At 37.4% G+C, this 288,358-nt stretch overlaps 2 protein-coding genes across 7 annotated transcripts; one reads left to right on the top strand and one right to left on the bottom strand.

Annotated features, from left to right (window-relative positions):
• The first annotated feature begins 60,753 nt into the window (after positions 1-60,753).
• Positions 60,754-228,169, top strand: SPTB (spectrin beta, erythrocytic). Of its 2 annotated transcripts, none has more exons than XM_051977816.1 (36): positions 60,754-60,943; positions 112,953-113,148; positions 128,117-128,268; positions 130,804-130,977; positions 132,921-133,012; positions 133,434-133,514; positions 133,917-134,032; positions 134,856-134,968; positions 135,764-135,951; positions 139,857-139,974; positions 140,776-140,934; positions 143,286-143,588; positions 144,913-145,063; positions 146,378-147,248; positions 147,777-147,914; positions 161,032-161,788; positions 162,135-162,337; positions 163,061-163,151; positions 164,347-164,493; positions 166,560-166,823; positions 167,299-167,505; positions 168,223-168,312; positions 176,941-177,219; positions 178,765-178,895; positions 182,108-182,312; positions 182,705-183,079; positions 186,957-187,201; positions 188,264-188,402; positions 188,646-188,730; positions 189,306-189,502; positions 190,302-190,351; positions 191,191-191,269; positions 220,685-220,914; positions 223,247-223,420; positions 224,098-224,140; positions 224,485-228,169. In XM_051977816.1, the coding sequence occupies exons 2-36, from the start codon at positions 113,004-113,006 to the stop codon at positions 224,650-224,652; spliced, it is 6,960 nt and encodes a 2,319-aa protein (XP_051833776.1). In that variant the 5' UTR covers positions 60,754-60,943; positions 112,953-113,003; the 3' UTR covers positions 224,653-228,169. The 2 variants fall into 2 exon arrangements, with proteins under 2 accessions (XP_051833776.1, XP_051833777.1); XM_051977817.1 differs by lacking the exon at positions 60,754-60,943 and adding an exon at positions 61,375-61,691.
• A 3,857-nt stretch (positions 228,170-232,026) lies between these two features.
• PLEKHG3 (pleckstrin homology and RhoGEF domain containing G3) lies at positions 232,027-287,405 on the bottom strand. 5 transcript variants are annotated; one of them, XM_051977819.1, is made up of 19 exons: positions 286,123-287,405; positions 276,815-276,870; positions 249,725-250,117; positions 249,060-249,157; positions 247,757-247,826; positions 246,741-246,787; positions 246,467-246,617; positions 246,236-246,367; positions 244,480-244,662; positions 244,121-244,213; positions 243,865-243,951; positions 242,670-242,703; positions 241,733-241,831; positions 239,018-239,056; positions 238,355-238,437; positions 237,618-237,974; positions 236,932-237,045; positions 234,412-235,807; positions 232,027-233,556 (listed from the first exon to the last, which is right to left on the bottom strand). In XM_051977819.1, the coding sequence occupies exons 3-19, from the start codon at positions 250,076-250,078 to the stop codon at positions 232,808-232,810; spliced, it is 4,086 nt and encodes a 1,361-aa protein (XP_051833779.1). In that variant the 5' UTR covers positions 250,079-250,117; positions 276,815-276,870; positions 286,123-287,405; the 3' UTR covers positions 232,027-232,807. The 5 variants fall into 5 exon arrangements, with proteins under 5 accessions (XP_051833779.1, XP_051833778.1, XP_051833780.1 ...); XM_051977818.1 differs by having other exon boundaries at positions 286,621-287,405; XM_051977820.1 differs by lacking the exon at positions 276,815-276,870 and having other exon boundaries at positions 286,621-287,405.
• Positions 287,406-288,358: the final 953 nt, after the last annotated feature.

The raw sequence follows: 288,358 nt of genomic DNA, 5'->3' as shown, positions 1-288,358 counted from the left end.
AAAAATAGAGTTCTGTGTACCAACAGGAATATTTAAATTGTAACATTTTGTATTCAGCCTCTAATGTAGAGCTGCAGCCATTACAGAATCACACGTACAGTGTTATACGTGCCAGTGATGCCATAGCTCATATTACTTTTTTTGTTCAAAGAATGAATTTATCATAGCAAATGTTTAGATAGCACATTCAACTTTTAAAAATGACTCTCACTTTTCATTAATTCCAAGAAACCTTGGAAGTTAGGTGGAAGTATGATTATGCTTAATTTTTTTTTTTTTTTTAATGAAACTGAGGTGCATGTAAGCATCAGCTAAGATTAAAGGAACACAGTTTACAGGTGGTAAGGTCAGGACTAAAACCCAATATTTTTCCTCTCAGCTCTTTCTGCTAGAATTCATGCTTTTCTACTAAATGGAGCATCTTCCTTTATTCCTTTGGGACATTATTTCAAATATTGTTACTTTTTCTCATTCTCTCATTTCTATTTCTTTAATAATCGTCTTCATTAAAATTAATGATGAACACAGACATCAATAGCAACCACCAGGGGGAAGTATATAGTTTCCAGGCTCCACCTGAATCAGGAAGAAGAGAATGTCAAAGAAAATGGTGCAGCTGTTATAGCTCACACAAAAAGAATACTCTTGGGAACAGAAAAATTTTAGGTTTTAAGGGTTCAAATTTGATCTTCTTGTTAACAGAAGTCATAATCTGTGAAAGAATAGAAGGATCATTCAAATGAATATATGAATAAGAGCAATCCCAAAATGACCATTTTATTCATGGTTATTAGCTTTCTACAAAGTTGTTTAGTCATCTCTGACTTTTCATGACCCTGTATACCATGCTGTCCTTGGGATTTTCTTAGCAAAGATACTGGAGTTATTTGTCATTTCCTTCTCCAGTGGATTGGGTGGATCTATGGGGTGTTCAGCAGGACTAGCACCTCTGGAATAAGGGCTTGCCAATCCCTTTTTAGAGCTGCTTGTCTACCTGATTCACCCAAACTCATTTCTGGCACCAAAAAGCTGAAACATGTACAGCACCCCCACTTTGGTAATCCATCTTAGCAGATAAACTTAGCATTGGATAAACTCAATGGAAGGTAACTATATAATGGAAGGTATTCTGTCAGTGAATTAGATGTTTACTCCAAGCATGTGAGCACTTCCCCCTGTGGAATGGATGCATGAAATAATTTGTTCCAAGGACCATGAAGGCAGCTGAAGCAGGTGCTGTGGAATACTTAAAGCTTGCTCAAACATCAAGCATACTAAGGATCCTGGGCCATCGCCAGTCATTCTGACTTTTGTGTTGCCATTGGACTTTGATGACTTAAGAAAAGAGAGTGGGGCAAACAACTTAGTAACTCCCTTAAATTCAGTTCACAACAAGTCAGGGCATCATCCCTTGATGTTATTGGTGCTCTACAAACAACAAGGCAAACAGAAGTTCAAATCTTGCCAAGGGTATCACACAACTACTATCTGTGGAAAACTGGATTTAAATTCAAATCTTCCAGACTATAGGGATCTACTGAGCCACCTGCTGCCAACCAAATGCTTACCCAATTATAACTTTCTCTTGAGCTTTTCTTATTCAAGTATCTAAAAATCATAAGTGAAAGAAACAGGAAGGCGAGGGAAGGAAACATGTTAAATTTTTTGAAGTTTTAAAAAATGGAATACAATAAATTATAAAACATTCTCTCCATTTCTCTTCTCCTATAGGTGGTCATGTTTTAAAACTAAGTTTCAGGCATGTGGCCATGTTTTATATTAGGATTGTCCTAAAACATTAGGATTGTTTTATCCAGGGCAGAACTATGTTCCACATGGATAATTACTGGATTTGATGGTAACAGATGATATAGAAATGGATTTATTTATAAGTGAGTGAAGGGAAGTGTTACCTTTAATCACTCTGATCAATTTCCTTCCTTCTCCCCCTTCCCCCCCAAATAACCTAATAAAATTATGGAGCATAGTTTTTTATCATAAATTCATAGATCATAGTTTTAGAGCTGGCTATCTAGATGTCATCTAGTCTACATCAACCTACAAGCATTTATTAAGTGCCTACTGTATGCCAAACACTATATTAAGCTTTAGGAATACAAAAATGAAAGAAGAACAATTCATGCTCTTAAAAATATTTACATGGGAATGGAGTAAGAGGTAGGGGTAGGAGGTGGAAGGAAGAAAATATAAATATAACCACCAGGTGTCACTGTTTCATCATATACACATATGGCAATAATTCCCTGTGGAACTGGGAATGAGAGAAAGGAGACAAGAGTCTGAGTTCTTACTTTCTTTTCCCAACCCAAAAGAGGCAGAATCTAAATCCTCACAGATCATACTTACAGAGCCAACTTAGAACTGAGACTTTCTCTTCTGGTCTCTCTTAGTTTCCCCTCACCCCATTCCAGGGGCAGAGCTTGCTCCCAGATCATCATGGGCGCCATGGCTCAAATGGCTCATATTCCAGGGGAAATCTATGCAAGTTCCTAATTCAAATTTGAGAGTTCTTCTTGGGAGAATTACAGTCTCGTTAATAGAATTAAACTGTAATTCTCTCTCTACAACTCTATTGCTAAGGTCTTTTTTTTTTTTTTTTTTTAGATTGATAAAAGAGGTTTATTATTGGATAAGCAAAGTTAAAGTATAGGCGAAGGTAGAGATAAGGAGGGCACTGGACAGAGGGTCCAGTGGACAGAGGGTCCTCACATGGTAGCCATGTTTGGAATCTCTGCCTATTGCTAAGGTCTTTTAACTTTTCATGCCAAGCCTGCCTGAATTTACTGTAAATACTGAGTTCATGTCTAGACTTTACCCCAAAAAAGGAAAGTCAAAAGATATTTAATGTTCACTGTAGAAATGTAGAGGACAGATACTTATTTTTGCTACATTAAAAAATGTTTAATATATATATGTGTGTGTATATATATATATGTATATATACATATATATATGATCCATCAATTTAAATTTTGAGAGGAAAAAAAGATAGCTTAAATGGGGTGCTATTTGCAGAATTGCTTATAAACATTTTACATTTCATTCTAGTTCATTTCATCTTAATCCATAGAATAGTTTTAGGAAAACTCTTTTAGTTTGCCAAACCAGGGAATGGGCTCATTTTCTTGCTATTGGTCATTTTTTTTCTCTAAAAAAATATATTGGTGCACATAAAGAAGATACTTTTTGTGCTCACTGAGGACCCAGGATCTGTTAACTTCTCATTCACAAGCCAGGACACATCCATCTTTGGACTAATCAGTCACCTATACTCCCAGAAAGAATACAAAACAGAAGTGTAACTAGGGCTTTGTTTTCTAGTCTCAGGCTTGTCTGAGTGAAACAGATGTTCAAAACTACCATGGGTATAGGAAAGGCACAATGCTACTTCTCCTGTAGGAGAGGTTCAAATAGTATTAAGAATTTGCAAAGTAGAAGAGAAGAAAATCGCAGATCTTTAGAATTGTTAACTCTTTCTTTTCTGTGGCTAAAAAAAGGGATTGTGTCTTTCTCTCAAAGCAAAGCTCTCTAGCACCAAGTCCCATGTGAACTCAAAAGTTGTCAGAAGAGCTCTGGTACACATTCCATGGAAAGGTACCTATAGGATCATCCCTGCCCTTGCTCTACAGGGTGTAATACCTTTATAAGTTGTTGTTCAGTTGTATCTGATTCTTCATGACCCCATCTTGGAATTTTCTTGTCAAAAGTACGGGAATGATTTGCTATTTCCTTCTCCAGCTCAATTTATAAATGAGGAACTGAGACAAACAGGGTTTAATAACTTGTCCAGCATCACACAGCTGGTAATTACCTGAGGCTGTATTTGGATTCACAAAGATGAATCTTCCTAATATGCACATCCATTGTACCATCCAGCTGCCCACTTATAAAAATACACCTACACAAGAGATAAAGAATACACACAGAATGAATACAAAGTCATTTTGGGAGGGAAAGCACAAGGAACTGTAGAATCAGGACAAGCTGTTTTCTTTTTCACAAGGTGAAATAAGCTGTTTTATTTTTTTTTTGATGATTTAAAAAATATTTTATTATCTGAAATCCACAACCAAAAAAAAAAAAAAAAGAGCCTTGATCTCATTTTTCTTTTTTTTTTTTTTAATAACTTTTTATTGACAGAACCCATGCCAGGGTAATTTTTTACAGCATTATCCCTTGCACTCACTTCTGTTCCGATTTTTCCCTTTCCTCCCTCCACCCCCTCCCCCAGATAGCAAGCAGTCCTTTACATGTTGAATAGGTTACAGTATATCCTAGATACAATATATGTGTGCAGAACCGAACAGTTTTCTTGTTGCACAGGGAGAATTGAATTCAGAAGGTATAAATAACCCGGGAAGAAAAACAAAAATGCAAGCAGCTTATATTCATTTCCCAGTGTTCTTTCTTTGGGTGTAGCTGCTTCTGTCCATCCTTGATCAATTGAAACTGAATTAGCTCTCTTTATCGAAGATATCCACTTCCATCAGAATACATCCTCAAACAGTATCAAAACAGGCTGTTTTAAAGGAAACCAAAGATTGCCTTTTCTACCCCTTTTCTCCTGTGTCATCACTTAATTTTTGTAATGCTCAAAGTGAAAGAATACATTGCTGTCCATATTTATCATTTTAGGTTTTTGTATAAAAAGGTTAAGAAAGCATCTTGGAATCATATATTACAGTTATAATTCTAATTACATAGCTTAATCAACAACCATTTGTCAAGCACTTACTATAGTCCCAACATTGTATTAAGTGCTGGAAACATCCAGACAAAAGTGACACAATCCTTGCCCTTAAGGAACTTACATTCTAACATATGTTAGTAGAACATATATAGGTGTGTCTATACAAGTGTATGACAGCAGCCATGCATGAAGTATAGTGAGTCGATCTTTCTGGTTTTGACCAAGCACATATGCTGGGCCCTTTGGGGATGACAGATTTGCTGGCTGCTTCTATGTGGGGACTCATTGATGAAAAGACTTGTAACTTTAGTATTACATAGAAAACCCAGAATGGTTCCTTAATTCTCTCCAACTTATGACAGGAGATGGATTAAAAGGCGATGCAGATGCCCACTCTAGGCAGTATTAACAAGTCCTACACTTCATGTGTATTTGTAAATAGGCTAGCCCTTCCTCACCCTGACATTCACCACCCCTCCCATATGGAATAAATTCTTAATGGGGTATGTTTTCCTTAGGCCCTGGCTACATTTTCTGCTTTGAGTTTCCTTTCCTGAATGAGGAGATTGAACATCTCTCCTCAAAATGGATATGTCCAGGTTTAAAGGCAATTTGGTGTGTTTGAGAGGTTCAGAGGTGATCAGGTCCAACTAATTGGTGCCAAAGAGAATCTCTTCATCAGAGAAAGTGGCCACTAAAAGGAAGATGATGGGGGATTGCTTGAGTAGTGCAGGGCCAAAGTGAAGTGAGGCCATGCCTATTCAGTGTTACTACAAATTATTTGATATTCTGATGCAATTTATTAACCTTCAAGGAGAGATAAATCTTATATTGTGTTTTTCTGTCAATGTGCATTGTAAGTCTTTTAGCATTTTTTATACATACATACATACATACATATCTGTCCCAATTTAATTTATATTATACATTGAGAAATTTTTTTTCTTCCTCCCCTGTTTTGAGGATACTTTGATATGGGCAAAATCTAAGCTACAATTAATTTGGGTCATCTAAATAAGAGCTTAAATAAGTTTTAAAATGTGAGAAAAGGAACCAGCCCAACTCCTAAGAAGTCCAGCTTCTAAAACTGAACCTGACCTGGACTCTGCCTCCATCTACAGCTGAGAGAGTCCTCTTAATGGGGAAGGGGATTGAAATAGTTGTATAATCTCCTGGGTTTAATGTTACCCACATACACGCACTCCCAGTAGAGCTTAATGTTAGACAAGACTTTAAAAAAATAGATGCAACATAGCCTTAGAAAGGAAATCAATAACAATTGAGAGATGAGGATGAGATGACAGTATTGCTTGAGCTGAATATGAAAGGAAAGTAAAATTACAAAAGGTGGAAGTTAAGAGGGAGACCATTCTAGGAATATGGGAGGCAGCTAGTGTAATAGCATGGAAATGAGCAATGGATTGTTGTTTGTGACAAAGGGTCTATTGGCCAGTACAGTGGAAATTTTGGGGGAGAAAGTATATAATAAGGCTAGAAATGTATGACGGAGCCAGATTGTAAAGAACTTCAAATACCAAACAGGAAATTGCATTTGATCCTATGATAGTAGGGAACCTCTGAATTTGTATTTTTTTTTCATTATTTCATTATTCAGAGAAAGAGAGAGTGAGAGAGAGCGAGAGCAAGAAAGTGTGTGTAGGTGTGTGTGTGAATGAGTGAGAGAGACAGATCCTGTGCTTTAAGAAAATAGCTTTTGCTGCTATGTAGATATGGGATTGGAGTAGAGATGTTTGAGTTATTGAGACTAAAACTGATTGAGACTCTTGAAACAATTCAGGCAGAAAAAGAAAAGTTTATTAAAGCCACTTATTGAATATGCACACATACACACACGTATACACACTTATGTTTGTATTTGTGTATGAATGTGTGTGTGTGTGTGTGTGTGTGTGTGTGTGTGTGTGTGTGTGTAAGGGTAGCAAACTAAAAAAACCCTAAAACTAAAAAAAATAAATCACCCACTCTATTTCAAGTCATTAACAAGATGCTATATGCCCCCTGACACTTTCATTAAGGGAGATCACCTCTACTGAATCAATCATTCCACCAAAAACATTAAAACTCAGTGCAAAAAGTCCTTAATCACTTTGGAAGGAGTGAAAATCATTGGATGAAGTGAAGGAAGTATGTTAGGATTGCCTGAAGAGGTCCTTGTGAAATTGATATAAAATTGCAAGCCAGTTCACATTTCAGAATACAAGTGCCTGGCCAGTTAGTGGTGGAAATCTTTCCCAAAAAGCCCAATGAAGGAATTACTTGGGAAGAAGAGCCTTTATCCTTCTCCTTTCAACCTCCTCCCATCACCTTGAACAGAGAACCTTGTCAACTTTGAAAGACTGAAAATTTTGACATTTCTAACAGTGTCTTTGGGGTAACTGTGACTGAGAGCAGAAGCCAAAGACAAATTAATCACACTGAAAGAAAGGTAAGCAGAACTCTATAAGATATCAAGCAGAAAGTTACACAGTACCTAAGGAAAACTTCATGAGGGTTCCACAAAGAGAGAAAAGGATTTTTAGGAAAAAAAAGTTAACTGTCAAGGAATTAGAAGCTGAGTGGATGCCCACCAATTGGGGAATGGTTGAATACATTATACATTATAGTATATGAAGGTAATGGGATATTATTGTTTCTATAAGAAATGATAAGCAGGCTGATTTCAGAAAAACCTGGAAAGACTTACATGAACTTATGCTGAGTGAAGTTAGAAGAACTGAGAGAATATTGTATACAGTAACAACTGATCAACTATGATAGATTTAGCTCTTCTCAGCAATGATCCAAGACAATTCTAGTAGACTTGGGGTGAAAAATGACACCCACATCTAGAGAAGAAACTATGGAAAATGAATGTTGATTGAAGCATAGTATTTTCACCATTTTTTTTCTTGTGGTTTTTCCTTTTGTTCTGATTTTTCTTTCATAGCATGACTAATATGAAACTGTTTAACTTATTATGCATGTATAACTTAGAGAAATTTGAAACTCAAAATCTTACAAAATGTTGAAAGCTTTACATGTAATTGGAAAAATAAAATATTATTGAAATTTTTGAAAAAGAAGAAAAAAGCCAATCCGTCTACCCTCCCTCCAACAAAATAAAACAAACTCCAAAATTTCCAGAATCTATGAAATAGCTCTTTGTCACTTGGGCTTTTTAAGTTTGGATCCAATTTCCTCTGAATTCTGTGTATACTTGTGGAAGAGTGTGCTTTCAGTTTTGGAGAGATGTTTTGTTCCAAATGGTTTTAATTATACCACCTTAAGAAATACTGCTTTTTAAAAGGTAATTAAACTTGGCTGGCTAATTGATACCAACTGATTGGTTTATTGGTGTATTGATGGGAGCTTATCAACTGTAGTATTAGAACTCTATTCTCAATCTCTCAGGATTTATCCTTAAAAACTTGAGGAGAGATATGATAATAGCAGTGCAAGTAAGATATACTATATATGATTTATGGGAAGATATGCGATTAAGTTGCTTTTCTAAGAGAGCATTTGACCAGGATGAATGAATTACCAGGAATATTGATTAGTGTGAACGTTAGTTAGTGTGACAGTTTATAGGCCTGAAAGAAAGTAAGTTTAACTTTTAGATGCTCCTTCCATGAGCAATCACAATGATTTACATTTGATATATCTAAGCTCAGCTCAGTGATTGATATGAAATCTTTTTCTCCCCTTGATAAGCCTTATAACATTTTAGTCTACTTTACCTTTTTTATGTAAGAACATTTTTTTCAAAGACATGAAACTCAATATACAATATACAATCTTCTCTGATTTGTTTTCCTCATCTATTAACCTCAAAAAATACAAATGATAATATCCATCTCCAATGCCCAGATTTGTAGTCCTTGTTGCAAAACCTCAAGATTCCCCAAATCGTGTATTGGAAGGAATTAATTGGGGGCAGAATAATTAATTGGGGGTACAACATCTGCCTGAACAGAGGGAATGGAGGCACAGTTTAAATATAAAAGCTAGAAGCATTTAGGAACAGCATAACCTAGACTATTGCTTCAAAGATTGGGAATTTAGGAAGTGGTTTATATGGTTTTACAATAAAGAGAGCAAGGAGATTAGGAAGAATACTCAGTACCTAGAAGTAGGATGTTTCTGCAAGTTCTGTCCATTTGGGACGAGTATGACCTGTTTGAGCAGGCACTATGGTTACTAGCATAATAGAAGGGTCCTGGGTTTACCCACTAAATAATGTAAATGATGCCTGGTATGTCAAATTTAAGGAACACTCATTTTGTCTCCTCATTGGCTGATTTTTTATTCCAAAGTTATTCCAGTCTCTTGTGGATAATAAGGGAATCCAAGCAAATTAAGGTGATTGGTAAATTCATTATTCAATTTCTACAGAAGAAAAACCCAAGTCTGACTGGAGTAGAATATTGTAAATGAAATTCAGTTTTTAGAGATACCCTAATTGGTAGATAGAGTGCTGGTCTTGAAGTAGGGAAGGAATTGTCTTTAATATTAGCTATGATAGTCTATTGTAGTTAGGTGTATCCTAACTCTTAAGCTAAATTTTCTTCAAAAGATATTAGGACATTCCTAGTGATATGATTTAAGAGAGCAATTCCTACTTCCAAATGATGTGATTATGTAGCCAAATGATGTGTTTAGAGTTCAACACTAAATGATGAGATTGATGTAAGCACCAAATGTTGGGGTTTGGTCATGTGAAAAATGTCCATTCTCACTGTAAAAGTTAAGTTTATTTAAAAGAAGAAGTTATTGACAAAATGAAGAGATAGAACAAATACCAGAAATGGTAAACATGAAATAGAGTTGGGAGAGCATGTAATAATGGACGGTGGATAAAACAAGTTTTCTAAGTGAAACTCCCAATTAACTAGGAGAAAGGGAACACTCCATGAGTTTGGAGTATGCCATTGGCTGGCAAGCTAAATCCTAGAAGGGATTTAGCACCCTCCAAAAGTTAATTAACTATAAGGAGAAAAGAATAGAGGTATGGTGAGGGATGAGAGGAGAGACCTCACATAGCATGAAGCAGAAGGGAAGAGAAAGACGTCATGAGGCACAGTGCTGTGACAGATGTAACCCAAAGGAGTTCAGCAAAGATGGTGAGCCATGGACAGATTTATAGGGGAAATTTAATCTCAGGGATTTGACATAACTTGGATTTTTAACTGGACAACCTCCACAGAGGGTGGGATATAAGATTAAATTGATCCCCATCAATGCCTTTCCCTGTTTACTTCAGGGTGTAATTCCATCAATTCTCCCAGTCTTTCTCTGCCAACTCTACCTACTGTGTTTCCCAATAATAAGACATTGTCTTATTATTTTTTTGGACAGGAAAACTCCAGAGGGCTTATTTTCAGGGGAGGGCTTATTTTAATGAACATTGACAGCAATTTTAATAAACAGGTAAATGTGAACAAAAAAAAGTACCTTTATTCAATAATGATCATGTCATCTTCTTCAACAACATTGTCATAAGTGTCCATACCCTGAATTCCGTCCTGGATGTCTTGCACCTCTGTTTCCTTCAGAAGAAGTGGACCCAATCTGTCATGTCCAGCAATATAGCTCTCTTTAAATGAACATGTCTTGTCCAGGTAACCTGCTCGTAGTGCCTTGGCGACACAGCTGTCAGTAATTTTATCCCATGACTTCTTCACCCAAGTCACGACTTCTTGCAGACAGGGCTTCACAAAGTTTCCACGCTGATTTCTTTCCATTCTATTTTCAATGTAGTCATTGACTTTCATGCGCAAATGGTCCTTGAATGGCTTGTTTATTGCAATATCAAGGGTCTGGAGATAGGCAGTCATTCCTGCAGGAATCATTACTTGATCTATTCTCTCTGCAAGGAAGTTCTTCATTTCTTTAGTGCGGTGAGTGCTGGCTGAGTTCTTCTTTTATCCTCCATCATGTCCCTTTTATCCTCCATCATGCCCCCCTCACTCCCACTTACATACCGGGTTTTTGTTGTCCTGCCTCAGCTCTCCTCCACAGCACTGCTCTCAATGGTGCCAGCAAGCAAATCGCTGGGGAAGAACAGGATGACATGCTCACTGCTGCAGCTCTGATTGGATGCAGCTCTGAGCACAGTGTGCGTTTCACCCGGGGGTGGAGGGGAGGAACGGGGCATATAGAGGGTACCATAATGTAGCGTGTAGTGCAGGGGATCACCTTCACTACAGTAGCAATCTCAATAGGGCTTATTTTCGGGGGAGGGCTTATTTTAGAGGAATCTTACACAGTAAGGGGAGGGCTTATTTTCGGGATAGGTCTTATTATCAGGGAAACATGGTAGTTACTCAGGCCCTCATCACTAGAGATGGGTGGCTCAGGGGACTAAAGATTCCAATTGTTGATATCACTTCCTCATCACTTAAATACAAAGCAGACTTGATTTGAAGAAGCTTGCAGATGCAAGATGCATTTGGTTTATAAACTGAGATGGGATTTTGCTTTGCTGAATCAACTCAAGAGGTTCTCAATGTCTGTCCTTGTTGACTCTCCTCCTGATGTCCTAAGTAAATCTCTCTTTGTTAAATTTTGAATGTTCTATGTATGTCTTTTTGTTTCAGGGTAGAATCTAAACTATCAGAGGATTGACCCAGATCCAGTACAATTCCCTAGGACTCATCTACTAAGACATATATTTGCAATTTCTGAGAAGGGAATTGAGGGAGGGGCAACTAGGTCACTAGAAAGCTGGCCTGGAGTCAGAAAGACTTGAGTTCAAATCCAGCTTTAAATACTGTATAATCCTGCACAAGTCACTTACTCCTATTTGCCTCAGTTCCCTCATATGTAAAATGAACTGGAGAAGGAAATGGAAAATTTTGCCAAGAAAATACAAATGGGGTCTCAAAGAATTGGACACAAACCCAATGAACAACAACAACAACATTTGAAGAAAATCTTGGCAATTACAAGAAGAGTTACAACACCCTATGTTCTGATCCTAACCTTTTAGGCTACAATTTCCTTAAAGATTATTAAGATCTTTCTGGAGACTTGATTGTTTAGGCTATTTAGATCAATTTTATAGCAAACTTGAGTTCTCACTTGACAATGAGCAATCAAAGAAAGGGAGCTTTATTCAACTTAATCAATTCAAGAAGTCCTCACTGCCTATATTTTTGGAATATCCTTCTATTATAGCTAAATAAATCTTTAGTTAGCTATTGAAGGATTTATATATGCGTCATTTTGTTCCAATATAGAGCCTAAACTAATCAATCAGCATTGACTGTAACTGTTGCCATGCTATAAAAGTTTGCTTCGCCTCAGAAATGTCTTCATCCTAGACTCTAGCCTGGAGTTCACATTTTAAAAGTATCCTGTGCTCTTGAAGTCTCTCTCTCTCTCTCTCTCTCTCTCTCTCTCTCTCTCTCTCTCTCTCTCTCTCTCTCTCTCTCTTTCTCTTTGTGTTTGTCTATCATCTCTCTCATTAAGTGGTTCCTCCCAGAGCTTCCATTTAAAAAGGTAGCCCAGACTAGTCATGTCTCATTTCTCTCCAGTAAGCATTCTAGACTTCCTTTTGTGTTATCTTTTCCCATTAGAATATAAGCTGCTTGAGGAAAGGGATTATTTTTGGTTTTGCTTGGATTTGTAGCATCTTGTGCTTAGCACATGACTTGGCATATTGCAGGTGTTTAATAAAACATTTGTTGACAAATTAAACTATTAGGTCAACCCAGATCTAGGGTAAAGGGAGTTACCATACAAGGAATTCTCTCATATGAATGAAATTCAAGACTATGGAAATGTTTTCAAGAAATAGGTCAACCACAATATTGACTTGAACTCTTAGCCACCTGGATGAGGAAAAAAATTTAAATAGGGGAAAGTTAGAGAAGCTATAGTATGACAAAAAAATAAAAAGAGATTGAATAAAATATCTTTTGAATATTTTTCCAAGGCTGTACCAGAAAAGAAAGTGATTGGAGTCATAAGCTGTTTCAAAGTGGAATTCAACTCAATCACACAGAGAACAAAATTAAGGCTCAGAGAACTTGTTATTTGTTTACATATTAAGGTAGAAGGTTGAAGCCACTTAACTCAGATTTTGCCCACAGAATACAGCACATTGTGGAAGCCACATGGTTTAGCAAAAATAGCTGCTAGGAATCAAAAGATGTGAGTTCTAACCCTGACTCTTTGTATGGTCTCTTTTACCTTAACGAAGATTCTTGAAGATGAATAACACATTAGGAAGGTGATACCATTGATGTGATTGTAGGCACCAAATGATGTAATTTAGGAGAGCAATTGCTAATTAGTTCAAGTTCAGGCATCTAATGTTGAGCCACTAAATGTTGAAATTAGGTCATGTGAAGAATTTACAATGGCTACTTTTTTTGTCAAAAGGTAGATTTATTTAGAAGAGATTTCAGACCAACTGAAGAGATATAAATGACACCAGAAATGGTAAACGTAAAATAAGAGTTGGGAGAGCACATAGCAAAAAAGAAAAAAGGTTTAAATAATTAATGATGGAAAAGACAAGTTCTCTAATGGAAAATTAAGCAAGAGAAAGGGAACATTCTATGAGGTTGGAGTATGCCCTTAGCTGGCAGGCTAAATCTATAGGGGAATTTAGCACCCTAAAAGAGTTAGTTAACTATCAGAAGATGAAAGACACTATAAGGCGCAGTGGGGGAACACCATGTGGTGTGGGGAGGGGGTGAAAGGAAAGACACCTTGAGGCAGAATGCTGTGGTGACTATAACCCAAAGAGGGATTGATTCCACAAAGATGATATGAGACAGGAATAGGTCTATAGGGGAAATTCAATCTCAGAGTCTGATATAACTCAGATTTCCGACTGGGCATGGCAAGATGGGGCTGTCCACACTCTCCACACAATGTAAGATCATGAAACTAAACTTGATTCCTATCAGTGCCTTTCCTGCCTGCCCCAGAGAGCGATTCCATCAATCTAGTCCCTCTCTGCCAACATCACCCAATTATTCAAGATCTCATCATTTCCCCAATCTTTTAATTTATTAAAGAAATCTTTTGGAAAATGTCCCTAAACAGTGAGTCCCTAAACAGAAAGTAGTGTAGCAAACCAATGTTGAAATTTTAGAAGCCAAATCCAGGGACACTTGTTAAGTAGTCTCTGGAAGCTGGGAGTAAAATAGAGGCCAGTGGGGTTAGAGTTACAGAGACGAACTGAGGCCAAAGTTTGGTGACACCCAAGGCTTACAAAGTTGATTACTAGGGAACAATAGCAGAGATTAGCACAGGGTCAATTTGCACCCCCCAGTAGGGGGCCCACTCAGATACTGGACAGTATTTCTCTGGAGTCCATTTGCTCCAACAATCAGTTTCCTCTCAAAAAAAAAAAAAAGTCCTTTGGGGTGTGGGACAATAAACTCATCTTCTGAAACTACTTCCTGCTTGGAATGGGCATAGAACTGAATCATTTTTTAGGGTCGAAATTTGAAGGGATACTTAGCTGGAGGACTGGGCCAGGAGCTGATTGAAGTGAGTTTTCCAGTGAGTTCTGAGTCAGATCACTCAAGCTGGTCATTAGAGCTGCTTAGTGCTGATCATTTAAAGATGAATTGACCAAAACCTAGAAGAAAAGCAACCTAACAAGCAGAGGTTAGGGACAGAAATTGACTGGTTGAGGAGGTCTCTAATTAAAGACATTACTCTTGTTAGAGCCTTCAGAAATGTTTAGAGAAGGCTCATCTTGTGGCCTGAAATTTGGACAAAACATTGAGGTAGAGAGAGCACTTGGAGGCAGAGACCTTGTTCTTGGGTAATAGTCTCTACTTCCCTGAAGCTAGAAACTATGCCAGGCAGAGCAGATTTCTGTAAAGAGCTCTTTACAGAGCTTTGGGTACCATCTCTTTTAAAAGAGATTCCATGATCTGCTAGAGAGATTTTGCACTCTGTTGAGAAAGAAAAGCCAGGAGGAACAATTAAAAGGAAAAGGGGTGAACTCTCCTGAGATCTTAGTTTCCTGAGATGACATGCAAATGAGTTGGCTTTAAGAAAGGGTGGGTTTTGCCAAGTCACTAGTCTCAATGCTATCTGGGTCCAGTGGTAAGAGATAGATCAGAATGACTGGAGATGGCCCTGGATGCAATGCCCATTCAGTGATTAATGCCAGGTAAGAATTGAGGCAAAGAACAGCCTTTTTCACTTAGTCAAAAAAAAAATCTAATCTGGAAGACCTCAGGGTTTCTGGTCAAAACAGAAGTAATTCCTGTCTGTATTCACTCTGAGTTAATCAGGGCCCAATCAATGACCAAATGGGGCTTTGGCCAGTGACCTCTTTTTGGCCAATCAAGGAGAGCCAGAGTGATTTGAGTTTGGGAAAGAATATTCTTGGAAAAATAACTGGAATAGACCATAAAAGTTCTCTTTTCCCTTCCCACACCCTGCCTTGTATTATACTTATTTGTATACCTGTTAACATTTCCCCCAGGAAGTTGTAAATTTCCTTAAAGCAGGGATTGTGGTATTCATGATCTCTGTTTTCCTAGGCTAGCACATTACCTTACATAGATGCTTAATATGTTTTAAATGAATTTATGCATGAAATTGTGCCCGACTGAGTTGAAGAACTAGATACTGCTCTTGTAACTTATTTAACTTGTATGCACTTTAAAAAGCAAGCTGAATTTGTAATGCTGGATAGGACAGCAGTTATTTCAAAATTTTCTCTCAGATGACAGTGGAGTTCCCTATCAGAGGAACTAATCAAGATAATACTTATCTTTAATAAAGTAGTGGGACACAAAAAACCCCATTAAAATGTTTTCATTTCTATATAGTGACACTAAAAAAATAGGATAAATAGAATGAGGAATACTATTCAAAATAACTACAAAATTCATATTGTATTAGGGAGTCAGTCCATCAAGACTTTTTTTTTTTTTTGCTGAGGCAATTGGGGTTAAGTGACTTGCCCAGGGTCACACAGCTAGGAAGTATTAAGTGTCTGAGGTCACATTTGAACTCAGGTCCTCCTGACTTCAGGGCTGGTGCTCTATCCACTGCGCCACCTAGCTGCCCCCATCACGACTTATTCAACATCTATAAAAGCAACTTATAAAAAACTTTTATACAAACACAATTTAAAACAATTCAAAAGATATTCATTGTTCATTATTATCCCATATTCAGATAATAAAAATGACAGGTTTAATGGTATATTAGTCAAATTATAAAAGGATTATTTTATTGATCTAGAAAACAAAATTTAATTAGAATCTAAGGGAAATTATGAAAAAGGGCAAGAAGTAAAGGGAAAAGAGTACTGTCAAATATACTATATTATGAAGCATTAACCATCAAAACTAATCACTGCTGGTTAAGCAAATAAAAATTAGTGGATCAGACTAGATAAAAAGAATCAGAAACAACTAAATTCAATAATCCAGTTCAGTAAAACTAAGAACATAAACTGCTTAAGCAATAACTCTTTACTAAAAAATTTGATGGGAAAACTGAATAAGAATTTGACAAAAAGAATAAATAGATTTAGACCAGCATCTTATAGCAAATGTCACAATAAGTTTCAACTGGGCATTCATATATAAAATTTTATATCATATAATTGTGGAAATATATACAGAAAAATCACACATGTTTAACATATATTGAATTACTTGCCATCTAGGAGAGAGGGTGAGGGGAAGGAAGGGAAAAAATTTGAACACAAGATTTCACCAGGGTGAATGTTGAAAATTATCCATGCATAGGTTTTGAAAATCAAAAACTTTAATAAAATTTAAAAATAAGTAAATAATTTTATATCATGATAAAAATAAGAGGAGAATGGATAGGAAGGTACTTTTTACAACTACAATGAGAGGGAGAATCCTTAAACAAAAAAAGTATAGAATATTCCCTCCAAACAAAACAATTTTGATGACATGAAGTTGAAATTTTTGTGTACAAATGAAATCAATGCAGTTAGGATAAGAGAGGAAATAATAGGTACAGGAACAAATCTACATCACTTGTCTTTGATGAGAATCTGATATCTAAAATATAAAGAGAATTAACACAAATATTTAATACCAAGAACTCTAAAAGAATAAATGACAAAGGTAATAATAAGTATACCTGGGACAAGTGATTGGTGCTCAGGAAAGGGCAATGTAACTCCCACTATAAAGGAGATCTGGGAATGAATTACTCAGAGTTGCAGGATCAATAACTTTTGGGTTATTTGAACCTAGAGTAGATGTCTTGAAAGAACCTTAAACTCAAAGCAAACTTATGAAAGATTTTTCAAGATTAGAAACAATTAGAGAAAAACGAGTTATCACCATTCTTATACAATGCAAATTGGCAAAAGTGACAAAAGATGAGACAGTCAAGGATAGAGTGACTTCAGGATAACAGTAACATTACTACACTATTGGGGGAGTTCTGAATTGGCCATTCCATTTAGGAAAGCAATTTGAAATTATCCTGAAAAAGTGCCTGAAATGTCTATATCCTTTGTCTCAGAGATCATACTATCAAGTGTACATCCTCAAGAAAGTGAAAGACAGAAAGAAAGGCTTAAAAATTATACAAATATGTGATGGCAAAGAGCTAGAAAGAGGATATTTATCAATTTGGGAATGGTTAAACAAATTGTGTTGCATGAATGTAATAGAATATTATTGCACCATAGTATATATATTAAATATAAGAATCTCAAAAGTATAAAGAGAATAAAATAAGCTGAACTGAGAAGACAAAATATACAATAACTATAACACTGTACAATGAATACATCAGAGATAGAGGATGAAGGTTTTATTTCCTTCACATCACAAGCTGATTACAATGCAAAGACTCAGGGGTGCTCTTTAAAAAAAATACTAGGAAATAAAACATCTCAAATAATTTATTTGATATACTTATCTCAGAAGTTTAAGACAATTTTGTGAAGCTGCTGAACAGATCTTTTGCATTTGTATTTATCCAGGACCCACACTGTCATAAATCATCCAATGGGTAAGTTTCCTATGATTGCTCAATTAATTTTTGACACAGCACTGCCTCTCCCACCTCTTCCAATCACAGGGATCAAAAAGGTTATATCCTGTCATCTTAACAAAGAATATTTCCCTCAGCAGGGAGTTAAATTTGATACAATAAGAGGAGCTCTCCACCCACTTTTTGGAAAATTTTAATATTTTTTCCAATTATATGTAATAATAATTTTTAATATTCATTTTTAAAATTTTTGAGTTCTTGTTTGCATTTTTGTTTTTCTTCCCAGGTTATTTTTTACCTTCTGAATCCAATTCTTCCTGTGCAACAAGAGAACTGTTCGGTTCTGCACACATATATTGTATCTAGGATACACTGTGACATATTTAACATGTATAGGACTGCTTGCCATCTGGGAGAGGGGTGAAGGGATGGAGGGGAAAAGTCAGAACAGAAGTGAGTGCAAGGGATAATGTTGTAAAAAAAATTACCCAGGCATGGGTTCTGTCAGTAAAAAGTTATAATAAAAAAAATTTTGAGTTCTAAATTCTATCCTTCCTTTTCTCCCTTCCCTCCTTTTTGAGAAGGCAAGCAATTTAAAATAGATCATATATGTGCAATTGTGCAAACATATTTCCATATTAGCCATGTTATAAAAGAAAACAAACAAAAAACTCTAAGAAAAATAAAATAAAGTTTTTAAAACTATAGTTTGAATACCACTTGTTTATTTTTTTGCTGAGGCAATTGGGCTTAAGTGACTTACCCAGGGTCACACAACTAGGAAATGTTAAGTGTCTGAGATCAGATTTGAACTCAGGTCCTCCTGACTTAAGGGCTGGTGCTCTATCCACTGAGCCACCTAGCTGCCCCCAATAAAAGAAACACTTGCTTAACAATTAGATGAGTTCAAAAGCAGAATGAACTGGTTCAAAATATATTAAGTATCTCTTCAAAAAATTTCAAGCAGATGTTCCTATATGGATTTTGTAGAGGTATTTCCTGTTGAACCATAAGACCTCTGAAGTTCTTCTGAGTCTGAGATTCTGTATCTTATACAGCATGTAATTGTGCATTAAATGAAAAAAATTTCTCCTTTCTCAAAGAGATGAAAGGGCTTCTGGAAAGATTTTCTGCATTCCAGATTCTAAAAGAGGTTGTCTTCAGTTCCCAAGACAGGATAGAGAGGGAAAAATCCAAGAAAGAAACTTAGAAGAAAAAAATTCCAAGGGCAAGGGAAGGCAAATGAAATCAGAACTAATACCTAGAGGTTAATATATAGGTGAGTGGGACACAAGTGACAGGTCACCAAACAACACAAAGGAAAGCTTTCAGATTTCAGTGTCTCAGACAAAAATTTATGTGTCCGTGCTCATCAGATATTTCTGGTCATCTTTTAGATCAACACAAGATCATAACCTCCAAGGAAATCTAACCTTTTCCTCACCCCCCCACTCTTGCACTCTCAGCAGTACATTCAAACTAGTGGGACTTGACAACACAACTCTGACAAAAATAATGATAATTATACCTGGGACAAGTGTTGGTGCTCAAGGAAAGGGCAATATAATTCCTACCATAAAGGAGATCTGGGGGTAAATCTCAGTTATAACATTAATAATTTTTGAGTGATGTGAATCTAAATGATTGAGAAGATGGTGTTATCCTTGATGATAATAATAGAGGAGTTAAGAAGAGACTTGACAACTGATTTGATGCGAAGGGCATGAGACAGAAGGGAGAATCGAGAATGATTTAGAGGTTACAAACCTAAGCTTCTAAAGAGATGGTGGTATTCTAACAACAATAAAGAAATTAAGAAGAAGGAATGGTTTGGGGCCAAAAATAATGAATTCTCCTTTGGAAATAAGACATTTGAAATGCCTATTGGAAGGGTCAACCAGGTTGGCACAATGGAGAGAATACTGGACTTAGAATCAGGAACATTGATCTTCACCAGTTCAAATCTAGCCTCAGATATTTACTAACTCAATGACAAGCTGGACAAATCATTCAGTCCTGTTTGCCTCAATTTCCTCATCTGTAAAATGATCTAGAAAAGGAAATGCAAACCATTATCTTTGCCAGGAAATCCCAACTGGGGTCAGACATGACAGAAAAATGACTGAATAGCATACCTATTGAACAACCAGTTGGAAATGTTAATTAGGTAGTTAATGATGTAGGATTACAATCCAGGAGAGAAATGAATGCTAAATGTAGAGATCAACAGATGACACAATTTGTGGCACTTAGTTGGTCTGTAAGTACATGCATGTAGACCCAGATATAAATTTAGTCTGCCTCAGTGCCTTCCTTCAACAAGAGAGTTTCTACCCATTGCTTTTACCCTTAATTTTCTTGATAACTGTGGAGGTATTCACATGATGTTGAATACTAGAGAACACAAATGATATTTTCATTCCTTATTGTAATAGAGTATATAGTATTAAAAGCATTGACTTTAGAGACAGAATATCTTGGATCTTATTACTTTAAACATATCATTTGACCCTTCTGAAACTCATTTTAAAAGATTAGATGATCTTTAAGTTTTCTTCCCACTTTAAATCTTCAATTTTTTGACAAAAATGATTGAAAGAATATTAATCCTAGAGATGAGAAGGCTTGGAAAGGAATATAAATTCTGACTTGAAATGCTGAGAGGGCTATCATGTGGAAAAGATATTAGAATTATTTTTTTTCCTAGCTCCAAAGGGTGGAACTATCAGTTGGTGAAATACTACAATGATTGATAAGTGATTTATCCCAAGTTAGAATGAAGTCAATTCTGAAACTAGGAAGTGAATATGAATTTTCTGTATTCCTCCCAGATAACTCAGCCAACTAAATTTTCTGCATTAATTATAGATGTAAAGTTTTTTACTTGAATTTTATTTTTAATTTATGGATTACAGCAAGCATTTCTATACTATAGTACAATAAAAAAGATGATTGTACATAAAATTGCAAATTTAATATGCACACTTGATATTCCTATCAAATATACAATAAAATGGTTATGTGAATTATTTTTCTTTTTTCCTTTCCTCCCACCATAAAGATGGCTACCATTAGACATAAATAGGAATATCTATATGTATGTATGTATATATATATATATATATTACACATGCTTCTATTTATCAGTTCTTTCTCTGGATGCAGATAGTATCTTTCTTCATGTGTACTTTATAGTTAATTTGGGTATTTATAAATAATAGACAAAATAACTTAGTTGTTCACAATCATTCCTAGAACAATATTGCTGTTACGGTATACAATATTTTCTTGGTTCTACTCACTTCACTCTAAATTATTTCATGCAAGTCTTTCCATGTTTTTCTAAAATCACTGAACTCATATTTCTTAAAGCATAGTAGAATTCCATCACAATCATATACCACAACTTGTTCAGCCTCCCCAATTGATGTGCATGCCTGCAATTTTCAGTTCTTTGCCACCACAAAGAGAGCTGCTATAAACAAAAGAACATATAAGTTCTTTTCTTTTTCTTCAATCATCTTTGGAAATAGACAAAATAGAGGTAATGCTGGGTCAAAGGTTATAAGTAATTTAATAACTCTTTGTATGTCAACAACAATGAATTAGAGTCCCAATTTTTCCACATTCTTTCCAACATTTGTCACTTTTTTCTTCTGTCATCTTAGCCAGTCTGGTAGGTGTGATCTGCATTTCTCTAATCAGTAATCAATAATGACTTATTTTGATTTCTTCTTTGGAAAACTGCTTGTTCAATATTTTGACCTTTACCAATTGGATTTGATAAAGCTTTTATATATTTTAGTTATGAGACCTTTATCTGATAAACTTTCTATATTTTTCCTCTAATTTTCTACTTTCTTTTTAATCTTGGCTATATTTATTTTATTTCTATGAAAACTTTTCAATCTACTCAAAACTATCCATTTTATATCTAATTTTGTTCTCTATTTCTTGTTTATTCATAAATTGGTCAGTTATCCATAAATCTATACCATGTTAGAAGAACATAAAATCTTTCTTTATGATCTAGAAGATGTATCCATTTTGATCTTATCTTTCTAAATAGTGTGAGATATTAGTCCATGACCAGTTTCTGCCATATTGTTTTCCAGGTTATCCAACAATTTTTACCAAATAATGAATTCTTATTCCAAATTCTTAAATCTTTACACTTGTCAAGTACAAGATAATTATGTATAATTGCTGCTATAAATATGTCTACTCTATTCCATTGATCTACTTTTCTATTTCTTAGCTAGTACCATATAGTTTTGATAATTGCTGCCTTATAATACAGTTTAAAATCTAATACTGTGAAACCTTTGTGCTTTTTTCATTACTTCCTTTGATATTATTGATTTTTTGTTTTTCTAAATTAATTTTATTACAATTTTTTTGAATTCAGTATAATTTTTTGTAATCTAATTAGGATGGTGTTGAAGATATAAATTAGTTTATAATTTTTTATTATATTGGCTCTGCCTACCCATAAACAATTAACATATCTCTAATTATTTAAATCTGATTTTATTTGTAAAAAAGGGTTTTTTAAAAATAATTTTGTTTATATAGTTCCTGGGTTTGTTTAGGCAGATGTACTAACAGATATTACATAGAATTATTTTAAATGGGATGTTTTTTACTGTCTCTTTTTGCAGGGTTTTGTTATATATATAACAAATGCTGATGATTTATGTGGATTTACTTTATATCTTGTTACTTTGCTGAAATTATTAATTGTTTCAACTAACATTTTTTGTTGAATTTCTGGGATTTTCCAAGAATATCATCATATTGTCTAAAAAAGATACTTTTATTACCTCATTCCCTATTCTGATTCCTTCAATTTTTCTTTTTCACCTCTTTCTGCTACTGCAAGGATTTCCAATACAACATTTGGTGACTATGGGCAAGTTTCACACTTGACTTTACTGGGATAATCTTTACTTTATTCTCATTATAAATAATGCTTGCTGATGGTTTTAGATGAATGATTTTTTATCTTTTAGTTTCTGGAAATTTTGAAGCAAAATTTTCTTGTTTATTAATGAAAATTTTGGGACAATTGAAATGTATATGGAATTTATTTAGTATCCTTTACAGACATAAAATCAATTAATTAGATTAGAATAACTATCTATAAATTGTATATAATTTATAAAACATAAACCATTATACCTAAAATTATATTGCATATAAAAATTTGCTCATGGGTTGTTATAATTTCATAGTTGCTATGGATTGCTCTAGTTCCTTTCCCCATCTCTCTTTTCAGAGGACAGCAATGTCACTGCAGAACTAAAGATAAGCATCACACAGAGGACAGGAGAAGGAGGCATGAAAGGCATGAGCAAGCTTCAAAGGGGAAGCAACAGAAATTCTGAAAAAAGAACAAGAGTGATGATATAATTTAAAAATTATGTGGCAAAAGGAGAAGGCAGGCTAGTCACATGGCAAGAATTAGAGATGGTGGGTAGCTGGCCCTTGAGATATCAGGAAGAAGCAAGGAAAGTGCACAGCTTGTTGAGCGATCCCTTTGTGGCAGAATTTGGGGAAACATGGACAAGAATTGTTATAAGATGGGTATGGTTGGTGGTAACTCTCAATACAATAAGATCAGAGATCTCTTGTATATCATTATCAAGATTCAAATGTTTCATTTTTATTTTTTGCATATACAGGATTGCAGAGGGAGCGGGACAGAGGAGAGTTTGGTCTTTGATCAAGCCCTTAGTCCAGGATGTATTCACAGAAAGAAAGAGTCAGATGATGGGATGTTAAACTAAATATAAAATTCTACTTTGTATACTGATCTAAGTATCAGCTTTCCAGAAGATTGGGTTATTGTTATCAAGTCATTCACTCATATCTCTTTATAACCCCACTCATTATACTGACCATGGTATTTTCTTGGTAAAGTTACTAGATTTGCTATTTCATTTTCCATTGATTTAAGGCAAACTGAAGTTAAGTGATTTATCCAGGATCAGTTTTTGAGGCTAAATTTGAACTCAAATCTTCTTGATTCCAGATGCAGCATTCTCTCCACTGAGCAGTTCAGCTGCTGTAAAAGGCACTTAGTGATAGAGTGAAGTGATGCAGTGGATCAAGTGTTGGAAACCCTTACTTGTTCTGAGACCTGGGTTAAGTTTCTTAATCTTTTTTGCCTCAATTTTGCCAAGAAAACACCAAATGGGGTCACCAAAAGTGGAACATGACTAAAAGACTCAATGATAAAACATAATTAAAAGTTATTATTTAATACTGTTTTAAGTGTCTGTCAATTTTTGTGCTGTAAGTCTGTGTCTTTTAGCATTTTTTGTGGGAAATAAAGAAATAACTATCCCAGACATGAATAGGTACTTTTTCTAGTCCCAACTTTTGCCAAGACATAGACATAAGCCAAAACTCAAGTTTTAAATAATGCATCTCTAGGGGTCCAGGACCAGAGTTTATGAGACAATGAATGAGAGAAGAGATCCCAACCTTGTTATCATTAGAAGCCAGACTCTTCTAAGACTTCCCTTGTCTGGATTATATTCAGTGATTTACTGGTAAATATTTAACAACTGGCTGTCTGTGAAAAAATAGTGCATGGCATACCTTTAAACTTAATCTGCATTATTAGCATTTTTCCATCACTTTCTTAAGTTTAGACAACAAAAAAATCAAATTCTAATTTTTATGGTTTGTAATTGCTTATACTGAAAATTTAACAATCAGCTCAAAAACTTATAAAAGCTGGCTTTATCACACTCCTGGCTTTACACATGATCCAAGAAAGAAGAACCCCTTTAAGAAAGGGAATAGGTGTCATATTCAGCCTTCTGAGCCCACTAACATTTCCTTGAGATTAGATAAATTTTATAGTTTCTCATGAAGGTGTCTTAAGTGGAGTACAATAGGAACATTCATTGATTCCAGAAGACTTAATCAAGGAAGAGGAGAGATAAACAGACAGACAGAGAAACAGGCAGATAGAGAGAGAGAGAGGAAGAGAGGGAGGGAGGGAGAGACAGAGAGCCACACAGAAATATAGAAAAAGAAAGAGACAAACACACTCACAGACAGAGAAAGATACCGAGAGAGACAAAGAGAATAAGAGAGAGGTGGGAGGAGATTTAGTTATCTGTTACAGAAGAAGAGAATCAAATCAGAGAGAAGAAATCTTAAGAGTTTTGTAGGATGAAGCATGGTATAATGGCTAGAACAGTGATTTCAGAGTCTGGAATTCTGAATTTCAGATCCTACCTGGCTCTGTCATTTAGTTCCTGTATAATGTTGGGCAAGCCATTAAAACTCCCTGTGCCCTCATTTATTAATCTGCAAAATGAACCAGTGGGATTAGATAACCTCTAATTTCCTTTCTGTGTCTAAATCTCTTAAATCTTCTCATTAGTCCAGACTTCTGCTTCCAGGTAGGTAGATGTAAAGATTAAGACTTCTCTGGCCCTGAGTGCCTAAATAATAATGCTAAAAGAGGCTGCTAGCCTAAGTGAGAAGAAAAAAGTCAGAAATAAAAAGGGAATAAGGAAGATTAAGAGAAGGAAAAATTGTTTTAATACAGGAAAATAAAATATTATTTTAAAATAATAAACCATTTAACCTTGAAAAAAAGAAAGCTGGGTGAGAGATATGAAGAGAAAAGGAAGAGTGAGGAAGAGAGAGAGAGAGAGAGAAAAATGAAGAGAAAAGAAGTATAAATGGCAAAAAGTGATAGAGACCCTTTGATCCAGCAGTTTTTCTATTGGGCTTATACCCCAAAGAGATACTAAAGAAGGAAAAGAGATCTGTATGTGCCAAAATGTTTGTGGCAGCCCTGTTTGTAATGAATAGAAGCTGGAAAATGAATGGATGCCCATCAATTGGAGAATGGTTGAGTAAATTGTGGTATATGAACGTTATGGAATATTATTGTTCTATAAGGAATGAACAGCAGGACGAATACAGAGAGGACTGGCGAGACTTACATGAACTGATGCTAAGTGAAATGAGCAGAACCAGGAGATCATTATATACCTCAACAACGATACTGTTTGAGGATGTGTTCTGATGGAAGTGGATCTCTTCGATAAAGAGAGCTAATTCAGTTTCAATTGATCAAGGATGGACAGAAGTAGCTACACCCAAAGAAAGAACACTAGGAAATGAATATAAACTGCTTGCATTTTTGTTTTTCTTCCTGGGTTATTTATACCTTCTGAATCCAATTCTCCCTGTGCAACAAAAAAACTGTTCAGTTCTGCACACACATATTGTATCTAGGATATACTGTAACCTATTCAACATGTAAAAAGGACTGCTTGCCATCTGGGGGAGGAGGTGGAGGGAAGGAGGGAGGGGAAAAATTGGAACAGAAGTGAGTGTAAAGGATAATGCTGTAAAAAATTACCCTGGCATGGGTTCTGTCAATAAAAAGTTATTTAAAGAAAAAATAAAATAAAATAAAAAATTAAAAGTGGTAGAGAACTACCCACTTGTTCAAGGGCATTCTTTTATACCAATACTATAGGCTGCCTAATTTTTGCCTAAATTCTCCAAGAGAGATAGTAGTCTAATCTAAAGAATCAAAGAAAAGATTTGAACTCCCAGAAAGATGTGAAAACGGTGAACCTCTGAGGTCCCATAAAAGGGACCCAATGGAAATGTAATTCTGGGAACATGTAGAAGGAATTTTCATGTTGAGGTATCTTTACTAACCTATGGAAAAATTTTGTATATGCTTATCATAAAATTATTTTAGTTAGGATAACTAATGGCAAGAAGGATCCAAGATCTTGCATATTCAAGAGAGAAAATTTCATTAGGAAGGAAAAGAAGGGAACAAACATTTTAAAAATATCTATTGTTGACAGGCACTTAAAAATATATCATTTGATCCATATAACTACCCATTATATTTTTAGAGAAATCAAGGCAAAGGTTAAGTGACTTGCCCAATTCCACAAAGATGTATCTGAAGCTGGATTTGAATTTAGGTCATAACTCCAAATCTTGCCCTCTAAGCCACCATCATGGGACCTAATTAATGACCTCAGATATCAGGAAATATTTTCTTTAGAGAAAAAGCAAAGAAAGATTCCACAGATATATTTCAGTATTGCTTTTCTATAAAGCTGCCTGACTCTGATTCTCATCCTAGGCAGCAGGGAGCTTTGGGGGCCTTTATTGCTAGAAGTTTCTGACTGTAGTGTTATTTCTAAAACATTTTTTAGCATGCAGTCATATTCCCTTTGTTTTTAAGTACTCACCTATTTTAATTCTCTTCTTTTTAATTACCAAGCAATTTGTCTTCCTATTCTGTGAATTATCTCTTGCCTAAGAGTATCTCATCTCTTGACTGTCATTTAATCTTCAGCTTGTGTTTTAATAGTTTCTTCTTGGTGACTTCTAATATTAAAAAAAGAACTAAATGACTATAACTTCATTTTCCTCCTCTTCTTCTTCCTTTTTGTGCTGTCAGCAGTGAAATCAGATCTTCTGCCACATGTTAATGAAGCAAAGATAAGTCAAGCAAATCAAAAGAGTTGAATTTCAAAATTCAAAATTCAAATGGTTTTAGGCTAATTAGTTATGGCAACATTTTCTTGCATTAATTTTATGCTGCTGTTTGAAGCAAATCCCAAGAAATAAATCATTTTATCTAAGGACTTTGCGCTTCCTTCTGTAAAGATGTAGTAATTAAACAAGAAAAAAGGGGGATCCCATATAAAGACAAAAGATACTCACTACCAGATTAACAAGACAGAGCATAGTGCCTGATGTTTCATCAATAAGATGTAGCAAGTGAAAAGTTGTGTAAACTTTGTATATTTCTTTTTTTTTTGCTATGGAAATTAATTTTATTCAACAAAAAAGAAAAATGCATCTTCTCTTTTCTCTTTCCCACATTGGGAAAGAAAACAAAAACCCTATTACAAACATGCATAGTCAAATAAAATAAACTCTTCCAGTGGTTCATATCCTCTTCTTTTCCTTTCCTCACCTCAATAGGTCTCAATCTGAGATCATCAATCTTCTCTCAGGAGCATGTTCTGTCATGAGTCCTCTGGAATCATGGCTGGCCATTGCATTCATTGGAGTTCTCAATTTTTTTTCAAAGTTGCTGTCTTGCAAATCATAGATATAATTAATAACTTCACCCAAGAAAACGACAATAATGAGACATCATACCAAAATGTATGGGATGCAGCCAAAGCGGTAATAAGGGGAAATTTCATATCTCTAGAGGCCTACTTGCATAAAACAGAGAAAGAGAAGGTCAATGAATTAGACTTGCAACTAAAAATGCTAGAAAAGGAACAAATTAAAACCCCCAGTCAAACACTAAACTTCAAATTCTAAAAATAAAAGGAGAGATCAATAAAATTGAAAATAAAAAGCTATTGAATTAATAAAACTAAGAGTTGGTTCTATGAAAAAACCAACAAAATAGACAAACCCTTAGTAAATCTGATTTAAAAAAGGAAAGAGGAAAATCAAATTGTCTTAAAAATGAAAAGGGAGAACTCGCTACTAATGAAGAGGAAATTAGAACAATAATTAGGAGTTACTTTGCCCAACTTTATGCCAATAAAGTCGACAACTTAAATGAAATAGAAGAATACCTTCAAAAATATAGCTTGCCTAAACTAACAGAGGAAGAAGTAAATATCCAAAGTTGCTGTCTTTTCTAATATTTTCATTATTATACACATTGCTTTCTTGTTCTGCTCACTTCATTCTGCATCAGCTCATACAACTCTTCTCAGTTTCTATATCTCTGGGGAGTAGTGACATCTTTCAATAGAAGGAAAATAGGAAGTACTAATATTTTTTGAGAACTCTTTCCAAAATTCTCTCTGACAGGTTAAATCAATATCATTTTCATTCAACTTTATAGAGTGCTGTCCTAAATGATAAGGCTATTAATATTCCCCTCAAGAGGTTTACTATCCAATTAGAAAGCTATTATTGTGTTATAAGCTAGTTCAAAAGTTTTGTCTCTTTGTGTGGCATTTGTGTGTATGTGTGTATGTTGCCCATGTAGATTATGAATTCCATATGAATCTATCTAGATGTGGCTTACATGGAAGTATGAAAAGAAGGCTCTGTCCACCCTTTTCCAAGGGAGACTTTGATTTCTTCCAGGAGGTGTTGTCACTAGAGGATGATTTTCCTCAGAGAGAAAGGGTAGTGGAGCTAGAATTATATCAATCCAAGCTTCCCCCTCCAAATATTGTTAATCTATAGGGAATAATTTTTAGGTTGAGCTAAGTTCCTGATTGTCATCCCTTCATGGAGAAGGAATGACCATACTAGAAAAACAACACTTGACTTCTTTCCAAATACCATTTCCACAAAAAACACATGTAGTGAATAGTAAATAATCCCTTATCCACATAGATAATAAACATAAATCAGAGATGTTAGAATGCCAGAAAATATATGGAGTGAATGAATTCTTCCACTGGGAAGGAGTCTTAGATCTCACCCAAGAGGAAATTCCCCAAGGTACATGATCAAGGGACCTACTTCTCTAGCATTCTCTTCTGAGTCTTCCCCCCCCCCCTTAAGTACTACTTCTCCTTGTAAAGAATCTGAAACTACATATCTTTCTTTTTCTTTTTCTTTGAAACTGCAAACCAACTTGACTTTGAGCCCCAGTTAAATCAGGAAGAAGGACCTGACATCAACTTGATCTGCTATTAAAGACTGCTATTACCAAAGATGGACTGTTTTGACTTTCCTAGATATGGAAACTTATGAAACATCTTTTGGTTTTTCAGATTTAAATATTGTGAGAGCCCACGTGGCACATTGGAAGCAGCTAGTTTTGTTTGTTTGGTTGGTTGGTTGGTTGGTTTAGCGTTTTTCTTTATTATCTTGAGATGTAGTTAACTATAACTCCTGGCTACATTGTGTCCTTTCACTTTTTAATGGCTTAGTGGTAATGCTTACCATATAAACATTCAAAGAACATTTGCCGCCAAATGTTGGAAATGCGGAACAATCTGAACACTTTCCCAGCCTCTGAAATTAGCCTTTTCAATTTAGGACAGAGCCATAAAATAGTGAAACATATTCAATGATATTTGTCACTGTAACAATTAATATTCTTTGGAGAATCCAAATCAAAGAGAGATTCCCTAATAGATAACAAGGTATTCTAGATGTTCCCATTTATAGAAAACATGTTGATTACATAAAAACTTGAATCATTTCAGAACCTCCTACAAAAAATTTATAATCACTCAAAGGTTTCAGATTAATTGCTCACTGGAAAAACCAAGTGGATGAAGAATGTTAGTTGTCTCAAAATGATTTGTAATTGGATGAATAGTCCACAGAACTGATATATTTGTGTATTTCTTTATTTATCTATCTATCTTTCTCTATGTCTATATGTCTATTTCTTTCCTTTAGATAATAAGGTCTTCTAAATGTTCCCATTTATAGATGGCATGCTGATTGTATAAAAACTTGAATCATTTCAAAACCTCCTATATAAAATCCATAATCATTCAAAAAGTTTCAAATTAATTTGATAATTAATATATATATGTATATATATATATTACTGGAAAAAATTGATACAGACTTTTAGTTGTTTATTATGATATGTAGTTGAATGGACAGTCCATAGAACTGTGTATTTATATTCTTTTTATGTATGTATGTATGTATCTATCTATCTGTGTATTACTTCCTCCCTCTCTCCTTTCCTTCCTTCCTTTTTCTCTTTTTCCCTTCTCCTTTCTTCCTTTTGTTCTCACTCTCTCTGTGTGTATTTCTGTGTCTCTGTCTCTCTCTGTTTATCTCTGTCTCTGTTTCTCTGTGTCTTTGTCTCTCTTCTATCTTGCAGATATCATGGATGTATAGCAAATTGGACTCAGAATTAAATAGAGATTGGGCTGTATTTCACTGAAAAATTACACAGTGCTGACACAGAGGTCCAACTTTTTGTAGCAGCAATATTTTTTGTGGTGATACAATGTAGCTGGGAATCATGGATTACCAAAGTTTTGCAAATCACACAAAGGACAATTGAAGAGACACATAAGATGGACATAAATAGGCTGTGACATAGTGCCAAGGAAGAATTGTGTGTAAGAAACACCTATCATTGAAGAGAAGTATAACCAAGAAAGGAGACAAGCAATCATATAGCAACAGCAGGAAAAACAGATGGATAGCCCACATGCTCTACTGATACTCACACAAACTGACATCAACAAGTATTTGATAACTGCTTATAATTTGTCAGATACTGATACAGATACAGGTACAATAGATGAAATAATCTTTATCTGTGAGGAGTTTATATCATAACAATATCAAAAGACCTAAAAGAAAGGTCCCCAGTATGTTGAGTAGAGGCTATATAGAGGATTTATGGGAGTATATGAGCAAGAAATACAGAGGATGAGAATTCGTATATGATTTGAAATCTACATTAGATGACACATCAATCAAAGGATTGATCATTATGGTGCTTAGTATATGGACAAAAAGAAGAATAGAAGAGATATGTGAAATTTAAAATTGCTCTTTTAAAAATCACTTCTGATGGTGATGCCTTTTTTTCATTTTTAATTTGTTTTTTTAAATAATAGTTATTTTAAAAATAGTTTTATTTGAGCTTTAAAGCAACCAGGTGGCACAGTACTTAATGTTGGACTAGGGTGCCACAAAGACCTATACAATGAAAGAATGTAAGTGGTTTAAAACTGCACTTTAGAAGAGAGAGGAATGTATCTACATAAAAGTTCCCTGACCACAGAGAACATAGGATAACAACTTTTGTTTGCATAAGTAGGCACTTGAACAATGCTTATTGGCTTGATTTAACTTAGTTAAACTTGGGCCGTTAAGTGGCCCAATAAATAGAACACTGGCTCTAAGTTTGGAAAGAATTGAGTTCCAATTTGGCTTCAGACATTTACTAGTTGTTGGGAGATAATAATAGCCCCTAACTGCCAGAGTTGTTATGAAAATAAAATGAGATAATTTTCAAAAAGCACTTTGGAAACTTTAGAGCACAACAAATACTAGCTATTATTATTTATGTTGCAAGGAAATTGCTTCATAGATTGTAATTTAATAATATGAGCTATTATTAACTTTTCCCTATTGCCTAGCATCTTATCTGTGTGTTTTTGGAGACGTAGCATCCAAGTTCTCTGTGAAGAATCTTGATACTTTTATTTTTTCTCTCTTCCTCTCTTTTGATAACTGCTTACAATTTGTCAGATACTGATTCTTCTGCTGTCTTGTATAGACCATTTTTATTGGGTACTTTAAAAATTATTTATTTTGACATTCACTTTTTTTTTTTAAGTTTGAGTTCTAAATTAGAAAACTATTGGTTTATCCTAGATCCAAGGTAGTATTCATTTACTTTTTGGTTCTGGAGGAGCTATAATAAATAACATGTATTTTAAAAAACTCATATTATATAGAAAGAGAAAATCCACTGAAAATAATTGTAAACAATATAAAGTACTTTGGAGTCTATCTGCCAAGACAAAGCCAAGAGTTATATGACCACAACTACAAAACAACAAAAAAATTCTCACACAAACCTATTTTAAACAACTGGCAAAATATTAATGGCTCTTAGGTAGGCTGAAAAAATATGATAAAAATGAAAATTCTATCTAAACTCATCTAATTATTCAGCACCACATCAAATATCAAAAATTATAGAGCTGTCTTTTTATATTATTTTTTCTTAATAACAAAATTCATCTTGAAGAACAAAAAGTCAAGAATGTCAAGGGAATCAATGAAAAAAATGTAAAGGAATAGCCTAATTGTACCAGCTCTCAAATTGTATTATAAAGTCTTGAGCATCAAAACAATCTGTACTGGCTAAGAAATAGAGTAGTGCATCAGTAAAATAGATTAAGTACACAGCATGTTGTATGTAGTAAAAGGCCATATTAATTTAATGTTTAATAAGTGCAAAGATCTAAGTTTTGAGAACAAAAACTCATTATTTGACAAAAACTACTGGGAAAACTGGAAAGCAATATGATGGAAAATAGGTATACAAGAACATCTTACACTATATACCAAAAAGAAGATAAAATGAAATGTGATTTTGCATAAAGGGTTATTTATATATCACAAGCAAATGAAATCATTGAATAGTTTATCTGTAAGATCTTTGGATAAGAGAAGAATTTAGGTCTAAACAAGATATAGAAAGCATTGCAAAATGTAAAATGATAATTTTGATTATATAAAATTTAAAAGTTTTTGTGCAGAGAACACAAATGTAACGGAAATTAGAAGGAAAGCAGAAAACTGGAGGGAAATTTTTACAGCAAGTTAACTTTTATAAAAACCTCATTTCTCAAATATGTGGAGAACTGATTCAAATTTATAAGAATACAAGTCATTCTCTAATTGTTAAATGCTCAAAGAATATGAACAAATAATTTTCAGATGAAAAAATCAAAACCATCTATAGTCATGGAAAAATGCTTTAAGTCACTATTGATTAGTGAAATGTAAATTAAGATAGTTACCACCTCACACCTCTCAGATTAGCTAATATGACAGAAAAAGAAAATGATAAATGTTAGAGAGGATATGGGAAGACTTGGACACTAATGCATTGTTGGTGAATTTGTGAAATGATCTAATCATTCTGGAGAGCAATTTGGGACTATGTCCAAAGGACTATCAAACTGTGTGAATATTTTTTCCCCTTCTTCAAAAGTATTTTATTTTTTCCAAATACATATAAAGATAGTTTTCAGCAGTCATTTTTAAAAAAAATATTTGTGTTCCAAATTGTTCTCCTTCCCTCCTTCCCTCCTTTACCTCCCTCTCTCCAATACAGCAAGCAATCTGATATAGGTTATATATGCACATGTATAATTTTAAACATATTTATATATTTATAATGTTGTACAAGAAAAATCAGACCAAAAGGGAAAGAGCCATCAGAAGGAAAAAACAGACAACAACAGCAAAAAAGGTGAAAATACCATACTTTGATCCACATTCACTTTTCATAGTTCTCTCTCTGGATATGTATGTCATTTTCCATCTTAAGTCTATTGGGATTGTTTTGGATCAGTGTATTGCTGAGAAGAACTAAGTCTATCATAGTTGATCATCACATAATCTTTCTCTTACTGTGTCAATGTTCTCCTGGTTTTACTCACTTCACCTAGCATCAGTTCATGAAAGTCTTTCCAAGATTTTTCTGAAATCAGCCTGCTCAATATTTCTTATAGAACAACAATATTCCTTTACCTTCATATACCATAACTTATTCTGCCATTACCTAATTGATGAGCATCCACTCAATTTCCAATTCCTAAACACCACAAAAAAGAGCTGCTACATTTTTTCACATGTAGATCCTTTTTCCTCTTTTATAACTCTTCAGGATATAGACCCAGTAGTGATACTGCTAAATCAAAAGGTATATACATGATTTTATAACTCTTGTTCTCTAGAATAACTGAATCAGTTCACAACTCCACCAACAATGCATTAGTGCCCCATATCCTCTCCAACATTTATGATTATCTTATCATCTTAGCCAATCTGATAGGTGTGAGGTAGCCCCTTAAAGTTGGCTTAATTTGAATTTCACTAATCAATAATAATTTAGAGTATTTTTTCATGACTATAAATGGTTTTGATTTTTTCATCTGAAAATTATCTGTTTATTTCCTTTGAGCATTTAACAAATGGGGAATGACTTGTGTTCTTATAAATTTGACGTTCTCTATATATTTTAGAAATGAGGCCTTTATCAGAAACACTGGCTGTAAAAATTGTTTCCCAATTTTCTGCTTCCAAAAAAGACCCTATTTGTACAAAAATATTTATCAGCTCTTTTTGTAGTGGCTAAGAATTGAAAATTGAGGGGATGCCTGTTACTTGGGGAATAACTGAACAAGTTGTGATATATGATTATAATGGAGTATTAGTGTTCTATAAGAAATGATGACCAGGCTTTCAGAAAAGCCAGGAGAAAGTTACATAAATGCATACTAAATAAAGTGAGCAGAACCAGGAGAACATTGTACGCAGTAATTGTAATATTGTATGATGAAGAACTATGAACAATTATGAAAATTACAATCATCCCTAAAGGACTCATGATAAAAAATGCTGTCTGCCTTCAGAGGAAAAACTAGTGGTGTCTGAAAGTAGACTAGAGCACACCATTTTTCATTTTCTATCTTTCTTTTGTTTTGTTTGAGTTTTTCCCCCTACAAAGTGACTATTATGGAAATGTGTTATATAATTACATATGTATGATCTATATTAGATTGCTTACTGTTACAGAGAAGAGGGAGAGATAGAATTTGGAACTTAAAATTTAACAATGAATGTTAAAATTTGTTTCTACATGTAATTAGGCAAAAAGCAGGATATTAAAAAAATTTAAATCTCTTGTTCAGTTTTAGCACTCAGATAATAGTTCTAGTAATGAGATAAGACTCTCTCTCCCTCTGTAGACCTAGTGGACCACTGCAATATTATTATCTTCCTTTAACATTCCCTCCTCTACTTACAAATGATATCTTAGAGAAACTTTCTTTTTGGCAAATACAGAAAGCAGACTAAGGCTACAGGTTCAGTGAGAGGACAGGTAAATAAGAATGTCACCAGTTTCATTCTCAACAAAGGGATAGCTACAGCTATTCATTTGCTCCATGTGGCTTTTGCATAGTTAAGCTACAGTTTTTCTCAGCATCTTGCTCCTGGTTGGGACAACATTACCTTTGTTGTTTACTCCCCGTTCTATGCCTAGTCTGAATTATGTTCTAACCAGTGCAGTTTCCACTCAGTTTGTTTTTTGGGCTTCTACATCAGTGATTTTCCATAGGATGAACTCCATTAGTGTGCCTTCAAATGCTCAAGAAAGGAAGCAGTTTAATACAAGGGACTCCGTCTCATTTACTTTCTATCTTTGGATTTCTTGGTTTGTTCAGCAGAATATACCATTAATGGAGAAGGATAAATGGACTGGAACATAAAAACTGATGGCTCAAGGGGTTCTTTCAATTTAGGTATTGTCTATACTAGGGCTCCTTAAACTTTGTCCACTCATGACCCCTTTTCATGCAAGAAAATTTTATATAACTCTGGTTATATAGGTATATAAAATACTTATAAAAATCATAATTTTTTTATTTAATAATAACTTTATATTGACAGAATCCATGCCAGGGTAATTTTTTTTTTACAACATTATCCCTTGCACTCATTTCTGTTCTGATTTTTCCTCTCCCTCCCTCTACCCCGTCCCCTAGATGGCAAGCAGTCCTATATATGTTAGATATGTTACAGTATATCCTAGATACAATAAATGTTTGCAGAACCGAACAGTTCTCTTGTTGCACAGGGAGAATTGGATTCAGAAGGTACAAATAACCCGGGAAGAAAAACAAAAATGCAGATAGTTCACATTCCTTTCCCAGTGTTCTTTCTTTGGGTGTAGCTGCTTCTGTCCATCATTTATCAATTGAAACTCAGGTCTCTTTGTCAAAGAAATCCACTTCCATCAGAATACATCCTCATACAATATTGTTGTTGAAGTGTATAATGATCTCCTGGTTCTGCTCATTTCACTTAGCATCAGTTCATGTAAGTCTCACCAGTCCTCTCTGTATTCATCCTGCTGGTCATTTCTTACATAACAATAATATTCCATAACATTCATATACCACAATTTACCTAGCCATTCTCCAATTGATGGGCATCCATTCATTTTCCAGTTTCTAGCCACTACAAACAGGGCTTTTGGCACATACAGGTCCCTTCCCCTTCTTTAGTATTTCTTTGGGATATAAGCCCAATAGAAACACTGCTGGATCAAAGGGTATGCACAATTTGATAACTTTTTGGGCATAATTCCAGATTGCTCTCTAGAATGGTTGGATTCGTTCACAACTCCACAACAATGCATCAGTGTCCCAGTTTTCCCGCATCCCCTCCAACATTCATCATTATTTTTTCCTGTCATCTTAGCCAATCTGACAGGTGTGTAGTGGTATCTCAGAGTTGTCTTAACTTGCATTTCTCTGATCAATAATGATTTGGAACACTTTCATATGAGTGGTAATAGTTTCAATTTCATCATCTGAAAATTGTTTGTTTATATCCTTTGACCATTTATCAATTGGAGAATGGCTTGATTTCTTATAAATTTGAGTCAGTTCTCTATATATTTTGGAAATGAGGCCTTTATCAGAACCTTTAACTGTGAAGATGTTTTCCCAGTTTGTTGCTTCCCTTCTAATCGTGTTTGCGTTAGTTTTGTTTGTACAAAGGCTTTTTAATTTGATGTAATCAAAATTTTTTATTTTGTGATCAGTAATGGTCTCTAGTTCATCTTTGGTCACAAATTTCTTTCTCCTCCACAAGGAAATCATAATTTTGTGACCCCCATATTCAGTTATAAGACCCCCATATGGGATTGTGACCCACTAAGACGCTGGAGTCCTTTTACCACCATATTTCATAAAAATGTCATCTACATACAAACATCATATCATCAGTAGGATATATATTTAAAGTTATTTTTACAATCAATAAATTAATAATTATTTATTAAACATCTGCTATGTGTCAGGCACTATTCTAGGCACTAAGGGAACACAGACAAAAACAAACAATCCCTGTAATTAAGTAGCTTATATTTTTTGAGAAGTAAAAATAAATATATATTTTGCAAAGTGGTGTATATATAAATATATACATATGTAGATATACATATACATGCATATATATCACACACAGATAAAATAATAATAATATGTTTATATAGTATATGTGTATATATACAAAAATATTATGTATCCAAAATATATACAAGGTGTTTGGGGCTGAGGGAGACTGCATTAGTGTAGAATTTTGAAGGAACTAGGGATTTTAAGAAGTTGGCATAGAAGAGGGAATGCATTTATATGAATGTGGGCAAGAAAGTCTGTTTGAAGATATGGTGATGGGACATAGAGAGTCATTGTGAGGAACAGCAGAAAGGTGATCTTTTGGTGGACTAAGAAATGTGTAAATGGGAGCAATGTATAATAATAGGTTGAGCTAAATTGCAAAATGTCTTAGATACTTATATTTGATCTTAGAATAGGATTTTTAAACCTTTTTTTGTTTTATATATTCCTTTGGCAGTCTGGTGATATCTATGGACCCCTTCTTAGATTTTATACATATAGGAACACGTTATATTGGAATAAAATTGTTAAAATATTTTTAAAAACAAATTTATGTATTATAGAATATGAATCCTTGTTCTAGAGGTAATAGGGAACTAATGGAGATTATTGAGGATATAGTTAGATCTGTGTTTTGTGGGATATTATTTTGGCAACTTGTGGTTTTAGAAAGGGAGACCATTTAGGAGGTTATGGCAACAGTTCAGATACTAGTTGAAGAGGATCTGAACCAGGATAGTGGCTGCATGGGTAAAGAAGAAGACGGATGTAAGAATTGTTGTAGAGATAGAATAGACAAAAATTGACAACTGACTAGATATGTTGTGTGTAGTGAATGAGCAATTGTAAGCTGCCCTGAGGTTGGATGGATAAATGTTTCTTTGACTGATAGAGGGAAGTTTGGAAGAGGTATATCAGAGATGGAAAAATAACAAATGATATAAAATTAATTTAATTTCATAATAGGACAAGATATAATCAGGAAAAGAGGAAATTTCCAGCAGTTTGTTCTGTGGGATTAACTTCATATTTTGTAATAAATGCTACCAGCTACTTTTTTGTCCCTTAGAAACCCCAAGCTAGAATTTAGCAGGGTTTTTCAGGCTAATACAGTTCAATGCTGTTTCTTTTCTATAATCCTGGAAGAAAACTTAGTTAATATAAACCCCATATATAACTAATATAACAAGAGGAATGTATGCTTATGTGAAACCCTCAAGTAATCTGTACACTATTGACTCACTACAACTTTTGTTTCACACTTTTATCCGCCTAGAGTGCCCTCCATGTCTCTGATCTGCATATTCTTTGTATGTGATCATTTAACCATTTCTAAATCCTCCTCTAATCTATTTTTTCCTGTCTTTCTCCCAAAGATATCTTGAGAGATTTTATCAAATGTCTTGCATTTGTTTCACATAAGCATATATTCCCTTTTAGTTATTTGACTCATTTTTTAAAATTAATTATATCCCTAGTGTTAGTACAAAGCCTGGCACATAGTAGATACTTAATAAATGATTTTTGGATTAGATTGAAAGTAATAACCTATTAAAGTAGTTTTAATCTTTTTAAAAGAGTTTAATCTTTTTTTAAAATTTCTGTCTTTTTTTTTTTTAAATAAAGCTTTTTATTTTCAAAACATATGCATGGATAATTTGACAACATTGACCCTTGCATAGCCTTGTGTTTCAGATTTTCTCCTCCTTCCTCCCATTCCCTCCCCATATGGCAAGCAATCCAATATGTTAAACATGTTAAAATATATGTTAAATCCATTATGTTTACACATTTATGTTTACACATTATGTTTACACATTTATTTATACAATTCTCTTGCTGCACAAAAAAAAATCAGATTAAAAAAAAGTAAATGAGTAAGAAAACAAAATGCAAACAAACAACAACAAAAAGAGAGAATGTTATGTTGTGATCCTATAGTCCTCTCTCTGGGTATAAATGGCTCTCTTCATCACAAGATTATTGGAACTGGCATCAATCATCTTATTGTAGAAAAGAGTCACATTCATCAGAATTGATTGTCATATAATATTGATGTTGCTGAGTACAATGATCTCCTAGTTCTGCTAATTTCACTTAGCATCAGTTTATGCATATCTCTTCAGGCCTTTCTAAAATCATCCTCCTGATCATTTCTTATAAAACAATAATATTCCATAACATAAATATACCATAACTTATTCAGCCATTCTCCAACTGATGGGCATCCACTCAGTTTCCAGTTTCTTGCCACTACAAAAAGGGCTGCCACATTTTTGCACATGTGGTTCCCTTTCCTTCCTTTAAGATCTCTTTGGGATATAGGCCCAATGGAAACACTGCTGGGTCAAAGGGTATGCACTTTGAAAACTTTTTGGACACAGTTCTAAATTGCTCTCCAGAATGGCTGCATTCATTCACAACTCCACCAACAATGTATTAGTGTCCCTGTTTTCCCACAATTCCTCCAACATTTGTCCTTATCTTTTCTTGTCATCTTAGCCAATCTGAGAGGTGTGTGGTAGTATCTCAGAGTTGTCTTAATTTGCATTTCCCTGATCAATAGTGATTTAGAGTATCTTCTCATATAATTAGAAATAGTTTTACATTTGAAAATTGTTCATATTCTTTGACCATTTATCAATTGGAGAAAGGCTTGAATTCTTATAAATTTGAGTCAGTTCTCTATATATTTTTGAAATGAGACCTTTATCAGAACCCTTAAATGTAAAAATGATTTCCCAATTTATTGCTCCCTGATCTTGTCTGCATTAGTTTTGTTTGTACAAAAACTTTTTAACTTAATATAATCAAAAATATCTATCTGGTGTTCAGTTATGACTTCCAGTTCTTCTTTGGACACAAATTCCTTCCTTCTCCACAGATCTGAGAGGTAAACTGTAATGTTCTGGTTAACTTTCTAGAGGTCTCAGGACCAGCCTTGTTTTCAGCATAATAATCACCATGAGAATAGCCAGGGATAAAGTTCAAAAGTCTTTATAGTCTCCTTCACAGTCTGTCTCCTTGCTGGGGCCCAGCTAGCTTTCTGGAAAGCCTTCAGATGGGCCTTGGCCTTAGTGCAGAAATTAAGGAGGACAGGCCAGCTACCATGATGGTGGGAGATGGAATGTCTCTCTCCCAGTCCTTGTGGAATCTTATATACTTTATTACAAGTACATCATCATAGGTGTCAATCTTGTAGAACTATGTTAAGTATTAAGTACATGTAAAACTAGATAACCATTGTATTATCAATTCCACTGAGTTAACACCTTGTTGTAGGACTAAATCAATCATACTGAGCCTTAAGTATATTTCTCCAAAGTTCCTGCCCTTTACATCTCCCGCTTCCTTTTGTTTTAGAACATAGGTGACCACCCTCCCTGACTTCTCAGGGAGGTGAAAACCCCAAAAAGGAGGTGATCATGCCCTCCCTGACTTCTGAGAAAAGGGGGTGAAAACACCAGAAAAGGGGGTGATCACACCCTCCCTGACATCTCAGGAAGAGAGATGAAAACACCAAAGGGAAATGGGAAGTCAAACCAGATTTTGTTAGCAGGTTTCTAAAGGGTCTCACTTGAAACAGGTATACATAAATCCATCAGCATGGGAGGTATACAAGCACATAGTAATATAACAGAGTCTAGTAGTAATGTAACAAACAACATGAATCAAACATTATACATGTCTATAAGTCCTAGAAATAGTCCAAAACCAATCTATTGTCCATTACTTCATATGTCAGGGAATCCAATGATTCCTGCAAGTTTTGAAATTCTGCAATAGTCTCATCATGTATCAAGGAATCCAATGATTCCTGCAGATTTTAAAGTCCTGTATCAGTCTTATCCTATCTCACAGAATCCAATGATTCCTGAGGATTTTGAAGTCCTGCATCAGTCATATCATATCTCAGGGAATCCAATGATTTCTGCTGATTTTGAAGTTCTTCAACAGACTTATCAACAATTTTTGATGTTCACGAGTCAATTGCCATACACATTGGGTTAACAGTTATGCTTTTTCAGTGGCACGTGTAGTCAAAGATGGAATCACCAACATTTCTTGGGTTTTCTCCTTTGTTTCAAGGCTTTTCTCTTTTTCTGTCTCTCTCTGATGACAAGGCGAATATGGCTCATTGGCAGCCATCTGATTCTGTCTCCATTTGTAGAGATACAAGCAAAGCCTCTCCCCCAAGAAGTTAATCTAATTGGTCCTTTCCATTTGCCACTTTCTGGATCTCTCCACATCACTGGGCGATTATCTAAAGATAGTAGAGCCACTCGCACTGGACAATGCATCTTTATCAAAATTTTAAAAATTAATGGTAATTAATGGTATAGAGAGCTAAATTTAGAAGTTCTCTAGGGTTACTTGTGGTTCCCCCTTTCTTTTGTTTTTGGAGGAGTGTCTTAATGTTTCTGTTTCTCCTCTCTACCATTGCCTGTCCTTAAAAGGTATGCCAGTGGTGTGTAAAATCTGATATTATGCACAAAAGTGTGCAAAATGTTTGGAAGTATATGCAGGTCCATTATCTGTTTTTATTGCTTGTGGCACACCCATGATAGCAAAATTTTGTATAAGGAATCAGTGACTATTCAGGCTGTCTCTTTTGCTGCTGGTATTGCAAAAGTAAATGCTGAAAAGGTGTCTACTACAACATGGATAAAAGCTAGACGGCCAAAAAAAATTATTTTTTTATTATAGCTTTTTATTTACAAATATATGCATAGGTAATTTTTCAGCATTGACAGTTGCAAATCCTTTTGTTCCAACTTTTTCCCTCCTTCCCTCCACCCTTTCCCCCAGATGGCAGGTTGACCAATACATGTTAAATATGTTAAAGTATAAGTTAAATACAATATATGTATACATATCCAAACAGTTATTTTGCTGTATAAAAAGAGTCAGACTTTGAAATAGTGTATAATTAGCCTGTGAAAGAAATCGAAAATGCAAGCGGACAAAAATAGAGGGATTAGGAATTCTATGTAGTGGTTCATAGTCATCTCCCAGAGTTCCTTCCTTGAGTGTAGCTGATTCAGTTCATTACTGCTCTATTGGAACTGATTTGGTTCATCTCATTGTTGAAGTGTGCCACATCCATCAGATTTGATCATCATATAGTATTGTTGAAGTAAATAATGATCTTCTGGTCCTGCTCATTTCACTCAGCATCAGTTCATATAAGTCTCTCCAGGCCTTTCTGAAATCATCCTGTTGGTCATTTCTTACAGAACAATAATATTCCATAATATTCATATACCACAATTTATTCAGCCATTCTCCAGTTGATGGGCATCTACTCAGTTTCCAGTTTCTGGCCACTACAAAGAGGGCTTCCACAAACATTCTTGCACATACAGGTCCCTTTCCCTTCTTTAAGATCTCTTTGGGATATAAGCCCAATAGAAACACTGCTGGATCAACGGGTATGCACAGTTTGATAACTTTTTAAAGCATAGGTCCAAATTGCTCTCCAGAATGGTTGGATGTATTCACAATTCCACCAACAATGCATCAGTATCCCAGTTTTCCCTACATCCCCTCCAACATTCCGCATTATCTTTCCCTGTCATTCTAGCCAATCTGACAGGTGTGTAGTGGTATCTCAGAGTTGTTTTAATTTGCATTTCTCTGATTAATAATGACTTGGAGCATCTTTTCATATGGCTAGAAATAGTTTCAATTTCTTCATCTGAGAATTGTCTGTTCATATCCTTTGACCATTTATCAATTGGAGAATGGCTTGATTTCTCATAAATTAGAGTCAATTCTCTATATATTTTGGAAATGAGGCCTTTATCAGAACCTTTGACTGTAAAAATGCTTTCCCCGTTTATTGCTTCCCTTCTAATCTTGTCTGCATTAGTTTTGTTTGTACAAAAACTTTTCAATTTCATATAATCAAATTTTTCTATTTTGTGATCAATAATGATCTCGAATTCTTCTTTGGTCATAAATTCCTTCCTCTTCCACAGGTCTGAGAGGTAAACTATCCTATGCTTTTCTGATTTATTTATAATCTCATTCTTTATGCCTAGGTCATGAACCCATTTTGACCTTATCTTGCTATATAGTGTTAAGTGTGGGTCAGTGCCTAGTTTCTGCCATACTAATTTCTAATTTTCCTAGCAATTTTTGTCAGTGAGTTCTTATTCCAAAAGCTGGGGCTTTGGGTTTGTCAAACACTAGATTATAAAAGTTATTGGCTGTTTTGTCCTTTGAACCATTAGGTTCCATTGATCAACTAGTCTATTTCTTAGCCAATACCAAATGGTTTTAGTAACCTCTGCTTTATAATATAATTTTAAATCTGGTACAGTTAGGCCACCTTCATTTGAATTTTTTTTCATTAATTCCTTTGAAATTCTTGACCTTTTGTTTTTCCAGATGAACTTTATTATTATTTTTTCTAGGTCATTAAAATAGATTTTTGGGAGTCTGATTGGTATTACGCTAAATAAATAGATTAGTTTAGGTAGTATTGTCATCTTTATTATATTTGTTCACCCAATCCAAGAGCATTTAATATTTTCCCAATTGGTTAGATCTGTCTTTATTTGTGTGGAAAGAGTTTTGTAGTTTTACTTATAAAGTTTCTGATTTTCCCTTGGCAGATAGATTCCTAAATATTTTATACTGTCAGTAGTTACTTTAAATGGAGTTTCTCTTTGTAACTCTGTTGGATTTTATTAGGGATATATAAGAATGCTGATGACTCATGTGGGTTTATTTTGTATCCTGCAACCTTGCTAAAGGTATGGATTATTTCTAATAGCTTTTTAGTAGAATCTCAGGGGTTCTCTAAGTGATAGTTTGGTTTCCTCACTACCTACTCTAATTCTTTTAATCTCTTTCTCAGCTTTTATTGCCAAAGCTAGCATTTCTAATGCGATATTGAATAGTAATGGTGATAGTGGGCAACCTTGTTTCACTCCTGATCTTATTGGGAAGGCCAAAAGATTTATAATGGGTCATATCCATTGGCCAAATTTCATTGGGTCTCAAACCATGAGGGCTTTTTCCTGGAGGGAATGTAGAAGCATAGAAAGGAAGGTAAGCTGTACAGGATTTAATTATGCTGCTAGCTTCCTCTTTTGTAAATGTAAAGCTTCAGCAGCCTGATGATATTTAGAATGAGATTCTTGGGCTGCCTAAAATAAAATAAAGAAGTATTGGCTAATATAGTTAGAAAACTATCTGCCTTTGAATTTCCATCAAAAATAGGACCCTAGAAGTCCATGTGAGTGAACATGTAAGATATAAATCTTACCTGGATCTTTCTCATTTGCTCTTGAAGTTCCTTAAAGAGCTGATATATATTAGAAGCTACAAATTTTATTTGGGCTGTGGCAATTTTTTGTACCACACCTACTAAATAGGCTGAATCAGATATTATATTTATATCTCCTGGATAATAAGAGCTAGAATGATTGCATACAATTCATTCTGCTGAATGGAATGAAAAGGAATTCTGACTACTCTCTTTACAGTTAAATCATGGGAATATACAAAACAAATGTTTTATTTGGATGCATCTGTAAAGATAGTTGGTCCTTTAAGAGGAACCTTAGAAACCTTTTCTTCAAAAATCCATTGCCAATTATGTAATAGCCAGGGTATCTTTAATGGGGACCCCTGTGTAAAATTTGAAGCTGTGGCCAATAAAATTTGCTACTCTGGGATGGTTTCACAGCGTACATTAATTTGTGCATTGATATAAAAGGTGTATAACTTGTTAGGTCTTATCCTAGATAATTGTACTGCTCTCTTAATGGCCTTTAATAAAATTCTAGTCACAAGTACTGGATAAGGAGTAAGACTTTATTCTGGTTGTGCTGGGAGGTTCACCCACTCTATTACACTGTCTGTTTGATAAAGGACTGCTGTGGGTGTCTCTTTTGTAGCAAAAACTGATATTTCCAAGGGTTTCAACCACATTGGATAAAGCCAGTTCAACTTCTCTCAGAGCCTCCTAAACTTCTTTTGTAAGCTGGCATGGTGAGTTTAAAGCATGGCGTGGTGAGTTTAAAGCACTGTCTCCCTTTAAAATGTCATATAATGGTTGTAATTGATGGGTAGTTAAGCCTAATGCTGGACACATCCATTGGATATCTCCTATTAATTTTTGGAAATCTTTTGAAACCTTTCATTTAAATTGTTCAACTTCTCTGTTCTTAAAGAAAACTTTTGTACTATAATCACCTTACGATATACTTCATATCCTAAATATTGAAAAGGAACATGTTTTTGAATTTTTTCTGGAACTACATGCAATTTGTAGTTCCTTAGTGTTTCTATAGTCTTTTGTAGACATGCTTCTAACATTTACTCCTCTGGTGCATACCCCAAGATATCATCCATGTAATGTAATAACATTACTTTTGGAAATACTTTTATTATTGGAGAAAGAGCAGCAGCAACATTCATTTGACACATAGTATGGCTATTTTTCATTCCCTGTGGCAAAACTGTTCATTCATATCTTTTATAAGGCTCAGCTAAATTAATACTAGGCACTGAAAAGGCAAATCTTTTCATATCCTCCTTATCTAGAGGGATAGAATAGAAACAATTCTTAATGTCTATAACCCAAAGAGGCCATTCTCTAGGCAACTGAGTAGGAGATGGAAGTCCAGGCTGAAGAGTTCCCATAGTTTCCATCTGTTTGTTTACTTTTCTTAAATATTTTCAATTTTTTTTTAACAACAAATACAGGGGAATTCCAAGGACTTAGAGAAGTTAAGTGTCTTTAGTCATGTTGGTCCTGTATTATATCTATTTATTTAATATTTTATTTTATTTTATTTTATTTAATAATAACTTTATATTGACAGAATCTATGCCAGGGTAATTTTTTTTTTACAACATTATCCCTTGCACTCGTTTCTGTTCCAATTTTCCCCTCCTTCCCTCCACCCCCTCCCCTAAATGGCAAGCAGTCCTATATATGTTGGATATGTTGCAGTATATCCTAGATACAATATATGTTTGCAGAACCGAACAGTTCTCTTGTTGCACAGGGAGAATTGGATTCAGAAGGTATAAATAACCCGGGAAGAAAAACAAAAATGCAGATAGTTCACGTTTGTTTCCCAGTGTTCTTTGGGTGTAGCTGCTTCTGTCCATCATTTATCAATTGAAACTCAGTTAGGTCTCTTTGTCAAAGAAATCCACTTCCATCAAAATACATCCTCATACAATATCGTTGTCGAAGTGTATAATGATCTCCTGGTTCTGCTCATTTCACTTAGCATCAGTTCATGTAAGTCTCGCCAAGCCTCTCTGTATTCATCCTGCTGGTCATTTCTTACAGAACAATAATATTCCATAACATTCATATACCACAATTTACCCAGCCATTCTCCAATTGATGGGCATCCATTCAATTTCCAGTTTCTAGCCACTACAAACAGGGCTGCCACAAACATTTTGGCACAGGTCCTGTATTATATCTAATAAGGCTTGAATTTTATCGCTTGTTAAGGGCCATTGTTCTACCCACACTGGTATATCAGTTTTCCATTGAATAGAACAGGTGAGAGTACAGGCAGGTCTTCAACAGCAGCTCTACCTAAAAAACTGAAGTACTCAATTGTAAAATGTCTCTTCCCCATAGATTGATGGGGAGTTTTTCAATTACAAAAATAGTAAAAACTCCTGTTTCATCTTTAAATGTCCATCTCATAGGTGCAGCACTAAATTCAGCTGCTATTAATCCTCCTACGCCAGATATATAGGTATCTGCCTTAATCTTTGGCCAATGACTGGGCCAGCTGGCACCTCTAATGACTATACAATCTTCACCTGTAACTACTAACCCTTTCAATGATATTCCATTTACATAAATAGTTAGCATAGGTTGGTCAGCTATAACAGCTGCAGTCTAGAATATTCCTGGATTCTGCTGCTTGACATCAAAATCTGAGCAAATTTCACCAGATTGCTTATTAGGACTCTGTTTCAGTAAACCTGATGCTACTACTTCTCCTGGGTATAACCTCAGCTGCCATCATGCCCCATCTGTTTTTGGCCTGGGGCCCTGGAACTGGATCCCGCCTTTCTTTTCCCTGAGTCAACCCATATTCTGATGTCCACTGAGGCCCTGGAGTTGGGCCTCAGTTTCTGTTTCCCTGAGTCAATCTACATTCTGATGCCCATCGGAAGCCTCTGTTGCATTTTGGACATAGAATTTTGGATCTTGTTCTCTCATTTTGTCTTCTCATTCTATCTCTATGCCAACATTGAGCTTTCAGATGTCCTACTTTACCACATTGAAAGCATTGACGAGTTTCTCTGGAAATCTCTTGCCAAGAGGGACCCCGTCTTCCCATGTTCTGCATCATAGCCTGGGTTTAAAAGGTATTTGTGCCCACTGTGGCACAGCATCTTATGATTTCCTCTAAAGGAGCATTTTTGTGTAGTCCTAGTATAATTCTTCTACAAACTCATTAGCATTTTCTCTAGCAAGTTTTTTTTATCATTATTGATGTTGCTGCATTTTTACCAATAGTTTGTATGACAGCTGTCCACAGATATCCCACAAAATCAGCAAAGGGTTCATCATTTTCGTGAAGGCTTCCCCTCTATCTTGTTTTCTTGGGAGGGTGCCCTATGCTTTGATGGCAGCAGAAGCAATTCGCTCATATTCTATCAAAGGGTAATTAATCTATGCTAAAGCATCTGCATAATGACCTATACCTGCTAATTAATCAAAAGTGCAGATTGTACAGTCATTAGAGGTGCCGGTTTGCCTATTTCATTGGTCTTGTATTTTACATAGTTCACTATACTCTGAAAATCACAACAAGTTTTGTCCGGGTTCTAAACATGTCCTTGCCAGGGGTTAAAATTTCATAAGCCAAATTCTCTACTATCATCTTAGCATAAGACAATGTAGCTCCATAAAGAATGCAATCCTTTTTCAGATCTTTGATAATTTACAGATCAAAAGGAGTGTATCTTCTCCTTTCTTGACTTGAAGAGTCAAACTTTTGAATAACAGGGAATGCTTCTATTCTTAAATCAGATATATCCTATCCTTTTTTAGCTTTAACTAGTGCTTTTTGTGATCTTGTCATAGAGGCTGAACAAAGCTCCTATATGGATGGTGCTGATGGTGTCACTGCTCCTCCCTCTCCTCCTTCTCCCTCCACCCATGAAGGGTTAATTTAGGGGGGTATGTCAGGGGATAGGGAATGCCCTAATGACTCCTACTGTGAAACACCACATTCCTTAATTTCATCAGCATTGTACTTAACTCCTTTTTTGTCTAATTCTTCATGCTTTTCAACTGTTTTATCAGTACCCTCCCCCTCCTGCACTTTCTTCTTTTTCCTTATTCTAAAACTTAGGTAATTTCCTAAAGCCTACTGTATTAAGTTTTATATATATATATATATATATATATATATGTTTCTTTAGGGATTGAATCAGGACCATTATCATTGTAGTATTCAATTAGTTGCTCTCCTACTAATTTCCATTTATCAGGTTCTAATTCTTCTTCCTTAGAGAAAAGGGGATGTGTACTCTAATGTTTCTAAAAGTCAGACAGAGGTTAAGTAATCTGTCCAAGGGCCACACAATTAATAAGTGGCTAATGCGGGATTTGAATTGATTGCCTCATTCCTAGAATTCTTCCCTTCCTCAGCTCTCACTCTTGACCTCCCTGACTTACTTTAAGTCCCAATTAAAATCCCAGCTTTTACTGGAAGTCCCAACCCTTCTTAATCCCAGTGCCTTCCCTCTGTTAATTATTCTCTGTTTATCCTATGTATAATTTGCTTTTTATATATTTGTTGCATGTTGTCTCCCCTACTAATTATTTTAATTTTCATTTTTTAATTTTAATTAATTTAGTTAATTATTTTTTTTTTAAGATTCCAGCCATCATTTCACTGACTATACAGTCAGCCATCCAGATGACACATTTTTGTGTCTAAGGTATTAGGTAGTATGTAGAAGAGTTTCCCAGAGAATTTGGTACCTGGAATTGGGCTTTTGAAGCATTGGACCAGGGGAAGCTGTCTTCTTCAAAAGACAGATCCTTAGCCAGGGATTACAATTCAACACGAGCACTGGCCACCTTCAGACATGAGTTAGCCAAACTAAGTTTAATGCCTTCTTATATACTTATTGACCACAATGAAAAGATTTAATTTATACTTATTTTCATGATTTTCTTGCATAACTTTCCATTTCCCCCATTTTTCCTCTGCCACTGTTATTTGGTTTTTTAAATCATTTTTTTCCTTCTTTAAAAAAAAATTTCTTTAGGTCTTTTAGGAATACTTGTTGGGCTTATGTCCAGTCTGCATTTTTCTTTGGGCCTTCACTTTTAGATGTTTATAAGTCATCTTAGTTTGTCTTTTGAGGTTCTCTAACACTGTTTTTTATGATTAGGTTCTTTTTTGTGATTTTCCCATTTTTTCAGCTTATTTTGTGCCTTTGGACTTTATATTATATAGTTCACTTCCTGGGCTGATGTCTGGCTTAAGCTTTTATCTTTTAAATCCTTCTGCTTTTATATTTTTTTGGTATTTCCAAAATGATATGATTTGGGAAGAGGTCTCTTCACTGCCTGTTGGAATACACAGGAGAGCTGTTGGAATACATGGGAGTCACCTGACAGTGGCTGCTGGAGATCCAACCCAGAATGGATCTCCTCTTGTGTGAGAATGATACAAGGAGACTGAGAGGCAGTTGTTGTTCTCTGACCTCTCTGATTGAGAGACCCTTGTGTTGTCTGACCTCTCTCCTCTTCCTTCTGCTTCCAATTTATCTCATTCCCAATCCACAACACCTGTGTCAGCAAAATGCCTTTCAATTCCTTCAGATGCTATGATCCACAGCTGTGGAGGCTCTCAGAGAATTGACCTGTCCCTTAATAACTGCCCTCCTGCTCTGTGCTCTGATCCTTACCCAGGTGAGATTTTCACTTCCTTGTGACTATGACACTCTTCCCTGTGCCCAGGAACTATGATCCAGAACTGGGTAACTGGAAACAAAATGGATAGAGAGCATCTGTTCCTTCCTCTCAGTGCTGGTTCAGGGATCTCTTAGGGTGTCTTTCTGACTAGATGTTTAGTCTCTTTATAATCTTTGGACACTGGGATGCTCTCCACGGTTGCAGCTCCTCCTCTTGCTGTTGCGGTTGTACTGCCATCTTGCAACTGAAATGGTTTCCATTGCCAACCCCTACCCAAGTGTTTGTCTTTCTAAGCTTCCTAGAGATGGAAAAATAACTCACTGTGATTTTTAATTGGTTTCCATGGCCAGAACTTAGTTTAACATGTTTTTTAGATTATTTTGGAGGGCATATGTTGGAAGAATGCAGCAAAATGCTGCTATTAGTATGCCACTTTGCTACCTGGAGATGCCTAATTTATAATTAGGTAGCAATATATTTTGAGGCAGCAGTAAGACCCTTTGAGATTTTCTCATGTTATTTCAAGCTTATTGATCTTATTTCAAGCTCTTGATCTAGTTTATGGATACTATAAACTGGGTCTTATTAAGTTATAAGTAAGTTAGTGGAGCTAAGGCACATATATCTCTCTTGTCTCCTTCTTTTCATCATATTCTAAAACTGGTTTTTCTCTAGAAGCTTTTTGTTATATTAAGTGAAATTTGTTGGTTATTTTAAAAACTTCTCTGACAACCTTGCTATTGAAGGAGAGTCAATCCAGTCTCAGTTTAATCTCAGATATCTTTCTCCTGAAATATTGTAATAAGTAAAGACTTGTTCTTGATTCCATTTTGGAGTAGTGGGATTATTTCCTTAAGGATAGTTAGAGCAGTTCTGAAAACAAGAAATTTACTTAGGACTTCTTTGAAGTAGACCTAGGATTAGAAAGTCATTTTATAATGTATTCACATGCATATTAATTCACTTAAAAGAAGAGTGTCAATAGTTTCTGTCTGTAATGTAATATCCTATGCCCACTTTTCCACTGTGAGTTTCAACTAATTTCTGCATTCATCCTTATTGCTTTGTATATTTAGAAAGAACTCTAATGATTAGAGAGGAAATCTTGACTTAAAAGTGTTCAATTTTGAGATTTCTGTAGATCTACTAATCTTTAGATTGTATTTTGTATTTTCTCTAATATGTGTCATGTTGGTAATCCTTTTATCCTACTTCTCTTTCCTCCATTAGATTATAAACTCCTTAAGGGCAGAAACTGTCTTGCTCTTGTATTTGTATCCTTTACAACTAGCATAGTACCCCAAATGTAGAAAAATAACAAATGCTTTCTTGCTTTATTGGTAGTTCTTGGTATCCTCAATTCTCTTTTCCATACTCACCATAGAAAGAGAAAGGATCTCACAGGACTGGGGGATATTTTGTATTTTTCTTTGTTTTATTAGTTGTCATGATGAAAGAACTTATCACCAAGCTAGACTTTGCTAGTCTGACGTTTGGAGAGCAGGCATATCTGTTGCTAGGACTAAACTCCAAACCTTTCCAGAAGGGGAGAAAAAAAGCTTAAATTGTATTCCATTGACCTGGTCTCTCAGAAAGTAAGATCACCTCTATGTTAGGATGAAGGATTGAAATAAAGTTTTGTTGCTATAGCTACTTTGCTTTTGATTACATTTGGGTTTGTCAATGGTTTTTGAAGAGTCAGAGGAACTAGAGACCAAATTGCCAATATTTGCTGAATTATGGGAAAAGCAAGGAAGTTCCAGAAAAATAATTAGTTCTGCTTAGCCTTTGACTGTGTGAATTACAACAAAATGTGGCAAGTCCTCAAAGAGATAGGAATACCAGATCATTTTACTTGTCTTCTGAGGAATTTGTATGTGTGCCAAGAAGCAAGAGCTAGAACCAAGCACAGAACAACTAATTGGTTTAAGAATGAGAAAGAAGTACAGCAAAGCTTATTTATTTAACTTATATGCAGAGTACATCATACAAAATGCCAGTTTGGATGAATCAAAAGCTGAAATTAAGGTTTCCAGGAGAAATATCAACAATTTCAGATATGTGGAAGTTACTACTCCAATGACAGAAAGTAAAAATGAATTAAGAAGCATCTTGATGAGAGTAAAAGAAGAAAGTGTAGAAGCTGGCTGGAAGCTTAACATTAAAAAAATGAAGATCCTGGCAACTGGTTACTTCCTGGCAAATAGAGAGAGAAGAAATAGAAGCAGTGTTAAATTTTACATTCTTGGGCTCAGAGATCACTGCAAACAATGACTGCAGCCATGAAATGAAAAGATGCTGGCTCCTTGGAAAGTAAGCTATGATAAATCTGGACAGCCTACTAAAAAGAAAAGACAAAGGTCTTTATAGTCAAAACTATAGTTCTTCCCAGTAACAAAAGTATGGCTGTGAGTTGAATTGTAAGGAAAGCTGAGAGCTTCTGAATTGATAGATTCAAATTGTGATGCTGGAAAAGACTTTTGAAAGTCCTTTGAACAGCTAAGAGATTAAGTTAGTTAATACTTAGAGAAATTAATTCAGGATTCACTGGAAAGTCACATTCTGAAGCTGAAATCCATATTCTGAAGCTGAAGCCCACATTTGAGCCACATAATGAGAAAAGAGAATGCCTGGAAAAGATCCAATGTTGTAAAAGACAGAAGGCAGAAGGAAAAGGAAATGGTAGAGGATGAGATAGATGGTATCATGGAAATAGAGAATATTAATTAGGATGGATGTTGAGTGATAGTAGAGGATAGAAAGACCAAGTGTACATGGTTCTATATGGTTCATGGGTTCTCAAAGAGTTGGACATGACTAAACAATCACAATTAGCTATAGATTATAATCCTAATCTTAACTGTCAAAATTTGAGTATTTAAAGTGTGGTACTAAAGAAATAAGATCATGAATTCAGTCCTCTAAAGGTCAGTTAGATTTTCTCTGTTCCATATTGGCTTACAAATGCATCCTTATTGTTCAGAAAGGAGACAAGATGAGAGTAAAAGTGAAATGGAAAGTCCATCATCAATATTGGAGAAAACACTGAAAAATGGCTATTGGTATTATCTTACATAATCTTTTAGCTCTATAAAACCTTGGTTCTAAGGATAACTTGGTGTGACAACGTGTATCCCATTTCTTCTTCTTGATGGGAAGATGGAGAATAGCTACAGAAGAATGTCCCTAAATTCCAGACAAAGTTCTTAAAGAGGGAAAATTTTCTTCCACTGACTCAATCTTCCTTTTCTGTTGTTTTCCATGCTCCTTTCACTACCTCTTTCCTTTCATGGTCTCTCTTTATGCATCTAGTATTCTTTCCTTTCTACTTACAATGTGCTTTCAGTTACTTAGGGTTACACAGTTATTAGGTATCAGAGGTAGGATTTAAATACAGGCTATGGAGACCCCACTGGTTACAGGGCTGGGGATTTGTGATCTCTTGGAATTATCATTCCATCACTGGAAGTTAGCAATAATGGTTGCCCCTTTTGCTAATGATTGTGGGCACTACCACCTCTACTACCACTTTACTTCAGATCAGAGTGTATGGGAGCTAGCTCTAACCAACTTGAGAGAGCTGATTGTTAAATTTTCAATGTGAGCATGTATGTCATAGAATCCAGGAAATGCCATAAAATTAAGGCATAGTTTATTATTCTATTAATTATGTAGATTTAAGAAAATGATAGGAAAATGTTAATAATGCAGATTAATCTTAAAAGGATGTCATGCACCACTCAGAGCCTATTATTAAACATTTACCAGCACACTCCTGCCTCTAGCCTTGGTGAATATAGCACAAGACACAGAATCTGAGAATCGAATTGTAGTAGGATTGTAGTAGAATTGTAGTACTTCCTAGACCATCAATCCTGTTCCACCTTGGCTACCAGAACCTATATTCAGATCCTACCTCTGATATCCACTGTGTGACCCTGGGTAATTGAGAACAAATTTTCATAAATCAGAATATAAGATGGAGCTAAAGACCACTGTATGCCATAGTATGAAAGAAATATAGAGAAATAAGGGAAATCATGAAAAAAAGAGACTGGGGCAGTGAAGGCAATTTTACCTTTTAATAATTTTGCCTGAGATTTTGAAGTCCTATTTCTGTCCTGTTCTAATCTAGATCTTCATCTCCAAATAAGGATAATAATAAGATTTATTTCTCAGAATTCTTATTAAAATGGCTATCAAAGCATCTAAAAAACCACAAAATCTTAAATAGTGATTTTTAAAATATAATTTCTTACAGTGGAAAGAAAATGAGAAAAAACTAAATTTTTAAATGAAATCTGACAATTTCTGCAAAATGTTTTGTCTGAATGTTGATAACTTCTAAAACATTGAAAAAATATCCAGACAGAAGGTTAGCAGCTGCAGAAACTTATTCCATGAACAGAAGAGGGAATTATATCAATTTGTAGAACCAATAGAATCTTTTATAACATTAGCTTTCTAAGCTATATTGAAAGTTTCCCAGTGGTCTCAGGAAGTATTATGAAAAACATTTGTGAATTCAAAAACTACTTATTAAAGAAAACAAAAACAATTTACAAAATTGTTTTTGCTGAAGATAATTATCATCTAAGCAAAAACTAGTTCAGATTATTAAATTAATAAAAACTAATAGTTGCAGTTCTTATTCTTAAACTTTATTTTTTTTTCAGGTCATGTTCAGTCAACTTTTGATTATAGACATTTTAAAAATCCTATCCAGCTCTAAATACCACTTATTGAGGAGGCAACCTAGACTAGCTGAAGCAGCAAGGTACCCCAAAGGAGAGAAAAGAGGAGGCATGTATCAAGCAAATCAAACCACTGCCACTCCCTAGACCATTCCTTTTCCTCAGATCATGATGGAGACAATACAGGACACTGAACCTAAAAGTTCTGGCATTAATAGAACTCCCTAAATTACCAATCCTGCTATTATTCTGACCTTTTTATTCATTCTTTAAAGGAGAATGCTGATGTAAAAGGGGTCTGTTATCCCTACCAACACCAAACCACCAAACTTCTTCAACAGAAACATTGTAGATTTGTCAAAGAAAGTTCTTACCATCATCAGAACATTCAACATCAGAAAGTTATAATTCTATAATGGAGATAATATTAAAGAAAGAACATTATTATTTGCTTTCTTACTAGAGCCTAAGAACTCTTGGGCTGGACTACTTAATCTTTCAATCTGACTTGCTGTTAAAAATCCAGTATATGTTGTCTTACCTGTCTTATTACTTTTCTTTTTTTCCTTTGGGGCAACAAGGTGGTATAGTGGATACAGCAATTAACCTCTGGAGTCAGGAAAACCTGAATTCAAGTATGGTCTCAGGAACCCATGACAAGTCATTTAGCTGTTTGCCTCAGTTTCCTCATCTGTAAAATGAGCTAGAGAAGGAAATAGCAAACCATAAGAAAACCATCAAAAATCCACAAATGGGGTAACAAAGAGTTAAGACATGACTAAACGATAGCGATGATTTTTTTTTCCTTTATGCTCTCAGCACAGTGCTTTGAATATGGCAAGCACTTAATGCTTTTTCATTCCTTCATTCATTCTTTAATTTACTTTCTGCATGTTGTTGAACCAGTTTCCTTTCCTGATTTTGTTGGGATATCCTCAGTGCTGTGACTCAACTGGAAGGTACATAACTGCTATTCAACTTAAAGACAAGTAGTAGATTTGCAGTTGGTCCAGAAAGAGATTTGGACTTCACCATGCCGATATCATAATTTTCCTTGCCCATTCCTGGCATTTCTGCTATTGTTTTTATTTTATTTTATCTATAAAAGGGGCTTACAGTGGGATAATCATTGTAGTAGTTAATGAAACTAATTGATAGGTTTGCATGCATAACTCATACCATCCTTTAACAGTTACTTGAAGAAGGGAAGAGGAAAGGAAAAGAAAAAGGAATATGCATTTATATACTGCCTACCATCTCACAGGCACTGTATTAAGTACTTTACAAATATTTTCTTATTTGATTCTCACAATAGCCAAGCCATATAAGTGCTGTTATTATCCCTATTTGACAGTCGTGGAAAATGAGACAAAAGAGGTTAAATGACTTGTCCAGGATCCCACAACTAGATGTTCCTCTCTCTAGGCTTAGCTCTCTCTTTACTCTGCTACTAGGACGGCATAGAGGTGATCTCTGGGCACAAAACTTTGAGAAATACATTTTAATACTAAGCTTGATTAATTAGAAATTAATCTGCTGGCCAAAAAATAGATTATAGAATCTATAGGATCTTAGAGATAGTTTAGTCCATTCTCTCATCTTACAGGTGTCACATAGATAAAGACTTGCTCAACTTCACACAGTATGTTGGTAGTAGAACTGGTACCAAAATTCAGTTTTAGTGCTAGGAATTTAGGTTTGATGTTTATTTCATTATACCACATTTCATATACTGTTCAAGAATTTTTACCTGTTAATTCCATTATGACAAGATGGATAAATCAAAATTCTTCATATGGATTTCTTTCTTTTTTTTTGACTCCTGTGGACATACTTATTATATTTTAAAATTGCATGCAATTTGGGCTAATCCTTTGTCTTTCTGAACTTTCATTTTAATCATGCACTTGAAAAAAGAAATGAAGGAATTTACCATGACCCCCAACAAATATCCCCATTGTGATATTTGGGCCATAAATAAACTTGGCATCTTTCTGGTACACAGAAAGATAGCTATTGAAGGCACCAGTTTCAAAACTTTGCCAGAAATGAAAAAAATGGAAGAATAGATGACAGAGGGCTTCCCACATACCCTGTTCTCTGTTAATGATTGCGGGAATTTTGAAATAGATGAACTTGTTTCATAAGAAATATGGGATTTTTAAAAATCATTATTTTATAACTTACTGGCTTTAAGCCAAGCTTTCAAATTCTTTTGACCATATAATGAAATAGAGGGAAAGAAGGCCCCTCATCATTTGCTTCTCTATGTTGCCATTGGAAGGATTTTGGAACTGATAATATTGTCAGCCTGCTTTTAAGGGCAATGGAAGGGAAGATGCCCCTAATTATTCCTAGAGGAAGGATGGAAATTCACCTACTTATTTATGAATTCATGATTCATTACTTGTTTTTTTAAGCAGAATTAAAATGACACATCAATAAGATTTAGGTTTTGTATTGGAAAATAGTTTAATGCTCTAGTTATAGTTCAATGTTTCTGAAAATAACATGTTGTTGGCTCCTGTTTGACCTGGTTTATTAGGTAAGTTTTTTTTAAAATCAAATCAAAAAATATATCTTTAGCTTAAAAATAATATTTTTGTTCAATTTAGTTTACATTGCAGCAAATTGGTCTGGTTGCTGTTTTGTTGTTTTTTTTTTTTTTTTGTTTTGCTTTGCTTTTTTTTTTTTTTAACTCTGGAGTTCATCGTATATTTTTGTTCAGGTCACTGATTTTTAATAGAAAACTCTTTTCTGAGTGAGTTTTGGAATGACTTTTAATCTCATTTGAAAACATTTACCCCCTTCCTAAACCTTCTCCTTCCATTCTGATTTATCTTTTTACTGTAACTGTATTAAGTGCAAAGCATTTTGCTGTTACTATGACAGACTCTGTAGCAAATGAGGCTGCATTGAATTATTTAGCTTTCAGCTAAAGTGGAAGGAGTAAAAGCAGCTGAGTTGGTTCATGAAATCTTGAGTTAATTTGTCCATAGGCTTGGGGCTTTTATATTTTTTCTTTGTAGCTGCAAATTATGAATTTTAAGACAGCAAAGAGGGAAAATTATATTTAATTATTTGATATAATAATAAACCTATAGCAAAGAAATCATATGTCTATTATTGTATAAATTTTGTATCTTGAAGGATCATAAATATATTTAATATCTATATTCATAGAAGGTTTTTGCAATCATTAATAATATCATTTTCATTTATTGTTTCTTCAAAAATAGATCAAGATTTCTACTTAAGACATACAACTGTCTCTGTTTTTGAAGTTGGCCTATTTTCCTTAACAGAATATGATTGTTAATTTTTTTTAAATTGAAGAGTTCCTCTTTCATCTTCTATCTCAAGACACAACAAATGGATTCTTAAATCTGTACCAAAAATGGATTTTGTATGGCTGTAGTGATGGAAAGCAGAGCCAGTAAAGCCATAACTAACAATTCTGGTACTTGGAGCAAACTCAACATCTCCTTCCCCAGACCCTCATCAATAGAAAGCAGCATGAAAAGTTCCCACAAATCAACCTCTGAAAATAAATTCAGTGGCAAGAAAAGAAATGAAGGGAGAGCTCTTGGATATCAGGACACAGGGCTTCACTGGGGAAGACAGAGATAGTGAACAACACCCAAGGCTGCTACTGGGGAAGCTGCCATTGGAGGAAGCAGTCTTGGAAAAACTTAATCTAAACTCAATCTATTGTGAAAGTGGATAGTTTGGTAGCTTTCTAGTCTGCCTAATTATTATTGATAAATAGGAATAGGTGCTAAATTAATGTTTACTTTTAAATACTGTTAGCATTCCCTAAATTTCAGAAACAAAGTTATGATTTTTCCATCCTAGTTATAGCTCTTAGAAGATAATTTCAGTGGCACTTGTGTAACCTTTTCTCCATTTTATCTGCTAGTTTTTGAGAGATATGACAGTAGGAAGACCCAGAGAAAGGAACATAGGAGTTATATATGACAGAGATAGCCCTTTGGACTTATAGTGTCTGCCAAAGTTATGATGATTATCATCATGGTTCTGTATCTAATTCTCACCACAAAGTGAGAATATAGCGGTAGAAGAATATCTTTGCTAATTTCAACATTAAACTAGTTGTCTTTCAACATATATCCTAGATTTGCACATCTGGCAAATAATCAATATGTATGATAACTATAGAGGAAAGAGAATAGTGTTGACTCTAGAGATAAGTTTTATTCATTATTTCTAAGACAAATTAACCTTATATTATGGCCAAATTGCCCTTGACAATTTCCTCATCTGCAAATAGGATTTGGAGTAAAAATAATCTTCAAGGTTTCTCTGCTAGTTCGGAAATCTATGTGTACTTATGGCTTGGTTAGTAAGAAGCTTTTCCTTGAGGAAGACTGGAAAACTGCACAATTGCACTCAAGTAAGTAACTCGGATCGGTCTATATTCATTCTGTCGTGAATACTGGGAAGCCTGCGTAATAACTAAAACTATAAAAGAGCATTCATACACTTTTCGACTTAACTGCAAATTCGTCTAATATCTGTGATTCTCAAATCAAAGTGATAGGGAAAGTGAGAAGCAATTATTGGGTTTAGGAAAAGAGGAATGGGGGGGGTGAAAGAAACAAAGTGTTAACGCATTAACATATCTTTTAAGCTCCCAAGGGTCCTGATATTAAGCATAGAAAATTGTGACTTTGCTAACAGGTTTTTTGACTTCTCCTCTAGATTTCAATCTAATGCAGTTTCTTGAGTGCCTTTCTCCGTCCTCTTTGACAGCATCTACCGTTCTAGTTCTTCCTCTAGCTGTCTGGCCCTTTCCTACCAAACCCCAGAAACAGAACTGAGTTTTTGTGAAGCATTAGATCCCGCTCTTAGACCAGCAGCCAGCCAGCCAGGAGTCGCCTGTGGTGCATGTCTGTTGATTATCGTCATTGCGCTGTGTGATCACTACGGGACTGCAGGCTTTGCATTGGCAGCATTGCACAGTTCTCTCAAATGCATCAGTTTTGCATAGACACAGAAACACAGCCTTTTCTCCCATCGATCTGAGGAAGGACAAAGGATAGCTGATTGTGTCTGGGTCTATGCCGGCAGGTGCCTTCTTAACACCATGATTTTATTTCTCCAGAGAAATCAGCTCTTGCGGTTTGGAAGACAAAAAATAACAAACCCCAGAAGAGGCCAATCCCAGTGTATCCTACTCAGCAACCGTGCTGGCATGAGAACTGTCAGGGAGCAGGTGTATAGTTTTAGGGAGCAGAGAAGTCACCTTTCCCCCCTCAATTGGACTACGTGTGAAGAAAGGAAAGGTTACCGAAGTATCCCTGCCTAGGTACAGCTCGTAGTTACGTTTGAAAGAATTAGGCCCCAAACAAGGGAACTCAATCTTTCCTCGCCGCAGGGGGCTCTCCTTGGGAACGGCTGGCGCGCAGTTGGTGGATGTGTGGAAAGGATGCTAGCACTGTGGTTTTCCCAGGCTTTGCCTGCTCCCAACCCAAAAGCAGTACTGGAGACCAGAGGCAAGGAAGGGTCGGTAGCCTAAAAGGAGGGCCTAAGATCACGGAGGGAAAGTGGGAGGAGGGAGGCCAAACTATGGCCTGGCAGGTGCTCCCAGGGGCCCCAAGAGAATGATTGGCGGGTATGGAGATGTGGGTGGGGGTAGGCTGGGGCCGGGCCTAGGCGCTGCGGGAGCCTGTGGCCCCGCCTCCTCCGCCCCCGCCGCGGGACTATCTGGTCCCGGCAGCAGCGATGTCCCCCGGCAGGAATGTCCCTCCTCAGATAATGTTATTTATATCTCTGGGCGGGTCCGTGGCTCGGCAGCACCAGGCGCCCGGCGGCCGCTGTGCCAGGAGCCCCGCGCTGCCCTCCTCCCTCTGCGCCCCAGTTGCCCCACTATTGCTCTGGGCTTTAGGTGGCTGCAGTTTCAGCCCAAGTGCAGGTGAGGAGTACTGGGAGGGACGAATTAGGAGCCTGGGAGGAGGGGGTCCATTGCGTGGGGAAGGGGCGCACAGGGCTGTGGGCCAGAGGGGGCGCGTGACTGGAACGCGGGGCATCTGAAAGGAAGAGTGGGGTGGGGGGAGACAGAGCTTGGGGCTTAATGGGCAGCAGGGGCAACGGCTGAATCGAGTAGCCGGGGGTGCAGGGAGAGGTACGGGCTTCTGGTTCCCCGTAAAGCTAGGCACTTTGGAGTCTCGGATTCCGGAGTCTTAACAGCACTGTGCGGGTGGGGTAGGGAAGACACAGTACGGGTGCGGGTCCAGCCTCCAGGGCCGGGGCGGGGTTTTGTTTTGCGTACTCCCGACCTCCGAGCTGCCCCCACTATCTATTCTGTCATCCTTCCCTTGCTTCCCCACGCCCCACTTTCACCCTCTTGGGGCTAATTAGCTCCGCTTCTGTGTAACTTAGCATTCCCGCTTTTCGGACCGTAGGACGCCCTGTAAAGGGAAAACAGTGTAATAGGGTGACAGGCCCTGGGGGGCACCATACTTTGTGCATGGCTAGCTGCGGCGGGAGACAGAAAAGGTTCCCGGCCAACTGGTTCTCCCTGGCCTTTCTGCACCTACTCCAACTCCCGACTCTTCCTAAAAGAATACGCACGTCTTCTGAGATGTTTGGGATTTGCATCTCCCTGACCAGGACTTGACCCAGACAAATAACAGAAAGTCGGAGAAATAACGAGAACTTAGGTATGCATTGTACAGAGCTCCCAGGATCTCGGGTGGGTGGGTGGGAGGGTAGGGCTGCACTGAGTGGAGGAGGGTTAAAGTTACAGTTTCCGTGACAACGAGTTTCAGGTAGGGCCTTGATTTATAGCCTATTAATAACGAAGCCTCTGTTTGGAGTGAACAATTAGAAGTGCTGGGAGTTAATAATAATGCACTTAACTGTTGCTGGAGCCAAAAGAAAAGGAGTCACAGTTTCTGAACATTTAAATTTTAAATGTTACAGATGATTTGGGCGGCATGTGGGGAAAAGGGGGCGCCAATATTTGCATACTGAGAACACTCATTAAAGCTTAAGTGGGGAGATAGGGAGGCTGTCAGCCCAGAGCTGTGGCAGTTCCTTTCGAGAGCCAGAGTTTATTCTTTGCTTTCTAAGGAATGTGCCCTGGGTGGCACCTAACTGACAAAAGCTTAGTAACTGACTACAAATCGAGATTTCTCAGGTGTGGTTCTTAATTCTGCTCCAGACACGTCTGGGCTTCAGAGATAGTTCTTAGACGTATTCAGGGGTTCTCCATTGTTTCGATAATAGCAATATTACCGTGCATTTTTATATTCTTTTTGATATTTTACATGCCCTGTATATATTTATCATCATAACTTTTGAGATAAGTATAATCATTCTCATTTTTACATATGAGGAAATTGGAACGCTGGGAGGTTAGATCTCACGTAATTAAGGGGTAACTTGAACCTAAGTGTTCTGTCTCCCAGGTCTGTGCTATTTTCTGCTTTACTTTAGTCAACAAACTTTCACTTCAAAAACCACTATTTCCTAGGAGTAGGAAGGGAGAGGTTCTTACAGAGACAATGGGATCAGCGCCAAAAACAGGAATCAAGCGCACATGGACTTAGATTCCTGATCCCGGCACTACTTTTGTGACCCCTGCTCTTTGTGACCTTGGACTCATAATTTCTCTTTTTTGGACTTCAGTTTTCTCACATGTAAAATTGGCGGGGAGGGATAGTGGACCAGACAAATTCTAAGGCTCCTTCCAGATCTAAATTCTTTAATACCATGATGATTTCAGCAAAGATGAAGCTGGCCAGTTTACTTAAGTTGTAGGTGAAGTGCAATGGTTGAGATAATATTTATAGTTTCATGCACGTGATTCCGGTGATTGGAAGTTTGATTATAGGATGGATCCTTCAGAATCTTAAATTTCGAGGCCCCTGCTTCAAATTTTGTATCTTGGTCAGTAGAGAGGCTGAAAATCACTGGCTAAGGAAAAGACTGATAACTTTCTAAAAGATTTTAAGTTTCAGTCAATTAAAAGAGAAGGTTGGTGCTTTGAGGACACACCTATATTGTTGTAGATAACAGTTAAAACAGATTTGTTTTCTGGGGAGGCCTGGAAATAGCTAGTTTTGATGATGCACTTGAACAAAGGAATAGGACATAGGGAACGCTATGGAAAATGCATAGACTTTTGTGTTTAGTTGTCTTTTTTTAGGGTTGAACAGGAGCCTAGAGGTCATCTAGCCCAAAGTCTCAGGCAGATTTTTCTTTAGAGACCTTAAAATAAATTTTTTTGAAATTAGGACAGCTTTTAGTTGATAATTTGTGTGACTATGATTCTAACTATTCATGGCTGCAATATAATTCTAGCCCATATTTTTCCTGCCTCTATGATTGCTTCCTGAAACTTTGCCAGGCTAAAATACTGAGGTTTCTTTTCTTTCTGGTAAGAAGAGAGAGGGCACATCTTCTATTGTATAGTTCTTTTGCCGTAATGAACACCATGAATCTTTTAAAAATAGGAACTTAATCAATTTAACAGAGGAGGAGGAGGAGCATATAGTAATCATTCAACTCTGAACTTAATATCTTTCTAAATTTCCTTCCAGTTTTTGATAATTTCTGTACATTTTGACATGGTTATAATTAGTGGATACATATTCTCTTGACATTTTCCAAATCAGATGAGGCATAGCTTAGTGTGTGTTTGTGAAAGAGTAGTGGGCAAAATTGAGAAAGATATCAGATCTTTGGGACATCTTTCTTAACCTAATCACCAAACTACTTTTGAAACGGTTGTGTTTTGTGTATGTATGTTCTACAGGGAGCTCTGCTCACTCCTTCCCCAATCATACCCATATTTGGGTACTTATTGTGGCCTAAGCCCAAAATTCAGAGAGGCTAGAAATGACAGAAGGTATATTTTTTCCATAGCTACTAATGTTATCCTGTAGCCTCAAATTTATGGTCCATAGTTTACAAAAAATTTGAAAGCACCAGGAGTAAGAATAATCTTGTGGGAAATTTGCATCTATTAGGGAAGACAGTGAGATTCATGTACATAGGGCAGAGAAAACATCAGTGATAACACTGAAAATAACCAGAAAATTGTATTTTGTCTCAAAACACTTTCCTGACTTTTCCATTATTTGGAAGAAGCTGAATATGCCCTCTAGTGCTTAAAAAGATAGAGAAATTGAGGCAGGAAAATTAAGGGACATTAGTTTTAGGTGTCAGAATTGGAACCTAAAACCTCCTGGCCATATGAGACAGCTGTCACAGTACAGAAATGAGGCATTCTCCATTTGGAAATGCAAGAGTCAAGGGAAGGGAGGCAATTGGAAAGGTCTTTCATCAGAATAGTAAACCTTTCTTTGTTGCTCAAAGCTTTTTAGAATCTTCACACATTTTTGCTCCTTCCCTGTATGAACAAAATATATAAACTTATTTAGAATAATTCTTCCACCTGTGTTCTTGAATCTCTTTCCATCTTGTTATCTATTTAGCCCTAATCCATCACCAAATATTAAAATATTTTTCCATTAATCTTTCCAGTATATCAATTCCCATCTCTCTTCACTACTAAACCTAATTGAAAAAGTTCTCTCTCATAGGTTTCTTCATTTCTTTATCATCATTCCTTTTCCAGCCTCTTACAAACTGGCTTCTGCCTCTGTCACTCATTGAAAAAAATTCATCAGTGACTTCCTAATTGCTAAATTATAGAATCATGAAATTCTGATTTGATAAAGGACCATAAAGATCATATAGTTCAACTATTCTCATTTAAAGAAAATGAGGAAATTTAGATCCTAGGGGTTGTTATCTGTCAGGGTTACACTGATAAATAAGAAGAGCTAAATTTTGGATTCAGATCTTTTGGTTCCCAGGCAATCAAACAAATCTGTGGTGCTTTTCCCTCCATTGAACCTTTTCTCATTATCACCCTCCTTTACCATTTTGCGGTTTTGACTTTATGTAGGGTTCCCCCCGCCCTTTCCTACTAGAAACTCTCTTCTTCTTTATCCTTACAGATGACCACATTCTCTTGATTTTTGTCCTCTGCTCTCTTTTCCTTTTTGTTGATTCCTTATGATCTTTCTGGTATCTTAATGTGTATGTTCCTTAGGGACCTGTCTTCTGTCCTAGTCTCATCTCTCTTTATACTCCCATGGTAAGCTAATTCACCCCCAAAATTTCAGCTACTAACTCTATGGTGTTGACTCTCAAATCTATTTATGTATATAATTATGAACCTCTCTTCTGAACTCCAGACCCCCACCTCCTGCTGTCTGCAAGATATCTTATCTCTGTATGGCTATCTCATCAGCACCTAAAACTAAGCTTGTCCTAAACTGAGCTTATTTATCTTTACCCCTAAATCTCTACTTCCTTCTAACCACACTATCTCTATGGGATGTTATCACCATTTACCCGGTCTCTCATAGTCAAAATTTTCTTTCTCACTTTTCAGACAATCAGTTACCAAGCATGTGTGATCTGTCATGAAAGTAGCTCTCTTACTTACATTCTAGCCTTTCTATTACCATTACTATACCTGCTTATAAGTTTTCATTTCTATCCAACTGAATTATTGCAGCTTATTCCATTTTTTCCTACTTCAAAGATAGGATTTTAGCTCTAATGATGGAAGGCACCTTAGAGATCACCTAATTCAATCATTTTACAGAGGGAGGAACTTAATTCAATAAACATTCATTAAGCATCTACTGTGTGATGCTTAATGATTTATTTACTATGTGGCTGTCAGATTGATCATTCTTATGCATAGATCTGACCAAGTCACTTTTCTGATAAAAATTTTTTATGAATCCTTATTGTTTGGTATATAAAATTCATTTTCCTCTGATTGGCCCTCCACAATTTCCAATTTGTTTAATCTTTTCTGTACATTGTAAGCTCCAGCCAAACAGAGATGAACACTCTGCTTTCCCAGTCTGAATATACTTTACACTCTGCAATCTCCATGCCTTTGTTCATGCTGTTTCATGTGACTAAAATGTCCTTTGACCCCATTTTTTTCTATTGAATTCCTACTTTTTTTTAGATCTCAACTGAAATACTACTTTTCAGGAAGATCCCTTAAACTCATCTAGTTAATGATACTCTCATCTGGATCTCTCGTGACATTATTTTGTACCTTCCTAAGATACTTATCATATAATAATTTCATTATAGTTATATGTGTTTGTATTTTATCCCTTTCCTAGACTGTATGTTCCATAGGGATGTTATGTCTTACTGAAACTGTATAGTTCCTTATATCTAGCATAGTGCTTTGCACTTAATAGGGACTTAAATGTTGAATGAATGAACTGGCTCAAGTAAGTATTTAGTGATTATTGTTTTGTAGACATTTACAAAATATTCTGTTATGTTTCTCCCTTTTACTGTTCTTATTTCTCAGAATATAGACAGAATACCTAATTTTTTCTTTCTTTTTTTATTATAGCTTTTTATTGATAGAACATATGCATGGATAATTTTTACATTATCCCTTGCACTCACTTCTGTTCCGACTTTTCCCTTCCTTCCCTCCACCCCCTCCCCCAGATGGCAGGCAGTGTTATACATGTTAAATATGTTAAAGTATATCCTAGATACAGTATATGTGTTCAGATCCATATAGTCCTCTTACTGCACAAGAAGAATTGGATTCAGAAGGTAAAAATAATCTAGGAAGAAAAACAAAAATGCCAGTAGTCCACATTCATTTCCCAATGTTCCTTCTCTGGGTATATCTGGTTCTGTCCATCATTGATTAATTGGAACTGAATTAGATCTTCTCTTTGTCAAAGATATTCACTTCCATCAAAATACATCCTCATACAGTATTGTTGTTGAAGTGTATAATGATCTCCTGGTACTGCTCATTTCACTCAGCATCAGTTCATGTAAGTCTTTCCAAGACTCTCTGTATTCATCCTGCTGGTCATTTCTGTAGGTTGACCAATACGTATTAAATATGTTAAAGTATATGTTAAATTCAATATATATATATATATGCGTGTCCATATAATTATTTTGCTGTACAAAATGAATCAGACTTTGAAATAGTGTGCAATTAACCTGTGACGGAAATCAAAAATGCAAGTAGACAAAAATAGAGGGATTGGGAATTCTATGTAGTGGTTCATACTCATTTCCCAGAGTTCTTTCACTGGGTATAGCTGGTTCAACTCATTACTGCTTTATTGGAACTGATTCGGTTCATCTCATTGTTGAAGAGGGCCACGTCCATCAGAATTGATCATCATATCATATTGTTGTTGAAGTATATAATGATCGCCTGGTCCTGCTCATTTCACTCAGCATCAGTTCATGTAAGTCTCTCCAGGCCTTTCTGAAATCCTCCTCTTGCAAGAAATCCTTTCTTGCAGAACAATAATAATCCATAACATTCATATACCACAATTTATTCAGCCATTCTCCAATTGATGGGCATCCACTCAGTTTTCAGTTTCTGGCCACCACAAAGAGGGCTGCCACAAACATTCTTGCACATATAGGTCCCTTTCCCTTCTTTAAGATCTCTTTGGGATATAAGCCTAGTAGTAACATGCTGCATCAAAGGGTATACACAGTTTGATAACTTTTTGAGCACAGTTCCAAAGTGTTCTCCAGAATTGCTGGATGTATTTACAATTCCACCAACAATGTATCAATGTCCCTGTTTTCCCACATCCCCTCCAACATTCCGCATTATCTTTCCCTGTCATTCTAGCCAATCTGACAGGTGTGTAGTGGTAACTCAGAGTTGTTTTAATTTGCATTTCTCTGATTAATAATGACTTGGAGCATCTTTTCATATGGCTAGAAATAGTTTCAATTTCTTCATCTGAGAATTGTCTGTTCATATCCTTTGACCATTTATCAATTGGAGAATGGCTTGATTTCCTATTAATTAGAGTCAATTTTCTATATATTTTGGAAATGAAGTCTTTATCAGAACCTTTGACTGTAAAAATGTTTTCCCAGTTTATTGCTTCCCTTCTAATCTTGTCTGCATTAGTTTTGTTTGCACAAAAACTTCAATTTAATATAACCAAAATTTTTCATTTTGTGATCAATAATGATCTCTAGTTCTTCTTTCGTCATAAATTCCTTCCTCTTCCACAGGTCTGAGAGGTAAACTATCCTATGTTCTTCTAATTTATTTATAATCCCATTCTTTATGCCTAGGTCATGAATCATTTTGACCTTATCTTGGTGTATGGTGTTAAGTGTGGGTCAATGCCTAGTTTCTGCTATACTAATTTCCAATTTTCCCTGCTGGTCATTTCTTACAGAACAATAATATTCCATAACACAGAATACCTAATTTATTTTCTAATGTCAGCCAGTCTCAGCTACATACCATTCACCAGGGAATTCCTAGTCTTACAACTCATAAACTATTTTAAAACTCAATGTGTATAGGAATGTTCCCTTGCAGACCTATCTTGTCCACTTATGACATTCTGATATCATCTTCTTACATTCCTCTTCCTGGTTCTCTTGGCTGCAAATATAAATGATCAGTGCACATTCTTGACATGGTTGCTCTTTCTTCCTTCTGCCTCTTTTCCCCCCTCCCCATCCGTTCTTCTCTCTTCCCCTATAACTCTCTCTTTCCTTCCCCATCAATGCTTCTTTTTCTTCTGTCACAACTTTTTCTTCTCCATCAATTCCTTTTTCCTTCACCACCATGCCCTTTTTATTTTCTTATTCTTTTTTTTCACTTTCTGCTTCTTTCTCTCCTTTCTCCCCTCTTCTTTTTTTTCTCTTTTAAAAAATACTTTCATTCATTTCTGGTCATTTACCTCCCCTTTCATGAGTCTTTTTTGTAGCAGAAAAACAGTTTAACAAAACCAACTAGGAACCAATCGTGTCTGACAGTATGTGCAACATTTTAAGTCTATAATACCTCAGCTGTCTGCTGAAAGGAAAAAGTGCATTTCCTTATTTATTTTAGAGGGTATAAAATTTCACTTCTTTTTTTCTGACCATAATATGGGCTTTTTTGGCTTCATGTAGTCCAGTTCTGAGTTATCATTTTCTGGGTAGTTGGCAATCAAACAAATCCTTTCTGTATAACATTTTTTTTTAAAGTAGCAAAAGTCCTGGGGGGGGGGGGAGGAAGGCGCAGTTTGGATGCTATTAACTGCAGTCATATTATCTAGTATACTTCAAAAATAATAAAGTCTTTCCTTGGCTTCTGAAGAGAAGTTCCTTTCAATTATTCTTAATTCTAGGCTTCCTCCATTAATGAAGAGGAACAGAGACTTGGATCATCCAAAATGTGAATAAAGTGAAAATATCTGCAGTTGTCTTTAAAATATGTTTTTATACTTAAATTTGGATATAGTATATCTGATTTGAAAATTCACAGCCATTTAAATAAAATAAGCCAGACTAAAAGGATCTCTCAAAGGTAGAATGGAAAAGCTGATCAGATATTCTGCCTCTATGCTCAACTTTTCTCTGTTCCTTAAGATATTTAAGGAATGATCATTACCATCTTCCAGATAGGAGAAAATACTTGCCTAAGATTAGCTGCCTGTCTGGTACATAAGTATAAAGTTATCCATTTAATGAAGTTTTATTGTTTTGCCCCTTTACAAACTTACTGATGTAATTTTTTATTATGGGTCCTCAGAAAGATTGAAATTGTGGTGGTTTCCCTTTTTGGTGATACATTTAAGTGGAGTTTAGCTGGTTTCATTTGAGTGGGTATAGTTCAGAGATTTCTCTTTAACTTAACTCCCAAACTCAAAATAACCCCAAATGTATGCATGAGTGACATTACCATGTATTTGTATTGTCAGGTCTGTTCATATTGGAGGCCACAGATAGGGCCATAATGTTACATGCAATTTAATTAAATCAATATTAAGCATTTGCAACATACTTTACTAGGTTTTGTGGACACAAAGACAAAAGCAAAGTACAATGTCTATCCTCAGAGTTTTGTTTTGTTGAATATAAGTTCATACATATCTTTAGGAGTACTGTTTACTGACTCCTTCCCTAGGATCACCCAATTCAAGCTGAGTAATTTGTTCATTGATAGTAAGTGTCTGGATTCTTGATTTCTATTAGGGAATCTTTGGATTTTTATTAAAAATTGAAATTTTTGCTGAGGAATTGACATGGAGTAGAATAATTTATGTAGACTTGTACTTAAATACACTAAAAAGGGATTGTTCTATTGTGGGTGATTCATGACATATGCTTGTTTTGATACAAAACATTAGATGTTCAGTTGAAGCTGTGTTTTAGTTTGAAGTTGCTACTTAAATTTTTTTTTACATTATCTCTAAGTTACAGAAGGGAAAAATAAGATTTCTCCTGCTTTTTTTTAAACTTTAAAGTCTTTTGCCTTATTACCACATGACATCCCTATCAGATGTCATAAAATAAAGTAAGATTGAGTTTGGATGTTAGATGACTGGACAACTCCTAAGAAAAGAAGTATTATACATGGTTCAGTAGTTAGTATTTAATTGGAAAGGTGGTAGTCATTGAAAAAGAATAAAATTTGGATCATTATTGTATATGCTTATCTTTTTGATCTATCAAACTCTTGTGGTGATTTCAGATCTTGAGAATGCAGATTGTTTTACCTCATCAAATTCTAAATAGTCAAGGAAGTGAAAGGAAATGTCACAAGTACTTTTTTTTTGGTGGGGAGGATGTGGAATAGAAGGGATAGATAAGTGATTCTTTTCGTGTTTTGAAGAAGTCTGTCTAGTACTTACATCAATAAAATCTTTGTTCAGAAATTGCTGTTCAACATTATAAAGTAGAGGCCCTGTTCTGGACCTGTGATTTCATCATTGGAACTTCTGTTATGGAAACTTCCTCCTCCGGTGAAACTTTTGTGTGAATGGGAGCTCTGAAAGGTTACATGGACAGTGTACCCAGCTGGTTATATCTCAGAAGCAGAATTTGAACCCATCTTCCTGACTCCCTGATAGGTTGTTTTGTTTTTTTAAATCATGTTGCTTTTTAGAAATAGAGGATATTTGGAGAATGTTTTTTCATCAAATTTTGTATATATAGAACAGCATTAGCAGTATTAGAAAAGTAATTACCATTATCTTAGTAAATCTATGAAAAACTCTCAGAAATGCCAATATTATTATTACCTAAATGAAATACTTGTGATTTAGAATAGAAGGAAATTGTCACAGTAACTTTTAAATTCATTTTCTCAATATCTATGTCAGAAAATCAGATTAAGATGCTGCATGGTTGAGATTTAGATTTGGCAAAAATATCTTAGAAATGATTTTAATCTGCTGCTGTCTTTACATTCTTTCATGGTTTTTGTCTATATATTTATACATATATTTATGAATCTATGAAAATATATATTCATATGCATATAAGATACTTGTATATATTTCATAGGTTTGAAATTTCAACAGCTTAGGTTGTTTTAAAAATATGTCATTATATTTTTCTACTAATTCAATAATTGTCTGCTAAGTTTTAGTCATATTCTATTCTATTCCAATACCATTGGTATGTAGAGTTTTGTGGGGGTTTTGCCTAAAACACACTCTATGCACGCTTTCATGAAGCTTTTTCTGCCTGTTTTAGCTCATAGGCATCTTCCATCTTCTGAAGCCCTTAGAGCACTTTTTGTCACTGCTTCTTACTTATCATAAGTAATTTGTAATATCATAGTACATTATAACCTATCATTGATCACATCTCCTCTTATCTCCTTTCATCTCCCATATATCATATATATTATGTGATTCATAACTTAAGAATTTCAATTTAGAAGTATAGTAATTAGAAGCATAGTAAAAAAAAAAATGGAAACCTCTTACTACATGCTAAGAAAACCTAGTTTCAAATTCTGCTTTTGACACATACTATCTCTGTGATTTTGGACATGTAACTTAATTCATTGTTACATTAGGCAAATCATTAAGATCTAAATTATAGATTAGTTACTACACTTCATTGGAGGGTGTTTCATACCAAAAGTTCTTTATACCAATGAAAATGTCACAGGTCTGACACTGTCAAAATATTTAACTTTTTAATGTGTATATCTGGTCTTCTGAAATAACTTTTAAGCTTCTTGAAGACAGGAGTTGTAATATTTTTATATCACTTCTTTTTGTGTCATATAAGGCAAAGCACATCTGTTGATTGATTCAGGAATATGTTTCAGGAAGGAAAGAAGATAAAGTCAATCAGTAAATAGCATTTATTAAAGGTTTAAGTTGCGCTAGACTACTGTACTAAGTTCTGGGAATATAAAGAAGGGTAAAAATGGTCCCTGACTTCAAGGAATGGAGGAGACCACAAGCAAATCAACTTGATACAATTTGCTCCGGTGGATTTCATTCTGTGATGATTCTCAAATCTATTTATCCAGCCCTAAACTTCTAGTCTTGCATCTCCAAATGAACATCTTGACTTGTATGCCATATAATCATCTTAAACTTAGGATCCTTAAAACTGAACTTAAATTTTTTCCCCCACTTAAACCCTCCCCTCCTCCTAAGTTACCAGTTGCTGTCTATCCTCTACTTCTCATTTTCTTTCTCATCCCCATCACTCCATCCCAACTAATTGTTGCCAACTCTTGTCAATTTTAGCTTCATATCTTGTATCTTATATATCTTATATATATCCTCCTCTCTCTTCCGCTTCTGTTCCTAGCCTGATGGAGGTCCTTATCACTTCATCTCTGGACTGTTTCTATAGCCTTTTGGTTTGTCTCTCTGCTTTAAGTCTCTATGCTCACTTCCAGGATCAAATAGGAAATCTTCTCTTTTTGGCATTCAAAATCCTTCAAAAGACCACCCCTACTTTTCCAGTCTTCTTATACTTTAGTCCAGTGGTCCTCAAAGTGTAGTCCAAAGAATTGTTGGGGTCTCTGAAACCCGTTCATAGGGTCTACAAATTCAAAATTATTTTTTATTTTTAGTATAGTAAATAGCTATAAATATAACCTGTGTGAACAAAAATTCTTTGAACAGATCCTCGATAGTTTTTTAACAACATGAAGATATTGAGAACAAAAGTTTGAGAACCACTACTTTAGTCATTCCTATAACTGGGAAACACTGAAACAGAAATACTGGTCTCCTTTCTGTTCCTCACATAATTCTTTCCTATCCTGACTATGCATTCTCCCTAGGTCCTCCATCCTTGTAATTCTTTCTTGCCACCTTCTGCCTGTATCTTGCCTTCTTTCAAGTCCTAGTTAAAAGTATAAGAATCTTTTTCTGATTTCCCCTTAATGCTAGTATCTTCCTCCTGTTAATTATCTCCAATTTTATCCTTATACACAGTTTGTTTATATGTTGTCCCCTTCATTAGATTATGAGGCTTAAAGACAGGAATTGTTTTTTTCTTTCTTTTTTTTTTTTGGTAACCCTACTGCTCAGAGTAGTACTTTCAACCTACTAGGCACTTAATAAATGTTGACTGACTTTATATTCCCAGCACTTAACACAATACCTGGCACATACTAAGTACTTAATAAATTATTGTTTGTTTGTTAAAAGTACAAAATCTAGTTTTGTTAGGATAAAAGTATGGATCATGTAACTTGCTTTTTTTAAAAATGGCTTTTAAACTTTATTTTTATTTTTATCAGAATAGCAATCAGTATGTCCCCATTTATTATACCTTGTGCCTATTTATAGTATACCTTATATTCTTTGTGCCAGACAGTGAGATTAGCCGTTAAAGAGTTCTGGAGCCTACTTCGGATAAAATTTTTAAAGATGATTTAAATAATGATGATTAATACTACCTAGTATTTTAGCTGAAACTTCCAAGATATACAGGACTAAGAATATTACTAAACTACTTTTCTTGTAGAAGATTTTTTTAAAACATGCATAGGAAGTTAGGAGACTCTATACTGAAATTTACATTTTTTTTTTTTTAAAAACAACCTCTGGGTTTTTATAAGACTAAACTCTTTTTTTTTTCAATATTTGATGATTGTTTTCATGTTTTAGAATTTAAAAAATAGTGAACATTGAACTGAAAATTATACTCTAAAATAATTAGTTATGTACACCCAGACAGATTCTCCTACCTGATTTTCCAATGAATGTTTGTTCAGAGGTTCAGGGTTCAGAGAAAGAAAATTCACAAAATCCCCAAGTACAGTTTTTCCCCAAAACATATATCAATTATATTTTCCTTAACATGTTTTGAGATGAAAACACTTCATAAATGGTCAAAGGAAGCATTAGTTTATTTCTTCATGCCCTTGTTCTCTATTTCACCCTTATAAAAAGTCAGTTTCACCAATGATACTGCTTGCTAAGGCCTTTCAGTATTTTTTGTTTCTTCAACAAAACTCTCTCTCATGCACACACTCCCACTGCAATCCAACCTCTCTCCTCTCTCTTACCCCTTTTCTCTGCCTAGTGATTGACAGAAGCTCTTGTTTAGCTTCCAGAATGGGGCTGTTAGGCCTCTTTAGATATGTGTAGGAGTTTGGGATACTGCTCTTGGCTTTGAAAGAGATCTCAAAGGCCCTTGGGAAAGTATTCAGAGGGATAAAGAAGGGAAGAAGATAAGGTCAGTCAGTAAATAAGTGTTTTTTAAGGGTTTAAGTTGTGCCAGGCACCGTGCTAAATTCTGGGGATATAAAGAAAGGTTAAAATGGTTCCTGCCCTCAAGGAGCAGGGGAGACCATAAGCAAATAATCAGGTATGTGCATAATATTTACAGGTAAAAGGAACAACTAGGTGGTGCAGTGGATAGAGCAACAAGTCTGGAGTCAAGAAGACACTCCTCTAACTGAGTTCCAATCTGGCCTTAGACACTTAGATAGCTGTATGACTTTGGACAAGGCATTTAACTTGTTTCAGTTTTCTCATATGTAAAGATGGAGAAGAAAATGGCAAACCATTCCATGAAGAGTGACTGAACAACAAGATTGACGCTAATCTCAGAAGGAAGGCATTAGCATTGATAATAACTGGGAAAAGCTTCAACCAAGTAGGAGTTTAGCTAAGACTTGAAAGAAGCCTGAAGATGAGGGACAAAGTTAACCCTGTGAAATGAATCTCAGCATCAGGGAAATAATGCGGCTTATTGAACAAGGGAAAGGGATCCAATTATCAGAACCCTGAGTGATAAGGAAATCATCAAAAAGCAACATTACATAGATATGGCCTCAGCTAATGAAAATAGTGTATGTCTGTGTATATCCTAATATCAGTAATAACGTAAAACTTTTAGAATGGAATGGCTGCCAGGTAAAAATGGCAGAGTGAGAATTTGAACTCAGATCCTTTTCTTAAAAAAGCCACTGTTCTTTTTCCTATGGCATCCTCTCTCTTCACAAGTTAGTTGATTATTGTGAACCCTTTCAATGCTTTGTATTTTAAAAATCTCTTAAATAAACAGAGTGTGAAGAAATAAGCTGTAGTATTAGGATAGGGAGTACCTCTATTTACTGCTAGTGACATCTAGGAATACACTATTAGTTTGAAGTGAATTAGAGAGAATTTCATCTCAGGCTAAGCTAAATAGTTTGCTTTTCAGAAGCTGGATAAAGTCATTTGAACTTATTTGTGAATATAATTTGTAGTAGGCGATGGTAACTTACTCCTGTCTCCTCTGTATTAGACTATTTAACTGCTCATATTGTTCCTGTGCCAGAAAACATTTACGTGTTTTTTAAAGTTACTCAGAAAAAAATTAGAGAAAATTATCTTCAAGGAATTCTTGAACCAAATGGGGAAAGAAAAGGACAAGGATAATCTTTGTTTTGCAGAGTTATTCTCAAGGACTCAATACATATATCCTAATGAAGTATGTGTACTGCTCTAGTTTATAACTATGTATTGTTTTGGGCTTTGGTATATGACCCAGGATTAATTTGATTCTTGCTTTAGTTTTTCTCTCAGTAACCATCTGTTTTTTTTTTTTATGAAACCTGTGTAGCCCACAAAAAAAGAAGTAGAAGATGAATTGTAAACTCTAAAAATCATAAATTTAGAGTTTGAAGGAACCTTAGAAACCATTTTATCCAATCCAAATACAAATGAAGAATTTGAGGCTCATACAGTAAGTGACTTGCTCAGGTTCACACAATTAGTGAATGTCAAATCTGGAATATGAACCCAGGTGTCCTGAGATCAAGGCCAATTTTCTTTCCACTAGCCAAGTGAATTGTCTTCTTATAGAAGATGGAGACAATGAGAAAGTTGCAGTCTAATTCTTAGTCACTAACTGACCTTCAGCTAGTGACATTTTTATAGAGGGAATACTAGACTGAAAAATTCCTCCTTAGAAAATAAGCTAAGATAAAAATAGTTTTTATTTTAAATGTGAAACTTCTTAAAGCATTTAACCTTCCTGAAGATAAGTATTCCATAAATACAGTGTGATGATGGTACTTTGCAGACATCATCTGGTCTCTTCTGAAACCTTTCCAATAGAGTGGTTAGTAGTAGACGTTCCTATATATGATTTACAGAGTCATTGAAAGAATGATTTTTGTCAAGGTCACACTGTTCAGTGGGAACGAGAATTCTGATATCCATTTGTTTTTGGCTCACTAATTATACTCTTTTGAATTGGTGGTGGAGGAAAAAATTATTTCTGTGAAAGCCAGAACATAAGCGGGGTGGTTAGTGGTTTCAGTAACTCATTAAAATATAGTCTAAGTTGTAACTTTCAAATGTTGGTGGGCTTGGACCTGGCTGATACATCACACATACAATATTGAATCAGTGGACTTCCAAGTAGATAAAACAAATGGTATGGAGGCTGGGGAAGAACTTTCATGGGGAAAGTTAGCTGTGACAATCTGTTAGTGGCAGACATTTGAGTCAGCACCATCTCTGAAGCCATGGGAAAGCTGGAACAGGTTCTGTCTTTTTGGCTGAAAAATTCGGTAATTCTTCTATTCTTCATTTTTCTCTAAAGGCATTTTACACACTATTAAGTCTTCTGTCCTTAACAAGGAGGAGAGTGGAGAAGATGGTCCACCTCTTTGAATCCCTTTGGGGAAGGGGAAGAATTTGGGGGCAAATGGATATTCTATAGAAGCCTGGAAAGAATGTGGTAAAAGCCTTCCCGGGAAACAAAGAGGTACTTTCAGTGAGTTGGTGTAAGATGAATCTTGTGGTTGATAAGGATAAGGGAAAGATCTTGTTTCATGAGAGCTCTTTGGGTGTGAATGCTTTTTCTTTGGTTGGTTCATGTCACTGGATGATTTCCTGCTGGACACACAGTGTTAATGACCGACAGAGTTGTTGCTAGGAAGTCAAGGGCCTCTTACCCCAAGCCTTCTTCCTGGGAAAGACAGAAGCACAAGGATCTGCCCTGGTGGGTAGTGTGAGGATTTTTTTTCCTGGAGTTTTCTTACATGATAGTAGTGTACAAAATGGTTTCATGTAGTGGTGGTTTGTATGTGTGTGGGGTGCTGCTAATATTATATCATACTACTTACCCCTTTGAAGAAAGGTGGGAACTCAATGAGCCTTCATTTAGAGTCCCTGCTGGACTCTTCTGTGTTAATATTAGCGTTGATGGCCTGTTCAGGTGGAGGTGATAAGAAAGGAAGGGAAAAGGCACCAATCATATAGTTGAGATCAGAGTGATTGGGGAAGTGGAAAGCCAATCTGCCTGGCTTCCTTATTCAAATCCTCTTGGGGAGCCTCTCTTACAGCCAGATTGGATAGGGAAAGACATTTCCTGGGAGCCCGGGGTAGCAACCAGACACTTAGTCCAACTCCACAGCTGTGGCCAAGTTAGCCCCTCCTCCTAGGCAGGGCCCCAATCACCAACCTTTTGATACTGAGGCATACTTGGCTCAAAATAGCATTGGCTTTTTTCCTTCTCATCTTCCCCACCCCTTTTCTAAATTGATGCAGTATCTTATTGTGAGATTCCCTCTGCCTTTATTAAGTCTTTTTCTTTCGTTCCAGGCGGCTCCCTCCCATCACTTATCTGTCTTGGATGCTCTGCTTCTCCCCTTCCCCCCAACAAGTCCTCCCACCCCTAAGCCTGTGAGCTCTCTTTGATCTCATTTTATTCCTTCTCATGTTTCCAATCTCACTAGGTAGTGGTGGTGTTGGTGGTGTCCTTTCTGATATCTGAATGCTTTGCATTCAGTCTCCTCTGTAAAGTGCATTAAATGTCACTACATTCCCCTACTCCTTTCCTCTGAGTGTTTTTAATAAAAATGGACTTACCACTGCCTCCTGCAGCCTTTTCCTCAACTTGCTTTGACATTTTTGTTGATTGTACAATAGCTAATTTTTAGGCCATGTGAGATGGTCATTCATTTCCAATAAGAAACTGTTATTATGCCTATTTTGTTGGTTCCATCCATCTATTTTTTAAAATATTACAAAGATGTGCCATTTGTCTTTTTTTTTATCCCATTCTGTTTGTGGGATCCATATTTAGTTATCAGTCAATAATGACTTATTAAGTTCTTACTCTATGCTAAGATGATCTTAAGAATACAAAGGAACCAAATATTTTATTTGGACAAAATCTTGTTTAACAAATATCATTATAATAAAAACTTTTGTATAAAGAAGAAATTCTTTGGAAAATGATATTGTTATATTCAATAATGTAAAATTGCAATGCATCAATTTGTATGTCCCCTTGAAGTTTATTGCAACTAAAACTTGATCCATATTTCTTGGCCTGTAGATGTTAACCATACCAGAAAACCTAATTATAGAGAGTCACATCTGATGACTAGAGATCATCTAGTTTGATTCCCTGATTTTGTAAAGTATCTGAGGCCTGAAGAGTTTAACTTGACCAATGTTTGACCAATCATTAGGGATCAGCCTAAAGCTTATTCTAATATTTCATGATGTTTCACTCCTAAACAGGAGCACTCAAAGTAAATGAGGTATCATAGAAAGGACATGGAAGAAGCTTTCAGGAAATCTGTTTTCTGGTTTTGTTTTTTTGTTTTGGGTTTTTTTTCTTTTTTCTTTTTTTGGCCAATAGGTAGCTTTGTATATATGATTTGGTTAAGGTCATTTAACTCTTCTAAACTTCAGTTTCCTAATCTATAAAGAGAACATATTGATTTGAATAACCTTTGAGGTTCCTTCTAGCTCTTAAAAAAATCATGGTTGTTTTGTTTTTTACTGAAAATTTTTTACTTGTAACCATTCTTCTTTCTCAAGTCTGTGGTGTCATTGTGCTGGGAATTAGGCTGTAATGCTCTTTGTAGATGATTTATTGTCACAGAGACTTAACAAGATGTTGATTGTCTTGCTCCTAAACTTTGATGACTTTGAAGAGCTGATGATTTTGTGCAATACTGCCATACTTAAATCCAATTCACCCATGTATCAAGATATCATCCTGTGATATTGATCCTCTTCTAAAATGGAGGATGAATAGCAATAATAATATGTGCCGTAATGTTTGTGTATGTGTGTATGTGGCTTCACTTTTAAAATATTATAGAAATAGAGCCTCAGAAAAGATCATTTGGTACAGGCTCCTTATCTCAAAAAAGAGAAAACTGAGATTTGGTGAGATTAGACTATTTACCCAAGATAACACAGTTGCAGAGTCAAAAATTAAAGTTAGAACTTGTCTTTCAGTAGATTCTCATTCCCTTTCTCTGTCTCTCTGTCTCTCTGTCTCTCTGTCTCTCTCTCTCTCTCTCTCTCTCTCTCTCTCTCTCTCTCTCTTCCTCTCTCTTTCTCTGTCTGTCTGTCTGTCTGTCTCCATTATTCTTTGAATACTGATTACTTAGCTGTTACATAAAATGACTTGCCCTGGATCACACAGCTAACAAAGAGTGTCAGAGGTTAGATCTGCATTTGGATCTTCCTGATTTCAAGTCCAGCATTGCATCCACTGTGCTATAGCTGAGAAATTAATATAGATTTTTGAGTCTCAAAGAGAAAAAAACCCCGGATAGGTCAAAACATTCCTTCTTGAACACAGATGCAATTGGTTTGTCCAACATTGTATGGCACATTAGTACTCAAACTACAGCTTTGGCAGTGATCCTTGTGGTCTCTCAAAGACCCTCCTCAAATTCTCTTGGACATAGAGGGGAATCTCTGATGCCACTTAGAAGTTAGTTAGCAAGAGAAAAGTTTTGTCTTGTAAGCAGTCTATGAGAACATCAATTTCATGTAAAGGCAATTTCAAACGCCAATATGATACACTTCGAGGTTTCTTGTGTATTTTGCTCTTTAATTCAATTTCTAAAGCCTGGGAATCTTTAATCATTGTGGTGCTCTGGATGGAGCATTCAGCCTGGGGAGGTGATTAGTGAGCATTTTGGCTTTCAGTTCTCCAGGTTTGCTATTGTTATTCTTAGCTAATCCGTATGTGTAGTCCCTGAGTGGTAGGCTGGGTAATACCACTTTATAGTAGAAGAAAAATATTGTGATAGGAGAAGAATGACTTTGTCCAGAGCCACAAGAGTTATTAACAGAACAAGAGTCCTACCAGTATCCTGGGGTTTTTGTTTTGTTATTGATCTTGCTTGAAGAAATCCCCTTGAGAAATGGCCAGTTAGCTGCTGGCAACAAGGTCAGGGGATTCTGATGAAAATATTGAATGAGTCAAGGAAGTGAAGGGAAACATTTTGTGGTGGAATCTTTCTTCTATGCTGGATCAGGTTTTTGAAGGAGTTTTGTCTGAAAAGTCATAAAATGCCATTTATCCTGACTTTGCTATAGACAAAAATGATAAAATCAAAAAGGAAGATAATGGTTAGGATGATTTCAGAGTTGTTTCCTTTAAGGAGTTGCCTGATAATTCAATCAGTCATTTCCCATTATCCCTTACCCACCCATTCACCTCCAACTTCATTAGATTTTATAAGTTCTGATTTTGTGGAGTCTATAACATTATATTGCCCTCTGTTGCATTATTCATATGTCTTACATGAGTTTGAAATTTTCTTTGCTTGCTCCTCCCCCTCCCATCTTTTTCTCTTTTCCTCTTTGTTTCTTCAGGTGGGTACTAGATGATGCAAAGCCTTCTGGGCTTCATGCATTAGTACCATCTGCTAGGTATCCAGTCAAAGCCTGGGCTGTGGCCAGTGTTTTCACAGCTTTGTTCTCAGTGTCCCTGTCCTCTGTGTCTATGTGCAACACTGAACAGGTGCCTTACCAGTGTGTCTGTTTTTCCTGATGCATGCCCCCCATGGCCAGGCCCAGTTTTGCAGTCTTGCCAAGAGAAGACTGAATGGAGAGCAGTACGTGGGGGAAGAATACCTGTCTTTTGGATCTCCCCTTTGTGGCATCATGTCATCCTGGATATTCTGTAGGGATCCCAAACACAAGATGCTCAAAACAGAACTTGCTTTGTAGATTGGCTCTGGATTGAGTGGGTTAGGAAGTAGAAACTATGGAGGAAGGAAAAAGATTCAAAGAGCAGGGGCTGAGAGTGGTAAAGAACAATATGCCTCATAATTTGTCCTAGGATCATGTTAATTTTAGACAACCAAGGGAGAAGAGTAGAAAAGTCAAGGATCATGTTCTTTTTGTGGATGTACTATACAGGTTGGACTTTCCCACAAGTCCAATCTCCTTTTTAAAGTAAAGACAGAGTTTTTGATGGGCTTTAGTTTGCTGATGAAAGACATAACCATACAGAGAGGCCATATAGAGTCTGTGTGTAAGCCTTGATTTACTAGCAGTTGGGAGTTTTCTTACCTATTGGAATGGGAGAATAGGATCCTGAGAAATTTTATTTCAGTCCCCTTTTCAGGGATTTTGTTTTCTGATAAAGGAAGGGGCTAAAATGGCAACTGAATTTTATTTAAAAAAACAAGCGTTCCAATAATATGGGAATTTTAAAAAATTCACAATCTGAATGACTAGGGTTTGCTCTGCTGGTTTAGAGGACCCACATAACCACCTTTTTCTTTTTCTTTTTTTTTTCCATTTCTTGGTGAACAGTGGTAGATTTAGTACAGGTGACAGTCTGCTGGACTTTAGGACTCTAGAGAGAGAATTCATGTCTTCTCCTGACTTGTTTATCAGCTGGTTAACTTTAAGACAATTCTCTAGTCCTCAGTTTAGATTTTAATCATCTATAAATTCAGAGAATTGAACTAGATAATCTCTTATACCTCTAATATGGCACAGATTAAATTAGGGAGGGTATTAGTTAAATTCTCACTAAATACCATAAGCTATGCTAAGTGCTAGGAAGATAAATCAAGTAAAACAAAAGATGATTCCTGTCCTAAAGAAGCATACATTCTAACAAGAGAAAATACACATTGAAAGGAGATAAAAAGTAGGATTGGTGGGAGAGGAGTAAAAGTCCAGAAAGTCAGAGTGAACTGAGGCAGGTTAAAAGTGAGCAGGATGGATTTTGGAGCTTCCTCAAGTGGAAGTTCTAGAGAGAAATTAGGCAGTTAGTGTAAGAGGCCACAGAATTGGAGATATTTCCAACATAAGAAGGCAACTGGAGTGAAGAGGTCCAGAGTTAGGGGCATGGGCTCAGTTGTAAAAACTCTTTGAGTCTGAAGTCAGATGAACTGGGTTTGAATTTCAGCTCCTCTGCATAGCTGTGTGGCCTAAAACAAGTTGCTTCAACTCTCCAAATCCCATCTTTAAAATAAGGGGTTAGAACAGATGACCTCTGTGGTCTCTAACAACTCGAGTTCATTGTGTGACTGCTGCTCTAGATCAGTAGTAACATAGAAATGGGGGCCACAAGCTACTTAAGGATTCCTGCAGCCTGCTGACTTAGAAAATAACTAATATCTATGTTTAATGTCATGTTTATTATGTTAAATATTTCCCAATTACAATTTAATCAATTACACTTAGGAGTGCTCTGAGTCACATGTGGCAGTGAGTTGGGTATTGGATATCTCTACTCTAGAGTTGTGGTTGGGCTTTATCTGACCGAGGATGGTAGTTGTATATGCCACAGTAGCTGTCATAGCCAAATTAAGGTAAAGGCCTTTGTTTCATTGTTATATTTATTGTTGTCTAATGTCAGAAGGATGCTGTTCACTGAACTTTCCATTTAGTGATCTCATGATCTAAACTTTAACCTATGAAAGTTGATTGAAAAAGAGAAAAGAGAGAGACACACACAAAGATTTTTCATATATTGCTAAGTGATCTGATTCAGGCTGTTTTCTGGAAGGTCAGCTACCAAAGATGAAGCTTAAATATTTTGTCCACATAATATAAAGATGGGACTCTTTGGAAAAGGCCCCGATGTTGGGAAAAGTGATTGGAGGCAAAAGGAAAAAGGGATCACAGAGGACTAGATGGATAGATAGTATCATGGAAGCAACAAGCATGAACTTGGACAGACTTTGAGAGAGAGTGGAGTTTTAAAGAGCCTGGCATGGAGTCGTGAAGAGTCAAATATGATTGAATAACAACAAGCAATTTGGATGATGGAATAGAAAGCATTCTCATTAAATCTGAAAATGATTCCCTGTTAGAAGTGGCTAGCATTTTAGAGGAGATTAAAGATTCAAAATGATTCCTGAAAAAGTTGGAGAAAGGATTTATGACACAGTGGAAAAAGACCTGGATGTGAAATTAGTGTGCTTGTGTGAGTCTTCTCTTATTTGTTGCCTGAGTGAACTTAGCCAAGTCAGTTAACATCTCTAGACTTCAGGGTTCGTTATTTGTAAAATGAGGAGTTTGGATTGTATGATCTCTCAGGTTCTTTATAGCTTTAAACCTGTACTCCTCTGAACCATAAATAAGCAGGATGGAGATAAAGAAACATGTCACATTTAGTGTACTCATAGGAGAAAGATTCGAACAAAATTCATGTATCCAGGTTGGTTTTGGCCATTGTTCCCAACTCTTGATAACAGAGAAATTAGTATTTCTTATTTTATATGTGTGTGTGTGTATGTATGTATGTATGTATTTCATCATCTTTATTTCTTTCCAAGTATTTAGGCTGATAGGGATCAGAATAAGAAATAAATTTAAGCTTTTATTGATATAGAGAACTGTTTTGGCTACCATTTTTTCTTCAATTTATAGTTTTAGAGAGTTAGCGGAAAGGTTAAGTGATTTACCCAAGGCAAATGTATCAGATGTGGGAATCGAACTGGAGTCAGCTTGGGTCTGTGGCTGCTTCTTTGGTGAGGCCAATTGCTATTATCTCTAATAACTTTTGCAAAAAAAAAAATCCTACTTCTGGACTCATTGTCTCACGAATTCTAAGTTCTTGAAAGTTACAATAACTGATCCTAAGATCTGTCAGCATGCAGAAAAGATTTTGAGTCTAGGCTGAGAAGAATTCTTATCTAAAGACTGTTATGTGAAGATCAGTTGAGTTAAATTTGGAGAGACTACTTACCCAAGAGCCAGCCTGGTAGTGATTTTATCTTTTGACAGCAACAGTTCATTAAATTGTCTTCTGACGTACCAAGGCGTTACAGTTTCCACTGGAAATGGATTGTATACATTATATTGTATACAAACTGGTATGAAAGCATGAATTTGTAAAATGTTGAAATATGTAGAATAATTAAAACATTGCTCTCATTTGCTACTTAAGTAAAAAAAAACAATAAACAAACAGAATATTAGAGATTGAAGACCTGTTTGAATCACTTGTTTTTCAGATGCTACCTTATGACATTAGTTACCTTTTTATGAATACATATTATGCCTTCCTAATTAGATTGCAATAAGCATGTCATACTTATTGATATATGGCACAATGTTTTTGTACACAATGCTTAATAAATATTTGTGAGAGTTACTTGAAATCCCATGTTTGACCCTAAGGAGTCAGTAGATATTTATTAAGTGCCCACCCTGTGCCAAACACTGTGCTAAACATTGGTGATACCAAAAAAAAAAAAAAAAAAAAAAAGGAAAAGGAAAAGACAGTTATTGTCCTCAAGTAATTTATAATCTAGTGGGGGAGACAACATACAAACCAGTATATTCAGATCAAGCTCTATATAGAATAGATAGGTACTGGAATGAAGAGGTATTAGGGAAGGCTTCCTATATAAAAGGTAGGATTTTAGCTGGGACTTAAAGGAGGCCAGGAAGGTTATTTGTTGGAATTGAAGAGGAAGAATGTTTCAGACATTGAAAATAGCCAGAGTAAATGCCCAGAGCTTAGGGATGGAGTATCTTCTTTGTGAAACAGCCAGAGGATGAATTTCCCATCTATGGTGAGCATTGGTACTTGATTGAATAGGACTTTCTTTACCTTCCACCCTTTTTATTCTCACTAGTTTTTCCTGGTCTAAATTCGGAATGATAATTTTTCAGCAGAACCCCCAAATTGGGATATCTTTGGAACAATGACACCGAGATTTTTCTAGTTTGAGAACTGTGTGATACATTCTACAACTTATTCCTTATTTGTGTAGAATGTAGGGTTTTCTTAAAGTTATTTTTTGTAGTTAATATTTTAGCTTGAGGTATTTTCCATAAGGGGCTATGGTCAGAATAGTGAACTTGCTAAAAGACTTGCTGCCTTATTGCTGTCTGGTGAAGCCTCCACGGTGCCATTTCTTGGAAACTCTGTGAACTAGTCTTCAGCCTAATAATGGCCAGGATTAATGCTGCTTCGCTTGTGAAAACTGAGGAAATCACAGCCAAAAGTGGCATCTACACATAAGCACGCATCTTTTACAAGTGCTAAGTAATGATTATAAAGGTGCTATGTGTGATAGGTGCTCAATATTTCTGGATAAGGAAGAATCCTGCTCTCATATTTTTATCTACTCAAGCTCTGATTTTCTGCTCTACCTCTGAGTTTTGTTGCATTTTTTTTTCATTAGTGGAGCAAACATATTTTTCTTAATACATTTTTAGAGCACATATATCAATGGAATCCTAAGTAGTCTGATCATAATAAGAATGGCTTCTCTGCTGTCAAAGTTTCTGAGCATGTTAAAAAATTAGCTAAGTAGAAATTAATTTTCCAATAGTTAAATAGAAATTAATTTTCCAATCTTATTAAAACATTTATAATGTCAGTCATAAAGTAAGGTTTTGATTTACTCCAACAAATGTTTAGTTGCTTTATAAACAAAATACTATGTAGGCAATACAAAAAATATAAAGAAAATAGTTCTTGACCTCATGATGCTTCCATTCTATAGGGATAATAGAATGCATACACACACATATACACACAAAGTATATACAAAGCAATTTCAAAAGGAAAAATACTAGTAATTGGGAAGATCTGTTAAAGACTAATGATGCTTTGGTAAAAGTTAAAGGATTTTCTTGCTCATCCTTCATTATCCTTGACAATCATATGGTAGGGTAATGTCTTGACTTGCATGTGAATTGGATCTAATGAGCCAGAATGAGGAGGGAGTATATTCAAGACACTAATGAAAAGGGTCATAGGTGGAAGATAGAATGACATATTGGAGAATAACCAGTAATTAGTAGATTAGAACAGTTTCCAAAAGGAACATGAAATAAAACCAGAAAAGGAGGTAGGAACCAAATGATAAAACACTTTTAAATGTTTGATTGAGGAATTAACATCCTGTCCTAAAGGCATTAGGGAGTTATGTCAATCATAGTCTCATAGTTGTAGAACCAGAATGCATGTAGAGAACCAGATGGGTCCTCAAAAACAATCTAGTTTTAATATTCTCCTTTTATAAATTAGGAAACTGACCCAGGAAACTTAAGTGAGTGATTTGCCCATGAGCCCAGAAGTGTAGAGTCAGAGACAGGATCCTTTGATTTCAGAGCTAGTGTCCTTTCCTCTGTACCACACTGTTTCCCACAACTACATATGTTGGACAAGTTTTCTAATAACCTTTTGGCCTGTGTTGTCACATTGAGATCAGGCTTCTCCTTGTTGAGAGCAGGGAATTCCAGTCATCCTTATAAATTGTAATCAAGTTACCACAACTCAGGAGTTCTCTGTTTTCAATTTGATCACAGGAGTCGATATGTGCAAGCTAGCTAGCATTTCTGTGGGCACTTCATATGACACAAGAGTGCCTAATACCTATGTTTTCTTTTTTTTTTTTGAAGTAGAAAACTATTAGAAAGCTTCTTCAAACACCATAAGCTATTTATGTATGAAAAATTGTGGTTGATTATTAAAAATCACATTAACATTATTGGGGGGGAAAACTTGATATCAACATATATTTAATGAGATTATGTGTTTGTGTATTTTTACAAAACAAAAATAATGGGAATTATGGACACTGAATATGGATAGAAGCATAGTATTTTTACCTTTGTTTTCTTTCTTATAATTTTTTTCCCTTTTTGTATGAATTTTCTTGCCCAACATGACAAATATGGAAATGTGTTTAAAAGAATTACACATATTTAACTTGTATCAGATTACTTGCTGTCCTGGGGACAGGGGATGTAAAAGAGCAGGGAGGGAAAAGAAAAATTTGGAACACAAAAGTCTTACAAAACTGAATGTTAACAACTATATTTACATGCATTTGAAAAAATAGTGCTATTAGTAGTTCATAAATGAATACTAGAAAAAGCATATTACATGGATTCAGGTATATAGTACACCAAATCATGCCCTTCCCCATAATTGCATATACTATAACTCGGTTATACTGTCTGTATGTATGACTGTTGTCCCCTTGACACTAATGTCATAGAGGAATTTCAATGTATTACAGATATTTATTCCTTGTAAGTGCTTTAAGAGTTACTAAATATAAAGTTTGAAAATGCTGTGATCTTTTGTTAGTAGCAAATTGTTGTACTCATAATTTTCTAGACAGTGTGGGAAAAGTGCCTGGTAGGGTTTTAAAGTATTGACTAAGAAGTAGTCAGGACTATAATTTTTTGTGCTTAAATTTCCAAAGTTGTATGATCCTGCTGTCATTTTAGTTGGGGCAGGGTGAGAGGAATATTAGGGAGGGAAGAAAAGAACTGGGACAGGTGTGTGTGTGTGGGGTGCATGATTGTACATGTATATGACTACTTATATGGCCATACCAGCCTGTAATCTGCTTGATGAGTTAAGCAGCTGCCTCTGTACAGAGTAATTCTGTCAAACATTTGTTAAGTGGATATGTCTGATAAGAGTATTCATATGGAATTGGGTGTAGCTAGCTGTATAAAGTACAAAGAGATAAATGGAGGGAGCAGAGCAGTTCTGCCAGCTCTAGATTATGAAGGCGGGAGGGTTATGATCGTTGAAAGTTCTCAGCCAGATCCGTTAAATTGAATACTTTATGCTTTTTAAAGTTCTTGTATCCAAAAAATAATTGTTTTGAATGTAATTGGGGAAATATATCAAATAAAAATTAAAATAAAATACAATTCATGTATCCTGTGTATTCTAATGAAGAATTACCATGTCTCTTTTTGGAGGAGAGTAATATCCAGTGGTTAGTCAGTGCCAAGCATATAGTCTATATTTAATGAATTGTTTATAAGAGAAACTGGAGAATCAGGAATCTTGTCTTATTTGTCTTATTTCTGGGTTGGCCCAATGACTAGAGACCATAAAGTTCTAAGAACTTAAATGATATTTAAGAATTTTGTTTTCTTCTTTATCTCTAAAGTAACATGTTTATACTTACAGAGAGAAGACCAAAAGTCTACCCAATCTAAACTTAGGTTAGAATCTCAGAAATGTGATCTGGATTTATTTTGAAAATCAACTTACTTTTTTCATGTGTAGATAAAAAAGGGGAAACTAGGGTGAATATTACTTTAGTGGACATGTAGGAAGAATAGACAATGGGCTCATAGGTAGTTTTCCCCATTAAAGATCTTCCTAAGCATTAACTTGAACTAATGGACTGCTATAATTATTAACATGTAGTTCTGATAGGTAAGTTAATTCAAAAGTTAGAGGATCATATCTCATTTAACTGTAATAATGGAAGCTAGAAGTGTGTATTATTTAAATGACAAAAAAAGATAACTCCAAATGTTTCCATTTGGATTCTAGCTCTGACCCCAAATCTTCTCATAGATTATTAACCTTTAGGTGGTCTAACTGTCCCAGACCTAAAACTATATTATAAATCAGTGGTCATCAAAACCATTTGATACTGACTAAGAAATAGAGTAATCATTCAGTAGAATAGATTAGATTCAAAGGACAAAATAGTCAATAACTATAGCAATCTACTGCTTGACAAACCCTGAGACCCCAGCTATTGGGATAAAAACTCAATATTTGACAAAAACTGCTGGGAAAATTGGAAACTAATATGGCAAAAACTAGACATTGATCCACACCTGATACCATATATCAAGATAAGGGTAAAATGGCTTCATGATTTAAACATAAAGAGTAATATTATAAGCAAATTAGAACATAGGATAGTTTACCTTTCAGATCTGTGGATAAGGAAGGAATTTGTGACCAAAGAAGAACTGGAACTCATAATTGAACACCAGATAGATAATTTTGATTATATTAAGTTAAAAAGGGATTGTACAAACAAAATTAATGCAGACAAGATTAGAAGGGAAGCAATAAATTAGGAAAACATTTTTATATTTAAGGGTTCTGCTAAAACCCTCATTTCTAAAATATATAGAGAACTGACTCAAATTTATAAGAATTCAAGCCATTCTCCAATTGATAAATGGTTAAAGGATATAAACAAACAATTTTCAGGTGAAAAAATTAAAACCATTTCTAGTCATATGAAAAGGTGCTCTATATCACTATTGATCAGAAAACTGCAAATAAGACAACTCTGAGATACCACTACACACCTCTCATATTGGTTAAGATGACAGGAAAAGACAAGGATGAATGTTGGAGGGGATGTGGGGAAACTGGAACTCTAATACATTGTTGGTGGAGTTGTGAACGGATCCAGCCATTCTGGAGAGTAATTTGGTACTATGCTCAAAAATTTATAAAACTGTGCATACTCTTTGATCCAGCAGTGTAACTATTGGACCTATATCCCAAAGAAATCTTAAAGGAGGGAAAGGGACCCACATGTGCAAAAATGTTTGTAGCAGCCCTTTTCATAGTGACAAGAATCTGGAAACTAAGTGCATGCACATCAGTTGGAGAATGGCTGAGTAAGTTATGGCATATGAATGTTATGGAATACTATTGTTCTATAAAAAACGATCTTTCTTTCTTTTCTTTCCTTTCTTCATTTCTTCTTGTTCTGTCTTTTTTTCCTTTCTTTCTGCAAGTAGGGTTAAATGACTTGCCCAGAGTTATACACAACTAGGAAGTATTAGTTGTCTGAAGCTAGATTTGAACACTGACTTGAGGGCCATTTTCAATGTTCTTGTGATGAAGACAGCCGCCTACATCCAGAGAGATCATAGCATAACATTCTCACTCTTTTTGTTGTTGTTTGTTTGCATTTTGTTTTCTTACTCATTTTCTTTCCTTTTTGATCTGATTTTTCTTGTGCAGCAAGATAATTTCATAAATATGTTTACATATATTGGATTTAACATATATTTTAACATGTATAACATATTGGATTGCTTGTCATCTAGGGGAAGGGGTAGGGAGAAAGAGGGGAAATTTTGAAACATAAGGCTATGCAATGTTGAAAAATTATCCATGCATATGTTTTGAAAATAAAAAGTTTTAATAAAAAAAAGGAAAAAAAGATTATTAACTTTTAATCTAGAGTCTAGAAATCCAGTAAATGGATGACTTGCTTGCAGAGAGTGAATAGTTAATTGCACAAGAAAAGTAAAATGTTGATTTTTTTTTCCCTCTTTACCTTTCTAACAGTGTGATTCTTATGTTTTATTAAGTATCTTTAGATATCATTAGCTATACCTTACTCAGTGTAGCTATGACCCTTTAATTAAAGTTTTCAGGCTTGGGTGGTCTTTGTTGTAATAACAATGTTATAGTATATTGATTTGATTAGAATACTAATGGGGGTGGAGGGCAGTAGTTTAGAGAACCAGACTTCAGATCAGGCCATAACTAAGACAGAGCAATTGGGACTCAGCATCTTGAATCCTGGAATTTAGAAGCTGATGGCACTTTCAGTCCTACCTTCAGTATCAGTGACACTGACTTAACTTGAACCTTGTCAATCAAGAATAATTATTTAAAGCAGGTGTTAACACATTCCTCTGGTTGTTATACCCAGGTACATTGCTACTCTCCCACACTACTTTCTTCAGTGGCTTTTTGGTGACCTCTAAAGTCTATCTCTTATAACTTATTGTGTCTTAAGTTTTGTACTACTTACCTCAGGGGCAAAATGTGCTGGTTATAACTCTGTTACAGAGGTGAGATATAAGTACTGGTTCATAAGATGTAGTACTAGTGAGCAGAAAGAAGATCAAAAGATCTATTACATGTTGATTTCCCTGTAATCTCAGAAACTGCCAAATAGCTCTAGTGGTATGTATGGCTTAAACCCACAAGGCTAGCATTTACATAGTCCAGCAAGCATGCTGAGCCATCAGCGTCCAAAATTCTTAGGTTGGCCTACAGATCTGATGGCACTTGTCCAGAGGGGAGAAGCCACCTTTAATTAGTGCTCACTGCTAACAGGATATTCACCCACGACCTTTCTTTCCACTAGTAGGAGTTACAGCAATAGAGCAGAGGAGACTTTTGAGAGAGAGAGAGAAAGAAAATACTTTTATTTAATTAAAAATATTATATTTAAAAAGTAAGAACAACAAACAAATAGGAAGGGCGAATACAGTCCAAGTAGAAATGAGAAAAGTGGTTGCATGGTTTTTATGTGTATTAAAGAATTGGAACAAAAATTCAAGCATTTAATTAGAAATGGAATAAAATACTTTCTTATTTCTCTTTTGGTAGTAAAGAAGAGAATTGAAACATCATTTCACATAATTGTAACAACTATATAAAGTATGTGCTTGAGCTTCTTAGAGAACTTGGGATCATGGCACCTTGGATCTAGAGCTGGAATGGACCTCAGAGACCAGATGTTTGCTAATCCTTACAGCTAATTAAGGGACTGTCTAATAAGCAGTAACTCCAACGGGAGAATTAAGTAATATGTAGACATCCTATGTGAAGAACTTACATATAATTTGAAATGATAAATTTTTGATTTTCAAAAGTTAGCATTTATACCTTGACCAAAAATTCAAAGTGACTTGACCCAAATGAGAACCATTTCCTTTTGGTATTGACTCTGGGGCTTCTGAATAAAAGTAGTACTTTGTTATTCTGTGCTGACCCCATTGTATGCTGATAACTGGTCTGGGCTTAATATCCCCATCAGTAGTTTGTTGTGTCTTTGAAGCCTCTTTTTGGGTTTTCTAAATAAAAGAAGGGTTATTATTATTATCTGGGCAAAACTGAGCAATTTAAAGAATTTTGAATTGCTTATTGCTAATTTTTAAAAATTTTTATTTGCTTTTATTTATTTCTCTATCTTTCAAATGACCTACATTGATGTGTGGACTCCATCCCTCAGCCTCACACACATATATACTCATATCTATTCTTCTTCCAATGACGACTAACTGAGATTAGTAGATTTTTGCTTATCATTTCACTGGCAATGTTATTTGGAACCACATTCTTTAAGAAAGGAATATGGTAGTAAATTACTGAAGACAAATCATTCTAAGTAGTGAGAAGTTCAAATGTTCTATAGCTGAAAGTTTCTGAGTGGCTTGCTTGTAGTGCTCAGAACTAAAGGTATCCTTTTCTGGACTGCATTTGAATGATAACATTTGCCGCGTTATTTAACGGACATTGTAAAAGTGTTATCAAATAGCTGCACCTTGGAAAACTCTCTGCTAGGAGCCCCATTTAAGACCCAGTCACTGGTAGTCTCTCTCAAAAGACAGTAGGTCTGTTTTCTCATTTCTCCAGTGAAAGAAGGGACTACATAATCTCAAATAAAGTCCTTTCTAGTTCTAATAGTCTGTATTCTAAGTATCAAAGATGTGTACCTAAGAAAGTTCATTGGGAAAAGTGATAGGTTTTGTGGAAAAATCAGGGGACTGGGAGTAAGAAATCTTCATCCTATCTCAGTCACTAGCTCTTCTTAGATAAGAATCATACTAAATTTGTATCTTTGTAAAAATGCATCTTTTTGTTGAAAAAAATACTTTGAGATTTTCAGGAAAAGGTTCATATACATGTTTATTATCTTGGTTTACTTGTATTTTTAAAAACCCAGAGGTTGGATTAGCTATGACTTTTAGAATGTCTCATCTGTCTTTCAGTTTGTATCATCTTTCTTTCCTGTTGCATTTCTTATTCTGCCTAGGATCTAGTAAGATATAGTTATGTATTATTTGTACCTACCACATTTTTTCTTGGATGATTTTAGAACTGCTTCTAAATATCCAATTCTTTGATTTTTTTAATTGTCCCATTTGTAAAGGAAGATTGGTGAGTGATGATGATGATGATGATGATGATGATGATGATGTCAATTGTTATTTGTATGTTGCCTTAAAGTTTACAATGTGATTTAGATTCAAGCTTCACAACAACCATGTTCAAGGCAGGTATTATAGGTATTATACTCATTTTACTCTTGTGGAAACTGAGGGTCAGAATGGGAAAGTGACTTGCTCATGATCATGGATCTTGTAGAAAGGATTTGGGTAGGGGATAGTTAGAATCATGTCCCCCATTATAATAGGAAATTTAGGTTCAGAACAGAGAAAGAACTTTCCGTTCTTTGAAACCACATACTTGATTGTAAGATTCTTAGAGGTAAAAAGTCTGTTTCTTATGCTTTATATATTCAATAAATGACAGATGGCAGAGGATAAGAGCATTTTTCTTCTTCTGTGGTGATTTCTTCTCTAGAAAAGAACCTGAGTTGACTCCTGTTTTTACTCCAAATTTCAAGGCTTTGTCTATAACAGGGATGTTCCTTGTAGAGGCCATAGATTTTTCTGTCATTAACTAGATCCTCCTTTTCTCTGATCTATGACAAGTTCTCTTAATTTTCCTGACAAAATCTTAAGTGTCTATCCTAGACACATGATTATATTTTGTTCGGGGTATCCTATATCAACCCTGTAGCATTTTTTAAATGTTTGCAAAATATACTTTTAGACTTTGGAGCCCAGATCTTAGTCTTATTTTTTTTAATATTCTCTGAAAGTATTCCTCTAGTTCATTTGTTTGTTTTTTAAACATTCAGTGTCATACAAGGACAGATTGAACTCTACTTTGTTTTTACACCTTTGTCTGAACTTCTTCTCCAAAGGGTTTCTTAACCTGAGGTCTGCTATGTAAAGCTAGATTTCAGGGGATTCATGAACTTGATGGGAAAACATTACATTTTTATTTTCACTGACTCTTAATTGAAATTCAGCATTTCCTTTAATTATTTAAAAACATTATTCTGAGAAGGGATCCATAGGCTTCACCAGAGTACCAAAGGGATCTAAGACAAAAAAAGCTAAGAGTTCCTGCTCAGAAGGAACCTCAGTTAATTATGAAAAATATTTTAGTCCTCAGGTATATTTAACTGGCTAGAAGGGAAAGAAGTAAATGATGTTCTCTTGGAAAAGATATTATTATTCAGATAATACAATAAAGTTCTATATAGCAGTTGTAGAAAGGTACTGAACACCTTAATCATTCTTTTTATATTTACCAGATGCCTGTGTGTGTTTGACAAATCCTTCAAGCCTCTTATTTATCTGAAAGTCAGACTGGGAATGAGGCTGAGTGAAGCAAGCATATGTTATGCTCAGATCACTCAGCTTCAGGAAGCCGGAAATCTAGATTTTCTTGTTGGCTTGCTCCTTGTTGTCATGCTGTGGCCTTGGACAGGTCCTTCTCTTCAACCCAATGCCTCATATCCCCAGGTTGTAAACCAAGGGCAAAAATATTCACACCATGCTGTCTAGTAGGCAGATACAAATTTAGATAGGGTAGATGTTTGCCTGGAACAGGGAGACATTTCTTTGACCAAAAATCTTTCCCCTAGTGTCACTCCTTTGTGTTAAGGCATTGTGTTTTCAAAATTCACTGTTAAAATGTATGTGTTACATGGGAAGAACGAAATTAGCATCCACTGAGCACTATCACATGGATCATTTTGGGGCAGGGACATGCAGAAAAGAACAAGATAAAAATATAAAACATTATTTGGATCAGATTTGGGGATTATCTCAATGAAAGAATTTGGTTAATGGCAAGGGGGAAGGAGGTAGTTGTGCTACAAGGTAGTGAGGGGTAGCAGAAGGCATGGGGGTGCTGGAGAAGTATGTAAGAGGATAATAATAGACATGGAGGCTGTCTAGTGGGTAAATGAGCATCCACTCCTCAGTATTTCCTCTTGCTTCATGTAAGTGTTGGCCAGATCCACAAGCCTATTCTGTGTGTGTGTGTGTGTGTGTGTGTGTGTGTGTGTGAGAGAGAGAGAGAGAGAGAGAGAGAGAGAGAGAGAGAGAGAGAGAGAAGAGAGAAAGAGAGAGAGAGAAGAGAAGAGAGAGAGAGAGAGAGGAGAGAGAGAGAGAGAGAGAGAAGTGAATAGGATACTAGACTTAAAAATGGGAAGATCTTGAGTTCAAATCCTATTTTTGATATTTAATAGCTATGTGATCTCTCTGGTCAAATCATTGAATTTGTCAGCCTCAGTTTCTTTAGTAAAATGGGGATAATAATAGCACCTACTTTATAAAATTGTTGTGAGGATCATATGAGGTTATATGTATACATATGTACTTATATACTTAAGGTACTATGTAAATGCTAGATCTGATGGTGGTGATGATATAAAGAGCAACATATAGCTCTGCTAAAGTCTGAGTAGCAGGAATATGGTTGAATAAGTCAGAAGTTAGTGATTCCTCCATCAATAAAGTCTAGGGAAACCTGTGCTAGACCAACTGATTAGCTGAACAGTGGTGCTCTCTATGCAGACTTGGAGAATTCATACAGCAGGTACTGGCTCTAGGGCCAGAGTTGATAATGCTGCCCTTGCTTTTGCTCATAGGTAAGAGCAATTCTTTTGAATGCAACTTCCTATTATATCTCCCAGGAAAGGCTCCCCAAGGCAAACATAACTACTTTGGCCTAAGAAGGGGAGAATCCTCTACTTAGTAGGTATCTCTTTGGGAGTAAAGGGGAGAAATGGGGACATGAAGGTGTCCTTGTAGGCCAAAAAAAAAAAAAATTAAAGTTTAATTTTAAATAATTTATTTTGAAAGTCTTGACATGAATGAATAAATAAACTGGCATCCCTACCTTATGTATTATTCATTTGTCAGACTTTTTAATAGAGTTCTTTTCATTTAAGAAATGAGGACTTTGTGGTGAGAAAGCAAAGGGGTGGGGGAGAGTCTAGAGAGCTATGTGGTATAACAGAAACCCATGATACAAATTTGTTTTCCAAGAAGTAGGAAAAATGAGAAACCCAGCTACTTTTTGTGCCTGTACTAGTGTTGGAATCCTTACAAACTGCTAACTCATTAGAGTTGATAGATTGTTGATCTAATCTTACAAGAAGATGTTTTGGGCCAGAATCAGAACCTGAAACAAGGTACTAAGTAGAACTAATTAGTACAATGCTTGTGTTTGCACCTTTACTCATTGGAGTTCACAAGTATGCCAGCTTCACAAAGTAAACTTTGTAACTTTGTGAGTTCACACCTCCCTTGAAGCTCTTTGGGCCAGAGAGCACTATGGGAGAAAACCCATAATCCCTCTCTCTCTCTGCTATCTGTTTGTTTGTACACAAGCATTGTACTAATTAGTTCTACTTAGTACCTTGTTTCAGGTTCTGGTTCTGGCCCAAAACATCTTCTTGTAAGATTAGATCAACAATCTATCAACTCTAATGAGTTAGCAGTTTGTAAGGATTCCAACATACTAGTTTATTTGTTCCTCTACCAGGAACTTACTCTAACCAGATCTGTTTTTCCTTCCTACCTTCACCCCTCCACCAATTTCTCCCTCCCATCTCCTGCAAGGAATATCATGGTTTTTACCTAAAATGGGAGCTGTGTTTGCTGCTATTCACTCCTCATGCCACTATAGACCGGAAAAAGAATAATAGGTGTGCAATTGGTTACAAAATGCCCTTCCTAATAATATGCAAATGACCTCACTTGTCAGAATTTCAGTCTGCTTATCACCTTGCCTTAGGTGTGACTGCTGGTAAGGAAAGTGGATTCTCAAAGTCCTTTGTAGTAGTTTCTCTTTTTTTTTCTTTCTTGAGATAATTGGGGTTAAGTGACAACTTACCCAGGGTCACACACGCTTCTCTTTTTTCATAGAGCGAAAGACTTCTTACTCTTTAGTCTTCTCTTTTATCACAAGACAACATCCTATTAAATTGAGTCCTGGAGATAGATTTAATAAGCCTTTATACTAAGTGCCTACTATGTGCCTGGCATAGTGCTGGCAGTTATAGAGGTACAAAGGGAAAAAAATAAACTTAATGAAGTTATATTCTAGTAAGGGAGGTATGTATACATATAAGCATATGCCAAATAAATACAAGGTAATTTAAGAAAGGAGTAGCTAGTATCAGGTCTAGAATGAGAAATGAATTCAAATCTGGCCTCAGACATTAGCTTTGTGATTCTGGGCAAATTAGTGAATCCTTTTTGTTTTAGTTTCCTCCTATGAGATGGAGAAGGAAATGACAAACCATTGCAAGTGTCTTTGCCCTCAAGAAAACTCCAAGCCCCAAACAACAATTTAGGGAGAGAGGCACTAGCATGTAAGGGATTCAGGAAAGACTTTTTCCTGGTGTTTGAGCTGGGTTTTAAAGGAAAGTAAAGAATTGTATTAGGCAAAGGTGAGGAGATGAAATACATTCTTGTCATGGGATGGGAGCAGCCTGTACAACGATAGTAATAATAATAATAAAAATGATGGCTAAAACTTATATAGTGCTTACTATATGCTACATACTTTGCTAAGTACTTTAAAATTATCTCATTTGAATTTCATAACTCTGGAAAATAAGTGCTATTACTATCATCCTCATTTTATAGATGAGGAAACTTGTCAAACAGAGGTTAAGTGATTTGCTTGGGGTCACTTAATTACTAGTTATGTAAGGCCAGTTTTGGATTCAAGTCTTCATTACTTCAGAGCTATCACTTTATTCACTGTGGCATCTAACTGGTGCAGAGGAATGAGATGGAAAAATGGAATGTAAGAAATCCATTTTCAATGGATTGGGAGTGGGTAAAGGGTAGTACTGCATAATTCAACAGAAAAGGTAAATTGGGGGCCAGGTTGTGAAGAGCATTAAATGTCGAACAAAGGAGTTGTATTTGAATAGTGAACCACAGAAGTAGAACAAGATGGCATAACATGATCAGACTTGTGCTTGAGGAATATAATTGGCAGTTATGTGGAGGATTGGTTCGGAAAGAGGATCAAGAAGAGTTTGAAGTATTAGTAATATCTTGACATTCACACAAAGGGATTAGGTAGCAGGGCACTGGGGAGGGCAAAGGTTGACTACAAAAGTGTCATGTAACCTCCCACTCCAAGGCTACTGATTGTCAGGGCCATACATATTAATCTTCCCCTGATACACATGAAGACAAGCCGAGCCAATGTTAAGGTACCAAATAGCCTTTCTTTATTAATAATCTCAGCAGGTGTTAGCAGGAAGCAAGAGCAGGTATATATATATGTCTCTGCTTCTCTCTCTCTGAGATATATATATATATGTATATATATATATATATATATATATATATATATATATATGTCTCTGCTTCTCTCTCTTTGCTTCCCTGAATCTCTCTACATCTCTGCCTCTCTCTACTTTTTTCTGCATCCTTCTCTTCTGCCTATGGCAAAGCTGGCCATTTATATTTACTCTCCTCGGAGATTACCTTGTGCCTAGCCCACTCAGCACTGCGGAGGTGGATCCGCAGAAGGGAGACACTTGGAGTTAGTGCTGCATCCTAAGAAAAGACCTAACACCTGTAAGACACAGCCTCCTGCCTCAAAGGCCAAAGCCCCCTTCTACCTCCTGGGTACACTCTACCAGCTGACATGACATACATGGCATTCTCAGAAGGAAAGTCTCTAACAGTGTCACAGTTATTATCTAGCATTGGTAAGGATTGGATATACAACTAACCTAGTATCACATTTTAATTGACAGAATAGGGGTTAAAACATATCCTCCAAATTATTTTTTCAGTTATTAATCCTTTATACCACATTATCTTTGAAGGAAAGTTTTTAGGGTCCAGTGTTGTCCAAAGACAGATGAACTTGTATACTCATGTGCATATAAAATTCCTGTTTAGAACTCTTGATTTTGCTAATCCACTTCTGAGTTACCAAGATAAGTGGTATAGAAGACCTCCAATCTGACTATGTAATCCAGAGTATGAGAAGTAATTAGAGCATAATCAGTTGCAGTTATTACTTAGAGACTTACATACTTACTTCATTGGGTAGCTATGATTTTTTTTTCTCTAACATATCTACTTGAGGATCCCTTGGTATTCTTCCCTCTTTTCTTACTCATAGAGCCAGTTTCTCAAATCACTCTGGCAGGATTCTGAAGGAGAGAATGTAGTTGCATCTTACAGAATTCTAGAATTTAACCATGAGAGGTTATAGCTTCTAATACTGTGATTTCCAAACCCCAAAACTTTTACATTAGTGCAACAATGAAGAACAGGAAGAGAAGAAACCAGAGGCAATTTGAGAAGGAAGGAACTAGGAGGAGTACAGTACTTGGTTTAGGATTATGCTTTTTTTTAGGGCTATGATACTTTTGATAGCTATATAACTACAAATAGGTAAGAGGGGAGTTAGTAGGGTGATTCATCTCCCATATCCAATCAGATGTTAGAGTTTGTCTCCCTGGTGTCTCTTGTATCTTTCCCTTCTGTTTACTTACATAGTCATTACCCTAATTCAAGTTCTTATTACCTGTCTCATTTGGATTATGTCAGTAGTCTTCTAATTCATCTTCCTGATTCCAGTTTCTTTTTTTCCCCCTAATCCACATCCACATAGATGTCAAATTAAAATTCCTAAAGGACAAGTTGAATCCTATCAACTTTCCTACTCAACAATTTTCAGTGACTCCCTATTGCCTTTAAGGTAAAAATAAACTCTTTAGCCTGAAGTTTAAATTCCTTTACAGTCTGGCTCCCACTTCTCTTTTTAGACTCATTTGATATAGAGTATTCCAAGAGTCTTAGTGCAGTTTTAAGCCATTAAAGCACAAAATTTCACTTTTCACTACCTCATTCTCAGCCAGATTGGCTCATTGCAGTTTTTCCCATTTGACCTTCTACCTTCTATTTGTGGGCCTATTCTTTCCAGGGTATTCTCCATACCCAGAATTCGGTCTTTATTTAAAACTTAGCTTGGGTGCCACCTTCTTCCTTAAGTCATTCCTGATTTTCCCCCAGTTATCTTCCTCTTCAAGTTACCCTGCGTTTCATTTATTTGTATACATGTTGTGTATTCCCTTAGTAAAATATAAGCATCTTGAGGGCAGAAGCCATTTTGGTTTTGTATCTTCAGTCTCTAGGACAGTGTTTCACCACATAGGTGATTCAAATCAATTCAGCAAACATTTATTAAGTACCTATTATTTGCTACTCACCTTGCTAAATATTGAGAATACAAATAAGAAAAAGAGACAGTCTCTGCTTTCAAGGAGCTTAAAATTTATGGAAGAAAACCACACACAAAGAGAACTTAATAAATACTTGAACTTATGATCCATTTATAGCTCTCCATTAAAAGGCCTTCCTTAGTTGGCATTGAACATCCTCTGGCACCAGAGTGTGTGGCTCTGTGGAGAAGGACAAACAGGTCAGGTTCCTGCCTTGTTTGCAATCAGACTAATATATAGAACATCAAGAACTAAAGTAGCAGGACTCCAGGTGAAGAAGGAATTATATTGGTTAGCCAAAACATTTCCTTAATTATGTACAGTCATAAATTAGTTTATTGCTTATATGACTATAAAGGAACTCAACAGTCTCTCTATTCAGTTTGTTGTGGTTCAGTAAGAGCTACAGACTAGGTGTAGTAATCTAACGTGTAGTCCCCACTGTTTAGTCATTCAACATGGATGAATTTATTAAATACTTTAAATGTCCTGACAAGGTGCAAATAAAGGCAAGAAACCAAGTTCCTTTTCTCAAGAAGCTTACAGTCTAATGCTGGAGACAACATGCCAACAACTACATACAAACATATATACAGAGAAAATTGGCAATAATTAGCAATAGGATACATTACCATTAAGAAGGTTTGGGAAGGGCTTTTTCTTTTTATGGTAACATTTTTAGCTGGGACTTGAAAGAAACCAGGAGGCAGATAGTATCTTCTGTACAGAACAACATAAAGGCTCTTGTCATTGGTTTACAGGGTATGTAAAATAGAGTAAGGTGTAAGAAGATCGAAAAGCTAGGAGGAAAGCTAGGATTATGAAAGACTTAACAAAAGAGGTGGAAAAATATTTATTTACAAAAGATTGAGATCAGTAATTGGAGAAAACCATGTAATACCATGGATAGCTAAGTGGTGAAGTGGTTAGAGTGCAGGTCCTAAAGTCAAGAAGACTCATCTTCCCAAGTTCAAATCTGGCCTCAGATACTTCCTAGCTGTGTAACTTTGGGTAAGTCACTTAATCCTGTTTGCCTTAGTTTCCTCATCTGTAAAAATGACCTGGAGGAGCAAATGGCAAATCTCTCCAGTATCTTTGCTAAGAAAACCCCAAATGGGATTATAAAGAGTCAGACACAACTGATCAACAACATATAATGCCTTCTTTTCTGATTCTTTTTTTTTTTGCAGTTAAAATCTGTTCATTCCTACTGATAAATCTAGTCAACATATTACTGCTCTTTTTACAGATAAAAAAATGTATTGATGACAAGGACTGTCTTTTGTCTGGCACATATTTGGTGCATAATAAATGTTTGTTGATGGATTGGTTGAGTGATTGGAAAGACAAATATGCTTCTTAAGATGATTTCTGTAAGGTACTTAAGCCTCACTATGCTTACAAGTAGCAAGTGTCTATTTCTAGGGCTAGTAAAAACTCTTTGCAGATACAGCCATTGATCTGATGAGTTCAGATGGATAGTTGTTAATATTAATAATATTAGCCTGTTTATTCCCCTCAGTCCCTACCAGACTTTTCTTTCTGTATTTATTCTAAGACATTCATAGATGCTGATGTAAAGAGATCTGTATAGCTCATGGGAAATCCCCAGTGTTAGAAGTTGAGCAGCACCTGTTCCTTGACAATCTTTGCTGAGAGCTTTTTTGGAGTCATAAATCCCCTCCCTTTCCTACCATGGGTCAATTCTTGCATATGATCTGGAGCAGGAGACTTTTTAATGATAATGATATAGCAGTTGGGACTCATAAGCCTGTAGAAGGATACATGCTAGTATAAAGATTGAAGTAAAAGGATATAATCTGTCAATTACTAAGGTAGGAGCTATGGAATAACCCCTAGATACCATAACATGAACTCCACCAGGAGCTGTGTGATAAATCAATGGGAGAGAGGGAAGATGAGAGGATCACAACTTCCCCTCTCCCTTGCCTTCCACAATTCTCAATTCTGGGCTAATTTGTAACACAACCACACTATTCCCTTGAATACTCCTCTGATAGTGCTGTGAATACAGTGTTGGGCCTCAAGGCAGGAAGACTCATCTTCCTGAGTTCAAAATTCAGCCCAAGATATTTACAAGCTGTGTGACCCTGGATAAATCATTTAACCCTTTTTTTACCTTCATTTCCTCATCTGTAAAAATGAGCTAGAGAAGGAAATGACAAGCTATTCCTGGGATCTTTGCCAAGAAAACCCCAAATGAGGTCATGAAGAATCAGACATGACTGACACAACAACTCATTCCACTGCAGAATGTGGGATTTTCAGGGCAGCTACTAGGAGAGACATCTACAGCAGAATTGCCTTAAGTGGTCCAATATCCAAGCATCCCTTTTCTTCTCCCTCGACAATTTTCTACATTGCTTAGTGGTACTCTTCAATTAAGGGTTCTGTGTGTGTGTGCAGCACACCCTGACAGACAGACAATATTCACCACCCACCCACCCCATGCACCCTTTGTGTTTTGTTTTGGATGGGAAACTGAATAGGCTAGGATGAGCAGAAGTGAATGATTGAGTTTACATTATTTTCTCTTTCCCCCCCCAAAAAAGATCTATACTCTTCTCCTAAATTTTCCTTTCTATTAAATAGTACCACTACTCTTGCAGTTATTTATGTTTATCACCTCACTATTATCTTTAACTCCTCACTTTACATAATTTTTGAGTATCCAGTCAGCTGACAAATCATGTCATTTCTATCTCCATAGCATTTCTTTTGTTTTTTTCAGATTAAAAAAATAATTTTTGTTTCTTACTAATCAGCAAATACCAATTAATGTGAACATTTCTATTTAAAAAACAAACAAAAAAGAGGATAATATATGAAGTTTCAGATCTTGATTGCTTTTTTGGATTAATAAATTCAGTGTTTTAAAACTGTCTACCTTGTCTGCCTCTCTGTTTAAAGGTGCTTCAGTGACTCTTTATTTTTGACAGTTAACCCCAAATTCCTGCCCCCCAACCCAAACTATAGCATTAAAAAAAACCAAATCTTTCCTTGTGACAATTAAGCAATCAGGTATAACAAATGTGCACACTGACCATGTTTGAAACTGCTTTTCATTCTGCATACTGAGTTAATTAACTTTGTGAGAAGATGAGCATCCTTCATCAGTTCTCTGTAGCATGTTCTTGCTACTCAAACAACTACCTTCTTGGTCATTCATCAAAATACTATTGCAATAGCTTCTTAATTGATCTCTCTGCTTCAAGTCTCTTCCTTCTCCAAATTATCTTTCACAAAACTCTCATTGGATTGTCCTAAAGCACAGGTTTGATCATGTTAGCTCCCAACCTTTAACTCAATAAACTTCAGTGACTCCCTAGTAACTCTAGAACAAAATATAAAGGTCTATTTGGCATTTCAAGGCTTTGATAACTTAGCCTCAACCTACATTTCTTGCCTTCTACAGTAATCCTCATCTTGAACCATAAAGTCTAGCTAAGCTGACCTAAAATAACCAAACATGAAGAAAAGATTAAAATCTAACATCATCCATTAAGTAAAACCACAATAAAAAAAGAGGAATGACTTTATGTTGAAAACTTTCCGTTTAATTGAAATCAGAACATTTATCTTTTGATTATTAATGAAAGAAATTCACTTACTTGACTAGCTATGCTGACAAAATGAGTGGAATCATAAATAACAATGATTATTTACAAGGCTGTCCTATTCCTAAGATATATTCAAGTTTCTTTCAGTAAAATGATCATACTAACTTTAGCTTATATTCACTGTGCAAACAATCATTTGTCAAACTAAATATAGTTTTTAAAGTTTTTTGTAACCTAAAAAGTGAGAAGGAACCTGATCTTTATGAATATTTAATAAATTGTTATGGGCACTTTTTCATTGTCTGTATGTCAGATAATCATGTCACATATAGTTTTTGAGATAACTTTAGAAAGAAGGGTTGGAGATCTACAAAGAAAAGAGGTTGACAGTGATATCCTCATTCTTTCACTCACTTTCAACATATTGTGACATATCATACTTTATCAGAGCCTGGTTAAATAGATTTAAAAATTATATTATCTTGTTTTATCTAGATTATCTATTAGAATATGTATTATTTAGTTCTAACTATTTCTCATAAAATGGATAAGTAGCTTAGAAAAAGTCCTTCAAAAATACAGGTTGAAGAGCAAGTTAATAATGTGAGCACAAAAGAATGAAAAAATGTTAAAGCTGACACTTTCCCACTACTGGTTTTTTTTTAAATAAAATTTTTGTTGATAGCTTTTGTTCTTATATTATTTAAATTCCCTCTGGTATGCATCTCCTTGTTTCTCCCAGAGATCCACATCATATAACATTAAGTTTTTTAAAGAAAAAGAAAAAAACAATTAGCAAAAACAATCTATCCCAAAAATCTGAGAATATATGTAATAATAGCTAAAATTTATATAACTCTTATATGTGCCAGACACTATGCTAAACACTTTACAATTGTTATTTCATTTGATTTTCATAAGAACCCTGGAAGGTAGAGGCTATTAAATAAATTAATTAATCCTTAATTTATAGATGAGAAACTGAGGCAAATGGGCTAAGTGAGTTGCTTAAAATCATGTAGCTGATAAGGTCTGGTAAGGTAAGGGTCTAAAATTGGATTTAAACTCGTTTTACTGATTCCAGAGTCAGTATTTTATTCATTGTCAACTAAATTGCCTGCTAATGTTCCACAGCCATGGGCCTCCCAGCTCCACAAAGGAGTAAGAGGGAGGTGTCTTTTCATATCTCTTCTTTGAAGCTTGTTCTTTATCATTTTGCAACATTCATGTTCATTTGTTTTGTAGTTGTTGCTCTTTTAATTTACATCATGATAATCATTGTGTATATTGTTTCTTGGCTTTGCTAACTTCACAGGACCTAAGTTCAGATGAGTCTTTCCATGCTTCTCTATATTCATCATATTCATCTTTTCTTATAGTATAGCAATATTTCATTAGATTCATGTTTGTTTAGTCATTCATTAATCTATGGGTCTTCATTGCTGTTAATGATGAATTTTGCATGTATTTATGTTATACCTTGAAATATTAAATAATGATAATTTACAGATATTACAGTGGAACATTTGAAAGCTAAGTATCTTGAACAGGAAGAAAACTTATTTTTTTCATCAGTGTTTAAAGTTACGCAATACTCAATACAAATACTTTGTAGTTTAAGTAAGCTTAATGATAAATTTCTAAAAGACTATTTGGAAGTTTCTTATATACTAGCGAGAAACAAAAAGGTACATATATCATTGTAAAAAACTTGTTCTTCCAACCACAAACAAAAATGGCCAAAATAACATGCAGAAAATTATATGGTGAGATACTATAGAACATTCATCTGCTAATAAATCCTGTTAGAACATACATAGAAAACATCACTGAAGATTTGAGGAAACAGATATTAGAATAAATGATGCAGTGTGGGGGGAGGTTTTCTAATAGATCAAAGGAAAATAGGGAATTTTCTAAATTTACCAAATTATGGTATGACCATTTGATAACAAAACACAGGAAGGACAATTGTTATTATGAGTCACTAAAGGAAATTTTCAACAGTAATTTACTTTTTAAATAAAATTGTTTATGAATAAACTGTTACCACTAATGAAATAATTGCTCTAACACACAATTATTTCTTAATGAATTTCAAGATTAATTACACACACATTTTTCTTTTCCAGAGACAATTGTTGCAAAATTTCTGTGATGACAATTAGTTGTCAGTAGTGTGCCATAGACATTTTCTGCTAACAGATATTTTTTAAAGAAAACAAATTTGATCCTTTAAGGTAAAGGCAACATTTTAACAATGAGTGAAAAAGTACAACTTTTTAAAGAAACGGTGCAATGGAGAGACCATCTTGAAAACTGATCTTTAGAAATGTTTCCATTGTTCTGTAACTTTGTTACAGAAAGCAAACATATATATATATACACCCTCATATCAATGTGTTTAAAAAAAAAACTTGGAAAGAATTTTCTAAACTGTTCAAAATCTTCTAAACGGAATTTTGTTGCGTTTTGAATCAATTTTTTTTAATGAAAATCTATGATACTTTCTGGTTACTTTGCAAAAACAACTGATTGACAATGGAAGTTTTTCTTTAAGTTCAACAAAAATCTTTATATAGTTGGTAGATGAGATTGACAAATGACTCTCTTGATTTAGTAAGCACAACCAGTGATGTAGTTCTTCCATTTTTATCTATATTTGACAGCTATTTTTTTCTCCAGCTCATTTTACAGATGAGGAAACTGAATTAAACAGGATTAAATGACTTGCCCAGGGTCATATAGCTGCCATGAGGCTGGATTTGAACTCAGGAAAATGTCTTCTTACATGAGGCCCAATGTTCTACCCACTGTGCCATCTAGCTACTCCATCTTATTATTGGACTATTGCAATAGTCTTTCAGTTAGCTGCCTAAGTAATTTCCCTAAAGCCAACCATACTAAGTAAGCTCCAATGCTTCTTGCTTCCATAATTAATGTTAGTCAATAAACATTTATTAAGTGATTACCTTATGCCAGGCACTGGGATAAATTCTGGATTAAATATACAATGCTCTGGCATTTAAAGCCCTTCGCAATCTGGGCTCATTCTATCATTCTACTTTTTTTCCTCTTTATTCCCTTCCATGCACTCTGTGAACCAGCTACTCTGGCTTACATTATGCTCTTGGCACATGACCCCATTCTTGGAATGTTCTTTACTTCCTCACTTTTCTGGGTTTTTTTGAAAAGTTAGTTCAAATCCCTTCTCTACAAGAAACTTTTTCTGAATCTTTCCTCTCCATACTCCTAGTCCCCTCTGAGATTACATAGCTATCTATCTGTCTATCTATATTTACATATGTACACACATATACATAAATGTGTACATGTACAAATCTGTGTGTATCTTAGTATGTACATGTTAGATCATTTTAGGAATGTCTTACTCTTTGTAACCCCCTTTGGGATTTTCTTGGCAATACCAGAATAGTTTGTCTTTAACCTTCTCCAGCTCATATTTTAACTGAGGCAAACAGGGCTAAGTGATTTGCCAGAGTTACACAGTTAGGCTGGATTTGAACTCAGACTCCACTATTACTGGTCTAGTCACTATACCATCTATCTGCCTTTAGTATGCATAAATATTTGTATATTCTCACCTCTATTACAGTATGAGCTCCTTGAATGAAAGGATAGTGTGTGCCTTTTTTTTTTTTTTAATATATCCCCAATGCTTAATGCAATGCCTACCACATAGAAGCTCCTACTTTTTAGAAGGAATTGCAAGGATGAACTTTTTTTTTGGCTGAGGCATTTGGGATTAAGTGACTTGCCCAAGATCACACAGGCAGGAAGTGTGAAGGTCACATTTGAATTCAGGTCCTCTTAACTTCAGAGCTAGTACTCTATCCATGGAGCCATCTAGCTGCCCTAAGGATTAACTTCTGATCCTACTTGCCCCCATATCAAAATGAGCTGGCAGTAGAAGAAAATAAAGGTAGCCAAAGATGATATAATAAGAATAGTTATTAAAGCTCAATTATAACAAATCATTCACTTGCTTTAAAAATCAAACAAAACCCTTCGATGAACAAGTGTTCCCTAGTGCCTCTAGTAAAAATACACATTCTTCTTTTTGGTATTTAAAGCCTTTCACATGTGGGTTCCAACCTCTTTTTCTAGATATTTCACATTATTTCCTCTCACACATGGGTGAAGTACTGTCAAACTGATCTATTTCTTCTTTTCCATACCAACATTTCATCTCCATTTGCTTTTGTACATCTTGCCTTTTTCATCTCTGCCGTATTAGTTTCACCAAGTGTGGTTCAAGTGCTGCTTCCTACAGATGTGTCCTTATCTCTCTAGTTGCTAGTGTTCCTCCACTAAAATAAAAAATTTGTTTTGTTTTAACTTTGTACATAATTATTATTTATATGTGTCATTCAATAGAGTATAAGCTCCTTAAGAGCAGGGCTTATTTTTATTATTCTCTTTGTGGTTTGGGTGCCTTACAAAGTACTTGGCATATATTAAGTACTTAATAAATGCTTGATAAATTGAAAGATCTAAATTCTATGTCTAAGGGTTTCTCCATAGCAAGAGGAGAGCTAGACACAGCTGACTTGATTATTCTTACTTTGGTCTAATAATTTCTCATTTTCTTTTCTCTACCCAAATATCTTCCTCCCATTTTCCTTTCTCTAGAAATATATTTTGACTCCTTGCTTCTTATCAATGTTGTATGGCCAGTAGAATATGCTATCTTTTATTTTGCTTGAGAGATAAGAAGATTGGAATACAGTTCAACTAGTATTGATGCACCAACCTCCATTCTGAGATTCTTTTATTCCCTCAGAATCTGGATTGGGTTAGAAGGATTATTTAGAGCCAGAAAGGATTTTTATAGGTTATCTAACCCATTTACTTTACAGAAAAACTCCTGAGGCCCAGAGACATTGTGACTTGTCCAAAATCACATAGTTTATTTGTAGGAGAAATGGAAATTGAATTTGGGTCCTACAATTCCAAATTCAGGCTACTTCCCACTACATCTTTCTGTAGTTATAGATCTTAGGTTAGCCTTGATTTTTTTCTCTTTCAGTAAATTTAATCCTGAACCAAATCTAAGGGCAGTTTAGAGGATGTGGTGGATAGTGTGGGTGTCGGAAGACTTATTTTCCTGAGTTTAAATCTGGCTTCAGACATTTATAAAACTGTGTGACATTGGACAAGTCACCTACTCCTATTTGCCTCAGTCTTCTGTAAGATGAGTTAGAGAAGAAAATGGCAAACCCTGCTGTATCTTTGCCAAGAAAATCCCCAAAAGAGGTCATGGAAAATCCCCAACTGAACAAGAACAAAAATGCAGACCCTAAACCCATAGCTATGAACTTGTAGATAAAGCTAATTGATTATAAACCTATCCTACATAGAATCTTGCCTTCTTATGGCAAAACTTTTTTTCAGGGCCATGTAAATGTAAAAGGGACAGCTAGATAATATAGTTGTTAGAGGGTTGTCCCTAGAATCTGGGGGGCTTGACTTCAAATCTGGCCTCAGACACTAGCTGTGTGATCCTAGGCAAGTCACTTAACCCTAATTGATCTCCTCTCCTCAAAAAAAAAAATTAAAAAGTGAGAGAACTTGTGGGGAAAGATTGGATTAAATTGAGCATAAATTTAATCTTAAATTACAAAGCAATTTTCCCCCGGTTTTACCTTACTTTCTTCCCTTCCGTCGTCTTGTTTAAATGTATATAATTCATACCATCCATTAGAGATCTCTCAGCATTTCTCCTGCTGATCACGTGTAGATATCTTGCTGCCCACTTGACTATGTGAAGGAATTCACCCTACCAGGCAAACATTCTTTCTCGGTATAAATTGCTTTCCCTGGGATGCCACCTGGTAACAGAAGCTTTGCAGAACATACCTTAAAGAGCAAGTAGGACATGGGACCTACCTATCATTCTTTGAACAGTCTTCACTTATTTATATTCAAGGGAACAATTCTCTTAAGTTTTGTTGTTGTTGTTATTGTTTTAAAAAACCTGAGACAAGATACTATTTGGTTTTTGCCATCATTTTCTGTCTCCTTGTCACAGAAAGGATATTTTAAGCAAGATGAATTGTTATTGAGTTGCTGCTTTCCTGAACCCAGAGCAATCAATCTTGTCTCGAACTCCAGGCCTACCAGTTTGCCTGCTAAGTCTGTTCTTTCTGGGACAGACTTATTTACGGAGTCAAGGCAAGGGTAATTTCATTCCCCCGTCCTTCACTGGCTGTTCCTTTCTCTGCTACTCTTAAAAATAGCACAGGACTCTGACGAAGGCCCAGGGTCCTGTTACCTCCATCATGCACAGTTCGATCAGACCTCTCTAGAGTTTTGTTCTTCCTAGGAAGCTTTGGCCACATTTTTGTTTGAATGTGTGTATGGCCCTTCTCCCTTATGAGTGAGTAGTATTAGCAAATGTAGCACAGAAGGAAAAGTGAATATTTTTTTTTTTAATCGGGCCCAGGCTAGTTGGCTAGTTCAGTCAAGAACTGCTCTACCAGAGACAGCTTATTTAGGCCAATCTGTCCCTTTTAAAGAAGCAAAGGAGTCTCATGATTGAAGTAAATTGCTTCCCCTTCCCCTTCCCCTAGGTTATTACAAGGTATCATATGGCATGACAACACAGCATAGCATTGTATAATTCAGGATAGTATTGTATAATACATAGCATGGTACAATTAGCTTTCATTCTGTATATGCTTCCTTTTCTGACTGAAAAAAATGTTGAAAGATGAGTGAGTGACAAACACTGTGATAAAATTGTTGCTGTTTTTAAGAATCTATATTTACTTCCTTTGGTGCTGTCCTGTGTAAAGCACCACAAGAGCATATTGTTTTTAATGAGGTGGATGAGTAATAAGACAAGCTGTAACAAAAGCCCCATATGAAATGAGGGGTAGGGAACAACAGAAAGAACTGAACCTGACTGTATGCTATCCCTGTGATTCTGGATGGTGGGTTTGGCACAAAGAGGATTAAACAAAATAATTCTAGAGCATTGTTCTTAACCTGGGTTCTGTGAACTTTTTTTATGGATGTATTTCAATGTAATGGTTTCCTTTGTTTATTCTGTATATTTTATTTTGTGCATTCAAAAACATAGTACTAAGAAGGGATCTGAAGGCTACATAGGATTGCCAAAGAGGTTCATGACACAAAAGAGGTTAAGACATAAGCGTGACAGCCTAAGGCTTATCTTGTATTATCACTGTTCCCTCTATATAACTATAACTATATCTATAAAAATTGGATTAAACAATAACAACGACCACATGGAAATAAGAGCTTTGTCTATGCTAAGGCTAGCACTGCTAGGGGAATCCCAGAACTTACCTAAGAGGCCAGATAAGGACTAATGACAATGACAACAGAGGGGACTGTGACCCCTACAGATATGAGTTGTGGCCTGAGTAGGGCGTATTGAAAAAGGAGGATAGTCTGAAGTAAATTTATGTGAGATAAAAGTTTGTAGTGCTCTTGTACTCCTAAGAAATAAGGCACTATTACTTCAGGTTACAATGAGATTAAATTGTTATCTGCATTTCTTCTTTAAAAATAAAAAAACAAAAATGAATTTAAAAAATATTGTTGGTCACAGATTTTATCCTTTGTTTCTATTATTATTAACTGATAGAAGTCTCTTCCAGTATGTTCTGAATAAAAAGCTTATCTTATCTGAATTTTTTCCCCTGAGACAATTGGGGTTAAGTGACTTGCCCAGGGTCACACAGCTAGGAAGTGTTAAGTGTCTGAGACCAGAATTGAACTAAGGTCCTCTTGACTTCAGGGCTGCTTCTCTATCCACTTCTCCATCTAGCTGCCCCTAACTGAAATATTTTATAGATATTATCTCATGAGTCTGGGAAATAACTTTAGGGGACTGGTTGGAGGTCATTGGGAATCTAGGATTATCGGTTCCATTTTACAGAGAGAATTGTACTCAAGGAGTACAAAACATTTCAAAGGTCATACAACTAAATAAATAAGTAGCAACAAACCTAGGATTTGGGGTTTCTGAAGCTGCACCTTATATAAAGAACTTGCAGTCACTAATTGTTCCCTGGCAAAGCATCATAATGTTGGTGGTAGTTCTTACTTCTTAGACTTGGATATTCCAGGGGCAGGTCAAGCCAGGTTCTGTGGCTCACTGGATTTCAACAGGAGCACCCCCTTTTTTTGCCCATGGAGCACTTGGCTCCACTTAGGTAAAGAGAGCCGTTCTCCCCCCACCCCCTATATACATACCCCACCCCCACTCCCACAAAGGCACAGCCTCATCAATATCTATAGCAAGAGAATCCTTTTAGCAGGATATCTGAGTGAACTTTCTCCAGAATGAGTTGCCACAAGCTCAGAAGCTTTGGAGACAGCCCTAAGTTGGCTTTTTCCATTTCCATTTTCCCCATTTTTTTCATTTTTCTTTTCAAGCTACAGTCAGCCTATTCCCCAGTTTCCTCCCTCCCCTGTCTTTCGGTCTTCCCTATTCCCTCCCTCCCCCCTCCTCCCCATTGCGTCCTGGCCTCAATTTGGTGGGCAGATGCTTCTCTCCTCAGCGCAGTTGCCTCTGCAGCCTCTGGAGCCCGACCCCAACAAGAGTCTGTCTCAAGCCCGGGAAGGGGGGGTGGGGAGCTCTGCAACTGCAACTGACGTCTCCACCTGCCGGCTGCCCTGACTCTTACTGCATGCAGTTCTCCTTGTCCCTTCTACTGCCACTGCCACTGTTGCCGCCGTCATTGTTACTTTGCTGCCGCTGCTGCTGCAATATTTCATAACGTATGATCCAGGAACCTCAGGTGGAAAGCATGCTCAAGCAGATGTCACAGTGTGCTGCTCTTACAAGGATCTGTTTCTGTCAGAGGCTCCGAATAAGTTTCCCCTGAGAAAAAGTCCGAAGGGGTGGGGAGCTAACCCTTCAATACATGTTGCTCTCCCTCCAGGGGCCCTTTCATGAGGACTGAGGCAGGAGCTGCTGCTGAGAGCCTCCCGACATGACATCCGCCACTGAGTTTGACAACGTGGGCATCCAGCAGTACAGCAGGATCAACGCCCGCTGGGATTCCCCAGACAATGAGTTGGACAATGACAATAGCTCCGCCAGGCTCTTTGAGAGGTCTCGGATCAAGGCCCTAGCAGGTACTCTTCTGAATTGTGAAGGGACAAGTCTGGGGGTGGGGGAATCTTCCTCAGTACCCTTCTTTCCAAAACAAGACCACCTATATTCCCAAGACTTTGAGCATGAATGGCAGGGAGACTGTTGGGGATGCTGGGCGAAACCTGCTGATACCTGATGGGAGGTTGCCCACTGGGGATTCAGTCTTCCATCTGTGCTCTGAGCTTGTTCCATAGTACAGGCAACAGCCACTGTTCACACCTGTCCTCAGCTTCATTCATATTTCATCCTATGAAAAAGGAAGTGGTAGCTCTGTGTGTGTGCGTGTGTGTGTGTGTGTGTGTGTGTGTGTGTGTGTGTGTGCTGTACTCATAGCAACTTGAAGTGGCCATCCTGAGTGACCTGTAGCCAAATTCAAGAGTCAAAGAAAACTTAGTCAACTGAATGAAATAATCAGTGTATTAAGGATGGATAATTATATCATCATATCTCCTTTCTCCTTTACCTTCCTCCCATCTGGAGGATTGTCCAGGAGGTGTAACTCCTCAAAAAGCTCTGGAATGATCATACCTACCTAGGGTACTACAAGAAAAGAGTATAAGTGTGAAATTGAGAACAGTCTGCCTTCTCAGGACTCCAAAGAGGAGGAGGGGAAGGTTTTCTGAGGTAAACTCTTGAATTTCACTTATTTTCACCTACTAAATGTGTAATGGAGTTTGTGGAGGTTGTTGGTTGTTTGTTTGCTTGTTTTTTGTATTTGTTGTTGCTATCAGCTCATTTTTAAAAATCCTAAATCTCCAATATAATTTCTTTTCTTTCTTTCTTACTGAACTATCATTCTCACTTACTGGGATATCATTTTTGTTGTTTGATCTTTACTGTGATGGATCTCCATTACTAAGTCCTGGCCCAGAATAACCTGGATCCTGGACATTTTGAAGGATTTTTGATCATCATTCCTTTTGCCTGAACCATATTTGGTTTTAGTAACCTCCTTCATAAAAGAACATGTTCCTTTTCCTTTTATTTCCCTATTTATTTCCTATTTTATTTCTCTTTTCCTTGGTGGAAAGCTTTGCTGTTAGTGAAGTACAAATCTGCTAGTTCTATAGTTTGTATTCCTTACACTTTCCAGGGATTCTCAATGAAGCCTTCAGTGGAATCCATGAATTTTGGGGGGTATTATTTTGATAAGCATATTTCAACATAATTCATTCCCTTTGGTAATTCTATATATTTATTTTATTCATTTAAAAACATCCTGAGAAGATGTCCATAGGCTTCACCAGAGTGTTAAAGAGATACATACCAAATAAATACTTTAAAATTTGCATTTTATATGGTTTTTTTGAAGGATATTGTTCAAAGGATGTGTAAACCTTAAAATACTGTGTCAATTTAAGTTTATTGAGTGAACTTATTTCCTTTTCTGCTCTCTTTTAGAAGACTCCTTTAAAACAAACTTTTTGGTTCTTGGCAGAGCTGAAGGTTTTGATGCTAATCTTGTCCTATATCTTACCTATGTATTAGAAAGTATCTAAGGATACCTTTTTCACACACAACATTCTCTCTGCTTCTGCTCTCCTATATATATAACACAATAGTATAATAATAGCCTCTGTCTTATTCTATAAGTGTCTTGATTTGACTAATTGAGAAATTATCATCTTGTTTTTGTTCTTCCCTCAATATTTCCCTCTACATTATAGGATCATAGAAGGGAACTCTAAGGTAATTTAGTCCTACTCCCCTCATTTTACTGTGGAGGAAATTGTGGCCCAGTATTGTTGTGTCTTCTTCAAATTCTCACAGGTAAAAAGCATCATAGCAAAGATTTTTAACCCAGCAGGTCGTCTGATTCCAAATCCAGTTTTTTAAAAATTACATTTCTGTTAGTGGGAGAGATAACACCAATTTGTTTGCATTTGTAATTCCTCCTTTAGCCAGTATCAAAACATTGGACTATTTTGACTTTATTATTATTCTTCTAACATACAGAACTAGTGTTGGCTGGGCCATAGTATGATATATATGTGTGAGTTATTCCTTGCATGGTAGAACTTGCTCAGGATGCACATGAAAATTAGATCTTCCCTTTTCTGTTTCTGAAATGATAGGCCCCTAAGAAAATACCTTTATCATATATCATTCCTCTGTTTTTGAGTTTCTTTCAAACTGTTTGACTTTCCTTTTGATTTTAGAGGTAACTTAGACATAGATTAGGTTGGTGCTGATCTCATTATTGCAAAGCCAGGATTGTTGTTGTTTGTCCTTTGTTCTTGAAGAGGATCATAACATCAGGGAGGTGCACAATATATTGGAATCAAACATTAGACTCCAGGAGAGTAGAGGAAAGAGCTCTCACTAATGATGTCATAGTTTTCACTTGGGTGACTCACCACCAAAGAGTTTGTAAGTCATTCTCAGATACTCAGATAAGCTTATGACCTCATCTATATGGGTGGTACTTCTGTTGATGTAGGTGAGATGCAATTCTTCTGAAACTGTACTTCCAGTATAACCATCAACATAACATTTTTTATTGGAATATATATGTAGAGAATTTTTTAAAAAAAAATTTCAAGATCAAAGTTTATTGACATAAAAGGGACATTATTTTCTTTATTAAACAAGAACCTAAATTTGTCCTGAAGTAGTAATAGTTATAGCAGTGGAAAATCAAGAAAGACCTATGTTTAAATTTAACCTCAGTCAATTCTACCTGTTAAGTCCCAGGGCAAGCAATTTAAAGTTCTCTGTGCTTCGGTTTCCTCATTTGTAAAATCAAGGGATAGGACTTGATGGAATCCAAAGTCCCTTCCACTTCTAAATCTAGGTTCTACTGATTCTTTCTTACTGTAATTTCAATACAAGAGATTCCATCAATGTTCTGGGGACCTTCCCTGATTTCTTTGGACAGTGCAAGGATACCAGTGAAATATATCAGTCATTCATTATTCTAACCACGTGACTAATTTTTTTTATCATAGGTTTGATGACAGCATTTAGAAATTAAAACAATAGCTAATATTTGTACAGTGCTCTAAGGCTTGCAAAATACTTGACTATGACTCTTTTATTTTTCACAAGTCTGGGAGCTTAGATATTACAGATTTAATTCTGGTTATACAGCTCTTGCTCAAAAGAGCTTAAAGTGACTTGCCCTGGAGACAGTGGTAATAAGTATTAGAGGTGAAATTTGATCTCAGGTTGCTCTTGACTTCAGGACTTATACTCTATCATGCTACAATACTTCTTTTGACTGGACAGAATGGGAAGCCACCAACTTGTGGAGATTCTTGACTATTTCCAATAATATAGAGAGCCTTATTAATAATTTTAAATTTAAATAATTTAAATTTAATAATAGTTATTAATATTATTATTAAATAATAATAGTATTTAAATTAATAAATTTAAATTTAAATAATAAAAATAATTTTAAAATTAAACATTTTAAAAAATATACTCTGTTCTTGGAGTGTCTGTCTTGAATGACCTGCAACCAAAATCAAGACTCAGTTCAATGAATGAGTACTGAATCAAGTCATATTCAATCAATCAATAAATATTTATTAATGTCAGGCAGTAGGCTAAGGGTTACAGTTAGTATGACTTACCCTCAAGGATTTTTGTATGTTGGGAAATGGGGCTGGTTAGGAGGATATCATATGTCACTCTATCCTGATGTTAGGTATTTGCTGCTCTATCTTCATTGCTTTTCCCAAGCCCTCCTTAGAAATCTATTTGAAGACTGACATTTCCTAAGAGCCTTTAGAGCATTTAGAATTCTTATATAGAGTCATAAATTATAGCAGTGACTCTTTTCAATTTCAATAAGGGGCTATTATCACTCTCTAGAAATGCCCTTTGTAAATGACTTTGGGCAAGGGTATCCCATAAGTCCTATATATATGATGCTGCTGCTACAGCTGTTGCTGCTACTGTTAATGCTGCTGCTGCTGTGTTTTGTAGCTATAAATGTTTGGGATGGGGGCATTGGCCTGTACTGAGAGGCCCTGGTATTTCTTTCCTTTTTTTCTTCTTTTTATTTGGTGTGGGGAAGCAATACTCCAGTCCTTCAGAATCCAGAATTGATGCTAAATTTTTTTGGTGGGGAGGCTTCCTTAAGCTTTAACATTTTTTTAATTAAAGCTTTTTATTTTCAAAATATATGCATGGATAATTTTTCATCATTAATCCTTGCAAAACCTTGTGTTCCAATTTCCCCCCTTCCCCAACCCTCTCCCCTAGATGGCAAGTAATCCAATATATATTAAACATGGTAGAAATAAATGTTAAATCCAATATATGCATACATATTTATACAATTATCTTGCTGCACAAGAAAAACCAAATCAAACAGGAAAAAATGAGAAAGAAAATAAAATGTAAGCAAACAACTACAAAAAAGAGTGAAAATACTATGTTGTGAATCACACTCAGTTCCCACAGTTCCCTCAGTTCCTATCTCTCTGGATGTAGATGGCGCTTTTCATCATAAGATCATTGGAACTGGTCTGAATTATCTCACTGTTGAAGAAAGCCACGTTCATCAGAACTGATCATCGTATAATCTTCTTGTTTCTGAGTATAATGATCTCCTGGTCCTGCTCATTTCACTTAGAATCAGTTCTCCAGAGAGAATCATCCTGCTGATTGTTTCTTACAGAACAATAATATTCCATAACATTCATATACCATAACTTATTCAACCATTCTTCAACTAATGAGCATCCATTCAGTTTCCAGTTCCTTGCTACTACAAAAAGGGCTGCCACAAACATTTTTACACATGTGGGTCCTTTTCCCTCCTTTAAGATCTCTTTGAGATATAAGCCCAGTAGAAGCACTGCTGGATCAAAGGGTATGCATAGTTTAGTAACTCTTTGAGCATAGTTCCAAATAGGCTCTTAAAAAAAAAATTCCAACGTAATAATGTTTTATTTTTTCCAGTTACATGTAAAGATAGTTTTCACCATTTATTTTTATTAGATTTTGAATTCCAAATTTTTCTGCCTTCCCTTTCCTAAGACAGCAAACAATCTGATATTTGTTATATATTCAATCATGTTAAACATGTTCCCACATTAGTTATATTGTGAAAGAATCAGAACAAAAAGGAAAAAACATGAAAAACAAAAAAAATAGTATGCTTTGATTTGCATTCAGACTAGATAGTTCTTTCTCTGAATGTGGAAAGCATTTTCCATCATGAATGCTTTGGAATTGTCTTTGATCGTTGTATTGCCGAGAAGAGCTAAATCTATCATAGTTGATCATTGTACAATATTGCTGTTAGTATTTGCAATAATCTCCTGTTCTTTTCACTTCACTCAGCACCAGTTTATATAAGTCTTTCCAGGTTTTACTGAAATGTACCTATTCATCAGTTCTTATAGCACAATGGTATTCCATTACATTTCTTTTCTACAATTTATTCAGTCATTCCCTAATTGATGGGTATCCCCTCAATTTCTAATTTTTTGCCGCCTCAAAAAGAGCTGCTATAAATATTTTTGTACATATAGATCCTTTCCCTTTTTTTAATGATCTGTTTGGGACACAGATCCAGTAATAGTATTCAGTTTTATAATCCTTTGGGTATATTTCCAAATTGCTATCTAGAATAGTTGAATCAGTTCACAACTCTACCAACAATACGTTAGTGTTCCAATTTTCCCACATCTTCTCCAACATTTATCATTTTCCTTTTTTTGTCATATTAGCCAATCTGGTAGGTATATGTGGTACCTCAGAGTTGTTTTGATTCACATTTTTCTAATGAATTTAGATTTAAAGCACTTTTATATGATTATAAATAGCCTTAATTTCTTCATCTGAAAACTGCCTGTTCATATCCTTTGACCATTTAATAGTTGGAGAATAACTTGTGCTATTACACATTTGACTTAATTGCGAATTGATATCTTTATCAGAAACATTGGCTGTAAAAATTGTTTCCCATCTTTCCTTCATTGGTTTTGTTTGTACCAAAAGCTTTTAATTTAATATAATCAAAATTATCCATTTTACATTTCCTAATTTTCTCTGTCTCTTGTTTGTGCATAAATTCTTCTCTTTTTCATAGATCTGAAAGGCAAACTATCTCTTTTTCTCCTAATTTGTTTATAGTGTTACCCTTTAAGTCTAAATAATGTACCTATTTTGACATTATCTCTGAGATATTCAATGTCTAGTTTCTGCCATTCTGTTTTCCAAGTATCTCAGCAGTTTTTGTGTGCTGAAATCTTTAGCTTTATCAAACAGCAAATTATTATAGTCATTTGCTCCTATGTCTTATGTACCTAACCTATTCTATTGATCCACTACTCTATTTATTAGTCAGTACCAAATAGTTTTGATGATTTCTGTTTTATGATATAGATTTAAATCTGTCATGGCTAAGCCTTTGCATTTTTTTCATTAATTCCCTTAATATGATATCAATTCCCTTGATATATTTGACTTTTTATTCTTCTAGATGAATTTTATTGTTTTTTCTAGCTCTATAAGATAATTTTAGTAATTTGATTGGTAATGGAATAAGTAAATTAATTTATGTAGAATTGTTATTTTTATTATATTAGCATGTTTAGACATTTCTAATTATTTAGATCTGACTTTATTTGTAAGAAAAATATTTTGTAATTGTGTTCATACAGTTCCTGGGTTTGTCTTCAGAGGTAAACTCCCATGTGTTTTATATTATATACAGTTATTTAAATGGAATTTCTCTTTCTATCTCTTGCTGCTGGGCTTTGTGGGTAATATATGGAAATGCTGATGATTTACGAGGGTTTAATTTATATCTTGAAATTTTGCTAAAGTTGTTAATTATTTCAAGTAGTTCTTAGTTGATTCTCTGGAATTCTCTAAATATACCATCATATCATCTGCAAAGAGTGATAGCGTTGTTTCTTCATTGTCAATTCTAATTCCTTCAAATTTTTTTTTCCCTTCTTGCTAAAGGTAACATTTCTAGTATGGTATTAAATAATAGTAGTGATAATGGACATCCTTGTTTCACCCCTCATCTAACTGGGAAAGTTTCTAGTTATCCCTATTACAGATAATGTTGATTGATGGTTTTAGATAGATAATACTTAACTGTTTCAACGAAAACTCCCTTTATCCCTCTCGATAAGATTCTTCTTATAGTTGTCCCCAGCCCAGCCCAAACCTGCTCTCACTCTTGAGCCCCACAAAAATCATTAATGATGGGTCTCACTAAAATAATGAATAGGCCAGCATATTCTGTGACCACATCACCAAGTAACCACAGGACTGTTACTACAAAACATAACACAGAAATAAAGCAATAAGAAAGTAGCACCAACAGGATGCAGAACAGAACACTGGATTGTAAACCTCAATAAATATTTCCCCCAACATGGTGCCTGTGCAATTCTCCCTTCTTTGCTGTCCTTGGGTGAACCTAAGCTTGGATGAACCTAAAATATTATTACCATAAATTAATACATGCCCCTTCCCCAGTGGTCTTTTCTGTATGCATTCTGAGTAAATACAGTTACCTCAATGCTTTAAGACCTCCCCTTGTTAACAAACTCCTCTTAGAACCTCACAATTTACATATCTTGTGATGTAATAAGCATAATTTACTGTATACTTTATATATATATATGTATATACATATATATATATGTCTTTCTTTCTCCTCCCTCCCTCCCTCCTTTTCTCCCCCCTTCTTTCCCTCCCTCCTTTTGGTTAGAATGTAGAAAGGAGATAAAATACCTAATGTCAGGAAGAAATTGTCCAGTCACATTGCTTGTTCTTTATCTGCCCCTCCCCAATTTTTCTATCTACAGTGTACCTTCTAGTGAACCTGAAAGAGAGAAGACAAAACTGGGAGGAACAGATTAGCTCTCTCAAGAGAGACATGGACCATCTGAAAAAAAGGGGGGGGGGACTCTTAAGCATGGAATGATAACTTGAGGCACAGAAGAATAGGTATATATTCTTGGCCCTTCTGTGTCTCTGAGGTATGGTAGAACAGCAAGTTTGTGCTTAGAGTCATGGTCCAAAGGCTGCAGCTAAGGCTGGTGGATTGAATTACATGGTTCCAGCATTACATTCCACCATCTAATTCCTTGACTTCTACCACACATAGACCCTGCTGCAAATAGTCAATTTATACATATCCTAATTCCTCAGTAGCCTAGCCTGTAAATATTCTTGCCCTATCCTGATTCCTCAATAGCCTAGTCTGTAGTATTCTTGCCCTCTAACACTCCTGGACCCCTTGGAAGTTCCCTTGGGGAGATTTTTGACTGCTCCCACCAAACAGAAGTAAGTTCTGGCTCTGGAAGACTTTCTGTCAAGAGACTGAATAAGTTTTTGCAATTATTTTTATAATGGCTTTTTATTTTTTCAAATACACGCAAAGATAGTTTTCAACATTTACCTTTACAAAAGCTTGTGTTCCATATTTTTCTCCCTCCCTCCCTTCCTTCCTTTCCCCTTCTCCAAACAGCAGGCAATCCACTATAGGTTAATATGTGCAATTCTAAAATTATCTCCATATTCAGTATCAGATCAAAAAAAGGGAAAAAAAACACAAGAAACAAACCCCCCCCCAGCAAAACCACCATCGGGAAAAGGTAGAAATAGTATGCTTAGATACACATTCAGTCTTCATAGTTCTTTCCACCACAAGTCTATTGGAATTGCCTTGAAATCACCTCATTGTAGAAAAGAGCCAAGTCCATCAAAGCTGATCTTGACATAATCTTGTTGCTGTGTACAATGTTCTCTTGGTTCTACTCACTTCACTTAGCATCAATTCATGTAAGTCCCTGCAGGTTTTTCTGATATCAGCCTGCTCATCATTTTTTAAGGAACAATAATATTCTATTACAGAAAAAAATGACCAACAGGATGATGTCAGAGAGGCCTGGAGAGACTTACATGATGCTAAATGAAATGAGCAGAATCAGGAGATAATTATACACAGTAACAAAAAAACTATACAATGATCAATTCTGAAGGATGTGGCTCTCTTCAACAATGAGATAATTCAAACCAGTTCCAATTGTCCAGTAATGAAGAGAGCCATCTACACCCAGATAGAGGACTATGGGAGCTGAGTGTAAAGCACAACATAGCATTTTCACTCTTTCTGTTATTGTTTGCTTGCATTTTTGTTTTCCTTCTCAAAATTTTTTTCTTTCTAGATCCGATTTTTCTTGTGCAGTAAGATAACTATAGATATGTGTACATATATTGGATTTAACATATAATTTAACATATTTAACATGTATTGGACTACCTGCCATCTAGGGGAGGAGGTGGGGGAAGGAGGGGAAAATTTGGAACAAGGTTTTGCAAGGATCGATGTTGAAAAAAATTACCCATGCATATGTTTTGTAAATAAAAAGATATAATAATAAAAATTTTTAAATATTCTATTCCAGAAATTGAATAATTTTATAAGGGGCACTGAATCAGAAAAACTGGAAAGAAGGGTCAGCTGTTATTTAAACTGCCAAATTCTAGAGAAACTAAATTACTGTCAATCATAGAATCTTGTGTTAATGGTAGAAAAGCAATTTGCATAGTCACCTGTGAGAGTTTTAAAAAAAAAGTGTTGAAAGAGAATTTAATTGTTTTACCAGAGCTATATTTTCATTGTTATAGGATTGGCATTGGACTTGTGATTACATTGCTTTCAAATGCAAAAAAACTCCCTTTAACACCTTCTTTTATTTGTCAAGACTAAGGAAATTTTTGGAGTGGAATCTGCCTATGATCATATCTGCATATGATAGCTGTAGGCTCCTCAAACTTTTTAAATAGGGGGCCAGTTCACTGTCCCTCAGAGTGTTGGAGGACCGGACTATAGTAAAAACAAAATCTTTGTTTTGTGGGCCTTTAAATAAAGAAACTTCATAGCCCTGGGTGAGGGGGATAAATGTCCTCAGCTGCTGCATCTGGCCCACAGGCCACAGTTTGAGGACCCCTGTGTAGAGAGTTGCTGAAAGCCACGAGAAGTTTTAAGTCACTTGGCCAAGATCATACAGGCAGTCATGTCAGAGTCAGGACTTTGGAACAAGGTCTTCCTGATTATACAGCCAGGCTTTCTACTCCACCAAGCTCCATCTACTGCAATTGTTGAAATGGATTAATTTTCTTCAGCTCTTAAGAAATTGAGTCTTTTACATTTAGATTTTAAGAGTAGTAGAAAATGGGTTTAAATTTCTAAAACAATTGATACTAACTAAAACAAAGCAAGAATTAAGTTAGGATTGAAATAGAACAAGAATTAGGTCATCATCCTCCCTTTGCCACCTCAGTGTGACCAGCCATCTTTCAGATTTTGTCCTCCTCAGGTAGATCTGCCATTCACAAGACATCTTAACCTCGCCTGTTTCCCACAGTATCCTATCCTGTTGGGTAAAAAAGCTATGCTTCTTTTAATTTCTGAAAATTTTAGCTTGAAAACACTTTGCAAGGGAGTAATCAGTTGCTCTCAAACTGAGGATGACTATGATATACCATAATATGGATATTCTATTAAATATTAACATATTCAAGTTAATAATAAGACTTGGCTCTCTCTCCTCATTATGAAGTCTGAATGACTTGCTTTAATGGATACTGTCTTCTTTAGGAAATACCTATTAATTTTTAGGCCATTCATTTCCATGGGCACACTTATATGCTAGCACTAGCTACATTTGCTATTGCTTAGATCTCCCAGTTACCCTGATTTCTACATTCTGTTCTGCAAAAAGAAAGACCAAGGGCATTGTTCCCTGAATATCTGAAGTAATTTTTCATTTTTTTTAATGGAGAAGCTAAAAAAAGGCTTGTAGAAAGGAGAGTGACTCAAGCTCAAGTCAGGAAGCTTGGATGGAAACAACTGAATTTGTATTTCTATATTTTTCCATACAGCATTGACTCCAGCATAGCAAAGGAATAGGGAGCATCATGAAAAATGTCTAGAAGGGCCACAGAAGTCACCTTGTCTCTTTAAAAATCTTGCTCAAAGTCCACTTTCTCCAAGAAGCTTTCTCTGATTTAAAAAAGGATTCACAATTGAGTATCGTTATTTCCTCCCTACTTATGTACATTGAGGAATGCCCTTATAGATGGGCATAGTGTTCTGAATTAAAGCAAGTGGGCAGGTTCTATTTCTCAACAAGATTATAAGTTTTAAAGGAACATAGATTGAGAACTTAAAAGGACCTCAGTGATCTAGTCCTATCACTACATTTTACAGATAAGGAAACTGAAATTCAGAAAGGTAAAGTATTCCTACACACCTTAGTCGCAAAATGGCAGAACAAGGATTTCAACCCAGATCTTATAACTCTAAATTGAGTTCTTTTTTACACTCTACCAGAGGAAGATCTTTGGTTCCAATACCTTATAGAACCCAGTGCAAATATTTGTTTGTTTAACTGACCAGAAAACTTCTCTTGAAATAAATCAAAAGAAGCAAGTACCTCACAGAAGTTTTCTTTGCTTCTAGAACAGGTCCCTCTTGGTACAATTGGATGCTATAAATTGTACTAGGCTTTAACTCTTCAGTTCGAAAGGCTTAAAACTATTCTTTCTGAGAAGGGTAGCTGTTGAAGATATTTCTGTCAATTCTGCCTTAGTGGGAATAAAAAGTCATTCAAATCTTTAAGGGAAGATGAAGAGTTGTTGCTTGGACAACACAAATGCTAGCTGTGTGAAAAGGGAAGGGAAATTTTAAAAATTCTTTGGTTGGGCTAGAAAAATGATGATCATAGGCTGATAGAGAGTAAAGATGAGTTAAAAAAAACTAAATATGGAATTAGTTTGTAAGGAATAGTGAAGTCAATGGCATTATTAGCAGTAGAAAAGGAAAAAAATAGCCTTTGTTTTTAGGGCACAACCATATAGGCTAAGTGCTACTTTCCAGAATTAGTTTCCTTCTAGTAGTCACTGGCATGATTTAGTCTGAGGAAAAGAAAATATCGCCTCCTGGACCTTCACCTAATCTGATCCTTCTTATAGGATCTCTCAGTAGAGAAGCCAGAGGATTATATGTCACAGTAGCACAGGCCAGGACCCACTGAATAAAAGCCCAGGTGTGCTGCTGCAGCTGTTGCCATCATTACCCTCTTTTTTTTCAGTCTCTCTCATGAGTACATCCTGTGTACAAGTACAGAGCCTCAGGCTTTCATTTGGCATTGCTTCATCAGCTCAGAATTCCACTTGAAAGCTTTAGAATGGGCTCTGGAACAAATATGCTGAGTGAGCTGCAGAGCTCCACCAGAGAGAAAGAGCTAATGGAAATTAATCCTTATTCCTGGACCTTTCTTTCTGTATGACAGTTAGCCTCTGGGGATTTCTGTTTCTCTTCCCTGACTTAACTGCTTTTCTTTTAAAAGAACTGGGGTGAAATTATTCAGAATCCCCAATATTTTGGAATATTTTCTGGCAATTGATAAATGTGCATTAATAGGTCTCATTGTTGGGGAATTATTTGTATAGTTGTAGATCAATGGTCCTAAAATTTTTTGGTTTTAGGACCTCTGTACACACTCTTAAGAAGTGTTGAGGAGTCCAAAAAACTTTTTCCTTTATGGATTATATCTATTAGTATTTACAGTATTTGAAATAAAGACTGATGAATTTTAAATATATTCATTCATTTAAAAATAACAATAACATCTATTACATGTAAAAATAAATAACACTTTTTTGGGGAAAAAATAACTTTTTTCCAAAGCAGAAAATACTTGATGAGAATACTGGCATTTATTTACATATTTTTGCAAATCTTTTTAATGTCTGGCTTAGTAGAAGACAGCTGAATTCTCATATCAACTTTTGCCTGCAATCTGTTGTGATATGTTGTTTTGATTGAAATATATGAAGATCTGTCTTTACCCACATATATAGTAGAGAAAAGTAGAAGTATTTTAATAGGCAAATATTAGATTAGTATTAATATGAAAATAATTCAGTCATTATGGACTTCATGAAAGCATCCCAGGAACTCCTGGGCGGGGAGTGGGGGGCGGAGTTCTTTAAAGCACACTTTGAGGACCTCTGTTGTATATCACTGCCCTATCATCCTTTCATCTCCTATATAGCTCTTGTCAATGTCCTCCATAGGGAGATTTTTAAGGCCTGGAATCAGGACAGTACTATTTTAAACCCATAGGTTCTCAAGCTTTATTGCATAAAAAGAATTCATTCATCTGTTGGAGATAACACTGATCAGAACGCCATTTGAGATACTTAAAACTTAGATCATGTCTAAATTACTTAAAACTTAGATCACCTCTAAATTATTTTAGTCAGTGGCTGAAGATTGTCTAGGTCCCTAAATAAAAAATTTTAGAATAAATTTCTTTATTCTCTATTAGTTGTGAAACCCCTTGTGATCCAGTGTTAGGCAGGCGTCCCTCACTATGGGAAAGGATGTGGCTGTGACTCTTTCCTCTAACATTTGGTTATTCTCCTTAATCTTTTCAAAGTTGAACTGTGGAGTAACTAGTGAATCTATTTGGGGGAAGCAATCTCTTTCTTAGGAAAAGTTGAGTAGTTTTATTGAACTTCAACACCACCTCTCACATAAAAGCACCATATTTTTAAGCAAGTTAACCAAAGACCCTAACATACCATAAAGCCCTGCATTTAAAACTGGGATAACAGAAAACCTAGAAGAATCAGTGTGTTTTGCAAAGAGTAACAGAGTCTTAGCTGAAATTTACTTAGGGCTGCAGAATTCAAGTCAACATATTAGCTAATATGTCTCTTTTGTGGATATTTAAGGTTAGTATAGTCAACCCCATTTCTCCTCATGCTTAAAATGAGAAGGTGTAAATGTCAAGCATTCAACTAACTGAGAGTAGAAGGAAGCAAGTTCATTATTGGGAGCCAGCAGAGACATCTGAGTCATGCCCTTGAAGTGGTTCTGGCATGGCCACTCCAGAGAAACAGCTCTGCAACAATTGTGACCCTCCTGAGGTCATTTCCCAGTGGACCAAGCCACACTTGTCACATCTTTTGGAGACCTGAGTCATCAAAACCATTTACACAGAAGTCAGTTGTCACAGACTATTTACAAATTTAAACAGGGTATTTTTTTCCTCTCTTTTGTTCTCTTATCCTTTTCCTTTTCTAGCTCTTTTCTTTCTCTTTTCCACTTATCTTCTTTCATCCCCCTTTCCCTCTTTCTCTCCTTATCATCCTTTTTTCTTTCCCTCTTCCATTCTGCTTTATCATTTATCAATCATTTAAAGATATATTTCTCTGCTTCATTCTTTGTCAGAATCCATACAACCACTTCATGAAATCACATCTTTGTCCTAAGGGATTTCTTCTCATCTCCTTCCCTAACTCCCTTTTGGTCCTATTCCATGGTATATCTTAGAAAATAAATCCATAGTTGCCAAAGAATGAACAGAGTTGAGAAATTATAGATTAAAAAACTGCTCCCTGCCCAAGGAAATAATTTTCTTTATGAGCAAAAGAGCCATTTTAATTCTTGCAATGTATAAATCAGTACCAATGAGAAATAAAGCTTCTTTTACCCTTTACCTTACTCTGATTCTTAGATGTTACCTTTTTAAAAAATAGTACAGACAGTCAATTGTTTGAGTATTGAGGGTTTTATACTTAGTGAATTCCCAGGAGAAAAGAAATCTAAAGGGAACAGAGCATATGGAGACTAGGTAGCTGTTCACTTTGGCACAGCATTTCTGAGCGTTGGTGGCCAACATGTATAGACTCAAAAGCAACTGAGTAGTTGGATTTCTGTCTGTGATATGGTGCACAGGAACCACTATTGTGTGGTCAAGAAACTAATAGCTTCACTATCTTGGCACTAAAGACATATGAGCCTCTGTTTGCTAAAAGTGTGACCTGGATTATGGTTGTCAAATATTCTCATGTAGGTGCAAGACATGGCACAAACCTCCTTTGCCTGGTCCAACTGATGCTCAGCAGTTTTGTGATACCTTATCTGGCATTTTTCTCTTTTTGCAGATGAGCGGGAAGTTGTTCAGAAGAAGACTTTCACAAAATGGGTAAATTCACACCTGGCACGTGTATCCTGTCGTATTGCTGACCTCTACAAGGACCTGCGGGATGGAAGGATGCTCATCAAACTTCTGGAAGTCCTCTCAGGAGAGATGCTGGTAAAGCTTCTCAGATTTGCCACATTTTTCTTTCATCAGATTGTTGATATAATAGGATTGACCTCTTTTTTGCTCAAAGAGGGTTAGGTTAATGGGCTTTCTCAAGTCAGCATGATCCCAAGAAACTCATCCATCTCTTTCCTGAAAATTGCTCAAACCAGAGCAAAAAGGGAAATCTTATTCAAGGAAGCGTCCTGACTAATTTCCCCAACCATACTTGGAAATATTTAACATACTGAATGAGTCTCTTAATCTTAGCCTCATAGTCAGAGGCAACTAAGTGATACAGAGGATAGAATGGTAGACTTGAAATCAAGAAGGTCTGAGTTCAGATTTTGCCTCAGATATTTACTAAGCTGTCATTTAAATTCCCTTCTATACTTCTATATCTTCTTCTATATCTATAAAATGAGAATAATAATAATAATAATACTTATTTCCCACAGATATTATGAGGATAAAATGAATTAATCCATGTAAAACATTTTGCTGTCTTTCAAATCATAAAAACTGGTTCCTATTATGACTACCTAGCCCTCTCCTCTCTCATCTTCCTCTTCTAGTCACTTTAATAGGACAAAATGCCAGATTATAGATGTTTTAAGCTATTTTTTTTTAATTTAAGAGCTGGCCAGGATATTTTGCTTCCTGATCTTGGCTTGCCTTCGACTGCTATTGAGTTAGCATTATGAAATCCCACTAGACATTTTGATATTATTGTTCCTTTCCTTGGGTTTGGAAATTGAAACTTTTTGGAAGCTGTCAGCAGTAACACTACCTTATTGCAGTTATAATTCAATAATTTTGAGGTCGTAACAGCTGTTCTAGGTCTATTCTAAGTTTTTGCACTGACTTGCTTTATGACCTTGGGTAACTTATAATATGCCTCAGTTTTCCTTCTGTAAAATAGAGTGAATTAATAACAAGAAATCCCATTTATGTAGTGCTTTAAGTCTTATGAAACACCTTTTTTTTCCTTTGCAACAATACCCTGTATTGTTTTCTGTGTAACTTGGGTAACTCATTTTACCTCCATCTAAAATAAGGAGGTAGGAGTAGATGCCCTCTAACAATTCTTCCAGATCTAAACATATGATCCAATGGACCCCATGATATGAGTATTTCAAGCATTACTATTTCTAATTTATGCATGTAGAAATTGAATTAGAGATTGAGAGACATGCCCATGGTCACATAACTGGTAGGACAAGGAGTGGGATTCATAGCTTTATTTTTAGAGCCCAGAATGGGGTAAGAGAAAAGAATATATTATGCACATGTTTTTCATGGCAAAAAAATCTGTTTTCCATGAGTTGTAGTCATTTCGTTTGTGATAAATCAAGTCATATACGTTACATTAAAAGCAACAGAGAGGGCTTCCAATTTTCAAGCCTGTTTTAGGTATTTATATATCCTTTATTAAGGCTTCTTTATCGAGGCTTTGCTTCATTTATTTAAAAGTTCTCCATTATACTGTACTTTGCATGCAGTTAATGATAGATTTTTTTCAATAGGATTACATTTTTCAAAATACATGTAAAGAAAGTTTTCAAGCTTCATTTCATATGTTCTGAATTTTGCTCCTTCCCTCCTTCCTTTTTCCCCTCCCCAAGACAGCAAGCAGTCTGATATAGGTTAAATATGTGCAATCTTTTAAAACACATTTCCATATTTGTCATGTTGTGCAAGAAAAATCAAACCAAAAGAGAAAAAAACACCTCAAGAAAAAAAAAAACACCAATCAGATGAAAATACTATGCTTCGATCCAAATTCAGTCTCCATAGTTCTCTCTCTGGATGCAACTGGCATTTCCATCCCAAATCTCAATAGATATTTTGAGTTGAATTGAACTGAATACAAAATGGAAATGTGTATGTGTGTGACATTTTTATACTTCTCTTCCCATTGTTGGATCATTCTTCCTCCTCTAGATAGGATTTCTTGTCTTGGAGAACTAATGTAAAGCCTCCCCTAGAATCAACATTAACAGTACTTTAGTTGTGATCATGAGAGATTAGAATGTAAGGTTCTTAAAGGCAGGAATTATTTGGTTTTGTCTTTGAATCTTCAGTGTCTAATATGTTATTTGACATATGGTAGATGCTTGATAAATGTTCTTATGTTGGATTATTTCTAATTAGCCAGTACCACTGAGATTTGTAGCTGGTGGGGATCTCTGTTGAGATTTCCTTTCACATACTCTTTATCCCTTATAGTACACAGTGGGACACATTGGAGATAGGGATGAAGTGCTGTTGGTTGACATAGATTTCACTATCTCCACTATCGTCAAGTGTAGGAAGCTAGAACTAGGCCCTAGGAAATGTACCAAACCATCTGAACTTCAAACCAGAGTAGGAATTTTGGTAATTCTGAAAAAGAAATAGGTTGCACTTAGTTTGTAGGGTGATTCATGAATATCAACCAAGCTCTTTTGCTTTTCTCATTGCATTTTCTCATTTTCTCTTCTTGCAAAAGCTATCCACTTCTTTGTCTACTGCTGCCCTTTGATTACTATTTATATTTCCTTCCAGCCAAAACCTACAAAAGGGAAGATGCGGATTCACTGCTTAGAGAATGTTGACAAAGCCCTGCAGTTCCTCAAGGAGCAGCGAGTACATCTGGAAAATATGGGTTCTCATGACATTGTAGATGGCAATCATCGTCTTGTTCTGGGTCTTATCTGGACCATTATTCTTCGCTTCCAGGTAAGATTTTGGGGATATAAAAGGGATATTGGATTTGATGGACTGGAGCAGAAAGAACAGCAATTCATAGAACATTTGTCCAGGCCTTTAATTTCATTAAAGGAGAGACATCCTAGGGATAGCTTGATGGTGCAGTGGATGGAGCACCAAGCCTGGAGTCAGGAAGACTTGAGTTCAAATCTGCCCTCAAGTACTTACTAGCTATGTAACCCTGGACAAGTCACTTAACCTAGTTTGCTTACAGTTCTTCTATAAAATATGGACACATTGGAGAAGAAAATGGCAAACCAATTCATCATCTTTGCCAAGAAAATCTGATGGGCCAACCCCTGGAGTCATTAAGGATTTGAGTTGACTAAACAACTAAACATCAACAAGGGGCATTCTGCCATTGCAAATTAGCAACTGTAATTCCCCTTTATAGTTTTAGAAAGTCATCTGATGGCACCTGAGAGGTTAAGTGACTGTTAAGTCACAGTTATGACATAGCCATTATGAATTCAGAGATAGCACTTGAGGACAGCTTTTTTATGCACTATAAGGTAGGTATCTACTGTAAGTGGATAGAGGCATGGACCTAGAGTCAGGAAGGTCTGAGTTTTAATCCCCTTACATACTTACTAGCTGTGAGACTCTGGGCAAGTCACTGAACACAGTTTGCCTCATTTTCTTCATCTATAAAATAAGTTTGAGAAGAAAATGGCAAACTACTCTTGAATCTTAGCCAAGAAAACCTGAAATGGGTCAAGGAAAGTTGGACATGAATGAAAACAAGTAAAGAACAATGAAAGAATTTTAAAATTAATCTACATATTTATTAGTATATAACCATCAATTTATCCTCTGGAAAGAATTCTAGATATCAGCAGACCTGAGTTCAAGTTCCAGTTTCAACATATACGTGTTATTTAACCTCAAGCAAATTACTTGGTTCCTTTATTTTTAAAATAGGTATAATAATACTGGCATTATCTACTTTATGATGTGAGAATCAAATGAGATCATATTTGTAAAGTCCTTTGTGATATAAAATACTATTTATTATAAAAAATCTGTTAGCCTTGTAGAAAACCCATACCAAAACAATGAATTTAGGGTTCACATGTCTGGTTTGCTGAATGATTTGGGAATAGAATCAGATATGATAAATCATATTGACAACTGCTCACTGTTTTGAGTGGGGATAGAAATAATACTAGCTATGTTATTGGTTGTTGGAAAGACTTGCTCTTTCTTTTTCTCCCCTCTCCAGTTTTTTTCCCTATCTCATCCTGAAATTATAGAGCTACAGTAGGCATAAAGGAATTTTGAAAGGAATAAGGAAACAGAACCATCTAGCCAATCCGTTGACCGTTTGTCTAATCCTGAGCATTTCAAGTTTGATAGTGTCTGGGAAAGAATGAGCTTCTTTGGGTAGGGATGTCTGCGAAAGTATAGGGGTATGTTTTAAAGGTTATAGGAAGAATAGATATAACTGTTTGGTTTGAATTCAGGGAGCCTATCAGACCAGGAACTTAGACTACTGACTGATCTGATTTCACGCTCTGTGGATGGATGAGATACACAAAATAGCAATAGAATCAGGAAGAATGAAAAGGAAACAGGAGTAACAGTTAAAATACAGTCTATCCAGGTGGTGACATTTTTCTGTGGCCCAACTTTGCCCCTCAAAAGATGAAGTCTAGTTTCCTCTATCCTAATTTAGTTCTCAGCATCTCTTTCTTAAGTTAATGAAAGGCTCATTCTTACACAAGAAAAACTTCCCTTCCCCATTTCCAAAGGAGGCCATTGGTAATGATTTGGAGATGGGCAGTCTGCTTTTGGTTGAGATTTACACAGATCAGGCAATCTGTACTGCAGCTCAGAATGAGAGGAGAGAGTATACAATAGAAATCAAAAAGCACAGAAAGAATCTCTCTTATTTTGTTTTTTCCCACTGCCAGATCCAAGATATAGTTGTTCAAACTCAAGAGGGTCAGGAGACTCGCTCTGCTAAGGATGCACTACTGCTTTGGTGTCAGATGAAGACATCAGGGTATGTTCTGTCAATGTCAGCCACTGACTATCTCACACCCACCATCACAACTACTGCCTTGCTCTCCACAAAGCATTGCTCCAAAGCACTAGTGGACATAGAAACCTTATCACTCCAACTGATCACAGCCTAAAAGTAATTCATACAAAATCTATCCTTACTTGTTGTATTGAGTGATGAATTATAGGGTTCTTCATCAAAATGGTCTTATTTTTCTTTTATTGAGAAAACATGAGAGCTATTTGGTACCTGACCATTTGATGACGGAACATCCTTGATCTGATATTGAGGATGATTTGATTGGGAAGCGGGATAAAGTCATTCTTTAAAATATGCAATGGTTCTCACATTTCATACACATACAATTGAGAGTCTAACGAAATCCATTTCTCACTTTAAAAAATGTTTCTCTTGAATGCAGTTATCCCCACGTCAATGTCACCAATTTTACCTCCAGCTGGAAGGATGGTCTGGCCTTTAATGCCTTGATTCACAAGCATCGGTAAGAGGTCTTTAGAATCTTGTTGAGATATTTTCTTAATTCAGGAAGTAGTCTTTCACTTCACATAGAAGTTATTATTTGAAATTCATGTGAATCTTATGCATTAGGAATTAGTAATTTTTAACACTTTTAGTACTCCCCCTTTCTTAAATGCCTATGATGTCCTCTGCCCTCTTCTTCCCATTTCTAATTGCATTGTTGTTCCCTCTTGTTCTGTTTATTTCCCCCAAAGTGTCTCTTCTTCATTATTCTTGATCTCTACTTTCCCTTCCATGCTGATCAGCCCAAGATCTGTCTCTGTCTGTCTGTGGGCAGATTTAATCCCGTGCTCTAGCTTAGCTTCCCTGCTAGATGCAGATGCTATAAGTGATCTCCTTGTTAATATTCTGGCTTCATTCCCAGGCCAGATCTAATTGACTTTGAGAAGCTGAAGGACTCCAATGCCCGACACAACCTGGAACATGCATTTGATGTGGCAGAAAGGCAACTGGGCATTATCCCACTCCTTGACCCAGAAGGTAAAACCAACATGTTCTCTCAACCTCCATCCTATTTTCAGACCAATTTCTTCATTGCATCCCAGAGTTATAATTAGGAATATTTTCACTAGGGTAAAAAAAAAGATGGGGATGAGGTATAGAGGACAGACTGACTATAGATATATTTACATGAGGAGAGGAGGCAGCTCAACTTTTACCACTTCGGAGGTTGAAAGAGAAGGTGAGTTTCTTGAGAGAGTCTGAGCCTGAAGATGCAGAAAGGTTGCCCAGAATCTATTGTATTTTGTATCTTAGTACTATAAGATAAGATATGGTGATGGTGATCACCACAGAGACAAAAGGATGTTAGAATCAGGGACCTTGGAACAAAGCCGTATTCTCTGTGTAAATGACAGCTTTAAGTAGACAGGAATTCAACCAGGGCTTTCTTTTGTTGCAGAGAGCTTTTTGGAATAGCAATCAACACTTATAATGGGCTGTTCCTCAATTCTGGGTGCTGAGTGAACCCTGAGAGACCACATACTTTTGCAAGGTCTCACTTTGTACATGTGCATAACATAATGTCTGACTTATATTGCAACTTTTAAAGTCCTTCCCACTCCTAACTGCTTTCCCTTTGGATTTTTTTTATTTCCTGTCTCTAAAACCATAGACCCATTTCTCCCCTATTCCTGTTCTTTGACGTTTTCTTAGAGACTGTTGTCAATTCTATGACCCACAACTATAATGAGCTCAGTACTACAGGAACAATGTAATAAGCCTGATTTTTCCTAGGCTTCTAGTTTTTTCCTCAAATTGAATGACTAATTGCTATACGAAGGCTGGTCACTTTCTTTTGCAGATGTCTTCACAGAGAATCCTGATGAGAAATCCATCATTACTTATGTGGTGGCATTTTACCATTATTTCTCCAAGATGAAGGTGCTGGCTGTGGAGGGCAAGCGCGTTGGCAAGGTATGAACCAGACAGAAAACTAGCAAGTCACCTTCACCCCCTTCTTATTGGACTCTTACCAGAGCCATACCCAGTTCAAAGTCTGGGAATTTCTGTGACTTATATTCCTTTTTCCCCTTTTGTCATTAATGATGAGTCTTGGATTATCACAGAGTTTAACATAATGGATTCTCTATGTGGAATCCATACATTGTTTGGATTCTAATTATAATGGACCAGCAGAGGTTCATATTGGAAGGTGGTTTATAGTCGATGTGGGTACAGATATTAACAAAACTCCAAAGCTGAATTCTTTCAGTTTCACATCTTATCCTAAAAAACATCATTGTCTGATTTTGTGGAGAGTCAAGTTCTAAGGCACTAATTACTGACCTGCCACACTCCTCTATCATTTTTTTTCTTGTGATTTTCTAGCTCTCAGGCCCCTAGAATATGCTAGGTATTGTATAGACAGTCTGCATGATTGCTCTATAGGTGAGCCACATGTATGTTTTCCCCAAAGGTAACATCCTTCTGCATACTGACAAACTTGAATTTTTTCTGATAGTGTTAGTGAAAATGAAGCAAGACCTCTTTGGCTTGCTCTAGGCAGGAGTAGTGAACTAAGGGCATGTATGCCAGTAGAGAAGTGGATTCGCTCTAGTAGTTTGGTGCATAATCTGCCTAAAAAGAGGTAAACCATGATGAAGAATTCCCTGATTGTGATTGCCATAAATAGTGTCATTATTCATTAATATCATTATCATCATCAATAATAATAATAATGCTAATGTCAGTGCTGTTTACAATTATCAGGTGATTGACCATGCCATTGAAACTGAGAAGATGATTGAAAAATACAGTGGGCTGGCCTCTGATCTGCTTACCTGGATTGAGCAGACTATTACTGTCCTCAACAGCCGCAAGTTTGCTAACTCCCTGAGTGGGTTACAACAGCAGTTGCAATCTTTCAGCACCTACCGAACTGTGGAGAAGCCACCCAAGTAAGGGTCATATCTTACAGATAGACATTTATTGAGTTAACTAGGAATGCATTTATTTATTCTTTCCACAAGCATTTATTAAGCACTTGCTGTGTGCCAGGGGCTGAGCATACAAAGACAAAGAAAGAAATAGGTTCTGTCTTCAAGCAGCTTGCATTCTACTGGGAAGGAAGTACCATGCACATAGAAAATTAAATATAGAATATATGCAAAATGATTTCTGGAGAGAATGAGAGTATCAGCAGCTTATCAGAACAGACTTCCTGTAGAAGGTGATACTGATTCTAAAGAAGTGGAGGTGAAAAGGAAGTGTCTTCCAGGCATGATGAATAGCTTGTGCAAAGACAGGGAGACAGTGCAATATTGTGAATGGTTGGCAGTCAACAAGTTAATTTGGTAAGCATATAGAGTGTGTGCAGGAGAGTAACCTGGAAAGGTTAGACTGGGAGGCAGGTTGTAAAGGATATTAAAAGCCAAATAAAGGAGTTTTCATTTTATCCTAGATGATAATTAGGCTATTTAGAGCAACAAGATGAATCTCAATTTGGTAGGTGTGTGAAGGATGGATTGGAGAGGAGAGAGGCTACATGTCAATTATAAGTCTGTTTTAGTAATCCAGGTGAGAATGAGGGTCTGAATAAGGCTAGTGGTTGTTTGAGTGGAAAGAAAGTGACATATGAAGAATTGTATGTGTAATATCTTTAAGATTGGACAACAGATTGGATGAGGATGAAGGAGAAAGAAGAGACCAAGATCAGTGAAATTTTATATCTGAGTAAGTGGAAGGATAGTTGTGTCCCTAACAGAAATAAGGAAATTTGGAAGAGGGAAGAGTTCAGGGCACTTCTTCCTCTAGCTCTTGGTTTGAGACTAATGGCATTTATAAATAGTTGCAGAATATGAAAAGTGTTTGTTTTTAGAAATGACACCACTTTTCTAGTATTTTGTATAAAGTATCTATATCTTCTTATTCTTCCATAAGCTCTGGAGTGTTCTTTTTTAGGAAGGGAGATATATTTGCCCTATTGTTGCTATGACTATATTGACTTATATTGTGGCAGTCATTATTGACATAAATGTGTGGCAGCCATTTGTAAGGTAAATGGCATTACATATGTAGCCTGTAGCCATGGAACAGCAGGAAACTTATCGAAAAGTTCAGGGACAGGGACTAATTTATTCTTTCTTTGGTGTCAGGATTTCCTGAATGAATAAAGTCCTTCTACCAATGTAGGTTAACACCTTTTCTTCAACTTGTGAGTTGTTTAGAACACTGAGAAGTTGAGTGGCTGCCCGGTTTGCACAGCTGGTATGTGTCAGAAGCAGGACTTGAATCCAAATCTTAGTGCCTCTTCCACATAAGTTGGGATTTCACTGGTGATTTCATTCCTTTGGATCTTTCTCCGTTGTGCAAGAAGTTAAAATTCTTCAGTACACACACACCTTTTCTCAATCTTGACTCAGCCCCATATAACTCATCTATGCAGGGAGTCAGGCATTATTTATTAATTAGTCCCATTTTGTAACTAAGACAGGTGATTTTCTAGACTTTTGTTTCTTAGCCTTCTGCTCTTCAATTCACCTTTGATTTAGAATTGCTGTATTGTTTTGTTCTAATGAAGTGCCCATCTCTCTGATCCCATTACCTTCTATCATCTCATCCTAGCACCATTGTGTATAATTGCCATTAATCATCAGAGTTTTGCTTCCTCTCTTCCTCTTCCTCTCTAGTTTAGATTTGCCACTTCCTATTTCTGAACTTTTCAGCCTAAACTTAACAGGGTTTCTTTTCTACTTCATCTTGGGTAATGATTTGTGGCGAAATAGGGTAGTGGATAGATGGAGTCAGGAAGGACTGTGTTTACATGTGGCCCCAAATACTTCCTAGCTATGTAATCCTAGAAAGTCACTCAACCATTTGCCTTAGTGTCCTTATCTGTAAAATGAGGGGTTATAATAGCACTTATCTCTCAGCATTTTTATGAATATTGAATGAGAATTATTGTGAAACAGCCCAATTTCTGGCACATAGCAAGCAAGCACTATATAAATATTAGTTACTATTGTTATTATTTATATTATCATAGCACCTATCTATGCTGTGAGAATGAAATGAAATAATTTTTGTAAATTTAGCACAGTAACTGGCCAAAGTTAATACTTTGTAAATGCTTATTCCAAGCATCTACAAACACACACATGCACATGTGTACACATACATATACATACCAAGTATGGTCTTGCTTATCTGCCAATAAAAATGGCTCAATTCTGTAGAAGTGGATTTCATCACTCATCAATTATACCTGCTTTTCCCCCTGCTTTCTGTCTTCCTAAACTCTCCATTCATGGCTCTTAAACAAGGAAAGTTGAGACATGGAGTCTAGAATGTACCTATAAACAAGTATCTGATTTCTTTTCTAACACTGACCCACTTTTAAGGTCCTAAATTCAATACAGACATCATCCCTTGTGAGAGTGATAGGTATTGTGCACAGGGATGTTATCTCTTGGCTATATAGACAGTGTTTCAGGGCCAAGGCTCTTGCAAAAAGCATTTATGGAACACTAAGAATTGTTGGTTGTTTCTTGGGTTAGAGAATTCACTGTAGGACTGATCCTTGAAATACCACATTAAGAATTCTCGAAAAAGCTATAGAATATTGTTTCAGACTCTTCTGTTATCTTATTTTTGATAAATTTTTTCAATTAGTAAGTGTTTTTCTCCCTTTTTCTCTCTACAAAATGAAAGAAACAAAAGAAGGAAAGGAATAAGCATTTATTAAGCACCTATTATGTGCAAGGCACTGTGTAAGTACTATACAAATATTATCTTATTTGAAAGAAAGAAATACAAAATCCCTACATCATATTAGCAGAGTCAAGCATGCAAATTCCCATATTGGCCATATCCCAAAATGGGTTTCTCATTCTGCATATTGGTCCATCATTTCTTGTATTATATTAACAGACTCAAGCATGAAAATTCCCACATTGGCAATATCCGAAAATGAGTTTCTCATTCTGCATATTAGTCAGTCATCTCTTTCTGATATGAGCTAGGCAGCATTCTTTATCAGTCTTCTAGAATTGTGGTTGATTATTTCACTGATCAGAATCATTTGTTTTTACATTATTGATGTTACAGGATAAGTTGTTTTCCTGTTCTATTATTTTAGAGTGAATTGAAGATATCATTGAAATTTATAAGGTTTTGTAGAGATTTGCAGAATTGGAAATGAAATTGAGGCCACATTAAGCTAGAGCTATGACCTGGGGATTCAAGTTTATATAGACTATTTCTATCTCTCCTTCCTGCCAGTCATATGGCTTTTGCTTTTCTTTTTAACAATAATTTTTAAAAGATTTTGGAACTTGTTATGAACTTAGGTTTGTTATAGTCCACAGATTTTTGAGAGTGGCTTTTAGTGCAGCATGTCTTTATGAGGATAATGCCTTGTTAATGTTTTTATTGATTACCAATTGAAGACTTGACTAAAGAGCTTACCAGAAAACTGCTGATTGCAGAATGACTGAGGCATTGCTTTGTATTGATTAATGCAAAGATTGGTCAAAAGTTGTTAGAAAATACTCCACTTTGTTACTCCCATATGGAAGCAAGTAAGAGACAAGTGCTCAGATGATAATGGCTATTTTCTCTGATCTATATTGTGATGATACAAGCTTTGTTTTGTCTTGGCTGGTAGATGTCCACAGATATTTTGACAACTGAACAGGACTATAAATCATTGTTTTCTACTCTCGTTTCTGCTTCCCTAGCTCCCAAGGGAAATCTGGCATCATTTCCAAACTCTTTAAGTCTTTGGGATAATATGTTTAGTTTGAATAGGAGATTTTACTTTGGAGATCTGGAGACTAATTTTTCTTCCTCTGTTCTCATTTAGATTTCAAGAGAAGGGGAATCTGGAAGTCCTACTTTTTACCATCCAGTCCAGGATGAGGGCCAACAATCAGAAAGTGTACACACCACATGAAGGGAAACTTGTGTCTGACATTAACCGGGTACAACTGCATTTTCCATTATGCTTTGCCAGGGAGGTTGATTGGGTTCCAGATATCATATAGGGAATTGATCAATACTGGATCGGGTAAATTAAGCCTTGTTCTTTAGTGTTATTGATTCCACATGCAGGTTATTTTGGGGTACTATCTGAAAGCAGCAATCAGTCAAAATCCATTCACCATCTATCAACTCAGTCCATTATGTTTCTTGATACATACATGCATTTCTGGGTATTTGTTTCATTGGTTACCATCAATATGACAAAAAGTGAGAAACATTTACAGATAACATTGTTGGTTGTTTCTTTTTTTGTGTAACAAATCAGTCAGCAAGTATTAAGTATTTAGCAGTATAAGGCACTGAGCTAAGTACTGGAGATACCAAAAAAAAAAAAAAAAAAAAAAAGGCAGAAACACAGCCCTTTACTCTAAGGATCTCATATAGTAATGGGATGGGGTGGGGGAAGAAATATGCAAAAAAAATTTTGCAAGATTTTTAAACCCCAGGAAATCCTAACAGATATATATGACATAGGTAAAGGAACAGGCTTTTGATGTTGCTATGAAGGATTAGAAAAAAAAACTTGTTCTCAGAAAACTTGGTTACCTGGATATGTGGGTCAAAGGCTGGTATTATAAATTTATTTTCATTTATTCAATAGAGTATTGGCTTCTTCTCACACCCCTTCAAGTGCCCTAATTGTACTGAGTGCCTCTTGAAGAGATGGCACCATATATTGTCATGGAACCTCCAGCTTTTCAGAACATTCTATTTCTTACTAAACCTGTTTCTACCGATAGGCCTGGGAAAGCCTGGAGGAAGCTGAATATCGGCGGGAACTTGCCTTGAGGAACGAACTCATTCGTCAAGAGAAATTAGAGCAATTGGCCCGGCGTTTTGACCGCAAGGCAGCAATGAGGGAAACATGGCTCAGTGAGAACCAGCGCCTGGTCTCCCAGGTAATGTTTGGGGTTATAATAAGTGACTTCAGGCCCCTGGCAGAGAGAGGCCCATAATAGCCTCTGGGGAGGTGAGCTGGCACGAGAGTTGTGGTGCTAGGGTAGCTCAATAGGTGGGATGAACAGTATACGTATGTGCCCAGCATTTCAGAGATGGATGGCTGAAGAGAGCATTAAAGTTGTGGACCATCTAGACTTTCCTTAGAAGACCTTCCATTGTGGTCATTTCAGAAGCACATGAATGAGCAAGCCTGCCATCTCTTTACCATTCTGTCTGTCTTGCTTTAGAAGTCCTCCTCTTTTATTACTTATCTGTGGCTCTGTTGCTGATTTTGCTACCTTTTACTCTGTTATGGGCAAATATAGCCACCAAGCAGTATGCTTAAATATTAGTACTTTAAATTTTTAAATTTATATCCTTGATGATCTTTTTTTTTAATGTAACTTTTTTCCATCACCTTCCCAGCAAGTTCCTTGTAGAAAAGAAAAAGAATAAAAGCAATTTAGCAAAAGGAGAGAAGATACCAGCTGAATCTGAGAGTAAATGTAGTAGTGTTCCACGTCTGTGATTCTCCACTTCTGTAAAAAAGTTGGGAAGTGCATTTTTTTTTCTTTCTCCACTGGGTCCAAACTTAGTCATTTACAAATATGTTATTTAGTTTCGTGATTTTTGCTTTGTTTTGTTTTCACTGTTGTGAAAACATTTACATTATTATGATTGTTGTATTTATATATTTTCTTGATTCTACTTATTTCATGCTTTATCAGTTTGTCTAATGCTGTTCATAATTTTCTAAATCCATATTTCTTGTTTCTTATGGTATAGTACTATTCTATCACAATCACATGCTACAATTTCTTTAGCCAGTCCCTAATTAATAGGTATCTACTGTGTTTCTAGTTCTTTACTTGAATAAAAAGCACTATTATGAATATTTTGATATAGATGTCACCTTTCTTATTAGCTCTTATCACTTAACTTTCTAAATTTCTTCTCGGCCTTTTCTCATTATAAAAATGTCTATCCCTGAATGTAGATCCGTGCTTGTGTTTTATTTCTCTTTATACTTGTTTCAGGTTCAACCTAAATTGGAAGCAACCAGAAATCCTTATCTCTTATCTTTAAGGAATCCTGTGAGAGATAAACAGATTATAGATGTTAAGTTTCATTTCCAGAAAGTGTTATTAAAGTTAGTTTATATGGGCTGTTAGTCTCAGCTAAAGTTAGGGTATAATTTAACTATAGATAATAGGTCTATGATACATATGGTCAGGACACATAGTGTATTTGGGTATGTATGTGTATATATTAGAGAGAAAGAACAATGTAGTTTTTTGTTTAGGGGTGTTTTCTTTTTACTGGTTCTTCATATTTGCTCCAAACTTAGAAGACTTTGGAATATAGGATTCCAACATATTTATTTAATCTGAAATTGACCACAGAGCCTTTTCTTGGAGACAATGTCTCTTCCCCTCTAACATGAAGATTGAAATTAAGTTCATGCTAGGAAAAGAAAATAAGTATTCTGGAAGAATGTTTAGGTATTGTATGTGCAAATGTAAATTCCTGTAAGTGGAAACCAGATTGTAGACAGATGAGCTCTTAGGTCTGCCCATGTCTAGAAGAAAAAAAAAATGATTAAGGGCCAAACTTGCCACTGTGAAGTTCCTTAAGCTATATAGACTAAATAATGACACTCCTTATAAAGTACTTGTGAGCTGCTCAGACTTTCAGAACTTGGCTTTGAGTTAGAAAACAAAAGAGCAAAACTAGTTCCCACTCAAACTTGTCTGGCAATGTAGTGCAATGAAAAAAGATTAGATTTGGAATCAGATGGTGTGGATTCTCTGATACTGATTGTGTGACCTCAGTTTCCTCATCTTTAAAATTATCTGAGCTCTAAAGTCTTTTCCATTTCTAAATCTGTGATCATTTAAAGTCAGAGCTACAAATATTTAGGAAAAGCCAGAATTCTGGGATTGGAGTAGAGATCTACATTCAAATCCCATCTCTGACAAATAATAGTCTTATGACCCTGGAAAAATCATTTAACTCCTTCTGAGCCATAGTTTCTTTATCTTTCAAATGGGGATAATTACAATACTTATTTCATAAGTTTGTAGTGGAGCCCAAATAAGATAATATTTAATCTTTAAAAGTATTCCAATAATGCTGGAAACTGTTTTTTGAATGAACCAATGCCAATGACTCATTGGCAAACAGTCCAGTTTCTGATGATGGCTTTATTGTGTCTATATTTGGGTGAATCTGAATCTTCTGCTTGAATATGCACAATAGTCTAGAAATCTGACATTCCCATTTTTTGTATTCTCTCCCTGGTGGGGAGCAGGATAACTTTGGTTATGACCTGGCAGCTGTGGAAGCAGCCAAAAAGAAGCATGAAGCCATTGAGACAGATACTGCTGCTTATGAGGAGAGGGTGAAGGCCCTGGAAGATCTGGCCCAGGAATTGGAGAAGGAGAACTATCACGACTTGAAGCGCATCAAGGCGAGAAAGGACAACATACTGCGTATGTGGTCCTACTTGTTGGAGCTTCTGCAATCTCGGCGCCAACGGCTGGAGATGACTCTGACGCTGCAGAAGCTCTTCCAAGATATGCTTCACAGCATCGACTGGATAGATGAGATCAAGGTCTGGCCTCTCAGTGGTAGATCTCACTCCCTTCTTCCCCATTGCCAACACCTAGCAGTTTTGTCCTCTCACTGAGTTCTTGGGGTGGAGCTTAACAGCTTTACTATTAATTCATACTTCTTTGACTCCTTTCTTCCAGGAATCACACACCCCAAACTGAAGCTTTCTGGTCCTTCCTGCCCAAGGTTAGGAAGCAGGGAAAAAAACACAATCCCTGTCTGTTCCTACCTACAGTTAACTTGGATTCTACCCACAATCTGCATAACTGACTTAAAATTAACTAAATAGACATAAATGGCAAAGATAAGGATTCATGATCTTGGCAAGAATTGGACTAGACCAATAACTTTTAACTGGTTGTTACAACCCCAAATAGGGTAATTGAATGTGGAGATCACAAAATTGTGATTTATTATCAATAAATATATTTTATATACCTATGTATCCGGGGTCATGTAAAAATTTCTCAGGTACAAAGGGGTCACAAATGGAAAAAGTTTAAGAATCCTGGATTAGGGGCAGTGAGGTGGATAGTGGATAGAGCACCAGCCCTGAATTCAGGAGGACTTGAGTTCAAATCTGGATTTAACACTTCCTAACTATATGACCCTGGGCACTTAACTCCATTTGCCTTAGGGGTGAAAAAAAGAATCTTGGATTAGATAATCTCTGAGGTCCTATTTTTTCTACTTCTTGCAGACAAATTTTTCTCTTCTTCAAATCCAACTTTTAAAAAGTAGACAAATTGATTTACTTTTACCTACTTTCTTCTTAATGTTAGTTTAATTAACAGTGAGATGTCTATTTAAAAGGGAAGAAGAGCAAGACCAAGAGTCTTAGTATTTGCAACCTGAATAATCACCACCAGACTATTGAAAGACAAAGACCATCTCTATACAATATGAAAGATTGCTCCCTGTCCTCTGTTGCATTACCCTTTACCTGTTTCCATGTCCTTTGGTACCATGCAACAGGAAGAAGAATACTTTTATTTTCATTGAATATTTACCATGATAGTCAGCATGAGTTAGTGAGAAGAGAGGGCATCAGAAAAATGTAAGATCATAGCCAGCTTCTGAAATGTACTGGCTCTCTCAGTGCCCTCAGATAATTCTCTAAGACTAGAATTTGCAAAGAAAGACCTGACTTAAGTTAGTGGAGTTAATTCCTCATTGTGCCAATGAAATCGCAGGTTTCATTTTTAAAATAAATTAATCTTAACCATTCTAAATGCCTCTGAATGCTTTCTCCAGAATGGCTTCTCATCTCCTTTTTTTCTCTATAGAGGTACATCCATCCTCACATTTTATCCTTCCTTTCCTAGGTTCTCCTCCTGTCCTCTGAATTTGGGAAACACTTGTTAGAGGTAGAGGACCTGCTTCAGAAGCACAAGCTGATGGAAGCTGACATTGCTATCCAGGGGGATAAAGTGAAGGCAATCACATCAGCTGCTCTCCAATTCACGGATGGGAAAGGTTACACAAAGAATATTTCCTCTTTGCTTCAAGATTCCATCTTTTTTCCCCTTCAGTGAAGTTCTCCCACAGCAAGTTATCCTTAGGGCCTCAAACTCAGTTTCTTTTTGTCTTCATCAGATAAGGTTCCATGAAAGGAACTGGAAGGATGAGGCATTAGATACCAGGAAACTGTTGTCAAAAACAGGGCTTGAAATCAGATTTGAAATACAAGAAAATCCTTACCCTTGCACCTATTTCATATGAATTGCAAGATAAGAATCATAAATTCCTTGAGGTCAAGTACCTATAAAGGGAACATCCTAATATTTTCCTAAAGAGTTAGAACAGCATCTCAACATTGATTTTAAAACAAAAAACACCATTTGGATAAAGGTTCTCCTACCAAAAATGCTTCTATGAACTCAGTAAATCATTTAACAAGCACCTATTATGAGCCATCCCTAGAGAAACAAATACAAAAATGTGATGGTCATTGGCCTCAAAGAAGAAATAAAACATAGAGGAGAATGGTGGCCTAGAAAGAGAGTTTGAGCTTATAGGATATGGATCACGGGAATTGTGATTCTAGGATCACACCATAGAGTTGAAGCTAGAAGAGATCTTAGAGATCGTCCAGTCCACCCCCTTCATTATATAGATGAGGAAATTGAGGTCCAGAGAAGTCAGATCATTTGTCCAGAGCCGTATGGGTCAGAGGATATTTCCACTATTTCTAGTAGCAGTGACAGTACTGATTTGATTATTATTCCCAAAGCAAGAAGGGCAGGGTACATGAGTATCAGTAGAGTGACAAGATGCTCAAGCTGGGTAAACCCTCCTATTCTAGTATATGACTAGATTAGATTTAAATTATAGTCTGGGGAAGGCTAGCTATTGTGTTCTGAGGTGAATTTTCACTCCTTGATCTACCATAGTAGATAGTCCAGCCCTAGAGCTGAGTCCCAAAACTTAGAAGGCTCCATCTTTTAGTTTCCAAGAGATATTTTAGTATTCCAAGAGATAAAATTAAAATTTGTCCAAAAAGCAACTTCACTTTTCTCCAGACTAGTAGGTAGGTTTATGAGATAGTCATGAATAAGTATGAACAAGTAGAACTCAGGTTCTAGCTCTGACATTTATAATCCATGTAACTCTGAGCAAGTCATTATTTAACCTCAATAATACTTGCATCATCTTCTTCACTAATGCTTTGTAAATCTGAAATCCTGTAGAAATGTGTTATGACCAATTTACATCCTTAGTTTTAATTTTACAGTGAAAATGAACCTTTTTTCTCTCTCTCCTTTGTTTTTCCCTTTCTTCCTCACTTAGGTTACCAGCCTTGTGACCCCCAGGTCATCCAGGATCGGGTCAGCCACTTGGAGCTGTGCTTTGGAGAGTTAAGCTCAATGGCAGCAGGGAGGAAGGCCCGCCTAGAGCAGTCCAAGAGACTGTGGAAGTTTTTTTGGGAGATGGATGAGGCAGAAAGCTGGATCAAAGAGAAAGAGCAGATCTATTCCTCATTGGACTATGGCAAGGACTTGACCAGTGTGTTAATCTTACAGCGTAAGCACAAAGCCTTTGAGGATGAACTTCGGGGACTAGATGCCCACCTGGAGCAGATAATGAAGGAAGCAGAGGACATGGTGAACCAAAAGCATTTTGGGTACCCACAGATTGAGGCTCGTATCCGGGAGGTTTCTGCCCTTTGGGACCAGCTGAAGGAGCTGGCTGCTTTCCGCAAGAAAAACCTCCAGGATGCTGAGAATTTCTTCCAGTTCCAGGGGGATGCTGATGACTTGAAGGCTTGGCTGCAAGATGCCCACCGCTTGCTCTCAGGAGAGGATGTTGGACAAGATGAAGGAGCTACACGAGCCCTGGGGAAAAAGCATAAGGACTTTCTTGAGGAACTGGAGGAGAGTCGAGGGGTGATGGAACACCTGGAACAGCAAGCCCAGAGCTTCCCACAAGAATTCCGGGATTCTCCTGATGTGAACAACCGATTACAGGCTCTTCGGGAACTTTACCAGCAGGTGGTAGCTCAGGCTGACCTACGTCGGCAAAGGCTACAGGACGCCCTGGATTTATATACAGTATTTGGTGAGACAGATGCCTGTGAACTGTGGATGGGGGAGAAGGAGAAGTGGCTGGCTCAGATGGAGATCCCAGATACCCTGGAGGACCTAGAGGTGGTACAGCACAGGTCAGAACCAGTTAATACATCCCTTACAATACCTGGGGTGGGGAGGGAGAATGGGGTAGCTGTGATAACAGGTTAGCCCTCCTGGCAATCTGGCCATCAATAATATCTACCAAACCTTTTGTCCAAATCCTTCCGCCATTTTTCTTCTGTTAGGTGAGCCAATAACATGTGTAATAACCATTCTCTCTGCTCACACTAGCCTAAGAGATGGACTTTTATGGTGTTAGGTCATGAAATTAAGATTGTAAATTTGAAATTAGACTATGTTGATAGATTTAGCCTCAGTACTAAGAGAGTAAAGGTGGAGTTGAGGGAATTTGACAGTAGCAAGTATCCCAGAATGGCAGTTGTCAAAGTCCTCCTTTTCATTAATGTCTTCCCTTTTGAATATAGGAACATGATGTTTAGGAAGTGGTGGGAAAGAATTTGAAATCTTATTTCTCTGGGATTTGACTGCACATCTAGTGGTGATGTTTCTGTTATTCTTGTTGCTGTGTTATACACTGAATGTTGCAATGTTTGTTTTAGGTTTGACATTCTGGACCAGGAAACGAAAACGCTGATGACACAGATTGATGGGGTGAATCTTGCTGCAAACAGCTTGGTGGAAAGTGGTCACCCACGTAGTGCTGAAGTGAAGAAATGTCAGGATCATTTGAACCAAAGGTACAGAGTAGAGCTTCAGGGTGGAACAATTTCATATGGGCCATTTGTATCATTGCTGTGGTAAGGATTGGTGTTGGGATGCCCCTTCTGCAAATCTGACTTTCTGGCATATCCCCAGAACAACAATCAGTCACCGTGCATTTATTAAATGCTTACTATGTACCAAAGAAGAAATAGTCTAGACTCTATCTTCAAAGGAGTTCACATTTTAATGAAGAAGATGAAAATGCAAGTAATAAGACTTTTCTTTCCCTATAGTCTTAATCCCAGCACTGAAGGGGATTCCTTTAACCTTGTTTCTCTGCATGCAACTAAACAGGATGAGAGGTGACACTCTTGCCTGATATGCACCAAATTCTCCAGGGAGTGAGCAGGGTTAGAGAAATGTTCATTGAAATGTAAGCACTATAGACCTGATTCTGGTTATGATAGGTATGTGTGACAGGAGTAGAAGGATTGTGTGTGTGTGTATGTGTGTGTGTGTGTGTGTGTGTGTGTGTATGCATACATGGATGCATGTGTATGTAGAGGGCATCAATTTGAGAATGCTTGGAGACAGAATGGGGCCATATGATGCATTTGCTGCATTTTCCCTGGGGTTCTTGGGCAAAGAAGAAGTTTTGTACTTTTTAATTTTAATTTTTTTTTGCTTTTGCTACTGTTACCTTAATATAATCCAGAAATGCAAGGTTTGTGTGTTTGTTGGATTGGGTTTTTTGCCTGTCTTACAATGCAGCTTCAGCAGTGAAACTCTTGTTTCTCATGTAGGTAGACTTGTTAGCTGAAAATGAGAATCCTTGTATAAAAGATCTCTATTAGATTCTTTCAGAGCAGAGTTTAATTGCCTGCTAGTTTCTAAGGGATCCTTGAGGACAAGGAAGTCTTGCATGAGATATACTTTCCTCTTGTTCCTTCACATCTTTCCATCCCCACACACATACCCTGAGCTGTTTCTAGGAAGTTAAGACAGAAGAGACTAGAGGAGGGAGTTAGAGAGGGAAATAGAGGCTGAAAGCTTGTGATTAAGCTATGTCAAAAAATTAGGCCCAAATTAGTATTTTCATAGATGTTGTGGCCCTAGAATGACAGTGACAGTCATTAAAATATTCCTATTTACTAATTTTTTAGGCAATATGACAGTAGGATGGGTAAAGACAATGTTAAAAAATTTGGGAGACTTTAAAGAAGATATGAAAGTAGTGAGTAGAGCATACTGGGACTTTTTAATATAAAGCTGACTATCTATACTAATGATAAATGGATACCCCAAGGTACAAAAATGTAATTCTAGAAATCCTTTTGTAAATAGAATGTCCCTGTAGAGGTCCAGTGTCCCATAACTAGATAGATAGTGGTTCTCTTTACAAATTCTAATATGATAGTTGTTTTATTTTTGTTTTTTGCTTAATTTAGGGAACTAAAGCATGTTTGAACAAGACCAGCTTCTTAAAAAAAAATAATCAGTCAAATGGTTGTTGGTTTAATGAGAGATCTTTATTTTTAAAGGCTATTAAGTCATCATCCCTAGTGCTACAAGATTGTGTTATCCTGCCTTTATCTGAGAATCTAAGGTACATGGTTTCATAGACTTTTAGTATCATAGTCCCACCCAGTATAATAATCACTGAAGGTGTTTATGTGGCCCTTTCTTGAATATCTCTGCTGACAGTGAGCAACAGGTGGAGCTGGTAAGCAAGGCAATCTGAACTGTCAGTATCCTTGTGAAGATCCTCTTCCTTCCTTTCATGGAGACATGAATTTCCTTCAAATCATACCTAGATAGATCTTTGTCTTAAAAACCTGGGTGTCAATATATATATATAGCTACCAGTAGTTTGAAAATGAAACCATCAATTTTACATCAGGGAGCATCTTATTAGTTCAACTCTCAAGAGGAATCTTTCTTCCTCTAATGCTCTGTGCTTTAAATTAAATATGTGGCTTGCATCTCTAGCTTGTTTCTACTGGTAGATTCAATTTGGTTGGCCTTATAAAGTCTTGATACTTTAAAACTAGTTTTTTCTAAGTTTTCTTCCTCTTTTCCTAATCTTATTGCTAGTGTTTAAGTAGAATTAGCACAGATTTGAATGAGCATCCCTCTTTTAATATCCTGTCTGAGAAAACAATTTAAAACAATACCATTTACAGAAATAGCAGTTTTAAAGGCAGTCAAAGCTTATCACTACAAAGTAGGAGGGAGGAGAAGTGTGGCTGATTTTCCTTCCATTCAGTTCTCCATTAGGGAACAAGTAAATTAAGGGTGGATAATAGAGGGGAAGAGATTTCATCTCCCAAGAAAGCATAGCAAAAATCTCCATGGTGGTCTCACCAATAACCATGTATTGGCATCTCAGATGGTCAGGGGTGGACTCTGGAAATATGTTCTTGACTCTCTTTCAGACATTAATAAAATTTTTCACAGTACCTAGTACATAGTAGGTATTTTAAAAATATTTGTCGACTGATTGACTGTCATGCTCTTTTAGCTCCAACCTCTATCATTTTCCATCTGTCCATCAAGTCAGACTCTCTGGTTCCCCTCTCCCTCCCACAAATCCTTTTTTCCAAAGTTGAGGGCAAGCTGAGGAGTCCCAATCATCATTAGTTGTATTATAGGTGGTTTGCTATTATGTCAGGTCCAAAAACCCCTTGGGGCTTAAAGAATACTATTCTATTAGTATTAATAGCTATTAGGGAGTCCTATCCATTTCCTCTTGCTTTATTTCAAGCTTTTAGGAGTACCTTCAAAAGGTTGGATGCACCCATTCCATTTATGGCAGCCCATTCCATTATAGACAGCTTTAGTTGTTTAAAAAGTTCTTATTAAGTTTTAATTATTTAATAATTAAATTATTAAATTTGCTTCCCTGTGACTTCTTCTTGATGGTTTTGGTTCTACCTTTTGGAACCATGCAGATTTGCTCTAATTTGCTTTCACTTGACTGCCCTATAAGCCTTTGAAGATAATGCTCATCATCCCCCTGGATTTTATACTGACTTCCAATTCCTTCTTAATGTGTTTTTTTGGACTTGAGACTCTCTTAGGCAAATATGTGTTGAAATCGATAGCAGTGCTGGCAATGTAGATGATACACGCAGAGGGAAAGGAACAGAATCGCTTTGATTGAACCATGCTGCTGAAACAAGATTATAGAGGATTTATGTAGGGATTGTAGGGTTGATTTTGATGCAAAATTAAATCGAGAGAGGCAAGATGGCTTTGAGCCAAAAGACAAGGTGGGACAAGTTGTGAAGGACCTGCATGTAGATATGATTCATCATTGAAGGGAAAAGAAGCTTAGCCAACTCCCTAAACTGATCACCATTTATTGTTTTATTAGAACTCATAGAATAGATCTTATTTAGGACTGGTGGGGATGTTTAGAAGTCATTTAATCCAAGACCCTACTAATTTTACAAATGAGGGAATAGATGTTGGAAACATAAAAATGATTTGTTCAAGATCATGTAGGTAATTAAGGATCAGAACTAGAATTGGGAACTAGTTCTTTTGATGCTAAAGCCAGTGTTCTTTCTAGTACATCAGACAGCCTCATACAAACCTAAAATAGTTCTTTCTCCTGATGCTTCGCTAAGTGGGGATTTGAAGTGTAATAGGAACAAAAACATCTTAAAAGCAGAATTATTTTTAGCAGCTTTATGTATCCTTGGACTTTACCTCTCTAGGTCGCATTTTCTTAATCCTTAAAATGAGTGAATTGAACTAACCGGTCCATGAATTCCCTTTTACTAAATGTTTTGATCCTATTTTTTGCCTACTTATGCTATAAAATCTGTCCAATAAATGCTTTGTCTAATGAGTGGATGGTTACTTTTCTCTGAACATAATCTAGTGTGTCTATCTTTCTTAAAATGTAGAAATTTGAACTGAATAATCTTCCAAGCCTATTCTAATCAATGCAAATCATAAGATGATTACCTCTTCCACTCAATATACTATATATGTTTAAGTTGACCAATGGTGCTTTTCCTTTTTTTTTTGTCAGTCATGCCACATTGTTGCCTCATATTAAGTTTATACTTGCATGAGATCCTTAGGCCTTTTCATTTGTTATTGCTCTTATGTCATCTCCCTAAGCAGTTTATTTATTTTTTTTTTATCAGAATGCAGGGTTTTAGATTTATCCCTATCTTCACTTTTGGGAGGCATGCCAAGCTCTTTTTGAAAGTTGATTCTGGAACTCACTTCCTCTGGGAGAAGAAGAGAGAAAAGATGTGATATCTGAAAGGGAAAAGCCTTACACTCATCCTTCTTGGCAAACTTTAACTTCTGGCTATCACAGTAATATAGAAGCATGGCCAAGGTGCCAGTGAGTACTCCTGCATTAATTGCTCTGGCTCTTCACTTAAACTGAATGGTCCCTTCCTGGCCCTTTCTGTTAATATATGCCTTCCTCTCTTGATAACCTCTCAGTTCTTCTAGGGTGAGGAAGAAATGGGGCCATTCCTTTAGGACCATCCCCTCTTTCATCCATATATCATGGCAGGCGAAAAGATTCCATTCTGGCCAGGGTGTGTTCTTATCTCTTGGTGCATTTCCTTAAGTCAGAGAGGAATAAAATGGTGCCATCCCTTTAATGACACATGCCTTCTTTCATCTATAAATCTTGGCAGGCCAATAGATTCCTTTCTGGCCAGTGTATTCATTTATCTCTTAGTATTTTTCTCTGTCAGCCAAGAGAATAATGTCACCATCCTTTTTATGACATATGCCCTCTTTCATCCATATATCATGGCAAGCCAAAAGATTCCATTCTGGTCGGTGCTTCATTTTATCTCCTGATGCATTCATTTTCCTGTGTCAGAGAAGTATTCAGGGTTAAAGTATTTATACTCTGTCTATTAGTATTAGGTAGTATTCATGAACTTCTTTCCAAGATTATGTCCCTGGCAAGGGACTGTTCTGAGCATTTCTTTCACTTATGTTCTTTTTATGTTGTAGTTAGTTGTATGCAGCTGTATATAGTTTTATAATTTTCATCTAGTCATTTTCCTCCCTCTTAACTCAAGATAATTCTTTTGCCAGACTTAATTTTCACAAATTATATTTCACCTAGAATCCCTTCATGTACCATTAGCTATGATCTGAAATATCAAAACCTATTCTTTATCATATACATAGAATTATTCATTTCCTAAAGTCATAACCCTCCATTGCAAAGAAAGATAGAAATACCATCTGTGCTAATATTCAGTTTTTCAGATCCCATACCCAGAACAGTGATTTATTTGTCTGAGTTTTTTCAAGCCATATGATTAATTTTCTACATAATACAGTCTATCAGTCTGTCATTAAGTAATAGAAGGAAGGCAGTAGAATTTAGAGATATTAGGAGAGGCTTCCTGTAGAACGCAAAATGGCTGAGACATGAAGGAAATGAGGAGGTGGAAATGAGAAAGGATAGTATACCAGTATGGGGGACAATCAGAGAAAATGTCTGGAGGGGAGAGATAGAGTGTCTTGTTTGAGGATCATACAAGACTGTTACTGGATCAAATATGTTGGGATAGGGTGAGATGTTAGGTGTAAGAAAATTGGAAAGGTATGTAGGGTTAGTTATAAAGTTCTTTAAACACCAAATGAGGATTTTATGTTTAATTCTAGAGACAATAAGGAGCCACATGGTGACATGGTTTAAGACATGCTTTAAGTGACATGCTTTAAGAAAATCTTTTTTAGCAGCTAAATGAAGGATGGAGTGAAGCAGAGAGAGGTATGTAGCAGGTAGACCAACCAATAAGCTATTCCAATAATCCAGGCATAGGAAGATGAGGTCATGTATCAGTGTGGTGGCCATATTGGACAAAAGAAGGGGACATAAGAGAGAAATGTTGCATAGATGGAATTTGGAAGTGGTAGGTAAGAAAGAGAGAGGAATTGAGAATGGCAATAGGTTGTGAGTCTGGAGGACTGAGAAGATAGTGGTACTCTTAAAGTTACAGGAAACATTGGAAGCTAGGAAGGCTTGAAGAGGAAGATGAGTTTGCTTTTGGACTTGTCAAGCTTAATATGTCTACATCCTTTGACATGTCTCAGGCAGTTGGAAATGTGAGACTGGAAGTCAACAGAAAAGTTAACTATATATATATATATACATTTGAGAATCATCAGTATAGATAATGATAATTGAATCCATGGGAGCTAATGAAATCCCCAAGTAAAGTGATATAGAGGGAGAAGATCAGGGATGAACTCCTGTGGGAGTCCCGTAGGTAATGGGCATTACCCGGATGAAGATTCAATGAAGGGGAGAGAGAATTATTAGACAATAGAAGAGAACTAGGAGAACATGATGTTCCAGAAAACTGGAGAGAAGAGAGCATTGAGGAGATAATCAGTAGTGTCAAAGGCTGCAAAAAAAATGTCAAGAAATATTGCATTTTCTATATAATAGAAACAAAGGGCCCTTGCAATGGTAAGAGTAAAGTCTGTTTCACTTAATCCAAAGGCCGTGATTGCTAAAAGAACCCTTCTTTCCCCTTTCCCTGGTTCTCACAGCTTCACATGTCCTGCTTTCATCAGTCTTTAATATTGTGAAGAAGAGCTGCCTGAATGGCTAATATTTGAGCTGAATCCCTCTTTTGGTTATTGCTGTTGCCTCCCATCAACCACGTCCTATAGTTCTGTATTGGAAACTCTTGGTTCTTTTTTCAGGTCCTTTTTTCACATTGTACAAACTTCTTACAAGATATTTTGTCTTTGAATGAAAGATTTTTAGAATTGGAAGCAATCTTAGAGATCATGTAATTTAAATCCCTTTTTTCATATGTGAGAAAATTGGGGCCTAGAAAAATTAAGATATTTACCCTAGATCACCTGATAATTCAGTGGTGGAGCTGGGACTTGAATACAGATTCCAAATAATACTGTTAAATATTAAGAAACAATGGACTTTATACCTTTTGGCTGTCTCTTTAAAATGAAACATACTTAATTTTATTTTTAGATAGTTTTTTTAATTATATATTTAATTGCTACAAAAAGAAATCCAATACACTTAAATACAAAAATATACTTAAAATGAACTAACCCTACAGTTGTTCAGAACCTGAATACTATCATGAGACCAAGGAATATTGAGCAAGAGCAAGACATTTTATTCCTTGGGGAGTTTCTTTATAGGATCCCAGATCTCTGCCTTTTGGAAGATTAGTTCATTGAACATGTCTATGTGAGGTTTCTTTTTGTTTCCCAAGTCCTAAGTGGCTGTTCAGCTAATGGGTGCTTATCTTACTAATGGGAAGGCAATTCTATAAGCATTGTGTACTTGGTCTGAACTGGATTTGCAGAGAAGAGGACCTGAAACCACCACAAGATTCAGTTTTCTGTGACTCTATAGCCCTTTTTATCCTATGCAATGTTCTAAACCAATATTTGGGCAAAAAAAAAATTTTCATCAAGCTGACTTTTTCATCCAGCAATTCAGGTGTCCCAGAATTGGCAAGAAGAGCTAGATTTTTAAAAGAAATGTTACAAATTCTAGCCAAGGCAGTAAATAAATGCTGAAACATCTTTTTTCCTCTAGTGGATGAGCAATACTGACTGTAATTACAGCTTTCCTCAGTACCTCTTAGAAGCTCAGTGCTTTTTATTTGTGAATCTTTACTACATCCTTTCCAGGGGGCACATCAGTCTCTTTGTTTTCAGATGGAGAAAAATTGAGTCATAGCTGTGATCTGCCCAAAGACATGAAACAAAATTAGGAATAGAATCTAGAAATCCTACTTCACAAATTAAGGTTGTCCCTCCAGGTCAGGCCATCCATCTAAGTGATGTCAAACTCACATGGAAATGGGTTCATTAAACTGTACATGAAAATCCCTGTGGGCCACACATTGACTTAGAAAACCACATATTAACATTGTTATATTTATTTAATATTTCCCAATTTTATTTAAATCTGGTTTGAGATACTTGAGGAGTGTTGTCCATATTGGGCTATATATTTGACACCTCTGATCGGAAGAATTTCTCTTTCTTCTATTTTTACTTCTCTCACTTGTTCATGACAAATAAGCCAATTTCCCATCTTATCCAATTCCATCATATTTCATTGATTGGTTGGCTAAGACAGTTTTCCTATATATAGGCCATTATTATTTGGACAATCACTGGCCAAATTAGGGAAAGCTTCAAGGATTCTTCTCATAGAACATGATTTTCCCCAACCCCAATTCTTATTCATTCATCAGGTTCCCCATGGTGTGACTCATGCATAAACATGGCTCAGTAACCAGCTACACTACAGAATCAAAAAGATGAAATGGAAATAACAAACTAATTAAAGGATAATGGGCCTGGCTGAAGGAGAGGAATGGGAATTAACAAACAGCTTTAGCGGTCAACTAAATGCCAGAAGCAGTGTTATAGCCCCAGGATCGGGCATATTATGTCTGTTATACAACTTGATTATAGTTACGTGAGCAACAGTCTTACAACAGGCCTATGGCAGATTTCAGCTTTATTAGAAGGACTTTCTCTATTCAGGGAGAGACCTGCAGATATCCCAAAAGATGTTAATGACCCAGAAAGTGAAGTTTGTCCTTTTAAGACATTCCATCTATTGTGATCTTGGCAATAGGCCAGGACACATTATGCCCTGGAAGGTTTCGAGTATTTTGCATAGTTTCCAACCTAATAAAAAATTAATGTTACTTTTTTTTTTACTAATACTATTTAGACTATTGATTCGAACTGTAAAATATCAAGTATAAATGTACACACACACACACACACACACACACACACACACACAAATAGCAAGAGAATATGAAAGTGAAAACCCTGGAGGGCTTGACACTTTCATGCCCAGAACTAATCACTACATCTAAGACACCAGCCACACTCCCTGGCTATTTTATCAAATCCATTTCATTTCCTATGTTCCCTTTTCTAGTTCTGGAATCAAAATCAGATTGGCTCTTAGAAAAAGTGTGTCCATCTATTCCTCCAGCTCTCCATTCACCATCTTTGTAACTTTGCAAATCAAAATACCTCTCCTTGCCCACTGCTACCATACGTATTTTGTGTCTCCTTGTGGGAGGAAGCTGCCTTCTGTTTCTCATTGGCACCCCTAGTCTTTAGTTCAGTACCTGATAGCTATAAATGTGTTTTTGTTCATTCATTTATAGGTTGTTTATTGAGAGAGATAGTATGATAGACTTGGAGTCAGGAAGACTAGGGTTCAAATCTTGATTCTGACAGGCCAACTATGTGACCCTGGACAAGTCATGTAACCTTTTAGGGCCCAAATCTTTTCCCTATATCCTGGATCCATTTAGATCCCTAAATCATGGATCTGGACAAAGATAAAGGCCTCTAACATTAGGCCCTAATATAGATTTATAAAGCATATACATTACTATGTATATGGTTATTATTTCTTTAAAAATACCTGAACAATAAAAGTTTTCCATTTCTCAGGGAATTGTTGGGTGGGACACAGGAAAAGTGTGGCCAAATTTATCAATAAAGAAGTAGTACTCTGAAGAATGGATTAGGAAACAAAACTGAATTGATATTTGCAAAAATACATCTTAGATAACCATATTCAAAGTAAAGAGTAGGAGAAAAATCTTCTATACTCAAGCTGGATCCAGAAGAGAAAGTTATAATCATGATCACATGTAAAATGACAACAAACCTAAATACTTAAAAAAGGATAAGCAGAGAAGCATTAGGACTAAAGGTAGTATGTGCATATACTTTATAGCATGTCAATTAAAGTTTTTGAAGAAAAAGTTAATGCAATGAAAAAAGAGCTAGTTAGACATTAATGTTAAGTGGCTCTGACATTACAAAAGCAACAGAAAAATATGTGAAAATAAAATTAGATTTAAATAAAGTGTTGGACACACTGGATATGAAAGACATCCCTCTCCTTCTTCCTCTTCTTTTTCCTTTTCCTCCTCTCCCTCTTCTTCTTCTTCTTCTTCTTTCTCCTCCTCCTGGAAACTTCTAAATAAGAATGTTAGAGAATATACATATTTCTCAAGTTTCTATGGGGATCTAATCCATCACATGTGCTTGGGTACAAAGAGCACCTAAATTCAGAAATCTTAAACACATATTTTACAGGCTGTAGCACACTTTAAATGGTAATCATTTAAGGAAATTAGATCAAAAGACATGGACCTAAAAGAAGACTAAAAAATAATAGGTTAAATAAATTAGGCCAAAGACCTAATCATAGAAAACTGATAAATGATTAATTTCATTTTTAAAAGAAACAGCAAGATCAAATTAATGATTTTGAAAAGCAGATTTCACAAATAGAGAGTAAATAGAGAAAATTATCAAATTACCATACCAACAAATGACAAGAGAACTTAAAACCTAAATGGAATGGATGAATAAATACAGAAACTTAAAATGCCCATATTAACAAAACAAAGGCTAGATTTCATAAACTTAATTTGAATGATTCATAAATGAATTTTTCTGGAGAAAACACTTGAGTTCAAGTGGATTTTATCAAACATTTTGATACATTAATTGCCTCAGTTTGGTAAAATGCTTGTTTTCTTTTTGGGGGAAGGGGAACATAGTGTCCTGGCTGCCAAAGTAGGGAAGTGATAAAGCAGAGGAGAACTATATATCACAATCACAAATAAGCATTCCTGCAAAAACATTACAATGACAAAAGAATTATAGCACTGTATCTCCAAAATATTCATTATGATCTAATTGTATTTATATCAAAAACACAAGAATAGTTAAACATTAAAAAACAATTAGCAAAATAAATTATTAACAAAAATTACATGATTATACATTATCAGATGCAGAACAAGCCTATAAGGTTAGCATTCATTTATGTTTTTAAAAAAATCACGCATACTAAAAAGCACAGGAACAAAATAGAATCATTCTTAATATCAAAAACATTTATCTAAAACTAAGAGCTAGCATTGCTTTTAATGGAGAAACATTGGAAACTTTCCCAGTAAGATCAGTATTGAAGCAAAAATGCTGATTATCACAATTGATATTTAACATAATACTAGAAATGCTGACTATCGCAGTAAGTCAAAGAAAAAATAAAGGAAATAATCATTGGAAAATTAAAGCCAAGTTATCTTTTTGTGGATGATCTGATGGTTTCCTTAAAGAATTAAAAATTGAGATAATTGCTTTTGCAAATAGTAGACAACAGCACAAATCCACAAAATCATCAGCATTTCTAATAAATTGAGAAGATTTAGAAAAAATCACTTAAAATAACCCTATCTCAAATATCTGAGCATTGATCTATTTACACACAAGATTAATATAAATAAGACTACAAAACAATTTTCACAAAAATAAAGGGAAAACACACATAACTATACATTATTCATTGTATCTGAACCATTGGGAAAAATGTTGTTTGTTGTGATTTGGTGGTTTCAGTCATATTTGACTCTCTGTGACCTTATTTGTTATAAGGTTTTCTTGGCAAAAATAATGGTTTGCCATTTCCTTCTCCATCTCATTTTACAGATGAGGTAACTAAGGCAGGCAGAGTGAAGTGACTTGCCCAGAGTCAGGCAGGTAGTAAATGACTGAGAACAGATCTGAACTCAGAAAAAGAAGTTTTTCTGACTCTAGACCCAGCACTCTCTCCACTGTGCCACCTAGCCACCCATTTTGTATGGAACCCCATTTCTGTATTCTCTCTAGGGCATTCTATAGAGGACCTGGAATCAGGAAGACTTATCTAAGACAATTCTCTCATTTTATATATGAGGAACTATTTTGATTATTTTTATATATAACAAATATATATAATAAATATATAAAATTTTTTAAGCTTTTTCACAAATAAGTGAGTGTTGTCCCCATTTCACCTGAGGAAACTGAGGTTCATAAAAACTAAATGACATAGTAAGGCAGCAAGAATTCATCAAAGGGCCAGGTCTTTTTCTGTTCTCTGTATAACAGTGCCTCTCTGTGGTCACAATAGGAAAGTACCGTGCCATAGTAGACTGGATTTCGATCCCAACAACCACTATTACCCTTATGACCTTAGACAATTCTTAACCTCTCTTAATCTAGATTTCCTCATATGTAAAATGTGGAGTTGGGACTAGAATACCTCCAAGTTCCCTTCAGATCTTAATATATGATTAGATTAACTTAAACTTGTGATTGTGTAGAATTGAAATTGATGTGAATTCTGCCTCGTCTTTCCCTCCTCACCTTGTACTTGCCCTTGTCCATGTCTAAATCCTGAGTTTTTTTGTAGAGCCCTTGACTAGTGTCCTTGCATGGATACCAGTGGAGTTCATGCTCTGTTCATCTGTTATCATTTGCTTTTGCTACATGATTATACTAATTATGTGATCCCCCTAACTCCTTTTCTGGGCATACATGTTGTTACTAATCTCCTCCATTCTATTTTTTGTGCCCAGTTCTTCATTTAATAAAGGGATATTGCCCATTCCCATTTACCATGCACATTCATGATCCTTGGAATTCTGTACTTTTGAGGTGGTTTTCAGAGAGAAGTGTTTTAGTAAAATGGTAGAAATGGAAGTTGCATGGCAGAGACAAGGTTTTAAGATAGTGCCTTACTCATATTAGACATTTAATAAATGTTGGATTAATGAATCTCCAGCATACTATAGTAGACACACAAATTATATATAATTATGTGTAAATTTGTATGTATCATTATGTAAAAAACAATGAACATTAAATTCATTTCATTAAGCACTTTTTTTTTTCAAAAAAAATTTTTGCCTATTATTTGCAAGAAATGTATCAGATACTTGAGATGCAAAAACGAAATTTAAAAAACTCCTGACTTCAAGGAACTTATTTTCTAAAGTCCTGTTTCCCATGAAGATTATGGGCATATCTTAAGGGGATATCCAATGCATTTCCTGAAAGATGAACATAACACTTAGAAGAATCTTATTGGGAAGCTCAGAAAATCTTAGTTTACCACCATAACTACTGGATCTTCCCACTCTTCTTAGTTACATAAACTATTATGTAGAAATATTTTTTCTATTTCCTGTTGGATTCCTTTCCACTACTAGAGTAATGGATCTGAAAAGAAAACAGTACCAGCAGCCACTCATGAATTTTTTTTTTTTCTCTTCTCACTAGATGGGAGGCCTTCCAGAAAATGGTATCTGAGCGCCGGAAGGCAGTGGATTCTGCCCTCAGTGTACACAACTATTGTGTGGACTGTGAGGAGACAGGCAAGTGGATTCTGGACAAAACAGAGGTGGTAAAGTCAACCCAAAATCTTGGCCGGGACCTAGCTGGAGTGATTGCTATCCAGCGGAAATTGTATGGATTAGAGAGAGATGTAGCTGCTATTCAATCTCGGATAGGTGCCCTAGAGCGGGAGTCCCAGCGACTTATCCAGGAGCATCCTGAATTGAAGGAGGATATTGGAAAGCGGCAAGCTTATGTTGAAGAGTTGTGGCAGAAGTTGCAGCAAGCCCTGCAGGGCCAGGAAGCATCCCTAGGTGAAGCCAGTCAGCTGCAGAAATTCCTGCAAGATCTTGATGACTTCCAGGCATGGCTGTTCATGGCGCAAAAGGCTGTGGCTTCAGAAGATGCACCTGATTCCCTGCCAGAGGCTGAGCAGCTCCTCCAACAGCATGCAGCCATCAAAGATGAGATTGATGGGCACAAAAATGACTACCAGAATGTCAAGGATTCTGGAGAGAAGGTGATCCGGGGCCAGACTGACCCAGAGTACAAGCTCCTGGGCCAGAGGCTTGAAGGTGTGGACACAGGCTGGGATGCCCTCTGCAAGATGTGGGAGAATCGGGGCCAGTTCCTTACCCAGTGCCTTGGTTTCCAGGAATTCCAAAAGGATGCCAAACAGGCAGAATCAATCCTAAGTAATCAGGTATAAAGAAGGAGGTGGCAGAGGGGTAGAAGGGCAAAAGCAGACATCTTCTGGGAGCAACGGGAGATACTGAGGATGTCTTTATTAATTATTGGGATTGAGTTTTTCCTCCTTTTCCCCAACTATACTTAGCTTTTCCATCCTGACCATTCTTCCTTCCTTAGTCTGTAAGAGTAGGGGAGCCAGGTAGTGACCTAAATTTCTCCCTGAATGGATAACATCCCATATTATAAGATGCACAGAGGTATTTTGGAGAATTGCAGGTAAAGGACTTGAGACCCTTAGAGTTTTCCTAGCTACAACTGTGGTTTGCTTTCATACCCCATTCTGGAATTTTCTTTAATAGGAATACACTCTTGCTCACTTGGAGCCTCCAGATTCATTAGAAGCTGCAGAAGCTGGAATCCGTAAGTTTGAGGATTTCTTAGTGTCCATGGAGAATAACCAAGATAAGATCTCGAACACTGTGGACTCCGGGAACAAACTTGTCAATGAGGGAAATATATACTCTGACAAAATCAAGGAAAAAGTACTGCTGATTGAGGACAGGTAATCCAGCAGTTGGAGGGTGGGGCGTATATCAGGTAAGAAGTTGGATTAGTAAAAGTACTTAATCTTGGGACCTATGCATTTATGGAGCCTATGGACTTTAATAGGAAAAAAAAATCTTTATTTTCACTAGCCTTTAGCTAAAATTTCATATTTCTCACAGTAATGAAAAGGGGGCCTAAAAGTAATCCATAACACAAAAAGGATAAAGAACCTCTTCTGTGAAGACAGCTAGGTGACAGAGCACTGGCCCTGGAATCAGAAGCTCCTGAGTTCAAATTTCGCCTTAGATACTTACTAGCAATGTGACTCTTGGCAAGTTACTTAACCCTGATTGCCTAAAACAAACAAACAAAAAACCACCTTTCTATAAAGTTCTAATATTTGATTACATAGTAGTTAATAATAATAGCTAACATTAATATAGTACTTACTGTGTTCCAGTCACTACTATATGCCTCATAATTATTATCTCATTCGATCCTCACAATAATCATAGAAGTTAAGTGCTATTATTATCCTTATTTTACAAGTGAGAAAACTGAGGCAAATAGGTTGTGACTTACCCAGGGTCACACAGCTGGTATGTGAGACTGGATTTGAACTCAGGTCTCCCTAAATTCAGGCCTGGCATTCTTGCTCCTGAAGCTTGGCATTAAGTCAAAAGAAGGGATCTGTTATTTCCTATATTGTTGTAACTCTCTTGATCATCTTTTCTTCTAGACACAAGAAAAATAATGAGAAATCCCAGGAAGCGGCAGTTCTCCTGAGAGACAACTTGGACCTTCAGAACTTCCTCCAAAACTGTCAGGAGGTAGTACTTTAGAACAAAGGTTTCAAGAACTAACTCTACAGGATTAACACTCCATCTCCATCCCCATCAAAGCCTTTAAAATCCCCTCCAAATTTAAATATATATATATATTTATATATATAATGCTTCATAGCCTTGCTTTTTAATCTGGATTTATATTGTCTTCAGGAAAAGTAACCTGAAGTAAGAAAGCTCCAGACCTTCCCTGGTAACCTTACTTGAAGAGAAATCTCTTAGAGATTATCGCCTCTAAGGTTAATATGCTTTGTCTTAGGACCTCTTCAGAGATAACTTTCTAGGCAGCCTATCTTATTCTCCACTTTACATTTCTTAACACTCCTTTCCTTTACCCTTTCAATGACCAGTTTTTTTGACTTTGGTAAAAGATGTTTTGGAATGATACTGGCACACCAAGACAATAATAAATAAGCATCTGTTAAATATCTGTGATGTGTCAGGAATTAGTCCTAAGTACTAGGGATACAAATGAAAACCAAAACAACCCTCTGCCTTCCAGGAGCTCACAATCTTATCAATGAAACATGTAAATGACTTTGTAAAAACAAGATGTGTCCAGAATAAATTAAGATAATCTCAGAAGGTTTCTTGCAGATGGTAGGATGTTAGCTGAGATGATATGAGACTTCACATATTAGAAATACTTAACACCTATCACCATGCTTCTTAAAATGTTCATGATTATGGGTCTATTCTTGACCTCATTTCTTGTCAAACATTTGCTCTCTTGTTTATTAGCAATAAATATTACTTAGTACTAAATAAGAATCCCTCTGCCCTCAAGGAATTTCTTGTTTAGTGAGGTGACATATTGTACAGAGTTTACAATAAAAAAATAAGTATTTCTTATGAATAAAAGATAAGAGAATGGTTTAAGGTCAGAAAGTTGGACAATTAAAAGGATGCTAGAAACAAGTAAATGGAAGCCCAATTTCAATACTAAAAGAATTTCAGCCCCAACTAGGAAAAGGGTTTTCCCAATAAAGCCTGGTAGGAGGAGAAAGGCCAAGTAAGAACTTTATCATTTTCACACATTTTCCTCTTAGCCTAATAAACTACTCTAACTCCTGTGGAAGCATTTCATTCGCAAACCTGGATAGTAGGTATATTCTGAATCATTGAGAATCAGGGTATCACTATGGTTATGAAGGATTTAACTTAAGCTTTCTGTCTATAGCTTATCCTCTGGATCAATGATAAGCTACTATCATCTCAAGATATTTCCTATGAAGAAGCCCGAAACTTGCACAATAAGTGGCAGAAGCATCAAGCATTCATGGCAGAACTGGCTTCTAACCAAGAGTGGCTGGAGAAAGTGGATAAGGTAAAGCAGATAGTGACTAGTACTATATTCAGGAAGGCCTACGTTCTTGGAGTTTCACTCAAATCATGTGCAAAATTCTTAATATCATTGGATTTGAAGGTGCAGCTACTTCATTTTTGTAGCTCTTTTTATTCAAGAATCACCCTTAGAGGCCCTTCAGTAGACACTAGTTAAGCTTCCCAAATGCTTGCGGTATCAACCCTTTTTAGATATGGGGATATGAGAAAGCAGAATTGGTTGGTGACTTACCAGGATTAGTGATTGTCCACATGACATTTTGAACACTATAACGAAAGTTGTTCAAGATTCCTTAAGGCATGTTGCCAGAATGAGGGTAATTGTCTTGGTGCTTGCAGTGATTTTACTTTCTGTTGTTTGGTTTTTCTCATAGTGGTTTTTTATGCTTCTCTAGATGTCACTTAGAGAAAAAAAATGAAACCAAAAAAAGAACCAAAAATATTAAAATAAAGATGGATTCCAGAATTCTCAGACATAGGATTATTTAACTGTGCAAACCTTTATTTTTTCTTAAAATGAGGAAAAAGTTTTCCTCATCCAAAACACTGGCACAAAAACATTGTACAGAATTAGGTGTATATATGATATGGTTGATCAAGTTCCTGTTGTTGTTTGGTCATGTACCATTCTTCCTGACCTCATTTGGGATTTTCTTGGCAAAGGTACTGGAGTGATTTGCCATTTCCTTCTCCAACTCATCTTACAGATGAGGAACTGAGGCAAACAGGGTTAAGTGACTTACTCAAGCTCAGAAAGCATCTGAAGCCAGATTTGAACTCAGGAAGCAGAGTCTTCACGACTCAAGATCCTGTTCTCTATCCACTGAATCATCTAAATTAATAGCTGTTAATCCTCACTGTACCACTGACCTGTGTGAAAGGATGGTGAATGATTATTTTTTTTATCACCTTTTAGATGGAAAAACCAAGAGACCTCACAAAGAGAAGGGAATTTGTGATTATCTCAAGTTGTGATGGAACAGGAATTATTATCAGGAATTTTGCATTCCAAACCTGCAATTGTACTTTAAAAAATAAAAGGTTTATTTTATTTAACAATTTGTAACAGTAAAGTTTTTTCATAAATCCTATCTCATATGATCCTCATTATCTCTATTATAGAGATTATAAAGTAATCAAAGATGAGAAAGAGTAATTAACTTGTCCAGTGTCTCATAGATGTTGAGCTCCATAGATGGGTTTAAATCCAGGTCTTTTGCTCTTGTGATCTCAGTCAGACTGACATCTGAGACCCTAACTTAAAAAGACCAAGATCTTCCACTGCATCCAGGGCCATCTCCAATTGTCCTAATCTGTATCTGGCCACTGGACCCAGAAAAGGAGAAAGTGAGGCAGGTGACTTTGCACAGCTCTCCCTCTCTTAAATCCAATTTACTTGCATGTTATGACATTGCCTTCCTGGTGACATGGTCCTCTTTGAGAATGAAGTACAAATAACAACAAACAACAACCTCTATATCTTCTAGTATTGGCCCAGCAAAGAGCAGGTGTAAGATAAATATTGTCAGGGCCACCTTTGATGGGTTCAGTCTCACCATATATATTTCTATGCAAATAAAATCAGATTAAAATTATATCAAGAGGAAGAATCTCAAAAGAAGAACTTGGGGGGCACACTAAAGAGTGGAGGAAGACTGCAAAGGAAGAAGAAAAGTTTTGTATTAGAGGTAGTTTGGCAGGGAGATTTCGAACAAATTATGTAACTATCAGCTCCAAGGAGTTTTTTGGTTCTTGTTATTGTTGTTAAAACAAAAAAAGTTTTTAAGACAAACTAGTAGAAATGTTTCCTTCTCCCAAAACTTGTTGAGTTGCTAATTGGCACCCATTCAGACTCTGAAGTCTGAGTATTTCCACTGTCTTTGAATTAGTCCTTTTCTTGACCTAGCAATGCTTAACCTGGTTAATTCTCTTTGTGTTCTTTCAGTCCCCTACCTCAATGGTCATGGACATTGCTTCCTTTTTGTAGAAAGGCATCTCCCCAGCCATCCTTGGAGACTTCATGAGCTGTCTTCTTTATTCCCCATACAGGAGGGAAGGCAGCTGATAGAGGAGAAGCCACAGTTCACAGATGTGGTAACCCAGCGGCTGAGGCAGCTGCACCGGCTCTGGGACGAGCTGCAGGCCACCACGCAGGAGAAGGCCCAACATCTCTTTGCTGCCAGCCGCTCAGACCTGCACGCCCAAACATATGCCGACCTCAACAAATGGATCAGCGCCATGGAGGACCAGCTGCGGTCCGATGACCCTGGCAAAGACCTGACTAGTGTTAACCGGATGTTGACTAAGCTGAAGGTATGGGAACAAATCGTGCAGTTCTAGAATTGTAAAGTTCTTTAGCACTTCAATTCCAGCCCACTGCTTCATAGATGAAGATATTGAAATTCAGTAAAGTAAAGCTATTAGTTAGTCACCGAGCTGGGACAAGAACCCAATGTGCTGGGTCTTAGTCCTGTCCTTTACCCCGAATACTATGTAAATGTCTCCATCTCCTTTTTCCTGACTGATGGTGATTGTGATTCCTTACTGGTGGTGGCTAGTGGAGATAGGTCTGTGTGTTCATCCCTGGTCGTAAGAGCTGTAAAGTATCAGAGGAGGAGCAGCTTCCAATGTCATTCTTTGATGTCATTGAGGAAGGCTTTCCAAGGCAAATGGGATGAGTTAAAGCTTTGAATGTGGCTTTCATAAGGAAGAATATAAATCTCATTCCACCTTATGGGTTGTTTGGCTTCTAAATGTCGGGATTGACACTGTATTTCTTGGGTTTCAGAGAGTGGAGGATCAAGTGAATGTGAGGAAGAAGGAGCTGGGAGAGCTGTTATCTCAGGTGCCCCCAGTAGGGGGTGAAGGGGACAGTACAGAAACAAGCATTGAGAAGCGGTTCCTGGACCTTCTGGTGCCGCTGGGTAAGAGGAAAAAACAACTGGAGTCATCTAGAGCCAAACTGCAAATCAACAGAGACATAGAAGATGAGATGGTAAGTTTCCTGCTTCTCCCTATTCTCAACAGAGTTGTCACCAAATTTCTCTGTCTTTTGTCGTGAAGTATCTCATTACCATTCAGTTCTATTCACTTCAACAAACATTTATTAAGCACTTATAATGTACAAGACTCTGAACTAGGTTGGGGATATACAAAGATAAATCTGACACAAAACTGGCTTTTAAAGAGCTTACAATCTAATGCATAAAGGATACAGGAGAAACATCTAAAAGAGAAATCCAAGCAAAGTGCCAAGAGAATTTGAGGAGAAATAAATCACTTTTACCAGGGATCACTTAAAGGAAAAAGTGACATCTGAGTTGGACTTGAAGAAAGGGAAAAGACAGAAAAAAGTGCAAGTTGGGAGTAATCCATTTCTAAGTGTAAACAAAGCCCAAAGAGAACAAAATGAGTAGTTCATTTTGGCTAGAATGAAAAATACTGAAAAGGAATAGTATAAGAAAAGAGAAGATAGAGAAATTGGGCCATTTTGGGGTGGGGAATATCACTGAACATCAGAGTTAAAATTCTATTTTATTCTGTAGGCAGTGTGGACTCATAGAAGGTTTTTAAGTTAAGAATTGACACCACCACACACCTCTCTTGGGGTGGGATAGTGATCTAAAAAATAGATTGTAGAAAGGATAAACTGGAACACCTCTTTGCCACATCTCAATATTATCACATCTCTTCACTTTTTGGTCTTCTTTAGCTCTGGGTGGAAGAGAGGCTGCCACTTGCCCAATCAGCTGATTATGGAGCTAATTTACAAAGCGTGCAGCTGCTCATGAAAAAAAACCAGGTGAGCCAAATACCTTCCTTCACCTACCTCCTCTTCATGGTGGCTTTATATTTTCTCTCTGGGGTGGGGGGAAAAGAAAGGTCCTATCCCTAACCTAAGCGAAGCAGTCTGTAAAAGTTAGATTAGAAATATGGATGTGTTTTCATTGGCAGGTTTGAGTTCTCAAAGCTTTATTTTTGTTCCCTAAGGTAGAAAGCAAATTTTGAAATATGTAGAATGATACAGATTTTGAGGGAAATCACAGAAATTTGTGGAACCAGGCCATTCAGGCTCTTAATTGCCTTCAGGTCACCAATGTGAGTAAGGAGGCAGGTTAGCCTTTTACTCCCATCACATAATTATCTTCTCCTATGAATGTGTTCTCCTCTCAGAAACACTTCCTGGATTTTAATGAAAAGAAACCAGCAAAATCAATACACAGGATCACCTCACATACTTGCTGGTCTTGTTTTCAAGGATAAGTTTGGACCCTGAGTAAAGTCAGGACTCACAAAGTTAATAGGACACCAGAATTATTTTAGCATTGAGGATACTCTCTGGGATCAAATCAGACCAAAAGACTGTTTAAGCCTGGGATGCTATTCTCTGAGAATATATCCATTTACTGGTTGATTTTCAGCCAAGGATGTGCTTTGAGCCTGCATAGCACCAGCCAGGAATCAGGGTTTTGAAAATGAACAGATGCCAAATGTGATCTATTTTTTAAAAATATGCAGAGTGTTAAATAAAGCTAAATGTGGGGAGGAGACCAGTTCCATAGGTTTCACTGTGTCAGTACCCATCAGGAACATGGTTGCAGATTTTCATTGGTAGAAGGCCTCCTTGGCCTATTCAGACCAGTATCTAGGTAAGAAACAGGTATGCAGTCTTACCTTTGGCTGGGGAGGGTTACTTTTTTTCCTGGGAAAACAATTGTGCTAAGAGAATGACAAGTGTCCTTGAGAGAATTGCTGATTAGTAGTATTGAGAGCTTCTTCCTGAAGAATAACAGACATTGCAATCTACAGATAGGACACAGAGTCCTAGGAATCATTATTTTATGGATTATGAGGAAAGAGCCTTCCAAAACTCCTTACATAGTTCTTTGGTACTTGACTCATGCTGTTCAGTCACATAGATGCCAGTGGTATAGCCGGGTCACAGTTTAAGGAGATAAGTAGAGGGTCTTGAAGGGCAGAGATGTGGTTTAATCTTCTTTATAATTCTTCTTCATTAGGAGAAGGAGCTGTAGAGAACAGATGTATCCTTGAGGTCAACATCTGGCTTCATAAATTGTATCATCAAGAAGTTTTCAACTTTGCTGGCTCTGGGTGCTGTTTCAGGAAATAAGGATGAGATTCACCCAACCAAGAAGGGGAAAAAAGGATCTTGGGGGAGGCGGGGATTGTGGTGTAGTTGAAATTACACTGGATTTGGAGTCCGAAGATTAGATTCTAATCCTGGTTCTGCCATTTATTCCCTGTGTGATCTTGGGCAAGTCATATCTTCTCTGAGGCCTCAGCTTCCTTCACCTGTAAAATAAGATGTTTAGATTACATTCCTTCTAGTTCTAGCTAGCTCTGAATTCTGTGATCCTATAAACCAAAACCAGATGTTTTAAACTATCTAAATTAGGTCAACTACAATAGAAGATACTTTAATCAAAAATTTGGAGAAATGCTATTTTTTAAAAAAGATTTCATTTTAAAGGAAAATCATGAAATCTCATGGGAAAGACAATGGGTAAACTATTGAAATATAAACAACAAAAATTCTATATAGCACATTGGAGAAATTTTTATTTAATGCTAAACTTCAGCAGATTTGTGGGAGGATGCGTTGCTATTTATATGCACTTGCAGTATTCTGGCTACTTAAAGAGTTCTCCAAGGAAGCGAGCAATGACCTAATGGCCATTTCAAATAATGGCTATTCCACAAATGAATGACAGTTTCTCAAAAAGTGGATACTTGTCTTCTGAGAATGGCTGGACAAATTGTGGTAGATAAACCTAAAATCTAATTGTACTGTAAGGAAAAGGAATATGAAGAATTCAGAGAAACACAGGAAGACTTGTGAACTGATGCAGAATGCAATAAGCAGAAGCATTACCATATTGTATCTAAAGACAACAATTTGCTAAATGAAAAGAACATGAAATGGAAAGTCCAACTGTGAATACCTGTAATGAACAATCTCAGTCTCAGAGCAGATGATGAAATGAAATCTCATTTCAACAGAGAAGTAGTAGACTAGAGGGGCACAATGTTTTATGCATAAGTTTTGGTTATTATGTCAGGTGATTTTGCTCAACCTTTTTCTTTGTTAATAGGGAGAGCTCTATGTAGTTGTGTGTGTGTGTGTGTGTGTATGTGTGTGTGTGAGAGAGAGAGAGAGAGAGAGAGAGATAAATTTGTTCAGAAATGATGTAAAAACAAAAATTTATCAATAAAACTTACTTTAAAAAATAGTGATGGTTGCACCAGACCATAGGAGAATGAAATCAGTCAACAAGCATTTCAGCATCATCAATTATGTGTCAGACGCTGTACTAAAGGTTGGGGAGATGAAGAAAAGCAAAAACATTGTCCTTTCCCTCAAGGAACTCAAATTATAATGAGGGAGAAAATATGTAAAACAACTATGTAATATATATAGATATTAAAATAGTGTGTTTGTGTGCACATATGTACATATACATGCATATACATGTATATACATATATACATACACATATATAGAGAACACATGTATGTGTGTAACTGCTGTGTGCATACATATGTACACGTGTGTATATCTACACATGTGTCACACATAGTGAAATGGAAAGTAATTTCAAAAGGAAGGCACAAGTAGCTGGGGAACTAGAAAAAGGGTAAGGAAGATGAAAGTTGAGTTAAAACTTGAAAGTGGAGTTAAAAAGGAATAACATTAAAAGCATAGGTATTAGCCAGTACCAAAAAATAGAATTAATAGATGGACAGTTGTACATGAAAGATAAAAAATAGACTAATGTATCTTGATCAGGGAGTAAGTGGAGGGGGGAGTAAAGGAAAAGTAAGAAAGGAGGAGATGGAAAAGGTTTTAAATGCCAAATAGAAGATTTTATATTAGATTCTAGATGTTTTAGGAAACCACTGAAATACTTGGAGTTGGGATGGCAGAAGTGATCAGACCTCTATTTTAGGACACTTAGTTTCCATAAGCTTAAGCCTACTGGAGAACGGATTGCAATGAGAAGATACATAAAACAGGAAGACCAATTAGAAGGTTATTGAGGTAATCCAGGTGAGAGGTCTTGAGGGTCTGTATAAGGATAATGTATATGTGAGTGGAGAGAAGGGGAAATATATGAGATGTTGTAAAAATGGAAATGACTGCAAGACTTGATCTCAAAATGGATATATGTGGCAAATGTGAATGAGGAATCAAAGATAAAACTGAGGCTATAAGCCTAGTTGGCTGAGTTTGAGATATTTGGGTAACCTCCAACTCTGGATGTCCAAAAGGCAGTTGGAGATGTTAGAAGGGAGCTCGGGACAGAAATTAAGGCTGGATTTCTAGATCTAGAAATCATCTGCATATGAGATGCATTATCTACAATGATGAGATCACTATGCAAGATAGTATAGAAGGAAAAGAGAATACAGCAAAGTCCTTTTAAATATAGGACTTTGGGGACACTTGCGGTTAGTAGGCATGACCTGATGATGATGCATCAAAGAAAATAAAGAAGGAACTGCCAAATAGGAGAGCCAGGAGAGAGCAGTATCTTACAAAGTATTTGGGAGGAGATGGTGATCAACAATGTCATAGGCTTCAGAAAGATCAAGAAGGATTAGACTTGAGAGAAGATTATTAGATTTAGCAATTAGGAGATCACTGGTAACTTTGGAGAGAGCAATTTCAGTAGAATAATGAAGTAGAAAGTCAGATTGCTGAATGTTGAAAAATGAGTGAAAGAAGAGGAAATGGAGTCACCTAACAGAGTTTTTTTTAAGGAAGTTAGCTGGAGGAGGAGAGATATAGAATGATAGCTTACAGAGATAGGTGGATCAAGGGAGCATTTTTATGACAGGGATGGGCATGTTTGTGGATGCACAATAGCAGCTACTGGGGAGAGATTGAAAATTAGAGATTTGGGATGATAATGGAAACAAACTGCTAAAGATTTCAGATCAAGGTTGCTTGTACAGATGATGTTTGCTTTGTCAAGAAGAAGGGCCACCTTTTCCTATAAGACAGAAGCAAAAGAGAATGTAGTAGGGCTTGATGTCTGAGTGACATAAGATGTCTAGGGAAGATGAGGGAACCCTGAGAAAGGGTTTTTTTTGTTGTTGTTGTTGGAGTCTAAGACAAGGTCCTCAGCTAAGAAGGTGGGAAAGGGAATATCACACAAGGCCACAGATTTTATATGCTGCAGGAGGGTGGCATTTTGGAGGCTGATGCCTAAAGGAGGAAATGAGCTGCAACTCAAAGCATAAATTCATAAAGCATTGGTCTTAGGACAATGAGTTCTTTACACTTTTAAATACCAATGAAGACTCCTTTACACTCTTAAAAATTATTGAGGACCTCTAAAGAGCTTTTGTTTATGTGGATTATATCTATACATATTTACTGTATTAACAATGAAAATAGATAAAAGGTTTTCAATATTTATTGATTCATTAAAATAACAGTAAGCTATATGAACACAATAATTGAACATAATTGAAATATATTAATAGTAATATGTTAATATAAGTAGCATTATTTTTCTAGAAAAAACTACTTTCCAAAACAGAAAATGTTCACAAGAAGAATATTTTAATGTTTTTGCAAATCTCATTAATGTCCAACAGTGTAAAATAGCTAGATTCTCACATTCTCATATGTGTTCAATTTATTGTGATGTTGTTTTGAAGTACAAGAAGAAAATCTTGACTTCACACAAATATCTAATTGAAAAAGAGACGAATATGTTAATAAGCAAGTAACATCATCATCATCAACATCATTATTATAAAAACAGTTTTGACCTTACAGACTCCCTCAAAATATCTCTGAAACTCCCAGAGGTCCTTGAATAACATTTTGAGGACCACTAATAAAAATAGAAATTAGCACCTTTGCAGTAGACCAGAAGAACAAAGGAAAATACTGCTTTTTGTGTAATAAGGAAAAATAGCTTTAAAAAAAAAAAAAGACATCAAAAAGGCAGAATTTTTTTTACTTAACTCTTGTCTTCTTCTCTTTTGTTGTTCAGTTGTTTTAGTCATAACTCTGTATGATACTATTTGGGGTTTTCTTGGCAAAGGTACTAGAGTGGTTTTCCATTTCCTTCTCTGGCTTATCTTACATATGAGGAAACTGAGGCAAACAGGATTTGGTGGTATGCCAAAGTCATACACTAATAAGTGTCAGAGGCTACATTTGAACTCATGAAGAAGAATCTTCCTGATTCTAAACCCAACGCTTTATGCACTGCATCACTTAGATGTCCATCCTTCTACCTCCAACAAATTTAATTCAACTCAACCAATACATGTTAACTAATTACTGTGTACATGTGCCAGCTCATATAAGAGGTGACTGTGAAGGTAATAGCCACAATATTTACATAGCCTTTTCAGGTCCCAGATTTGGGGACACTTAGTCGACATTGTTGCTTATATCAGGGATAGTAGAAACTTTATTCTGAATGAAGATCAGTCTTTAAAATATGCCATCTTGCCACATGGGATGATTTTGTTCCATGATCAGCAATCTACATACTTAGTCCTTAAACTTCTTTGTATCTCAATGTCCTTGTTGTAAAATAAAGAACTGGATGAGATAACCATTGAGAACCTGCCTAAGTATAATAATCATCCATTTATACTTTTATGAGTCAGTCAGAAGTATTTATAAAGGACCTACTATGTGTCGGACCCTGGGATACATAGAAAGGCAAAAGATGGAACTTGCTTTCAAGAGATCTCACAGTCTAATGAGAGAGATAATGTGTAAGCAATATGTACAAATGACATATATATAAGATAAACAGGAGATAATGAACAGAGGGAAGGCACTAGTTCTAAGGGGTATTGGGAATAGCTTCTTGCAGAAGTTAGGGTGGAATCTTAATAAGGAAGGCAGGATGTGGAACTGAAGAGGAAGAGAGTTCCAAGGACAGGAACAACAAATCTTCACCTTGGTCTTCCTTGTGTCTAAGTATCCATCAGTGAGTTTCCTGACTGGAGAGGAGTGCAAACCAAATATAAAGTAAATAATTTTTTTAAGTCTGAAGTCTTTTTTTTCAGAAGCAACTAAACTTAGTTTTTACCTAGAACCATGCATTTGATGAAGATAAATGTTCATACCATTTTATACTTGGGTTAAAAAAAATCAACTTCACAGATAGAATGTGAGTGTGGCCTGGTTAGATAAGAGTTTATTTGTAAAAGATTTGGGGGCTGGGTCAGTCAGGTGGCAGAACAAAACTAGCCCTTGTCCCAGAGTCAGGAGAACCAGAAGTCAAATACAGCCTCAGATACTAGCTATGTGATCCTGGTCAAGTCACTTAAATCTGGTTACTTTAAAAAAAAAAAAAAAACAGATTTGGGGATTTTTGGTACTCTGCAAGATCATATGAGGTAGCAGCCAAAAAACCTCATTAGAATTAATGTGTCTAAAACTTGGGAAGTCACATACTCTGTACTCCTCCCTGGTCATAGCATATGTATTATATTCATGTCTGGCATACTTTAGGAACAATGAATAAACTAGAGAGAATCCGAAGAGGAATATCCAGGATCATAAAAGATTTCTGTACCATATGAAAACTTAATTGAAGGAAATGTGTTTAAAGTCTCCAGAGACATAATTGTGTCCAGATCTTTGAAGACTTTCATAGGGAAGAGATAGACTCATTCTTTTTTTGACCCCAAAAGACAGAAGTAGGAGCAATGGATAGAAGTTTCACAAAGACAAATTTAGGATTGATATTAGAGAAGAATATATATTAGAGTTGTTCAAAACCAGACTAGGTTGCTTTATGTGGTAGAAGATCCCCCAGTCCACTACAGGAAGTCTTCAGATAGAGACTGGATGGACATTTACATATGTTATTAATGGACCTTCTTTTTCTTTTTATTTATTTATTTATTTATTTTTATTTATTTTATTTCTTTATTTCTTTTATTTTTTTATTTTATTTTATTTATTTTATTTATTTATATAAAACTTTTTCTTTTCAAAACATAAGCATAGTTTTCAACATTCACTCTTGCAAAACCTTGTGTTCCAAATTTTTTTCTCCCTTCCCTTCCCCAGAGGGCAAATAATTCAATATATGTTAAACATGTGCAATTCTTCCATACATATTTCCACAATTATCGTGCTACACAAGAAAAATCAGATCACAAAGGAAAAGAAAATGCAAGCAAACAACAAAAAAAGTGAAAATACTATATTGTGATCCACATTGCAGCCTCAGCAGTTCTCTTTCTGTATGAAAATGGCTTAAATCACAAAACCATTGGAACTGGTCTGAATCATCTTGTTGAAAAGAGCCAGTGGACATTCTTTTTTAAATAATGAGCTAGAAAGTGACTGGGATCCCTTCCAACGCTAAACCTTTTGTGTTTTACTGTCTGTGAGATGCAGAATAGTGTCCTTGCTGTCAGGAAGGACTTCTTTTACATATACTAGATGTGTGTGCAGCTTTCTTTGGTACCTTAGTTTCCTTGTTGTCAAATAACCATTGAGAACCTGCCTAACTATAATAGTTGTCACACATTTATACTTTTGTCAATCATTCAGAAATATTTATAAAAACCTACTGTATGACTGCTCTGTGCTAAATTCTGAAGATACCCCCAAAAAAAAGCTACAGCTGATTTTTGCTCTCAGCCATCTCACAATCTAATGGGATTGATTATATGCAAAGCAACTTTTTAAAAGGTAGGTTACAGCTGAGCTTTTCTGAGTGGCACTCAATGAGGCTGGTAGTTTTCCCTCAATAGTTCACTGCATCAGTGAAATCACAGGTCAAGAGAAAGAAAATTAGGAAACTAGGACCAAGTTTGAAATAGGGATAGAAGTTATGAGGTAGGACTAGAAATATGATATTGGTAAAAAGTTACTTCATCAGAACAATGGAAAATGTGCTGGTTTGACAATCAGAGGATCTTATTTAAATCTCAGCTCTAGGGCAAATCACTTCAGTTCTGGAACTTTGGGGTTTTTTGGCTGTAAAATTGGAAGGTAGAACTATCCTTGGTCCCTAAAATAGGGCCCATGAACTTGTGGGTGCATGTATACATGCACACACACAGGTACACACACACATATTTAACTATTTCAGTATGATTGGGGTTTTTTTGTGACCCTATATATTTTGTTTTATGATTTACAAACATTATTATTTTGAAAAAAAAAATCCATCAGACTGCCAGCAGAGTCTCTGACACAAAACAGAATAAAAACCCTAAATTGAATTATCTAATTCTAAGGTCATTTCCAAATCTAAATCTTGGACCTTGTGACCTCTTTGGACCTCAGTTTCCTACTTTATAAAGTGAAAGAGATGAATGAGATGCTTTCTGAGTATCCTTTCTGCTCCAGCTTTCCTGTGATTCTATAATTGACTCAGTCTAAAGAGTCCCCTGCTTTTGCCTTCTCCAGACTCTACAGAATGAAATTGTGGGCCATGCGCCCCGGATAGAGGATGTGTTGCATCGAGGACATGAGCTGGTAGAGGTGGCTGAGATAGACTGCCAAGACATTGCAGAGCGTCTGGGGCATCTGCAGGGCTCATGGGAATTGCTCCGAGATGAGACCGCTGTACGGCTGCAGCGGCTACGGGAGGCCAATGAGGCTCAGCAGTACTACTTGGATGCTGGTGAGGCAGAAGCCTGGATCAGTGAACAGGAACTTTATGTGATCTCGGATGAAACGCCCAAGGTCAGTTAGTGTATGGCTAAGGACATGGAAAGTTAAAGAAACCAGCTGGGCTTGCTACAGGATGAGATAAGGCAGCCGACTCCTTCTCTGTCTAGTTCAGATGTCCTCGGCCAGAGAAATATATCCATAAAGATGGGGCAAAGATAAGAAATGAGAGCAATAAAGTCTGTCCAGCTTAAGAAGTATGTGCTAAGTGTAGATGAGGGGGAACTGTGGGGTTAGCCTAAGAGTTTGAGGGTAGAAAAAGAATCTCATATGTTCTACTTTGGGACACCCTTTTCAGAAGAGACTTACATATAATATAAAGGTGCCATTTATTTGTCAACAGACCCAACCTTTTTGAATTGGGTATTGTCTGATTTTCCTATCCCAATATTCCCTTCTACATCTTTTTTTGTTTTTCCTCCCACCCCCAGCCTGTTCCTGGATTTTCTTTTATGCTTTCAGTCAGATAGCAAATGATTACTGAATGTTTATTCTGCCCTTAGTATTGCCCTAAACACTATTAAATAATAGCCCTCAAGACTCTTATGTTACTTCTGAGGAACTGATATGTTAGTATTAATATATGAATATACTCATAATATACTAATTAGTAATAATATGCTAATGTGCCATACAGTATATACATTTATATTTATACTATAAATTATAAATATTTACTATTTATATAATTTTATATTCTATATATTACATATGCAATATAATAATTATGCATCATTTTTAATATGTGTGAAACAACAAACACCCTAGTAGTACAAAATTAATTATAAAAATGTGTGGTACAGATGTTAAATTCCATAGGAATCCAGATTTAAGGTCAGTCCTCGAGGGCTAAATAAACTGCAAGGCACTGTAATACAGGGGAAAGACTACTGAGTAGATAGCAAGGACCTGGATTTGAATCCTATCCCAATCCCAACTATGTGTGTGATCTTGGATCACTTCACCTCCCTGGATCTTATTTTCCACATCTATAAAATGAGAGGATTGGTGTAGATTACCTCCAAGGCCCTTTTCATGATTATAATCAGAAAAGGCTTCATGGAGGAAGTAAGACTCTGATAAGATTTGGAGAGGCAGAGGGAGAAATAGGAAAAGTGTAAAGGCAAAGATAATCTTGTCACATCTCTGGGATAGTGATGAGAGGAGAGCGGGTGGAGATTACTGGGAATTAGATAGAAAATAGGGCAGAAGGGGTCCAGAAGGTTTTAGTCACCTCTTTTCTTCCAGTTAATGTTAGGTGCACCATGTTCACAAAGTTCTGGGTGCAATATAAGGGACTTTTAACAGGATTGGACTCTGGGAAGAAATCTGTTCGCTTGCTGACGTGAACCATTATGGTGTTCATCGTGAGTGTGTGTGTGTGTGTGTGCGCGCGCGCGCACTTGTGGTCATGGGGATACAATTGAAAGTGCTGAATTTTACTTGCCATCCTTGGAGAATCCCTGAAGCTGTATAGTTTCTTCCACTGTGGAAGCTTCAGGAAGGGAAAGTAAAGAATGAGCTAAACTGCAGCATGATGACACTTCTGCTTCCATCTAGGATGAAGAGAGCGCCATTGTGATGCTAAAACGACATTTGAGGCAGCAGCGCTCAGTTGAGGAGTATGGGAAGAATATCAAGCAGCTGGCTGGCCGGGCTCAGAAACTCCTGTCTGCTGGTCACCCTGAGGGGTGGGTAACAGTAGGGCTTATACTTCTTTTTAGGACAAACTTGCCTTGGGAGGGGGGCAGTTGTTTAGGGAAGAAGGAATCAGCTCTAAATGTCTTGATGGGAGAAATATTTATGATTTTCACCAAAAATGGGTGTTTGAGGTAATTTTTGTCCTACTGAATATCTTGATTTAATCTCATTATTTAGCTTTGGTTTTAGGAACTCCCAACTTAATTAGAATGACCTAATTCTCAAACTCAGAATGGGTTAGTCAGGAAGGTGGTGCAATGGATAGAGCATTGGACCTGGAGTTAGAAAGAGCTGAATGCAAATCTTGCCTTAGATACTTACTACTTTTATGACCACAGGCAGCAAGTCATTTAACTTCTCCTATCTCAACTTCCTCATCTGTAAGAAGAGAATAATTATAACTTATCTCCCAGGATTGTTGTATCAAATGAGATAATATTTATAAAATACTTTGCAAATCTTAAAGTGCTATATAATACTAGTTATTAGTTTAGCTAAATGAATATTTACTCTAAGTATTCAATATTTCAAGGATCTGTTATTTCATTGATGTGCATTCTTTGCCCAATAGATTGTAGCTACATTATAACATGTAGACAGACTTTGAGGATTGAGTTTTTACTTGAAAAATCAAATGTAATAAGTCAAATTTTGATTTATAATCTATAGTTAACTAGGTGAAGAGTCTTCCCATTTTTATCTAAGTTGGTCCTTAAATGACAGATTGGGCATTCACTTAGCTCATGTTCAAGTTTCTCCATTCTGGCAGTTATTACCACATCTTAGAACCCAGGCTTACCTTTGTGCCATGATAAGGTAACAAAGGAGGACTTTACATCAGGAATTAATTGAATATTTTGTTTAACAGAGTTTTCATATATGTCAAACCTGTCCATTTTCTTTCTATCCATTTTCTTTCTTTTAAAAAAAATTTTGGGGGTGTGTGTGGGGACATTTGGGGGGTTATGTGACTTGCCCAGGGTCACACAGCTAGCAAGTGTTAAGTGTCTGAGACCAAATTTGAACTCAGGTTCCTCTGACTTCAGAGCCGGTGCTCTATCCACTGTACCATCTAAGTGTCCCAGTCTATTTTCAATAAAATATGCCTAACATTAAACTGTACTTAATAAAATTTAACTCATTCTTGATGACCAAACAAATTCTTGAGTTGCCTCAGAATTATCATTATGAATGTCAGTGTATAATATTGTAGGAAATATCCTGTTATTTGAGCTTTCTAATTTAAATTCGAAAAATTGATGATGATGATGATAACCAGCATTTATATTTGTATAGCACTTTTAAGTTTTGTAAAATGCTTCACAAAAATATCATTTCTTTTGATCCTCACAAAAACTCTAGAAGGTATGTGCTATTATTATTCCCATTTTCCAAATCAGAAAACTGAGGCAGACAGAAGTTAAGTGACTTGTCTAGGGCTTATATCGCTAAGTATCTGAGACGAGATTTGAATTCAAGTTTTTCTAACTCCAAGTCCATCTACTGTGCTGACCAAAAATATATTCTATTTTCTACCGATTTACTTTGAGGCAGAAATTACAGGTAACTTTCCAACCATGACCTTACCAGTTACTAAGAGAAATATATTAAATTCACACCAACCATCATAAAAATTGTCCTTGTAATTCCAAGAACATGGTCCAGTGTCCCATGCTATTTCTCTATGGGCACCAAGGAAGGACTTCTTTGACTCCACATTTGCTTTCAGTACTTGGAACTCAAGCTTTTTTCCCAGGGATTAATAGAATAGAATGCTAGACTTAATGTCAGATATAGTTTATTTAAATTTTTTTTCAATAAACAAGTATTTATTTTCTGTCTTTTCTACTCTTCACTTCCAATTCAACAACAACAACAACAACAAAAGAAAATGAAAAGCTTCATAACAAAAATATATAATCAAGCAAGACAAATACTTGCTTTGTCCATGTCCAAAAATATGTTTCATTCTGTAGCTTGAGTCCATTAACTCTGTCAGGAGGTAGGTGCCTTGACTCTCTGGAACCATGGTTTGTCATTGCCTCTTGAAGTTTTTTAGTGTCATTTTTCCTTGTAATGCTGTGATTGTTTAAATTGTTTATCTGGTTTTGCTCATTTCATTCTGCATCATTTCATAGGTAGTTCATAGAACTCCCTAATTTTCTCTGAAGCCATCTATTTTATTATTTCTTAATAATAATATATAAATATATATAGTTCCATTCCATTACATTCACATAACATAATTTGTTTTGCCATTCCCCACTCTTTGTTTCTCTTAAAAAAAAACTAATATAAAAAGTTATAAATATTTTTGTACACATGGTAAACCATCTATTCTTTTTTCTTTGATCTCTGTGGAGCATAAACCTAATATTGATATCTCTGGATGGAAAGTTATGCAAGATTTAATGACTCTAGTTTCTTTTAAGTCATGTAGACTTAGGTTCAAATATTGTCTGCACACATAATGGTTGTGTGATAATAGCAGTCAAATCACTTGACTATTTTATCTTCAGGGCCTTTGTAAGACTCAAACGAGATAATGTATACAAAATCTCTTGTAAACTTTAAAACTTCTATATAAGTTATGACAATTAGTATTTCTCCTTGGTCATGGCTGATGATTTGTTGGGCATTGATGAAGAAGAATCTTGATCAATCTACTTATAAAGATAATGAATAAGTTCATTCTTCACAGTGAATTCTGTGATTGACCTAAACTAAGCAAATTGTTAGTAAAGCAACTAGTTATCAAAACTTCAGACAGTGCCTGAGGATACAGTAAAAAGAAGGGCAAATGGGGAGGATTGTTCCTTTAATAGAGAGAAACCTTATGCACTATTTTATTTAGGGACTTAGAATTTCATCTCCAGCATCTGCTAAAAGGGCCATAAAGAGCAGTGTGGTCCAATGGAAAGCATCTTGGAGTGGGAGACAGAGTACCTAGACCTTCTACCATGTCTTATCCATGATGACTCAGGAAACTTAGGAGTCGTCTCATGCCTTGGTTTCCCCATTGCTCACTTGGGGATGAACATTGGAGGAAAAAATAAGCTAAGGGTTATTACCTCAACCATCCAAATCTAGGTCCTTTGAAATTCTTTCTCTTTTATGCCTGTAATGCCTTTGAGGCCCAAGATCATTGCTAATCTTGGAACTAATTTTTTTACTTTAATTGGTGTTTTTTTTTAAATCCTAGTGAACAGATTATCCGACTTCAAGGGCAGGTGGACAAACAATATGCCGGGCTGAAAGATTTGGCTGAGGAACGCAAACGCAAACTAGAAAACATGTATCATTTGTTCCAGCTGAAGAGAGAGGCGGATGATTTGGAACAGTGGATTGCAGAAAGGGAGGTGGTAGTCTCTTCACAAGAAATGGGGCAAGATTTCGATCATGTTACTGTGAGTTTCTCACCTAGAACATTCTTTTTCTAAAAAAAGGAAAACACTTGAGTCTGTCATTATTTTTAGACATATAACAATAGCAGTCCCACATGTTTGCCCTCTCTATTTTCAGTTTTAGTAAAACACTAAAATTTTATCTATCATCTACTTCCATTAAGCAGCAGAGTGTAACCGCAACAAAGTTTGAAGTGTGATAATCTTTCCAGGGGATAATCTTATTGGATTTCACTTTTTTTTCCCTTGAAAAAGGTGTGATGATACAGCCATAGACAGCTATAGTATAGTAGAATCTGCGACAAGACTGTGAGAGTGCCATGCCATATCCCCAGCATCTCAAGAGTCTAATAACCATCTTTCTGTTAACCTGTGCCCTTCATCTCCAATTCTAGTTGCTGCGGGACAAGTTTCGTGACTTTGCCCGGGAAACTGGGGCAATTGGACAAGAGAGGGTAGACAATGTTAACTTGATAATCGAGCGGCTCATTGATGCTGGCCATGCGGAGGCTGCCACCATTGCTGAGTGGAAGGATGGACTGAATGAGATCTGGGCCGATCTACTAGAGTTAATAGACACCCGAATGCAGCTGTTAGCTGCTTCTTATGACCTGCACCGATACTTCTATATGGGAGAAGAGATTCAAGGCCTCATTGATGAGAAACACCGGGAATTGCCTGAAGATGTGGGACTTGATGCCAGTACTGCTGAATCCTTCCACCGTGTTCACACGGCATTTGAGCGAGAATTAGATCAACTAGGAGTGCAGGTACGTTCTGTTCTTCAGTCTACCCTATGTAGTTTGCTTTAAATGGAAACCCACAAAGCCTTGGGTCTCTTTGTTCACAAACTATGATTTCTCTGTGGCTCTTTACAAACCATTACTCTCTGTCGATCTTCCCACTTGTAAAATGAGTATTTGAGGACTTCAGAGTTGGTGTGAATGTCACTGAAGTTAGGTCTATAGTGGGAAATAAAGTGATAAATATTTTTGTTACCTTCAATACATCCTAATCCACAAGGACATTAACTATAAAGGGAACATAGAGCTTTCTGGTTGGAGTAGGGAATGATGAGTTCTGACTCATGTTTAGGTCTTGTTTTGGGGAAATATCATAGTACTTTGGTAGATTGGTGTCTTAACATAGGAACTCTTTCCCACTGATGCAGATTGTAGCTCCTACTTATTTTTTACTCATTAAGTACTTATGACATGTATATGCTGGACTTTGGTCTAGACATTGAGAATCCAAAGACAAAAGAAACAATTCTTTACCCTCAGAGAGAAAGTAATATATGCATGACAAAATAAATACTAAATAATTTCCTGGAAGAGGGCACTAGCAACTATAAGGAGATTAGAATAGGATATATGAGATGACAATTGAGCTGAATCCTAGGAAGCTAATGATTCTACAAGGTGGAGGGAAACCATTCCAGGCATGTACAAAGGCATGTGGGACAGGAAATAGAATCTAGTATATAGGAAACAGTCGTATATTTGTTTGAAATGTGGAGTCTTTTCATCTTCTGTGATTTTTTTCTAAATTTTCACCATAATTTTCCAACCTGCTAAAAGCCCCCTTTTTTTCTTCTCCTTTTAAATATGTCAACCATACCAGCAAATCCACTTAGATTAGATTAGCCAATTTTTATCTCTGCATGATTGGCTTGCCTTTTTTTCCAGTCATGTATGTTTTCATTGTCTTCTGGGTTTATATATAATAAGAATGTCAGTATGAACGTGGTTTTGTTCCTCAGGTACTGTATCCACTTGTTGGTCATTGAACATTGCTAGCACATACTAACAGTCAAGTTTTCTGCCATACAGAGGATGCATTGTGATACAATTAAAAGATTCTAATCCTAGGTTTCTGATTCCTGCTAGTTATGTGATGATAGATAAATTGTTTGACCTTTATGAGCCTCAGTCTCCTCATCTGAAAAATAAGGAAATTTATCTAGATGATCTGAAAGTTCCCCTCCAGTTCTCAGTTTAAGCTTAAAAATTAGCTTCAGAAAAAAATAGAATAATGAGCTGGATTATGGTGTCTTAAATTTTGGTTTGCTCAGTCAATTTAGATAAATCAAAATAGATAGCCATTTTCTGGTTGTATTCTTAGCTTTATATGAAGATGGTATTCCCTGGATGAGTAGCAGCTCTTTCTTTGGGCCAAGAAGCTTATAAGGTCAGAAAATAGAAGGTGAATAGATAGTGTAGGTATGGGAGATGAACAGATTCCAGGACTTTGAACATAAGTACAATTCCCTTGAGGTCTCACAATAGGGGGCTCTGCATAAGAATGTAATTTTATTTACACTAGCAAGCAACCTTAAATAAGGACATCCTATCATAGCATTTTTCATCCAAGGAGCCCAGAAGCACATTAAAGTCCTGAGAGAAGAACAGTAATATATGCTTCCCTATTTTGTAGACAGAGGAAAAGATGCCAGAGGGCAGAGGAATTTTGTCCCACATTGCCTGGCATGGCAGTGATAGAGCCAGGAGGGTATCTGAATTCCTGTCTTCTGAGTTACTGTTTGTGCTCTGAAACAGCACTCTCTGAAATTTTTTGATCAAGTACCCCTTTACAAAAGAAATTTTGAGTATATACCTCCAATATATATATTTAATTGTTTATAAATTATATATGGACTTACATACTAATAATTATATATGAGGATTCTAGATATTACAATAGAGAGCTGGGTTTGGTGCTAGCAAGACCTGAGTTTAAATCACTCAACCTGATTGTCTCTGTTTTCTCGATTGTAAAATGGAAGTAAGACTATCATTGTGAAGATCAAATGAGATAATATTTGTAAAAAGTGCTTAGCACAATTCTGACACATAATATAAACACTTCATTCCCAATCCATATATATTATAAAGTTTACATAAAATAGAAATTTTTAAAGGGGTGAAATAATACTGGAGTCAAAAAGGAATAACAGAACTTGATTGAGTAGGGAAATGATTGTCAAACATGTGCTTTAGAAAAGCCAAATTAGTAATCTTGTGACTAATGAATTGGATAGGAGAGAAATTTATAGTAGAAAGACCAATTTGGGGTCATCTTTATGAAGATGATAATTAAAGCCATGGGAGCTGATAAAATCACCAAGTGAGAGAATATACAGAGAGAAAGAAGATGGTCCTAGACAGAGCCTTAGAGTACACTCACAATTAGGATTCACAATATAAATGAAGACCCTGGAAGGACTGGCAGAATATAGTAAGGATGGACTATTAAAAGAGCATAAGAAAAGGTCAGACCAGTAAAAGGAGGACCCAGAGGAGAGCAACATTGCAGACAGTTAAATGTCCATGGAGGAGAAGGTGTTGTACAGAGATCAAAAAGGATGCATATTGAGAAAAGGCCTTCAGTTTTTAGTCATGAGAGACTTATTAACTTTGAAGAAGGCAGTTTAAGTTGAGTTGAAGAATCAAGGATAAGTAGAAAATTGAGAATCTAGGAGAGTAGCAGCAAGGCTCCCTTGACTGAAAAGAGAATCAAGTGGTAAAGCAGTAGTCCTGGAGTCAGTAGGACCTGATTTCAAATTCATCCCCATCCTGGGGAGAGGAGAGAGACAGAGAGAGACAGAGAGAAAGAGAGAGACAGAGAAAGACAGAAGAGAGATAGAGAGAGAAACAGAGAAACAGAGAGAGACAGACAGAGAAAGACAGAGAAGATATACATATATTTGAGTTCCAATCCTGTTTCAGACATTAACTATTTCTATAGCTCTGGGCTTAGTTCTTTCTTTTGTAAAGTGAGAATGTTTTACCCAGTGCTCTCTATCCTTCTAACTCTAAATCCATGTTTTTATGAGATTAGGAATGTTTAGGAAAAGGATGTAATTATAATGTATTCATGCCTATTTTCCTATTCCACTCACTCTTCCTAAATAAAAAATGAAAAGGGAGAGATGAAATGGGATTTACTCATTGTCTCCTGCCCTGGAGCACAAAGCATGAGCTCTGGTGATGAGAGACCATGTGTGAGGACGCTATGAGGGAATTTTGCCTGCTTACCTGCTGTGAGTTAGAATAGGTTATCATTTCCTCATGGGGACCCATATCATGAGCAACCTCATAGGAGGCCAGCAGTGAGAGGTTGGGAAAAGGGACAAAATCTTGAAGAGGGTAAGGTAATTGTGTTAAGGGCAAACCCATAGTTAGCTGGGGGAGGATAGGAGGGTACAGCCCATCTTTTCACCCTTTGACCCTGGAAGTAATTCCATGTCCCTGATTTTGGAGCTTTTTGCTCTAGTGGCTTTACCATCACCATCCCATACAGGAGACCAGAAAGATTCCTTACCCTTCCAAGCCCATAGTTCCCTAGTCCTACAGAACAACGGCACACTTTGAATGAGGCCGTGTGGAACAGTGGATAGAGCAGGAGGCTTTGAATCAGCATGCGTGAAGCCAGAAATACTTCTGGCATTTACCAGCTGTGTGACCGTGGTAACTCATTCAACTGCTCTGAACCTCCGTTTTCCGATCTGTAAAACAGCTATTATAAAATCTAATTGTACCCATCTCACGGAGTTGTGAGGTTGGAATGAGATTGTGTGTGTAGAAAACATTTTGTAAAGTGCAGAGCACTTCGATGTAATGTATCATCTGATGGTGGTGACTCCAGATGCACCAGTTCCGGGACATGGCCACTCGCCTGCAGACAGCATATGCTGGAGAGAAGGCTGATGAGATCCAGAGGAAAGAGCAGGAGGTGTCTGCCTCATGGCAAGTGCTCCTGGCTGCCTGCACAGGGCGCCGGGCCCAGTTGGTGGACACAGCAGACAAGTTCCGCTTCTTCAGCATGGTCCGGGACCTCCTCTCTTGGATGGAAAGCATCATCCGGCAGATAGAAACCCAGGAGAAGCCCAGGTATGGCTGGCTTCTTCGGGGGCTATTTTCCCCCACAAGGTGGGGCTCACAGACTTAGGTACAGCTTCTGACTTGTTCTCAGGAGGAGGAAAGAAGGGCGGAGCAGCAGGCCTTTGGGGACCAGAGCCAACGTGACTCAGTATTGTTGTAATAACAAAGGACCTTAGGTGCTCAGTGATGTTTGATTGGTATGGGGCCTGGAAAAGCCCAGCCCAGGCTTTGAACTGAGGCTCAAGGTGCCTTTTCTCACTTGCATTTGTACCCTACCTTGTGCCAGCTTGTATAGAGCATTATTAGCAAGAATCATAATTTCAGAGTTATGGGAGTGATAAGCTTACTCGGCAGTATAAGACCTTGAGGAACTCATGCTTGAACCATATATAAGCCCAGATGTCCCCCCATTATCTATTCCTCAATGTTTTATCATTGCTGAAAACATCTTTTCCTTTTCCCATCCTGAAAGAACTTGTATTCTTTTTGCTTAGGAAATAAACCACAAGTGAGAATCCCAGTGGAAGAGCTGGTATTATAAAGTTCTCAACATCTTGGAATCTAGTTACTCAGAACCTACTATGTACAACCTTGTACCTGTTGTTGTCCCTCAGAATAACTTTTCCTCCATTTCATTTGCATTGCTCCCCAGAGACTGGGATCTCACCCCTCAGGATGGCTTGTTTTGATTTGAGGATCCGAGCACCTCCCACAGGTGTCCAAGCCCCTGGCTCTGGGAACACCAAGCCTTCCTTTGTCCTTCAGATTCCTTGTCAGCAGCTGGCCTCAGAGAGAACTTCTAGGGTTTGTTTATTATACTGTTTCAGAAGATAATGTGGTCTGAGCCATTAGGATCCCATAGTGGCTGGCCTGGAAACTAAGAGCCTTGCAGTTTGGGAATTTGGAAATAGCATTTTTCAAGAACTAATTAATACCTAATAATGTGTGTGCAGCTTTAAGGTCTTTTCCTCCTTTAGGAGCTCGAGAATATCCAGGGAGAAAATTTCCCTTTTGGCTTTAGTCTCAGGATACATTCTTTTGGCTGAATTCTCCACCTGCCTCTCTTATCAGGGATGTATCTTCTGTGGAACTGCTTATGAAGTATCACCAAGGCATCAAGGCAGAAATTGAAACCCGGAGCAAAAATTTCAGCACATGCCTTGAATTAGGAGAATCATTGCTTCAGCGGCAGCACCAGGCTTCCGAAGAGGTAAGAAAGCAAAAGGCCTAGAAAAGGAAGCAGACACAGAAATTGGAGACCAACTGGGCTCAGGTATCATACCTTTTTTCAGTAATGTCTTAAATAATCAATCTATCTACCCATCCATTCATTCAATAAATATTTCTTAAGTACCTACTATATAAACAGCTTGTGAGCTTGTAAACAGCTTAAATGTGAAGTAATGGTCTGAGCTCCAGACCAGCATTAAAAATCTCTTTATCATCATTGCAGATCAAGGAGAAACTGAATCAGGTGATGTCAAAAAGGCAGGAGATGATGAAGAAATGGGACAACCGCGCAGAGCGGCTACTTCTATGTAAGTGCAACCTTGGAGCCAGTGACCTTGGCCAAGCTTGGGGCTTCTTGTGAATGAAGGAAAGGGGGAGGAACATAAGGACTCCTCAGTTTTATGATCAGTCTGAAGAATTATCCACAACCCATCCCTTCCCCATCCCCAACACTACCCTATCACAGATAGGGGTTCTTAACCAGGAAAGTCCAGCTTCTGGTTTGTACTTGTGTCTCCTTTTATTTACATAAAATTAATCAAGGATCTTAAGGCTGGCTGGGAAGAAAATTTTCAGTCCCACCCCTATGGGACTTGGGGAATGAAGATGGTTATATAGACATTAGTGAGAAGACTTGTATACCAGGTGACTGGTGAAAGTCTCACCATGAAGCAAGTCAAGTCAACATGTCTTAAGCATTTACTAAGTGCCAGACAAAGTTTTGAGTGATGAGGACTCTAAGAAAGGCAAAGGAAAAATTCCTGCCCTCAAGGAGCTGACTTTCCTAAATTTCCCATCCCATATGTAGTCTTTTTTGAGCTGCTAACCTGTTGAGGTCCTTTGTGTATGTGTGTGTGTGTCTGTGACTTGTTCTTTGTGACAGTGTTGGAAGTATGTCAGTTCTCTCGGGATGCTTCTGTGGCTGAAGCGTGGCTGATTGCCCAAGAGCCTTACTTGGCTAGCAGGGATTTTGGACATACTGTGGACAGCGTGGAAAAACTTATCAAGAGACATGAAGCCTTTGAGAAGTCCACAGCTCCCTGGGCTGAGCGATTTGCTGCTCTTGAAAAACTCACCACGGTGAGTTATGGGGCATCCAAGTGTTGGGGCCAAATGGGAAAAACTGAATGAAGAAGACAACCACTGAGTCCTGAAGTGGCTAGGTTGGCAAAGAGTTGGGCAAGGAGGGGTAGTGCAGAGGAAACTGAGTTAGGCTTCTTAGTAGTTAAATGTAGAGCTCTGTGGTAAATAAGAAGAGTGAGGGAGAGGATACTAAAATAATAGAAGATGCTATTCTCTATCATCAAGTTATTTACTCTTCTACAGAAACAAGACACACATATGTGAAAAAGACATAATAATGTTACACTAAATCATTATTAAGTTTGATAATTATGTGTCAACATGATTTTAAAGGTTTGCAAATAAATGCAAGGAAATATGGTCATTATATGTAGGTAAATGACTTTTGGATTTAGTCAGGAGCCTCAGGTTCAAACCTTGGATGTATGATTTACCACCTTTGTGATCCTGGTAAGTCAAAATTGAGGAGATTGAACTAGATAGCTTTTAAGATCCTTTCCAGTTTCATTATCTTGTGATTCTCAAGCAGGAAGGTAGTATGGCAATTATGACATCAATAGATTTAGGGCTTCTGAACCCAAGTAACTGCAATGTGATTGGGCTGGGTGAAAGGAGATATAATAAAGGAAAGACTCTTCTTGAGGCATAGCACAGAGAAATTAATTCTCTCTCTCTCTCTCTCTCTCTCTCTTCTCTCTCTCTCTCTCTCTCTCTTTCTCTCTCTCTCTCTCTGTCTCCCTGTTCTCATTTTTACTGTGTCTTCCCTGACCCAATGAATGACCTTTTCTTTTTCTAGCTTGAGCTAAAAGAACTCCAAACTCCAGAGAGACCCACAGAAGACATTGGGTAAGTACCATGAGAAAAGAACCTGATTGAGTATCTCCAGGGGTCCTCAAACTGTGGCCCATGGGCCAGATGCGGCAGCTGAGGACGTTTATCCCCCTCGCCCAGAGCTATGAAGTTTCTTTATTTAAAGGCCCACAAAACAAAGTTTTTGTTTTTACTGTAGTCCGGCCCTCCGGCAGTCTGAGGGACAGTGAACTGGCCCCCTATTTAAAAAGTTTGAGGACCCCTGATTCTAGACAAGTACATTTTAAATACCAGAGTAATAGAGCTGAAGAGCTCAGTGGAAAAGAGGAAATGGGGAGAGAAATTCTCCCTCCACAGCAGCATCCTTAGAGTCTCATGAGGCTATGATAAATGTGCATCTTGCTCTTCAATTTATGGGTATTTACATTTTTAAAAAACCCAAGAAGTTCTGGGTTGGGGGCTTTGTAAATTATTTATGAAAGGCAAAGAGAGCTCTCCTGAGTCGTGTGGGATCTAAAACTGGAAAGGTAAATCCAGAATAAATAGAATTAAGTTTTATTGCTCTGGATCACTGCCACTGGAACAAAGCTCACTCCTCATTCTGCCAGAAGCCATATATAATGTTCACATGGCTGCTTTACATTGGAAACTTTTCCATTTCTCAAAGGATTATGTTTTGGGGGGGAAGAAGTATTTACCTAAATTTTATAGGATAAGCTTGCTGATGTTTTCTAGACATCTGTACACATTGAAACCTTATTATAGATTACTCAGTCCATTTTATCTGTGTGCTATATGTAAGAAGTCAATCTCCATTTGGTAGGTTCTCTCCAATGAAACTACTTGTTTTTAAACTGGTCTTCCGTATTCTTTAGGGCTCAGGAGGAGGAAGGTGAGACAGCGGGAGAGCCTCCTCGGGAGTTCTATCGGGCAGCTACTGAAATAACATCACTGGTCAGTTCCCGCTCACATTTGTCTAGTTCCAGGGAATCTGTGCAGCCAGACCCTATGTCCTAGAGCTCAGTCCAAATCGGTCAGCAGGAATGCTGAGAATGGTGCACACATCACTACCCTGGCCCTTCTGCCTTCCCCTCCCCTTTCCAGAGGCTCCTGTTTCACTTTAGTCTTCCTCATTTTATTGTGTTTACTTAATTCTCTAGTATAATCACCTTCCTCCTCAATTCTGTGTAAGTGAAATGCTGGAAGGAGATTACATGCCTGTCCATCGAGATGCCTTCCTTTTGGTTTTATTGAATTTAATAAATGTTAATGGATAAACATATCGCCGTTCACATCAGAGGGAAAACCAAATAATTCATGTTGAAATGTTTTGCTTATAAACTTTCTCTTTTCCTTCCAGTTTACCCCTTCCTTATTCTTAAAATTAGAGTGCTTTTCTCCCAACTTGTAGGATCTTCTGAGTTGGACTCATTTCTGAAAGTAGAGTCATTCTTCTTGGGCCCTGAGAATAGGAAGTACATGGTACCTGTTCTTCCATCCCACATCCTCATGAGTTCCTTTTTTTTTTTCAAATGAAAACTTTTGCCACCTTTCTCAATTCCCATTCATCCTGGCCTAATGCACCAGATTGAATGGGGTGCACATATGGAGATCCTGGAGTCTGGGAAGGGGTAAAGTTGAAGAATGGTAAAATTGAAAACTTTAGAGTATTAGAGATAGAGTTGAGCACTTCTGTTGTATAGAAGAAGGCTATATAGTAGATATAGCAGAAGAGACAGCTAAAGAGACCCAGGAATTACTGTAGTCAATCAATATCCCAGTATTTCATTCAGGGCACATTAGAGGATATTGTCAAAGATTTAAGACAAAAATCCAGAAGAGAACAAAAAGAGCAAGGTAAGCAGTAGATTCCAGTGGGATTTCTGTTGGGAGCAAGTGAAGGTAGAATGATATTTTTGTAGGGGAACAATTATTTGGTGATGAAGTCGAATGAATACAGGTCTACAAAAGTGAACAAGAAGAAAGCAAGAAGATGTTTTGTATACCACCGATCTTTGTTCAGCATCACTACCTGCATGGCACCATTTCCCCCTCCCTGCCCAAGTCATCCTGCCATATGCATGCTTCTGTGGATCTTCTGGGTATAAATGAAGTGATATGTGGCCCTTATTCGCCCCACTCTGTCCTTGGTTTCTGGACATTAGAGAAATTTGGGGACAGTGGCAAGAAATTAACTCAGGATGCAAACTGGTTTTCTGTGAGATACTACTATATATAGATCTCATGCCAAAACCAGATTTGTTCCCTTTTCCTCTCAACACCTGAGTGGGCTAGTAGTAAGAACACCATCTTAGGAGCCAGGAGTATGAGTTCTAATCCCAATTTAGACACTAATTTGCTGTGTGACCTTAGATAAGTCATTTTTATGCCCTCAACATGCTCATTTGAGGAATGAAGAAGTTGGATTGGATGATCTCTAAAGATCCTTTCCAGGCCCTTCTAAGCATTATGCTCAAATTAAGCCTGCACATTCATGTCTTCATACTCTAAATACTCACATGCACAGTGTGTCTCTGCTACCTCATACTTTGGTGATATTCAGAAACCTGCTCTGCTCCCATGTACACAAGCAGGAGGGCAGTAGCAAGGGTCCCAAATGGAGGATGCAGATGGTCCACCTCAAAAGTTCCAAGAAAGTTCCTTTTGCATGCGGTGATCCTCCTTCCTGGCCTATGGTGAAATGTACCCTAAACTCCAACTAATCAGCAGACAGCCACGGCAACAGGAGCAGAGATGAAATATCTCCCAAGTCCAGCACTTGCCAAAAAAAAAAAAAATGTGTTTTATGGGCTGACTTCCCAAAACAGCCCCTACCTCTACCTCTTCTGGAGACACAGGACTTAAGGCCGTGTAGCTAATGCTGTCCTCCAAAGGCTCACTGCTTTCCTGGCCCGTGGCTGTTTCTTCCTAGTATAAATTGCTATTTGTCTGTGTGGAATTGTGTACAACGTCTGTGTGCATTATTGTGTCCAACAAGCAACTGTATCTATTTAATTGCCCCTTGTGTCTCTGTATGTACATGTGTTTGATTTATATATGCAATAGAGCCCTGCCTCTCCTATCCCAAGCACCTGGAATATGCTGTGTGGGGAATGGGGAGGAAGGGGAAACATAGACCAAATGTTTAATGAAAAAAGGTGAGTATGAGGCTACTAATATAAAGCCAGAAGCACTTTACCCAGATATGGAAACCAGCACCAAAAAGACATCAAAGCAGCAAGTCAAGTGAGCATGAAGCAATACTAGTAGAAATTGATGGTCTGTTACTTCATTTTCTTAGTATTTTTTACATTTTGTTTTCATGGAGATCTAATTTGGGGGAAAGCAGAATTGGGACTTAAGGAAAACAGAAAGGAGGAGAAAATGGGGTGTGGAGGGTTGAGGATTGTTTTGGCCAAAGAGTAATTTTGAAAATTATTTTCTAATACTAAACCCCACTGGAAACATCTTCCCTCCCTATTAGACACAAAATATTAAGGAACTGGTAAACTGTTCTCTTGACAGTATGTATGCTCTCTTGGTGCTGGTGGCTATGTCTTCCTCTTACATTGTTTCATGTGAAAATGGTCACTCATGCATGACAAACTTCCCTGCCTTCTCTCTCTGTTATGTGAGAAGGGAGTGGGATGGACAAGAATGCAATCCAGCAAACATATCACTATTAATATCCAAGTGCCAGGAGAACCATCCCAGAAATTCATCAAACTCCCATTCCTCATGCCACATACTCATTTACCTTTCATAATCCATGTCTGTCTAAAAGATTTTTCCATATTGAATTCATTAAGATTTTTCAACCCAATTCACTTTCCAATAATACTGTTATTCACATAATTTACCTCATCTCTCTCCAATGTTCTCAGTGGGTTCAGCCAAATTGAAGGTTAGCTCAAGAATTCAGGAGTTCTTACCTTTTTTTTTTTTTTTTTTTGTCAAAACCTCCATTGAGAGATTGTGAAGCCAAAGACTCCATTTCTTAGAAGGTTGTTTATAAATGAATAAAATAAAAAAAGGAATGCAAAAGAAATAAACCAATTATTTTAAAATAATTTTAAAGATATTTTTAAAAGTTCATGGACCCCTACCATAAATGCTTTCCCCATTCTATAACAAAAGCAAATTTGTAATGTAGTGATTTTTACTTATTGCATAAAGGACCTTCAGAGACCATCTTTATCTCCTTGATTTTCATGGCTGGACATGAAAATAATAAACTATAATTTCAACCTCTATGACACTTAGCAAGCAATGTATCTACTTCCCACCCTCTAAGACCAGTCTTTGAGAATCAGTAGCTGTCTTGCCAAGGACTAGATCACAAGAAATTGATTTCCCTGTCTTAGCGTTCATCATGAAGATGATGAACCAGCTCATGGAATGATTTCCCAAAATTTTCTAGAACAGAAGAAAAAGTAAGAATCTGAGCCCTTCACTATCCTTGTGTCTTATCTGGATTCTCCTGAAGGGTAGCTTATCCTGAATGCCATGGAGGTACAAATGACATGGAGGCACACTGCCTTGTGTGCTGTTCAGATGCTAAGTACTCTCCTTAGGAATGTCCCCTTTCCATCCCATTCCATTCCACTCCACTTTAACTCTGCTTCATGAGACTCCCAGGAACAGGGTCTGGTACCAAGAGCATGATGCAGGTAATAGGTGAGTATATGGGGGGGGGGGCATCAGAAAGAACAAGATGCAGACATGCAGGAGGCAAAACTTGGGGTTAGCACATGGGGAGAGGGTCAAGAAGAGGTTATGTGGGCTAGTGAAAAGAACATCACATGAGGAAGCGGGGTCTAGTCCCAGCTTTACCACTCACTTGGGTAAGTTTATTTCCTTTATTTCTTTTGTCTCTCAATGATATCTATAAAATAACTTCTTCCTTACCTTACAAAGATACCAGGGGATTAGAGAATGTGTGAAAATATCATATAAATGGAAATATGTTGAAAAGAGAAACTAAAATCTTCTTTTTGTAGTCTATCTCTTAGTAGCTAGCTTTTTGAGAAGTTCTGGGCAGTTCTGGGAGGAGAATCGATAATCATCACACCTGGGAGTCAGGAGAGCTGGGTTCTAGTCCTGGCTCTACCACTTAACAAGTCAAGTTTCTTCTTTTCTCATCCACAAAATTGGGGACTTGAGCCAGATGAATCTAAGACCCCTTCAAGCTATAACACTCGAATAGTTAAGAATAGAACTAACATTTTTTCCATACAGTAGAACTCAGAATGCTACATAAGTATGCTCACTTTTTAGTGAGATTCCTACTTCCTATTCCCAGGACTGAACTTTCCTAAGGTGTCCAACATTTAAGAGACCTGAGACTTTTTCTCCTTCTCTGCCTTTTCCTTTACTGGAATAACGACTAAGACAAGTGTATTCCTCAGTTTTCCTACCTTTGCTATCAAACAAGTAATGCCTGCAATAATTTGACCCACAAAGTAACATTTGTGTAAAGGAGTTCCTGTTCCTATGTCTGTGAAAAGTAATAAATGCCCACTTTTATTAAAGAAAGCATGACCTATTAGAAGGAAGCAGAGAGGGAAAAGTGTGGAATCACAGATTGTAAGAATCAGAAAGGATTTCGGTGGTTAATTTGGTCTAACACAAAAAGAGATCTCACTGTAACAGCCAGCAGGCAGTTGTCCAGTTTCTGCTTGATGGCCTCCAAGGAAGAGGAAGCCACCATCTCTCACAGAAGCCCATTCCACTTTTGGAAAACTAATTAGAAACTTTTTGTTCCCTTGACATTGAGCCTAAATTTGATTCTTTTTGTCTTCAATCCTTTGCTCCTGGCCCTGTCTTTTGGAGCTAACCAGAACAAGTCATTAATCTATATGTGACAGGAAGACCTGGGTTCAACCTAGTTGAACATTAGTTGAGTGGCCATACGTGGGCAAGTCCTAACCTCTTAAGAGGTTGAGAACAATCTCATAGGGATGTTGTGGATATGTTGTTAAATGGATATGTTGTTATTTAGTAATTTACCTGGAATCCATTTTTTTCATTTTTCAAAACCCACAGTTTAGCACTAATAAAAGACTTAATAAATACTGGTACTGTCTGGATAGAAGAGAGGCGGGAAATACAGAGGGAAAGCCACCACTTGTAGTTTGACAGAAATAATTTCTAATCACAATTCTTGCTTTATGGAAAGGGAGACCATTTTAATCCAGAGGCAGTTCACTGAAGCCTCAAATCCAATTGTAATCTCTTTTAGCCTTGAAATTTAGGCTCCAAGGTAAGGGGATATTTCCTAAAAATAAGAGTATTCCAAAGTTGTTAGGCTGTCTCAGGAGGAAGTCATGCAAGTTTCCCTTCAACTGAAGGTCTTCAAACAAAAACTAGCACTTCGTAGGGTATATTGTAGTGGAAACGCTTATTTTCAGATGGTTATGAGTTGGAGCTGATGGCTAGTGAGGTCCCTTTCATATTAAGAATTCAGTTTAGCTTGAGGATACTGGGTTCCTTGCCTTCATTCATCCTCTCTGATCTTAGGTGAATGATTTAAGTAGTCTAATCTCTTGGATGTAGTTCCATTGAAGCAACAAGCCATTTTTAAATATAAGCAATAGCATACTCAGGTTCTAAGGGGTGAATTTGGAGCAAGGATGGATGGCCCAGTTTTCAGCATTTCTTCTAGTACTAGCTTCAGTTGACTTCAGTGGTTTTGCTCTTCTTGTCAACACTCTTGTAGCTGGCTGAGAGCTTTTAACAAGCCATTAAAACAGTATGCATTGACAGCCTTAGATTAAAAAAAAAAAGAGACCATTGTTTCTTTTTTGCCTGGACAAGCTTTTACTCCTCTTCCCCTGGTATTACCACCTCCACCCCATTCCATGACACAGAGATGACATGAAAATCACTTGTTCATTAGAGGTAGGCATGGTAAGTAAACAATAATTTTCCCTCAAACATGGGATGATCTCTCCTCTCCCTGACCACTGGAATGATTGTTAGTGTGCATAATGGTCCATCTGTCTACAATTCCAGGGTGGAGCTTCATTGCTCCATACTTCCAAAATGAAAACTCTTACTCTATCTGCATCTGTCCACTGCTCGCTCTTCTTTATTTTAACTCAGTGAAAGGCATTTGTCAAGTGCCTTGTGTGTCTCCAGATCTTCAGGTCCCTTTTTCAAAATTTCTTTTCTAGATAATGTGATGGTACATAGGTAAAAATAAAGCATATGTAGAAATGTAGAAACCTCAAAAGTGGGGTATAAAAATGGAAATCATTAGAGTACAAGATCTCAGCTGGGATTGAGTCTTATCCTTTTTTCTTTAAAATCTCTATTCTCATGCAAATTACTATGGTTTAAAGGTGAGGGGTCATCTTATTTACTTTATTATGAGATCCTTGAAGTCAGGAATTATTTTTGTCAGGAGTATAGAGAACCCATTACTGAATAATACCCAGAATCCATGATTACCATAATCATAGTAATAATGCTAAAGATATTAATGAAGGCAAGTTTATAGAAGATTGATTATTCTCTTAAATGTTAATTCTCTGATCACTCACCATGTGGAAAGTATTTTTTTATCCCTTATCTAAAGAGAATCTAGCTTTCTCATTTTCTTTCAACTTCCAATTATGCTTTTGATGTAGGCATTAACTTTGTTTTAAAAACTTTAGTCTCCATTTCTAATATATGATAGATACCTGAGCCATACAATTTAACTGTTGGATTGCCAGAATTATTTTTGTCTTTGTAACCTGATCCCTTAAAACTCTTACCTTTTGACTATAATGCATATCTTAATTCACTGTCTTAAACCATAAATTTTAAATCTTTATCCTCCTATTCACTCCTCCTCTGCTCTCTGATTTTATCTTTTACTGCTTTCCATTTCATCTTCTACACTGCCTTCCCAAAATTGAAGTATTCCCTTTTTCCAACTTCTCTGAGTGAAACATTCTATCTACCATCTCTCACAATCACAAATCACATATATGTATCCTAGTGGATAGCAAAATATTCATGTGTGAAGACCGAGTTAGCACCCTGGATACCTTAGAATCATCCATAGTCAGGATAAGCAAAAGTCTTTGGTCTTTATTCTTGGTCTTGGTTTTTATTCTTGATCTTTAGAGGTAGAAGTGAACAGGCAAGACCCTGACTTGTCTTACTCCACCCCCTAATCCTTCCCATAATTCTCTGTATACACCAAACGATTGAACCAGCACAAAATAGTGGGAAGGGCCATTTTCCAAGCATATGCCAATAGAGTATTGTCCAATCCATAAACTTAAGTGCTCAGTCGTCTGACCTTAGTGCATCAACTCAGAGTTTCAGCCCTTTACATCTCCCACTTTTGTTTTAGAACACAGATGGTCATGCCATCTCTGACTTCTCAGGGAGGTAACCCCAAAAAGGAGGTGATCACACCCTAACTTCTCAGGATGATGAGAACCCCCCAGGAAAGGAGGTGAAAACACCAAAAAGGAGGTGATCACACCCCTCTTCGTGACTTCTCTGTAAGGGAGGTGAAAGCACTAAAAAGGAGATGATCACGCCCTACCTCACATCTCAGGAAGGGAGATGAAAAGCACCAAAGGGAAGTGAGGATTGCTAGTGGGTTTCTGGCTTGAAGGATCTTACAGGTATACACAAACCCATCAGCATGGGAGGTATTACACAAGCACATAGCAATAACGCACAGGCTATTAGTGATGATTCCTCACAGCCAATGCAGGCTCAATGTGGTGCAATAAACATGAATTGTACACACAAGTAGTGGTATAACAATATAAATCAACATGGTAGTGTAGAAGATTTCCAGAAGTCCTAAAAGGAGAGTATGTAAATAGCAGTCACACATATACCTTCTTCAGCAGCCAAGAGATAGTCCAAAACCAATCTATTGTCCATTGCTTCACATATCAGGGAATCTAATGATCCCCACAAGTTTTTGAAGTCTGCAACAGTCTTTTTATGTGTTAGGGGATCTAATGATTCCTGCAGATTTTGAAGTCCTGCAACAGTCATCTTTTCTCAGAAAATCCAATGATTCCTGTGGGTTTTCAAGTCCTACAACAGCATTATTATGTCTCAGAGAATCAAATGATTCCTGAGGATTCAAGTCCTACAATTCAAGTCTTATGTGTCAGAGAATCCAATGATTCCTAAGGGTTTTGAAGTCCAACAATTTTTGATGTCCATGAGTCAAACACCATAACTGCCATGCTCTTTCAGTGGTGGGCACAGTCAGCAAAGGAACCACCCGGTGTTTCTTGGGTCTTTTCCTTCATTTCAAGGATCTGCTCCATCTCTCTCCAATGGACAAGGTAAATACAGCTTGTTGGCACCCATCTGATTCCTTCTCCATCTGTAGAGATACAAGCAATCCCTCTCCCCCAAGCAGTTAGCCTATCTGGTCCCATTTACCACTTTCTGGGTCTCTCCACATCACCTGGCGATTATCTAAAGATAGTGGATACTGTCCTTCTGATGGTTTATAAAACCTGTCTGCTGGAGCCAGTGCATCATTATCAAAAATCAAGAAGTTAATCGTATAGTTAGATTTAGAAGTTCTCTAGGGTTACCTGTGGCTCCCCCTCTCGTTTTTGGAGCAGCATCTTAATGTCTCTGTTTCTCCTCTCTACTATTGCTTGTCCTTGAGGGCTAAAGGGTATGCCAGTGGTGTGTAAAATCTTATACTGTGCACAAAAGTGTGCAAAATGTTCAGAAGTATATGCAGGTCAATTGTCTGTTTTTATTGCTTGTGGCACATCCATAATTGCAAATGCTTGTATAAGGAATTCAGTGACCACTCGGGTTGTCTCTGGCTGCTAGTATTGCAAAAGTGAATCCTGAAAAGGTGTCTACCACAACATGGATAAAAGACAGACAACCAAAAGATTTATAATGGGTCACATCCATTTGCCAAATTGGGTCTCAAACCACAAGGGTTCTTCCCTGGAGGGAGTATAGGAACATGGAAAGGAAGGCAAGCTGTACAGGCTTTGACTATGTTCCTAGCTTCCTCTCTTGTTATTCCAAATTGTAAACGTAAAGCTCAAGCAGCCTGATATTTAAAATGAGATTCTTGGGCTTCTTGAAATAAAGGGGTATTGGCCAGCATAATTAGAAGGCTATCTGCCTTTGAATTACCATCAAAAATAGGACCTGAAAGTTCACTATGAGAGGGTACATGCAAGATATAAATCTTAACTAGATGCTTTCTCACTTGCTCTTGAAGTTCCTTAAAGAGATGATATATATTAGAGGCTACAAATTTTATTTGGGCGGTGGCAATTCTTTGTATCACACCTACTGAATAGGCCAAATCAGATATATTTATATCTCTTGGATAATAAGAGCTAGAATGATTGCATACAATTCATTCTGCTGAGTGGACTGAAAAGGAGTTCTGACTACTCTTTTTATAGTTAAGTCACGAGAGGATACAGCATAAATATGTTTTGATGCATCTGTAAAGATAGTTGGTCCTTTAAGAGGAACTTTAGAAAGTTTTTCTTCATGAATACATTGCCAATTATGTAGTAGTCTGGTTATCTTTAATGGAGATCCGTGTGTAAAATTTGGAGCAGTGGCCAATAAAATTTGCCACTCTGGGATGATCTCACAGCACACCTTAATTTGTGCATTAGTATAAAAGGTGTATATCTTGTCAGGTCTTATCCCAGATAAATGTACTGCTTGCTTAATGGCCTTTAGTAAAATTCTAGCCACAAGCACTGGGTAAGGAGTAAGGCTTTGTTCTGGCTGTGCTGGGAGATTCACCCACTCTGTCACACTGTCTCCTTGATGGATTGCTGTGGATGCCTCTTGTGTAGCAAAAACTGATATTTCCAAGGGTTTTTGAGTGACTCAATCACATTGGATAAAGCCAGTTCAACTTCTCTCAAAACCTCTTAAGCTTCTTTTGTAAGCTGACATGGTGAGTTTAAAGCACTGTCTCCTCTTAAAATGTCATATAATGGTTGCAATTGATAGGTAGTCAAACCTAACACTGGACTCATCCATTGGATATCTATCAATTTCTGAAAGTCATTTAAGGTGTTTAGCTTCTCTGTTCTTAAAGAAAGTTTTTGTACTGTAAGTACCTTAGGGTATACTTCATATCCTAAATATTGAAAAGGAGCATGTCTTTGAATTTTTTCTGGTGCTATGTGCAATTTGTAGTTCTTTAGTGTTTCTATGGTCTTTTGTAGACATGCTTCTAACATTTGCTCCTCAGGTGCACATCCCAATATATCATCCATGTAATATAATATTACTTTTGGAAATGTTTTTCTTACTGGGGTAAGAGCAGCAGCAACATACATTTGACACATAGTAGGGCTGTTTTTCATTCCCTGTGGCAAAACTGTCCATATCTTTTATAAGGCTCAGCTAAGTTAATGCTGGGCACTGAAAAGGCAAATCTTTTCATATCCTCCTTATCTAGAGGGATAGAATAGAAACAATCCTTCATGTCTATAACCCAAAGAGGTCATTCTCTAGGCAATTGAGTAGGAGATGGAAGCCCAGGCTGAAGAGTTCCCATAGTTTCCATTTATTCATTTACCTTTCTTAAATCAGTCAACATCCTCCATTTTCCAGATCAAATACTGGGGAATTCCAAGGACTTAGAGAAGGTTGTAAGTATCCTTGGTCAAATTGCTCCTGTACTATATCTAATAAGACCTGAATTTTATTGCTACCTAAGGGCCACTGTTCTATCCACACTGGTGTATCAGTTTTCCATTGGATAGGAACAAGTGAAAACGTTAGCAGGCCTTCAACAGCAGCCCTGCCTAAAAAACTGAAGTACTCATTTTTGATCCTAATTGTTGTAAAATGTCTCTTTCCCACAGATTGATGGGGATTTTTTCAAATATAAAAGGAGCAAAACTCCTGTTTCACCTTTAAATATCTATCTCAAAGGGGTAGCACTAACTTCAGCTGCTATTGATCCCCCTACACCAGACATGTAGGTATTTGCCTTAATCTTTGGCCAGTGACTGGGCCAGTTGGCACCTCTAATGACTGTACGATCTGCACCTGTGTCTACCAATCCTTCTAATGGTACGCTATTTATATAGATAGTGAACATAGGTTGATCAGCTGTCACAACTCTTGGATTTTGTTGCTTGGAGTCAGAATCTGAGCAACGATCACCAGATTGCTTATTAGGAGTCTGTATCAGTAAACCTGATGCTACTACTTCTCCTGGTTGATAAGTGACACATTGTGTACCTATATTAGTGACTGGGATATTATCTACACATTCCCCAGTTTCTCACATCAGTATAATATGAACACTGTTTTGTAAGTACTCTCAGGAGGGGAAGTGGTCAAGCCTACTGTGCCTGGAAGCAAGGGATTCATAGGCTGGAGAGGAACAGATTTCACCTCTCCAGGGGGTATGTCAGTTGTCCCAGCTGCATACAACTCTATTCTCCCCAATTGTAATTCCTTTCTCCCATCACATTGCTTCCTGGCTGATTGATTGTGTAATCTCTTTCTCCCATCAGATGACTTTCTGGCTGATTGGTCATGTCTGGGTACTGAACTTCTAGGCACTCTCTGGGTGTTGCATCAGCTACCATCATGCCCCAAATATTTTTTGCCCTGGGCTCCTCATCCCTGAATCAGTCCACATTCTGATGCCCAATGGAAGCCTCTATTGCATTTTGGACATGGGGTATTAGATCTTGTTCTCCCACCCTTTTTTTCTCACTCTGTCTCTATGCTACCATTGAGCTTTTCAGATGCCCTACTTTACCACATTGAAAGCATTGATGAGTTTCTCTGGAATTCCCTTGCCAAAAGGGACCCTGTCTTCCCATGTTCGAATCTTGGGAAGTTTGCATCATAGCCTGGTTATAAAAGGTATTTGTGCCCACTGTGGCACAGCATCTTATGATCTCCTCTAAAGGAGCATCCTTGTGTAGTCCTAGTATAATTCTTCTACAAACCTTATTAGCATTTTCTTTAGCAAGTTGCCTTATGCTAATGAATGTTACTGCATTTTCACCAATAGTTTGTATGACAGCTGTCTGCAAATGTCCCAAAAAATCAGCAAAGAGTTCTTTTATCCCTCGTGCAATTTTTGTGAAGGCCTCATCCTTGTCGTTTTAACCTGGGAGAAAAGCCCATGCTGTGATAGCAGCAGCAATTGCTCATATGCTGCTATGGGGTGGGTAATCTGCTCTGAAATTTCTGCATAAGAACCTATTATTTGGTTAGTTGGTCATAGGTGATTGGAGGATTAACTCCACTATGACTATTTCTTGGGCTTGTATCCTATAGAGCTTACTATATTCAGAAAGCCACAACAAGTTTTATCCAGGTTCTAAGCATGTCCTTGTTATAGATTTCTAGTCCCTAGGAGTTAAGACTTCATAAGCCAAATTCTGTAATAACATCTTAACATAACCTGATGTAGCCCCATAAAGAATGAAAGCCTTTTTCAGGTCTTTGAGACTAGATCAAAAGAAGTGTATCTTCTGCTTTCTTGACCTAAAGAGTTAAACTGTTGAATCACAGGATACATTCCTATTTTCAAATCAGCTAAATCCTGCCTTCCTTCTGTGGCTGTCAGTAGTGCCTTTTGCAACCTAGTCATAAGAGGGGTGATTGCTGGGAGGAGTTGCTGGTGATATCACTGTCCCTTCCAGTACTCCTCCTCCCTTCTCCTCCCTCCATCCCAGAAGTTGAAGTTGATGGGGGCATGTCAAGAACCAGTTCCGGTTTAGGCTGGGTTGAATCTGCCTTGTGAGAGTGAGAATCATTATGTCCATCACACCCTTCACCACGCCTCACTTGATTCCTCATGCTCTCTGGTGATATTATTATTAATCTGTTTTCCTCACACTTCCTCATTTGTCTGTTCTTAAAACTTTTCTTTTTTCTATAACTTGCAAGATTCTTTAAGGCCAATTATATTATGTTGTCTATATAGAATGTTTCCTTGGAAATTGAACCAGGATCTTTATCATTGTAGTATTCACATAGTTGATCTCCTACTAGTTTCCAGTTATCTGGGCTTTAGGGGTAGAAATGAACAGGATGGACACAGGACCTTCCTTCTCTTCCTCGACTGCCAAAGTGACCTTGACTTATCTTACTCCATCCCCTTAATCCTTTCCCCAATTCTCTGTATATACCAAAAGATTGAACCAGCACAGAATAGTGGAAAGGGCCATTTTCCAAGCATATGCTAATAGAGTATTGTCCAATCGGTAGTTAACTCGGTTGTCCGATCTTAGTGCTTCAATTCAGAGTTTCAGCCCTTTACATTCATGTAAAACTGGAAGTCAGAAACTCTCAACTACAAGATATGATCTGCCTTTTTTCAGGCATCTAAACTACCCCAGAGCTATTCAGTTGTTCAGTTAGATATCTAGGAGTGTGTTTTATCTAGCAGCTTCCCCCTTCTTCTACCTCTTATAAAGCAGCCATCATACCTGTCACCTATATTGCTTAGCCATGTGGTTTACATAAGCATCCCATTTAAATTTTGAGCATCTTGGGAAGGGACTTTGCTTTCCTCTGGTGCCTCCTACCATACTTTCATTTATATATCTGAGACAGAATGTAAGGCCATCTCAACCCTCCTGAATGTCAATTATGTATTGTAATGATTGCCATTAACAACAAACACTCTTGCACCTCCAAACATACACTGTGTGGGATCAATCCTACCTGGAGCCACTTGACCAGAGCCCTTCTCATCCTAGGTCCCCATCCCATTTGCTGAACTTAACTTGTAGTCTGACAAGGATGGAGTGTCCACTGATTAGCCTTGTGACCTTGAGTAAATGACTAAAGCATTCTGCTTTAGTGATCATCTGTAAAACGAAGAGATGAATTAAATAATAAACCACCAACTTTTAGAGCAAAAATACAAATCAGAGAATGTTTACTCTTGCTCTAAAAGTTGGAGGTTCTATGATGTCTTCAAGGTTTTTTCTTTTTCTTTTGTTACTTTGCCTTTCATCTTCTATCTGCCTTTCTCACCATCCTTACTATCAGTACCAGAATAATATCTCACTGCTGGAGTAAAAGCCAAACACCTAGGTTTTTCAGGTCTACTATATTGAGGGTCATCCCAAAAAATTTTTATTAAAGCTTTTTATTCACAAAGCATATGCATAGTTAATTTTTCCAACATTGACCCTTGCAAAACCTTTTGTTCTAAATTTTCCCCTCCTTCCCTCTGCCCCTTCCCCTAGCTGGCAGGTAGTCCAATACATGTTAAATATGTTGAAATACATGTTAGATTCAATATATGTATACAGTTATCTTGTTGCACAAGAAAAATCAGATCAAGAAGGAAGAAAAAGAAAAACTGAGAAAGAAATGCAAGCAAATAACAGAGAAAGTGAGAATGTTATGTTGTGTTCCAAACTCAGTTCCCACAGTCCTCTCTTTCTGGTTGTACATGGAACTGATTTGAATTATCTCATTGCTGGAGAGCATATCCATCAGAATTGATTGTCATATAGTCTTGTTGTTGCCGTATATAATAATTTCCTGGTTCTGTTCATTTCAATTCAGATCAGTTCATATAAGTCTCTCCAAGTCTCTCTGAAATCATGCTGATCATTTCTTACAGAATAGTATTCCATAGTATTCCTATGCCATAATTTATTCAGCCATTCTCCAATTGATGGGCATCCATTCAGTTTCCATTTTCTAGCCACTATGAAAAGTGCTGCCACAAATCTTTTTGCACATGTGGGTCCTTTTCTTTCCTTTAGGATCTCTTTGGGATATAACCCCAGTAAAAACACTGCTGGATTAAAGGATATGCATAGTTTGATAACTTTTTGAGTATAATTCCAAATTGCTCTCCAGAATGGCTGGATCCATTCACTGTTCCACCAACAATGTATCAGTGTCCCATTTTTCCCACATCCCCTCCAATATTTGTCATTATCTTTTCCTTTCACCTTAGCCAATCTGACAGGTGTGTAGTGGTATTTCAGAATTGTATTAATTTGCATTTCTCTGCTCAGTGATTTGGAACACCTTTTCATGTGGCTGCAAATAGTTTCAATTTTGTCATCTGAAAATTGTCTGTTCATATCTTTTGACCATTTATCAATTAGAGAATGACTTCAACTATTATAAATTTGAGTCAATTATATATTTTAGAAATGAGATCTTTATCAGATCCTTTGAATGTAAAGATGTTTTCCCAGTTTATTGCTTCCCTTCTAATCTTATCTGCATTAGTTTCATTTGTACAAAAACTTTTTAACTTAATGTAATCAAAATTATCTATTTTATGATCAATAATGATCCCTAGTTCTTTGGTCACAAATTCCTTCCTCCTTCACAAATCTTAGAAGTAAATGATCTTATGTTCTAATTTGTTTATAATCTAGTTCTTTATGCTTAGATCATGAACCTATTTTGATCTTATCTTGTTATATAGTGTTAGGTGCAGGTCTAGAGAGTCATCCCAAATTTGCAACTAATTCCATGCTCTTAGGTACTGATGAGCAGGTGTATGCAGTACTCTTATAAGATCCCTATGTCGTGAGAGGAAAGATATGACCTATCTTTTCCTACATGCACCATTGTTTCCCTTTTCCTTCTACTTCTTTCCTTACCACTGTTCAGGAGGAATACTGTATCTCCCCTGCAGCAAAGTCTCCTAGAATGGCATAACATGAAATTGGCAAGCTTAACAGTATTCCTGGTGCAATGGAAAGAATGCTGGATTTGAAATCAAAGGATCTGGTTTTAAATATTGATTCTTTTTGACTTTGGGCAAGATATCCAACTGCTCCAGACCTTGGTGCTTTCATCTGTAAAATTAGGCAATTGGACTACATTATCATTAAATTCTCTTCCCTCATTAAATTATAATCCTGTTTCCCCCAGGGACAATGGTATCTACCTCATTCAGCTTAATTCTGTGATCCCTGCAGATTGCTGCTAGACCTTAGGACATCCCCTGCTCCAGATTGCTCCCCTACTGCCAGCCCTACTCTCCTATCACCCCTTAGGCACTTGTTAAATCCATATATTTTGCTGCTGCTGCTGCTGCTTTGGGAAGCACGGACTCCTTCTAGCCATAGACATTTGTCATGCTATTTTTGCATTCCAGTTAAGTACAAGAGAGAAAAAAAACATAGTTTTATGGGGAAATTATTCTATCTAGAGTCAGAAGGCCAGGGTTCAAAACTCACCTATAATATTTAGTAGTGTGACAGGGATTTCTTGGTTTTGTATTTAACTAATTCACATATGTGAAGAAAAGTTTTAAATTAAGGGATTCTCTGTTTTTCAGCCATTATAATTGCATCTGATTTTTTGTGACCCCATTTGGAGTTTTCTTGGCAAATATACTGTAGTCATTTTCCATTTTCTTCTCCAGTTCATTTCAGAGATGAAAAAAACTGAGGTAAATGGGGTTAAGTGACTTGCCTAGAATTATACAGCTAATACGCATCTGAGGTTGGATTTGCAGGGCCAGCAAATGCCCTGCCACCTAGATGATCATTATTTCTCGTGGCATTTTCAATTCATTCCATATATCTCAACCAAGAAACCAGAGTTCCTTCCAGGCTAAAATATTTCTTCGGGCCCCTCTTTTCACATTGTTGGTTCAGCTACAGTGTAGGTTTTGTGTTTGCCTATCTCTAGATCTTTTTACTTATAGTAAATCTTCACCAAAATTTCAATATTAAACAACTATTTGTAATTTACAACAAAGCATCAAGTAAATTACTACTTCCCCTGTGAATCACTAAATTCTTTCTAAGAGAATATGGAAAAGGGTTTATTTGTCCTAGATCATAAGGAAAATGCCCAGGTGCCCTCTGAAGTGGTTCGCTCTTGCTGCCCTTGCTATATACCATGTATCAAAACAATTTACACATCAAGGCAAGAATAGTTTCAGGATTAATTCAAACAGCAACTCTAGCCTCTTACAGTAGTGAGTTAGAGCATAATGATAATATAGCCAAGAATTGAGTTTGCACACTTGGCTAAGTTATTACCTTTTTTGACTCTGTGACCACAGACTCCACCCTTATCGCAGCCAGTTGTCTGATCATGATATCATTATGGTAGGCAGCTGATGAACTGGAATCAAATTGAATGGAAATCTCTCTCTTCTAGCTACTTGCACCATGTTGCACAAGTCGCTTAACCTTTCTTGGCCTTCACTTTCTTAGCTAGGATTCTCGTTGCTTCCTCTTTGTCATTTGCACCTTAACTCCATATTAGATGCAGGAGTAATCAATTCTGAACAAGTGAATAATTAAATATCCATTAATGGGCACATCATTGATTGGGCAGGTGTGACTGAAGTGGATATTGAATTTAGGCATAGTGTTTTGTGGAGACTGGAAAGTGTATAGAAGATGAAAAGATGCTTTGATGGATTTGAGATAGTATCCTTATGAGATTATCCTTCACCTATATAGAGGGAAAACTACTTAAGCCTTCTCATCTTGTCTGTTCTTGTCTTCCCATAAATCCTCCATAATAAATACACAAAGCAAATACCAAAAAAAAAAATTAAGACATATAAATTATGTACATTATACAATGTTTACTCATCTGTCCCTTTGAACTTGAACTCCTTGAGGGTGTATCTGATTTTTTTTTTCTTTCATTCTTATATCCTCAGGCTTGGCCCAGTTCTTTTGCAGGTACTTAATAACCACTGGTTGAATTGAACTAAATAGAGAAGCAAGCTAGTGTGCTAGGTGCTTTTTTTGAAGTCTTTTAACGTGTCATTGCTACTCAACATGAGGACTGTCCAATTCTGTTGTTCATACTTTGTGGCCAGCTCACTTTTTTTTTCCAATCATACCCTTACCTTAGTCTCTCTTTTACCTCTTTTGGGGGCACACATTCTCATTCATATACTGCTACTTCTTTTCATCCACTATTCGTCTTTACATTGACCCTGAGATCATAGGCAATTTTGTGTCTTTAGAAAGCAGTTTGGGATCATGGAAATAACTGTGAAGTTTCTGATAGAACTCAGTAAAGTTCCCTTGTAAATTAATAGAGCTTTGTAGGCTCTTTTATTAACACTGAATCTGTGACTATTGGCTTGACTTTTTGATTCAAAGCCTCAAGGATACTGTGCCTTGTACAAATCATTTTAATTCAACCTCCACTCCTCAAATATTTATTCTGCACCTATCAGTTCCCTACAAACCACTAAGACAAGGTAGCAGAAAATATGTAGATGAAAAAACACCATTCCCTGCTCTCAAAATGATGGGTACCTGGAGAAGTATAGGACAAAATAGAATGTAATAAAGGAATGATGAGAGATATTTAAAGTAATTTAGAAAAATAGGGGGAGGCAGACCAGGGAAGGTATGGTGGAGAAGATCACATCTGATTTTACCTGGAAAAAAGACAAGGATTGAAAACAACAGATTAAAAGTAGAGTGCATTCCACACCTCCAACCTATGCTTGTTTTTGTTTCTCTGACTTCCTGGAGAGTCTTTCAGCTACTTTACTGGGTTACCAAACAAATCTCCCCAATGAGTAGTTCAAAGAAAAGTGCAAAACAATATGAAGACCCTCCTTTCCTCCCCAATTTACACACTTTGGATCTGATCTCCACATTGTGGTCATACTTTTTAATATCTTGTCTCCTTTATTCCTTAAAATGTTTTTGTTGACCTGGAAGTAGCTTGACAATAGTATGCAGACAGCTGGACTCAAACATAGAAATGAATTCAAATCCCACCTCTCGTGTAGTGGCTGTGAGTTCCTAGGCAGGTCACTTAACCTCCCACTGCCCAGATAGCTCTCTGAAACAGTAGGTTTCAGAGAAGCTACCAACCTGCAAAGGGATTTACTGGGAGTTCTGTATATGAATGAAACCACAGGCGCATTTACCCAATGCGCATTGGCTTAAATTTTGGCAAAATTTTGGCAAAATCAACAAAGAAGGGGAAAGAGATGGAGCTACAAATTCCTGAGGAACTCTTTTTTGTGTCTTTTTTTAAAAAATGAACTAGCTATTCCTGACCTGTGATGACACCCACAAACTCCTCACTAATGCTCTTACTTGACCTCATCCTCAGCTCTTGCCACAAGACAGTGCCTTCATCTGAGTAATATTGCAGTTTGAAAGAAATCCTTGTAATGTGTCTGGAGCGGTAAAGGACCCAACCTCCTCACTTTATCCTCCAGCTGCTAGCCTGGACTCTATGGCCTGTTTCTTCTGCACAAGCCTGCCAGAAATGGATGACTGGAAACCTATCTTGAGGCGGAGCAGGGTGGATATAGGAGGATATTTAAGTGCTGAGCATTGGAAGACAATTTTGGAATGGAAAATAAAGGTGAAGGAGCAGATGATTTGGATAGGAAAATAATGAAAGTGAATTGAAGAGAACAAAGAGCCATCCCTCCATAAAAGAAACATTAGGTTATTAGTTATTATTACACTATTAATCATAGGTTCACATTCTATTGTCACTGCCAAAGAATAAAAAAAGAATATTCATTTCCACAGACCCTCACTTCTGTATTTATCTTTTCCCAGTTCTCTTTCCTATTACTTCTTTTTTTCTCACCCTGACTTATGTAATCCAAAGCACAAAATTAAGAGCAAAGTTATTTTTCAGGCAGCATGAATCTGAGACTATAAACTACAGCTGAAACAAACTTCAGGTTTATTATTTCATTACTTAGTGAACTGAGATTAGCTTTCTCTTATCATCACTCCCCTTTCCTAGTCTGCAAGTCCTCACTTTAGAACTCTGAATTTGGCAGTGAGGGGGAAGGGAGAAGAGGCGGCAGACCAGGGAAGGTGGTGGAGAAGGTCACATCTGATTTTACCTGGAAAGAAGACAAGGATTGAAATCAACAGATTAGAACAGAACAGATTTACCTGTTCTTTTAAACCTTGCTTTTATTCAGTCATTTTTTAGTTGTATCTGACTCTTCATGATCCTGTTTGGATTTTCTTGACAATGATACTAGAGTGATTTGCCATTTCCTTCAAGTCATTTTACAGATGAGGAAACTAGCAAATAGGGTAAGTGACTTTCCTAGAGTCACACAGCTAGTAAGTGTCTGAGGCCAAATTTGTACTATGATGAGTCTTCCTGACCCCAGGCCTGGCACTCATTTGCCACCTACCTTCCCTGCTTTATTCTATCATCTCTTAATTGTATTTTCTTCCAGCAGCCCTAAATACCCAGAGAAATAGGGTCTTCTCTTGTCTGAACCCTTAGATCACTCTTTCTGGATACAGATTAAAATTTCTGTAACCTTACCTGCCAATGTCTCCATGATCTTTCCCTGAAAGGAGTCATCCATATCCTTCAAACTGCATTTTCATATTTTTTTTTTTACTTTTTTGCTAAGGCAATTGGTGTTAAATGACTTGCCCAAAGTCTCACAGTTAGGAAGTATTAAATGTCTGAGACCAGATTTGAGCTCAGGTCCCCCTGACTTCAGGGCTGGTGCGCTCCCCACTACGCCACCTAGTTGCCCCTAAACTTTTGCATTTTCAACAAACTATCATATGCCATCCTTTTGGACAAGGTGAGAAAATGTGATTTAGATGATAATACATTTATGTGGGTTCAGCACTGGTTGAACAGATGTATCCAAAGAATAGCAAAGAACAGATTGATGCTTCCCTGGAGTAAGATTTTTATGGATGCCCCAGGAATCAGTTTTTGATCCTATGCTGTTTAACATCTTCATCCATTTTGCCTATAAATGCATAGACAGCATAATTATCAAATTTGCATATAAATAGCTATTATATTGGATAATAGAGCCAAGATATAAAAATATCTCAGGAGGCTAAAATGGTAGGCTGACACTAGTAAAGTGAAATTAAGCAAGGATAAATTTCTCAAGTTCAAGAAATTATAAAAGTTTATTGGAAAAAAAGATCTATATGCTTTACTGGACTGCAGGCTTAATTTGAGTCAACAACATAAAATAGGGATCCAAAAACAGTCCAAAACTAATTTCATCATAGAATGTTAATATAAAGTCATAGTGTCCAAAATAAGTTATTTGTATCCCCCGCTTCAAGTAGATACTTAGAACACAGGTATTGGTTGCTGAATAGTTCTGTTTGTTCTACCCTAGTTAAAGATCTGTTTGTTTTTTTTCCCCATTTCTGGGTATCATACTGAAGGGAAGACATTGCAAAATGGGACTCATTTTAAGGTAAACAAAGATAGTGATAGACTATTAAACTGGAGATAATCTAAGAATATAAGAGCTATTGATAAAAACTGGAGCTAATTAACCTGGAGAAGTAAAGGTTTAGGATTTTAGGTGATCCATAAACACTGTTTTCAAGTATTTGTAGATCTGTCATGTGGAAGAAGGATTTCAATTTGTTTTTCTGACTCAGAGGACAGAACTGGGGGTTCATTTTATCTGTTAGATTGTAAACTGGTTAAGGACAGGGTCTATATTTTGCTTCTTTGTTTGTATCCCCAGTGTTAGCACATAATGTTAATTTATTAACACTGAATTATTAGCATTTAAAAAATGTTTATTGGATGATTAATGAGTAGATGATAGTAGCAGAGAGACAGATTTCTACTAGATGTATGAAAAAATAAATCCCAGCAATTAGAAGAATACTTACAAAAGGGAAACAATTACTTCAAGAGATAGGTTATTTAGAGGGCTTAAAGTAGGAGCTGGATGACCCCTCATCTAAAATATAGGAAAAATGACTTTATAAGTTTTTCCTTCAAGGTAGACTAAAGGACCTCTAAAGTCTCTTGATTCTGAAATTCCATTTAGTATCCAAACCACCACAGTATCCAATTCTCATTCAAGAAGGGAATTAGTATGTAAAATCTAATCAGGAGTTGCTCTTCCTATAGACAGAATAAATAACTACTTTTAGAGAGATATATGAATCCAACAATAAGGCACTGCTATCTTCAAACATTTCTCCTATTACCCTATAACAGTGCATAAGTTCAATGATTCTTTTAGACGAAAGTACGAAACTCTAGAAGATCCTTATAAAATGCAAGTAAGTTACCAAGAGGGTAACCCATGAATCCATTAACCCATTCACTACTACATTAGAAAACACTTTTAAAGTCCCTTCTCCCTCTAATATTCTGTGATATTGTGGTCATTCATGCTTAAATAATTCAAAGACCTATTTTTGTGATTTTGTTTTCTTCAGGGCAGACTGAAATTTTAGCTTAAAAAAAAAGCATTATGTGCCAGGTTGTGCATTGAGGATATAAAAACCAAGGCAAAAGCACAGGAACTGTTTAGGAGAAGAGACTACCCTCAAGGAACTCACATTCCAATGGACATAATGCAAACAATTATGTACATCCAAAATACATACAGTATAAATGAGAGATAATCCCAAAGAAAGGATACTAGGACGGGGGAAGAGATAGAACCAGTGGCAGGCCTCTTGCCAAAGGTGGGATTTGAGATGAAGAAACCAGGGAAGCCAGAATTCAAAAAGGAAAGAATTCTAGGCATTCCAGACAGCCTATGAAAAGACTTTATTGAGAACTAGAGAGTGGTGTATAAGTAACAGCTAGGAAGCATGAGTGGTCCTGAGGGGAGTAAAGAGGTTAAAAAAAAAAATGGAAATGTAAGAAAGGAATAAGTTGTAAAGGGATTGAAAATCTCCAGAACATTTTATATTTAATCCCTGAAATAGTAAAAAGCCATTGGAGTTTATTGACAAGAAAAAATAAAATGGTCAAAATTGCACTTTTATTGAGTGAGCCTATGATTATTCTCTAAAATTAAATTGAAATTAAAAAACACACACAAAAAATTTTTATATGGTGGAATGTATAGCAATAGGGAAAATCATGGAGAATATAGTGCCATTTTAAGTGTTTACTAAACTTATACTCTAGAGAATATTGTGCTAGGAACTGAGAAAGATTTTTTTTTTATGGAGAAGACATGATCTCTGTCCCCATGATCCTTACAATCTAGTAGAGGAGATAAGCCAGGTACACAAAGAATTATCATAAAAAATATTATGTATGAAGAATATAGGATATGTAGGTCTCATGGTGGATAGAACACTGAGCTTGAAATCAGGAAGACTTAGACAATTACTAACTGTGTGACCCAGTTAATCCTTTTTGCCTCAGTTTCCTCATTTGTAAAAGAAGATGGAGAAGGAAATAGCAAACCACTCTGCTGTCTTTGACAAAAAAAAAAAAAACTCAAAATGAGGTCACGATAAAATCTAACATGACTAAAATGTCTGAATAACAACAAAAAAGAAGGATATGTTTGTAATATGTGCTAGGAGACTACGGAGGATGAGAAGAACATTTCTGTCACAGATTCTAAGAGAGGATACAACATGTAAATAATTATGTATATACAAAATATATACAGTTTAAATGAAAGGTAAACACAACCAGCTGGGAAGATACAATAATTCCTCCTGCAGAAGGTGGAATTTGAGTTGAGTTTTAAAGAAAGCCAGAGAAACAAAGAAGCAGAAGCAAAGGAGAACATTCCAGGTTTGGGGGTCAGTGAAAAAGCCAGGAAAAATGGAGCTTTGTATTTTAAGAACAACAAATAGACAGTTTTTCTGGATCGTAGAATGTGTGGAGGGGAATAAAGTATAAGAACATTGGAAAAATAGAACGAGGCCAAGTGGTAAAGGACTTTAAATGGCAAATGTATTTTACATTTTATCTTGGAGTTAATAGATATCCACTGAGAGTAGGGAGGAGGTGACATAAATCCTTGTACTTTAGGAAAGTCACTGTGGCAGATGAATGGTGTTTGAATTAGAGATTTGAAATAGTGGGACCAACCAGAAGTCTACAACAATAGTCTAGGTATCAGGTAATGAGAGTCTGACCCAGTGAGGGGAGAAGGGGAGTATATATGAGAGATGTTATGGAAGTAGAAGTTATGAGAATTGGTAATGGATTGGACATGTGGATATGCTGAAGTTGGAGTGCTTTGGGGACATCCAATTTGAGTTGTAATGTTGAAATGTGCTTAAGAAAAAGATTTCTTTTATTATTGAGTTATTTCAATATTTACTCTCCATAACCAGATTTGGGGTTTTCTTTGACAAAGATACCAGAGTGCTTTGTCATTTCTTTCTCCAGCTCATTTTATAGATGAGGAACTGAGGTAAACAGGGTTAAGTGACTTGTTCAGGATCACACAACTAATGAGTGTCTATGACTGGACTTGATCTCAGATTCTCCTGTCTCTGAGCCCAGTGCTCTATCATGTAGGCCATCCAGATGGACCCAAGAGAAAGACTAGGGTTAGTTATATAGATCAAAGAATCATGTTAACAAAGATAATTGAATACCTGGGAGCTGATGAGATTATTGAATGAGGTAGGATTGAGGGAAAAGAGCCTTTGATTATCTCCAAATCTTAAAATTTTTAATTTCTTTCAAGATAAGACAAAGAAGGTGAGCTCAATTGCCATTTCTTTTAAAGACCTTTCCTGATTGCCTCTTTTCACTGTTTTCCTCTCTCCATAAAACTACTTTGTATTTTGTACAGGGTGTCTCCAAAGTCTCAGTGTTTCATTAAGCTTTAATAACTAATATTTTTCCATATTTACTTATCTTTGTAAATGTTTTCTTACAACAGAATGTAAGCTTTATGAGGACAAGAATTGTCTTTGTCTTCACAGGACTTAGCACACTTCCTGGAACACAGAGAGAGGTCTGTTGAATTAAAGAATCCATTCTGGTTCTTAGTAATCACCACTTTCATTTTATGAATTACTCCCTTAATAGTATTAGATTTGTCTATAAAGTAAAGTTAAGCCCACCATTTCAAGGAATTTACGTTCTCCCTCCTTTTTTGAAAAGGCAACTCAATAATCTAGGCATCTAGGTATTCTCTTACCATTTTCTTACCTAAGAGAGAGTTCAATTCCTAGTTAGCTATTTTTGTTCTATTCTTTTTAGTCCAAAGATCATTCTTGGCAGGAAATAAACAATGTAAAATGAGGTGAATAGTTCTGCTATTTACTGTCTTTTATTATTTTTGTCTCTACCATCTTTTCCATTATCTGATTCTTTTTTCCCCCTTAACATAAATAAAATATGCTCTTTTACTTTCCTTGGCATTCATCTTCAGTCTCAGCTCATTCTGAACTTTCACCCTTCTTCCCCTGATTTTATATAATGACCCCAGTCTTTAGTGTCTTCCTTCCCTCTCTCTTAATTGGTCAGTGAATTCATTGTACTACCTTGCCAGGCTCCTTAGGCAGTTTTCCTCTAGTATTTTTCGATGGAATAATTTCGTTTGTATCAGTAAGATTTTGTTCTTGAAACTATCCTATCCCTTTTGGGCTGACATAACCTGTAGAATGACTTTTAGATTATAGTATGCTCATTGTACTTTCCTTGAACACTTTATAATCCATTCTCTCAAAATCTGGGGTGTGAGAGAAGCTATGTTTGCTTTCTCTCCTTGAACCACCATAGATTGTCAAATGGAATGGTCACTTTCTTCCAGAGATCCTATCATTATTACATTGCAGTCAATTCCTAAGCACTAAGCTAAGCAGTGAGTAGAGTGATGGACCTAGTGTCAGGAAGGCCTGAATTAAAATCCAGCCTTAAGCACTTACTAACTGTGTGATCCTGGAAAGGTAAATTAACCCTGTTTGCCTCAGTTTCCTCATCTGTAAAACTAGCAAAGAAATATCATTGCCAAAAAAACCCTAAATGGGATCACAAAGAATTAGACCCGATTGAAACAATTGAACAATAACAAACCAATTCTTCTTTATTTCATATTATTCCCTTTGGGCACTCACCACTCAGACCAACCTAATAATTGTTCTCTATGCCTGACATTCAATCCTCTATCACCTGCTTTAATACAAATGGTTCCATGTCTGAAAAGTGCTCCCTCCTTGTCCCCATCTCCTAGAATCCCTAACTTTTAAAAAAATGCAGCCAAGAAGCCATATACTTATATGAAATCTAATTCCCTTTTACCCTTCTCCAGTAGTTCTTTTTCCACATTAAAATTGTTTTGTATATTCTTTACCCCTAACACATACTACTGTAGGTGCTTAATAAATGTTGTATTGAATTGAATTAACTATCATTAATTAAGTGCTTACTAGGTGCTAGGCATATACTAAACTTTGCAAGTGCAGATATTAGTAGGAAGAGAAATAGCTCCTAACCCTCAAGGAGCTTACATTCAATGGGGGGAGACAATTTATAAAAGAAAGCTGAAAAATCAGAGATATACCTGGTAGCGAAACAGTGCTTTGGTTTATCCTGAAGAGCTGGAACACAGTGAAGCTTAAGGATGGTAGACTTGAAATCAAGTTCAAAATAGCATTTTATCTCATGATTTGATCACCCTTATTAAGATAAATCAAGAAACTTAATATCTATTCTGCTTTCATGAAAGGAAGGGCATTCTAATCAATCAAACACTCATTAAGTGCCTACTGTGTGCCAGGTATTGTGCTAAAGGCTGGTAATTCAAAGGAACACAGATGACAGCTTCCATTCTCCAGAAACTCACAGTTTAATAGGGAAAACAATATCTTAACAATCATTTACAAGTAATTTTTATATATTTACATATATATATATATATGATAAAGTGGAGATAATTAACAGAAGAAAATGCTAATTTTTTTATTTTTAAATTCTTTATTTGCTTCATTAAATTTCAGTCATTTTTTTAAAAAAAAATTACATTCATTAAAAAAATTTTCTCCCTCCTGTGCTTCTCCCACCCATCAAAAAGGCAAACAGTACAAAATCAATTATACATGCGAAGTCATGTAAAACATTTCCATGTTAGTTATGTTGCAAAAATAAGTAAGAAAAATTAAGAAAGAAAAAGTATGCTTCAATTTGTGCTTAGAGTTCATCACTTCTCTTTCTGTTGATATTTTTCAAATTAGGTCCTTTGGAATTGTCTTGAATCATTGCTTTCATCAGAATAGCTAAGCCTTTCACATTCTTGCTGCATATGGCTCTGCTTGCTTTGTTTCAGTTCATATAAGAAAGAGGCACTAGAATTAAGGGGTATCAGGAAAAACTTTCTATAGAAAATTTGACTTTAGCTGGAGTTTGGAAGAAATCAGGAATTCTAACATATATTTGGATATTCGAATTCCCCCATTACCATTATATTATTTTTTGTGATCCCTGTCCTGAATGCCTTATCCATTTCTTCCTCCTGGCCCAGTAAAAAATATCATTCTTCCACTACAGTATCATTTATTTGTTTCTCCTTCCAAATTCTCTTCATCATACTTCTTTCCTCTAGTCTTATGCATGTCTTAATTACATGTTTTTAACATACAGTGACAGTCTATTGCTAATTTATCCCAGAATTTAGTTCAGTGCCTAGACATAGAGTAGGAATTTAATAAATTTAATCATTGATTGTAAGAAACTGCTGTTTTCTTAAATAATTCATCTCTGTTCCTAATACCTGTTACAAAATTTCATTGATTTTCTTTTTCTCCTTCCCTCCATTCTCTGTCAAATTCTTCTCTTTCCAAATTTCCTTTCATAGAGCAGGAATCTTTCCTTCCTTGTCAGATGTTTTCTTCTTTCTTTTCCTTTTGAAACATTTCTTCCATTCTCTAGGAACATTTCCTTTTACCTGATAATCTAAGCAATAAAGAAGCATTCTTTCAGAGCTTTTCTGGAAGAAATTTTTTTTTTAAGCAGGGAGATTCTTAATGACTTGCATTTCATTCACCTGCTGATATTACTTGTTAAGAGACATAAGACAAGAGTGCAGAAAATCAAGAGAAGTTTGGCACAGGAGATAGGGGGAAAAACACCACAAGACAGAGTGTTGTGGTGGGCATAACCTAAAGATGTTCAGCAAAGATAATGTGAGCCGTGGACAGATTTATAAGGGAAATTTAAACTCAGAGATTTGACATAACTTGGATTTCTGACTTCCACAGAGGGTGGGAGCATAAGGTTAAGCTCATCCCCTTCAGTGCCTTTTCCTACTTGACAGAGGGAGTATGTTCCAACAATACTTCAGCCTTTCTCTCCCAGCCCCACCTAGTTACTCAGGACATCATCAGTGAGAACCAAATTGAGGCCAGATAGAAAAAAATATATAAGCATATAATCAACCCAGTTTTGTGACTTTTTTCTAGCAATACTCAGCAGCTGGAAACAAGAATAGAAAGAGAAGGCGGTAGAAGTTGCTTATGATCAGCAAGGAGGCAAATGGTAAAAAGCCAAGGGTATAAAGTGAGGGATGAGGATATAGATGAAGTAGAATACCTTAAAACAAGAAACTGAAATTAGAAAGGTAATCAGCATGGCCATGGATTCTTTGAGGATGATGGCAGAAGATGAGTTTGAAGAGAAAGACTGAAACAAGGACTAAAATTGTTCAAGATGGAGGGAACGTAGGTCTGGATGGAATCAGAAGGAAGTGGGGGAAAGCATGTATTAGGCACCTATATATGCCAGATGTGCTAAGTGCTTTACAAATAGCATCCTCACAACAATATTGGGAAATAAGTTGGAGGTTATTATCTCTATTTTATAGTTGAGGAAACTGAGGTAGACTTGCCCAGAGTCAGCTAATAAATTTTGATTTGAACTCAGGTCTTCCTGACTTGAGGCTTGATGTTCTTTATTCACTTCCCCATTTAGCTGTCCCCATCGAGAAAGCCTCCACCAGGGGAGTAGTGATTGAGTCCTGTCGCCATCAGTTATTACCTGTTTACTCCCAAAGGGTGACTGGCTCTTGTTCTTTTCAGGAGTTTCCAGCACTGTCATTCATGAGCTGTTCAATATTGCCATCAGTTAGTTTTTTACAAAAAAAGCAATTTATTGTCAAAAACAAGGACAAAAATTACAAAATCATCCCCCAGCTATGCAAGCACTTTCTTCTCTGCACATACACACTGGAGTTCATTTTCTTCACTTGTAAAATGGGGAGGGGTGTGAATGAGATGATCTCGGGTTCCCCTAATAGTGCTAAATTCTGTGAGAGTATTTTATGTCTACATGACAGGGACAAGGATTGGAGAGAGGGTGGTGGAATCTGTCAACATTGATGGGTCGGGATGGTCAGGCATGGTGGAGATGCCAAAGTGAGGAACCCAAGATAGCCAGGAGATGGCAGGAAGAGGGGAGGACCAAACTCCTGTCCCCATCTTAGTCTGTGGGTGTTTACTACTCTAGGATCAGAAAGAGAAAACACATATCGTGCAGGCTGAGGTGCAAGGGATTAATTAAGTTAGGGAGAATTGGGATGGAAATGCACCCAGGACCTGGATCTCTCTTCCCAGATCTGCCTGTAAAGGAAAAGAATAAAGAGTCAATATTTGTTTGTTTTTTACTTAATTTATTGCCTCATGCATGGAACCTTAGCCACATTCAGTGAGGTCTTCCTCTCCTGTTTACCACCAGAAACAAGAAGAGGACAAGCCAAGGCACCGGCAGGAGGAGGAGAGAACAGGCAGGGAAGACAAGTTGACCCTGGAACCACTTTTCAAAGTTTTGGACACACCTCTGAGTGAGAATGAGGAGACAGCAACCACTCTGCCCGCCCAGCTGGACCGATCCCACAGCATGCAGATGGAGGGCTATTTGGGTCGCAAGCATGACCTGGAGGGGCCCAATAAGAAGGCATCCAACAGGTGGGGGATAATAGAGACAGCCTTATCCCTGAGCTGAGCAAATAGCAGAATAGGCAGCCTCATGCATAGGATAATTTAAAGAGTTTTCTTCCTTCCTCTAATTGACCCCTGATATTCCCTAGTTAGAGATGCATTAATTTGACAGAAAGTTTCCTTTCTTTGAAAATGAAAATACCGCCAAGAACATTAATGCAGCTATAATGAAAAGATAATTGCATCTAGCCTCAAGATCTGGGTTTGAATTCCTGTTATGCTACTTACTGTCTGAGTAACCTTGAACAAAGCAGTTAGTGTTTTAACTCCAGTTTCTTTAGCTGTAAAATGAAAAAGATTAGAGTGAGCTCTGTCTTTTTCACACACAAATCCTCTGATCATATGATCTTAGTGATCAAAGAACTTCATAGTGGTCTTTTTCTTGGTGTGTGAGACTAGAGAGAGAGTAGAAATATATATGATAACTTTGAGGGGAAGCTAAAAAAAGAAGGGGAAAGAAGCTGGAAGGGGAGGCCTGGGAATCTGAGAACAGAATGTGCTACATGGTTTTGTTAAGGGCTGATTCTGAGGCTTAATTGTAACATTCTCCTCTCCTTCCCCCATCACATTCTAGACATCTTCCTTCATCACTGACAGGAGAGTAGATTCAGCAGAAGGCTAGGGTCAGAGATGAGAGGGATTATATTGTGCTACTTTGCACAGAAGCACCTCAGTCTTTGAGCTTTGACAAGTACACCTCAGGTTCAGCAGTGGTTCCCCCAGATACTGTGCTAACAAAGGAGCTCCTGCCTGGACATATCAGAACAAGGGGCTATCCCAGCTCCACAGAGTAAGATGCACAAATCTTCACGTCTGGCTAAAAGCACAAACCATGACAGTGACTCAATGGACCATGATGACTAATTGACCTTCGGAGTGATCCCTGCATAGTCACTGAAACTCTTCATGGCCTTTACCTGCTCCCCAGTCCTTCGTTCCAGGGGCTTCTCTGGCAGGACAGGGGACGAGATCCAAGGCAAACCTGGGAACCATCACGTCCCCGGTGCCCACCGCCTCGGGACTCACCTAGGGAAATCCTGGGGGCTTCATCCTATCCTTATTTTACTTGCAGATCCTGAAGGCCACTCACATCCCAGTCAGATTCCTTGGGCCTATTTCCCTAGCAGAGGTCTGTGAACTTGTTTGTTTTATATATTTTAAGATATTGTTGAGAAGAGGCCCATAGACTTCACCAGAATGACAGAGAGGTCTATGGCACAAAAAAGTTAAATGCCTGCACTAAGGTCCTAAGACACGTATTCCCTTTTCCTTGTTATATAGAACCAGCTCCCAGTCAACCTGTGCTCTTCAAAGGTCCTTTTTATGGATGGTACTTTTTAGGAGGTCCAAGAGCTCTAGGAACAGTTATCAAAGAGTTGTGACTATTCATCAGAGCCTGGTTCTGAAGTTTGCCATATTCCCAAGCCTAACAAGTAGTAAAATGAATCTTCCATGACCTAGAAGGGCAGAATTTCCCTGATCTGATCAAAGTGACCTGGGACCTGTTTAGCTTGGGTCAGCTCGTGGGTAAAGAAGCATTCTGAATCAGATGTGCCTTTCCTAGGTAAGGGACACATTATCCTTACTTAGTTGCTGGCTAGGCGTCTTCAGGAAATAAACTCTAAGATTCTGTAAGAGAGCAAGTCCCGTGGTATGGTGGTGGAAGTCACAGTCCCCAAGTTAGGAAAGTCAGTGTAGAAGGCTTTCACAATAGGAAGTCAAAAGATCTGATGTCTAATCAGCTTTTATAGTGAGAGATGAAAGAACAGGAAATTGTGGTCAGAGAGAGAAATTTCAGTTTAGGTTCTTGAATGCAGTATAATTCTGAGTGATGCTGAAGTAGAGAGTGGGCCAGGCCAGTAGGTAGCAGATGTGCAGGTGAAGTTCCTTAAACTTAAACAATTAGTTTGTGACCTTGAACAAATCATTTAATGACTTAAACCTCAGTTTCTTCATCTCTTTCATGGGAATAACATACCTATACCACTCACAGGGAAAATGTGAGAATCATCTGAGTTTAGCTATGAGAAATCATTCTGAAAACTAAAGCATTGTAGGGCATTATGGTATTATGAGCCCCAAGTTCAGTCTGCCACTAATTTACTATGGGACTTAGATGACACTTTTTGCTCCTGTGCTTTAATGACCTTGTCCAATGAGCATAATCTCCTTGCCTTGCAGTGCTGTTGTGAGATTGAAATGAGATTTTTTAAAAATGTTATTTCAGTATAAAAATTATTGTTAAGAATTTGCATTTGGGCCCAGGAGTAACCAGAAATTCCTTTTTTCTCATTTTCAGGTCCTGGAACAACTTGTACTGTGTGCTTAGAAATAACGAGTTGACATTCTACAAGGATGCTAAGAATTTGGCCATGGGGGTGCCATACCATGGGGAGGAGCCTCTGGGTCTGAGGCATGCCATTTGTGAAGTTGCAGCTGACTATAAGAAGAAGAAGCATGTCTTCAAATTGAGGTAAAGTCATGTGGGAGGCTGAGGCAGGAACCATCCATTCATCTACCCTGAATTCTGGGTCCAAGACTTAGAATATCTCTTCAAAGTAGTGTGGAATTCATGTGGGTGGAAGCAGCTGTAAATCAGACAAGGTGCTAGCTGAGAGGAGCATGGCTGTATGTGAGGATCCTCATCTAGGGCCAAAGAGGTTTCCTGTCTGAGGTGAACCCTGCTAGTTTACTAGCATTTTTAGCTCCTCTCATTCTCAGTTCCTGGAACAATGAGGAGAGGATTTAAATCTCAATCTTTCCCTCTTAATCCCCAAGAATACTATCCCTAAACCCCCAAGAAGACTGAAAGTTGAGATTGAGTTCACAGCTCCACCAGTCTGGGGTATGCAGATGTTGGAGCCTCCAAGGAGGGCTTCAGTTTACTTTTAGCTAGGCCTGATGAGGCTATAAACTTCCTGCCCTAAACTATGGTTTTAGGACTCAAAAGATCCCTCAAAGATCCCACTTGAAAGGTCCTAGGGTCAAAATGGCCTAAGGCCCCTGCATGTGTAGGAGCTGCTGTGAGGTGGAAGAAGTCTGAGAGAAATGGGGCTACGGAGTTCTGAAAAGATATGAATTAGCTTCTTGCTTGATTTCTATTGAGGGGTCCGAGGGGCAACCCCAGGACAAAACCCTTTCTCATTCCAGGTTGAGTAACGGCAGTGAATGGCTTTTCCACGGCAAGGACGAGGTAAGCTCAGAATAGAAAAAGCATAAATACTTCCCGAGAAGGTAGCATTATGCTACTCCTTTGAGCACAGGGCTGCCCTTAATTATGTGTGGGTGATATTTCTTATGTGCATGTGCACACATGCACACACTAATTGCTATAAAGCCTCTGGCACTTTCTGCCCAGAAATCACTGGGTTAGAGTTATTACTCTATAACTTCATACTAATATTCAGCCATAGCAGCATTCAGTGATGATCACAGTGCTGACGTAGTCTGTTTACAGCTGAGAAGTTATGACATACTTTCTCTCTAGGGTGTGAGGATATTTAACTCTAGCTCCCTCTTCTCTCTCTCCTTCCACAGGAAGAAATGCTCTCCTGGCTTCAGGGTGTGAGCACGGCTATCACCGAGTCCCAGAGCATCCAAGTGAAGGCCCAGAGCCTTCCCCTACCTTCCATCGCCAGTACAGACACCAGCTTTGGAAAGAAGGACAAGGAGAAGAGATTCAGCTTCTTCCCCAAAAAAAAATAGCTCCTTCCTTACTCCTTTGTGGGATGGGGGCAGGTGAAAGAGAGAGGTGAGGGGTCCGCCTTGGGCCCCCACCCCATTGGACAACATTGGTTCTGCTCAGGATGTTCAGTGCAGAGGCCCCCAGCCCAGGCCAACCATCATTCCCCTCCTTAATCCCCCACCCCCCACTGTCCAGGCAGGATGCTTTACCTCAGCCACAACCCATTGGCCCCCAGCCAATCTCTCCTTCAAACCCCTGGCCCATGCTTTCCCCTGTCCCCAAAAACCCAGCCTGTGTCTATAGCCCACTCCGTGTGGTCCGAGGGACTCAGGATCAGAGTCAGCCCAGGCTTGAGGAAAGGAATAAACTGGACTGTGCCAGAACAGCCTGGAAAGGAACTCCCATTCCCTGTCAGCACTAACTGAATCACATAGGGGGCTTTCACCTCATCTCATGCTGGGCCCCACATATGAGTGAATAGCTAGGACTGCATGGAGACTTCCTGACCACTATCACTTTCCCTTCTAAGTTAAGCTGGGCCTGCTTTTCTCTCCGCTGCCCAGTTTGGGAAATCGCTGAGATAGGAGAGAAGTTTGTTATTGTTTTTTGATTTGAGACATGCCCAGAGAAGCAAGCCCTTCCCTACCTTAACCACTTTTATAGCCTGTGTCCTAGAGCTGTGTGTGAATTCCCTGGTCCCACTCTCTCCTCTAGAATGAAGGCTTTTATTGGCCTTATATCCTACTTTATTCTTCCTCTTTCTCCTAAGCAACCTTTGGTTGGAACTGCTCTCTCAGACCCATTCACCCTTTCAATGGTGCACTTGGAAGAGGGGAGATAAGCTGCCCATCTCCTTCAGTCAGGGGTCTCTCTTTCCCAGGATAAGCACCTTGTAGCTCAAGGACACTCAGAATCAATGGATGACAGGGTAAAGGTTACAAAACCATGTATACCATATGAGTCCCTAGGCTCCCCTAAGAAATGGGACTTCTGCCTCCAGTGCCATCCACTTCTCTCCCCACAATGCTACTACTCCTAAGGCCAGTCTTCTGGGAGTCCTTCTTGAACTGTACAACTAATTGCCAGCAGTTTGCCCAAATCACTACCCATTGCTTGGGTTGCAGGAAGAAGGGACAAGAGAGCTCTTTAAAAATGGTTAGAGCTCTCACCTCTCAAGCCCTGAGAGAAGAGACTAACTGGAGTCTCTGACTCTGCTTCTGCTCTGGGTTTTTAAACCTCATGAGCAGACCAATCCAGTAGCAATACATAAGTATATAACTCAGATTCAGGGCCTTACTTCCTTCTGTCTGGAGCCCTCAAGGAAGTAAAAGTACAGGTTCTCGAGGCTCCAGATGGACAGTAGCCATAGGGACCCAGAGAACATTTCAGAGCTGAAGCCCCCATTGCACTCCCTCTTCCTATCCAGCTGGTACCCTTGAAGGGTACTAGACTAGCAGAAAGCCCAGAGCATTTCACCCTTCCAAGACAGAAGTTGAGAATCCCAGTGCCAAGGGAATGACGTGTCACTGATCACCAAAGGTCAATAGTCATTACACGTAGCTGTAATACCGCCTCATGCTAGAGTTGGACCCTGTGAGGAGGTAAGCACCCAGGAGTGGTACATGCATCCATTCATCTGTGGGACTTCAAAGAGGAACTTCTTTGAGAAGGGAAAGGCCTTGAGTCCTGAAGGAGACACAAGGATGCAGAGTTCATCCTCCCCCTCTGCTCACAGATAAATGAGATCTGTACATCTTGTAGAGTCTCCCTAGAAAATCCTCCTTACAGAGGATCAGGGCCATTCCCAGAGTCCAGAGACTGCATTTTACAAGTCTCCCTTTCCATTACTCCACGCTGAGAGCAACTCAACTCGAAGCGATGTCTTGTCAGGAAGGAAAGGGGCCAATGATGAGGTGGGGGGCAGGCTCAAGGAACAAGCACATGGAAACATTTCCCAAGGGGAAAGAATAAGTGGATGAGGGCCCAGAGCCTGAAGCAGAAAGCATCCACATTCTCCCACCAGTGAAAGAACCACAGTCTCTATCTCCACTCTTATGGATGGGAACTAGAGTAACTTGAAATTCCTTGTGAAAAGGTGAGGGCTCTTCTGGAACAGCACTGTGGATATTGAGCAACAGCAGCTCAAGCTGTATCCATCAGTACTCGGAAGCCACCGCTCAAGTTCTCCCTTCTCACATTAACCCTGGCCAGTAATGATGGGAAAAGGCATCATACAGGAAAGCTGTATGCTTCTGTTCTTTTGCTCTGGCACTACCTCAAGGTAGATTTCATGTGGAACCCACTAAAGGAGCGATTATTGATCAAAGAATATGGGAAGTTGCTTAATGGAGACCGTCTTCCCCAAAGTGAGTCCATTTTGGGAAGTAAGAGTCCTCCTTGGACCCTAGATCAGTGACAGTGATCTGATCTCTTAATTCCAACTCTCTTAGCTACCCAATATTGTGTCTCTGATGTGTGGCATTCAGGGGAATAAGAAGTCGAAGGGCACCTACTTGGCCAAAAAAAGTGAGGCAGCATTTGGCATCTACAAAAACTGGCTCTAGTCAGGAAGCTACAAAGTAGCTTCTGAGAGCGGCTTTCCTCAACATTTCCATGGGAGCATTTTTAAGGAGTTACCTTGGTTGGAATGGGTAGCAGGGAGAATGCCATAAACTATTATTTTCCCCATTCCATGCTACCTCAAACAAAAGGCATATTCAGGAGAGAGAAATATCCCATCCCTCTTCTCAGAGTTATTGGGGCAGTTAGCTCATTTTGGATATGTAAAATGCCATCTTCTGCTCCTTTTCATCTCTTATCATCCTGACCACCTAGGAGAGGAGACATCACTGGGCTGAAACTGCAGGACAATTCACTCATTATGGACTAGGTCATACACCAATGGGACTGAGTTTCATTTAAATTTTTTCTTACTTTTTCTTACATTTTCTACTTTTGGTCTTTTTCTTTTGTCCATTTCTTAGATCAGGTTCATACCCCTGTTTCTATTAGCTCAACAGGCTTTTCTTCTCCCCAGAATGGTTTTTTGTGGGAGTGGCTCAGTTGATTCTCATTTACCACCTATTCCTTGCTCCCCTCACCTAGATGTTGGTCCTGGGCTGGGCCTGTGTGAATCAGGGAGAGGCCTCCAGTTCCCCATTTGGTATTCTGTCGCAGGAGCTATATGGACAAGGCTGGTATCTGCTCTAAATCATTCTGCTTTTCTGCCAGGCTCAAAGAATCCAAAAGGGTTCCTGGAAACAATACAAGAACAAGGAAGAAGAAGGAAATGACAGCTCATCATACAGCTTTGTACAATGGATGAGAGAACTCAGGGAGGGTGGATGGAGGGTGTGAGGGGGGCCCTGAGAATGGTGGAGCCCAATGAGCACAGACCCTCCAGCCAGCTGGGCGCTGATCTCCATCTGCTCAAATGTGCTTCCACTGTCCAGAGAGGAAAATCAAACCCAAGTTTTTGCTTGGGAAGAGCTTCCCAACTCATTTAATAATTTTTCTAATAAACTAATGACTCCCTGATCTCCTCTATTGTTTCATGGTTTTGAATGGTTCCCTTTACCCTTCTGAACTGGGGAAAGGGATTGGTCAGGCATGAGAGCAAAACAAGAAGGAAGAACTCAGTGTTTTGTATTATACTACTAGTGGAGTCTGACAAGTAGTGGAGGCAATACCAATGGCTTCTGTACAATTAGAAACTCAATAATAAATTGCAGAAATATGTACTTTTTCTCTTCTCTCATCTCTCCCACCAAGTTAGATACATTCTAATCCTATGGGGCCACCTAAGATCACTTAGAAAAATTTCAAATAGGAGAATGACAATGATTCCACAGGTCATGTGGAGGACACCTTTATTTCTAAGATGCTCAGCTAATGGTCATCTTTCTCTAGTAATACAATAACCTATCCACAGTTAATAGATCTGTAAATCTGCAAATGTGAAGGAAAAGCAGAAAGGAATAAGAGCTGGCCCTCTGGGCAGCCACAATAAGGTGTCAAGCCCACCTACAGTTAATGCCTTTCATCAACAGGAGAGCCCCTCAGATTTTTATCCAAATTTGATTTACTCTTCTTTTTTGGAACAGTTATAACATTACTTATTTATCTGGATATTCTAAGGCTACAGCAAATTAACAAAAATCAGAAGCTAGAAGGGCTTCTGTAATGTGATAGATTAAGAACAGTGAGAAGAAAAAACTGACAAATAGGAGACTTAAAAAAAAAAAAAAAAAAACGAGCTTAAAAACCTATAGCAATTTGAAGTTTTTCAGTATTGGGAAAAAAAATTCTCCAATACAATTCAATTAGCCCAAAAAGCACCTACCATATTATATAGTACTATAACTAGTATTCATGATGGTGATCTTCAATTATTCAAAAAATTATACTCAGTATACTGTGAAGTAGATTCGTATTTCTAAAAGATTTCTATCCAAAATAATCCAAATAAAATTGTTTGGGTCCTTAAAGAAGTTTTTAGCTACTTGGAAAATTCATTCATTCTCTAGGGGAAAGCCTTGGAAGACCAAATTTCAGTCTAAAGCTGGGAGTAGCATGGAAGTGGCACCCTTGAAAGCTATATGGATGAAGCACATATTCTGAAAGATGTTGCAGGCAGGAAAGGTTTATGGGGAAAATCCTCACTCTGCTCTTACTATGGCTCTGCAATCTCAAGTTAACCTGTTTTTACCTGCTTCCATACTTCCATAAATGCTTTGAATGAGGAAAAACTAGCCAAGGTGAAACTGATTCATGGTGGGGGAAAAATATGGATAAAACTCATCAGGAAGGGAACACTTTGGAGACACATAGAATTTATGGCAGTAAAGAGCCCCTCATTTAATCTCATTTTTACAGAGGCCATATAAGGGGAACTAGGCTCAGAAAATCTGAATCGGATTTACTGACTCCAAATCGAGTTTCTTCCTACTACACAATCATGTAGTCATTACTACACTTTACTAGTATGTACAAAGCACTTTATAAAAATCTAATTTTATCTTCACAACCCCCTAAAAAATAGATGCTATTATTATCTACATGATATTGTATTAGTTTATACTGTAGAGACTGTACAGATGAGGAAACTGAGGCAGAGAGGTTCAGCTACTTGCCCATGATCACACTGTTAAAAAATGTCTGAGGTTGACACTGTGCAATTAGAATTTGAACTTGGGTTTTGATTCCAGTTTCAAAGCTATATCCACTGCATCTCCTAATTTGCCTTACTACCCTAAGCGATTTTTCCATATTACCTTATTTTTAAAAATCTCTATTTCCCATTATTTGTAGGAAAAGATCCAAACTTTTCTGCCTAGAATGTAAGGTCCTCTATATCTTGTCCCCTACCTATCCAATCTTATCTCCTCATATTGTCATATAGAAATGCTTTCCTCAGCTTCAGATAGCTATAGTTCCCCTATGTAGTCTTCAAACAGTAATTATCTTCATCCTTGATTCAATTCAAATTCACCTTCAAGACCTTTCTTCAGTAATCCCCTCTTAAGTATTTAATCTTTTTTCCAATGACACTTTCTCCCCCAACCTAAAAAAGCTTTCCTTTTGTCCTTCAACCATTTTAGCTACTTACACTCCTATCTTTTTTCTTCCCTTCCTAGCCAAATTTCTTGGAAAAACAACTTTCCCTAATGCATTTACTTTCTCAGCACATACTTTATCCTCAAACTTGGTGGTCAAATTAAGTCCTGCTCCAGAACTCATCTGAGAGGGTTCTTTCAAAGATCATCAATAACTTCATTACCTGAATCCAATGGTCTACTCTCAGCTCTCTATCTTGACTTCCTTAAAACATTTAACACTGTTAACCAATTCCTTGTTATGTATACTCCACTCCCCTTGGCTTCAGAGATGCTATCTGACCTTAATTCTATCTACTCCTTCCCTATCCTTTGTGCTAATTTATTCCTCATCAATGATTCACTCCTCTTATATTCTCTTCATGTTGTGATGATATCACTCATTCCTATAGTGAATCACTCATTCCAACTTCTCCCAAGCTCTGTAATACAATTCCAACTGCTACACCAAGGTTAGGAGCCTTAGTTCAAATCTTTCTAATACTACCTGCATAATCTTGGTTCGTTATTTAATCCCCTTTGACCTCAGTTACATCTTTAAAATAAGATGTTCTCTGAAATTTTCCAGTTCTAGATCTATGATCACTAGCTGGATGTGTTAGCACTCCCCCAAACAACATGTCTAAAGAAAATTTTTCCCAAAATCTTCAAGTTCTCGAATTCCACACAAAAAAATCTGACCATGAAAAATGAGTCTCCAATAGTCAAAACCTTGGTATTTTGCCTTTCTCTCCCTTCCCACCACCAATTATTTATAAGTTCCCCACTTGTTACCATTTTTCTCAAATCTTTCCCACCTAAGAAAGGCTCACATTTCCATACTCCTAAATTGCCTCTCAAATGGTATTCCTATCCCCTCCAACCCACTCTCATACAATTTTCAGATCAATCTTCTTTATGCATAGATCTAGTCATATCCTTTCTCTGCTTAAAATTCTTGTGTATTCCTGTTACTTTAACTAGTGAAGTTAAAGATTCTTCTCTTAGCATTCAGCAATCTGAGGCCTTCCCAGTGTTCTCTCATATTTGTTCCCATTTGGCTCAGGTACCCACTTACTGTCATCCCTAATGCCTTTGCTTACATTCCCCCGTGTTTCTGTCTGAAATGTCAACTCCATCTATGTTCTTTTGATGCTCAATTCAAAAGCCAATTTCCATGATTCCCTTATCAATAATTATTGTCCTATTTAGCACTTTGTCCACATATTTCTTACCCTAACATTTAAACAATTTTAAAATACATACATACATATATATATATATAGTTATCCTTCCCTACTAGACACAACACTTATGAGGCAGGAACAATACTGACAATGAGAATAGTGCCTTAGCTCACCTGGCTGGTGAGGATGGAGGCAGGAAGTTGGAAAGGGATGTATTTGGCACACAAGACCCCTTCCTATATGTTGAGACATCTTTCACAGTAAACATCTCACTAAATCTTTTTTCAAGGTGAGTTCTTCTACACTCTGCTTTCCCTGTACAGTTCCAAGTCCTACTATCAGAATGAGGGGAGAGGGAATCACTTTTTGAAAAAGGGAACTCCATTAGCTCAAAGAGGGAACTCAGCGATGGTGCAGAGGATTACAGAGGACAAATTCTCTATTCATTCCAGTGCCCTGGATTCTCCAGAACATTTCCCTCCCCAGAGAATGGAAGGGTGTGGCCCCAGAGGTAAGGCAACACCGGGCCCTGTTGTCCCAAGCTCTGAGGCAATAATTCCCAACTCTCGACTGGTACATCTTCTGATTGCTAATAACGAGGCAGGAGACGGGGTTGGCTGGTCAGCAGTGGTTATTGCACCATTGGCAAGGGATAAAATGTATGTACATTAGAAACAACCATTGGGTCAGCAAAACAACCCTCAAAAGTACCTGGACTGAGTCAATTACATTCTTAAAAATAGGAAAGGGGAAGAAGAAAATAAACAAAAAAACAACATACACAAACATACATACACATACACACCCCACAGGATGGAAAGTAATAAATTATTGTTCAAGTCCCAGACTTCTCTTTTCTGCCTTGGAAATGGAAGCATTTAATAAAGAAAATCCTCCTAAGCCACCTTCTCACATTTTTCTTCTGGATATACTCTTCAGCCTGGCAGTGACTGGCAAGCTGCAGACCCCAGCCTGTGGGCACCTCTCCCTGGAGAGAAGTAAGCTTAAATATTTGGCCTTATACCAAAAGAGGAAAACAAAAAGGGAAATAGCCCACACAGGCCTCGGCTTCTCACTGTTAGCATCGTGGAGTCCGGTCTTGTTGGCACAACAAAGGGCTTGACCTGCGGGGAGCTTTTCAGTCCAAAGAGCGAGGCAGCAGGTGCCCAAAGTACCCAGTACCTACGCCTACCTAGAAGGGAGAAGGGAGCCAGAGAGAAGATCCCCGGGTTTACTCCACACAAGCCGATGTCAGAGGCAGCAGGCAGATTTGGGAAGTCAAGGCTTAGGAGGAATTGGGCTGCGGGTGGAGAAGGCTGAGAAGGTCACCAGATCCAAGTGGAGCTCTTCTCCGCTCAGCAACACTTCCCCTTGTCGTTCCCAAGGAGCCCAATTCAACCATTTGAGTTCAAAGTCTGAAATTTTTCCCTCAGGTTTCTCACTCGGCCCTGTTGGCCCATATCCGCTGTATCCCCTTGCCCCACATGTGGAGCATGGCCCCCCTCTTCTTGACAGCTGAACTCCTCCGATTCCTGGTAAGCCTTGCAACATTCTGCCCCTGCCTTCGAGGGGAGCTTTTCCCCTCGCACGTGGCTCTCTTGTTCTTCTTCCCCTACCGGCGCAGGCAGTCCCTTCTCCAAGACAATGACTCGCCGGTTGTTCTCCAGGGTCAAGTCTGCTGTGAGGTACAAGTCTTCATCTCCGTCCTGCCCTTGGGTCTGGGAGGAGTCATGTGAAAAGAGATCCTTGGGAGGCTGGGGCTGGCTTATCTCTTGGCTTCCTCGACTGGAGTTGGTACTGAGGCTGCAGCAGCGACCCATCTTCCCCGCGGGGGCTGGCTCCATGATATTCTCTGGCACGGAGAGGCTCCGGTTGACAGGAGGGCCTGGGCGCTGGCCCCGTCCGGTCTGAGAAGCCTCATCGTGGGAAGCATACTTTGAACATAGCTCACGAACATCTGGCCAATGGAAAGTTTCTGTGTCAATAGGACTGAGGGGACTGCGATTCGAGGGCCAGCCTCCAGGAGAAGAACCGTAGAAGCGTCGAGGAGATTTCTCCTTTGCTGAGGTGGACTTGGAGGGACTATGTTCTAAGAACATTACTTGTTCATTATTGGAGAGGGACAGTAATGGCTTCATTTTACCTAGGGGGGAAAAGAACAACAAAATGAGTCTCAAGTAAGAGAAAAAAGAAAATGAGATTTTCATTGCTAATTATTAGAGGGATGATCTGAATGATGATTGTCAAATACATATGTGGGCTAGTTGTTTTAATGTTTCATATTATTCTTATTTATCATTCAAATATATCCTTTGACAAAATAAAAGAGTCCTATGATAAGGAAAGTGAGGGGAAGAGGAGGGCAGTGGAGAATGTAGTACAAAAAGATAAGACACTAAGTTGATACAGAGCTTTTCCCCATGGATTGTGTGTGTGTGTGTGTGTGTGTGTGTGTGTGTGTGTGTGTGTGTGTAAAAACTCCCATCCCCATCCCCCAATTTCTCTTTAATCAGCAGTTATGGCCAAGGATTGCTGGTCAATATTATCATAATAGCTCACTTCTATATATAAAGGCTTACACTCTAAAGTTTACAAAGCAATTTTGTCAAAGCAGCCCCCAAAGAGTAAAGTATTATAGCCATTTTATAAGTAGGGAAAATGAGGATTGGAGAAATATGACTTATGCACATCACACTGCTTGGAAGGGTTAAATCAGCACTAAAACACAAGTCTTCTGACTGAACCAGTGTGCTTTCTATTACACTTTGTTTAAACAAGGCACTTTTCTGGGGGCTTTGACCAATTGCTGATACAATTCCCTTCTTTTTTCCCCATCTGTACTAAAAGAAAATAAAGGCCATTCTAGCCCTGCAATCACCAATAGCAGTTTATATTTTCAAAATCTCCTTAAGGATTATTCTCTCTCATAAGTAGGAAGCAACTGGCTCTCTGTCAGCTGGCAGAAAATTGTCCCTCCTATAAATTCCCATTCCTGTACCTTTGCAAGGTAGCGCTCGTAGCTCCTCCTGCAAGTGGGTCAAAGTCAGATTCTTCTCTTGCTTTGAATCTACCTTTTTTCGCTGAGGCATTGTAGACTTATGGCTCTTGATCCTGAGGCTGTACTGACGAGCCAGCTGGTAGACCTTGTTCTTGACACGCTCAGTCAAATCCCTATCCATCATGTGAGAGAGCTGCATGATGTGAGGGTGCAGTGGAGTTGGAAGCTCTTCATCTCTCCCACTCAACTCCTTTACTAGTTCCTTTAGCTCCCTGGCAAGCTGGGCAGGGCCAGGACTATCAGTAAGGGAGATTCCTTCTAGGGAGTTCCCACCTGGCTCCTCAGTGATAGCTCCCAGCTCATGCTCCTCCAGGATGAATAATGGCTCATGCAAGTCAAAGCCATTCTCCTGGTTCAGGCCTGTTTCCTTGTTCCTCACTGCTGGATTCTTGCAGGTGTCCCCAGAGGACTCCATTCCTTCCCACATCTTCACTATTTCTGATGATGGGCGGAATTCAGCATCAGTGATGGGGGGAGGATCCCTAGAATTAACCTGGCCTGGTCCAGGGAGATCAAAAAGCATCCAAGAGGCAGGTCGGGAACCATCGAGTCTTTTGTGCCCAACAGGAGCCACAGGTTTAGGTTCTGGCCTAGGAAGGCTATTGAACCTAAACACAGAGTTCCTTACCAAGCCCTTAGGGATGTAGGAAAGACTCTCCCGACGCCGGATGCTAAAGCCGGCATCGTGGTGCTCCGCATTTTCATAGTAACTCTTGATCTTGTCAAGTAGCAGTCGGTCTCGGGTGGAAAGCATGTCCTCCTTCTTGTTAAAGACCCTTTCAGGTTCTCCTGGGCAGCTGGGGCTTGGGGGCACAGACCTATTGAGGGCGGAAGTGTTCTCTGAGGGCACCGCCCCCTCAGGATCTGCTTCTAGGGGTGTCAAGGAGCTGAGTGAGTCTGTGGTGCTGCAGTGGACAGCTGGCCCCTTCTCAATGCCATCAAGGCTCCGGACACTGCTACTCCGACTAACCAGCCTCGGAGTCAAAAAGCCACTGGCTTTGCCTTCCTCCAGAGCCAGGCTGTTGCGCCGGGAGAAGGTGCTGACAAACCTTTCAGCAATGATGCTAGCCTGGTCCAGCACGGATGTCGGTAGGATGCTCTCTGGCTCTGGGACCGTCACTTCCTCCTCTTCCTCACTGCTGAGGGTTTTAAGGTCTTCTGTGCTCTCAGCAACTGCATGGTCAACCACTTTGACTGGATGGTCAGAATCTAGCACTTCTTGGTGCTGTTCCAAGATAGATGATGATTCTTTGTCTGACTGCATCATCTCTTCACTATTGTCTTCTGTGGCTGAAAATAGCCCTGTCCCATCTTCAGGTTCTGCATCTGGTTCAGGCTGAAAGAAACATGAGCTATTTTCAAGAGGACATTAAGGGAGGAGTAACCTGGCCTTCTCATTGCCCAGGGAAAGACCTTACTTGCAGTAACTGACGGGACGGGAGTAAAGAGATCATGGTCACAAAAGTGGTGAGGGAGGGCTGATACTTTGGGGAAAGCTGGGTGAGATCCATGTGCTTTACAACTAGGAACCTGGACATGTGCTTCCAAACTCCCAGGAGAGACTATTAAAGTGGGAAAGTGGAGGTCTGAGTAATGGCATTCCACCCACACCTATTAGTCTCAACATGTAGTACATAACTCTAATTTCCATACTCAAGTCTTGACAGCCTTAGTCAAGGTGAAAGAGGACTTTTTTAGCCATTTTGTAGGTCTTTATTCATTCCTAGTTCACTAAAGCCTTCACCATTCTGCACTTTCACCACTAGGGCTCTACAGAATTGGGGCTTAGGATAGAAGTCTCTACTACAATTCAAAGCTGTGGAGGTCTTATAAAAAATTTCATCAACCTCCCCTGTGACTGCAAAATCTCCAGGATGGGATAGTTAAAAAAAAAGACCTAAGCTTAAAATCCTATCCAATATGTACAAGCCGGAGATTTGGCCATGTTCTCTGAGCACCAATTCTTCCTGGGTAGATAATGGGTTAGAGGTCAACCTACATTCTTAAAAATCATCCCAGCAAAGGGCAGCTATTTGGTACAGTGGATAGAGCACCACCCTTGAAGTCAGAAAGACTTGTGTTCAAATCTGATCTCAGACACTTAACATTTCCTAGCTGTGTGACCCTGGGCAAGTCACTTAACCCAACTGCCTCAGCAAAAACAACAACAACAACAAAAATAATAATAATAATAAATCATCCCAGCTGTGTCTTGCACAGAACATACATTTAATACATATTTATTTAGTCTAAGGCAGAAAGCTGGAGAGATCCCTGATAGTTCTCCAAGGTCAATGACATCTCAATGATGAAGGTGAAAAAAATATACTGTGCTTTCTAGTGGTTGGTTGGGGGGGGGGGGGTCACCTCCAAAGAGCCTAATAAAACTTTTATGGTGCTTCCTCTAACACCAGTGTCCCCACTCAGGCCCACCTTATCAATCCGGCACCAAATACTTACCTCTGGCAGGGAAGAGACAGACTCAAAGCTCATGCGCTTCTCAGGACTAGTTAAAGACTGGCCACTAGGCCTTTTATAGCCTTTGGACACTTCATATTCATCCTGACTTTTAACCTGTATCCAACAAATAGACAGAGTCAACACCTAATCCTGGTATGTAGAGAGGGAAATTAGAGAGCTAACTTAGTGGGTGGGTTTTTTTTTTTTTTGGGGGGGGGGAACCTCTACATCAGCCGGCACCTTTCTGAACTACCAAGTGCCTGGGCTGAAGTTAGAATTTCAGCTTCTGGACCCGAGTTCTAGGACTGAACTGAATTAGGAAACCTAGAGATGCAAGTAGTCCCAGAGCTTTTGCCCCAGAAAATTTGTCTTTAAAGATTAAAAAAAACAAACCCTTTTTTAAACGCCACCTTGCAATCTATAATCCCTTCTCTCCCCCCTTTCAACCCAGACCACCCCTTTTCTGTTAGTCTTATCGAGTAGTGCATGAGATTAACCCAGGCGGCAAAGCAGAGCATGCTGGGAGCTCACCAGGGTCAAACAGGAGATGGGTGCATTGATTATCGAGACACAGAAAGAACCCAAGCTTGGAGCGGGGAGAGGGAAGGGAAGGGCAGGAATTCTGAGGCAGACATTCACTGTGCATTGGGAACATGCAGAGGAAGGGAGATCAGAGATCACCTCACCATAGCGCCCCGGGAGAAAAATAAAGCGTTGGCTCGATAGTGCCAGCAGTGGAGGGCAGCCAGCAGGGAGCTGGCAAAGTCGGCTACCTGCTCAGCTCCCACCAGACTCTCCTCCTCCTCCTCCTCCTCCTCCTCCTCCTCTTCCTCTGAACCTTGTGGCTCAGCCCTGGCCCCCTTCTTGCTGCCATCGCTCACAGTCAGCTCCTCCAGAGAGGCCTTTTGAAGGGCCTGCTCTTCCTCCACCACTTCCTCCTCCTCCTCCTCTTCCTCCTGAGCAGCCTCTTCGGCTTCAGACTGCTGCTCCCCTGTAAGGGGCAGCTGCCCAAAGTCCAGGAGGGCTCCAGCGCTCCCTGCATGCTGTTTAAGGTACAAACACGGCCTTCCGGTAACCTGCAATCTCAACTACCTCCCAAGCTCTCAGCTTCTGGTGGGTTCGTCCCAATGGAAGTGGGGGCGACTGGTCTATCCCACGGGGACTCGGTCTGGGGCTGGGGACAGGCAGAGGAGAGAGGCTGGGGGAGGGAGGGAGAGGACCCAGGGGAGATTCTCATGAAGCTTGGGAGCCTTAGCCCCAAGCACAGCATTCTACAGCCTCAGAGGGAGGACTGAGATAGGGGAGAGAACCGAATCAGAGCCTTAAGACACTCGGCAGTGGGATAATCATGGAAAGGGAAAATAGTGGTGGGAAAATAGGAGAAGTGACAGCTTAAAGACATAGGGGGTGGACCCTTACCCACCTGAAGGCCAATCCCCTGTTCCATCCTGTATCCCATCTCGAGGCCACTCACTGGCCTTACCTTGACACCCGATGCCCTTGATGCTGTCCCCATCATCAGATCCCCAAAACGTGGGAAGGAAAAAAGAGATGAGGTAAGCCAGGTGAATGACCGCCTTCCAGAATCCGGAAGTCTAGCAACTGAGGGGAGGAGCAGGGGCCCCTTAGGGGTCTTCATCCCAGGCTAAAGGAGGTCAGTGAAACTACTGATAGGAAGTAAAATCAATATGAGAGGGATCTGGAGCAGAACAGTCAAGCCAGGAGCTCCTCTCAGGGAAGTCGGGAGCACAAGCCACCCACTTCTCATTATGAGCAAGAAGTTCTTTAGTAGCAAACAACTGTTAGCTCTTTTAAACAGATGAAGCAGCAGAGGCTCTGTAACTGGGCTTATGAACCTGCTCAGGGTCCCAGTGGAAAAGCAGAGACCAAAAGCCGGAGGAGTCTAGCTCATAAACCTAACCTCTGGCAATCTGTGCTCCTGCTGGCCTCCTCTCCCCTCCCAGGGTGCTGAGAGAGTCTGTGCCTAATTCTCTGGCACCGTGCCTCCAGTGGGGATTTCTCTGCTTCTCCCCACACCACCCCCCAGCCCAGGAGGGGAATGGCCGCAACAACACGGAATACTCACCTTTCTCGTTAAGCTGCTTGAGAAGCTGTTTGGTTGGCTCTGGAGAGTTAAATACATTTGGTAAAGTCAGCCACAATCCAAGGAAATGAATTCTGCCCAATTTTAGCCCTAAGCTTACAATGCCATCAGCCCCTCTCACCAGCTTGAAGTCCCCGCCCTCCCTATTTTCTCCAAATCTTTATGGCCTGAACAAGCTTTCCACAGTAGCACAAAGACTAGCTTCCATATACATCTCAACCCCTTCCTACAGAATTCGACATAACAGGGTTCCAGTCCAAGAAAAATATCTATTCCTCCTTATGAGACAGATTTGTAGCTCATCTGGAGATGTACTTATTGGGGAACATAGGGTCAATCATAGACCTCTGTCCATGACTGAAAAAATGGAGACCATGTGAAACCTCCCTTTCAAGGTATACAGAAAGAATCTTTAGCCCTCAGTTGAATTTTTAAAATGTTTGCCAATATTGCTAGGGCAGCCCGAATGGAAACTGAATTCTACTTATTCTTGTGTGGGTTGACTGGCCAGATAAGTGTTTCAACCATAGAATTCCTCACTTTACCTCAAAATCATTATTTCTTTCAATTCCATGTTTTTTAAGTCAAAATTATTAGTATATTTGAAGTCTTACATCTGATAAACTCAATGAGGCTCTGTACATCACATAATCATATGGTTCTGGAGGTTACTCATTTACTGAATTGGACATTGCCATTAAAATGCAAATATGAAAAGGAAAATAATTATTAGAACAATCGCATTTGCCTAGCCCTCACATCTTCTAGAGGAATCAGTTCTTCCTAATTCCAAGGCCAGCACTTTAGCACTTGGTACTTGCTCCAAAGACCAAGCAAATTTTAAGGTAAGAGCCAGACTATATTTCTACTGTAAAGTCTCAATGAAAGAAAAAGAAAATTGCCAATAGTAACGGGGTTCCAAAGAGGAATAAAACCCAAAGGCCAAATACAGATATCCTGAAGGGGATATATGAATATTTGTGGATTGTGCAGAGGCTAGTTAGAGCCCAGTACAAGTTGAAAATGAAATCAATTCCTTCACAGGCTAATTGTACACTATTTCAAAGTCTGATTCTTTCTGTACAGCAAAATAACTGTTTGGACATATATACTTATATTGTATTTAATTCATACTTTAACATACTTAACATGTATTGGTCAACCTGCCATTGTGGGGAGAGAATGGAAGGAAGGAGGGGAAAAAGTGGAACAAAAGGTCTGCCATTGTCAATGCTGTAAAATTACCCATGCATATAACTTGTAAATAAAAAGCTATTAAAAAAAAAAAAAGAAAAGAAAATGAATTCAAGATCTATATCTTGCTCATTCCAGAAATTTTGGATCCAATTATCTTTTAAGGCAATCTAATGTCCGATCTGCCATCAAGTGGAAAAATCAAGTGAGACCCCTGCCTGAGCCAGCTCCGTCCCTGAGCTCTGGCTAAGAAGAGTTGAGAGTAGAAACCAAGAAAGGAAGGAAAAAAAAAAAAAAAGTGTGCATACATTCTCTCTCTCTCTCTCTCTCTCTCTCTCTCTCTCTCTCTCTCACACGCGCGCACACACACACACACACACACACACACACACACACACACACACTCTCTCTCTCTCTCTCTCTCTCTCTCTCTCTCTCTGCTAAACAAGATACTGCCAAATCCAACCCTGACACTACAGTATCAGTGATTTTTTTTGGAGGAGGGAATATTGGATGAATACTGTGAACAGACAGAAAAAACAGACACAAGTTCTCAAAGAGACCATTTATTCAAATGAACCAATGGAACACAGTCCCAGGCAGAGAATAATCTGAAGGGATAATGGAATTTCCAATCCCCAGCCCTCCAAGATCCAAAGTAAATATTTCTTGTCTCGATTTGGTGCCACTTTAGGAAGTCTGACTTGCTTGTCTCAGTCCCTTTAAATGCCCTGCCATTCCAGAAGTGGGCCAGGGACCAACAGTGATGTCAGACAGCTACTCTTGTTTTGCCCGGGAGATACTTTAGCTTGCAAATTTGCTAAGAAGAGGCCCAGAAATATGGGAGTGCTAAGCTCAAAGAGTAAAAATGGAGCTTGCCCAGCTCCATGAGGAGAGAAGGTAAATTAGAATCGTAGAATGTTAAAGTTGGAAAGAAATTATGGGCATCACCATTTTATGGATAAGGATCTATGTATAGCTCATAAGTGGTAGGGGCAGTACTAGAACTTAAATCTATTGATTTTTATTCTACTCCAATTGTGCTTTTTGTCTCCTGGCCTATAAGAGCAAAGGTACATGAGGGGGAATGATCTTCTCAGCTGTCAACTTGTTCACATTTTATTTTGGTGGGAGGAAAACAGAGCAACAACTCTCAATATTTAGTTACAAAGATCTAAGCAGCCATGGCCAAGGTCAAGGCTGGAACAGGTCAGTAGTGACAGTGCTTAAAAGTCACATTAACTCCTGTGCCTTTCCATCTGTGTCCTGTAGCTGAACTTTCTCTCTTGTTTCTCTCAATTCTCTCAAGAGGGTAAGCTTCTTGACAGCACTGACTCCCTTTTTTCTATTTGTGACACTTAGCACTGCACCTGATACATAGTAAGTGCTGAATAAATGCCTTTTAATTTCTTTCATTCATTCATTCATTCATCCATCCATCCATCCATCCATCCATCCATCTTCTAGCCAGTTTGGCTAACACTATATATATCTTTTCCTTACCAGATTGTCGCCGATATTGACGCACTTGAGCGGGCATGTCATCTTGGGAAGACCAAGCTTTTTTTAACCTCTCTGGACTATACCGGTAACGATTGGGATCTATAAATAAAATATAAAACATTTCATTTCCCCCCCTGCTATTTCTAGTTTCTAGACTCTCCACACATCCAATCTCTTTTTTACCCCTTTTCCCCCTCAGTCTCAGTATCTTAACTATTTCTAATGTCCCTTCTCATTTCCCAAAATCAGTGCCTTTCAGAAGGTGGCAGGCTGACCATATCATCCACCTATTCCTAACAAGAGGCTCCCTGCTAAGTGAAATGAGCAGAACCAGGAGATCATTATATACCTCAACAACGATACTGTTTGAGGATGTATTCTGATGGAAGTGGATTTCTTCAACAAAGATCTAACTCAGTTTCAATTGATCAAGGATGGACAGAAGCAGCTACACCCAAAGAAAGAACACTGGGAAATGAATATAAACTGCTTGCATTTTTGTTTTTCTTCCCGGGTTATTTATACCTTCTGAATCCAATTCTCCCTGTGCAACAAGAAAACTGTTCGGTTCTGCACACATATATTGTATCTAGGATATATTGTAGCCTATTTAACATGTATAGGACTGCTTGTCATCTGGGGGAAGGGGTAGAGGGAGGGAGGGGAAAAATCGGAACAGAAGTGAGTACAAGGGATAATGTTGTAAAAAATTACCCTGGCATAAATAAAAAGTTATTTAAAAAAAAAAAAAAAACAAGAGACTCCCATTACTATTAATTTTCTTTGACTTCTTTCTCCTGTCTAAGGTTGTTCTTCTAAACAATATGGGATAGAGAGGCACAGGTCAAGTCAGGGAACAAGAGATGGAGGTGAAGGTTGCCCATAGTATATGTAGATAAACTGATAGACACATTCAGGAACAAGACAAGTTACTTACAATAGGAGTCCATTTCCAAGATGGCTTCCTTAGCCTGGAATAAAAGGAAAAGGACTAAGTTATTTCCAAACATCTGCCACAATACTATTTGACCAGTCTTTTTTTGTTTTCAAAACATATGAATAGATAATTTTCAGCATTCACCCTTGCAAAACTTTGTGTTTCAAATTTTTCTTTCCCTTTTCCCTATACCCTCCCCTAGAAGTTAAGTAATCTAATTCTTGCAAAGAATTATCAGTTCAAAAAGGAAAAAATGAGAAAGAAAATAAAATGCAAGCAAACAATAACAAAAAGAGTGAAAATGCTATGTTGTGATCCACACTGAGTCCCCACAGAACTCTCTGGGTGTAAATGGCTCTCTTCGTCAGAAAATCATTGGAACTGGCCTGAATCATCTCATTGTTGAAAAGAGCCACGTTCATCAGAATTGATCATCATATAATCTTGCTAGTCCTATGTATAATGATCTCCTGGTTCTACCCACTTCACTTAGCATCAATTCATGTAAGTCTCTCCAGGTTTCTCTGAAATCATGCTGCTGATAATTTCTTATAGAACAATAATATTCCATTACATTCATGTACCATAATTTATTCAGCCATTCTCCAACTGAATGAACGGAAACTCAAGTTTCCAGTTTTTTGCCACTACAAAAAGGGCTGCCACAATTTTGCACATGTGGTTGACAAGTCTTAAAGGATTGCTCAACACTTTGCCAAGGATTCAATCATTTAAAGTTATCCCTTCCACATCATGACTTCCCATATTGCAGTTTCAATATTTACAAGTCAGACTAAGAAATTACTATAAAATGAGAATTTGGGGGGAGTTTTGTGGGAGCCACAGATGACACAGAAAATGCTTGGAAGTTAGAAATACACACACTACACCTCTGACCAAATATTTAACCCAATTTTTACAATAAGGGATTGTAAATACCTCATAAAAGGAAAAAAAAATTAAGCTTTCTTCTCTAGAATGAAGGGGGGGGCTGAAAAATTTTGTGCAAATTTTTGAGATTATGAAGATACCACACCCTAACTCAAGGGATAACTGAACTCATCTGTCATCTTCCAACTCAAACTCATAAGATCTTTTACCACAAGAAAGTTACAGCAATTTCTTAAGGCAGTGACCACAATGCTTCCTTCCCACAGAGAGCAAGAAGCCTTAGAGTCCTCTCTGCTTTTCTCACCTTTTGGGGGATAGTAGCATGGTGATTCTCTAAGATCAGTCTCTTAATGTGATGGGTCCATGAACGCTTCTCTTCTGCAGTTTTGGCCTGAAAAAAATGCAAGGGAAAGGGATATCTGGGAAATAGTGCTAAGAGGCAAGGAACCAGCTCTAAGATGCACATTGCCCGTCTGAGCCCTGAAAAGATCATCTCTCCCATTCCTCCGATTTGACACTGGCCCCTGGGTTGCAAGATACTCCTACCTTTCCTTCCTTACCTGGATGCTATATTGCTGCTTGCTGTGCTTGTAGTGAGTGACGGTGAAACACAGAGAGTCTTTGGTGCTCTCAATTAACATCAAAGAGGAGCACTATGGAAGATCCAGGGAAGGAGAAAGAAAAAAACAGGTCAGATGCTAGGAAGAGGATCAAACCAACCTAAAAAGTTTTATAAATTATGGAAAAGTCTGCAGGCTACATTCCAAGGCACAGACATGAAGAGAATCAGAGCTACAAGAGAGATGGCTCTCAAATGGACACAGGGACCCTCTGAAGTAGGAAAATAGTCAGAGTTCCTACCAGAAGACAGATGAGAAGTCCTAGCCTACATTAGGAGGAAGGGGAAAAACCTGGTTACCGGGATGTGACCTTTGTAGACGAAGTGGTCTCCTCGCTTTTTAGTAATGAACAATGCCTTGTCAAAGAGAAAGAAAGTCCTCTCATTCCGCACACGATGCACTCGGAAAGTGCCTTCCAAGACCAGCTCTCCATATGTTGTCAAGTCTGGTCCCTTCCAATTGATCAGGAGCGACTGGATTTCCTACCAATGAGAGATATATCCACATCAGATTCTAAAGGTCTTTTTATCTCTAGCAGGTTGGGCAGCGTTGCAAAATCAGGGCAGGAGGAAAAAGTCCAGCTCTCAACCCTTGTAGCAGGACTTAGAAGCCACAGTCAGGCTCTGGGGTAGAGGAAATAACTAGGTGTGGTCTATCATCATGACAACAATAACAGCATAATAATAACTGCTGGCATTTCCATATTTTTAAAGTTTGCAAAACACTTTACAAATATTATCTCATTTGATCTCTCACCAAAATCCTCAGAGGAAGGAGCTATAATTAACACCCCCCCACACATATTTTACATCAAGAAATTGAGACTAAGCAAGTTTAAGTGATTTGCCCAGGGTCATATAGCTAGTTTCTTTTATTTAAACTTACATACCAAATAGAAAAAGAAAAAAGAAAAAAGAATTGCCATGTGCACAGACAACATAAAAGAATTAAAATATTAAACAATGTATTTTCATTTCAAGAAAGTTTATATAATAAATACTACCTATTATGTTCAGAATTGTCCATCTTTTCTTTGCTTCCTTGTAAATTTTCTTTTGTTCTCTGCTGTGCACTTTTTACTTTATTTTTTTTCCTTTTCTCCCTGCCACCTCCCTAGAAGGCTACAATTAACTATATATATGTGGTATGCACATGTATATGTGATATACATATGTACATATACATCAATATCTATAATCACACCTATATGCAATATATATCTACACTTGTTTGTCCTTTTTCACTGAAGATGGAGAACATCATCCTTCAAACAGCTAGTTTCTTAAGCAGGATTCAAACTTGGGCCTTCCTGACTCAGCTGTATCATTACCATGCAAAATGATTTTTCATGACTAACATGTAAAGATATTGACACACATTTCAGGACCCAAGATACCTTGAGCTTTAAGGACTCAGAATATGTCTTGAATTCAAATCACTCCAGCTCTCACTGATTGCCCAAAAATACGTCCCAAACCAAGCCCCATTTGACATTGTTTTCAGTTCTGATCATTCAAAGTGAATGAAAATAGCAATTCTTTCTGTTTTGGCCAGAAACCCAGAGGGGCTTCCCCTCTTGGACTGATTTTGTCTTTGGACCGGGTAAAAGAGGCCATTCTCGGCATCATTTTTTACCTAATCTTAATCACTGAATGGATGTAGCTTCAGTCAAACTGAGACCTGTTGAAGATCTTAGCTTAACAAATGCAAAAGTCTCTCAATTGCATCCAGAACCACCTCCAGTCATCCCGATCTGGATCTTGCCACTGGACCCAGATGGCTCTGGAGGGAAAGTGAAACAGGTGACCTTGCTCAGTCTTCCCTCACTTCAATCCATTTGCATGTCCTGGTATCACCTCCCTGATGTCATGGAACTCTTTGGGAATGAAGGACAAACACAGGACCAGCGTGAGGCCTGCTTCTCTCTGCTTAGGTCATTTTTGTAAAGCTTTGACCACTTGCCTCCCCTAAGAGGACCAACTGCCTTGGTTCACCTCTCACCTCTGACCTTTCTCCCTTCTGACCTCCCTTCCTCCCTTCCAGCTGCCCAGGTACCTGGAGTCGGACAGCATGCTCATGCTTCCTCTTCATGTCATTGATGTACCAAGCCACACAAGTCATGGTATCAATTGCATCTTCAACCATCTCAAAGCCATCTTCCTCCTGATCAAAATGCTTGGCAATTTCCTAGAGGAGACAGAGAATGTCAAGTTCCTAATCTCTCTCCTGAGAATCTTGCTGCCTACCTAAGTGTTGCCTTCCCCCCAGTCCCCAAAGACAGGTTACCTGGAGAAGAAGGTGGTACTTGAGAATTCTTTGGACCGGTTTCAGCAAAAAAGAACCCAGGGGCAGTGAGTGCTGTAAGACCTCTTGTCGGTCCCGGAAAAATTTGGCCTGGTGTTTGTCTCTCATGCACTCGGTTAGCGCTGCTACTGAACTATAAGGAGAAGGAAAACATCACTAAGTGATGAAATCATAGGGAGAAGTGCTAGAGAGGAAAATGGTACTAGTTTGGTTATTCCTCAGCTCTCCCTGCCCCTTGCATCCTGGAGTTACTTACTTTGGATAGTTGTTGCAGTATTGGGTATAAATGTCAAATTCTTGGCTCTGAGGAAAGGGAGAAAAGAGGATTTTCTAATATGACTGTAAACATAGACATACCAAGTCCCTACTCCTGAGGCCCTCCCAGTGTACTTTACCTCATACAAATTCCAAAAGCCTTTGGCCCCCCCATTCCCAGTTCAGCCATACTATGCCTTTCTTCTTCATAGAAGACAGTGTGATTTCCCCTGAGATTACAAACAGTCCCCTTAGCAGGCTATGACCAAAAGTTGTGGTCACTTTCAGTTCCCCAGTAGTGTGGTATAGGTAGGAGAAGGAGGAGAGGAAGAGTAATGATATTATTAATAGGAGTATTTATATAGCACTTTATGTGCTACATAATATTATAAATATTATCTTATTTTATCCTCACAATAACCTTGAAGTGGTTGCTATTGGTATCTTCATTTTACAGATGAAGAAACTGAGGCACAAGCAAGTCAACTGACTTGCCCAAATTAATAAATGTCTAAGGCCAAATTTGAACTCATGTTTTCCTAACTCCAAGTCCAGTATTTTATCACTGCATCCTAGCTGCAGCTGCCACCATCACCATCACTGATATCACCACCACCACCAAAACCACCATCACCACCACCATCATCATCATCATCATCATCATGATCACCATCATCACCATCATCACCACCATCACCACCACCATCATCATCATCATCATCATCATGATCACCACCATCATCATCATCATCATCATCATCATCATGATCACCATCATCACCATCACCACCACCACCATCATCACCACCATCATCATCACCATCATCACCATCATCACCACCATCATCATCATCATTATCATCACCATCAACACCATCACCATCACCATCATCATCATCATCATCACCATCACCATCACCATCACCATCATCATCAACAACATTAACATGACATTTTAAGGTCTGCAAAAAGCTTTAGGTATATTATCTTATTTGATATATCATGTTGAGTTCTTACCCTTTCTACAAAGCAATTAGCCACAGCCACCGGATCATTATTACAGCTGTCCAGGTCTTTCAATAGCTGACTGAATGAGGAAAAAGAAGTCATCAGATTTGGGATCCACTTTTTTGCAGCTGCCTTTAAGGAATGGCCAACCACAAAGATCCCTCCAATTACCCTCCCCAGTCATTAACATGCTCCACAGAAATATCCAGCCTCCTAAGTCATGCTGTGTGGCCTGAGGGGCTTTGGACCCCCAATGAATGCCAAACAGCCAAGAACCACAAAGATCAGCCAACACTGCACAACAGGAGAGGGTGAGGGAGGGGAAATTATTTGCAGCAAACAGGATGGTTATAGGAAAGGGATATCATTACCCACCTTCAGGAGGGAATACTGCTCCAGCGCTGGCAAAAGGAGTCAAACACACAAAGGGAAAGATTAAAGGAAAGAAAAAAGAGTCTCTGGGACAGAAGTCAAGGTGACTGGATTAGATTAGACTTCAGGGCATGAACCAAGGTGAGATTCTTTCTACAGAGGTTCAGGCACAGTTATAATTGTGTAAAAGAAAAACTGAAAGTAAAATCCAGGGACATTTTTTTTCTGCATTTCCCCTAAATATCTTTCTCTTCATTTGGCCCCATATTCTCCCAAATACCACCACTTTCCTGTCCTCAGGGGTGGCTCTTTCCTCCAGAGCCACAATAATCCTTCCTTCTGTAAAACCAGAAAAGCTCACCTAATTTTTGCTCCCTAGAATCCTTTCCCTTGGGTTCCTCAGTCACAAGATCGCAGACTCTAGGGAGCATTATTATCCCACCTTTCCCCACCTCCAATCCTCCATAAAAGAGATTACAATAGTACCCTTAACTATTTCAAATCTCATTCTATTTCCCACCCATATACTAAATAGTCCTCACATTTAGCCCATCTAGAAGACAGGGGAAGATGTAAAAGGAATACTAATACAAAAACAAGGAGAAAAAGATAGAGGAAAGAAAAAGAAGAAATGTTAACTATCAATCGATAGTCTTGGAGGCTTTCAAGAAGCCCCACTCAACCTGTGGAGAAGGTTAACCAAAAATTACACAAATGTTTCTATCAAAAGAAGGAAATACTTCTAAGTATCCAGTACATCTCACAGGTTGTACTGACATAACTAGGTCCATCCCAGATATGAGAAAATCAATAGCCAAGGCAGAAAGGAAAGGGCACTAACAAGGGAGGGCAGGAATAAAAGCTGACTCTCCATTCACCACTGTGCCATTCACCCCTGCCCCAACCAGAAGGAAGAATGAGCTTCTGGCTTGTCACTCACCTGTTTAATGCATAGATGCTTTCTATGTTCCCAAAGAGTGCACTGACTTGTTCTGGTTTCAGCAGCCCTGGTGTATCAATGATCTTCAAAAGGTAATCCTGTCACGGGAAAGTGGATCAAAGATAATATGGTACCATTCCCACTACACACAGCACTCTTTAGTATCATTTTATTCCTATTTCCCTTTTCCTAGAGCCCCTTTTTTAGCTTCCTTAGGACACCCTGAGAACACTCATTGCCGCCAGGTCAGCTCCAAGAACAGTCCATCTGATGCCTGGTTCCATTTCAGTCCTGCACCTTTCTTCCTTTCTCCTGCCTTCCAAATACTGCAGCTCCCAGGCCGTTCCAATGATCCAATTTCCCAGTTTGACCAGCCAAAGAAACAAAGTGGGGAATCTGCCACCTGTGGTCTCAATAAATCCAGATAAACAAGGCAACTGAGGGCTAAATTCCCTGCTCTATTTCTCTTTCTAAATCTTAGTCCTGGGAAACAGAATTACTAGAACTAAACCTTCCAAGGCTTTCTTTTCTAGTGGAGAAACCAACTTATTTACAAGCTGCCCGATGCAGAAGCCAAAGTCCCTTGGTCTATTTTGTGCACCATGCTCCACCCTTCATCCCACAACAATGACTGCAAAGGCAAGGGACCTGAAGGAGTAGCTTACCTCAACAATGCTTCGGAGATCCTGTACATACATGCGCTCTGTCTCTACAATCTCCCTCACCACTCGACCCAGGTAGCTCAGTTTGTGATGTCCAGGCCCAGGTGTAGACCGGGAACTAAATGGTGAACCTTTTAGAGATCCTCTCAGATTCAGCCAGGTGCTGGAATTGTTATGGTTATTGGGGATATGGCCGTCATGGGAGGAGCCAGACTCGCCTTCAGCACCAGGAACAGTTCCATTGGGTTCTTCCATGGTCTGGCTGTCCCGGGATGAGTCTGAAGAAGAGGTGCTAGAGGCTAAGCTCACAGGACGCTCTTGGGTCGCATCTTGGTGTAAGGAGACTGAGACAGGCATCCTGGCATTGCTGCTTAGTGAAGAGGTTTTGGGGACATTCTAGAAAGACAGAATAATAAGGTTTGAAAGCATGACAAATCTCCAGCTAGAACCAGAAAAAAAGGGTTCCAAATAGGAGAAACCTCTCCTAGAAAGATACCTGAGTGTCAGTGGGGACCAGAATAAAAAAGCCCATAGCTTAGAGGCTGCTGGTTGCCAAGACACAAGCAGAGATTACACTATCCCCATAATATTCCATCTCTCAAATGAAAGCAGTTGAATGAGAAAATGAAATGTCAGATCTGTTCCCTTCCATTGGAGGAGTTCATGGCTCCATTTTCCAATCAGAGGAGCAGAGGGTACTAATGAGGGGTGAATAACAAGGCTGATAAGTTAATAAGTATTTACTTGAGACTAGATCTAGAGAAACCACCAGGGGATTGAATATCCATGTACAATTATCCCTTCTGCATCACAGAATTTGACAAGTCAATCAAATGGCTTATGAAAGCTTTCCTAAACAAAAATAGATTCTCAAAAGCTATTTATTGGCTGCTCATCCATATAGTGTAGGTATAGGGGTATGTTAGGGGGGGTAAATTAATCAAGCACAGTCCCTGCCCCTAGAAGTCATGATTGAAGACTGTCATAGAAATTAACATTGATCTCTATCAGCACTGACACCCTCTTCTCATTATATATTTTGGATTCCATCTCTTTCAGAATGCTGGATTAGTGTATGTCATCTTCAGTTGTGATATATGCAACTTGTAAACTAAGCTTCATGATTTATTATTTATTCTTTGAAAGGAAGAGTTCCATTATTATGGTAAAGTAGAAAGAACTTGAAATTGGGACTCAGACGAACTGTAATCTATTCCTAGCAATACTTTCATTAAGTCAGTTGCTTAAGTTCTTAGCATCTCAGTTCTAATGTCTATAAAATAAAACTACAAACTTTCCAATCCACTCCCTCCTGATAGATGGGAATATCTGATGAGTTGGGGGAATACAAAAGTCTTATATCAAAGTCAGGTCAAAATGATTCTCACCATCACAGCTTTGTCCCATAAAGCTTCTAGAATAGGAATTCTCAAAGTGTGATCTCGACTTTACTAGGGATCCCCAAGATTCTGTCAGGGCATTTACAAGGTCAAAATAGACATATTTAAATGTCTAATACAGTAAATACCCAGAAATAATCTATATAAACAAAAGCTCTTTGGAGGGGTCTTTGATTTATCAGAATGTAACAGGGTCCTGAGACCAAAAAGTTTAAGAATCACTGCTTTAGAGTATTTGATGCAGTGTCCTGAAAACTGATTACATAATTAATCTCCCATTCAAATCTATACACATTTATTAAGTGCTAACTATATGCTCAGATCTTTCTGATTGCTAGCCTGGCTAAGCCAAGTGGCACAGTGGATAGAGTGCCAAGTTTGGAAGTCAGGAGGATTCATCTTCATGAGTTCAAATCTGTCCTTGGGCACTTGCTAGCTGGATGACCCTTAGCAACTCACTTAACCCTATTTGTCTCAGTTTCTTCATCTGTAAAAAGAGCTAAAGAAGGAAATGGCCAACCCCCTTTAGTATCTCTTTCAATAAAATCCCAATGGGGTCACAAAGAATTGGACATGACAATGAAAACTAATTGAACAACAATATGTAAGTCATTGCGCATAAAGACAAAAGTGAAATAGTCCCAGCCCTCAAGAACCTTAAATAGAGGGAAGCTACACATGACATGTACACAGCTAAATAAGTATTTTTAAAAATTATATATATTATAAAAACAAAGTCATTTATTGCAAGGGGGAGGGAGAGGATCAACTTGAGAGGGGATCAAGAAAGGTTGAATGTAAGAGGTGACATCTAAGCAATACAAGAAAACTAGATCAATTTATGAATTGGAGAAGATCTGCAAGACATGGAGGACTATCTGTACATGGACAGAAGATGGAAAATCGGGTCATCTGAAATGCTCATTAACTAGTCTGACTGGAATAGAGTGTCAAGTAGGGAGGAGCAATACACTATTACTAGAAAGATACTAGAAAGATAGGAGTAGATTGTAGAGTGCCTTAAATACTGGGCTAAGGATTTTATGTTTCTTTATCTTCACATTAATTGGGGTTAAGATATAAAAAGTGGCAAAAAGATCTTAATCTAATTAACTAGAAACCAACCTATTTCTTTTCCTACTCAGGGCCAGTATTGCCTAATCATAGCCACATCATCACCATAAACTCAACAGTGTTGAATAAATGGGAAAAATAAAGGATGAAGGAGATCAAAGTTCACAGGGGCATAGATTGAAAGCTGAAAAGAACCTCAGATGCCCTCCAAACCCTTTTTATTTACATATGAGGAAACCAAGACTTACAAAGCTTATGTGACTTAAATAGCAAATGGCAGGGACAAAATTTGAACCCATGTCCTCTGATCCTGAACCCAGCTCTTTCCTTTATATAACATTGTCTCCTATATACTTGTTAACATCTTGATTTATTGAAAGTGTGTTGCTTCAGAACAAAGATCATTTGTCTCTATATTATGTCTATATTTATATCTGGTATTATAAAAACAGATCATATAACTTATAATTCGGTACACTGCATCAAATGCTCTAGACTAGTTGTCTCAGCACCCCTTTACACTCTGAAAAACTGAGCACTCCTCCAATGAACTTTTGTTTATGTGGGGTACCTATGGATATTTACTGTATTAGAAATTCAAAGATATTAGTATTATGAGTGGCCAACCCAAAGCACTGGCCCTTCCCAGAATGAAATCTTACGATGCTCATATTTCTGAAGGATACATAATTTTAAAAAGTAAGATTCTTAAAGGTGGTTTTCATGGGCTGCAGTGGCAAAAAAAAAAAAAAAAAGAAAAGAAAAAAGAAAAAAGGCATTACCTCAATGGCCAATCTGTTGTTGACCATCTCAGTTTCAGCTACCATGATTCCAGGGAGAAAGATTGGAGTGAAACTAGAAAGCTCAGAACACGCCAGCTTTTGTTGTTAGGAGGCGTTGCCAGAACTTGGAATTTGTTGGCACAGACTCTAAGAAGCTAGGGTCACCTTCATACCACAGTATAATATTAAAGAAGTATTTTAGGCCCACAATAAATGCTAAAGAAAAAATAGAAATAATTTGTTAAAAGTTAACCAACTCTCCTAGGCTTTGGTTACTCAAAAATCATCACTGACCTTCCTTTCATTCTCAATGTCAGATTTGCTCTTCCCAAACAAAGAGAATGGGAAGCCCTCCGAACTGGAAGCTTCATTGAGTACAGGAAATATTAGGGGAAAAAGCTAGGGTGGCCAGGCCAAGCTGATTCCTCTTAAGATCCCCAATATTAGGCAGTCTGGGAAGCTGCAGGATACCTCCTTCTGAGATAGGTCAGGAAAGGTGTGGTGCCGGGGGATTTGGGAGTATGTGCACATAAAAGTATATGTAGGGCTGTGTGTTGATGTGTATATATGACTTCTGTATCATAATCTTGCTTCTTCCCTTAATCAGATCTATGGGTTGGGGGGAAAAAAACTGAAAACCTTCTGAACTTTAGTTCTCTAGTCTGCAAAATGAAAGAGTAAGATAACTAAGGCCCTTTCCTGAATTTTTAAAAAATATTTTTCATAATTTAAATTTTTAAAAAATCGATGTCCTTTGTAATCTCTATATGTTATCTCATGCATTTAAAAAATATTATTCTGTATTATGGAATATTATTGTTTGGTAAGAAATGATCAGCAGGATGATTTCAGAAAGGCCTGGAGAGACTTACATGAACTGATGCTGAGTGAAATGAGCAGGACCAGGAGATCATTATATACTTCAACAATAATACTATATGATGATCAATTCTGGTGGACATGCCCCTCTTCAACAATGAGATGAACCAAATCAGCTCCAATAGAGCAGTAATGAACTGAACCAGCTACACCCAGTGAAAGAACTCTGGGAGATGACTATGAACCATTACATAGAATTCCCAATCCCTCTATTTTTGTCTGCCTGCATTTTTGATTTCCTTCACTGGCTAATAGTACACTATTTCAAAGTCCGATTCTTTTTGTACAGCAAAATAACATGTATATAGATACTGTATTTAATTTATACTTTAGCATATTTAACTTGTATTGGTCATCCTGCCATCACAGGGAGGGGATGACGAGAAGAAGGGGAAAAACACAAAAGGTTTGGCAATTGTCAATGCTGAAAAATTACTCATGCATATATCTTGTAAATAAAAAGCTATGATAAAAAATATATATATTATTCTGAGAAGTGATCCATTGAGATTACCAAGTGAGCAACAAAAAAGTTTAGAATCATTGTTAAAGTGACTCAATCCTGGAGACTCCCGAGAAGAGCCGAGATCCAGAATATAGGAAAATTTCTCAGGTTTAAGACACCACTGGGTTTGCTGAAAAGAGGCACACCCAGGGCCTCTCTAATTGCCAGGTTGGGCATCAGCCCGGAAGCAGCTCTAGTGATAAAGTACCTGGATTCTCAGTTGAACTTTACTCACCGAGCACCAGGTGTTGTTGCTCAGAGACAAACATGCAAGTGAAACTACAATTAAGAAGGGAGCAATGTGGCAAGATAAGCTAATATAAGGAACCAGCCTTCCAGGAACATCCTTACACTGGGGTCTCAGTGATCCATCTGATACCCGATGTGAACATGTACATACCCCACCCACCTCACTCCCCTACCTCACTAAATTGCTAAAGCTCAATGCATCCTGCTCTGAAGCTTTTTAGTGATGGCCAACCATTGTTATTCCACTTTAGATCACACTACCTGAACTGTACTGTCATGAAAATTCAGATCCCCTCACCTCCACAACACACCAACAGGCCTTAAGATGGGCAGAGTTTTAGTAGCAGGTCTCCAAGAATCCATAAGTCAAGACAATTTAATTTTGCTCCATTTGGTGCCAATAGAAGGCATAAGGATTAATGAGGAATGATAAAATCATCAGACACAGCATCTAGAGGAATCTAATTCTGCTCACCCCTCATGTCCTTTTCCCCAAACACCACCCTACACTGCCCTGGTACTCATGACTAATGAGCAAAGATCCAAGAGAGAAAAAAGACAAAATCTATTTGCAATTTCACCACTAACTCCTCGTATAGATAATTCCTCTGCTTGTATATATGTGCACATGCACACACATATATACATACATACATACATACACACAAAGACTCACAAACTGAAGTTAATCTCAGAAGAAAGGGACTAGGAAAAAACAGGAGGACCAGGAAAGGCTTCTTGTAGAAGGCAAGCTTTTAGCTGAGATTTGAAGAAAACCAGGAAAGTCAAGAGGAAGAGATAAAAGGAGGGAGAGAATTCCAGGTATGAGAGAGAGCCAATGAAAATGTGCTATAGGAAGATGAAGTATGATGGGGGAAGAAGAGCAAAGAAAGTCAATTACTGAGCTGTATGGTCCATGGAGGAGAGTGAAATGAGAAAACTGGAAAATAGGAAAAGATCAGGTTATGAAAGTCAATGAGTTCATTTGTTTGGCTTAAGTATACTTCTATGAATGAATGAACATTAAAAAAAATTATTAAGTGCTTATTGGATATCAAGTTCTGTGATTGTTATAAGGGAGGGCAAAGATAGAATAATTGTAAATGACCAATGATTACACCTCCTCAAAAGACTATCAATAAAACATTCCCTCCCCAAAATTAGCAGTAAAGATTATTTGTAATTAGGTCTTCTAGATTCTTCCTGTGGCAGTTTGTTGCCTCCTAAGAGACCCCTGGAAGGATTAACAAAAAGATGTCAGTGAGCTCCCAGAAAAATGTCCCTTGAGAAATGTAGCAGTTACATTTTATTCCATTCTTAAAGGAACCATTAAATTAACTTTGCCTTGCCTTTCTAAAGAGGCTGCTAGCAATTTAATACCATGTCATCCGAGCACAAAGTAAGACAAAAACACAAGATCCTCTCTTGCTCTTCACCCTTGACCCAGTATGAATCTTTACTGAGGTTCAAAACTCACTACCCAGAGGCGGGTATCAGTTCCTTTTTTATCCCCATATGAGGACTTTTCCAGAATAACAGAGGTAGAGAGATCCACAGCCCAAAAAACTCCTTCTCCAAAGAAGGCCTCTTTGATGACTTCTGGGTTGCACATGGGAAGAATCAACACCTAAGGGACAGCTAAATGAAAAAGACAAGAGTTTATAAACGATGCTTCAGGAACTCGGGTTGCAGCCTTTAAAACAAAAGAATCAGAGCAGCTATGATTCTCATAACTAGGGTCCAATGACGTGCAGAATCATTTTCTGGAGGGTCCCCTCAGAGTTGATCTTCAGTCAATCAGCTTCAAGCAGGTGACTGAGGAGCCCAGGTATGGGGGGGGGGGGGGGGAGGGGGGAGAGAGGGAAACTATTTTCCTCATCAGAGCTATTTCCACTCCTTTTCTGTATCACTGGTTCAGTATAGCTGCATCCCAAGATGTAAACCAAGCTCATTTTGACAGCAATACCCATTTCAAACCCTGGGAAGATGCCAGAGGAAGAGAGGACCGTCATAGGTTCCTTTGATTCTCAATGAGCCCCAATTACAGCCTAAGAAGAGTGGGAATTGCTATAGTCCTAAGAGACTGGGTTTTATATATATATATATATATAAAATTGTTTTTCTAATTACATGTTAAAACAATTTTAAAAAATTTTTTTCTTTAAGTTTTGAGTCTCAAATTCGATTCCTCCCTCCCTCTCTCCTCTCCCACCATGGTAAGAAGCTGATATAGTTTACACATGTGTAATTATATAAAACATTTCTATATTAATCATTTTGTAGAAGGAAGAAAGAAATGAGAGGGAGAGGGAGTAGAAGGAGAGAGAAAGGGAGAGGGAGAGAAAGCAAGAAGGAAAAAAGGAAGAGAGGGGAAAAGAGGGAGAGAAGGAGAAAGAGGAAGAGACAGAGAGAAAGGAAGAAAGATAACTTGCTTCAGTGTGTATTCAGACAGTATCAGTACTGTCTCTGGGAAAGGATAGTATGATTCATCATGACTAACATCTCACACCATATACCAAGATATGGTCAAAATGGGTACGTGATTTACACATGAAGGCTGGGCCTTTTTTTCTGTCTTACTCCCCCCGCCATGTATTCTACAATCCAGGTCACCTTGCTTTTCCTCCCACAAAACTCACCATCTCTCTGCTCCAAATATTTTCATTGGATGTTTTCCATGCCTGAAATTCTTCCCCTGTTCATTGCTACCTCCTGGCTTTTCTAACTTCCTTCAAATCTCAGCTAAAATCCCACTTTCTGCCAGAGCATTTTCTTGCCCTCTTTAATCTTAGTGCCTTCCCTCTGAGATCATCTCCACAGTTACTCTGTATATATCTTGTTTGGACGTAACTATTTGCGTGTTATCTGCTTCATTAGATATGTGAGATCCTTGACAGGAGGGACTAGTTTTGCCTTTTTTGTATCCCACCATTTAGCATAGCATTTGTCACACAAGTGCCTAATAAATGCTTAACTTGCTTGTCATTTACTCTTATCTCATAAAGGAACAGGAACTAAGACTGATGGTTAAGATTGCCTAGTTCAGTTACCACTTCTACAATTGAAAAATGTCCTTGGAACTTGTCACTTTCCTAGCTAAAATACAATAAAAATATCATCAGGATCTCGTGAAAATGACCTTATTTTAGTGTAAAAGATGCTATAAGATCCTAGGTACCAGAAAAGGATGAAGATCAAATAAGGATTAGAGAAAAAGCAAACAAACAAAAAGCAAACCAGAACAGTTTTAATAAATTGCCATTTAAAAAAAAAAACCGCAAAGATACAAGTTCAATGACTTCTGGTCCCCCAAAGACTTTAATCACAGCCATTACTATGAAATAATATTGTATCTAGAATTTATGTAGCACTTTAAGGTTTACAAAGCACTTTATATATATATATATATTATATATATATATATTATATATTATTTCATTTAATCCTTACAACCACTTTGTAAAGTAAACACTATTATGCTATTATTATTGCCCCCATTTTATGGATAAGAAAACTGAGGTTGAGCAAGGTTAACTAACTTATCCTTCAGTCACATAGCTAATAACTGCCTGCGGCAAAATTTGAATTCATCATCTTCCTGACTCAAAGTCCAACACTACTATATCACCTAGATGTCCATATAGTGCTGAGAATCAAGAAAACCTGGATTCAAACTCACTTGCAGATACTTACAACTTTGTGACCTAGTTGAATCATTTAACTTTTGTTGAACCTTGATTTCTTCACCTGCAACCACTTTGGATTATTGGAAGAATCAAATGAGTTTTTGTATATTAAGAATTTTGAAATCTCTAAGGTGGTATAATTATCAACTATTATTTTCTTATCATAATCATCATCATCATCATCCCTTCAATGGAAGAGCCCTAAATATTCTCTCTCTGGGAGGGGCAGCCACACTCCTTCTCATGTGACAAGCATCTGATTATATGAGAACAGCTTTTGTTTATTGTTATAATTAATATTATTGTAATACAACCAGGCACTTATAAGGATTTCAAAGTCCTCTGTTTACATCTCATGGGATCAGTTATGGAAAAGATCTTAGAAGTCATCCATCTAGTCCATACTCTTGATTTTCAAATGAGCAAAACCTTGGCTCATGGTGATTCTGTCTCCCATGATCATACACATAGTGTCAGAGGCAGGATTTAGACTCAATATTCAAATTTTGGATTCTATACTCTTTTAATTGATATACCTAAGCCTTCTGAACAATCTAGTCCCCAAGAAGGAGAGTCAGGATCATTCCATTTGACAAAAGATAGTCATTATCTGGTCAAACTCAAAGTGAAGGGCTCAAATCCTAAAACTCTAAGCCCTATACTTTCACCGGAGTTACCTTGGAATACATCCCTTTTCACTAGAGGAATAGAGAAGGAAACAAGTATTTGTTATGTGCTAAGGTGGCAATCAGCCCAACCTGTCAATAGTGACTCCTGATTATTTGCTCTACACACTGTTGTTGTTCAGTCATTTTGGTAATGTCTGACTCTTTGTGACCCCATTTGGGGTTCGCCAGTATTTTTGATGGATACTGGAGTGGTTTACTATTTCCCTCTCCAGCTTATTTTACAGATGAGGAAACTGAAGCAAATAGGGTTAAGTGATTTTCCCAGGGTCACACAATTGCGAAGAGTCTGAGACCAGCCACCCAGCTGCTTGTTCTAGACTCTACAGCTTTTCATAACTTATTCTTCAGCCAGTGGGTTTCTATCCTCTGGGGAGAAGTCCATAAATTCAGTCTCTCCTAAATTCTTTCTAACCTGCTGCTTCTTCCAGTTTACTGGTCACTAGAAAACCACTATCTCCAAACTAATAGTGAAACCCACTAATCATTTTTTTTAGTGCTTACACAGGATAAAACTCCCTACAATCTTAGATTTAATATCTCCTATTTGATGGAAGGGAAACAAGTGAGAAATATGCCTTTTAATTGATGGAGGGAACAGAGTCCAATATCCTTTATTTCTCTGGGAGTTTCAATTATTAAAGTCCTAATTAGTCCTTTATCACTGAGATTTGATAACCTGCACCCCTCCCTATTTTACTGAGTTTCTAGCTTAACTATATGTGTACATATATGTATGTATGTATACATATACATACATATATACACACATACCTATAAGATCTAGATATACATACATATAAACATATACAACATATAGATTGTCACTAAAATCAACATCAAGTCATCTATTCAATCAACAATTATTTATTAAGCACTTACTATGTACCAGGTATTGGCTAGTGATACAGGGACAAAAACAAACAGTCCCAGTCTTCAAAGAAAGTATTATTCTAGTTGGAGAAATAATACATCATAGAAGCTACTGGATGGCCCTGTGGATAATATTAATTCCAAAGCCAGGAGGATCTAAATTCAAATTCTTCCTCACATACTTACTGGATGTGTGACTTTGGGCAAATAAAAACCTCAGTTTTCTCATCTGTAAAATGGGGATAAGAGCAGCTACCTTATAGGGTTTTTTTGGGTACGAAACACATATAAATGCTTAAAGTACTATATAAATCCTATTTTTTAAAATTTTATTTATGATTTTATTATATAATTATTTTATTTTATTATATAATATAATATCTAAGTACTTCTCTCTCTCCATTCTCTCCTCCCTTATTTCCCCTCTTCACTTCCCCACCCCCTCATTGCCACACATTTTGGCTTTCTTATCCAAGAAAGCTTGGAATCCCTCAATATCAAGACAAAAGAATTTCACTAGCTCTAAACCAACTTAATAGCTTCCTAGGTCCTGGGACTATACCTACCCCAGCAGCAAACTCAGTCTAAACCTAAAGGCAGTGAGAAATCAGCTCTACTAGACTATCCTTTAGAGGGCTGTACTGTCTTGTGGAAAGCTGCAAAAGTCAGAAGCATCCTGGAGTCAAGAAAGCAAGGGATGATGGGAAGAGTGAAGGTAGCAAGGAGATGGGAGTGCCTCTCTACTGACCCTCTGTGCCAACAGCCTAAAGATCTCCAAGGATTCCCCAGTAAACTTTTGGCTCAGCACAAATGGGCTAAAGTGCAGAGGAGGCTGACATCATCCCCTCACCTACAAGCCATCCAACCCAAGCAGCGGAAATCAGCACCACACCCATTGGTCTGCTCTCATGGAACAAGAAGGGAGAAAGGGGAATTTTCCCCACAGGCTCTAACTGCCACTGGCTACATTCCTCCATGGTAAAAGTTAAGCCAACTCCCACAAATTCAACCAATTTCTTCTATGGACTTTTGCAGGCATTATTCCAAACTTCCCCATTCCCAAGTGGAAAGACATTCAAAGGACACTGAAAACCAGCTCTTCCTCACAGCCCTTTCCCTTTTTGCATTCTGGATCCTCCTCAGAAATGCAACATGACACGGAGTAGGGCAGAAGAAATGGGGTTAAAAAAGGGTAGAGCAATCTGCTGACCCCAGCACAAGGATCCCCAAGTGGACCGATGAAAATCACTTCCTGTCCTCTGCTCTCCAATTCTTCACCAGTCCTATTCCAAATTTTGTGTTCCCTCCCACAAACTCATGTTCTGGACAAGTGTTCAGTTTTCTCCTCTGCCCAGCACCAAATTCTCACCACCATCCCGCACTGTTCTTCCTTTAACCCAGCAAGTAAAAGAAAAGAGGCTGCCTAGGGTTAAGGAACAGAAAGCCTGAATGAGCCAAGTGGATGACAAATTTAAGTGTGCAAATTAGAGTCTTCCTTACAGCAAAAGGACAGGATTACCTGGGCAGGTTTCTTATGACTGGGTTTTGGACTCTTTTCCCTTAATAGTGTTTCTCCATACTAAGGCATCCATTTTCCACTTGATTTTCACAGGTACTGACACCTTAAAAAGGGTGTGAACTGATCCCTGGGGAAGTGACTTTCAGGATCATTTTGAGCAATGTGACTGTCACCTTATGATGTGTGCAAACAATGTGATCAGGCAGAGTTTTTGTGATAGGCAAACCTAAGTCTTCTCAAATTCACTGTAAAATACATGCCCCATCCTGTGGAAATATTTTCCTTCCCACACTAGAACAGCAAGGAGGCTCACAATCGAGGGAGGGGATATCTTCTTTGACTTCAGGGAAGGAGAAGGAGAGAATGATGTGTGATGGCCAAAGCAACTGCAACCAACTCTGCCACAACAAAATAGTATCCACCAGAGAAGGTAGTCCAATGCCTATGAAGAGTAACCACAAAATATGCTCCCCATTTTTAATGGGTAAAATGACCATTTTAAGGGTCAGAAAAGTCCCTTATCCCTCATTGAAGCACCTGCACTTGATTCTCTAGTAGCTTTGTCCTTCAAGAAAACCTGGATGTCTTTTGGAGCCTTAGTTTCATTGGGCTCATTTGTACTATACTCACACTTGTTACCCCTCAATGGATTCCCCTTTCAGCTTATCTGATTGTGCTAGCATTTCCCAGGCTTTGCTTAAATCCTACTTTTGCAACAAAGGCTCTTTCCAATGCATATTCTCCCTCTTTTGAAGAAGTGGATGACTTTAAGTACAGAATATTCCATATATTATCAGACTTAGTTAATGTGTTGGTTAGTTTTGCTGAAGTGCCTTTTCCCCTACTTTTAAAAAATCATTCTTTGTTACAAAACATGGTTTATTGGGTAGAGAATAAATGAGTCAGGTTCTCAGAAATAAGAGTAATGATAAAACAAAAGATAATTTTTATATAACTTTTCTGCAATCAATCCAAGAATCTCTGCCTTCTGTAAATTCTAAATGCTTAATCACATCTTATTTCCCTCACCAGTGAGCTCTCTAAGAGGTGGGGCGGTCTTACTTAACATTTCCTTTGTATCTTCCTCAAACCTTACGCAATACAATACCTGTGGAATGAATTGCTGCCCTCTTATCTCCCCTGTGGTCAAAGAAAAGGTAAAATAAGGGTCCAAAAAACCCACTTGGGATCCACTTCAGTTCCCCTCGCTAGGAAGTGAATTTCCACTAGTGTCATTAGTCAGCGTCTGTGACCTTCCAACCAGCCAGAAAGAACCCAGGAAAAATGGCTACATATTCAGCCCAGCAACTAATCATTTAGCCTGGAACATGAGTAGGCAGGACTGTGCAGAGCAGTCTGGGATAGAAAAAAAAATTGTCTAGAGTTGCAGGAGAGAACCCTATACCTGAAACTTCCCTCTTCTCATGGCAAACCATGAATGAGACTGACTGGCCAGCTTGATTTTGAGAAATGTTTTCCACATAGAACTCACAACCTCGCATGGAGAATCTTATCAGTTCCCATGCCAAGAGATCTTCAGTCATGCTCAATTTCAGTTTCCAATGCAAAGGAATTAAAAGAATGTCCATATTTCACAGACGATAAAGCCAAAGCACATACACAAAAAAACAAAGCAGACAAATCCTCTTTAAGTTTTTTGGTCCAATTCATTGAAAATGTTTTTAAGTACCTACTATATATAAAGTGATAGGGTTAAAAAGATGATATCATGGAGTTTATGATTTAATGTGGGCAGGCAAGACATTCATAAATAACTATGAAAGAAAGGAAACTAAGGAAAATATGGATGAAAGGCTGAAGCAAAGACATTTCAAACCAAGGTTTTCCTTTTTTACTCAGAAAAGAAGGTCAGAAAGAGAAATCAGAGAAAGTGTCATGGTGAAAATGGTACTTGATTTGGGATTTGAAGAAAAAGAGATTTGAATAGATCTTCACTGGATATAAGGAAGGTTGAGGAAGCTATTACAGGTATGGAGTACTACAAGAGCAAAAGTATTGAAAAGGGAAAGAGTAGGACAAAAACAGGGGCAGGTGAGTAGCAACAGGGTTTTTAGAATGTAGTGTACATGCAGAGTATACAACTGGAAAGCTAATGGGAATCATTGTGGAAGGAAAGTTTATTCTTTCATTAGTGACTTTATTTCTGAGTCAAGATGTGGTTCATTAGGAAAATTAATTGAAGAATGGACAGAAAAGGAGATTGACTAGAAGCAGAAAAATCAGTGAGGGGCTCCTATTATAATAGCCTAAGAAACAATGAATTAGGTCCTAAATTACTGGGAACAGGAAGGAAGAGATAATTGATTAAAATATTATGCAGCTAAAGTCAATATGTATTTGACAAGTGATTAGATGTGAAGCAAGAAGGATGAATCAGCTTCGACTCACAAGTTACAAGTCTGAGTGACTAGAATAAGAGAGAGAGAGAGAGAGAGAGAGAGAGAGAGAGAGAGAGAGAGGAAGAAAGAAGAGACAGTGAGACAGAAACAAGAGACAGAAAGTTTATTTACTAGATGCAAGGCATTCTAATATGCATTAGGGATTCCCAATATAAGAGAAGATAATCCCCACCCTCAAAGAGCTTATGTTCCAATGTTGACAAACAACACATAAAGGGAGCTGGAAATGAGGAACTTGTGAAATGATATGGTGATCTGAGCCAGAGACTCACCAATCAGGAGCATTAGGAGAGGCACCTAGGTGACTCAGTAAATAGGGCTGGACCCTAGAATCAGGAAAACCTGAATTTAAATCCAATTTCAGACACTAGCTATATGATCCTGGGCAAGTCATTTAACCCTGCTTGCCTTAATCCACTGGAGAAATATCTAACAATAGATAACAAGAAAGTCCTATAGATAGTATGTTCCCAGAGGTCATGAAAAGTTAACACAAATTCATAAAACTCAAGGAAGGAGGGGTGATCTTTAGTGTTAAATACTAAAGAAAGACCATAAAAATGTCACTGGAGTTAGCAATTGGGAATTTCTTTGTGACCCTGGAGAAAGGAATTAACAATTACTGACTTCAGTAACATTGGAGAAAGGTATTTCAGTAAAGTAGTAGGAATGAAAGCCAGGTTGAATAATAACTGAATAAGTAATGAGGAATTTATTTTTCCCTAGAAAATACTGACAAGTCCCAGAAGGCCCACCTCTTTCTCTTTTAGGGTTTCATCTCTCTAAGTAAGATAAGGCTTTCCTAGATAAGAAATTTTTTTTATTAGTAAAGTCCTCTGTCTCTGAAGTTACAAGAAGGTTTTCAGAACCTGCTGGGAAGCAGAGGGGTGGGGATAAAGCTAATTAGTGACTGCAAAGGTGACCTTGTCTGGCTTACTGCATCAGTAAATTGTTGTGAGGCCACCTGCTGGGAGGGGAGACTTAAAAAAATGGGGAAAACAGGGACCAGATTTTTCTAGTTTAGAATATTTACCATTCAGCAGGTTCAAAGGAATTGCTGGATCTGAGAATGAATGAGGTATCTAGCAGTAAACCCGTTATATTCTCCTAGTGCATAAGAATACCTGACAAAGAAAAACCGTGAGCTTCACCTCCACTTTGTACAACTATGGCCCAACAGAGAAAACCTTTTTCTCCTTTCTTAATTCTAGTGCTTTTGCTCAATTATTTCTTAGTTATTTTGTGCATAGTACGTGTGTCCATATTTGTTTGCTTTTTGTCTACTTTAGATTGCTCTTTTGAAACAGGAACTGCAATCTAAAGACAACTCCAAAATACTCATGATGGAAAATGCTATGTACATCCAGAGAAAGAACTATGAAGTCTGAATGCAGATTGAAGTATAGTATTTTCACTTTTTTGTTTTTTCTTTCATGTGGTTTTCTCTTTTTTGTGATTTTTCTTACACATCATGACAAATATGGAAATATGTTTAAAACAACCACAAATGTTTAATCTATATCAAATTGCTTGCTGTCTTGAGGGGGGGAAACCGGAACTATAAATTTTATTATAAAAGTGAATGTTGAATATATAAGACTGCTTGCCATCTAGGGGAGGGGGTGGAGGGAGGGAGGGGAAAAATCGGAACAGAAGCGAGTGCAAGGGATAATGTTGTAAAAAAATTACCCTGGCATGGATTCTGTCAATATAAAGTTATTATAAAATAAAAAATTTTTTAAAAGTGAATGTTGAAACTTATCTTTACATATAATTGGAAAAAAATAAAATACTACTGGAGCAGCTAGGTAGCCCAGTGGACAGAGTACCAGTACTAAAGTCAGGATGACCCGAGTTCAAAAATGGTCTCAGTCATTAACATTTCCTAGCTATGTGACCCTGGGCAAGTCACTTAACGCCAATTGCCTCAGCAAAATAAAATAAAATAATAAATTAATAAAAATTTAATAAAATAAAATAAAAAATAGTGGGGGAGGGGAGAACAAAGGAAAAAAAACAAATAAAATAAAGACAGAAACTATCTTATGCCTCTTTTTAGAAGTACAAGGTCTATTGGCATAATGTCTGGCACATGGTAGACACTTCATGTTTATTTACTGAGTGACTAGATAGGAAAAAAGAGATTCATTTCTCTGGAACTTTGGTTCTTTCCCCCTCCACTTTAAGTTAATACTCTCTAGTTGAAACACATATTTAACTTTTTATACCTCCCAACACCTAACAGCTTTGTTGTTTTTATAACCACAAACAACAAAAGAAAGTCCAAAACCTTCATGTTCTATTGCCAAGCACTGGATTCAGGACAAATAGAAAATGACTCAGCTAGAAAGGAAGCAGCCAATATACCTCCTGTGGGGTGCAGGGATGAAGGGAGGGCCAGACCAGAAGACGAAGTAAAATGGAATTCACAAGATCATGTTGTTCTAAGAGACAGGACACATTCCCTAGAGGCCTGAGATGGGAGACAGACACACAATGATTAGAATTTAGGCAAAAGATTCACACTTTCCCTTGAAAGTTAACAGAGGAAAACAAACAATAGAAAATGTAAGGCATTTTACAGAGTGCAGGAACACACAGAGCTGGAAGGAACCTCAGAGATTATTAGTCCAATCTCTCATCTTCACAGATGAAGAACATGAGACCCAGAGAAGTTTAAATGATTTTGCCTAAAGGCATATAAATAAAAGATGGCAGTTGGAACATAGGTTCTCTGCCTCAAAATGTAGGTTCATTTTCATCTGCACAAAGTACAAATAAATAACAAAAAAACATCACTAACAACAGTCCCAGTTATCCAGTGGAAATCTGGGGAAGTTAAGAGCATGGAGGAGAGGAGAAGCTTCCAGACAGATACTGTTGTCAGAGAGGAATTGGAGGATACAACAAATTCCTCATTTCCAAAGGTAGAATAAATAAGGATAGAAACCTTAGCAGCGACATCAAACAGGGAATAAAAACATGGCTCAAAAGAATTGGAAAAGGAGTGGATGCCCATCAGTTGGGGAATGGCTGAACAAGTTGTGGTACATGAAGGGAATTAAATATTATTGTTCCATAAAAAATGATGAACAAGCTGATTATAGAAAGGTCTGGAAAGATTTACATGAATTGATGCTGAATGAAACAAGCAGAACCAGGAATACATTGTACACTCTAACAGCAAGAATGTGCAATGATCAACTATGAAAGGCTTGGTTCTTCTCAGTAATTCAGTGATCTAAAGTAATCCCAATAAGACTTTGGACAGAAAATATCATCAGCAAACAGAGAAAGAACTAAGGAAACTAAATATAAATCAATACATGCTATGTTCACTTCTTTTTCTGTTTTTTATCTCTCTCATGGTTTTTCCCATTTGCTCTGATTTTTCTCTCCCAACATAATTCATAAAACAATGTGTTTTAAAAATAAACTAAAAAAGAAAAAACAAAACAAAACATGGCTCAGTACAAAGAATGAGGGACTAACATTTGGAACCCCTGGGCCTTATCTCTTGTGATTTCTGAACAAGTCACAATCCCTCTGAAACTTAGCATTTTCATCCATCACAAGATTAAATGGCAGAGACAAAAGAGGTAAAGATTTGAAGTCAGAGGGCACAAACAAATTCTAGTCTTGTTAGCCTTGTGATCCTCAGCAAATCATTAAGTCTATTTGGGTCTCACTTTCTACATCTCTAAAAAGATTTGGACTAGATGTTTTCAAAAGTCCCTTCCCAGCTTTTGTCCTAAAATCCTAGGAACCCAATACTACCTCCCCTATCTACCTCACAGAATTCTGGCAAGAATTAAATGGTAGTTCTCAAATGAATTTGTGATCTGGTCTATCTGGATATTCCCTCCAGGGATGCCGGTCCTAACTCACTCGCAAACAACTCTTCTTAAAAAAAATCTCTCATCAGTGTGCACAGAGATCCACTTAATGTGGACCTTCCTCTTTCTTCTGACAGTGGAATACTCACTTGCTATTTCTTGTCCATCTTTTCCTAGTATATTGCTAATAGATTTTATTTCTATTTCTTCAAAGTTTCTCATTGGTTAGATATTGCAGCCTATTCTTACCCATCATATTCCTCTCTATTGTTCTCTGGATGATACTTGTTTCCAGAAATTCAGAGCTATTTAATATCTTGAAATAATATACCACCTAGACTAATAGAGTACCATATGTAAAAGGTGGTGCCTTTGTTTCTCAGTGAAACTTGGGATCATTAAAGGAAATCTAGTAACTTCCAAAAGGCAATGCAGCCCAATCTCTAATTCATTTCTTGTTTTTCATTAGTACTATTTGTCCTAGATATGCATATAGATAGACAAGTACCCTAGGTTGTCCATTTAACTGCCTATCATTATATGGGCAACAGATATTCTTCATCTACTTTGTCTTTCCTATGTAGATGGTCAAACAGTTTTAAGTACTTATATATCTCTTCCAGGAGACTTATCCTTCTATGGCCTGATAGAACAAGCACATCTGCAAAAGAAGCATTTCTAGGACCTCACCATCCACAGAGAATCCCATTATTTGAGCTACATTTCACTATCTTTAACAACTTATTGGATAAAGAACCTAGATGTCGTATAGGCATTTCAAATTTAATAAATCCAAAACTGAACTCATTTTTTACCCCAAGCACCTTCATTCTAAACTTCCTTATTTCTGTACTTTAAAGTTTATAAAGCATTATATCTAAGTTATCTCTTTCATCTGATTCTCAAAAAATCTCTGAGAAGTAGGTGTTCTGATTGTTCCTCTTTTACAGATGAGGAAATTAAGGCTAAGAGAAATTAAGTGAATGACCTATGTCCCACAGCTTCTACATGTATAAAGCAGGAATCCAGTTCAGATCTTCCTGGACTCCAAGACCAAACCTTTCCTTCACAATGCCACCTGACTGGCAAGAAACTATGTGGATACAAAAACTAAAGATTTAAATTTCCTACAGTATGGGGAATGTGGGTTTTGAGTCCTGGTCAGAATCACATTCTGCTCTAAGCAAACACTGGTATCAGGTCTCAAGTGAAATTACTTTGCTGTGGGTTATAAGAGAGAAGGTTCCCAAAGAATGAATGAGTCAAACAACACCATAGCAACAATCAATAATTTTATCAAAGGGAATGACAATAATGAGACAACATTCCAAAATGGGATGCACCCAGATCAGTACTTGAGCGGAATTACATGAAGAGTGGGTGGATTGAAGGCTGAAGAAAGCAGAGGCAGAAGCAAAGGACAAAGCTGCAAGAGCTCTTGGAACCAAGCAGAGAGATAGGCCTCAACTAACCAGGCTACTTTGCAAGGAGAAAATGTTTGTATTTTTACCAGCTGGCTGCATTTGGGTTGATTATTGATCTGCACTGATATTAAGGCTGCCTCCAGAAAAACCTCCCCCAAGAAACCTACCCTCTCGCCTCCAGAAAGAACCATTATTATTATTATTTTAAAGAAGAAACAAGAACACCACATTTTGGCATGTATGTGTAAATGTTTATATTAATAAAATAAAGAACAGATCAATGAATTGGGCATGTAACTTTAAAATAGAAAACAAACAAATTAAAAATTCCCAATTAAACACCAAATCAGAAATCCTGAGAATCAAAAAAGAGATTAATAAAGTTAAGAGAAAGAAAATTATTAAATTTATTTTAGGCTGCTATGTAGAAAGGAATATATAATCTACAAAGAATGGTTTGTGACATCTATGATTCCAATGATGGAATAGGAAGTTGACCTAATCTGGCACCCCAGATAAGGAGGGAAAATGTAATGTTCCCTTCCGTATATAAGCTCCATGAGGTTAGTGGCTATTTGGTTTTTTGACTTTATATTGCCATTGCCTAGCAGAGTTTCTGGTACCAAGTAAGCATTTAATAAATATTTGTTTGGCTGTTTAATTATAATGACCAAACTTAGTCCCAGAGGAAAGATAAGAAAATATACCTCCCTCCCTTCTTTGCAGGGATAGGGTGCAGTATACACCATCAAATTCAACTGAGATGTTAATTTTATTGAATTTTCTTTTCTCCATCCCTCCACCCCCGTTTTTTCCCCTTTCTTACAAGGGATGGTTTGTTGCCTAGAGATTATGTGTGCTAAAATGAAAGTGACAAGGGGAAAAAAATAGCAAAAACAAATTTAAATGCCTATATTTGTTCAACTGAGCTGGTGAATTCATTAGTGTATTCAATGGCCAAGAAATGACCCAATAAGTTATTTCATATAAGTGCAATGAGATATTACTGCTATATAATGAATAACATATATGTAGAATTGGAAATTTAGACCCAGAGAAGTAAAATGATTTTGCCTAAAATCAGGTTAAGGGAATAAACAGCATACTCAGAATTTAAAGTCAGAGCTTTTGACTCCAAAGCCAACAGGAGATAAAACGATGCAGAGCAAACAAAGTAATGTCAAAAGAGTAATATACACAATTGTTATACCTATATTAATGAAAAGAGCTTTAGTTGGGAACAAAGCTTAAGATCAAAAACATAGGACCTCATAGGTACTTATTTATAAAACATACACCTGTCATTTAACAAACAGATGTCTACTAGAATGCAAGGATTAATTGTAATTACTTATGTTTAACTTAAAATGTTTTTAGAGATAATACAAAATGGAAGATTCAACTAAAATTACCCTGAGGAGGTTCTATGACATGTCAAAATAAAATGTTAGCAATAAAAATTCAGAAAGAATGGATTTTCCTTCTTGTAAAAATAAATAATAAAAGTTGTCTTTACTTATAATTAGAAAAAATAAAATACTATTTTAAAAAAATTGAATTTCCCAAGTTTAGAAATATGCAGCTAAGGCAGCACAGTAAATAAAATGCCAGACCTGGAATCCAGAAGACCCAAGTTCAAATATAGTCTCAGACACTTAGTAGTTTTATGACTGTGAGCAAGTCACTTAATCCTGTTTGACTCAGTTTCCTCAACTATAAAATGAATGGAAGTAAGAAATGGAAAATTACTAGAATATCTTTACCATGAAAACCCAAAGGGATCTCAAAGCATTGGATGTGATTGAAAATGACTACACAAGTTTAGAAATAGAGCTGGATTTTGAATAAACTGCAGGAGTACATTCTCCAACATTCTGCCCCTACCAACCTTACAAAACAGGATATAATTGTGATTTTGTCATTGTGAGGAACTACTCCTTCCACCATCATTTATCACAAAAATCAACAGCTTCGGGGGACTTGCTAAGTAAATCTTAAAGAGTTTCCTAAAACATATAGAGATGTGCAGAAGGTCACATCACTAATAAGCATATAGAGTCAAGACATGAACACAGTTCTTCCCGACTCCAAATCTTGCTTCTCACCTTGCAGAAAAGGCATTTAAAATATTTACTTGTCCCCTTCTGTTTATTTTTTAATATAATTAGCCCTTTCTCAGGCTTAACCTGGATCCTACTTTTGAGAGAAAAATCAAAAGCTAATCCAACATGTTTGATCTCTAATCTACCAGAAATCATTTCTGGCCCTGGGGAGATAGCCTAGTGGCTATTACCTCTGACAGTTACTACTATACCTTTTATAAGTCTCCATTTATAAAAGAAGAGGCATTGACTGAATTAAATGTTCTCTAAGACTTCTTCTAGCTCTCTAACTATAATCTTGTGATCCTAGAGAAAGGTGGAAGAATACCCAGATGCCTCAGAGACAAGTAGCTAGCCCTACCAGACACCTGAAAGCAGGAAACCACATTGGTCACTTCTTCACAAATCCCAGTGCAAGAGTCTTCCTTTCCATCCAAGAAAAACCCCCTACCCCACCCCCATTCTTGTTTTCAAGTAGAAAGACCCAACTGCCAAAGAAACTCATCCAACCAGTTCCCAAGTGGGTGGAGAAAAGTGTTCTCCCCAATTCTGAAACACAGCACAAAAGGACTAGACAGGATGTAACTGAAGTTGGGGAGCAGTCATAAGACTCTTAAGCCCTGGAAGAGGGGGAAGGGAAAGGAAGTTGGGGCAGAACATCTGCTCAGGGGGCAGAAGTGCTCAAACGGGAAGAATGGATTGCCTAGAAAGAAGTGGCTGTTAACCAGGACCACATGAGGTAGCTAAGTTGATGTTGCAGATTTCATCTTCCAAGCCTGCTCTTTCCATCCTCCTAAACCCAAAGGAAGTGGTGGGCAGCTATTTCACTCACTTTGGCATCATTAGCTGCCTTGTGAGTCAGTGACAGGTCTGGCTCCCAGCCAAGGCTGAGATTAGACCAAGTGGGAAGGGCTATTCTCACCTGTTCTGCGAGTCCCCACAGCACTTCACTGTTAAAAATCAAACAAATCAAAACCACTCTCCAGGGCTTTTGAGAAAAAAAAAGCTGTAGTAACAGGTGTGAGTAAGGTTAACTTTGCTTTATCCAAGGCTTTTCTAAAAACCAACAAAAAACCAGACCTCTGGAGACCATCTTTTCAAGTACCCAGCTTCTCACCTCAAAAGATCTAAGAACACCACAGCAACATGCACTCAGCCGTGGGGAGCTACACAGGTCAGTAGAGAGGGAAGAAAGAGAACAAAGACCCTCCTTGTCTCATACTAATACTGGAAGATGCTTTGAGAGGAAAGAGGAGTCTCTCTTGCTACACTAGTGCATTTTTTTTCCTCAAAAAAAAAGAAATTCACTTTTTTTCTCAGAAGTTGGAACTGCCAAGATTTTGGCCAGGAAGAAACAAACAATATCTCAATATCTATCAGTTATATATCTCTTTATGGTTTGTGAAGTGCTGTGTTTGTTATCTCACTGGTCTTCACAACAACTCTATAAGGTACTCATTGTCCTCATTTTACATCTGGTGGAAACTAAGGCAGGCAGTGTTTGAACTCCAATTTGAATTTTGGTCTGCCTGACTCCAAGTTAGGCACTCTTATTCACTGTACCACCTAACTGCCTCTATAAAAAATGAATAACATAGAAGGTAGCTAGAGTCTAAACCTCTTCCTTCAAAAGTTTAAGTTCATAAAAAACACAGAAAGCAAAGCAGAAACAAGTCTATAACTCTTAAAAATAAAAGGCAAAACAGACTGAAAAGGAACAGAAATAACAAAGCAAAAGTTGAAAAGGGAGGGGAGGTTTTTAACTAACTGCTTAAATAACTAGGAAAAGAAAGAAGCAATCGACAAACATTTATTAAGTGTCAGTTACATACCAGACATTGTGGATATAAATATAGAAAATGCAAGGTTCTTACATGCTAATAGAGAAGCCAAATATAAATACAAATATTATTCAGTTGTTTCCAACTCTTTGTGACCTCATTTGGAGTTTCTTGGCAAAGATACTGGAATGCTTAGCATTTCCTTCTCCAGCTCATTTTATAGTTGAAAAATTGAGGCAAATGGGATTAAATGACTTGCACAGGGTCATACAATTGCAAATATCCTGTGAAGTATCCACTGTGCTACCCTAAACATAAGCATATGCAAAATAAATATCAAAATAGCTAAATACTATCTAGTTTGGCAAAGATATCACAAGCAGGTGGAGGAGGGTGGAGGGAATGGGAGGGAAGGGGAGGGGACTTCATATAGGATTGATGTTTGCTGTCTTGAAGGAAGAGAAAAACAATGTGTCACAAACTCTAGTGAGAGCAGAGACAGGAGAAAAGACAATTTATTGGACTGCAGAGGAAAGGAGGCAGTGAGAGAGGGGAGTGATATTCAAGAAGGTTGGAAAAATAGGTTAAAACTAAGAGCTTCAAAAGCTAATCAGTGTTTCAGAAAATCCTGGAAAGATTTTCATGAACTGATGCTGAGTAAAGCTAACAGAGAACATTGTACACAGTATCAACAAGATTATGTGATGATCAACTGTGATGGACTTGGCTCTTCTCAACAATGCAGTGATTCAAGGCATTTCCAACAAATTCGGGATGGAAAATGCCATCTGCATCCATAGAGATAACTATGGAGACTGAATATGGATTGAAGTATATAGCATTGTCATCTTTTTTCTTTTCTTTTTTTTTGGTTATTATTGTTTGTTTGCTTTTTTCCCTTTCTTGTGATTTTTTTCCCCTTTCGGTCTGATTTTTCTTGCATAGTATGACAAATATGGAAATATGTTTAAAAGAATTACATATATTTAATCTATATCAGATTGCTTGCTGTCTTGGGGAGGGAGGTAAGAGAAGGAAGGAGAAAATTTTGGAACACAAAGTCTTACAAAAATAAATGTTGAAAATTATCTTTTCATGTGTTGGGAAAAATAAAAAACTAAAAAAAAGTTAATCAGAAGAGTTTATATTTCATACCAGTGGGGTTGATTGAAGGTAGATTTAACACAGGCCGATATGTTTTTAAGGATATCTTTGGCAGCAGTGTGGAAGGACAGGATGGAAAGAGAGGAGACAGAGGGACTATTTGGGGGGAGGGTATGTGGAAATAATCTAGGCTAAAAAGTGATGAGATTCTCAACTGAGGCATTAATGATGTGGCTACAGAGAAAGGATCAGCTATGAGAGCTACTGTATGAGTAGAATGAGAAAAATTTAATGTCTGATTGGGTATGTGGATGAGGGGAGAGTGAGGCATTGAAGATGGCACCAGAATCATGGACCCCTATAGGACATAAGAATGGTGGCAACTTTGACAAAATCAGGCAAATTTGGAAAAGAGGATGCTTTGGAAGTAAAGTTAATTAATTTAGTTTTGGATGTTGGAATTTGGGATTGTCTCTGAAACATTCAGTTTGAGAAGTCCAATAGCCCATTGCTGATGCTCAAAGGGAATTTTTGGGGCTGCATATATAGATCTGGGCATCATCTGCATAATGATGGTAATGAAACTCGGGGGAGCTAATAAAGCTATTAGAGAATGTAGAGAGAAAAAAGGGCCTAGGAAAGAACCTTGAAGAAAAGGAAAGACCAATATTTACTAAATAAATAAAAAGAAAGTAGAAATTTCAGTAAATTTAAAGGACTTGAGACAGAGTAGGAATTGATGGTTGGAGACAGCCTTTAGGAAGAGATTAGGATAAAAGCTGTGCACTTAAAATTAAACAACAAAGTAAAAGAGATTTCCTCTCACACACCCCAAAAAAGCAATAAAGAAGAAATAAATGAAAGAAAACACTAGTCTAACATTCATAATTTTAAATGTGATTATATATAAGATAGATGACTAAAAAAAAGGCATATGCCTAAATTTCAAGTGAAATCACTAAGAAATAAGGTTCTGAAACTGATTACAGAAATTAGGTCCCCATGCCTACAAAGGGCTCCCTGGTGTCTTTGTGATAGGAACTGAGAAACTACATTCATATCCCAGAAGAACTGGCACCTAAACAGTTAACAAACTTCAAATGCAGCAAGCAGACACAAATAGCTCTGAAATTAAAGAACAACTGCCGCCTTCTGCAAAACCTTTTTAATAAATGCCTTATTCAGAAACAGTTCCGCATGTGGGGCATATTTTCTACATTTCTCTCATTCCTGATTCCTGGGGGCTTTTTAAAGAAGGAAATGAGACTTCCCATTCCCAACTGACATGCTCCTCAGCAGGGCTAGGAACCCAGTGGAGACTCCATTATAGTAGGTGAGCTGAACGCAGCTATTAGCACGCAAATACCTCCAGCTAAATGCCGGAAGTCAAATACCAAAGATACAGGAACAAAGCTAAATCATTCAATATCACAATAACTACACAGTGTACATTAACTCATTAGTCCTCACAACAACCTTGGGAGTAAAGGGATTGAAGATCAATCAGTGAGTTAGTGACTTATTTATTAAGTATCTCCTATGCCCCAAGTATTATGCTAAGTGTTGGGGATACAAGAAAGATAAAAGAACATCCCTTTCTTAAGAAGCTCACAGTTGGGGGGGGGGGGAAGGGCGTGGAGGGGAGAGAACATATAAGCAAATATGAAAAAACAAACTGTAGGCAGAATAAAATCTGAAAACTCAATATAAGGAGGGCACTAGAATTAAGGGAGAGGGTCAGGAGGAGGTAGGTAGGATTTTAACTGGTACTTGAAGGAAACCCAAAAAACTAGGAGATAAAGATAGGAAGGAAAGCATTCCAGGAATAAGGAATAGCCAGTTTATCAATAGCTCCATTTTATAGATAATCCACTTTGATGGACTTGGCTCTTTTCAACAATGAGGTGATTCAAGCCAATTCCAATAGATTTGTGATAGAACCATCTGCATCCAGAGAGCACTATGGGGACTACATGTGGATCACAAAATAGTATTTTCACCTTTTTGTTGTTGTTTGCTTACTTGTTTTTTTCTTTCTCACTTTTTTCCTTTTCGATCATGCTGCACAAAAATATGGAAATACGTTCAGAAGAATTGTATACATTTAGCCTATATTAGATTACTTGCTGTCTAGGGGAGGGGGAAGGTGGGAAGAGAAGGAAAAAATTTGGAGCATAAAGTTTTGCAAAGGTGAATGTTGAAAACTATCTCTCTATGATTTTTGAAAAATAAAAAGCTATTATTTAAAAGAAAAAATCACATAGATAAGCCACTTGTATGATCTTGGTTTCCTTGAAACCAGATCCAAAGAATGAACAAAGTTGATACTTTTCTCCTTTCTCATTTTCCCTTCACATATGAAATATCTTCATTAGTTTTTATCTACAAGCCAACAAGAAATACATATCAACACATAAAAGACATTTTTTGTGTTTGTTTGACCTGGCTTGATGTGAAGACCTTAAGGAGTACATCTTCAAAATGAAGTCATCTGTAAATTCATAACTAAAAGCATGAGCATCTCCAGGATGTGCTTTATTTAACTTAAAAGTGGGGTAAGAAGGAAGTTAAAGGAAAGGCAGGAAGTAGGGAGATTAGGAAATGAAGTACCTAGTAGGAAAGCTAGGTAAGTGGACTGAAAACTCAGTGGATTTGAAGTTAGGACCTCAGTTGGAATCTTGACTTAGACACTTATTAGCCACAGGTAAGTCACTTAAATTTTCTCAATCTCAGTTTTTTCATCCACAGAATGGAGATTAAAAAGAGTACCTACCTCAAAGAGTTGCTGTGAAGAGCCAATGAAATAATATATAGAGTGATTCCGCGAACCTTAAAGAGACACATGAATATTAACAATTATTAATAATAATAATAAGCAGGGTGTAAATATAAACATCTTGCACATCATCTCCTCAACATTTATGTACATTATTTAAATCTGCATTTGATGTTTTGTATGTGTGTTCACCTATGCAAGTCTTCTCTGAGACTATTTCCTCATTTTACAAATGAGAAGATCTGTGAACCTATGACTGCTATTTTGAACCGGTACAAGATATTAAATTGCTTTTGTGTTGATCAGTTAGATTCTAAACTGCTTAAGAATAGAGAATAGGTAAACAACTTCTTTTGTGTCCCTCACTCCCCCAAACAACAGGCATGAAATAAATGTTCTCAGACTATAGCAGTGACCCTGCTCCTCCCACAAGGAAAAAAGACCAAAGGAACCTGACCACAAGTACACAATGTAAATTTCTTCTATGTGCTGATATGGTGGGAGATAAAAACCATCTGAACTTAGGACCAAGAACTGTGAGAACTAAGATTTTTGCCTTCTTTCAGTTGTCAGGTTAGTCCCAACTTAAATTAGAAGCAATCGATCACAGTGTCACTGGCCACTAGGCAGGTCCTCCATACTAATGATATTTAACTAATGAACTCCAAACAGGAGCACCCTCCAGGGACTGTCAAAAAGATCTATTAGGGTGCAGGAAAAATGATTAGAACTCTCATTAATATTTTTAATTTTAATAACAATTTATGCCTTCGTAATATTTAAATATACCACCTGGTACTCTGTATCCTCCACCCAGTTCCTAAGTCAGACAGTTGTATGTTCCCTATTTAACAAGATATTCTTCAAAGAAGGGTAAGAATTCCAAAATATGGAAGGACAGCAGGGGTCACTTACTCATTTACTTACTTTCTGCATATTGTGCCCAAGCACAACTTTCACATACCCAGATAAGTGGATTTCTGAGTAATACTATCAAGTTTTAACTAGCTCTCAAAAATAAACAAGCAGCTTTAAGATAACTAATGATGACAAATCAGCAGACAATTATAAATTTAATGTTACTTTAATCTTCATTCAATGCTCCTTATATATGTTCACCTATGCAATCTTAGGGAAGTCTTCTCTGAGATGCTATTCCCTCATTTGCAAAAGAAGGGAATCTATGAACCTATGACTGTCTTTTTATCAGTGTACATGACCTTAAATTGTTTGTGTGTAATAGCTAGATTTCAAACTGCTCTAGAAAAGAGACTTATACCTTTTGGTATGTCCCTCATTCTCCCAAACAATGGACATGAGACCCTAAGCATACAAGGTCCTTTTTTGACTGACAAAAAGAAACAGGGAACTGAAACTTCTAACTCAGTATGAGCTCTTTACTAGTCACATCTGAGTTGAAAACAAAAATAATCTAGTCAAACCTGAAAGCACATGGCTAAAAAAAATTTAATTTCAAAAAGATTTGCAATATGGATTTATATCCATTAGAATTAATGATGAACTTCATCCTGAATGTTTATTACACCTTGAGTTATTAGCTAATAATAATATGAAGCCATCATATTTAGCAAGTCATTTGAAAACTAAGCTTCTCTTGCTGAAAAAACTGTATTATCTCCTACACAAACACATAGCTACATGATTAAAATACTTGGAAAAATAATTTTCTAATCTTCTAATTTCTAAACTTTTCTGGTTTTCTAAATCTTCCAAAGAGTTCCTATGTTTTTGAGCTGATATATTAAAAATCTTTAAAATGCAACTTTTTCAAATTAATTTGCAAGAATTGATTAACATTAAAGAAGATGGAATATTACTAGCCAAAATTCAAAAAAAGCCCTTGTACAATTGGTAGACAGCATACAAAAATGAAAGGCAGGATACAGTAAGCATAGCCAACATTTGGATTTACATATAGTTGGGAATTTTTTAGCCATGACAGCCAATAAAATCAAATGTTGAAATAACAGTCTTAATTGCTCTATCACAAAAATATTAAACCGAGATTTTTTAAAAATAATAAACTATGTTCAATCACAAATATTAATATTGTAGACAATATAAACAATTATCATTAATAGAATTAAATAAAAACTATAAAATATTTATTTCATCTTATATCCTTTCTAATTTTCATCTTGAGTATGTTTTGTAACTTCTAAAATATATTTGTACAGTAATACATTAATTTATAAAAAGACAAATAGAAATATAGTGAGGGTACATGCTAAAAAAGTTGCTTTACTGACAGGGATATGCAATCAAAAGAATTTGGAGGCCACCGTTATGAACAAAAATATTTGGGATAGGTCTTTCCAAATCCTGGCTTGCTTGGCCTAATTTAGAGTTAGTGAATCAAGGAAAGAAATCCAATCTCCTACTGCTTGCAAGAGAGATGGTCTCTTGGCCCCCTAGTTCAGGGGAGGAATGGAATGCAGGTCCTACATATATAAGTGCCATCTGAGAAACAATAGTAGTCAGCCCCTTTCACAGACTAAATGTATTAAAAAACAAAACAAAACCCATCAATACTTTCATTGAAAGATAGTGGAATCCATTAGACAGTTTTCTGGAGAAAAATTGATATTTTAAAAAAAGACAAAGAAAAACTTCCAAAAGATTAGAATTATCACAACTTATTATTTCCCCAACATAGTATATCTGATTTAATACATACCAAAAGATCACTGGAAATACAATACCCTCCAAAACTATCACCTCAATACTTGGTCACTGTAGAAGAACAAGTTATAATCCTAATTAGCTACTTATTCACCCATTCCCATGCCCTACTATCTATCTCCTCCCACTTTGTGCTAAGGCAAACTTGCTAGCAGCCCTGCATATCTTAACCGTGTACATTTGATATAAGAAGCCTGTGACCCAAGAGCCATCCAGGCACTTACCAAGATGTTTTCCCCAGAAAGACATACTGGTAGAGCAGCCCATTCTGCTCAACTTAAGAGTCATAAGGCTTAGAGAAAAGACAGTAGAGATCAATCTGTGACTCCAACCACCTCATTCCATAGAAGAAAAAAACTGTTGTCCCAAGAAATGAAGGATTTGCCCAAGGTCAATTAAATTCAACAAATATTTATTAAACGCCCCAGCATTATACTATGTGCTACAGATTTAAAAAAAAAAAAAAAGATACAGTTTCTAAACTACAGGGGCTAATATTGTAAGTTGGAGAGGTACAATATGTACACAGATAAAATTAATACAAATTATATTCAAAGTTATACAAAGTAATTTCAAAAGGAAGCAAATACTAGCAACTAGAGGGATCTGGAAGGCCTTAGTGTAGAGGTGGTAATGAGTTGCATGCTTTGAAGGAAGCTGGGAATTCTAAAGGTGAAATTGGGGAGTAAATGGGATTTAAGGGGAGACAACACCCACCCCCAAAAGCAAGATGGAATAACAAGTAATAGAATGGTTTGGCCAAAAAAGATTATGTGAAGGCAAATAACATGGAATAAGCCTGGAAAATAGGTAAGAAGCATATTATGAAGGGCTTAAGTGCCAGGCTAAGGATTTTGTATTTTATACTAGAAGCAATAGGGAGCCAATGAAAATTTTGGGGTAGGAAAATGACATGATCACTCAGGTGGCAAGTAAACAGAGGTAAATAAACATAAATTCAGTCATTAATATTTTTAGGAAGGAAGAAGCTTAAAACATGTGTGTCACTATAGTAGAAGAGTAGTAGTAAGGAAAATAATCTGAGATTTTGTGATTTAGAAAAGAATGCTCAGTGGTTAGAGCACCAGCTCTGAAGTCAAGAAGACCTGAGTTCAAATCTGATCTCAGACACTTAATACTTCCTGGCTGTGTGATCTTGGGCAAGTCACTTAACCCCAATTGCCTCAGCCAAAAAAAAAAAAAAAAGAAAAGAAAAGAAAGAAAGAAAAGAATGCACCGCTCTCCCCACTCCCAACCCCAGGTTCCATCACATGATCATTGCATACATAAGTAATGTAGATGACATTATTGAGTTTATGATAGGAACTGTAATAAATTCTTTTGGATTTATTGGTTGACTAACTAAGAGCCTCTGTCCCTCTTTTTGCCACCAGCAGAATATCAGATAGATGAAAAATGATACCAATCCAAATACCTGCCTTTCTGCTCAATAGATATATCTACTTTCTATCTCCTTCACTTGAGGTTATCCACTTCAGATGAAAAAGAAGAACTGACAACAGTGGCAAACACTGGAAACAAGAGGGTTAAACCAAATGGCCTCTGGGCTTCCTTTCAGTTTAGATCTAAGATTACTGGAATCTTTCTCTATTTCTGATCAAGAATTTACCAGTAGCAAGAGCAAACACACACACACAGAGCCAGGCACATAGTAGGCACTTAATGCATATTGACTCTCAGACTCACACACAAAACTTCTCTGACCACTAGAGGGCCATAGCATTCTCATGTCATCGATTATATCAAGGGCTAAAGCTGAGTAGTGATACCTGCCTTTCTCACCCAGTAAGTCAATCACAGCTCACTATTCATAAAATATTACCAATATCTGTGGCTGTATCTTTGTTTTTTAGCTATGATCAAAACTTTACCCAATCTGACTCTGAAATTAAATCACACAGCCCTCTTTATCCTTTGTCAAAGAAGGACCTAGTATGCTCATGGTTGTTCAATGCCTGGAACTCACTGCAACTTCCTCTCTAAAGTTTGATTAAATCTATCTTTACCCTCATTACATAGCTCTGATAGGAGTATTTGGGGTGGGGCAGGAAAGAGCTCCTTAACCAAATTAGTCTGTGAAACAGGGGTTCTAAAGCCAGCACTGCTTCCCTGATCATAACAGCAAGTAGACTTCCACATCATCTCCCACCTCCCAAAATTTACTTAGCAGTCTTCAAGTAGTAGGAATGCTATCTAAAGGAAGAGAGATTAGACAGAGCAAGGAGGGTAGGACTAGGAAGCAGTACCTGGAAGCTGCCCAGAGTCAGATTTAGGTTTAATGTTGGGGGGCGGGAGGCAAGGGGGGGAGGGACGCGGGGGGAGGAGAGAGGAACTTCCTAATAAATTCAAAAATAGAAGATTGCTTGCATGTTTTGGGGAGGGGATTTGGGGGGGAAGAGGGAGAAAAATTTGAAACACAAGGTTTTGAAAAAATAGATATGTTGAAAATTATTTTTGCATATATTTAGAAAAAACACTATTAAAAATAAATAAAAAATAAAAAGAATATTGTGGAAAGGACCATTGCTCAGGTGCTGGTTGGATTGGATTACCTCCAATAACTACCAATTCTGATATTCTATGATTCTATGTCTCCTGACTCAGGAAAAATGCTCCCAGGAAAATGTTCAAATACAAAATTTATAAAATTAAGTTTGGGAGATTTGACTCACTTACTTTGAAACATTATATGAGATAGCAGAGAGGGTCATGCTCTGGTGGGTGGGGGTAGGGTGGAGACTAATCTGATTGGCTTTGGAAGGTCATAGGAATAACAAGAGATTTAAAGCTGGGAGGGACCTTAGAAATCATTTTAGTACAAACCCTTCATTTTATAAACGACAAAAAAACAGACTCAGAGGTAAAATTACTGTCCAAGGTGAGTAAGTGGCAGAACTGAGACTCAAATCCTGCAAATTCAGTACTCTTTGCACTAGTTGAACAGGGATTTCAAAATTGAGTATATTATTGCTTTTTCCCATGCTATTCCCTCCCCATCTCTGATCCCACCTACCAGCAAAACTCTCTCTACGTTAATCTCAAAAGCTCGTTAGCCATCCCCTCTATCGATACACTCTTCCCCACCTCACTCCAACTAATTTCCCCCAAATTGCCTCCACATGTTACCAATTTGCCTAATCCTGCTATTCCCAATCCAAGGTCGTAAAGTTTTCAAGCAATTTCTCACCTTTCCCTTTCCCAGCTTCTATCTTATTTCCTATCTCTGTGACTAACAATAGGTCTTTGCCCTTCAGAAAGAATAAGGGAATAGGACTGGCCATTGCATTTATCTCCCTTGCTGAAAGACTAAGTGGGGGAGGGGGATCCACAGATGAAAGTCTGATTCATCACTGTTCTTTGGGAATAGGGGAAATTCCTCCAAGGAAAGACTGAAGCCAAGGAGTAGGATCACTATCAAGTCATAGATGTTATATACCTGTGATCTGCCTCGTTTTGGAGTGCATAACTCCCAGCATAAAGATCCATGACAGCGATGTAAAATCCCTATTCATTTACTAGGTCTTTCCTTGTGTTTGAGGGACCACTAAAGTTTTTCTCTCCTGCTCTGGACATAAAACATAACTACTCTAAAAGGGTGAGAATTATAAAAACCATTTCTGAATTATACCTTTCAGAATCTGAAACTGAGTTAAACCTTTTCTTTGTAACATTTTGACCTTATAGAATTTGAGTACAGAAAAATATCCTGATCTCTCTTAATTTTAGTGCCCTCTCTTAAACTGTATATAGCTTGTTTGTATACATGTTTGTTGTCTTCTCCCATAGACCTTGCTGTTGTTCAGTCGTTTCAGTTGTGATGTTCTTCCTGACCCTACCTGGAGTTTTCTTGGTAAAGATATTGAAGTGCTTTGCCATTTCCTTCTCTAGCTCACTTTACAGATGGGGAAACTGAGGCAAAAAGGTTAAGTGATTTGCCCAGGGTCACACACAGCCAGGAAGCATCTGAGGCCAGATTTGAATTTATGAAGATGAGTCTTCCTCACTTCAGCCCCAGCACTCTATCCACTGTGCCATCTGGCATGCTAACAACAAAAATGTATTTGTATATAGCTTGTGTACATGCTCGAATAATCTGTTGTCCCCCTCTTATTAGATTGTAAATTCCTCAAATTCCATCTTTTTTGTATCCCCCAAAACTTGCATAGTGCCTGGCACTGAATAAAGATTTAATAAGTGGTGATTGCTGGGGAAAATCAAGGGATCTACTTATTCATCAAAACCATTTAGGATTATGCTTCTAGGTATGGAATTCACAAGATTTAAAATTGGAAAGGTCTTTAGAGATATTCTAATCTAACCCACCACTTTCTCACTTTACACCCAAGGAAATTGAGGCCCAGAGTGACTTAGAGGCCTGGGATTTAATCTTAGTATTTTCAGATGCAAATACAGGGATCTCTGCAATACTACACAACCCACAAAAGATAGAAAGTAACCTACATATCTACCAGCCTCCCCAGACTTTCCCCTAGAAGGCAAAAGCATTACCAAGAAATGTAAATTTGCTAAGTATGAGCACCACTTGTCCTGCAGTAGGGCAGGGAGGTCAGAAGAACAGAGGAGGAAGGACTAGAGGAGAAGGAAAGGAAGACTTTGGGCTAATCAGAAAAGTAATAGAAAGACTAAAAAGAAAGCAATTTTCAGAAGTCAGGGCTAAGGATGAACGTGTGGGCCTCAGGGGTAGAGAAGAAAAGAATCAGCTAGTGGCTCTATCCAAACTTTTAGGGGTTAAATTTTAGATCATTCCATCAACAGGGATTTCCAGAAGTTCTTTTTCCAGTTGCTTAGGCCCCTGACTGAGGGCTCCTAGAGGGAAAGGAAGAATTGTTTGGGCCTGTAGTAATCAAACAAAGGCATCTGGAGAAGCAACTAATCAGAGAAAAGTAACAGAGCAGGGAGTTTGGAATATAGGGAAAGCCCAAGAAGCTAAACGAAGACTACACTGCATTCTGATCTCCAAGAATATTCAGAGAAACTGTATGGCTCCACTATTAATCCTCTCATACCTGCAAGAGGCTGTATCCCATGGTCCATAGATTACAGTGGGCTGGAAGACATAATTCACAAATCTGCCCCCTCCCTTTTTATTCCATTCCTCTAACCTCAGATTGTCCTCCTGCTGTGTAAACAAACTGCCTAGGATGAAATCCCAGAATATGGTAAATCAAATATTTACCCTGAAACTAGGACCCTGAGGAATGGAACATGTCAATGAGTGTAAATGGCTGGGATTGGCTCCTGGTATCATCTGTCAGTGACTGCTCAGGACAAATTCAACAAGTGGGAGTGGAGGGAGTCCTTTCATAGATGCAAAGGGGGAAGGAAACAAGACATGAGATCACATAGGGAAACTGGTGGTGGAGGAGGTAGAAGATAGGTAGTAATTTTTCTTACAGCCCTTCAATAGAGCTAAATTCACTCTTGGAATCTTCAATTTCCCCCATGCTGAATTCATCCCAGAAATAAGACAAGTGTAATGTCACCACAGAGAGGGGTGCTGGGGGAAGGCTCATGAGGTCACCAACTTTTCACACAAGGAGTGACAAATAAGCTGATGCAGCACATGTCACTAGAGACTTCTTTTGACTAGTTCTCTTTGATCCCAGCTGGCTGGATATCTCACTGGGAACAATTATGGTGGAATCACTACCTCACAATTTCACTTCAGACTGCCACCTTGATAGCAAAGGGCCAAGGCAAGAGAAAAAACGGGCCAAAATCTTGTCTAGAAGAGAGCCCCCTTCCCTTCCTGTGGCTTGTCATTATTCTCACTGCTTATTATATCTTGAGCAACAGAAATGTGCAAAGTACATGCAAAGACACAGCTCCCAGTCCTCAGGGCTCACAATGCCTGTTCTACTGGGCCTGACTTACCTAAAGATACACCAAATGTGGGGAATCAGCACTCTATTTTGAAATATAAGGCTAAAATTTCTCAAACTCTACTGCTTTCTCCTCATCCTTTCTTTCCTTTCTATTTTTCGAGATATTTCCATGCTATTTCATTCTCCCATTCATTTTCCCATCTTCTTAAATCTACCCTCCCAAATTTTAATTCCCAGTTAATTAATCAATCATTTATTTTGGTTGTAGTCCACTCATCTCCACTTCTAAATTTAATTGGGAAGAGGGGATTAAAAAGAAAGTAGGATTAACAAACAAGAGGGATTTACTGGGGATCATGGGGCCCACAATCGGACAGATACAAGCAGAGATCTTCAAAAACTCCATTTGGAGTCATTGTCTCTTTTGGAATGGCTCCTAGCTTTAGTGAGAAGTTCCTACACATCCTCTACCTGCTACTTCCAATATCTCCTTTCTAAACTTTTCCCAAAACTACAGCGGGAATCCTATTAGAATTAAGTTTTTTTTTTTTTTTTTTTTTAAAGAAGGCAAGAACTTCATTCTATGCCTCTGGCATCAAACTAAATTAATCCCTACAACAATAAATTCCCAGTAGTCCCTAAAAGGAGAAGTTTAGCAGCCAGCCAGAGTTAAAAAGCATAGGCCCATGTCCCTAGGGCTGAGTGGAAACAAAAATCAAGGTTAGGAGGACTCACCTTCCCGTCTAGATTTCAATGGGCAGAGACGCTAAGCACAAACCCTGAATGCAGAGGGAGCAGTCGGAGTGTTCAACCTAGCGGGCTGGTAGGGGGCGGGAGTAGGAGGGACCTAAATCTCCGGCCTGCCCGCGCTTCCCGGTGTTCAAATTCAAAGTCCCTTACATGCCACAGGGTGTTCTCGCTCTCTCTATTTCCGGGATAGGGGCAAAAGGCCAGAAAATGTCTCCTGGTTAAAATGTTTTTATAATCCAAGCCGCGTGATCACTAATTCTCCCTGCAACAAGACAGAACACTGCCTTACCCTTTTGTCGTTTCGCTGGATGCTCATGTGGTTATGTGGTGCCTGAAATATTGGTGTGTGAGGAGGGTGTAGGGTAGGGATGTGGAGGGGGGGGCGGGGAATCTTCCTACTAAACTGTCCAGCCTAAAAGCTCCAACTTCCCCTATCAGAAAGGCGGAGAGAGAAGAAAAGGAGAGAAGAGAGAAAGCACTTACCAGCTGCCGGCGATGTCCAGATTCAGCCGAGTCCAGTTGCCTACAAAGTGTGAAAGCAGCTTGAAGAATCCAAGCACTAAGGGCTGTTCCATGTGCCCGAATGATCTTGAGGACACTTTGAAATACGCTTACGAAAGTAACTGGACCGCGGCCGGCCGACTCCCCCCGCCCACTCCAATCATCCCCTCCCCTTGGCAGGGACCGGACAAGGGGGAGGCGAGGAGCCAAATCTCTAAGAGAAAGATCCCTGGGGAGACCCCCTGGTCACAGCTTCCCAGGGCCTGGCAGGAAGTCAGTGCAGAGCTGAGCCAGGAGCAACAGCTTGGGAGGAGAGAGATGGGCGGATCAGGAATTTTTCCAGTGGGTGGAGACTGCTTTGCTGCTGGAATTCAGCTATTGGAGGCTACAGAACCGCACAGCTGGGGCCAGGGGAAACTTCGCGGAGTTTGGGAGTGTAGCTGCAGGGGAAATTCTGTGTCTGACTGTGGTTAAGGTTATGCTTGGGGCTCTCAGCTAATGATTAACACGGGAAAGAAAATCGAAGAAATACAGAACAGCAAATACAGAAACTGCAATGATCTGGTCGGTTTTTGTACTCCCAGTATTACCAGGGACATCTCAGGAAAAGCTGCTAACCAGGACCTGAAGATACTGAGTGTGCTCCCGACCTTATTCTTGAAGTCTTAAGAGTAGCCATTACCCTCATAGAATACTTCCAACATGAAGTGTTTTGCGATGTCCCTGCCCTTCCTCCAAATTGCCCGGTATTTATTTTGCATAAGACTTGTATGAATCGCTTCCCGTTATTAAGTGTAAACTCTTTGACAGCAGGAACTATATTTGTATCTTTGGATAACAATTCAATTCATCCTATGGCTGAATTGATGGAATCAAATCATTATCCTGTCTTTTTTTGTCAAGGTCAAACTCAGATCTAGAACATCTAGCTGATGTCAAAAGAATAAGATAATAAACTTTTCAGAGAGCAAATTCAAAATCTAAGTGAGATTGGGAATTGATTGATAGGAAGATCAATGATTCCCTTTTTAGTATGATGAGCTACCTACATAAGGGGAGACACAGAAGGATTCTTTATCTGTATCTCCGTTGTATTTTGTATGTGTTAAGTTGTAGATAGAACTATCATATTTCAAAGGGTAAAATCTGAAATAGTTATAGGTCTGCAGATCATAGATTTAGAGCTGGAAGAAGTCTTAGAGATCATTCAGTGAAATCCCTTAACTTTACAGATAATCTCACACAGGTAGTGAAAGAAAAAAAAATCTAGATTTGAACCTCAAACCAAATTTTTTTTTAGTCCAAAAACCAAGGTCACATGGAGATACTGCTATGTGCAAAGCAACAAATTGGATAGTGAGGTATGCAAAGGGGATAGACTTGTTGAATTAAAATAATTTGAATCAACTGTTACTACTCCGGAGCAGTTTTCAGTCCATCAGTATTCATTCATTTCTGTTCAGGTTTTTCCTTCCCACTCTCCTTCCCCCATGCAAACAATGAATCTAATTATCAATCATACATCTTTCCTCTTCCTGATTTTCCATAACACTAATTGGCCCTAACATGCGTTTTTGGAGTGGATTATATTCAATATAGCATTTTATTATTTGTTATCTTACATCCTTTTCCTTTTACATCTTTTTACATCCTCAAATTTTTTTTATTAATATGTGGGAGTACTTTATCCTTAATGAGAATGTAATCTATCTGAAAGGAT

This window comes from Antechinus flavipes, chromosome 2 (assembly GCF_016432865.1).
Source record: "Antechinus flavipes isolate AdamAnt ecotype Samford, QLD, Australia chromosome 2, AdamAnt_v2, whole genome shotgun sequence".
Lineage (NCBI taxonomy): Eukaryota > Metazoa > Chordata > Mammalia > Dasyuromorphia > Dasyuridae > Antechinus > Antechinus flavipes.
This window is presented reverse-complemented; position numbering and strand designations above follow the sequence as displayed.

Bases quoted from the DNA above. Each gene is read 5' to 3' on its own strand.
- SPTB (XM_051977816.1), top strand. From the start codon at position 113,004: ATGACATCCGCCACTGAGTTTGACAACGTGGGCATCCAGCAGTACAGC. The intron at 177,220-178,764 runs GTCAGTTAGTGT...GCTTCCATCTAG, and splicing joins TCTCGGATGAAACGCCCAAG to GATGAAGAGAGCGCCATTGT. The intron at 191,270-220,684 runs GTCAGTTCCCGC...GTTTACCACCAG, and splicing joins CTACTGAAATAACATCACTG to AAACAAGAAGAGGACAAGCC.
- PLEKHG3 (XM_051977819.1), bottom strand. From the start codon at position 250,078: ATGCCTGTCTCAGTCTCCTTACACCAAGATGCGACCCAAGAGCGTCCT. The intron at 243,952-244,120 runs GTAAGGAAGGAA...CATTTTTTTCAG, and splicing joins AGCAGCAATATAGCATCCAG to GCCAAAACTGCAGAAGAGAA. The intron at 241,832-242,669 runs GTAAGTAACTTG...TTTTATTTATAG, and splicing joins CTTGGAAATGGACTCCTATT to ATCCCAATCGTTACCGGTAT.